This window comes from Crocodylus siamensis, chromosome 6, assembly GCF_052110815.1.
Source record: "Crocodylus siamensis isolate JL-2025a chromosome 6, ASM5211081v1, whole genome shotgun sequence".
Classification (NCBI taxonomy): Eukaryota; Metazoa; Chordata; order Crocodylia; family Crocodylidae; genus Crocodylus; species Crocodylus siamensis.
This window is the reverse complement of record NC_143400.1, coordinates 85,120,593-85,336,361: the sequence shown is the minus strand read 5'-3', so window position 1 is coordinate 85,336,361 and position 215,769 is coordinate 85,120,593. Positions and strand designations below refer to the sequence as shown.

Here is a 215,769-nt window from a genome sequence, read left to right as displayed (position 1 = left end):
AGTTGGTATGAAGGGTCGGAAGGGACATGAAGAGATCATCAAGTCCAACCCCTGCCATGGGCAGGAAAGGATGCTGGGGTCAAGCAACCCTGGCAAGGTGATCATCCAGCCTCATTTTGAAGACCCCCAGGGTCTTCCCTTGGAAGTTGGTTCCAGATACTAGCCACCCTGACAGTGAAGTAGTGCCTCCTGATATCTAGCCTGAATCTACTCTCCATCAACTTATGGCTGTTATTCCTTGTTACTCACAGTAGCGCTCAGGGAAACAGGGAGTCTCCTATTGCCTGCAGGCCTCCTTTGGCCAGTTTGTAGATGGCCACCAGATCCCCTCTCAGCCGTCTCTTGTGGTTCAGGTCTTGTAGCCTGTCCTCGTAGGGCCTGCCCTGCTGCCCCCTGATCATGCGAGTGGCCTCCTCTGGACCCTCTCCATGCTGTCCACATCCCTCCTGAAGTGTGGCGCCCAGAATTGGACGTAGTACTCCAGCTGCGGCCTGACCAGTGCCGCATAGAGGAGGAGGATTGCCTGCTTGGACCTGCTTGAGATGCATCTGTGGATGCATGACAGGGTCCGGTTGGCCTTCCTGACTGCCTCCCCACACTGCTGGCCCATGTTCATCTTGGAGTCAGTGATGGCTCCAAGATCCTTTCCTGCCTCTGCACGGACGAGAAGGGAGATGGGACTCATGACAGGTAGGTTCAGCAGCATGAGAGGAGAGTAATGCAGCCATGTTAGGCACTACAGGAGACTTCCTCGTGACACCATGCACTCTAGGTACGTGCTAGGTACCAGTCATTTGGCCCCCCACCAGCCGCTAGATCACAGAAGCATAAGCACAGGACAGCACAGCACAATCTGGGAAGGCCGCTAAAAAGAAGCAGCTAAAGCCTAGAGGATGGCTTGGAAGAGGTGCTCCAGTTTTGCGGGAGCTCTCGTTCCCTTGGATCCAGCACTGGATAGCATCATTCCACATTGTATTAGACGGGTGGCTTGTGCAGTCAAGCGCCGAGCATGGCAAGAGGATGATTAGGTTTAAATGAATGTTGGTTCGGATGTCTGGTCCTGCAGGCAGAACAATTCTGCTTTGCAGGCCGAGGATCCAGGACTGGCTCCAGCACCCCAGACACCATCCTCACTAGAGCCCTTTGTCAGTGCAGTGAGGTCAGATTTGTCCCACCTTGGCTGTCATAGGCGTGGTCAGCAGAAAGCCTTGGCATAGTTTAAGTCACTTAGACTAAGATCCTTAAAGGATTTTAAGTACCTAACTCACCTTAAGCCTTACCATACTGAGTGAAACAATACCTACTTGTATTCATGTTCACTGTTCAAAATGAGATTAACTTGTCAGCTGTTGCTTGCCTGGCATCTCGCACTAGTCTGGCAGATACAATCAGTTGTAAGAGAGGAATTTCCATTTTCACTTACCTATTCATTTGATAAATAAACAAACTAATTCTGTGAAAACTTGGTTCACAGCACAAGAACTGTACAGAAGAGAAAACCAGGCCTAGCTCTCCGATTTTCAGAAAGCCCTACTGTCTAGGCCAGGGAAGGCATGTAGTAGGAGTGCAGGAAACAGGCCATATTCGATTCGGCTTCGGATTCAGCCTGAATCGGGGACAGTGATTCAATTTGTTAATTCAGATCACTGTCCCCAGTTCAATTCAGCCAAATCTGAAACTGAAGATTCAATGCCAATTCGGAGAATCAGCAATTTGGACATAGACGTAGCTTTAAATGTTTTTTCTACATATCTCAAGCTACCAGGCGGCTCATGAATGCTGCGATGCTGGGCGGATGGAGAGTCCCACAGGAGCGCGGGATGGACCCCGCATGGTCAGCAGCGAACCCAGAAGTGGACTGGAAGTTCTTGTCCTCTTCCGGGTCCACCAGGGAGTGCACTGGGGGGGGGCCCAGGGTACCCCGGGTGCCCTCCCAGACCCAGGAGGCATCAGTCGCTGAGCGGGGGGTGCGCAGGGGGGCCCCAGTGCGCTCCCCAGCAGACCCAGAAGTGGATCAGAAGTGCTTCTGGTCCACTTCCGGGTCTGCTGTTGAGTGCACTGGAAAGTCCCCCGCACTCCTGTGGGATGCTCCATCTGCCCCACATCGCAGCATTCATGAACCACCTGCTACCTAGAGGTATGTAGAAAAAACCTTAAAAGCTGTGTCTATGTCTGAATTTCCAAATCTTTCCAAATCTCTCTGAATCGATTTTGGAGAGAGTAAAGGGTCTCCTGATTCTATCTAAATTTGGAGATTTGGCCACCAAATCAGGCCAAATCTCTGCTGACGTGAATGAGGGACTGAAGCTTCACACAGCCCTAGTATGTAGGCAGCTAACTTCAACTGAACTAAGCACTGTGGTTAGGCACATAAGTCCCACTGATTTTCAATTAGACTTAAGCTCCTAGGCCCAGATTTTTAAAGGTGGTTGGGTGCTTACTGCCAGGTTTTTATTGCCTGGGTGTCTGAAGCGCCTTCTCACTGCCTGGTTTTGTATTCCACGATAGGGCCAGATTTTTGGTTGGCAGATGCCTAAAACTTAGGCAGAGTAACAGTGAATGTCAGAGCACCTAAGGCTCTCTTTTAGTTTTAGCTCTAGGCTACAAAGAACAAGATTTGCAAAGATAGTTAGAGCGCTAAGGATGGAGATAGATGTTCAGGTGCCTAACTCCTATTGGGATCAATGGGAGTTTGATACCCAAGCACTTTTGAAAATCACACTAACTACCTGCCTCTTTAGACACCTAAAGGCTTCCGAAAATCTGGCCTGAAGTCCCTTTAATGCTTCTGAAAATTCTACCCCAAGGCTTGCGAGATGAAAACTTCTATTAAGTTCCAAAGAGGGTAAGGATTTCACCATTGGTTTTCCTTTTCACTGCTTTTCCTTTCAGTTGGACTGCTTCAGGCAATCCTGCCAATGCTTTCTGCTGGTGCATAATAGGATTGTTCACAAACTAAGGAACCTTACATCAAAATGCAAGGAAAACCCTGAGATTTCTCCACCCCCACCCAGCAGAATAAAGGGTTGATGTATGCAAGTCGGATTCAATGAAGTAGTGCAACAGAATGAAAATTTGGACTAATTCTTTCTATACAAACTGAGCTACCTAGAGCACTTTAAACTCAGGGGACACGGCTACAAAGGGTTATTGTACTGCAGAGACTGAGTTGTTATACCGTGGAGCCGGTTCTGTTAGATGGAATTTTATAACATGGTAGCAATCAGTCATGTTTGATGAGCACATGTAGGATAAATCAGACCAATATCTCCCCAGGGATCATCGAGTTGCAATCAAAGCACGTTCTGGCTTTGTCAATTGATAGGATCCTAAGCAAACACACTTAATTTGATGTAATTTGGCCCACTCATTGTGTAGTGGTGATGACAAACATACACACGGATGGTGTAAAAGACAAAGCACAATGAAAACATATGATCCCATAACATCCAAAGCCAAAGTTTGGGAGAAGGAAGCTAAAGCAGTCTCTTCTACCATAGCAAGCTGATGTTAATGCTCTAGCAGCAATGTAGTACCCAGAAACTTGGTAAGGATCCTGTAGCGAGTTATGGTATCCCACCTTCAATAGCTACTTAATAGCCAGAGGAGGATAGACTGCGCTACAGATTAGGCTCTACCCTGTATCAGTGTTTGTGGCTGTGGGCCAGTGGGCATCTAATGCCCATTGCTATCAGCTGACATTAAGTACCTAAACGCCTGTGAGCATCTGGATTCCTGTGTCTTAAGCCCCATTGGGGGAGGACAGGGCAGAACAATGTGATGAACCTCAACTCAGTGGTGGGAGGGCATATAAACCGTTCTTACAGACCAGGGTCTGATGTCCAGGAGTGCACGTGAATTCTTCCAGAGGGCCCTTACTGTTGTGAAGTCACGGCAGCACCTTTGTTTTCCTCACTGCATTATCAGGCGAGTCAGAACCTCTTGGGCGTAGGAGTGTCTCAACAAATATAGCCTCTTCTAGGAATGCAAAAATCTGCCTTAACAAATCAAACCAATGGCAGAGCAAATGCAATACCCTGCCTGTACAGGTTAGTTCAGTGGAAGGTGAGCCAGTTCAGTGTTGTGATGCTGCGTGTAGGGGATGATTTCTGATGCTTGCAGCTGCCAGCATACATGTTAAGCATGAATCTCAGTTGTACCCAATTCACCATCCATGACAACAAGTGCTAATGCACATTGAATTATTTGACACTCTGACTTCCCAGCTAAGGAATCCCACAGGGTGATCATATATTCAGTGGCTCCCTTCATTATTTCTAACTTCTCTGCTGATATCCATTCCTAACTCTGCTTCCTCCAGCATTAAACAGTCGGGGCTGTAGCTGCACTGGGAGTTGCAGCCGTGAAAACCAGGACACATCTGAGCCCATCCTCTCAGGTTTCCAGTTTGAGGTTCTTTGTGTTGCAAGGGCTATTTCCCGACTGAGTGATGGCTTTTTCCCGACCATATCTTTTTCTAGTGTTAGGAAAATGACTTATGTGTTGACAACTGGGTTTGCTGGCCCCAGGCAGCTGATGTCAGTTGAAAAAGCTCAAATGAAAAAACAAAAAAAACCTCACTGAACCAATTTTTAAAAAGCAGATATAAATATCCATCCCCTTCTTACACTGCCTGCTAACTATTGCTGCTGCAGTTGTTACAGCCTTTATAAAAAGATTAACTTTTCTGAGCTAAACTGGGAGGAGGGCATTAATCTTTTCAGATATTTTATTTATTTATTTATCTATTTATCTTTCCATTTAATCCCTCCGTACAGTTAGAAGGGCAATGTGCTCATTAGTTCACATTATACATTGCCAAATACTACAAAGCATTTTCCTGATGGATAATATGTAAAATCTCTGACATCAGGAAGCAGCATGCAAGCACTTTTTTAAAAAGCTATTATTCCCAATAGCACAAAAAGGCTCGTATTGTGGTTAAAGCAACAGCCTTGGGAAAGCGCTTTGCTCTGCTACTGACTTCTCACCTGATACTGGCTCAGCCACTTTCTCCCCCTGTGACTCAGTTTCCCATCTGTAAAATGGGCATAATCCTCATTCCTTGCCCCATCTATAATCTGTTTTATTTATTTCCACTGTAAACACTGCAGGACACGGACTGTAACCTCTCGGCCAGCAGAACAGGGCCCCAGTCTTATTTGGGAGCTGCAGGGATTATAGAAATCGAAATACCAGTAAATAAATACCATTTGAAAGGCTGCATTAAAGAAGAAAAACAAGCTAATGAGCTTTGGTATATAGTGGAAATGTGAAGGGAAAATGAGAAAAATTAAGGGATTTGCCCAAACTCACCAGCAAAACAGTGAGAGACATTCACTAGACAAGACTTATAATGAGGCCAGGAACTCCCACCACCATCATTCATTCTTGCTGTTGCAAGACGGCCAGGCCCCTGCAGTCCACCCTATGGCAACAGGCAATCACACGCTTCTAACCTTCAAGCGGGACAAGGAACGATTGCAGTCTTACAAGTTCCCATTTTAACTACACTCATTGTCATAAGAGCAGATTTTGTACTGGGCCATTTCTTGTTCTTGTTGCAATCCATCATAAAGAGAAACGAGATCTCAGATTCCTCAGCAAGGCACAGCCCATGACAGGTAATAATACGGCATATTACTTTGACCTTTTCAGTTTGCTTTGTAATGTGATTGGCCAACTATTCCTGTCCTCCCCTGTTAACCACCTCATTAACCTGGGAGGAAAAGGTGGAACGGACAATTAGCCTGCAGAATATTAAAAAGGTTAACATTGAACTGCACTCTCCCCGTTTTCTAGGCTGCAGTGGGTATTAACAGTCTCAGATACTGCTCCTCTTTCAAAGCCTGCAATGAAAATAAGAAATCACTTCCTTATTCCCACTCCCTTGTTCAGATAATCATCATCAGGTGTCACACCTGGATGACTCCAGTTTATGCATGAATACACAGAGAGTAATGTTTATTTTCCCCCCTCGACCGAATGTTCTTTCTATTAAAAAGCAGTGAACTTGTCTTGAGGTTGGTCATTCTTAAGTAAAAGGAATATCAGAGGAAGTAGCGGAAAAAGCTCTGTAGTGCAGTCTTCCTTTAAAAGGTCAGACTACCACACAAAGCTCTGAGTCACTGCAGCTATTTTCAAACTGAAATAAAAAGGGGGGAAATGGTGTTTCACCCCCCCACACACACATGCATATCACCACATGCTATTGAGTGCAGAATTTTTCCATTCCAATTTTCTATATTCCTGTGAAGCAGAGGGATATTATTCTCCTCCTTTTAGCAGAAGGAAAATGAAGGAGAGAGCACAACTATGAGTGAGATTTTCAAACAGAAAAAAGTGTGGTATTCAGTTCCCATTTGACTTGTAAACTTAGAGGTGGAAAGCTACTTCCCATTTTAAATATCCCATGCCAGGTCAGTCAATGGATCAGGAACAGAACAGAAGTCAGTTGCTGTAAACACCAGGCCTTGCTCTGAAACCGTGCTAGTGAGGGTAGATGACATTTCCGAAGATGTCATATAAACTTTTATCTTCATAGACTTAGTTTCACATACTCCATATACATAACACCCACCAGAAGGCTGGCCTTTGGCAAAATATGCCGGTTTGCTCTTGTGCCAACGCCTTACATGAAGCTGAAGGCTGCAGTGCTGGTTTTGTATTAACAAGAGTTTTAGAAAGGCTCAGAGCAGCTGAGAATTATGCTGAACTTTGCGAATAGTTCCTCTCGCTTACCTGTCACGTATTGTGTATGAGTAGAAGAAAACTGTTGATCTGAGAGGCAAGGATAATCACACTTTTGTACAGTGCTGTTGCAACAGTACCTGTCATTTTGGTATTACCATGTAAACAATTGATAATAAATAGGAACCATATAGCAAATGCATCATAGATGTCAAAAGGCTGTATAAAATTACAAGGCAGAGATAACCATTATTGATGGAGGATCATTAATGCCATCATCTGTGTTGTATAATTCCTGAAGGATGTTATAAATTGAATTAACACCCTATAAAGTACCTGAACAACAATTTAGGCAAATATAATGAAAGTGTCCGATTCATGGAAATGTGCTGCTCTCTACTAACAACCAAGGGTGAACTTTCAGTCTTGTCAAAATCAACAGGATATCAATGGAACCGGGATTTCATGTACAGCCTGGAATACTGGCTTGACAAAAAAAATGCATGGGTGATAACGCTTGTATTGACATATTTTCTGTTAGGCAATAATGCCAGGAGGATAGGCATTCCCCCCAAATGATTTATTTTTCCTTCATGCCTGGTGCATTTACATGTGCAAATAATCCAAAAGCAGTTTATTCTTGAGCAAACTACTCAAAAGTAAACTCTCCCAGGCACGTGTCTACACATGCAGGGATGCAGGAGCAGATTTGCTGCTTCTAGCAGCAGACTGTTGCTGTTCTGTGTGGTCCTACAATGTACCCCTGCAGCATCCAGTGAGAGCTCTGGACTCCCCCTGGGTGCTAGCCCAGGGGTCAAAAGACAGCTGTCTCCTGGCAAGGGCTTGGCCATTGCTCCCTGCCCCAGGTGCTGCCTGCTACCAGGGTGGGCTGTGTCACCGGAGCCTGGGTGGGGAGCCTGCCCCAGCAGCAGGAAGATCCCAGCCCCACTCCATGATTGTGGGTCCTGGGCTGGGAAATCTCTACCTCCCAGCACCAGCTCCATGGTTGCAGGGCCAGTGCTGGGTGACCTTTATCTCCCAGGCCAAGCCGTGTAGTCATGGGACCCAGGCTAGGAGATCTTCATCTCCCAGTGCCAGCCCCACGACCAGACAGCGCTGTGTTACCTCTCAGCTCCATGTTCTTGGGGAACCCTGACACAGGACAGAGACTGTCTGACTCACAAAGAATTCCCCCCCCAATCACCTGAACAGAAACCGATTAAGATGCAGTGAGAGACGCACCTAAAATCCTCCAGATAAGGGTGACAAGAGTGAAACAACTGCCCTAGGTCTCATTTGCATCCGAGAACAGAAAGCCTGAAGCAGAGACTGCAGTGAATTCTGGGATCAGAGAAGCAGGGGAGCACTGCATGATGGGGAATCTGTGCTCCAAATGCTAATCAACCCACACACCCAGCTCAGCAGTTATCAGACCAGCTCTAATCTGAATTTACAAAGGACTTCCCCACCCACACCCACACCCACACCTCTAAGTAGAAGTAAGTTTAATAGGCATCTCAGGCCATACGTTCCCCGGTCCCACTACGGGAGGCCTATTTAAAACTTAATTGGCTAAAACTTGGTTGCCGGGTTAGGGAATACTGAGGCAAGAGACCAAGTCAGGGGGTACGGGCAACGTTTGAACAATGGCAAAGGGTTCATCGCAGCATCCAGCCCATCGGAGCCGTGACCACAAGTGTTGTCATACTTTTCCCGGGACGACTGGTGGAAGTCCTCTCCACAACAGGTTATGAACACTCCAAGAATTGCATTAAGTCTGTTAAATACTATAGTAAGACCTGGAAAAGTCATGCTAAGCTGAAGCTTGTTCACAAGTAAAAATCCAAAACTCTGATGCTGCAAGCTAATCTATTGTTTCTGAAGAAACCAGGAGATATCCCATCAGTATATGTGCTATCCATAGGAATGTCAAGCTGGCTCCTAAGTAGGTGTTTCCTGAGTATCGATCAGTTTCCTGAGATGTTCCACCCAGATAACCCCTTGTCAATAGAAAAGACAACTTGATTTACACTATTGAGAATGCTTGAAAGAAGCTGAACTAACGGCATAAAAATCTGTAAAAGCAGCAGCAGTGTGTGTGCTGACACCACCCGCTTTCTTCTCGAGAGGCTGAAGGAGGCAGACCATCCCCTTCAAGGATCGTGCTGAGAACTTTTAACCTGTCAGCTTTGCAACCTGAGTGCCTTGGACTGGTGAGATCCCAGCTCTCTCTCTTTTTTCTCTTCTCTCTCTAAGCATAGATTTCTGAACTTGAACTGTATCAGTTAAGCTTGAGCTAAGTTTCCCCAAACACTTAGTGAAACCAGGGTAATTCTATAACTGTTTGTGTTTGTTTTTCCTTTGCATGTCTATCACTACCAGTGTCATTATATATTTCATCTACTTAGCAATAAATAACTTTTATAGTCAAACTGGTGGTAACTGGGTATATTTTTCCTTCTCTACTTCTCCTTCCCCACTTGCTCTGCAGCAACGCTTCTTTTACCTAAGCTAAAGATCCCTGTGAAGCCCAAAAATACTATGGGGTCTGCTCATCAAAAGGCTAAAGGATTGGGACGTGCTGAGTTTGAGACACATAAGGGGATCAGTTTGTACAGGCTGATTGACCCAGTTTGGCTCAGACGTGCCCTAATGAACTGAATGCTGGCCCATGAGGGTGTGATCTGGACATCCAGCCAGATTCAGAGGTATTCTGTTTAACTGTGTGCTTGTGTCTGACTGAAGTTTATTGTTGCTCTGATGAACTGATTCTTGGCATATGAGGGTGTCAGCTCGCCCACGCTAATCAACCCAGCCAGGTCAGGCATGTCATGTTAATCTGTGTGTGCATTTGTGTGTATGACTGATTTGGTGACTGGAGGAACCCAGACCCTCTGAACTGAGTCCTGCAAGATAGCTCCATTGGGGGTGAGGGCTTGCAGAAGGGAGAGAGACATCTCCACATAGAAACACAAGTAACACAAGCAGCAAATGGATAGAATTACCAAGACCCTAGAAACATATCCCTAATAAATGAGCACACCCCAAAGTAATGGGCAAATCTGGTAACAGCTGGGAGATAAGGATTTCCTAGCGCCAGCCCCACAACCATGGGGCTTGGGCTGGGAGATGATGATCTCTCAGTTCCAACCCAGCAATTACAGATTGGGGGCTGGGAGATGTCTGCTACTGGGGCAGGGGCACATTGTCCCCATCTGAGCTCTTGTGGCGGAGCCCACCTCAGCAGCGGGCAGGGAGCAATTTCCCACCCCCTGCTGCCTGAGAGCACATTTCCTCCCAGTCATGCATCTACACATGCACTACTGCGCAGTAAGTAATTTCAAGTACATTTGCTACTTGCATTTTCAGGTGGCAAATTTACTCATGATTAGAGCCAATTACTGTGCAGTAGGCATCTGCAGGTGCAGACATGGACACTTACTGTGAAATAATTAGCTCTACTGCGCAGTAAAGCACAGTGCAGATGTACCCACCTTTGACTACCTATGATCACAGTCCTACAATTCAATCTGACTACAGAGACAGAGCTCAGTGCCTGAGCAAAAATTCCCATTCAGTTCAGTGCAATTCTGTTTAGGTTAAAAAGTTCAACGCCGTGGATTAGAATTCAAGCTCGGTGTCCAAGCAATATAATCATCACTTACTGCACTATTGATTTTTCTAGTACCGTACAGTACAGAGAAGGCATTCTACATGTCCCTATAACTTGACCTTGGGTGTGTGTAGACAAAATAGGGGCCCTAAATTGAAGTGGTGGGTTTTAAAAAATAGTGCTTCAATTTAGGGCTGATTAAACCCCCTGTGTCATGCACACACCCCGCTGACTTACCTGCTTCTCTGGCAGGGAGGGGAGGGCAAGCTGCCAGTGGGTGGAGTGGTCCCTGGGCTGAGGACGGGGGGCTGGTGCTCCCCTCCGTGGCAGCAGTGGCCCCTCCCCAGGCGGCACCTGCATCGGGCAGTCCCGGGAGGCACCGCAGCCACAGAGGGAAGCATCAGGCCCCTGCTCAGCTCAGGCATGCAGTCAGGCTTTGGTGGGGGAGGGAAAGGGGGAAGATCAGGCTTGCTGCTTTTCTTGGGCAGAGCCTGCTTTCCTGGGCTGCTGCCAAGCTGCCTGAAGGGCTTCCTGCAGAGCTGTAGAGCTACATGGAGCCCAGTGCTTCACTCTGTGGCTGTAGGGCAGCAAACAAACTCCTCAAAGGAATTTTAATTTGCTGCGCTCCAAGTCATTTAAGGTGCATTACACCGCCGAATTTCCTGCAGCGGCTGGAATTAACGCAGAATATGCTGCAGAGGCGTGCAAACACCAACACCATTAAACTGGTGCAAAAGTGTTTAGTCCCCTTTAAAAAGTGCTGTGCCTCTCGTTTCATCTACACATGGGTACATAAAGCAGGGCTGTAGTTTGGGATTGTCAGAAGTGGTCCGTAGGAGTGTGCAAAATGGGCCCTATTCAATTCAGAGTTAAATTCGCCCTAAATCAGGGACAGCGACTCAATTAGTTGATTCGGATCACTGTCCCATATTCGATTCAGCTGAATCCGAATCTGAAGATTTGATGCCGATTTGGAGAATCAGCGATTTGGTCATAGACACAGTTTTAAAAGTTTTTCTACATACCTCAAAGTAACAGCACGGCTCGTGATTGCTGTGATGCTGGGGCAGATGGGGTGTCCCACAGGAGTGCGAGGGGGCTCTCTACATGCTCAGCGGCAAACCCAGATGGAAACCAGAAGTAAACTACTCAAAAGTACTCTCCCAGGCACGTGTCTACACATGCAGGGAGCAGGAGCAGATTTGCTGCTTCTAGCAGCAGACTAGAAGTGATCAGCTACAAGGGGACCAAGTGCCCCCTCCCACAGACCCAGGAGGCACCAGTCACCAACCTGAAGGGGTCAGCGTGCTCCCCAGCAGACACGGAAGTGGATCAGAAGTGCTTCTGGGTCTGCTGCCAAGTGCACCGGGGAGCCCCCTGTGCTTCTGTGGGACACTCCATGATCCCCAGCACTGCAGCACTCATGAGCCCCTGCCACCTAGATGTATACAGAAAAAACATTTAAAGCTGTCTCTATGTCCAAATCTCCAAATCTTTCCGAATCTCTCCAAATCAATTTGGAGGGTTCCAATTCAATTCAAAGAGGTTAAGGGATCCTCTGGTTCAATTTGGATTCAGAGATTCGACTTCTGAAATCAGGCCAAATCGAATCAGGGACTGAAGCATCGCACAGCCCCAGCGGTCGCTGCTCTAAACCACAGCAGTGTAGCTCTTATGGAGATCAGTGACCTCTTGTGAGCAGCCTCTTAGAGCAGGCTGATTATGTCTAAGATTTTCCATGACATGAAGTATATTCTTGTTTTGTGATCTCTGTTTAGCATTTGAGAAGAGCTTGTAAGTGAACAGCAAGCAGTCACTTGGAGAATTCTGCAGCACGTTAACTAAAAGAAACCAGTCTTGCATGTACTTACAGCAAATATATGGTCCAGACTGATAGCTTTTTCTTTTCTCTTTTTAAAGTAAAACTTGTGAAAAATAGGGAACTTCCCCAGACCATGAAGATGCTTTTAGGGAACCAATGGGGCTAGATTCACAAGGAGACACCAATATCTGCCACTGTAGGAGCCCAAATCCAGAACAGACTCTCAACACACTTCCTAGTCCCAGATATGCCATTGCAACAGAGCAGCACCAAAGTACCAAGTAGCTTGATGCTATCAGGACCTCCCAGGCCTGACACCCCAAGACGATTCACAGACAAAAGGACATGAACACTGGGAAATTTGCAGCAGTACAAATCTTCCAGAGAGGGAGTACAGGTAGTCCAGCACTGAAGGTGCTGTGCCCCACACATCTTCCCTGTTCCCCATGCCTTCCCCAGCCCAAGGCCAACGTTGAGCATGGGATGAGTCAAGCTGCAGGGAAACGCCCCGCTGCTTCTCTAGACTGGAGTGGCTCCCCTCCCCAAACGCACACAGTGATGAGCATGGTCTCAATGCTACCTTGCCTTGCTTAGCAGCCCAGACAACACAAGGAGAAACAGTCAGATTTAGCTCGAGGAGCTTGGCAGTCTTGGATAATCAGAACCAAACTGTAGTCAACCAAGTCAGCCACGTGCATGATCAGAGCTCAGGAAAACAGATCTTACGATGACAGGCTGAGAGCCATGGGACTCTTTAGCCTGGAAAAGCGCAGGCTCAGGGGTGATCTGATGGCCACCTATAAAAGTTTATCGGGGTGACCACCGGGATCTGGGGGAACGTCTGTTCACCAGAGCACCCCAAGGGATGACGAGGTCTAACGGTCACAAACTCCTGCAAGACCGTTTCAGGCTGGACATAAGGAAGAATTTCTTTACTGTCCGAGCCCCCAAGGTCTGGAACAGTCTGCCAGCGGAGGCGGTTCAAGCGCCTACATTGAACACCTTCAAGAGTAAATTGGATGCTTATCTTGCTGGGATCCTATGACCCCAGCTGACTTCCTGCCCTTGGGCGGGGGGCTGGACTCGATGATCTCCCGAGGTCCCTTCCAGCCCTGACGTCGATGAAATCTATGAAATCTATGAAGTCAGTGGAAGTCATAGAAGCAGAGGAATAAGCTTTTGTCCAGCTACAAAAACAGCCAGGCAAAGAGCAGCTGCCAGGCTGAATACAAAAAGCCAAGCCCCTGATATCAATGAGACTGCTTCTGTGGTTGAGGTAGAGGGCACAGGGAGCAGGGCCTGCTGGAGTCAAGGAAAGGCCCTTCAGAGGATGCAGTTAGACTGAACGATTTTAAGGCAAGTGAGAGCTGGTTCAGGAGATGGATGATCCTGTGCAGGACATGCTGCGATATCACTCACAAAAAGATGGGTAGAGAGAAGCAAATCAGCAGATAAACGAGCAGCCGAGCAGTGGAAGCCGGAAAAAGATTCCCTCAGATCCATGAGAGGTCTTTCCCTGGCTGGCATCTATAGCAAGGGAGAAAATGGGTAACTTGACAAAGGCCACACAAAAAGGTTCAAACACTTCAAAGGAGAGCTACTGCTTGCACTTCTCTAACCACAGGCTAGTTCTTAAGTAGAGCAAAGTGTTGAAAGTGAAAAAATACACAATAAGAAAATGGAGAGCCAGATGTTTCCAAGAAAGTTCGAGTCACAGATATGCGAGTGCTCAGCAGTCAAAATTGGGCACACATTTTCAAGATTGCAGGTTCCATTTCAATCCAAAGTACTCAGAACCCAAAAGCCCGATACGGACGCGCGCTCTTTTAAACTGCGTTCATGAAGGCTGCTTGGCTGCTGTCTCTGTAGAATAACAGATCTCTCTCTCAGCTGGATGGGCACACCAAGGAGGGGGGCAGCGCAGAACTCCCAGCCTCACCCCTCCTTGTCCTTTCCTCTCTTCGGAGAGAGTTACTTTTGGAAGGTGACAGTGCATCTTTGCACTATTTAAGGGCATCCCGTTCTTAACTGCTGAGCTCAACATGTCAGCGTCATAGAGAAGGAGGGCTGTAAGGGACCTCCGGAGGTCATCTAGTCCAACCCCCTCCTGCGACAGGATCATCCATATCCAAACTTAATACAGACTTAATAATCCTATCCTGCCGTAGGTAAAACAGGGGAACCCCAGCAGCCAATGTTCTGCTTCTATAACATGCCAAAAGGTTTATAATTAATGCTACTAGCAGTATTACTTTTACTGACGTAGGCTCCAGGAGTGCTGACTGCAACCACCTATTTGGATCATGTTGTGTTTAAAAAAAAAAGCCATAGGACATAGATAGGATGGCTGAAAGTCACTGTCATCTTGGGTCAGATTCAAACCATTAAAGTACAGGAAGGAGGCTCCAGACTCCCTTCCCAATCCAATTCTGCACAAGATCCATTTTCTAATTAAACGAAGGTATTACAAAGGTGTGCTCTATTGCATAGTAATGCTCTTCGAAGTCATTTATAGAACTTGGCCTCAAGCCCATGGCTTATGAAGACACATAAACATGCATTTATTGTCCAGTAATACATCCTCCAGTGCCTGCTTGCTTTATTTGCAACTTTTTATTTACCCATAAAATGTATCAGTCTGGAATTTTTGTAGTAAAAGGGAACAACATTCATTAGGCCAGTAGGGACCAAACTTTTTGGCAGGCATGCCACAAATTAGCCCTTCTGCAAGCACCACTCCGATCGCCTCCCCCGCCTGTTCTGCTGCACTGCTTGCTGCTTCCTTTCCTGGTCTCCTTGCCCAATTTGCTGCTTTGCTTTCTGCCCCGTCCCCTCATCAGTCTGCTGCGTGCCACACACAGGCTGCCCGTGCCACTTGTGGCGTGCATGCCATAGGTTGGCTGCACCTAAATGAGGCTCTATCTTTGCTTAACATTTCCTGGAGATGCATCTGGCAGGAGAGTGCTGCCATTTCCTATGAAAGCTGCTATTCCTCTTGAAGTGGAACAGACCTGCTCTTTCCCCCATTATTCTTTGGTTATACTTTTGTACCGCTTAGATGCGTGCTGCAGCAGGCTTATAGCCATGAGTAGCAACAATCGGTCGTACTGCGGTGTGGTGGGAGGCATATTTCAGCCTTCTTTTCTTTGAAGGCTGGAAACAAAGTGCTAGTATTCCCAGTTCCCAGTGGGAATGGGAATAGTCTGAAGCGAGTGACAGGCAGCCATTTCTGTCCAGAGGGAGGGAAGGAAAAGAAGAATCTGATCCTGAAACGGGCCAAAGAAAACCCTCCGTCGACAACAGAAGCTGCTAGCATTTAGCTCAAAGAGCCAGGAAGCACGCAAGGGTGTGACATTTAGGTCTTAAAAATAAAAATAAATGAATAAAAAAAAAAAAAAAAAAAAAAATCAGTAGAGATTCCCATGAAGTTTCAGTGGACTCAAGATTAAGGGCTTTAATGAACTCTTCAAAAAGGCATGGAGCCAAAGTCTCTATTTACTTATATTCCTCTTTACCTCAGTGGTATTGCATACCTGTAAAGGACAAGATTTGGCCCAGAGTAGAGACTGCATTTCATTTGTTTTTCAAGTGATGTCAGGATGCTAATATAAATATCAAATACTAAAAGTGTCTTCTGTGTACAGCATGTACAGCCATATTTTTGTCATACAGCTATAAATGTGTTTTTATATGATGTCATACAAAGTCTTAACCATTGCAAAAAAAAATTAGCTAAGATGTTCTTGGGGAGAAATCCAATGGCTTTATTTTTACTGCAACTGTTGCATTTATTTTCAGTATAAATCGACACTATATATTCAGGTCTCTTCTATCTACTCCCATTTTATTTTACACAAGTGATTGAGTCACATTTTATCCAGGTTCACTCTGTACCCACCACGTAGAATCTCTCTGGATTAATGAAACATAACTCAAAACTATGTCAGCCGAGTTCATCTATCTTAGCTTTACTGTAGCACCCATCATTCTCATATTTAAGTACTAAATCAACAGTAAAATTTAATTCTTTCGTTAGATGAGGAATCTTGCTTCTACATATCACTACTTAGAATCTTACATTTATTACGGACATTGACTGTAACAATTCCAAGTCCGTGTTTATTATCTTGGATTAATAACATAAGCCCTTGGACAGGGGTGTTGGAAAGGAAGAGGTTTGCTTTTTTTTTTTTTTTTTTTTTAAAGTAAAGAACTAGATTCAGATAGTGAGATACTTCTAACACACTGGGCACATCTACACGTGTGCATTTAGTGCACGTTAGCCCAATTTAAGGTGCATTAAGGGTGCACATCTACATGTGCACACCCTTAATGTACCGTACAGATGGTGATTTGAGGTTATTCAAGCCTAAATTTGATACCTGAATAAAGCAGGTATCAAATTTCTGCCCGAATAGCTAAATGACATTGGCGAACAAGTAGATGCATTAATGTGCATTAATGAGGTGCGTATCCATTGATTTGGGACTAACTTTAGTCCCAAGTCAGCCTACACACCCATGTAAATGCATATTAGTGTGTCAACACATTCGCTAAAGCGATTTTGCTATTCGCACATAAATCTGATACCGGCTTTATGCGTGCACATGTCTAAATCGCCTTAATGCGCATTAGGAAAATGTGCATTAAGTTTAGGTGCGGATTAAAGCACGTGTATACACACCCACTGTCACTACCTGAATAGCAGTAGCATTTTATAAGGCTTTATGAAGGAAAAGCTCTACTTTTCTTGATTCTTCCCTCCTTTTCAATAGACTGTAGGGACAGCAGAGCCCCATTATGATTAATTAGATGCCAAATACTCGAAACAATCCATTTTCCAACAAATACAATCTAACAAATCATATCATTCCTCTTTGACATGGTTTTGAGCAATTAAATCGGGGGACTTTTTGCAAAGAAAAACAATGCATAACTTAGTCTGTATGAGCACTCACAGGACCTGTAACAGATTAGAGAGGCACCATTTTCCTTTAGAGATGCTACACTAATTTCTTTTAAATCTTTTAAAACTCTCTTTTTTAATTTGTTTAAACAAATAAGTGTAGCACTACTAAGGCAGGCTTTTTGGTTTGCAATTCTCTGAATTCCTGTTAGCACACTCTTTAAAAAGGGCACTTTTTAAAATTGTAGCTTTCCAAACCTGTGGTACAAATAACTGATTTTCATGAGATCTAGTTATGAATTTAATCCTAGGGTAATGTTTTTTACTGGACATTTATTGCATTGTACCTATCACAGCTCTCCATGAGTCTATCTATATAGTACCGGAAGCCAACCATCCCAGAGAGCTCCCACCCTTTGCACCTCCCTCCTTTTACAGATCTCTATTGTCCATTAAAATATGTCAGCCCAGTTATAACAGTGGTAGTGTCAAGGGTCAAATTAAATTCTGAAAGCAAGTTGAATAAAAACAGACAAATGGGGGGATGAAAAGGGGAGGAAATCAATTTCTGGCTTTGTTTCTATTACCTGGCAGTGGCTTGGTGGACACCTAGTGTTGTGAATGACCTGTCCCATTGTTCAGATAAAGCCGGAAGATTTTGTTGTCCTTCATGTTCACTAAATGATAGGTAAGGCTAGACATAAGAGAATAAGCACCCCCAGGGAACATCCTGAGTCATGATACTGCCTTCAGCAGTCTCTCCCCAAAGTCTCCTTTAGAAGAAAAATGATAGATTTAGAAAATAGAATTACTATTTTTCCGCCACTTATATTAAAACTACATTACAAAATTTTGTTTCACAGAGGGATAAGAGCATCAATTTTTACATAACCTATAAATGAGCAGAGAAAGCTTTTTGCTACAATACAGTGTCACTTTTACGGTGGTATAAGCTGGAGGTGGATAAAACTGAATTCTACCATTTAATTAGCAATCAGCACTGATCTGTCAGTCAGAGGTACTGTAATTCATGAACTGTTAAGTCAAAGCAAAAATGGCAAGTAATTAGACTGTACCCATTAGAGCTTTGCTAGTGTTCATAGAGCTCAGGTTTCAATCCGAGGAAGAAATGGCTGTGTGAAACTCCTTAATATATTCAGCTTTTTAATTAGCAATCAGTGCTGATTTGTCAGCCATACCAACTGTAATGCACAAACCATTGAAACACAAGAAAAGGCACATTTTGGAAATCAATTATGCTTATATTTACATTCCCTCCAGGCTGAGAAACTACCGAAATATTATCTTTGCCATCAGAGTAGCAGAAAGCATGTAGGAGCTTGGAATCCAATATAGTCAATAAATCACTTAGTGTTCAGGTAAAGATAGAGAATTTGAATATTTATGAGGACCTCGATGCTGAGCAGTAGTTAGTATCTCCAAATAGTAGCAAGTACACACAACCATTTTTAACCACACATGAAATGAAAGCCTCCCAGGTAATGGACAGCTAATGCAGTTTATACTTCATTTGAGCAGAATCCATTCACCATTCATTTGTGTGCTTGGGCGGCTGCATATTTTGTCCAGGGGAGGCTGGAGAAGCAATAACCCACGTTTCACCTCTCAAATGCCAGAGAAAATCGAGTCTTCCTCCATCCCATACACATTACTCCATGACCTCCTCCCAAACCCATTCATCACATCCTGACCTTTGGCTGATCTGGTTCCCCCCAAAGTAGGACACATAGGAGAACTACTTGCTCCCAGTCCGAACAAGCCCCAGCCAAAAGTCAGACCTCCTATGCCCTGTGTCCTCATAGCACTTAATGCACTGTAGCCTACAACTACTAGGAGAGACTACTAATTATTTTAGTTACTGCTTCCATCAGCAACTACATCCCTGTAGCTCAACCGATGATGCACTCTGTCTTCAACCTACATACCCAGGCTACACTTCTACTTCAGCCCCCACACTCGTTCCCTCCACACGCTGCACGTGGACTCAATAGAGACACATAAAACTTCTGAACATTGGCACTTGACCTTTTTTTTTTTTTTTCCAAAAAAAGGTTAAAACAGAGCAAGCAATCAGCTGGACTGGGGTAGTCGATCTACAACACACGTGACACAGACAGCTCTGCATGAGGCACATGGAGGGGACAGGCAGCACGGGACAGGTCAGGGAGGGGACACACAGGGCAGCACAGCCTCAGGTAGCGCAGGAAGCAGAAAGCAGAACAGCCGACGGGGCAAGGAGGAGAAAGCGCGCCGGAGAAGGGAATTGGAGTGGTATTTGAGGCGGTGGCAGGACTAATTTACGGCACACCTGCTGAAAAGGCTGGCCCCCACTGAACTCGCCCATTCCCATGCAGCACATAGACCACTGGTCTAATTTCTTTTACTCTATCTGCAGGTACCAAACCATAAAATCTTCGTGCCTATGGTCTGTGTGTGCAGATCAAGCCTCCAATATTTTTCATGTCTATGGAAAAAGATAGAGAACACTTTACATATATTAAACCTGCCATTACCCCTATTCTTCCCCTCCTCTAGACCATATGGTCCCTCCTGTAGCAGCAAGCCTTTCATTCATTGTTCCAGTATTGTTACAAAGGTGGCTGCATCACAGTATCAGTTTTACTCCTTATTTAAAGGAACACTGCCAGGTTTAATTACTTACCATTGGGCTCAGCCAATGAAAGGCACTAAAACTCATGAGCATTTGCACATAGAGCAAGTAATTGTGCACCTAACTACCTAATCTGCACATACAAATGCATGATTGTGTTCATTCGTGGGGTGTTAAGGTATACTCTGACAGCTGAAAATTCAAGTCTAAGTACAGCTAAGTTCTTATCTAAAAATCCTTCATTTGCCTAATGTCTGACCGTGCTAAATCTGTTGCAGTAGATGTTTAATTAGTTTGTTTGTGTGGGGTCCTCATTCCCATTCTAGCTTTTGTCACTGATAGAGGAGAGCTAATTTCTGAGTTGAAAACCAGTCCCAGGGCAAAAACCTTCACCCATCCAACACTAGTTGTGTGTATTCAGCCAGCCTTTCTAGCTCTTAACAGCTTTTCCCGTGTCCTTAAAAAAATCCACTTTAGCCAACCCTTGTTTTGTCTTCAGATGATGCTTGGCTTTTAGATGTTGTCAACATCCATCGCAAAAATAGTAACACGAAAACACAGTGAAATAACAGCTATTTTACTGTAAAATACAGGTCAGGCAGCCCTCTCTGCAACAGATTCAAGAGAGATGCTTTTAAGCAGTTGTCATCTCTACCTTCCCTCTTCAAACAAAGAACTGTGCAAAATTAATCACCTTAGTCCACAAAGGCTTTAGCAACTTGTAGTATGTTTATTCTAACACCGAGTTATTAATTGTAAATAGGAATAGGTTTGCAGACATGGAATGTGCAAATATGGCAGAAGGAAAGATGATCTGGGTATTCAGGCAGCGTACAGAAACCAAAGAGAAGAAGGTTGCAGTCCTTGATGCAGATTTGCAATGTGACTTTTAGGGGTAGGAACAGAAGGCGACTTGCTTTCTTTCTCCACCTATAAACAACGCAAGCAATATTTCTTTCTAGACTTTGGCCCAGAAGAAGTAACTTTGCAAACAGACATGACAGATAAAGACTGACATACTAGTACATAGCCTAGAAGAATGGGGGGCTTACATCAGTGGAAGCCTCTAGTCACTTAAATAATTAACGCTGTTAGGCAAATTACACCAAGCTGTGGCAATTAACATCTCTAAACAAGTGAGAACCAATAACCTGACAGGAAGTGACTGGAGTGCTGTTGAAGTGACCTGAACATTTTTTTAGCATCACCATAGTGACAATGGCGACGACGCTTTAGCAATTCCTTTTATTGGAATAATGGGATCCAGAAACTTAGAGATACGCACGCTCGCTAGCAAGATGGGATGGGATGGATACTTTGAACTGATATGTCTAGAGAATATTCACTTTGACATTAAACAAGCTGTACATACAGATGGGACAGCAGCTCTGGGTACTGAAAGTTGTCATCCTCATCTAAAACAACCCATTCCTGGAGGTGCTTAGTCTCCTGAAGAGGCGCTGGACTGGAACACGTGCAAGTAGATGCTCCAGAGGGTCCTTACAACCCCAATCCCGGCCCCACTGCAATACTGGGAAAATGACTGCAGACTTCAGCAGGGTCAGGAACAGGCACAAAAGGTAAGATTTCTTCCACCCACGGCTATGATAACAGCAAGTACAAACCAGGGTAATCTGCTTATTCCTATAAGCTTCTAATTTTGTACATCCCCTGACAAAATAGATGGCAGAGCTTATGGCAGATATTCTTTATTTTCTGAACCTTAAAACTGCTTTCACTAAGAATGAGCTGAACCATTTCCTGCATGCTGAATAATCCTGTCCTGCCCTTCTGCCGAGTCAGAAGTGACATAGGCTCAAATGTGGCCTGCTCCTACTGTTCTCCCCAGCCAGACTGATTCAGAGAGAAGGTTGCTTTAATTCTACTGAGCCTATAATCCAGGTGCAAACATTAGTTTTGCATCTGGAGAAAGAAAAGCTAGGAGTTACCAGGTAGGCCTAAACTATTAGTTCTACTGTGGTTGTAGTTAAGAGGCCCAGCCACAGATTGGATTCCCGGTGTAGTAGCTGTTATACAAAATACAAGCAGCTCAACATATCATTTCATAGATTTCATCGACATTAGGGCTGGAAGGGACCTCGGGAGATCATCGAGTCCAGCCCCCTGCCCAAAGGGCAGGAAGTCAGCTGGGGTCATAGGATCCCAGCAAGATAAGCATCCAATTTGCTCTTGAAGGTGTTCAATGTAGGTGCTTGAACCAGCCCCGCTGGCAGACTGTTCCAGACCTTGGGGGCTCGGACAGTAAAGAAATTCTTCCTTATGTCCAGCCTGAAACGGTCTTGCAGGAGTTTGTGACCGTTCGACCTCGTCATCCCTTGGGGCGCTCTGGTGAACAGACGTTCCCCCAGATCCTGGTGGTCACCCCTGATAAGCTTATAGGCAACCATCAGATCACCCCTGAGCCTGCGCTTTTCCAGGCTAGAGAGTCCCATGTCTCTCAGCCTGTCATCGTAAGGTCTGCTTTCCCAACCTCTGATCATGCACGTGGTCACAAGAAATCAAGGTGGCCACAAATTGCTTTTCAGACATTTGAAAAGTGAGGTAAACATGCAAATTGGAGCATGTGAAGTATATGTAGCACAAGTGTGTGTATAGGAGAAAATAGTCAGGAAAGCAAAAGCAAAAGGGTTACAAAACTGGCAAGAAATGTTAAAGCCAACAGGAAGAGATTTTGCACATGTCAGCCAAAAAGAGAACAGAAAGCTGTGGGTCTGCTGCTCAGATGGAGAAGGCTCATTATTAACAGAAGGCATAAAAGGTAGCACCAGATGTTCAAGGCTTACATTGCTTCTTTCATGACACAGAAAAACACCTGATCAGACAATTAGCAGAATTAATTTAAACCAGTGAGTCGCAACCTTTTGCAACTCAAGGCATCTCTCCAAAACTTTTCAGAATTTAGTGCCATGCCATTTTAAAATACATATAAAATGTGTTATGAATATTATAATGTGCACATTATGATTTTTATTAAGTATTGGGATATTAATTGAATATGTGGTTATATTGTATTCACCCCTTCAGGTTTCTGGCAGGAAGGGCTGCCGTAGCTCTGTCTAGTCCAGTGCACTTTTGCTCCCGGGGCAGCACTGGACTGCCCCACCGGTGACCGGGAGCCATGTCTGGGATCAGGAACCACTGGGCCAAGTTCTTCCCTTAGCCACCCCAGTGCAATCCTCCCCGAGACTGCAACCCCGGAGCCCTAATGGAGAGAGTCCAGGCGCACTCAGCGAGCGGGTGCGAGGTGCTGGGCTGCACATGCAAACACACGGGGACCACTGAGAGTCTGCAAGAGGACACAACGAGACCTCAACGAGTAGGGAAGGAAGTAGGCCAGAGGGGTGCCACACTAGGGCTGCTGGTACCACCGCAGAGCAAAATAGTGCTCCATACCTCAGTTTTCAGGATGCACGTCAGAGCTGAGCTAAGAAGCAGCCGCAGGAGAACGGTGCATCTGCCTGCATTGCATCGTGTGGGCAGGCACATGCTACTTCTGCCACAGCTTTTCCTGGGTAGACTGTAGAAAACGCCTCTAGAAAAACAAGACATCTAGTGCAGTTGTACCCAGCCATGGTAGCGATGCTAGCATCAGGGCAGGTTCTTGCAGCATGGCAGGGGACCACAGACCACCAGTTGAGAGCCTCTGCTCTAAACAGATAAGGGAAAGGACAGAGATCCTAAACAAAGTATGTATCAGAGAACTTTTAACTCACTTGAATTAATGCCAGTCAACATGCCCTGGTGGAAGTCATGTCAGGGCTCTAAAGAAACAAACCTAGAAATGCCAGGAAAATGGGCAGCCACTGATGACAGCCCTTCTCTAGTAGGGTTGCCAGCTCTGTTTGAATCTATTCCGGGAGGTTTCCAGAAGACCGACGTGCCTGCGACCCAACGGGAACGTGCCCACGTGTATCAGTTACAGATTACGGTGCGTAGACTTTACATCAGGAAGGCAAATGCACATTACTATTACATTTTAAAAACCTACTGGATGACTCTATAAATCAGATTCAACATTTAATATTTATTTTAATGAATGCCCTATCATTCATCTCCCGGGTGACTCTCAGCAATCTCCTGGAGATTTATATCTAATTCCTGGAGACTACAGGGCAACGCTGGAGGGTTCGCAACTCTATTCTCTAGTTCCCTGTGAACTCACCTAACTTAATGCACATCTTCTCATCTGTTTTTTAAAAAGTAGGACCTGACAAGTTACTCCTTGGGAAGTTAATGGAGTAAGTTGTAAGTCACTTTGTAATTATCTGGGTGAGTGGTAGAACGCAGTGGACATTGACATGACAGACAGACAGACAGACGTTAAAATATTTTGACAGATCCTACACACCATCCTCCTAAGCAAGCTGGCAGGCTAGATAGGATTAAAATTAAAGGACTACATACTTGGTTGAATAATGACAGGCAAAGAGTAATTATTAATGGAGCAATGTCAGCCTAGCAGGAAGTCTCAAGCGGGGTGGGGGTATGCACAGGCTCTGTTCTGGGTCCAGCGCTAGTTAGCATTTTTATTAATGCGTTGGATGCAGGGAGGACATATGGACTGATTGACCCTGCTTTTTGTCCCCTCCTGTCATCTGCGTATTTTAAAGTTCAAAAGCAATCTTGCTAAACTGGAGAATCATGCAGGAGATGCCGAAAGTGGAAGATGCCCTATCTAGGAAAGAAAAACCAAATGCCCAAATACCTGGCTCCCAATGTCCTACTTTAAAGTTCCTTCATTTTTCCCCTCCAACCTCTCCCATGTCCTGTTTCTTGCTTAACTATCTTTATATAGTTAGAATTTTTTTAATTACCTAAACCCAACCCTCGCTGTTAAGTAGGCTGATTATTTACACTATCCTGGGACACATGAAGACAAAACACAAACAGTCAGATCACCACACTGACAGCTTTCAAATATATAAGATTATAACAGCTAGACTGAAGCTCAACTAGGAGGAGCGAAAAGAGGGTTTTTTGAATTGTGATCCAGCAGACAGAGCATAAGATGAGGTAGCAGAGATCAGTTATGAACTGGATTAGACTATGGGATTAGACCCCAGCTTTTGGGATCCTATGACCCCAGCTGACTTCCTGCCCTTTGGGCAGGGGCTGAACTCCATCTTCCGAGGTCCCTTCCAGCCCTAATGTCTATGAAATCTATGAAAACATTAGTTTCAGACTAACGTTTTTCCCCAGTAGGCTCCGCTATGGAGTAGGGGAAAAACAGAAAAAAAGAATAGGACACACAAGAACACCACCGCTCAAACAGAAGGCCCTAAAGACATCAGAATTATTTCAAGTTAATTAAGAAACTAAAAATGTTTAAAAACGTACTTGAACAGTCAAATAACGGTTTTGCTAATCCATGTTCAAATACTTCAGTTCTTGCAGCTCTACTCTCAAAAAGCACTAAACACCAAAACTCAGATGTGTGGCACCAGCTCAGGAAGCTGAATATAGCCCAACTGGATTGGGGGAGGGAATGCTATGTGATGCTATAGAAAGAGGTAGGTGGGATTTGTACCTTTATAAACTAAATAAACCAGAGAGGTATAGCATAAGCTTTCATAGGCAAAGGGCTTACTTCATCAGATACTGCATCTGACAAAACAAGCCCTCTGATTACACAAGCTTCTTATAGATTCATAAAAAAGTAGGGCTGGAAGGGGTCTCCAGAGGTTGTCTAGTCCGAACCCCTGCCTGAGGCAGGATCATCCCTTTCCAAACTCATTAGCAAACCTCTACAGACAACCACAAAACACCACACCCTGGTCTGCCACGGGTAAAGCATGGTGGCTAGTGTCCAGCTGCTACAAAGCCTGTTAAAAATATGCTAGAGAGAGATCCTCGAAGGAAGGAAGAGGGCCATGCCCTCTACTACAGAGGAAGACAAAACACCCCGCAGTTCGTAGCAATCTGACCATGGGGTAAAATTCCTTCCTGACTCCAAATATAGTGATCGGTCTGACCATGAGCAGAGGACCATGACCTGCTGGCCAGGAATCTCCATAATTAAGTCCCAGCAGGTGCACTGGCACAACCTAGTCAAAACCCCCAGCCATGGCTTCAGCCAATACCCAATCCTTCAGAGGAAGGCAACCCCCCCCCCCCCCCCCCCGGCAGATGTAGCAGGAGGAAGCAGCAGAAGGTGAGGGGAAAATTCCTCCCCAGCCCCCACATGGCAACCAGCAAAGCCCAGAAACATGGGAAAAACCCTAGTAGGACATGGGCATAGCTACGACTCGTGCCCCCGGCAGCGGGAGCGCGGTGGCAGTCCCGCAGACGCTGCTGGCGCTGTCAGCGGCGTGGGGTGGCGAGCGCCAAACAAGGGTCAGCGACCACCCACAGCCACTGCCAGCGGCAGCCAGCGGGGATCGTGGACTGCCCGCAGATGCCGCTGGCGGTGTCAGCGGTGGGGCAGTGAGCAGCAACCCTTTTGTAGGGGGTGCACCCGCTACGCGTCGCCCCTGTATGCCTTGATCATACCTACCCGATGCTGTCCGGTGACAGAGTTCACAACTTCCCTAGCTATTCTGTTCCACTGCCTTACTAACAGTGATGTTTTCCCCGATACCCAGTCCAAACCTACTTTGCTGCAACTTCAAGCCATTGGTCTGCATCCTAGTCTCTGCAGCAAGAAAGAAAAGATGTCCCCCTCTTCTTTGTGGCAGCCCTCCAAGTATTTGGAGAGTGCTATCATGTCCCCTAAGTGCCTTTTCCACAAGCTGAACCATCTCCGTTTTCTTCACCCTCTCCTCATATGGCTTGCCTTCTGAGCCCGTGTCATTTTTCTTGTCTCTGGACTTCCTTTAACTTCTCTACGTTCTTTTTAAAATGAGGAACCCAACACCACACCCAGTACTCCAGATAAGTCCTAACCAGTGCCAAGAGAGGCACCATCAGCGCCCATATCTTGCACTTAATGCTTCTATTGAGGCATCCCAAAATAAAAACATTTTAAAAACCGCGTTTCCCTTCCGTGCAGCTCCATCACAAGGCAAACTCATATACAGTCTGTGATCTACAAAAACTCCCAGAACCTTCTGTCACGCCGCTGTCCAGGCAGGTCTCACCTGTTTTATATTTGTATTTTTGATTACTCTCTCTCAGATGTGGCACCTTGCATTTGTAGCACTGAACCTCACCCTGTTAGCTCCAGCCCAGCTTTCCAATCGGTCAAGATGCTTCTGAATTGCACTCCTGCCTTTCAATACGCTTGCATACCTTCCCCATTTTGTATAAGCTGCCAACTTGCTCAGGCAGCAGTCAATTCCAGCATCCAAGTCATTAATAAACATTGGACCCCCAAACCAGCCACGCTACCAGCCGAGCAAAGAGCAACGGACTGGGAGGGGCGGGGGGGCAGGAAGGTGGGGGAGGGCTGTGCCGCCTTCACCTCCTCCCACTGCTACCACTCCCCTCAGGTTGCAGCTCTGCCCCGGGGGGAGGTGGGTGGGGGGCAGCACAGGCAACCTGAGGGGAGCAGCGGCAGCCAGGCCACCGCAGCAGGGCAGAGCCGCGGCCAGACACACAAGCGGCTGGCAGCGGGAGTGAGGGCAGCGCAGTCCCCACCCCACCCATTACTCCTCCTTCGTGCTGCTAGCAGCATGGCTGGTGCAGGGGTCCTGGTGGCAACAGCAGCACCAACGAATCTTGACATTTTGCCCCCAGTCCCATCTGCTGGGCCCAAGAGGCAGCTCTTGCCTGTGCTAGTCCAGCTAGGCTACAGCCCCATGCCCATTGTGGGTGCACACCCACACACTGCGGGGCTGGGGCATGGGGGCAGCGGGTCAGTAGTGGGGGGCACCAGCAGGGCTGGGATGGTGTGGGGGCTGCAGGTTGGGACAGAGGGACACCAGCAGGGCTAGGGGGCTGCAAATTAGGAGCAAGGGGCGCTGGCAATTTGCATTGTGCAAACTGCACAATGATGAATGTCACTTGGGAGTAATGGAGGCCACATGCTGATATTGCTGTTAATGTTGATTTGTCTCTTAAAGCAACTCAACAGCCTTAATTTTAAACATGCAGTGTGTAATAAGTATTTTGGGGTCAAAATACTTGTGCGTTTTCTACTTAAACTATTTACTGGATGAGGAATGGCCATCTATGTTTAAAAGTGCATCCCGATAGAAAAAAAAGGTTGAGAACTACTGGTCTAGTCCACATTTCTCCCAGTTGCTTGAGGTCATGTGGGACTTTGTTAAAAGGCTTGCTCAAGTCTAGATACATTATGTCCACAGCAGTCCCTTCCTCCACCAAATAGTGACTTTGTCAAAGGGGGAGATCCAAGTTCTTTGGTACAATTTATTTCGGATAAATCCATGCTAGTTCGTTCAGCTTGTAAAGGGTCTTCTTTAACTAGGTACTGGTTGCCTAGGGTGGGCAAAATATAGCCCGCAGGGAGCAGATCCTGGCTCTGCCCCATGTCCCAGCCCTGTGCAGTTACCAACCCACAATCCTGGATACTTACCCTTCCCATTCGTGGATGCTGTTCCCTGCCCGCCCATCCCATCCCATCTTCCCAGCCATGGAGACTGGAAGTGGGTGCAAGGTGAATGGGACCAGATAGGACCAACTGGCATCTCCCTGCCATGACAGGAGGCCAAGGCTGCATTGGCACCTTCCTCCCCTGGCCTTCGACAGCTCACCAAAACTTAAGTGGGGCTTCAGCCCAAATAACTGCCCACTGCAAGGTTAGCCTCACCTCAATCTGTAGTTCCCCAGGTCCTCCTTTCTGCATTTAAAAAGGGGCACTATATGGATCCTTTTCTAGTCCTTTACTATCCTCACCCATCTTTTGCAATCTTATGCATATTATTGCCAAGGGCAATAAAACCTCTAGTACCCTGGGATGAAGTTTATCAGGATGAGCCGACTTGAATTCAAACCACTCAAAAGCTCTCAGATTATCTTTTGTTCTCATCCCTCAGCATGTCACCTTTCTTCTCTAAATGATCCTTATTAAGTGTTTGGTTGCAGCTTAATTTTTTTCTGAAGACTGAGGCAAAGTAGTTTCTGAGTAGTTCATAGATTTCATAGACATCAGGGCTGGAAGGGACCTCGGAAGATCATCGAGTCCAGCCCCCCGCCCAAAGGGCAGGAAGTCAGTTGGGGTCATAGGATCCCAGCAAGATAAACATCCTGGTTTTTCTTGAAAGCATTCAGTGTAGGTACTTGAACCACCTCCACTGGCAGGCTATTCCAGACCTTGGGGGCTCGGACCATGAAGTTCTTCCTTAAGACCAGCCTGAAATGTTCTTGCAGAAGTTTATAACCGTTTGACCTTGTAACGCTTTGGGGAGCTCTGGTGAACAAATGTTCCACCAGGTCCTGGTGGTCACCCCTGATAAACCTATAGGTGGCCATCAGGTCACCCCTGAGCCTGCGCTTTTCCAGGCTAAAAGAGTCCCATTGCTCTCAGTCTGTCATAAGATCTGTTTTCCTGACCCCTGATCACGCGCATGGCTCTCCTCTGGACTCTCTCAAGCTTCTCCACATCCTTTTTGAATTGTGGAGCCCAAAACAGACACAATCCTCCAGCTGTGGCCTCACCAAGGCTGAGTACAACGGGAGAATGACGTCCCGGGATCTGCTTGAGAAGCATCTATGGATGCAAGCCAGCGTTTTGCTTGCTTTACTAGCCGCAGCATCGTACTGAAGGCTCACATTCATCTTGTGGTCAGTCCTGACCCCTAAGTCCCTCTCGTCCATAGTACTAGCCAGTGTAGCATTGCCGAGCCTATAAAAGGATGCTGCAGGTTTTTCTTCCCAAGGTGGAAAACCTTGCATTTTTCAGTGTTAAACACCATCAGGTTCTTATCCACCCATTTACTGAGCCTATCAAGGTCAGCCTGCATTACCCCCTGTCCTCAGGTATGGATGCTTTACCCCAAAGTTTGGTGTCATCGGTGAACTTGGCCCGTCCGCTTCTGACTCCAATGCCCACATGATTAATGAAGATGTTGAACAAAATAGGTCCAAGGACAGAGCCTTGAGGGACCCCACTGGTGACAGAGCACCATGACGATTGACTTCCATCAACCGCCACCCTCTGGGTCCTACCGGAGTCAATTCCCCAGCCAGAGGATCATGGTGGACCAAAGGCGGCAGTTGGCCAGTTTTTCCAAAAGGTGATCACAGGATACCAGATCCAAGGCTTTTTTAAAGTCGAGATATATGACATCAATCTCTTCCCCCTTGATTACCTGGTCGTAAAAGGAAAGGAGATTGGTCAAGCATGACCCACCCTCAACAAACCTGTGCTGCCTGTCCCTCAGGGTGTTGCCATCAGCCAATCCATTAAGAATGGCCTCCTTGATGATTTTTTCTAAGACCTTCCCCAGGACAAAGGTCAGGCCTGTAGTTTGCTGGATCCATTTCCTCCCTTTCTTGACAATAGGCACCACATAGCCCTTCTTCCAATCATCGGGCACTTCACCACAGCACCAGGAGCTCTCAAAGATCCGTGCCAGGGGCTGAGCTATAATGCGTGCCAGCTTCTTGAGACCTCTGGAGTGTAAATTGTTCCACCTTCTTTGAATCCAACTTATGATATACAACTCCAATTTAATTAGTATACAGGATCATAGTAAAACAGGGCTGGAAGAAACCTCACAAGATCTAGACAAGCCCCCATTTCAAGACAAGGATCATCCCAGACTAAAGCATCCAGCCAAGCATCTGTTCAATCTGCCCTTGAAGATGTTCAGGGATAGAGATTTCACATGTTCTCTAGATAATTTGTTCAAATGTTTGACCACCCTCAAAACCAAAAAGTTCCTTTTGATTCCAACCTATTTTCCGCTTACTGCAATATGAGGCCATTGGTTCTAGGTCCTATCCCCTATGGTCACAGAGAAAAACCATTTCTCCATGTTCTGTAATCATCCCTCAAATATTTGAAGACGTATCAAATACCCACCCACCCCAGTCTCATCTTACCCAGACTAAACAGAGTTCAGCTTTTCCTTGTAGCACATGTTTCTCAGAACAAAAAAAGTAGCTTGAAGCCTAAGAGCCAGTGGCGTTAACTTCCTGGATTCCAGACCTGCACCAAAACAGCAGCTCTGGCTACTGCAGGGATTAATGCTGCCACCGCTGCTAATCTGGCCTGCAGGAAGCTCCAGTCTGGGTCTGACTCCACGGGGAGCAGCAGGGGGGAAGGTCAATTGGGTTTGATACCCTTGATATAAAAGGAAAATAGCTACAATTTGTCTGAAGACCTACAAGAAAAAAAAAAAAATCACGAACAACGCAAACAGAGGTTCTCTCTTGATGGAGAACTAGTTAGGTTTGCAAGAAGATTGGTTTTGTCTACATTCAAAATCTGAACCTACATTCCTTGTCCAGACATATCCATGCATAGAAATCTTTGTTTTACTGTGCATTGTACTCCACAGATTCTTTACTATTAAAGCTAAAACAGAAGCTCATTACAGCAAGGTGCTTGAGCCACTGGACATAACAGGGCAGCCAGGACCTTGCAAGAGCAAGACCATAATACCTGGAACACTCCTGTTCAGAAAAAGAGACGTGATGCTTTAACCTACCAAAGTTGTAATATACAAAAATCAGTATATGCCGAAATATCAGTGTCTATAATATATCAAAACAGCTAAAAGGAAGGAGAGATTATTTTAAACAAGAAATACATGTGTATATTCAATGATTTTCCTTTTGGCGAGAGTTAAGCACTTCCACAAACAGGAATCCAAGTTTCATCATACTGCCAGAGAAAACTGGACACTGAAGGAGCAGTATCTACAGGAGTCAATCTTGTTAATTCCAGATACAGCTTACAAGCTAAGTATTTAGTGAATACATTATAGTGATTTAGAAAATTTCTAGACTAGGTCCCAGTGCAAAACTTCTTCAGATGCATGAGAACTCATTGGACTTTCCTGAAAACCAGCTTAGCAGACTAGTCAGAAATGTTGTTTTAATGAGTTTATTTACATTGGTTGTATTGTCAAAAGCTATATCTTAAAAATACAGAGGTAACAGACCATCTGACATGTTCAAAAGCAGCACTAATTACATATAAAACAAGTAGGATAGCATCTTGTGGTTAAAGGAGATCTAAGTTGGAAACCCCACTTAGGACAGACAGGCAATTAATAAAGTTAATGAAGTGCAGAAATATACATATTTGGACAATTCCTGAGGTGGTGCTGATGCTAATATATATTGAAAACTTGATTGCTTGGAAATGCACCACTTGGAAAGAAAGTACAGGGAGAAAAAAAAAAAATAGGTGAAAGTTTTGAAAGTATATCTACATCAAAAGTAAAAAGCTATCAAACTGAAATTACTTCTAGAATTTCAGCTTCACATCTAAGTAGTCTGCATAAACTACATAAAAAACAGTTGACCAAGGCTTTGGAAATATCTTTAACAATTGCCTCAAATAAAAGGCTGTAAATATAAATTTAAGTACAGTGATTTTTTCCTTGGACTCCCACTTAAAAAAATAGTTTCCTTGTTTTATTTATCACACCAAATGACTTCTGGTGCCTAAGTCAGTCATAGTATTTTGACTTACCAGTCACATAACTGCATACATATATATTTAATCAGCCAACAATTTTACACTAGAAAGAGATAGAAAACACAAGAGGACCATAGCATTATATTTACTCAATCCGAGTACATTCATGCTATAATGAGTTAGACTTTTTTTTTTTTTTTTTTAAAGATCTAGAATAAGCAGCTGTACAACAGGTCAACTGTCATACTTAAATGGCAGGCAGCCATTCTTAACACATTTCAGTTTAATCAATGATCCAAGCATTAGCTTACACTAAGGAGTGCATAGCCAATTGATGAAATTGGGTTACTTCCTTTTGATTCATTCAATAACCTCAGTCAACAGAAGAATCTAGTGAGTGACATCTTAATTCCAAAAACTGACACCAAATTAATGTATAAACAGCTCCTCTGTTGAAGAAAAAAAATCATGGTGGTAAGGAAATGTATGGGTGTAAACAAATGTTACATCTAACCAAGATCCAGTCCAATTCGATCACTTGCTTGGTTGACTTGCTTCTCCCCTTCAATACTAGTCAAGATTCCTTGCATTTAATTTAGTGTCATCTAACATCTTACCAGTTGTCACTAAGTGCTAATGACTAAAGTACCATTACTATCAGTAACAGGTCATCTGGAAAGCCAGCTGCTGGTCAGTTGATTACAGTAAGTCATTCCATTTGAAACCTAGTTCATATCAAGTGAGTCGTTGATCGGCTTAAGGTATGTCTCCTCTTTTCAAAGATTGAGGGAAGGCTGACTAAGGAAGGTGAAGAGACGCCCTGTTAAGATAAAATAAAGTGATTAGAAGAGACAAAAAGGTCTCAATTTCAGCACTGCAGTACTTGTACCTCTTAACAGTGACACCCAAAAACTAAAAAGCAATTCAATTCCTGCAGTATTAAAAACGCTCTTCATCTTCTATTTTAATGATCCACCATTTACAAATTTGGAAAAATAAAAATTGCCAGCACCAAGATGCATTTTAAATTCCAAAATGAAACGGTACTTGGTAACAAGACTGTTGAGAGGTATGCATGACATCTAAACGTGATATCACATTTTGCTGAGTGAATCTTAATAAGCTAACATGTTGAAGCCCCTCAGTGCACAGTTCATGCATTTTATGACAATAATCTCTCTTTCCAAGTTTCCTAAGGCAAAATGTTTTATTGGTAACCCTGAAACAATTTGGATGACCCTCTTCTGGCTTCACAGGTACTTGTGTGCCCCTGCCACATTTTCAAGCCTCTTCAGAGCTAACGATCTGACCCTTTCAAAGAGACATACTAGACACCAAATTATAGCTTATTTTTGACAGTTCATTATATAAAGTAGTCTTATCCTAGGTGCACCCATCTAAGACTACAAACTATACATAAAAGCTAGCTGCTTTCAGATGTTGTGAACAAATCTCAGCAGCAGCTCAAGCAGACCAAATGAAACTGGAGTATCAGTCTAAATTTTGTGGTGATCTGAAGGCTTTAGAAATGGAGTTAATCCCACGTTTATCTGATGTTACATCTATTTGCAGAGAGCTGAAATAGTTCTTTTTAAAATCTTACCAATTATACTTCTGAAATGTACACAGGTAATTGTAGTTCACCAACTTAAAACACCAAAAAAAGGATATTTTCATGAGGTATTTAGTTTAGGGGTCATACCAGTTTAAGATCTTCCATATTTGCAGTAAGAGGCAACAGTTCATAAGACTTAAGGTTTGTCAGAAGTCTACTCTTCTATACAGCACTTCTCTTTTATATAAAAAAAACTTTTGAAATCTATGAAGGGGAGTGTCATGGACAGACTGGGAAACCAAAACAGAGAGAAAGTCAGTTGTTCAAGGACACCTAGAAGGAAATCAGGAACAGCACACAGGTCTTGGACAGCACAGTGTGGGGCTCCAACATCTAGACTGCACATTTACATAAATTTTGATATTTCAGCTAATTACACTGCAATCCTATAAAAAAGTCATTAGAAAACTCGGAAAGAAAGTCTGTTACAGCAGTGCTAATTCCATCTCCAAAGAATTGGATTGCATAATAATTCAGACACAACTAGTTAAATACCAAAAGGATTCTTAAGTGGCCCCAAATTAGCTCCCAAGTGCACCAAAGTAGACCAGGAAAAACCCAGCACCTATTAGAAGGATCTGGCAGATTCCTTTTTTTTTTTTTTTTTCTTTTATTAAAGTAGTTACGCTGTTTTGATTCTATTAGCGTTAAATGTTTGTCTCTAAGCTCACTTCAGAAGACGTGGGCATTAGAGATCAGGGTTTCGAGACTGGAATATTCTCAGCACTGTCCGATCATCTCCTATATCATCACAAGTGTTAGTAATGACAGGGATGACACCAGGTCTGTCCAAGGAGTAACCATTTAAACTCTCAGGGCCTGAACAAATTTCTCCTTCTATGGTATGTGAAGGACCACTAGTTGGAGAGTCAGGACAGAGCACAGCTCGAGGCCTGGAACTCTGGGACCTCCCATCAACAGAACTGGAGCGCTGAATGCTAACGCGTTTGACAGATCCACTTAGGTTGTTTGTAGAAGAGGTACGAGGGATCTACAAACAGGAAGATGGGAAGCGAAATTAGTACAGAAACTACGAACAGTTATTCTTTTACTCCATTGCATTTCAGTGATACCTCTCATAAGCTTAAAAAAATTCTACAGTATTAAGTGGCCAGATCAACCATTCAAAAAAGATGAGAGGGGAGAGAAGAGGGAAAATGCGAAAACACTTTACCTGAACAATTTGTTTGTGCCTATCTAAAAATCAAAAAAGCTACTTAAGTTTTTCAAGTTAAAAAGGATAGATACAACACTAGTAAATGGCTGTATTGGTTTAATTTTGCAGTGAGACCATCATGCCCATGAGCGAGAATATAGTTCTTAACAGTATATACATGCAAAATTTGTCATTCGTCCAAATAATTTGCTTTAACTGGAAATTTTATTAAAACTGTCCTAAGTTGAAGGAATGACAAATTCAAGTGGTTTTGCTCTCAGATTTTAACTGATGCTCTTGGATATACATCACTGATCACTTGCTACCTTGTCAGAGTGGTTGTGTAAAGGATCTTGTAAAAACAGCCTACACCAGGGGCTGGCAACCTTTAGTGAGTGGTGGGCTACAGCTAGCAAGTCAGCTGCAAACACCTGCACCACCTGTTGCTACCTCTGCCATGCATCACTCTTTCTGCTACCTGAGCCAAACACTCGCTGCCAATTTCCCTTCCCAGTGGCAGAGACAGGTAAATTCAGAAGCAAAGGTAACCAGCACCTGCCCAAGAGACAGAGCAGCACATCAGTCAGTAAGGGTGCTGCAGCGGTGATTGGCAGCCTTATGCAAGGCAGAGAAGGAAGACCTGCCAGGCTAGCTGCGGGCTGCCAAGCCACTGCACCACTACAGGTGGAACTGCACTTTCATGAGCTGGATCCAGCCCCAGGGCAACAGATTGCCAGTCCTGGCCTAATTTAAATCTTGATTTGATTAACATCCCCAATGTAACTAGTTTTAAATATTGCCATTTTAGTTTCCACCCAAACTCCATTTTGGTTTCAAAAAATAATTTAGCTTGAATTTTGATGGTCAAGTTCTAACAGAGAATGAATGCTTGCTTCATCGCCAAGTTACCAGTTTGGTAGTTTAGCGTTTGAAATAATTCAAAGTCCTTTGGAGCCGTCTGACAAGGCTCTTTGGGTGAATATGACATCTTTTATTAGACCAACTTAAAGTTGGAAAAAAAAATGTTTAAGTTGGTCTAATAAAAGATGTCACATTCACCCAAAGAACCTCGTCTGCCCATGTCCTGAGACAAACATGGCTCCAAGCGACACCCCGGTAACTCTGGAATTGTCTGGTGTTCATCAAATCAATGCTTAGAAAACCAACAAAGGGGATTTGGTTGTTGCTTCAATTCTGCCGACGTGTTGAGGACAAAGCCTACATGAGGAAAAGAAAACTCATGACCACTCATCTCTTCATGAGTGGATTGTACCAATATGAGAACAGGCAAAGTTAAATGAATCACATAATTCGTCATACACACCACACAAGCACACAGAAAGAGCTAGTGACCTCCTACGTTCTTGCCCTATTGGAAAACACGTAGCTTTTTTTTTTAAACCAGTTTACTCAAGAAGTGTCAGCTCTTTCCACCAAGAGAGGAACACGGCCACGAGGCCACTCCAGAACCATAGCTATTTCTGCACCAAAACAACCACTAAGTAAAAGTACAATATATCACATGTGTATGTATATTTTTTGAAGGAACAACCTGGGGCAACCTCTATCTTGTTAGAAAGTTATTTCTTCAATTTCCTAATGCAGAGCTTCTAGCCCTTTCTTCTGAAGTAGCTATTATTTCTGGCCACTGTCGGAGACAGGATGCCGAACAAGGAGAAACACTGTCCAACTGGAGATGTTAATTCATATGCTACTATCCCTAACTCATAAGTGGCAGAGCAAAGCATTACCTTGATTGTGACATTTAGAAGTAGGCTATTAAAGTATACTTTATACTGTGTTACTCCTATCCTAAGCTGCCATCACGCAGAGCAAATATAGGAGACTACCAAGAGACAGGCTTTCAATGAATTTTTGACTTGGTCTCCCATGATGTCCTCATGGTTAAGTTGGGGAACTGTGGCCTCGACCCTCTCACAGTCCGATGGCTGGGGAACTGGCTCCGGGGTCGGACCGAACTAGTACTAGTTGATGGGAGCAACTCAACGTGGCACAAGGTGACCAGTGGAGTCCTTCAGGGCTCAGGCCAGTACTCTTCAACATCTTCGTTAACGATCTGGATTTGGGCATCAGATGCGGACTAGTAGAGTTCACAGACAACAGCAAACTATGCGGGAAGGCAGCCACACTGAAAGAAAGGTTAGGGATACTGGCCGACCTGGACACACTCGCAAGCTGAGTGGACCAAAACCTGAAGGCATTTAACATGGAGAAGTGCAGGGTGCTCACCTTGGGAGGAACAACCAGCATCATCATACTAATAGGCTTGGCAGTGCTACACTCACTATCAGCATAACAGAAAGAGACTTGGGGGTCTTGATTGACCACAAGATAAAGATGAGCAGGCATAGCTAACCAAACTCTGGCATGCACCCCATTGATGGTACCAGGTAATGTGGGGCCTCTGCAGGACACGCTAGGAAATCTGGTGCTCGCTCCAGACAACAAAGCTAACCTCTTTAACAGTTTCTTTGCCTCCGTTTTTCTGAGCAGGGACCGGGGCATCCCCCCACCAGGATCCCTGATGGACCCAGGGGAGGTGCAGCCAGGCCCAGGGTCAGTGAGGACCTAGTCAAGGAACTTCCAGTGGAACTAGAAGTGTTCAAATCAGCAGGTCCTGATATTCTCCACCCTAGAGTGCCAAGGGAATTAGCAGAAGACAGAGGGATGCCTGGCATGGCTTTACAAGCACTCCTGGTACCCTGGCAAGGTGCCAGAGGACTGGAAAAGGGCCAATGTGATCCGCATTTTCAAAAAAGGGAGGAAGACAGACCCAGGAAACTATAGGCTTATTAGTCTTACCTCGGTCCTGGGGAAGCTCTTTGAGAAAATTATCCAGGAGCACATCTGCGAGGGACCAGCAGGGAAGATTATGGTTAGGGGCAACAAACATGGGTTCGTTAGGGGCAGGTTCTGTCAGACCAACCTGGTGGCCTTCTACAACCAGGTCACAAAATCCTTGGATGCAGGTGTCACAGTGGATGTAGTCTTTCTGGACTTTAGGAAGGCCTTCAACACTGTCTCTCACCCCACTCTCATTAAAAAAATTAGGCGACTGTGGTGTCAATGCCTACCCAGTCAGATGGGTCACCAATTGGCTGGTGGGCCGCACAGAGTGTGGTGGTGGATGGGTCACTTTCAACCTGGAGGGATGTGGGCAGTGGGGTCCCCCCAGGGCTTGGTCCTCAGGCCCGCACTGTTCAACATCTTCATCAGTGACTTCGATGAGGGGTTGAAAAGCACCCTGTTCAAATTTGCAGATGACACCAAGATGTGGGGAGAAGTGAGTATGCTAGAGGAGAGGGACAGGCTACAACTGGATCAGAACAGGATGGGTTTCTATACTGACAAGTACAAGGTACTGCACCTGGGGAGGAAGAACCAGCAGCATACCTACAGGCTGGGGAACTCCTCTCTCATCAGTGCAGAGGCAGAGAAGGATCTTGAAGCCGTTATTGACGCCAAGATGAACATGGGCCACCAATGTGGGGATGCAGTCAGGAAGGGTAACCGCACCCTGACATGCATCCACAGATGCATCACGAGCAGGTCCAAGGAGGTGATCCTCCCCCTCTACACGACACTGGTCAGGCCGCAGTTGGAGTACCGCCTCCAGTTCTGGGTGCCGCACTTCAGGTGGGATGTGTCCAGCATCAATAGGGTCCAGAGGAGGGCCACTCGCATGATCAGCAAGGCAGGCCCTATGAGGGGAGGCTACGGGACCTGAACCTGTTCAGCCTCCACAAGAGAAGGCTGAAAGGGGATCTGGTGGCCATCTATAAACTGACTAAGGGGGACCAGCAGGCAATGGAAGAGTCCCTGTTCCCCCAAGCACTACCAAAGAGTAACAAGGAATAACGGCCATAAGGTGACAGACTAGATTCAAGCTTGATATCAGGAAGCACTACTTCACAGTCAGGGCAGCTAGTATCTGGAACCAGCTTCCAAGGGAAGTGGTGCTCACTCCTACCCTGGTGGTCTTCAAAAGGAGGCTAGATAAAAAACACACTTAGCTGAGGTCATTTGACCCCAGTACTCTTTCCTGCCCAGGGCAGGGGGTCGGACTTGATGATCTGCTCAGGCCCCTTCCGACCCTACCAACTATGAAACTATGCATCTCTATCAAAACCAAGTATGTCATCCTCCTACTTTACTCGGCTTTGGCGAGGCCGCAACTGGAGTACTGCATCCAGTTTTGGGCCCCCCAGGTTCAGGAGGGATGTGGTTAAGCTCAAGAGAGTCCAAAGGAGAGCCACCCATATAATCAAAGGCCAGGACAGCAAACCTTACAAGGAGAGGCTGAGCGACATGGGACTCTTCAGCCTGGAGAAGAGAAGGCTCAGGGGGGACAACTTGGTGTCAGCCTATAAGGGGAGTGCATCAGGATCTGGAAGAACAGTTGTTCACCAGAACTCCCCAAGGAATAACACGGTCCAAAGGCCACAAACTCCTAGAATGCCGATTTAGATTGAATGCAAGGAAAAACTTTTAGAGTCTGAGTATCCAGGGTCTGGAACAGACTGCCCCTGGAGGTGGTGCAAATAGCTACTCTTGACTCATAAGGTGTTTGGATGTTTATCTTGCTGGGATCATTTGATCCCCGCAGACTTCCTGCCTATGGCAGTAGTGGGCTCGATCTCACGAGGTCCCTTCCAGCCCCTAATGTCTATGAATCTAAAACTAGTTTTCTTTTAACCTGGTGTTAGAGCATACACTTTACTCAGAGATTGAAGTCCCACTAAGCCCTTTCTCTTATAGCCAGTTGTACTAGGAACTTGCATTTCTGCTGCTACAGTTCTTGAATAACAGCAGAGAAGAACTACAAGAAATGTTCACTGTTCTAAAGATTGAAGAGTAATTGGGGTTGGGGCTGCAGCTTCTGTCTGGGAGGTTCTCTCACCCTTCCATCCCAATTTAACATTAGATGAAGAAGAAATTAGAGGTAAGAGGATGGCAAAGGATGTATCTACAGTTGAATAAGTTGTTTGTTCTTGTCCTAGGACAGTTTCACTTCCTGACGGTGTTAGAAGCATCCTTTACCTATATTAGGGAAAAATTATCATTTGGATCTGCAATATTGAGTTCACTCTTGGTTTCTCTGGTGTAGACGATAGGTTATGGTTTGAGCAACATAATTTGACAAGATATCTTAACATAGTGCCAAGTGCAGGAAAACGCTAAATGAAGTTTTTTTATCCTAAACGTTAGAAGAGTTTTGCATATGCACTTAAACCCTTATAAAAAGCTCTTGCCATATAAGAATAAAAGTTCAGTAAACCGTATATTAGCAAAACTCTTATCAAAATTAAGGTTATGCCATTTAACCTGAATAGTTAAGTCACTCACAGCTAATGATGATGTACTGGTCAGGCAGCTGCCTGACCAGCTCTCATTAGTTAAGCTGGGACTCCTTCCTTCCACTGAACTGTGCGCCATTATAGCCCTTCGAAGAGCTCTCCTTGGTGTTTTGGAGAAAGAGAATGCTCTTGTAACCTGCAGAGTTTGATGAGAGCCGTTATACATTTATTCACCAACAGTAAAAGAATACAACACTGCTTCAAATTCTGAAAGTTAGTTTATTTCTACAGCCAGAGTCCATGACCTGCAGTATTTTCCCTACAGCATCTTAGATGTCTGTTTTAGTACTAAACATGTGCACGCTGTTCCAATCCCTGTTCCCTCAGCTGACTACCAAATGTGGTTTTGCACATCACGAGGTGAATTCAAACAACCCATTTCATCTTACATAGGCCACTAAGCAGCCACTTAAAACACTACTCTGACCTCATGGAATCTCAGTTCCTACACAGCAGTTAATAGACTCAAAGGTATAGTCATACAACATGATTGTGAATTCGATTATATATTTGGGGATTACTGCATAACAGATGAGCCAGCACAAATCGGCTTTGGAGCCCATGTATACCACAAACTAAAAAACCCAGAATTTTATTTTCATCTGCTAATCAGTTCGTAGATGCAAACTGTTGGATCTTGTCAAGATTTATAGCACTCACAGAGAACCCTAAATTTGGGAACACTAACAAATTTCGCCGCTATGGCGATATTCAATTTTTGCTGAGAAAGCAGTCATATGACAAAAGAAACACTCAGAATTTAATACTTGAAACTCTTACCTTTTTTGATGTTTTCTTTATTGCTCTGGATGCCTTGCTTAATGTACTGTCCATGTCTTTAGTATTTACTTCAATTGAATCTGGATCAGTAGTGTAAATAAGGTTTTCCTACAGACAGACGGACACAGCCATAAGAATGGTCCATGAGAGCCAGCAGCATATTTTAACTTGTCAGTCACTTTAGAAACTGTACTAAAATTTTAGAGAAATAGTTAATAAATACAAAATTTTAGGCATTTAGCAATTCCTGGTTGAATATCCCTGAAAAACACTAGCAAAAGGAAAAGATGAACATGAACGCTGTTGTTTGCTTTTACTCAGTTTCCCAAAGCTAGCCAGCGGTATAGTCTGCAGGAGTGGAGAGACTTCTCCAATTGAGTTGATCACAGCAAAGTAGACAGGGTCTGAAGTTACAAGCCAAGGCAGATGGCAAAGGATCTTTGCACTCTTGAGGTTCTCACAAGGCAGGACACTGCCATTCCAGTGAATACTGGACACCTTCCAAGAACCATTTTGGAACCAAAGGTCTAAACTGAAGATCAATACTTCCGGCCTAAATCTGATAGAAGTGGAGAAGTTAAAGATCTTCTGCAGCAATCGGGTATTGATACCACTGAGTCTATGTTTGGAATCACTTCAATCTTACAATGATAACCTAGTGAATGGAACCAGTTATTTCCTTGCCAATGCTGACATCCCAGTAAAGTGTCCATATTCTGCATTCTTAAACTCTAGTAGCTTAGCAAAGTTATTTGGGTAGGTATCTATATGAGAGATAAGAAGTTGATCGTTTCTCCCAATTCCCCAGCGCTCCATAGAAACTGCATGCAGATAGTTACATTTCAAGAACAACTTAGGAGAATATAGTTCACTGTTGCACTGAGTATTAGACTTGGAGTTAAAGACTTTACTGCCACCTAGTGGCATAACTGCTTGTACAGCTATACTTTTTATAAATGTATGAAGTCTGGCTCCTTTCTCAAAGGATGTTACAGGCTCTTAGAAAAAGCCTGGAGTCCAGATACAGATGAAAAAACAAGTGCAACAAGTGAAGAACTCCAATTCAAGTTCTATTCAGGATATTAATGAAGTGTGAGATAGGGACACATGGACAAAAGTGTGTAGCTTTGCACTATGATAGCATTACCACTCTTTGTAAAAGACACCACGGTATTGAGGATTCAACATAGTTGTTGACCATTTCGTCCTGATTGGAGTTTGTGTTTCAGAGTGCCATACTCCATGTTTTGTTCCTAAATTAAATTTAAAAAAAAAAAAAAAAATAGCTAAGAGTCCAAGACAGAGGGCTCAAACAGCTTAGCATTTCCCCCTCTAATACTAGAGGTGAGAAGAAGGATTGCAAGCCCAATGTGCGTCTCTCTCATACGCGCACACACACACACACACTCTTCTGGAGAAGCACACACCAACTGCTGAAACTTCCTTAGCCTGACGAAGGGTTTTTGAACTCAAAAGCTTGCTTAATAATTGTTTTCCAACTCTTTAAGTTGGTCTAATAAAAGATCAGATTAACCCAAAGAACCTTGCCTGCTTGTGTCCTTAGACCAACATGGCTTCAACCTACACCCCTGTAACATGGAAGATATCGAATTCAGCCATTTGAAATGGAAACTGTACAACATGAAAAAGAAAGAAGCCAGACTCAACAGCAACATATTTTCTAAGCCTATGCAAGAAAACACAACTTTGCTCCCTGAGGACTAAACATCTACAATCCTCTGACTACTACACACAACTCCAAATATGCTTCACAGCTATGCAGAAGAACTTCAGAGAAAGTTAGAAATCATCTACTTCAGCTAATCTGCTCCAACTCAGAGACCAACTCAGGAAGGAAAATCACCACACCCTACAACAGCTTAAAAAGACAGAAATCCAATCATCTTCCCTAATGATATACAATGGATACAAAGAGACTACAAAGAACTTTCTACAACATTCATCCTACATAAAAAGAAGAAATGGAACAAATTACTCCAAGAACAAGTTCCCCAGCTACAAATCAACCATCAGAGGAACAACACCAACACCGTACAACATTTCAACCTCAGACCTGATGAAACTGAAAGCTGTGACCAACCCACATATATTATCAATCTCTACACACACGCTTACCAAAACTGAAAAATCTGTCCTTTCTAAAGGCCTAAATTTCTGTCCAGAAAAATACCCTAATAAAATACTTCAATGTAGAGAACTAGAAGAATTCTTCCAATGCCTCCACCTCAAAGAATACTTCCACGACCAAACTGAATCCAGTCCCAACAACAACTCATCCTCTGACAACATTCAGGAAAAGATCAACCCCCCAAAAAACTCAGATTGGACACCTCACAGTGGACCAAACCCTAACCTTGACCACTACATTGACTGCTTCAGGGACAAAATGAACAATGAAATAATCAGCAACACACCACCAAAACGACCTCCCTCTACCAGAGAGAAAGGCCATAGAGTCTCTAAGATTGAACCACCAAATAGTAATAAAACTAGCAGATAGAAGGAGGAGCCACAGTCATCCTAAACCATAGAGGCTACATAAAGGAAGCCAACAGACAACTCTGTGACACCACCTACTACAAAGAATTACAAGAAGATCCTACTCCCCATTTCACCAAGAAACTCAACAATACCATCAAATTATTTCCATCAGGACTACACAAAACACTACAGACCTTGATTCCCCCCACCCACCCAACCCAGGGACTTTTGACTTGCTCCCTAAAATCCACAGACAAGGGAACCCTGGCAGACCTATCATATCCAACCATGGGACCCTAACTGAGGAAATATCAGGTTTCATTGAATCAATCCTAAAACCACTCACCACCCGCAGAGCAAGTTCTGTCCAAGACACTGCAAACTTTCTACGGCAGGCTTGTCTACCACGTGGCCCGCCAAGGCATTTTCTGTGGCTTGCGGTGCCGCAACGGGAAACTAAAGTAAACACAGTTTACTTTCGTTCCCACCCCTTGTCCCTCCCTCAGCAGCTTCCTAATGGCTCCTGAAGGGCTGGGGAAGGGACATGGTTCCCACACGCACCGCGTCAGCTTGACATTGCTGACATGGTGTGTGTGGGAAGGAGTAGCCATGTGCCGTTTGGGATAGGATGCACCCAGGCGGAGCAGCAGGGGCTCAGCTGCACTTTCCCCATACCTGCACTGGTCAGTGCCGAGCAGCACACGGCTCCGCTGCCTCTGCTGGCTCATGCCGACCCGGGGGGGTCTGTCCCATCGGGAGCAGCACACAGATGAAGCCGGATTCCCACGTGCTGCCGGGGACGGGAGGAGCCCACCCAGGTCAGCATCAGCCAGCAGAAGCAGTGGCGGAGCCATGTACCGCTCAGGACTGACCAGTGTAGACGGGGAAAAAAAAAACACAGCTGAGCCCCTGACGCTCTGGCCAGGCTCGTCCCGTCCCAAGCAGCACGTGGGAAGCCGGTTTCAGCTGCATGCTGCTCCGGATGGGACAGACCCAGCCGGGTCAGCACCAGCCAAGAAAAGTGGCCCCCTGCCTGCACCGGTCAGTCAATGGAGCTGGCTCCAAGTCCACCAGTCAAATCTCCAGCCTGCTGCTCCCCGCTGGAGCCTCTGGGAAGGGGCTGCTCAACCCGGGGGCCTGCCTGAGGTGCCTGGGGGAGGCAGGGCCTGGCAGATGCCTGCCCCTGGGCTCCAGTGGTTAACTCCTAGCTCGGCGTGTGGAGTGGATGGAGTCGGCTTCAAGTCCACCAGGCAAGCCTCTGGCCTGCTGCTCCTCCCTGGAGCCTCTGGGAGGGGTATGCCTGGCCCGGTGGGACTGCCCGAGGCACCTGCCCCCAGGCTCCAAAAGGTAACTTTGAGCACAGCACGTGGAGTGGATGGAGCCGCCTGAGGCCACCCGCAAGCCTCCAGCCTGCTGCTCCTCCCTGGATCCTGCAGCGGGACTCCGGGGGCCTGCCCGAGGCACCTGGGGGCAGCACGGCCCAGCAGGGGCCTGCCCCATGGCACCCAAGAAGCCTGATGCGTGGAGCATCTCCCACATCCAGGCTCCGGCCTGCCGGCACTTCCCCTGGGAGCAGGGCCCTCCAGGTACCAGTATGGCTGGGGAGAGGCAGGGGGGCAGCAGGCCGGGACCTGGAGCCAATGTTGGACAGGAGGAACCTGGGAAGTGTGGGGAGGGGCAGTAAAACATGGAGGCACAATGCCCCAGAGAACAGCATTTTCCCCCTGCCTGCACCAGTCAGTCCTGAGCAGCACATGGCTCCACCGCCGCTTCTGCTGACTGGTGCCAACCTGGCTAGTCTCCTCCTGTCCCCAGCAGCATGCGGGAAGCTAGCACGGGGGGGCTCAGCAGGCAGGGTCCTGGCGTGACCTGTATGGGGCGAGGCGGCAGAAGCCAGTGTCTGCTGAACCCCATGCTCGGGGCTCGCAGCACTGAGGCCACCAGGGCGGCGTGTGGGCCAGCCAGGCACCACGGTGAGCGGGGCTGTGCAGGCGGGCGGGCGAGGGGCTGTGGTGCAGCGGCTGCCCCACTCCAACCCCCCTCAGGCAGTGCCAGCTTGTGGGGCTGTGCTGCTCAGGGGATGGAAGAGATGTGGAGCTATTTATTTCTCCCCTTCAGTCTCTGGGGCAGTAGCTGGCTGGATGCAGAACGGGTCTCTCTTGCCCCTGCCCACCAGGAGCTACCATGAACCTTGCAGTAACAGGGAGGTGCAGTAGGGCTACACAGGCAGGGTCTCTCTGGCCCAGGACAGAGGGTGTTTGAATATGGCTTGCCGGCCCGCTGGGTGATAAAAAAATTCATGCTCCGGCCCCACATTCAAAAAGGTTGGACATCCCTGTTCAACGGAAACTTAGAAACATAGACCACCTTCCCAGCAACCATGGACGTTACCAGCCTATATACCAACATCCCATACCAGGATGGCACCCAAGCCTGCCTTACATATCTACAGGAAGAAGACTACAACTCAGAATACAGACCCAAAGATATTACTGACCTTATACACTTCATCCTCTCACACGACAATTTCACTTTTAACAACCAACACTTCCTCCAGACGATGGGAACAGCTCTGGGCACCAAAATGGCCCCACAGTATGCTAACCTTTTTATGAGCCACCTGGAAGAAGTCTTCCTTAAGAACTGCACCGTCAAACCCTTGCTATACTTAAGATACATCGATAACATCATCATTTGGACTGAAAACCTACCATCTGATTGAGTTCCATCAGAAATTCAACAATCACCATCCCTCCGTCCAACTTTCTCTAAAATACTCCAGCACCAACATCTCCTTACACATGATGATCAGTATCCAGAACGATAACATACAGACCATGTTATACAAGAAACCCACAGACCAACATACATATCTGCACAGAACCAGAAATCACCCTAAACACACCAAGAAAGCTGTGATATACAGCCAAGCCCTCAGATACCACCGAATTTGCACTGAGGAGAACACCCAGGATTGAAACCTCACCAATCTTAAAAGGCTTTCACCCAACAAGGACACTCCTCCAGAGAGATAGATCGCACGTTTGAAAGAGCCACCCAGATACCACGTGAAGAATTGCTGCAGTACAGAAGAAACCCCCCCACAAAAATCGCACACCACTGGTTATGACATATCACTCCTCCCTCGAACCCATACGGAATATCCTCAAACGATTGCAACCCATAATACGAGAGACCATATTCTTAAAGAGATCTTCCCAGAGCCACCCATCCTAGCCTTCAAACAAGCACTGAACCTCGCCAACCTCATCCCCAGAAGCAAACTTCCTACAGCCCAGAACACACCGAATGGATCCAGACCATGTCATGACAAGAAATGCAAAACCTGCCAGCACATCTCCACCACCCCCACGATTACTACACCCCACAACAGAGCCATCAGCATTCCCAGATCTTACAGCTGCACTTCCAGAAATGTAATACTTCTCATCCAATGCACCAAATGCCCTGAGGGAAAATACTAAGAGAGACCAAACAACAACTGCGCACCAAAATGAAAGCACACTGGACATTTATCAAAAAGACAGGAATACCCAATTACCTGTGGGGGCACATTTCTCACAAGAAAACCACTCTCGCTCTCCAACCTCTCAGTCCTGATCCTCAAAGGAAACTTACAAAACACATCCCAGAGATGAGCCTACGAACTCCACTTCAACAACCTCCCGGATACTAAAAATCATGGATTGAATATAGACATTGGATTTATGACACATTAGAACCTGCCCGACTCCCCACGTATGTCTCCACTATTCATCTCTTCTCTCTTTCCCCCCACTGCCCCAAGCCTCTCTCTCACCCATCGACTCCTCAATCTACATTTTCACCGACTGCCTATCTTGTCTGCATACCAGACCAGCTTCTGGCTTCTTTACTTTTCATTCCACCCAGGAAGAGCACGCACCAACTGCTGAAACTTCTGTAGCCTGATGAAGGGTTTTTGAACCCAAAAGCTTGCTTAATAATTGTTTTCCAACTATTTAAGTTGATCTAATAAAAGATATCAGATTCACCCAAAGAACCTCGTCTGCCTGTGTCCTTAGACCAACACAGCTACAACCTATACCTTTCTGGAGAAGGAGCATTTTTATTCATGAGCCACTGGTTGAATACAAAAAAAAGAGGTGGCAACCATATTTTGCATTAGGACACAAATTGAGCAAAAAACTCATTTCAAGCAGTGCAGTTTAAGTCTGAAACGCAAATATTCACAGGTATTCACAAAGTACTAACACCCTCTTGCACCTAATTTGTCAGGCCAATTATATTGCATGTACTTTCACCAAGTACACACAATGACTGATGCACATATACAAGACAATTAAACATTAGCTAGAAGGTCCTTTTGTCTCATCACAACATGAAATGCTGCAAATCTACGTTCCAGAATAAGTTAATTCAGCTGCTGGTGGCAGAAGTGCGTACTGGGCTTCTTGGAAGCAAGAGGAGAGGGCAAGGAGAAGGCCAATGCCTCCTCAAGTTACCATGCTATACAACAGATTACATCAATGAAGCAGCTTTCACATGGAGATGGAAGTATTATAGTTCACTGCTGCTAAATGGTGGGAGAGCCAAGCAAACTGAAAGCAAACTGTTATCCTGGAATCAGACTCATTCATTTCAAGTCAAACCAGTGCATAGAACTTCTGTCCACTTCCTCTGTGCAGCCCCAGGGCTAGGAAAATCCAGCCACTGGCCCCAACCCTGGGCTGCTCTTTTCACTCCCCACTTCCCCGCACTGAGCTATTTTTTGTCCCCCAGGCCTCTACTCCCTCACCAGCCAGCACTCTCACCCCCCATCCCTCAAGCCACTCCAGGTGCAGCTGCTTTTATCAGTATTTACCACTACTGGAGCCAAGCAGGTAAGTCCTGGTGGGGAAAGGGGTAGGAGGGATGGAGATACAGGTTTGCCTGGGGGAGAGGGCAGGGAAGGGAAGAGCCCTCCCTCCCCCACTGGCAGGTTGCACCTCCCCCCACCCCTTACAGGTCACACCTGCTGCATCCACCCCACCCACAGGTTGTGCCTGCCCCTCATCCCCCAGTGGACCCTAGATCCTTTCCAGTCTGCTGGACCCCAACCCCATCAACAGGCCCCCCCCCAACCCATCCTGACTTGCCTGATATCAGGCAGCCATTTTGAATCAATTTAACCTCTCAATGCCCCCAAAGGCCTGTACTGAACCTAAAAGAACCAAACAATTCCACAAGCATAAGTAGGTAGCAACTTAAAAAAAAAAAAATTATGTACTACAGAACTTAAGTCAGGCCTACTACTTCCTAACCATCACAGGAGGAGGAGTACAGAATAACTTCAATACAAAAGTAATTTTGCATTGAATGCAGACATTCTAAAACCTATTTCTCTACCCTAATTTAGCTTTTGTGTCCACTATTAACAATTTGCTTCCCCTATTATCAAAAGAAAGCAGCCATTCATGTGTTTAAATACATTTGGGGTGAAATATTTTCATCAAGAACCTGGTAAAGGACTTACAGCATCTGCTTTACAAATTGTATTGGCTACATGCCGACACAGCATCTTCAGCCAATCCTCTTTAGCAGGTTCCTCAGTTGTCATCTGAAAACTGAACAACAAGTTGTTCTGTTCTGTTGGTGGTCGCACAACCAAAGCAAAAGCCTTCCGGCAATCTACAAATCAAAGACAAACATTCAGTTCACACCATATTCCAGACAGGACAGTAAAGCCTGCATACAATTCTAAAGAAGATTATAAGTTAAACTTGCATTCCTATGTTTCAAGAGCAGGCTGGCGCAAGTAAAAGATTGGAAGCAGCCCACACTGTAGTAGATAGGAAACTATATCAAGTCAAATCAGTCTACAAATACCTGATGGGTAGTTACAGGGAGAACAGAGATGCACTGCTCTTGGCCACAGGGAGCAATAGAGCAATGGCCTTAAAAATGCAGCAAGGAAAATGTAGGTTGGATATTAGCACCTCATCTGCATTTAAATCCGTCTCATCTGTGACAACTAGGAATCGCTGGATATTGGTTATCACTGGAGTTTGTGGAATCCTTGGATGTTTTAAACACAGATTACACAGGTATACAACTGGGAGAGTTTAGTCAAGGACAATCCTGGTCTTTCATAGTGGGTTAGATTAGATCACCTCTAGTAGTCCATTACAAACCTACTATTCCAGGATCCTATGAACTCTGGGGTTCTCTCTTCAGGTCTGCAGCTTTAGAGTAGATTATCACTCCTCCAATCAAGAAGTGATACTGAGAAGCACCACTGAAGCACCAGAATTGAACACTATTGGCATATCTACACATGCAGGCACGTGCGCTTGCAGCAACTCAAACATTGGAGGCACAAATTTGTGCCAGGGATATGTGCCACAGCAGATGTGCTTGAACATGCACTTTGCTGTGGGGCAAGTTGTGTGACTTGCTGGGCAGGGTCAGGTTCCCCCCCCCCCCATCTCCCAGATCTACAGCCACAGGGAGCTAAAGGCCACAGGGAGCTGAAGGCAGGGGCCAGCACTTGAGCTGGCTGCAGCAGTATAAAGCAGGATCTTCTGAGGCCTAGCCACTTGACATATGAGGATACTAGTCCCTTGTGCTAGTTGGACTGCTGCATGACTGTGACCTGCTGCAACTTGTGCCAGCATCTGCTCCCTTGGATCTGCAGTCCCATGTCTGCATATTTGCCAGACCTGGACAGGGGCTGCATGGGTTGTGGCATGGGCACTGCAGCAGAGCTGTCTTCACCTCTGTGCTAGCTGCCGGTGGGCTATGGCTGCATAGCTGGCCTTTGTGTGCTACCATGTGTGCCCCCTACCTTGCCATCTGGGCAGCTATCGCCTAAAAGATCTGCTCATTGTAGTGGCCTGCTCTGAACTGTCAAAGCATGTCCTCCTGGCACCAAATGGCCAGGAGGTCAGCCACCTTATTTGCCCTCCAGCTGGGTCCCCAGTGCCAGCTCTGGGCATACTCCTCTGCCTGGGTCCTGCCACTTGCCTCACTAGAAGGAATCCTGATGTTCCATGTTTAAAAATTGCAAATTTTATGATTAAAAAAAATCCCAAATTTACTCTTTAAAATACCCAAAAATCTATGTTTTTCTGCAATTAAAATGAAATGCCACTAAGAGCAAGCGAGAGTGCAAGCAAGCAGAGCACAGTTGGGCAATGTTTTTTTGATATATTTACAAGTTTAAAGCAATTTGGAAGCCTACCAGTGCTTCTATCACCAAAATAAAATAAATTCTACATATCTATACACTTTGGTGTTTGCCTCTGGGTTTTTTAATCATAGAAAAATCAGAGCTCCCCCTGAACCCCTTCACTAACCAGAATGTAGGGACAATTGCCCATGCACCCATAGATCCCACCAGCAGGTCCCATCCCATCTGGCAGCTGGGCACACAGGGTGAGATATGGAGGGCTAGGAAGGGCTGCGCGTGTGTGGGGGGATTTCCCAGTATCAAATTTAGAGTTTGTGCTGCAAATACACAACACGGGGAACATTTTTTTGGTCCTCAGCATGCCTCTCGCAGAGTCTCAAACTACTTTGAGATGCCGCAGCAGACACGTGCACACTCATCTGGACGTGTCCTATGGGCTCTTTTATGGAATGAATAAGGAGGAGGCCATCTGCAATTTAAACAATAAAAACTAAGAATTATGACAAGTCAACCCTGCCCTATATGCAGGTAGAGCAAGCTGTGGTTTGTACTCCTCAGCCAGCAACCCCAAAGCAAGATTCAACACAGGAGAGTTTAGAGAGTACCTATGTGAGCAAGCAGGGCTCAGCGCTGCTTCAGAAACACAAGTTGGAAGCATTCAATCATACTATTTTGTCAAAAACAAAACATTTCTCTAGTGTACGCAAGCTCAGAGACTAACTTTAATTGACGAAAAAAATTCCCATATCTCGTATCAAATGGCTAGAATTTGTTTTTTTACGTATGCATAAATACCAATTAAACTACAGCAGTCATTTTTAAAAGATGAAATGAGATTGGATGAGGCCTCCACCTTAATAGATGGCTTCTTTTCCACCTTTAACAAATACAAACCCAGCAAGATTTGTTGAAAGAGCTCTGGAGAACAAGCAAAAACAAGTTTGTTATGAAGGCTTGTCACCAGAAGTGAAACATTACTGTAGCTTAATTTCCCGATTATATTTCTAGCAATTAGTCTGCCAGTTCATAAAGGCACTGTTACTACAACCTTAAATTCCAAGCAATGTTCTTTTCTGCTACCGTGAAACATTCCTATAAAAGAAATCCATGTGGGGTCAATATGACCAAGTGGTTACAGGAGTTTAGTCCTTTAAACCTTTGTTCTCAGATGCCAAAGGCAACTCCTTCTCAAGTAACATCACCACATTTTAAATTAATATCTCTATTTCAGGAGACAGCACTGGGCCAAGCAAGAAAAGCAAGTGCACTCAGTGGAACAGAAGCTTCATGTTGAAAGCTTTAACAATCAAATTTCTGTTCAACTGCAGGCTCACAATATCATTTAGTTGACTCTTGATAAAAACAACTCTTAAAGGCTAATGACACACATATTGGTTTGCAGGCCGACAGCCTTTAAAAACTTGCCTGGTACTTTCAAGCAGAGCAATTGCACTCAAACTGCCAGCTAAAGTCGGTAATCACATGATTAGTTACTCCTAGGTATTTTGTATAACTATTTCAGTGTACAATCTACAACCTACACACCATTTTTCTGCCAAACCATAGTCTCTTAGCTACAAGGTAACTCCAAAATGTACATACCTTCTGTTTCCCTGATGTCCAACACTTTCTTTATCTGTGAAAGAGGCATAAGAACAATGTGTTTCAGAGATGCCGGAGGCCTGGTATGACCATGCGGGCTCTTGAAAACACCAATAACTTTGTGTCGTTTCCTTGCAATCTGTAAGAAAATGGTGAAGTCACATGATTAAATCAATCCTTAAATTAAGGCTTATGGTCTAGCAACAGATAACTAAAAGTATTTAGTGCTTTATCTTAGCAGCCAGTTCCAGCACATGGATCTGTGTTTCTACTTGAAATAAAACTAATTCTGGGGGGTTTGTTGCAGGGGCAGAGGGGGTTAAAAAAAAATTTCTAGTCTATAGGAAGGCCACTTGAAAAAAAGTGACCACCCTGAAGACTAAAATAGTTCCTCAAAACAAGCCGAAATGATTAGAAGTTGTTTTTACCACCAGTTAGATATTGCCAAATTCTAGTGTAGCTAGACCCCAACAGGCTACATTACTAACCACAATCTAAACTACCATATTTACTCAAAGACAAGACCCATCCCCCAAACAACATTGGCAAAAAGCTCCTCATCTTACATTTGCATACAAGTAAGCCTCCCCACTTAAAACACACTGTCTACCATTAAACTGCTGCTAGAAGCAGTATGTACCAAGTCATGAAAACCAACTCTGAAATTAACAGAATACAGCCCATGCTGAGCATGCCCATAAAACTTTTTTTTTTTCTGTTTTTTTTGGACCGGTCCTGGAAGCACACCAGGTTAATGCATGGAGTGGATGGAGCAAGCTCCAGTTCCACCACCCAACACCAAAAAGAATCTGTTCAATACAGACCTCCGATGGAGGACATATCAGAGACAGAGACAATCACTTGCCCTGGGAAAACCACCTGATTACCTAGCCCATATGGACCAACAACAAAGTCCAGCTTAATAAGATATTGTGCCCATTGTGCTCACTCCCCCTCAGCACCATTCTTTTTCCAAGTCATGGCAAACCATTACATCAAAAACATTTCATCTTCCCCTTCACACCCACAGTGGAGCAGTTCCTTTCTTTCCTGTTTTCAATGATTCCCATTTCCTCAAGAGCCTTAAATATCTGGCAAACATTCCCAAATTTCTACCTAGTTGAGAGGCTCTGTTGCCCCCTCCCTTAGCCTGTTGCATACGATTAGTATGGCCCCACCCAGCATGTGGTGGAGATGAACCAGGCAGACCCACACCGCATCTGCATTTTTGGAGGGTCCCAGGACTTGTGACAAGAGCACCCGGTTCCAGTTGCAAGAAGGGCACTAATTAACACATGGAAGGGGGTAAAGGGAGGGGATTTTCTGGAGTACACACACATACTGAACAGTGTTTGGCTGTAGAGGCACCATGGCTTAAAATGCTGTTGATTCCACTGGGGCACAGCCCAATGAACTATATGGTAAGACAAGTCACGTGCCTTTTGGCTCTGGACTGATATCATGAATAGTTTGTTCTGTGTGTAAGTAGGTACAAGAGTGCCACACAAGAGACAAGAGTGTTTATGGAGTGTTGCTAAATCTTTAAGCAGTTGCAACAACTTAAAAAGCATCAGTTCTGGATGAACTACATCTATAGGCACCTATATGGTTTGCATATATGCAAAAATTGCTACAGTATATTTATTTCATAGTCATTAATCCCTTTCATTTCAAGTTAACAGGGGAAAAAGGGTGGGGGAGGAGGGAGAACAGGACAGGCAATGCTGTGGTTCTGACTCCGGCCTTAAATCTGGATTGGGGCCAGAGTTAGAACACAGCAGTCTCCTGCTGCCTCTGCTTGCCCTCTGAAGCTTCTGCCCTCCCCTCTATCCTTCCCCATCCCCTTACTGTTACCCACATTGTGCTTGAGGAGGGAACATGTGCCAAAAGGTGCCACCTGCCTCCTCCCCCATCTCCACCCCACCCCCCTCTCCCCATCACCATTTTCCCTGCTGTGGCAGTGGGAAGGGGACGAATTCAAGACAACCCTCCACTAAGATTCCACACCTGGAAAATTGTAACAAATTTATAAGTTTTCCATATATAGAATCTAATTATTGGAGGGCTGCCATAGTCAGGGTCATCTTATATTTCAAGCAAATACGGAATTGAACAGAGTTAAGACTGACTAGCAATGCTTAGTATCCTTCTGGAACATGAAACGTATCTATACTTTCATCTCTGAAAATTAGACAAAGAAAAACAGTATACAGCAGCCCTCCACTGCCACCTTAACTGTCTCCAAAGCAGGCAAGGCTATCATGTGGGCATACTAAGAGCAAGAACAGTCCTGGCTGAAATGGACACAAGGAACAATAAAGCAAAGCATTTTATGTGGCATGTCCTACTGGGATGTATGCTCTTGTCCACATGCACTCCAATTACTTTCACTGCCTTAAGAACTCCTATACTAAGGACCTTGTGACAAGGTAATTTTAGGCAGCATCTGGAGGTCTTAACCCCTGGATTGACAGCATATTAAAACTTGAAGTGGCTTTAAGTACTCATTATTCCTCTTGAAGTTACACTACTCCACAGCAGGACTCTCTCTAATCCACCTAATTTTACTACTGTTCCATTGAGGTGTGGCCACTCCTTACAGGTATTTTGCCCAAACTGAAGTCCTTCGGGATCCCAGAATGCAGTGGCTCCTCCCAAGTCATGCTGAGCAGGGACACCAGGGCACAGCAGAGTAAGCGCCGCAGCCCCAGAGTAGTGAGAAGGTTGCAGACAGCTGCATCAGGGCCCGCAGGCAGGCGGACCGCAGGGAAGGGGCTTCGGCTGCTCTGCCATAATAAGGCTCAGGCCCCTTGTGGCTCCTCCACTGTCTACCCTAAGGCTCATATGCCAAGCAAAATGCCTACATGTGTCAGGGGTTGCCTATCCCTGCTTTAGTGGCAAGTCACAGCTGTGCAGGTGAAAGACAAATCAGAGAAGGTTTTCCACCTTAAGGTATGACTGTTCCACTAAGTCCATCAACCCTAAGTTGATTAACATTTGTGTGGATTACAACATAAATTGGAACAAGGCCCTAAGAGAATCTGCTGCAAGTAATCCCTGCATCTCTCATTGAGCTATGAGAAGAGGTACACAAAAGAGAGACTGGAAAACTTCTCATTTCTGAGTAAAGATAGGAGTGCAAGGGAAGGACACCGATTTTCAGAGAAAGAGATTTGTAATGTGGCACTACCTGTGACAGTACACTATAGGACAGAGGTAAGCCTAGGCAATGTTACAGGGGGGAAATCCTTAAAAACAAGGGGTCAAGAGATGGTACTATCTAGCAGCCAGAGTACCAAATAGATGTGTGCCATCATTGTTGTATTAGTTAGTACTAGGGATGTGTGAAACTTTGGTAGCCATTTTGTTTCGGAGGTGTTTCGGCCCATATTGGTGCCTGAAACACTGAATCCAAAATTAAATGGAAAGCTCTAAAACATCTCTGAAACAAAAATCCATCCCAAATGTTTCAAAATGTTTTGGAGATGGGCTTGCGGGGAAACAAACTCAGAAGGAGGGGGCAGGGGGGGCAGAGCAAGGGCTGCTCTGATATTGACATCTGTAGTTGGCCAGTGTCTGCAATCCATCCCCGAGGTCCCTTCCAATCCCAATGCTCTGGGGGAGGGACGGCAGCCTACTGTCATCCTGCGCACAGATCCGGGGGCCCATGCCCCCTGGGAACAGTCCAACACCAGCCCGCAGCCCTCCTTTTAAGAAGGGCCGGGAGGCTGGGGCTGGGGCTAAGAAGGGAAGCCATGGGAGCTTCTACTGCCAGAGCAGAGAGATACAGCCGGAGAAGCTATGGGATAAGCCCCCATGGCTGTCCTGCCCAGTCCCATCCCCCGCATGGCCTCAACCTTCCAGCACTTTTTTTTTTTTTTAAGCCCTGCACTCACAGGCTGCAGCAGCAGCAATCAGGGCCTCTGAAGGTTTGTGGCAGAGCCCTCCCACACAGCATGGGGCAATGGGAGACAGCTGGGATCGCCCTCCCTGCTTGGCACCCACACCGCAGTTGTCGCATCACGCAGGTACAACACAGCTCGGCAGGGTGCTGTGTGCTGTCTGGGAGCTGGGGCAGATCCAGCAGTCAGCCAGAGCCCAGCACCACAGCCTCAGCAGCCCCAGTTCCCAGATAGCACACGGCACCCTGCCGAGCATCACAGCACCCATGCCATGGGGCAGCTGCCGCACAGGTGCCAGGTGGGGGTGGGCAATACCCACTGCCCCCCACTGCCTTGCAGTGCACAGAGGGGGCTCTGCCACAAGCCCTCAGAGGCCCCGACAGCTGCTGAAACAGCCGGTGAGTGCGGGGCATTTTTTTAAAAATTTTTTTGAAGCGCTAGGAGAATGGGGTCAGGCAGTGGATGAGGCTGGGCAGCGCAGCCACAGGCTTCTCCCGCAGTTCCCCCTGCCTGGGGAGAGTCAGGCACAGCTGGAGAAGCTACAGGAGAACCTGCAACCACCCGGCTGATCCAAATCTCCGAATCAGCGTCGAAACTCCAAAACAGATTCAGCCGAATTGAAATGGAGCAGTGATTTGAAACACCACTGTCCCTCTGAAACGGCTAAATCCAAAAATGGAAATGAAGCATAGCCATTTCGCACAGCCCTATTTAGTACTGACTACCTACTTATTGCACCAGTCTGTACAGTAGCTCCATGAAACAGGCTCCATGAAACAATACTGATAGCATTGCTGAGTATTTAACTTGCCCTTCCCATTAAATAATTCTTTATAGTCAGAGATGTTTATACTGAAGTTTATCCAAAGCAAATGAAGTTATTGTAAAATACTTCGCAATATCACAATTCACAAGTATTTTCTGCAGTCTTACCTCTAGACAGTCATTAAACAGAAAAAGTGTGACCTGTTCTCCTCTGTCACAGATGTCATCACCAAGCGCAACTGTTTCCAATCGTTGAACTAAGCTTCGATGAGAGGACAAAAGATTGGCCTATATGGTAGAATTGAGAAACTGTTTAATTCAGGAGCTAAATTACCTCTTGCCCAACTGAGTACTGGAAGAGGGCAAATAGTGACCAATTCACCTTAAGCATTTTGTGAAGACCATTGAGTGCATAAAGTATATGATTAAGGTTACACATCAAATTAAACAGCATTCTTGCTAAGGGAGCCATTCTATAAAGTCTGCACCTTAAGATACTTACTGGACATCCATCAACTTCATAGACAACATCAAAAATTTGCCTTTGTGCTTCTGTTTTTCTTTTATCTTCATTTATGTGTCTGTAAAGAATATTAGGGTTTGCCTTCAGTTTTGAGAAACAGTAAACAATCACACTGAAATTTAAAAAGAAACTAGAGAGAGAAAAAAAAGTGGACATTCAAAGATATGGTTCCTACAGCTGGTTCTTGTTATTGACAAGTTATTTGGGGGAGAGAGAAGGGAAGTAAAAAAAACAAAACATGCCACTCCAGCAGAACCACAGAGCAGTGTCAAAGCGCTTAATATAGGTGTATCTGTAGATCTGGAACAAGTTTGTGCCCATTACCAGGACCCAGCATGTTGTTCAGACTGTTGGAGCAGCTTGGAGAGCAATGTATCTAGTGCAAGGCTTGGGACAGACATTTAAAAAAACCTGAGCCTGAATTGATTCAAATTGTTGCGAGTTAGTCTAACCAGGCTAAGCTACATCAGTTTTGTAAGATCCCAGAAATGCAGGCACGTCTGCAGTGGCTCAGGTAGAAGCCGAGGGGCACTAGAGCAGCCTCCCTTCACTTCCATATAGCTGAGCTGAGGGGAGGCAAGGATGTTACAATTAGGAAGCCCCCTCCCCCCCACCTCCTGAATGCTCATCACCCCTAAGTGTTTATGACCCCATTAACAAAACAGAGGGACATTACCAGCTACCTGTTGATTCTGCCTTTGTCCCATGTGACACAGCTTGGAGGTAGCCAGCATGTGCTCTGCTAGCTAATGCTGAGAAGCATCTGTGAGGGATGGGGCAATGCCTGCTTAACGGGGGGGGGGGGGTGTCAGAAGCCAGGTAGACACCTGCAGCGACTGCCAGAGCTACAGCCAGGGAGCAGAGGGAAGGGGCCAGCCCTGCTGTGAAGCAGAGCACCCTGCCTGGCCCAGAGAGCATGCCAGGATGCTGGAGGTGTCTGGTCTAACTTGAACCAGCAAACCATTTGGGACAGACATTGCATAAACTGATTTCAGCCAAACCAGTTAAGTGTGATAAATCTGGTTGAAATGTTGCATCTCAAACTGGTCAGCCATTGTCAGACTGGTTTATGTCCACTGAACATCTGTTCTGTTACAGGTTATTACATTTCTGTGTAATGTCTGTCCCTAGCCCTAGGAGTTAACTGGCATTTTGTACCATATTTGGCTTAAGTGATGCCCCTAAATTGCAAAGGGTTAGCCAGAAGTAAATAAATGACTGTTTCATACTCTTTTCTTTTTTTAAAAACAAGCAAAACAATTTCATTTAAACACAAAATACCTCATTTCTAGGGCTACATGGTATACCTTAAGACCCAATAAGCGTCCAGATGGAGGTTGGCATCTGTTAGTAAATTAAGCAATCTTACATGCAATATCTTAATACCAAAAAATAAATAAAGTGACCTCTCACCATTAGTTTGCCCTTTAAATGATAGTATTCATTAGATTCAAGAGAACAGATGAATTCTGCTGTTCTTCCCCACCCCCCACCAACCGCCACCATACTTTTACACTAGATGGGTCAGTGTCATGAGGACTGTTCAAAAAGCCTTATATTCCTATGCAGGAAAGAGATACTCTTCGGTTATGGGCACGGCAGAAGCCCTTGATGGACCCCACTCAAGAAACACAAATTAGATTTGGGAAGAAAACTGAAGTTAGGCCCACAATACTGCTAAAATTCTGAGCTGTCCAAGGAATCCATATTAAGATCCGTAAATCATGCCAGACTTCACCAGCCCTAGAGAGACCCAGGATCAGGGTGACACAAATATGACCATCCGCAACAACAGCCTCCCATCCCCTCTGGGTTGCAAACACTGTGCCAAGTTGTTTGCAACTACGCCATGATAAAAGAGCAATAAGGCATGAGTATAGGTAAATCTACAAAGAGAGCACGAGCAGAGCTTCTAAACCTGACAACCCACACAAGTGCTTTCCTGTATTAATTCAAAAGGCATTAACAAGATGCAAGAAAATATTTAATACCCAAACCATCACTTACGTCATCACTTCCTTTAATGATTCGATGGCTCTTTCTAAAATGCCTTTATCTGGGTTGTCTTCTGCTGTATGTTTCCTAAGGTCTACAATTAAACAAATGTTACAGATCTCGCAACACTAAGTCATACTATTTCAGCTCTAACTCCCCAAAACATCCTTCTTTAATTGTTAAAGAACCATTGCAACCTCCACCTGACATTTAAAAACAAAACCCAACCACCACCAAGGAATCAATTTTGATTTATAGTGAATCAGCTCAGACATACATAACTTTAGTCATCTTTATGCTCACCTATACTTGTGCAAGAAGCACAACTTGTGCTCACTTGTTTCAGATCTCTGTATTTTACTTATATAGTTACTTCAATAATTAGCCATTCAGGGTTTTTTTTGTTTTACACAAAAGGAAGTTATTCCAGAGAGTTTAGTCTGTTTCCTTGCAGCACAGCAACAATATTGAAGGAGAAAAATCAATATAGGGCCCAAAATGAAACATGAAATTAAAAATTAGTCCATTTGAGTTAAACCCAGTAAAGTTTACTTGAAGTTCTGCGATACAATATTTTGGGAGAGGAAAGTGGTCACTTTTTCAATTTTTTGGAGGTGGAAAACAGCAGACGGATGCAAGCAAGTCATTCGCATCTAAAAAGCTATGGCAGACTAAAAAAAAAAAACTTCAAGTGAAGCAGAAAATCATGCTTCTGTTACGTGAGGTACAATAAATTTTACTTCTAGGAGTAGGTTTCATCCCAACTGCCTTCGACAACATATTTAATGGATCACTTAGGAGTACATAATGACTACACCAACAGAGGATTCACATACTAACAAAGCAGACACTTAAGTCTGACATGATGGAAACTTGAAAATTATTTCCTACTACGAAACTCAAGTTTTCCCAGTTTTGTTTTGGTTTTTTGGTATTAAAACAAGTCACGTTGCTTTGGGAACTCAATGCATATCCCACCATTAGAATAGAGATCTGCCTACATCTGCATCCCTAAAACAGACCAAAGAAGTCGTCAAGTCTCTACTAGAACCAATGAGCAGCACTGCTAGTTGTCATTAACCATGAGAAGAAGAAAATTAAACTAAAACCATACATGTACAAAGCTCTTACAAACCAACCAAATCACCACTATCACATTGCTTTTTAACCTGCAGGCCACACTAAAATAAAATATATCATATCAACGCGTTACCATTTAGAAGCAGAGCAACACTAGGCAGTCTCTGTACTGGTCGAATCAGGAGTTCAGCTAGAGTTTGACGACCACATTCAGGTTTAGCTTGGTTTATCTAAAAAAAATTAAAATAAAAAAATCCATAAAACAAGAGAGTTTTAACAGCGGAGCAGCAAGGAATTTTCTTCTACTTGAGACAACTAAAAGTAGAGAGTTAAAAATGGGTCAAAATTTGGTTCTTAAAATATATTCCAGCAACACAGAACTCTCTCAAACTAGAGCGTTAGGAAAATTATACTATTTTAATCACTCAGCAAATCTGTGCCAAGGAGACAGTGGTTGACAGAAATTGTAAATAAAAGTTAAGCAGCATGCATAAATGCATGAGCCATGCAACACACTTCTGGATATCCATTAGGCATCTTTACAAGGCTTATATATTTTTTAAGGGATATTAAAAAATTATCGTCAAAAACCTTTGTTACCCAGATTAAGATAATGCATGGCATACAAGTTATCACTTCACTAGCAAATCTTAAAAAGAAGCCTTTTATATTCCCTCCCCAACCCCAAACCCTTTGTCATTTCTACAATCAAAATATTACAGCCATCTGTATCTTCTGAAAGAGTCATTCAAGTACAATCTTATCCACCCTTACAAAGGTGATGCCACCAGTTAAGACTGTCAGTTTGGCTATGCAATTCTGCGTTAACCAAGAGACAAAGAAACCAAATTTTGGGTAAGGTTCAGGTCTATATGTATAAAGCTACCAGGGATCTAGGAACTTCTAGATAAGAGTTGGCCAACCCTAGCCAACACTATTATTTAGGTGCAAGTGAGAGAGAGTTAACGAGATCCTGACTTGATAGTACTGAAAAGGGATGCAAGATCCTTGAGTGAGTCTGACTTCTTGACATGTCACCCCCCTTCCCAACCATTTATGGAGTATACCATTTACCAGCATATCAGCTAGGAGCTCCAGGCCTTCCACTAATTTTCTATACTTAAAGACAATTTTTATGCTCCCAGAACTCAACCACAGAGAGTTTCACTCAAGAACAGCAGATTCATTACTATTACTAACTTTAGTTAAATTAATTTAAAAGTCATTAAAAATAAATACCACCCATTTGTTCTTTAAAATCATCTTTAGTTATGCAACATTCACAATTCTGACTGAACAGGGCTGTTGCAGGCAATTTCTAGTTTGGAGAGATTAGTGTCATGTTCTGGCATACAGGATTAGGGAAAAAGAGTTACAGCTCAACAGTGCTTCCCCTTCTTCCATCAAGATCTGGATTTACTATACTGGGTGAATTGCTTAGATTAAGTTGAGCTTCAGCATTTTAACCAGGGATCTGGGTTTTTCCATTTTCTCCTTGAAAAGAGAAAAAAAAAAAAAAAGCCCACAGGAAGCTGCAGATTTCCCCTTGCAGGCTGGCAGAGTTTCAGCCTCCAAGGGACTGCTTTTGGTGAGGGAGTAGAGGGAACATGGCAAATCCGGCAGAAGGCACCACATGCATATATGTGTGCATGCACATATGCACATGGTACCCAGGCAGTATTGAGAGCAGCTCCCACAGCTACCCGCAGGTAAGTCTATGCAGGGAAGTGGAGGGAGCAGAGGCAACACATTGGAGGCCATAGGGGGGCACGTGCTCCCCCAGATCTTTGTGCCCACAGCAGGCTTGAGGCTGCAGTCTGGCCAGATCGTGGACAGGAGCTGCTTCCATGGCCCAGGGGGTGGGACCCAATGCAGAAGGGCAGAGACAGGGGTGGGTGTGTGTACAGACATGCCTGCATATATGCACACACACGCATACATATAGCAGTGCTTCAATTTCAGTCATTGAAAAGCATTGGTGGGGGGTTAAACAGAAGAAAAACAGAATCCCTAATTATAAATCAAGATTGCTGAAGCTGATAGATTCATAGATGTTGGTGTCGGAAGGGACCCCAATAGATCATCAAGTCCGACCCCCTGCATAGGCAGAAAAGAGTGCTGGGTTCAGATGACCCCAGCCAGATGCCCAGCCAACCTCCTCTTGAAGACCCCCAGGGTAGGGGAGAGCACCACCTCCCTTGGGAGCCCATTCCAGATTTTGGCCACTAACTGTGAAGAAGTTCCTCCTAATGTCCAGTCTAAATCTGCTCTCTGCTACCTTATGGCCATTATTTCTTGCAACTCCCAGGGGCGCCTTGGTGAGCAGAGCCTCACCAATTCCCTTCTGCGCCCCCATGATGAATTTATAGGCAGCCACAAGGTTGCCTCTCAACCTTCTCTTGCAGAGGCTAAAGAGGTCCAGGTGTCCTAGTCTCTCCTTGCAGGGCTTGGCCTGCAAGCCCTTAACCATATGAGTGGCCCTCCTCTGGACCCTCTCCAGGTTATCCACATCCCTCTTGAAGTGTGGCGCCCAAAACTGGATGCAGTACTCCAACTGCAGCCTGACCAGTGCCGATAGAGGGGAAATATCACCTCCTTGGTTCTGTTTGCCATGCAACTGCTGATGCACAATAAAGTGCAGTTAGCTTTGCTGAGGACTTCGTCACACTGACGACTCATGTTCATCTTGGAGTCCACTAGGACTCTGAGATCCCTTTCCGCTTCTGTGCTGCCGAGCAGGTCATTTCCTAGGCAGTAGGTGTGCTGGACGTTTTTCCTCCCTAAGTGCAGCACTTTGCATTTCTCCTTGTTAAATTGCAATCTGTTGTTTTCTGCCCATTTGTCCAACCCGTCCAGGTCTGCCTGCAGTTGTTCCCTGCTCTCCAGTGTGTCCACTTCTCCCCACAGTTTTGTATCATCCGCAAACTTGGATAGGGTACATTCACTCCCTCGTCCAAGTCACCGATGAAGACATTGAACAGTATTGGTCCAAGGACCAAGCCCTGCGGGACCCCACTGCCCCCACGTCCTTCCAGGTCGATACTGACCCGTCCACCACCACTCTCTGGGTACGACCCTCTAGCCAATTTGCCACCCACCAACCGGACTGTGTAATTGTCCAAGTCACTGCCTCTTAATTTGTTCACCAGTATGGGGAGGGACACTGTATTGAAGGCCTTCCTGAAGTCTAAGTAAACAATATCTACCCCTACTCCTGCGTCCAGGTGCTTTGTAACCCGGTCATAAAAAGAGACTAGATTAGTCAGGCATGATCTACCTGCTACGAACCCATGCTGGTTTCCCCTCAGCATAATTTTTCCTGCTGGATTCTCCCATATATGAGCCTTAATAATTTTTTCAAAGACTCTGCCAAGGATGGAGGTGAGACTGACTGGCCTACAGTTGCCTGGATCCTCCTTCTGCCCCCTCTTAAAAATAGGAACCACATCGGACCTTTTCCAGTCCTCCAGGACTTGGCCCGTGTGCCACAAGTGCTCAAATATTCTTGCCAGTGGCTGTACAGTGACATCAGCCAGTGCCTTCAGTACCCTCGGAGGGAGCTCATGCGGGCCTGTCGACTTAAACGCATCCAGTTCTTCCAAGTGACTCTGCACCATCTCAGGGTCAGCGCTTGGTAGTCTGGTACCCTGCTGTTGTCTCTCTACAATCCCATTGTGAGACTTGTTTTGCCCCTCGTTTAGGAACACTGAGGCAACAAACTCATTGAGGAGTTCGGCCTTGTCCCACCCTCTCTGTCACCCATTGCTTTTGCCCATTCAGTAGTGGTCCTATACCGCCCTGGGCCTTCCTTTTACTCCCTATACATCTGAAAAACAATGTTTTGTTATCCTTAACTTGGGATGCCATCCTCAGCTCCATGGTAGCTTTGGCTTTTCTAACTGCCTCTCTACAACTGCAAGCTGAGGAGGCATACTCCTCCTTAGTAATTTCTCCCCGTTTCCACTGCTTACATGCCCCCCTTTTTGTCCTTAGGCTGCTTTGGATTTCTCTGGTCAGCCAAGGAAGCCTCTTGGCCCCTTTCCCCTGCCTCTGTGCCCAAAGGATCACTTCCTTGAGGCACAGCCACCCTTCCTGGGCTCCCATCTCACCAAGTCTCTTACTCTGCAGTGCATCATTGACTAAATGCCTGAGCTCACTGAAGCCAGCCTTCCTAAAGTCTAGCACTTCCACCCTACTTGTTACCTTTCCCACTCTACACCTGATGGTGAATTCTATTATTTGGTGGTCACTGTCCCCCAGGTGACCACTGATCTGTAGGTCCCCTATGTTTGACAAGTACATACCTTTAGGAAAGCATGAAAGCGTGGCTTCTGTTTTTCACATTTTGCAATAGTTTCCTTGCTCATTTCAAAAAAGTTCACAAAAGGAGGGTATGTTTTCAGTAAATCTTTTGACTGAAAATTAATGCAGAACATTAATTACAGCACATGAACAAGCAAGTAGTCTTAATGTACTGTTATGCAAAACCACTTTTAGGCAGTAAAACTGGCTAGTTACAGCCCTGGCACACTTACCAGATATCATTGATGCAATTTCAGTTAGTCTGAAGCTAGTCAAATACACCACAGGATAAGAAAACCCATATTACGTCAAGGTTAATTTACATTGTGTATCTATATACAAAATACAAATATAAAAATTCTGCTTATGGATCACAAACACCATAGAGTTTGTAACTGGGGCCAAAGCATTCACATCAGTTGCCCGGGTAATGGTCTTCAGTATATGGCGCTTGTTTTCAGAAGTGCCAACTATCACAAGGGAGGGAGGGGGAAGGAAGGAAGGTTTTAGTAGTCAGCAGCTTTAAGAAAACTTAAAATTTCTCTCTAGTTTTGGGCCACAACAGCCAAGTTGGCAAAATTTCACACCTTCTCTTCTCTAGGCCTCCAAATGACTTCCTCTTGAAAAATCCCCTTCTTCAGAGATGGGGAGGAAGACATCTAAGAAATAGTCATGGAGTTGCCTGCCATTCTCTTTAGAAATGACAACACGCACAAATACAACAACAAAAAGTGAAATTTGCTTCAATCAAGCAAACTACAACTACTAATCAACAAACAGGCAAAACCTCTGGGCAACTAGTCTCTGCATCACGGTTTACCGAGTTTTAATAACTTTCTCTTAAGAAGGGTAGTAAAGCATTGGAACGGGTTACCCAGAGGTTGTGGAATCTCCATCCTTGGAGGTTTTCAAGACCCACGTAGACAAGGCCTTGGCTGGGATGATGTACTTGGCGATGGTCCTGAGCAGGGGGTTAGACTAGATGACCTCCTGAGGTCCCTTCCAACCCTAAATTTTCTATGATTCTTTTCTCCTTTTGTGCATATTTAATACTAGGAGATAGGAAATCCTGGACTAAACAAAACAAACAATCCAGTGCAATTTTACTTGCTCAAAGATAATTTCCCCTCTACTTCATCTAACCTTTTGCTAATGCGTCTTTACATTCCAACTTCATTCCCACTAAAACCAATAAGGTACAAAACATAACATCCTATGAAAGGTCATTTTTTGGTGCTCCCAGTTTAGTCAAAAGTAATAAGCATCAGAGGTCAGGAGAGATTTTTTCCTTAAAAAAAAATCTTTAACCTTGCTTTCTATTCTGGAGTTTGAATATCTGAAGGAAGTCTTTTAAAGACTTTGCAACTATATTACAGAAAAGAACAAGGTCCTTAGTCTGGCTTGGGTTATGCTGTAAGCTTCCTTGCTACGTCATCCTGTGGTTAAAGAGCAAGAATTCCCCTCCTTCCCTAAACACACATGGTGAAAGAAAGATACACCAATTTGCACCATTTTTGTCAAGTAATTTAGATTACTATAGGAAAGACACTAGTTCACTGGTATCATTAAATAACTTACATATTTAAGGTAGATATTGCCAATACTTTTGCTTTCAGCCCAGGTTATCATAAGATCTTCAAGGTCTTCCTGGAATACAATCAGTTAAAAACTTAAGCCTCTTTTTTTTTTTTGGAACATAGTAAGCAATCTATTTGTCATATCCATTTAGCTAAAATTGCAGTGATTCAAGTTTTCATTTAGTATTTATACACATCTCCAAAAGTCTCTACACTGTTAGTGCTGGTGTCTGAAGCCTTACAAGTCAGCATAGCATTGTATCCCATGAATGGAGACAGGAATGCGTCAGTAAACAGCAGCTTTGAACGTGGGATCTTGTCATAGTGGCACTTAAAGAGCTCCTCCAACATCTCTGCAGGCTTGAAGTTTCAGCAATGAGGCAATAACCAGTAAAATGGTACCTTCTGCTATCTTGGCTCTTTCCCTCACCCCCTCAAAATAAAGTTATATTTTTAAGTCTAAGACAGGGGAGATTTGGTGAGGAGTTTAAATATGAAGAGACCATCCTAAAGCATTACACCTGGAGGAAGAAGAAAGGGGGGAGCCACTTGCAACTATCTTTCATATGTTCTTTGCATTGGATGGTTTAGCAAGTGGTATCCCACACTCTGAAAATGAGATGTGGCATTAAGTGGAGACTGAAGTACCATTCTATCAAACCAAGCATCCACATCATGCCTTAGACCTAGCATGATCAGTGTTTTGTAAAAGCACAGACAGAATTCAAAGCCTTAGTACAACTGCTCTGCTCCCTGTTCACTACTAAGCTACTAGTGAATGATTTTATTTTCATACATGTTCTACTACAATTCAATCAATTGAAAAACTTTTGGCTTCCCCCGTTTGCTGCTGAGTGACACAGAAAACAGGATGATGCTGCCAAATTTAGGTCCACCTTGCTACACAGGATGTGAGGTCCAAGTTTATTCTCCATTTGCCCGTGTCCAAGCTGGGACTAAATTATCACTCAGGAGCAATGACCAGAATACAACTTCAAATGGCACTTTATCATTCTTTACATCACTTGTAATGGATGATGGTAGAAGCAACTTGACCTTTTTTTATTCTTATTATGCATCATGGGCATATTCACTTGGGGTATTGCTCTTATGCTTCTGTTTCTCTTCTCAGTAGAGTGAAAACAACTCACACTAAGCACAGCATTGCACTTGTATTTGCATGTTCTGTACCATCCCATTATGTATGGGGAATTAAACACTACAGTAGTTTGGGAAATAACCCTACAAAAAATTCCACTGGAAGCAAGCAATATGCAATCCCTCAATTCCAAGCTAAGGACATGATATAAGATTTAAAAAGCCCAAAGCAGCTACTAATGGTTATGCCGAGAATTGTACACCAAGCTTCAGAAAATTATAACAGCAAAGTCATTACTTAATTAGCATTAAACTCCCACAAGATTAGCATACAAAATTATGGCTCCTTGAATTGCCATCATGCAACAGGGAGTTCACAGTCTAAATTAGACAATGACATTTTGATAGTGAGTAGAGACGTTAAGCAATGAAGTCTGTATATTCTCTCCTACAGTTTGTCAAGGACTCAGTTCTAAGCTAAAGTCTCCAGAGACAGAAGCCTATATCAAGATTTTCAAGAGCAACTAATTTTGGGTAATTTTCAAGAGTTTATGAAAAAAAGTAAGACCCCTTTAAGGAGTCTCTTAAGGTGCTCAAAAAGTCAAGTTGCTGGTTGTTTCTTTATACCAAAACAGTACTCCTAAGGGAGTAACAGGCAAACCTGCAAAGAGATATTACAAAACATGTCACATTTACATACCTGTACTAAAATCCAAAGTTGTATGTTGACTATTAACAAGTTACCTTTTTTTTTTTTTTTTTTTTTTAAAAAAAAAAAAACTTATAGGGCTTCTCATGACAGTAAAACATTTTAGGATGCGAGTATCATTCAGCCCTAGAATAAAGCCAACATGACAGCCACATTGCAGTGAACAGCATCGTACAAGAACTATGAAATAAATCAGAATAATCTCTCCAACTAACTGCCACAGGCATGGGATTAAGGTGTACAGCATAGACAGTAACTCAAGAAGAAAATAACCTGTGCTACAAAATAGAAAATAAATGCTTCTCCATGCTGTCCCCCCTCCCTCCACCACACATGCACTCAACCTTGCCTTTATTTTCGTGTGCACATCAAGGATATCTGGAATGCTGCCAAATATAGCCTTAATTTCTTCCTGTGCAAGAATAGGTCCTCCAAGCTGCCCTTCTTTTTCCAGTGGAACTTGAAATAACTGAAAGATTAAAATACAAGAAAGTTTGATAGCTTTAGCTTCCAACTAATACATGCAAATATAAAGTACACACACATGCTACTGAACTGAACTTGAAATACTAGGATTTAAAGCATCTACAGTGTTGTTTCCCCAGTCATTTTCTCCCGCAACCACAACACTGAGGAAAGGCTCTTTACCTCCACACTTATCTGAAGAACACTGTATTATACCAGGTTAATACATGGGTTTTAAAGGGTACCAGCATTAATCTATCCATTACCAAAGCCATTCAATTTTACGCATATGTATTACAACAGCATATCCCTTTTCATCTACTTTTTTTTCAGCCACATTTGAGCTCATTCTTATTTAAGTATATAATCAACTGAAACGAAAAGTGTTCTCCATGGAACTAAAGCTTTTAGTCAAGCCTATTTTTGCATATGTTTGTTTAAAAGGCACTCTGAACAAATTCTCTCCATTTTCTAAAGTCTTATGTCTCTCTCTCCAACTAAAGCAAACTGTAATTCAGTCAAGAAGTGGGGTTTTGAATAAATGCTTAAGTGTTCAGAAGCGTCAAAAAAAGTGTACAAAGCTATATATTAGTCACAAGACTGACACCTAAACAGCATCCACATTAAGAAAGACAAGTCTACAATACTTACTTGAATGATTGTTGTCAGAATATCTACATAGTTACTTTCTGTCTGATACAGTTCCTTTGCAACCTGCCATCTCGCTGACTGCTTTGAATGCAAAGGAGTTGAATTTTTAGAAGGCTTTGCACACGATATGGGAGTCTCTGATGAAGAGAACACAAACTAGTTCAGAACTGTCTGTGTAGGAAAGTTGTTTCAGAAGTTTGGTCTTAGAAACATTCCCAACATTTTTACAAGGAAATATCAACTGCATTTATAAAAAATGTATTCTTAGGGTATCAAAAGACAGATTTTAAGGATTTTTTCAGTCAAATCCAGAACTATTCTCACCCTCAAATGCCAGAAATCTCTCACATACACCCAGCCCAAAGTCTCATTAGCTTCCTGTTTAAGATCCACTGTGCAGAGTACTGTGGTTATTTTTAACCTGAAGCATGGCATAGTTAAGATTATATTTGACAAGCTGTTCTCAAATCCATGGACCACTCATTGACTGAAGCTAGAAATACAGAAGTAGCTGCTGAATACTATTAAGGGTATTTTCCTACTAGTATTTTGTTCCATCAGCAAAGGCTGCATCAACATTAGGCAACTGTATATGCATGAGCATGTAGTCCATGAAACCAGCTTTAAGATTGCTCCACATTATGCAAAGTCTCAAAACATTTATCATAAAATACAATAAACCCCAAGGTAGCCAAAAGTCCAGCTCACTATGCTCTTTAAATTATTTCTTATGCCCATTTGGAGTATTCTGCACATTGTGTACACTGATATGATGACACCCCTCACAAGGTGTGTATGTAATAATGAAACTAACCCACCATTTAGAGGGCAACTGTAAACCCAATTATTCTGAAATTGAAGTTTATTATTACATGGCTTGCAACAATCACTCCTACCTGTCCTTATAACAGCACTGCTATCACTAGCTGTTGATTTTGAATCAGAAGAATGATCCACATCTACAGAAATAGTCTCATCTGTTAAGGATGTTTGATCAGTAAAGCTATGCTGGTCCTTCCTGTCTTCCTTCCAAGGACTTCTCCTAAAAACACCTTGCTGTACATAGTCCTCCAAGTTTACATAAATTAAGTCATTCATGTTTACATCTGTGACACTTTGTGACCTCCCTCCCGAACACTGGAATAGAAGTTTATTTTGAAATCCAGGTACCCGGAGTTGATCAATATTGGATTTTGCATCTTCCTCCCTTCCAGAAGAACTGTACACAACAATATTCTGTTCTTCGTTAGGCAAAGAGTCCACACAAGTTATGCAAGTTGGCTCTTTATAATCAAGTGCCATTTTTGTCTCTACAGGATGCCCTGTTGAAGCAACAGTATGTTTCAAAGATTCAGGAGATGACGGCTGTATAGCGATTTCTTTTGGAAAAAGAATCTTTATTGGAAGATATAATGCTGTTCTTTTCTGAGGTAGGTTACCAAACAGTGAGGTGTTTGTTTGTTGTAGGCTTTCAACAGGACACATGCAACATTTTGGAGTAGAATTATCCAAAAACATGTATTTGGCAGCTTTACATCTTTTCCTCCATGCCTGGCTACATCTACTAAACTTATGACAGCTGGCTTGGTCTCTACCCTTGTCTGAGCTCCTCATTTCTAGTCTGTTCCCTGCACAATTTGAAAAAGAAAGAGCCTAAAGTTACTTAGCAAACCTATAGCAAAACCAATGACCTTCTGCCCTCCTTCTCCTCCAAAAAGCCTCCCGCAACATGACTGGCAAGAGACCAAACCGGTATCTTGAGTGCAAGCGAGTTTGTTAAGCAAAGGGTTTACTATACCTCCGTTGGCAGCACTTGACTCCGGTGTGTTAGAAATATCCAGCAACGACCCAATGGAAAGGGAATGTTCAGCTGATGGACGTTTCCGAGGAGGGAATGGCGACATGTCAGTTTCTCTCGTAAGTTGAGCAAGAGTTTCTCTCAAGCGACGTCTCTTGCGGTTGCTATTAGGAGTATTCAGGGAAAGCTGAGACACAGACTTTTTGAGTCCAGGACTCTCTGGCTGCAGTTGGATTCAACACACAAAAACAATTCAATACAGTCAGACTGCTTTATAGCTTTTGTGCAGAGTAAAGCTATGTATAGATGGAACATGAAAGATGTCCATCTAATTCTCCATAATCTCAGAAATCAATGCAGTTCATCCTCTTACATGTAAGCATTTTTAGAACTATAAGAATACAACACGAGTCAAGAGTTAGCCCAAGCCTAGAATGAGGAAGGCATGCCAGTAGCTGCAGTCAGCTACACAAAGAGTGATGTGGTTGGCATCACATTCAACTGCCTACACCTCCCCAGCTTGAATGACTATGCACTCATTTACAGATGTGACAAGAAGTATCCCCACTCAACTTTACTTGTGAAGCATGGTTCAAAATGCACATCTGCGATCCACAGCAAGCCACCTTACATGCTATACCACTATTCTTCGATAGAAGTAACAAGTTACATTGTATAACAGTTCCCACCCTACCCTACCCCCAATCTGAAGATTAAATGTATTTCAAGGTTTACGTATCCTGCACCAAAAGTGCAAGAGAACCAGGAAACAACTACTTTAACATGTAAAGTGACTGTAGTGTTATACCAGCTATGAAATTAGCAAGCAGCAAGGTCTGCTGTAGTTTTCTTGCATTGGACAAAATATCTTGTATTGGACCCAGAGTCCAATATAAGACAGTACCAAACAAACCTTGCTTCTTGCATCTCTCAGGTAAGCAGTATGCAAGCAAAACCATATTACAGAATTTTAGGATATGCTACCACAACCCCGCAAGTTCCAGTTTAAGTCTGACGCTGCAAATTTTTATGCATGCACTTTACTACTATATAAAGTCCCATTGATATGCCAAAATATCACCATACCTTTGAAAATAAGTACATGGGCTCTCCAGCTCTGGCATCCATTTGAATGCTTCCCCAGAACCACTAGATGGGGAGACGGAAAGAAAGCAATTCTTGTAACTTGTTATAGCGCTCAACATAAGCTTTGGACACACTAGGTTAAAAAATGGTGTCAGTCATGTGACTAGTTAGATTCAAAGTGAAAAGTCAGAGTACATATAGCTGCATCTCGCATACTGAACAACTTAAAAGGCAGAAAACTCCAAGAACCATTCTGTTTATACTGACCTCCTGCTTTACAACATAAAGTGTTTTTGGAGGTTCAAATGGAAGATTTTTTACTGTGTTTTCTTCAACGATCAGATGGGTGCACCTTTCATCACCAACTGATAAGTACTGTCCACCTAATAGGAAGAAAAATAAGGTGAATTAATTAAAATTAGAGGTTTCAGGTTGACAATATTTTGGAAGAAACCAGTTCCCCCTCCCCTATCTATGGCACCCACATAATACTGAAGCTGAAGAAAGGAAGAGTGACAGAGGGGACACAAAATGAAAGGGAAGCTGACTAGTGAGGTTTGACAGCTACCTGCTATTCTGTCCCTATGCAAAAGCAATATACTGACATAATTCACAATCCATAGGAAATACTGTGCAGTTTATACGAATAGGTAGCACTTGCTCCCAAATTCATAATTTCAGTTATGATGAAGAACACTTCTGGAGCTCAGGAAGCAATGCAGTATAACCTCATCAATCTGGCATGCTCGGGACTAGGCACCTGTCGGAAATCTGAAAATGCTGGATTTTTTAAACCAGTACAGTGGCCAGTCGCAGAGCAGGAGAGAGGGTAGCAGCACCCAGTCCTGGAGTGTCGACACAGACTGGTGGATGCAAGCTTCCACCCCCGCCCTCCCAGGGTGAAATGCCAGATTGTTGATAATTCTTGACTTATGAGGTTATACTGTATTATCATTTCCCTGCTCGCTAAAAGTGAACCCAAATAATTTGCCTTGAAAGGTGAGCACAAGTTCAAACCTGTACATGTTACAAAGCCAGTTATAATGCTTTGCTATAGAGAACATTAAGACAGAATCAAACTACTTGCATCAGGCCTTGAGAAAGGTTCAAATATATGTACTGCATGTGCAAGTATAGCTTCTAGAATACGCGCAACACACTAGGAAGAAGTGATGATATGTGAACATAAGTGTCAGGAGTAGCAAGATTAACCACTTAGAGGCTGTGGATAGAAGCATTATACTGGTATCATTTGATACTGTTAAGCTGATATGATGCATCTGTTACATCTGCATGTTGCTAGAGCAGTTTAAGATGAGGAAAATTGTAATAGTCAGGAACAGCTCATTTAGGACATGGACAAGTGTATATTTTTTACTGTCAAGAATTTCTCTGAAATTCTGGCCAGTAGGAAAGCTAGCCTAGGAGCTGGTATATACATGTTCCAACTGCTTTGTTAGAAAGCTACATATGTGAGCTGTCCAACCAAGGAGCACTAGAAGGCTTCCCCCCTGGGTCACCCCTGCCACAGCCAGGATGCATTCCAACCCCAGGAAACTACCCACCTCTCCCCCTGCCCATAGCAATTATCAGCCAATTGGCAGGGGGGAGTCCATGGGAGGAACATGGTCCTGCCTCCTCTTCTCCTTGTGCTCCTCCAAGTCAACCCAGAGCAGTGGTGGGGAGCCAGGAGCATTCTGCCACAGTGGCGAGGCTCTCCAACCATGGGCAGATTTGCAACTGCGGCACAGTTTTCAGCCCCCCACACACATCCCAGTGGAACCACGGGGCATAAAGGGCAGTGGGACTCTTGCAGCCGAGTTTGGGCAGCTTTGCAGCACCAGCATAGCTGTCTCCCACCCTGCACACCTCTGGTTTCATTGGAAGGAGTGCTGGGAGTGGGGGAAAACAATTCTCCTGCAGCCTCTCCCCCCACCCCATTCTGTAAATCAGCCGATTGTCTGGGTGAGTTAGGGGGTTGGGGGAGCATTATTTTGGTGCTGGAACCATCCTGGGGCTCTGAAAGGGCTCCAGACCTGCACCTGCATCCTGGTGCACTGCTCTGGGTGGAACCAGATGAGTACACCAGGCAAGTACTTTTCCCAGAGCCGTAAAAGTGTTTCTACCTCAGGCAAATGGCAACCCCCACCACCATCCTGGGCTGGCTTGTCAGGGAGTCAGGCAGGGAGAGCAGGAGGCCGTGGGTGTTGAGGATACCCAGTATCCCAAGAAAAGCATACAACCATCCAAGTTAGTGTGGGAGGGGAGAGATCTACCCGATTCATCAAAGTAAATGTCTCTTCTGCAAGGAAACCCTTGAATGGCTGTATGCTCTCTTTGTGCTAGGAAAAAGGCTTTTCTCTTGGCACACATTTAATGCCTGTACGTGACCATAGAAGACATCAGTCCAAAGCTGAGCCAACCAAGTAGTCCCATTAAGTTATATTATACTGGTGAAGTAAGATATATCTGTTTACAGGTGATGGTATTTTCTTTCCATTACATCTTAACAAACTTGCAAGCACTAATGTACCTCAGAACATCTTCATAGATTTATGGAGTGTACCTGAATATACAAAGGTTGATATGAAGTAACATATACTTCAAGTAATACCAATGTAACCAGTTTTCCAAGATTAGGTATGGATCATTTTTAAAGCAAAATTCACATCTAATGGAACTGAAATCATTTTTTGCAACAGGCTCAATAAGAACTGAAAAAGGCTAGATACAGTATTTTGACTGAGACCTCCCCCTTAACACCTTATTATGAATACATGCAATCTACATTTTTTAGCTTTAAATAGATCTTAATGCAAGTCAAAAAGTATACTACATATCTTCCATTACAACTTTTTTCTGTGAACTGGCTCACATTCCTTAACAATAACCTTGCATTTCTGTCATTTCTTCCATGTTAGCTCTTTCTTCATCAGAGAATCCAAGGAAACTTAACATGCAATCCTGAAATGGGGGAACCTTGAACTCATTTCTGAATTCTTCATCAGCTGCACAGAATTCACTAAAAGACACCCAGAAAATTCATTAATTCCAGCTGTATATTTAAAAATAATGTTTTACAACCTACAGAAGTATATGCCATTGAGGAAAAAACTTTAGTACCTACATTTCATTTCTTCTTTCCCAAGCCTTGTAAATCCATTCCGTTTTCATGATAGGAGTGCCTAGACTCACTGCAACCTACAAACAGAAGAGTCAGCAGCCGTGTGACAAATTAACCCTCCCATTTAAAGCCTCTTTCCTTATGCAGACGAGGGTAAAATTCATGACAAATTCATGTTTTCTACTCTGCAAAATGGGGACTACAAGAAAAAATGAAGTTACTCCATTAAGAAACATTTCTCATAGCAGATAAACAAGTCAAGATAGCAAGTTAGATTTATTACTATCTAGCAAGTCTTTGCGTGTGCTAGCATCTTTAGCTGTCAAGAAATTTAGTGCTATTAGGATAGCAAACCCATTAAAAATTACCATGTCAATGGATAGCCATTTCTACATCAACTTGGGGAGTCTTTGTGCGCATACCTACCTATCAATTGGCAACTGAAGTACATCAAAAAAAAAATCTAAACAAGTCTTAAAAGACCTTACTTAAACTATAAAGAGAGAGGCCAAATCTTGCTTTCTATTGAACACTGGCACTGCTGGTACAACTGTGGAAAGATAATGGGCCTCTCTGCCTCTACCAAACAAAAATAATTGTTATTGTGATGACTTCTCAAGCACAACAAAATGTTTATTTATGCATCTTTGAGGAAGAAAGGAATAACTTGTGATGGGGGGAAAAAAAATGGTTGTGCCAATTTAGATTTTAAAAGGTACATTTCTACGAGATTTTAAACATATAAAATGTATTTCATCCTCCAAGCCAGATTAGGATGGCCTGAGAACAAGAAGAGGTTACCTTCTATAAATCAGAAGTAGAAACTGAGCAAATAAAGAGAGATTTTTATTCATGTTTTACTATTTAACACTTATTTTACCTTCAACTTCTGTCATTTTGGATAATAGATCTATGTCCATCTTGTACAATTACCGTATTTTCACGCATATGGCCTGCACATGGATAGAACCCGTGGAAAATTGCGTTTCGTAAAATAGTCCGTGTATTCCCCGCACCCGTAACATGGCTGCAAGCGCAGGCTCAGCTGGGCATGGCCACCAGAGCCAGAGCCAGCTAAAAGTGGTGCAGGGGAGGGGAGGGATGAGGAGCTGCGAGCAGGGGGGGTTGGGGGCGGGGTAGCAGCCCTGTTCCCCGCTGCCAGCCCTGCTCAAGATAATCCCGCCGGGGACGGGCTATGCTGTTCTAAAGACTCTGCATAGCCCGCACTCTTGTATAGCCCACGCCCACCCATCAAGTCTGTAAAAACGTGTATAGCCTGTGGGCTATATGCGCGAAAATACAGTACATTTATATTCTGTGTGTAGACTTACGTTACCCTCCACAAATAAAAGCAAGGACATTTATTACTGAAGAAGGATTCTTAGCCTATATAAAAGTTACACTCCTTCCCAACACAAATTAAGCAAATAAAGGCACACTTACACAAAACAAGAATATTTATATGAGTAGGGATTACCTAAGGTACAAGCCCTGTTAAACAAGCTCTGAAATATCCAACCAAATCACTGGAGAAAATCCAGGGAAAAGATTTTTACGTTTCTAATATTGATGGAGACTTCAGGAGGGAAGGAAAAAAAAAAACAAACAAACAAACCATAAAGAAGGATTAGTGTTTCAGACTTGAGCATTTTTTTAATCATAAAGCACCTAAAGAGGTATTGAAATCTTCATCCTCAGAAGTTTTTAAGACCTGGATAGACAAAGCCCTGGCTGGTATGATTTAGTTGGGGATGATCCTGCTTTGAGCAGAGGTTGGATTAGAAGACTTCCTGAGGTGCCTTCCAACTCTAATTTTCTATGATTATGGGATTCCAAGAATGGTCCAGTCTCAAAACTTTAAAAAGTCTGTTGCAGTTTACCTTTAAAATATATCATTCAACAGGGAAGAGATGATAACCAATAGCTGTCACATAACATTAGTAGTGCATGAGTTGAGCATAGTTAACAGCAGGTCACAGAAGCAACATACTGTATTTGGAATTAAAGAGTTAATGTTTCCCCTGCCATCCCCAAAATATCCAAGACACACCATATATACTCAAATTCAAAACTAGGTTTTTTCTCCCTCCATGTAGCTTGTTATAAAAGTTTGTTATAATTTTCCATGGATAGTACCAAATTATTAGAACACCAGCCCCACCACCATCTGTCCCCTTGCCACTGCTTTCCCTACTGTACAGATCAGGGGGACAAATGTAAGATGAACCCCAATTATTACATGGAAAAAAATTATAAATTTGTTACTATTTTCCATGTACAGAATCTAATCAATAGGGGGTCATCTAAAATTCAGAATCATCTTGGACTCAGGTAAATACAGTCATTTGGAACGGGCAATAACTGCTTTTGTTGCAAGTAGGAGGATACCCACACCACCAAAATGCAATGCACTGAAGCAAATAAGAATACCAATAAACTGGGTTTCATAGCTAAAATGGATAATAAATATGTAATACTACATTTAACAGTTTTTTCATTGATTTGAGGATCTTGACATTAAGAATAAGTATACATTTAAGATTTCCATTTGTCTTTGCGTAATTTACTACACAATTTGTACCATACTACACAATTTGGCTAGCATAGCCTATGCCAGCTGGGATCATTGAAAGAGAAAGACACTCGCACCCCAGCCAAAAATTGTGATGCTGACAAGACTTTTTGCATAGCTCTGTGAAAAAGCTGTAATCCTAGCCTGCATCATTTAGAAAAGTTTATGTACCTACACCCGCAAAAGAACTCCTGCCACCATATGATGCATTTCCACTAAGGGAGTTCTGCCAACATAGCTCCACCAACATAGGCCTGTTGCACCAATATATTGGTTTCCATAAGCAGTGAAGGCCAATCCAGTCATACAGCGCAGTAGTGTCTAAGTTTAAGTGGACCACATTCTCCCAGTATGTTGGTACCACATGACAAGCTTGCTCTATTATTTATTGTAAGAAACAGAAACCAATAAAAGGGCTGGTAAATGCACTGAAGTTTCAACTAATAGTTTCTAACACTAAAGTGACATGAGGCAAAAAAGCATATTTTCAGAAGTGGCATTCATCTTCAACAAAAAGGCCTTTGGACAAAAAAGATATTTTGTCTGCTAAAAAAAAATTGTAATTGCCACCTTGTTTTTAAAGCCTAGAGCTAAAAAGATAGAAATATGCTGAAATCCAACTGTGAAAGAACTCATTTCAATTCATAAAGTGCATACACCACAGTTTAAGCATAAGTTATGATTTAGAGGGTCAATCAAGGTATGAATTAAGAAAAGTTTGTGCCACATACTCTGAATTTGTCTCCTTGTATAGAATTAGCCACCAGATGTGTAACCTTTGAACTGAAGTCCTTTCGAATGATTCCACCCATATGATGAACCAAGGTCACCAGCTTAACCTAAAGATCAAAGTTACAATTAAGATTAAATAAGTCACATGTGTACTAAATGATACCAAGGCCAACAGTTATGCACAGGTCAAGCTATAACAGAACTAAATTAAAAGCAAGTATTTCTCCATGAACCTATATTGCTAGTGTTATGGAAGTCTTTTTTTTTTATTTATTTTAAACAGACGATACAAGATTGGCATCAACTAACAGTTAGTTGTGCATGCTTCACTATTGTGATGTGAATATAATTCCTTTATTTTTTCACCCTCTCAAACATGTATTTAGTAGCCCATAAAAATAGCAAGCAGTTAAGCCAATTCCAGACAGGTGTCATGAACCACTCAAATGCAATTACTTCTGTAGCTAGAATTGGCAATTGTTCAAACAGCTCAGCTTTCCCCACCCCAAAAAGGAAAGACAGACACTGATTGCACACTCAATTTGGGGGAGGGGGGGAAGGCGGCACAACACCTAAATTGAGACCAAAGGATTGCCATCTCTCCAATTAATTCTGATCTGTGTAACTCCAAGCTTACAGTTTTTGCAGCCGTTAACACCTCTACACCAGGTCAATTCCACAACATTGATTCAGAAACATCTGATAGGGATATAATATACGGATTATGTCAAGTCACTTAAATGATGTTTTTTCTTGCATTTTGCCTGTTTCAGTACTTATGACTGATGTTGCTTAACTTTAGCTCTGATAAGATTAAGATAGTACAATTCCAAGTGTTCTGAATGAAACTCATGCTTTATTTAACTTCATATGACAAAAGCCATTCTTAGGGGAGAACCTTAACAAAGTCAGGGATACCACCGAGATCCTCAACAGAAATTATACATGGAGAAAAAAATCTTTGAGTGTCTGGTGTAAGAATGTCTAATCTTTCTCCCATGCAAGCCAACAAATCCTATTGCCTTCTACAGGAGTAGGACAGATTCATAGGTGGATAAAAGAATCTAATTTGCTATTTGGAAAAATCAAAATGGTTGTTGTCAGATATTGAACTCGATGTAACCAAGAATCACTTTAAGTACAAAGCTGTACACGGGTTACTGGGGGGGGGGGGGGGGGAAGGAAAATAGATATAGAAATCTTACTAGTTCTTCTTTCTTTCTGAATCCTGTGAAGCAAAGCACCAGATTTAACATACTTGCACAGTACAGTGGGCGACAAGAAAAAGGCAGAGGCTGAAACAAAACATAGTTGATTACAGTACTATGCAGTACAAGTTTATTTAAAACAAGAATCAAGGTTCAAAAAAAGAATTGAAATGGTCGTTCTGTTAGACATTAACTATTAGAATCCATTGGATAGCACATATATTCAAGATCAAGTTTTCTCCTGTGCCTTGAACTAAGAACTGGTGTAATGACTGAATTCCCTCTCCTGTGCCAAAGTAGTAGTAGAAACTTTTCCCTAGTCATGTGACCTTACAATCCCCACCCCTCATTACAAACCATTATTTCCCACCCAGTCATTAAAAGATACGTCTCCCCTCCACATGCACACCACACAATATTGCCATTAAAGCTCTCCTTAAATGTAGTCTCCCAAAATGGAGCGTTTCATATAAATGCACTAGAAGTTACTTGAAATTGCAGTTATTAGGCGCTGTATTTTAAGCTTTTTCTTATTGCAGAAAGTACATGTGAAAGCAACAGAAGTGCAGAGATCTTCATGTATAGGATTTTTTTTTTTTTTTTAATAATGGATATTTAGAAGCAACCGGAACTAAAGGAAAACAAGGCATTTTCCAAAAAAGAATCAACATAAGTTGTCTCGAATGCAAGATGTCAATTTTCACTTGTCAAAACTAGAGCTATTACTATCAGTAAATACAATGTGATTGTGTTTTAGAAGCTAATTAAGATGTCTAAGAGTGACATTCTTAATAGTTAATGCCTTTCAGAAAGGTCTACAAATGGTGCTATTGAAAGAGGAAGGGAGAAAACACCTGCACCACTCAGGATGGAAAGAACTAAGAAGGAGTTGAAGATGCTACTTTTTACTGCACATTTTCCAAAAGCATTGGCAGCAACAAATGAAAGGACAGATTATACTCAACATTAAAATTTCAACTGGCCCAGATCAGTTACAGTAATACCCTACATATTAGTACAGTCGATATACTAGCGACACAGCAACAGCAGTACCACCCTTCCAGTATTTAAAAAAAAAAAAAAAGGCCCTTCTATCAATATACTTATTTCTATGTAGACAAGGGAGTAAGCAACACCAGTAGAGACATTTATTGCTCATACTGGTAAGAGCCCAACTGTAGAATTAAAACAACAATAAACATCACCACTCTTTGTATACTAGTAAAGCTTTTAAGTATTAAGTAGATCTGAAGACGCTCATAACAGGAAACAGCCAAGAATAGGTACTGTGAAATAAGCTATTCCGCAATTGCTTCTGGTGTTAACGCTAGTTTTGGAATAAAAAGGTGATTAACTGAAGAAGTAGTAACACACCCACAAAGCTTAGTCATATTTTAAATATAAATCACTATTAAAAGAATAGCTTTCAAGAATGCTTTTGCAGAATGAGCTATTTCTACTTAAATATCCCATATAGGAGCATGAGCATTAAAAGACTTCTCTGTGTTTTTCTGGAAAGTATCCCAGAGATGTCAACATGGGTCAGGAAGAGAAGTGTAGCAAACTTATTAATCAATATGACCGATTTCAGTTCCTTTTACATTTACAGCCCTGATGCTTCCAAAAAACAAACAGCAATGTAATCAGATACTTGGGATGTTAAAAAAATTTTAAAAAGTTACATAAGCCAAATATTTCCATCTCAATGGTCAAGATTCTACACTGAGAAAATGTGCCAGAGCTTTCAGTTTCCCCGAATCTGCTTAGTTCAAAATTCAGAATAGCTGCATCACTGCAACATGATGTCTTTGGCTATATAAACAGTAATGAGGAGAATTTTACTGCAGTTTTAGTTAAAGCTCTTACCAAGGAACAAAAAAGGTATGCACATCGTTACATCTACATTAACATATAGAAGACTGCCTGCAAACAGTGTGAAAGAACTGATGGTTTGCTTTCACTTACCTCTCCTTTTTGGGCACAACGAAGTACTACTGGAGGTCCAAGAATTCGGCAATCAGCCTTGTACAACTTGTTAAAGACTGAATCTTGAAAGTCTGCTATAACGAAGACCGTCTCAAACTCTGGAGACTCAAAATCCCCAAACTCTTCCACCGATTCCGTCTTTATATATGGCACTTTAATTCCCTTGATTTTTTGGACAGTATTAAAAATAAGTGTCATTTATGCAACATACAGAGTAACTAGTGTTAAATTTTAGGTGGATTTTTATTTTAAGGTGTTAGAGAAATTTAGTTTCAAAGACAATTTTAAACGAAATGCCTAGGTTTTGGAGTACTGGTGAAAGCTATATAGCAGGGGTGTCAAACTCACCTGGGACACTAGGCTGGATCTGGACTGCAAAGGAGCAGCTACCACAGCAGCAGCAGGTCTGGGATAAGTGAGGTCAAGCAGCAGTGGGTCTGGAGGCAGGGGCGTTCTGGTAGCAGGAGAGGTCCAGCAGCAGCAAGCCAAATTTGTCACCAATGGCTAAGACCAGTAGGGTCAAAAGGCCCCAAATTCCACAGTAGCCCATGACCAATCCCCCTGCCCCATCCTCCAAGCTTCCAGTGGTGTGCTAGTGACCCAGTGGGCCAGATACAGAGGTGTAATGTTTGACACCCCTGCTATATAGCAAGGTCTATTGGTCAGCAATGAAATAGCGATTATCTCTGTCCAAGTTCCTAAAGCAATTTCAGATTCTGAAATATAAAAAGAGACTATAAGAGTCAAAAGCATCCATGCTAGTATTAATTGGGTTGCCACTCTGAAGAGGGTATTTCATACCAATTTAAATGCAAGATTTATCTCTAGATAAATTTTTGTATGAAGGGGAACAGTATCTTTCTCTTCAGGGCATCTGAAGAATTAAAATGATCCATCTTGAAACAATTTAACTACAAGCTGCAGAAGCAAGAACATTTAGGCAGCAGTGTTTTATGCTACACAAAATTATCGCTTAAAAATTGTTGAAGGCTTAAATAGAGTCCATTTTTTTCTCTTAAGGCATTAGATCCAAGCCTATTTTCAGAATCCTCCACTTGAAGAAACAAGAATCCTTACAGAATAGTTCATGCAGCAATCTTAAAGGCAGTTCTTTATATGCTGAAGTATTTAGTCAGTTATAAAGTTGGTTGATAGTAGAAAAACTTATGAAAGCTTTGACTAAGAAGTATGTAGATGGATCTCTCATTTAATCATTCCATACCTAAGTTATAGAACACATCATTAAGCATAGATATGTTAGTTCAAGAGTTCAGGACAGCTATTTAATCAAATGGCAGGTTTCAAATTTAGTACAAGTTTCTACTCAACTAGCTTCACACTACACCACAGCAAACATCTTCTATTGTGCCTTTATTGTGTCCAAGTACCAGAAATCAAAGTGTTTATACTCTCTAGTCCCAAGGTAGTGCAGCATGCTGCATGCAATCACATCAGCATAAATGCCTGACATACCATATGAATAATACTTTTTATTAGTTTTTCTTCCGATTTACCAGGACTATTTTCCTTTATCTTTATAACTGGGACTTCCATTATCTTAATGGTCTGTGGGAGAGGAGAACTTTGGTATGAGATTAAATTAAATACTGCAAATATATTAGAACATTGTCCTATTATAATGGTTACTTTATCATAAAGTTACATACCTCCAAAGCTTTCAAGAGTGCCTCATGTTTCCCAGCTTCCTGAACCAAAGCCACTCGGGTTACAATCTGAGGCATTTCCTCTGTTCAGGGGTAAAGACAAGGAACATTCATTTTCAATAAGGGAAAAAAAGCCATAACCTAGGGAAAGAGGCTGCTTGTATAATGCTATCCTGCCAATATACTTTGATTTAAATAGTGTCAATCAAAAATAGCCTGACTCTTAAGACTAGAAATTGCCTCAAGAAGCTTGTATCTATTTGATTAGTGCATCAGTGACTCAATTTAATCTACCTGCAAAGACGTGCAGCAGGACCATGGAGATGACGACTAAACATTCTTACCCATGCCTAACTAAACATGCTTGTATGTACACACACAAGCAGTGTTTCATTTTGATCCCAGAACAATGTGGATTTTGGGTTACTTTTTCAAAATCTGAGAACTGGGAATTTTTTTTAAACCAGAGAAAACCAGGAACGCTGGTAAGGAAGCTTGAGATACTAACTGACTTGCCAAAAAAGTTTAAGCCCATCAGCGGTACATTTTTTCCCCCCCTCAGTGGGAAAAGATTTCAACACACACAAAACACCCTCCAGCAGAGTAACACGAGGGTGGCCTACAGTTACCAGAAACAGCTACAGCTACAAAGTGGAATCAATCTTTGAGGTGCAGAGAAAAGTTGTTGTTTAAGAATTTGTTCATTTCACCCTAACATTAATCAAGCTTTTAAAAAGCTAAAGTTGGAACACAGAATCATAGAAAATTAGGGTTGGAAGGTACCCCATCTGGGCTAGGGACAGAAGTTACACACAAACAGATTTAAGTGATCAGAAACTATTTTAAACCTGCAACAGAACAGAAGCTCAGTGCTTATAAGCCAGTTTCAAAATGGCTGAAACTGGTTTAAGATGAACCTGGTTGAATGTAGTATCAGACTTCACTGATTTAGGACAAACCAGCTCATGAAACTTCCGTCTCAGACCCCGTCCTAGTTCAAGTGAAATCACAGCCCCCAGCACGGTTTGCAGCACTGGGCTGGGATGTGCTGTCTGCTCTAGACAGCAGAAGTGGCCCTGCCTCTCTGCTCCCTAGCTGGAGCAGTAAGGGCGGACTGACAAGGAGGGTGGGGGCAAGTCTGGCAGGAGATGCAGCCCAGTCTGCAAGGAAGGATGGGGGGGGCCAAACAGGACTGCCCCCCCAGGCAACCCCCAGCTGGGGACTGGGGTCAGGGATGGGAGTTAAACACCCCTTCCCCCCACTCAAACTTACTGCTGGGGCTGTGACTGTGGACTAGAAATCCAAGAGGTACCTGGAAGCAGGAAGAGGAAGTGATGAGCAATCCTGCAGAGTCCTGCTGCTGTCAATTTGGGCTACAAAACCCAGAGATCTTGGGGGCAGTAGGAAGAGGAAAACACACAGTCCATGCTGGCTACATGCCAGAGAAAGGTACTCTAGCACTCCCTGGCTTCTGGCCCACATTTCCTGATATCTGTTCACTTCCATTTCAGTTTAATCTCTGCTGTTTAGAGTAACCTACAAAGACCAAATCAATTCATCCTTGGGCTTTCTGATCATCTGTACTTAACTGTAGTCAACCCTCCTGTTCAAGCCAGGGCCATCCCCAACTATATCATCCCAACCAAAGCCATGTCTAGCTGGGTCTTAAAAAACCTTCAAGGATGGAGATTCTACCACTTCTCTGGGTAACCTGCTCCAGTGTTTTATTACCCTCCTAGTGAGAAAATTCTTCCTGATCTCTAACCTAAACTTAACTTGTTGCAACTTGAGACTGTTGCTCCTTGTTCTATCATCTGCCACCACTAAGAACAGTCCAGCTCCATCCTCTTTGGAACCCCCCTGCAAGTAGTTGAAGGCTGCTATTAAATCCCCTCTCCGTCTCCTCTTTTCCAGACTAAATAAGCCTAGTTCTCCCAGCCTCTCCTTAGGAGATACCCTAGTCCCCTAACCATTTTTGTTGCCCTCCACTGGACTCTCTTCAATGCGTCTACATTCTTGCTGTAGTGAGGGGCACAAAACTGAACAGTACTCCAAATGTGGCCTCACTAGTGCATAACAGAGGGGAAGAATCACTTCCCTTGACCTGCTGACAACAATCGTACCGATGCAGCCCAGTATGTCATTATCCTTCTTGGCAACAAGGGCCCACTGCTAGCTCATATTCATCTTATGGTCCACTATAACCCCCAGGTCTTTTTCTGCAGAGCTGCTGTGCAGCTAGTCGGCCCCCAGCCTGTACCAGAGCATAGGATTGTTCTGTCCTCAGTACAGGACTTTGCCCTTGTCCTTGTTGAACCTTCTTTTTGCCCAATCCTCCAGTTTTTCTAGGTCTCTGTCAATCCTAGCCTTACCTTCCAGCATATCTACTACTCCCCACAGTTTGATGCCATCTGCAAACTTGCCAAGGGTGCAATCCATCCCATCTTCCAGGTCGCTGATGAAGACATTGAACAAACCCAACCCCTGGGGCACTCCAATTGATACCAGCTGCCAACTGGTAGACATCAAACCATTGATTACTACCCTCTGAGCCCAATGTCCCAGCCAATTTTCTATCCACCCTACAGTCCATTCATCTAGCCAACACTTCCTCAGCTTGCCTGCAAGTATGCTGTGGGAAACTCTTATCAAAAGCCTTGCTAAAATCAAGGTATACCACATCCACCAGTCTCCCCACCCCCGCCCAACCACAGAGCCAGTCACCTCATCAGAGAAAGCAATTAGGTTGGTCAGGCATGATGTGCCTTTGGTGAATCCATGCTGACTGTTCCTAATCACCTTCTCCTCCTCCTCCAAGTGCTTCAAAATGGATTTCTTGAGAATCTGCTCCATGATTTTTCCAGGGACTGAGGTGAGGCTGACTGGTCTGTAGTTCCCTTGATCCTCCTTTTTCCCCTTTTATTAAATACGGGCAACATTTGCCTTTTCCAATCATCCTGGACCTCTCCTGATTGCTGTGAGTTTTCCAAGAATGCAGGCCAGTGGCTCTGGCCTGCAATCTTATCAGCCAACTCCCACAGCACCCTTGGGTGCATCCTGTCCAGCCCCAAGTTTTATGTCCAATTTTTCTAAATAGTGCCTAACTTGTTCTTTTACTACAGTTGGCTACTGACCACTTCCCAAACTATGCTGTCCATAGTCTGGAAGCTGAACTTGCCCATAAAGACAGAGGCAAAGAAGGCATTGAGCACTTCAGCCATTTCTGCATCTTGTCACAATGTTGCCTCCCCCATTCAGCAAGGAACCCACACTTTTCCCTGTTCCTCCCCTTGCTACCTAGACCTCTCTCCCTCAGACTGGCTTCCCAGGGGATCCTACCCATGAGTTCCCCAACTGAGTCAAACTCTGCTAGCAAGTCCAGGGTCCCTACTCTGCTGCTCTCCATCCTGCCTTTCCTCAGGATCCTGAACTCAGTCATCTCATGGTCACTGCTGCCTATCCACTACTACATTCCCCACCAAGTGTTACAAACTAGGTTCATTACTCCAGGAGACTTCCAGATAAGTCACAGACTTCCAACACATCCACCACCACAAGCTGACAGAAAGGACAAAGAGAAGAGGTGTTCTACTTGTCATTGTTTTTAAGAGCATGTCATTCCTAATTCTTTGAAAATAACTTTCCACTTTCCCATGTTACAAAAATCAGCATAAACATATCCAATACATAAAATGCTAACAGACCTGAAAAAGTTATTCCTTTTTTGCCTTTCATACACAAACAGGAAGAGAACAAGGGATTATCAAACCTTCAAGGACTGGTACAAAGGAACACAGCGTCAGGCTACTGACTTTGTCATAAAAGTCAGTCTGTTTTTCACATCCCTATTTTGCACCCAATGTATTTTTCCCTAGGGCAGGTCAGCAGTGCCAATTGATCCAGTCCACAGATCCTTGCACCTTCAGCAAGCAGCAGCAGAAATTTTCTCTATGCTGTTGCAAGAAGCAGCAACAGAGGCAGCTGGGTCCTAGCTTCTGCCCATCCACTTCTGACCTGAGCTGGGTCACCCCACCCACAGCCAAAAAAAGGTTTGTGACCACTGCCATAAAGAACAAAAAAAATCAAGCAACTTTTTCAAGTCTAAACAATGGCACCAAATAAATCAACTGAATACTCAAGAGTCCCTTTCAAAAAGGAATTTAATATAAAATGTGCAAGGTTCCCTAGAGCCAAATCAAAATATACTGCAAACACACACAACCCTCTAGCCCCTGCACCAAAAGTTGATGTCTTTCTAGCCATTTAAAACATCTACCAAGTCAATACCAGTATTATCCACCTCTGCTGCTGCTCATACCTTCCCCAAGCTGTACTAAAATGAGGTTAGCCTCTCTCTCCCTTCCATGTATACCCCAAGTCTTTCAATTACTTACTGGGTTCCAAACACCCTCATGTCAACTGAACAGATACAAAATGAATGTTACACTGCTGCAAGTGCAGGAGATCATGAGCAGCAGCATATTCCCCAAGCTGTCTGCAGGCTTCAGCATAACAAAGCTATATGAGTTTATATTTAAATTAATATTTTAATAGAGGGGTCCTCAACCCCTGGCCAAAGCTGCCATCCAGCCCTCAACACTCCCCACAGGTCTGAAAATTTGACAGTGTGAAAGCAGGACAGCCTTAAAATTGTTGTTCCTCTGCTGCCAAGTTTCCAGACCCATAGGAAGCCCTGTGGGCTGGACAGCATGGCCCTTCACACTAGATTGGGCATGGGGGATGGAAGGGGAAAAAAAAAAAAACCAAGGGTGCTGCTGCAGCCTGGGGCCACATCTGGCCATGTGAGGCCTGATCCGGGTGCTGACCGTGTACAGGATCAAGCCCATGAACGGGCCCCGCATGATTCCTCTAAGCCCATAAAGCCACAAGATTAAGAAGAACCTTTAAAACAATGGTGCTCAAATACAATTGCTGGCATCCTATGTTGCAAATTTAAATTCTGTATAATTCAACAGTACTTAAGGCTATAGGTAGAAGCTGCCCAAGAATGCCAGCAAGCATTGCTCTTAAGCATTGATAGTGGAATTTTTAGGTTAGTCTGCTGCAGGAAAGAAACTTACTTCAGAGGAAAATGCTGGCTATGAGAGATCTATACCCTGAATTCAACTCCTGGCGGCCTCCAGAAAAAAAAAAAAAGATAGAAATAAATCCACAGATATAGCTGAAATTTTAAATGAAGACAGTCAACCCAAACACTGCTGAACAATTAACAGCAGGAGTATTGTTGTTTGCTAGCCTTCCCCAGCAAAGCAAACTTTTGACACTGTAGCAGCAGCAGGGTGATGAATGGGCCACAATTCACACAAAAGGAACTCCCATTCTTGTGATAAGGAGCATAAGTAAAGAAAAGATATAGAAACTAGTCAGTTTAATCAGGACTACTAAAACCTTTGTTCATCCATAACAAAGGAACACACAAAGTATTTTTTGTATTATTGTCAATGCCTCAGCAGCTTCTCAAATTAAGAGTTACCACAATTTTAGAACATAGCCCTCTTTTTAAGGATCCGGAAGCAAATGACAGCAAGCAGATGGAGGAAGATACCTGTATAGGAACTACCAGGAAAAAGAAAATATATAATTTCTGCTGTATTTAACTACTATTCATCAAGCTAAGTAAGTGGGCAAAAAAAATGGTAGGTGAACATCAAATGTTGACAAGGTCACGGTAATGCACATGGAGAAAAATAACCTCCACTACAAAACACTCAATGTTGTGTTCTAAAATAGCTTTGATGACTCAGGAAAGAGACCTTGAAGTTATCATAGACAGTTCTCTTAAAACGTCAGCTCAGCATGCAGTGGCTACCAAAAAAGCCAATTCATTAAAAAAGGAGTTGAAAACAAATGAAGATTATCATGCCATCATACAAACCCATGGTGCACCCACTTCTTGAATACTGCATACTTTCCTGGGTGCCCTGATCTCAAAAAAAGGATGTAGTAGAATTAGAAAAGGTCCAGAGAAGGGCGACCAAATGGCCAAGAGCGTGGAGCAGCTGCCAAAACCAGAAGAGACTAAAGAGGCTAGGATTCCTCAGTTCAGAACAGAGAAGGCTGAGGGAGAATAAGAGAGAGGTCTATAAAACCATAAAGGATGTAGACCAAGTGAACAAGAAACTGTTGTTCACTAATCACCTGAAGGAGATCACCCAATTAGGAACAGTCAGCATGGATTCACCAAGGGCAAGTTGTGCCTGACGAACCTGACTGCCATCTATAAGGAGATGACTGGCTCCATGGATGCAGGAGACTGGTGGATGTGACGTACCTTGACTTTAGCCAAGCTTTTGATACAGGTCTCCCACAACATTCTCGCAAGCAAGCTAAAATATAGGTTGGATGAATAATCTGTAAAGAAGGATAGAAAAGCTGGCTGGAGCATCGGGCTCAGAGGGTAGTAAGCCTGTTGTCTAGTTGGCAGCCAGTATCAAGTAAAGTGCCCCAGGGCTGGTCCTGGGGCTGATTTTGTTCAGTATCTTCATCACTGATCTAGAAGATAGGATGAAGTATTGCACCCTCAGCAAGTCTACAAATAACACCAAGCTGGGGGGAGTAGTAAACACACTGGAGGGTAGATCTAGGATTCAGAGAGGTCTCGACAAATTGGAGGATTAGACCAAAAGGAACCTCATGAGGTTCAATAAGGACAAAGTGCAGAGTCCTGTAGTTCAAAGGAAACAATGTCATGCACTACTGCTAGCAGATCAAGGGAAGTTATTATTCCCCTCCAGTCAGCATTGGTGAGGCTATACCTGAAGTACTGCGTCCAGGTTTGGGCCCCCACTACAGAAAGGATGTAGACAAATTGGACAGAGTCCAGTGGAGGGCTTCAAAAATGGTTAGGAGGCTGGAGGACATGACTTCTCAGGAGAGGCTGAGGGAACTGGGGTTATTTGGCCTGGAGAAGAGAAAATGGAGCACAGGATTTAATAGCAGCCTTCAACTACCAGAAGGGTGTTTACAAAGCGGTCAGAGCTGAACTGCTCACAACAATGGCAGAGCAAAAAGCAATGGTCTCAAGTTGCAACAAGGGAAGTTTAGGTTAGATATTAGGCAAAACTCTCACTAGGAGGGTAGTAAATACAGAAACAGGTTACCCAGAGAGGTCATGGAATCTCTATCCTTGAAGGTTTTTAAGACCTGGCTAGACAAAGCCTTTGCTGGGATTATAGTTGGGGACAATGCTGCCTTGAGCAGGGGGTTGGACTACATCAGTAGATCTCAACCTATTTTGTACCAGGACCCATTTGTAAGCATCGCCAGTCCCAATCCAGTAGATAGTTCAAGTAGAAAACAGCCTCCTGGCTCCTTACTCCCAGCCCACTGCTCCCCCATCCACCCCATCCCTGTTGGTGACCCTCACTCCTGATCCACTACCCCCTGCCCCTAGCGTGTGGGACAGGACATGGGCCCCCCACAGATTTGTACACCTAGTGGGCACAGGACTGCAGCCTGATTGGACCAGCACAGGTAGGAGCCACCTCCGCACCCCAGCATGCGGGACTCAGCACGGGAGGGTGAAGTGGGACAGCAAGACTCACTGCTGCCACTGCCACTGGAACCCCCACACCATCCACATCAGCCAGCAGCGCAAGGAGTAATGGACAGAGGGGGGCCACGCTGCCCTTGCCTTCTTCTGCCGCCAGCTGCTCATGCGCCAGACTACAGCTCTACCCTGCTGCCACGGGTCAGCCACCACCGCTGCTCCCCTCAGGCCACAGCTCTACCACAGAGAGGAGGTGGGATGGCGGGCAGGGTCACCTGTGCCCCCCACCACCCCTTTGACAAGCTGTCTATGCCCAGCCCCTGATACTTTCCTGCAGAGAGCTGCAGGAGGTGCTCGCCACTCTGCTTGGCTGCCACATACATGTGTGTACTCACACATGCATGTGGCAACCCCTGCCTGATCACCCTCCTCCTGCTCCCTGCAACCCCAAGCAGCCCCTCGCAGTCCTGTACTCTGCCAGCCTGCAAGGGGAAACAGGTTTTTCTCCTTTAAAGAAGAATCTGTTTTTAAAGTTTGTCGATCCGTTTTTTAAAGTTTTTTCACAACCCTTTCGTATATTCTTGACACCCACTTTTGGGTCGCAACCCATGAGTTGAGAAACACTGGACTAGATGACCTCTTGACGTCCCTTTCAGAACTAATTTTCTATGATTGTATATCTTTAAGTATCAGACTCCAGAACTAGAGAACACCCACTGAAATCAGGAGGCAACAGGTTTAAAACTACCACGAAGTGATTTTTTTATGCAACTCATAGTTAACTTGTGGAATTCATTACCACAGGAGGCAGCAGAGGCAGATAGCATAGCCAGGTTCAAAAAGGGCCTAGACAAATACGAACTAGTATGGGACCCACAGTGTGTGCAGCACAGATCCTAGAGTGACTAAAGGAAGCACCACATGCAGCACAGTCTGGAGGGTGCAGCTGGATCAGGTGCCGAGTGCAGCACACATCTCAAAGCAGGTACTGCATGTGGCATAGTCCAGCTGGAGTGGCTACCATGCACATCATTGCTGCCACTCTGACCAGACAGCAACTGGCCACTCTGATTTCTATGCCACACACAGTATGGATCCCAGACTGGCTGAAGCAGATAAGGAAGGCTGGAGGAACAAGGACAGCCAAGGGGCTCGTGGGCCCGATTCAGACCGGAGAGTAGCAACAGACCTACACGGGCCATGATGTGGCTGTGGTGTGACTAGACCCTTAGGAAACACTCAGAACCAGATAGTGGGGTTCTGAAAACCAGATCCAGCCTGCAAGGTCTATGTTTGACACCCCTGCCCTACAGCATCTACTTTTGCCACTGTCAGAGACAGAATACTGGACTACATGAACCATTGGTCTGACCCAGTATGGTACTTCTTATGTGCCTTTTGTAAAAGGCAGAGTACGCTCCACCTACAGAAGTCTCCCTCACACAGAGGGACAGGGAAGCTGAACATTTCAGAAGACTAGTAACAGGCAAGCTCCTTCCAATTCTAGGTCCCAATTCAAATGGGTAGACCTCATTAAAACCTAGGCAACCAATCTCAAAATACCTTCCCCAGCTTGTAAACTGAGTTTTTAAACTGATGCCTATTAACAGCATCCACGTCACAAACTGACACTCTAACGGACATCCTAGTTGGCACTTAGTGCAATGTGATCAAGCATGAGGTTGGTCTTTTTCTAACATAGCTGTAAATGCAGCAGAAATGGTAGTGCCTGTTCACTACTTCCCTCTGGATATATTAAACACTTCTGGTGACTGATAGCTTTCCACAAGCACTATCTTTCTATTAAGAAACAGCCTTCAAACACAGTACAAGTCTGGTAGTATCAGGTAGCTTTTCTTGTTACCTTCATGATCTGAAGTAGATCCAGTAAATATGGTCTCCTTAGAGGTTTCTGCAATTTTTGAATCCAGAACAGAGGAATCTGCCAGGAGACTCTTCCCTGCATCAGACACAAGCGTACTGTTGTCAGCCATGATCAAGTCGGTGTTTCTCTATTCAGGAGCTGCAAAACAAATTTATCTACTTAAATTTAAATGACTCAGAGTCGTAAGAGTTCAACTCCTACTACAAGTAAAGAGTAAGAGTCAGAAATAGTCTTAGCCTACTAAAAGCCAAATCTCTACAAATATACATCAGGGCTGGAAGGGACGTCGGGAGATCATCGAGTCCAACTTAAATCCCACTTGCATGATAAAATAGTTGTAGCCACGATAATTATTATGAGTCATTCAGTTTAATTTGGATTAACAGATTACCTCGCTCACAACAAAAGTCATCCAGTTGTTAGCAAGATGGAATTTAGAGAGTATATACCCTGATAGTTAAGGATATTGGGGTAAAGTGCTCCCTTTAATTTGCTGGTGGGGAGTGGGGAGAGAGAGAGATAAAAAAAAAGCTTCAGTCATGAGACACAGGACTTCAACGACTTATTTTGATTTTATGACTCAAGAAGTTGCATAGTTGGGAAAACTTAGCTGTACTGTTCATCACAAATCAAAAGAGGCTCAGGAGTTAGGTTAGCCGTGTTACTTACATTTGGTTACAGACAGATGGTCACAAGTAAAGGTGGGGGGAGGAGGAATATTCCCTACTTTTATCCCAGGGAAGTCTCAAGAGGAAAAGATGTTCTGTGCAGAACACCTCGGTACAACTCAAAATCTCCTGAATGAGCTGCCCAGATTTATCTAGCTCCCAGTTGGAGTTTCTCCCTAACAATTGTCATGCTCGATGGTTTTAGAGACAGCCCTTCCCAGATGTACATTATTCAAGAAACTCATTCTTTTTCATCATGCTTCCCAAGACTTATCAAGTGTTACAAAAGAACTAAGTCATCCCTGCACACCTTTTGCACGATAAGGAGAAGGGGAGGCGGGAAGAGTTCCTCCAATTAGACCCAGCTAGTCATTATCTAGGATTTACCCAACTGAAGAACAGCACATTTCTGTAAATGGTGTTAAAAAACAGCCATTTCCCCACGATTAATCACTTGTGTGACTAAGTGCACACGGGGATACCTGACAGTGAAGAGATCAGGAACTGACATAAATACAGGTTCCCCTTGCCAGCCATGGTTATGCCAACCACCGTTTTGAGTATCCATGCTTAATATTCTATACAGGCAGCCTTCAACTTCCAAATGTTCCGAGTTATAAAAGTTTTGCCTTACAGCATTTATAAATTGACACTCTGTTTCAACTTTATGACATCAGTTTCGACTTTACAACACTTGATCCGATGCGACACAACACCAGCAAACAAGTTTGCTGCGTCACTCATCTCCCTGGAGAACATCTGTCCAAACTTTCTTGGATACTCTCTTTAAGAAAGGAGAGAAGACTCCAGAAAAACCTGCAGCTGAGACTCCCGAGAAGACTCCAGCCAAGAACCCTTCAAAAAGTCCAGCAAAGTCACCTCAAAGAAGTCCTTCCAAACCAATATGATTGCCATTTACAATATAATACATTAACGTAGCTATATTACTCATCTATAATAGACTGAGTACAAAATTCTGGGTTATTTTTGGTGAAAGCAGGGTATTGGGCCTTGGTTCAAGAACCAATCCCCCATTTATAACATTGTTGCCTATGAGGAAAAAAAATTGGTTCCGAGTTGCAACATTTCACTTGAGACATGGTTTTCAGGAACCAGTTGGGTCGTTAAGTCCAAGGACTGCCCATATAATATTTTGGCTACCACAGTATACAGTTCTGAGTAACCACGGTTTTCCATAGCCTCGCATCAGCCCACCACCTGCCATTTTCCCCACCATGAACGTTTTGTCTTGCCAACCACAGGAACTTTCAGCAACCTAACCCCAGTGGTCAGCAAGGGAAACCTACACAGATGCTATTGTATCAGCATAGACAATGCAGAATAAAAAAATTTAAAAATAGAGACAGAGAGAAAGAGATCTCCTCAAAAAGTTCATTTCACTTGGTCTAAGAAAAGAGTCCTGATTTGCTTTTACAACTAGATTTTTGCAAAAAACAAACAAACAAAAATTGTTAATTGCAAGCTTTGGGGTACAAACACCCTTCTTCAGGCATCGGAGAAGACACTGGAAAAGCTCCCCCGGGTAGAAAATGAACTCTTCCAACCTTTCTTCCAGTGCCTGAAGAAGGGTGTTTGCATCTGAAAGCTTGCAATTAACCGTATTTTGTTTTTGCAAAACTCTAGTTGGTCTAATAAAAGGGATCACCTCGACCACGATCCCCGTTGCCTCTAGACGAGCAGGCTACAGCCCAGACACCTTCCCCGCCACCTGCACAAGTGGAGAAGTCCCAGGGCGGAGGTTCCCTCGCTGCAGGGACCGGCTTCCACAGGTCCCCGAAGCCCCGGGCCCAAAAGCCCGAGAGAGAGAAGCGAGGGAAGAGCTCCCGCTCCACCGAGGCGCCGGTACCGGCACGGAGGTATCCCGAAGCCCCGCGCCGCTCCTCACCCTCGCCACCGCCATAAGCCGCCACCAACACCAATTCAAAACCCGAGCCGCCGCTCTAAACACGCCACTCATTGGCTGCTCAGCCTCCGCCGCGGGGTTAGCCCCGTAAGCGCCAGTCCCATTGGTCCAACGCGAGATTCCCTGGAGGCCCCGCCCCGTGCCGGCTTCCTGTGGAAGGGGGCTAGTTGTGCTGTCGCTTGTGACTGGAGGGCTCCTCTGCCGCTAGTTGCCAACCGATCTGCCATTGGCGGGTGGGTGTTGTGGTGGGGCCCGAAGGCGGGACACGTGAGGCGGGGCGGTGGGATGAGGTCACCTCGGCCGGATTGGCTGTTTCAAATGCCTTCAACGGCTGCGGGCGGAGGGGCGGGGTTGAGGGCGCGTTGCAGCGCAGCACCGGGCAGCCCGGGTGGGTGAGGGGCAGGCTGTTGGAATGAGTCGCTTATTATAGTGCCTGTCCTCAGCCCACATCACCTCACGCACCACACTTACCCTTCACGCCAAGTTGACCCCCTCACACCTCCTGTTGCACCCCTCAAAAGACCTGGCAATACCTGAGTGAGAACCATGGCTTGTAGGAGCTAGGCTTGCCAAGCCTCCGAGATTGCTCTGGAGTCTCGAGGCATGAAATAGAAGTCTTCAGGCGACTGCTAAGAGCCACCTAGGAGATAAAAGATAGGTTCCATTTATTTCATTAAAATAAATGATAAACATTGAATCCGGCTTGTCCAGCGGGTTTTTTTAAATGGAATAGTAATGTGCATTCGCCTTCCTGGCGCTAATGTCTACGCACAGTAATCCGTAACGGATACAGGCGAGCACGCAGGCCTTTTCGCAGTGCTTCAGGGCACACCACCTCCCAGAATAGGTTTAAGCAGAGTTGGCAACCCTAATAACCCCAAATGTTATGACATGGAAAATTAATGAGGATTAAATGCTGCATCGTGTACAAGCACCCCCAAGTGCCACCTACTAAGATACCTACTAGGATACACGGTCTCCACACCTCACCCCACCCCGTGACCTGACAGAGCCCTTTACTGAGGTGTCCCTGGCCTCCCTTGTGCTGCCAGGTGATTCCCAACTCCAATGCGGGTTGTTCCCAAGAAGGGACTGCAGGGTTTCACTTGCCTCTTGTAAAGCACAGATCACAAAGGATTGCTCTCTGCTTGATGGGAGATTTGTTGTAGCAATGCTTTTTGTCTTTCTTAAGACCCGTTGAGATCCACCCAAGCTAGACCCAATGTCACTTCTGTGTTGGGAGCAGTTTATCCTTCAGGGTGATTTGCAGTTTCAGTTCATCTTCCAGATAAACATCATGAGTTAGCAAGTCCTTACCTTCTATCCTCATTCATCCTGCAGTTGTGCTGCATCAGAGAAATACCTATCAGACTGGCACCAAGACAATATAAAACTATGCAACTGATCCAGGTATGCGTGCGTGTTCACATGCCTATACCAATCATGCAGTCCCCATGCTGTAAGGCTTCCTTCCTACTTCCTTCCCTTCCTATGTTTTGTTACCCTTGCTGTCACGTCTGCTTTACAACTATAAACCAAGCTCTTCAGGGCAGCTCATGTCTAATTGTTCTGCAAACCACCTATGACACCTTTGAGCATTGTAAAATCATCATAAATTATTACTTTGGGCACTGTAAAAATACTGACTAATGCTACTAATAATTTAATGAGCTTTGCCTTACTAGAGATGTGAAAAAGTTCCCTTTTATGATTATGCTGAGCTTCAGAATCTTCAAATTAAAGCAAAAAAAAAAAAAGGAAGAGGGAGAAAGGAATACCATCTATGAGCTGATAGATGAAAATGAGAATGGTTCAGATGAAAGTCAGTTAGCTGACTCAAATGCACCATCACAATATAAAATGGTGTAACTGTAATTTAGGCATTTAATTTACTCTTCTTTATATTTTTCTTCAATCTTAAAACCTTGTGATCCAGAAAAGAATACTTTTCTACGCATTCAGCATCTAAGGCCTGATTCTGTAAGTTGTCATACTGAATCTATTTACAAAGAATAAAGCCGATATAAAAAGTAGTACTATACCAATTTTCTATTTTAGCCTAAATTTTTATATGCCAAATTCAACATTTTAGCTGTCGTTCAAACTTTTTAATGTCATTATTGCTCTACCTATCTTGATGAGTAGGGGCATGATCCAGAGCTCAATGGAATTAGTCAAAATCTATCCATTGATTTCAAAAGGCTTTAGATTAAACCCTAAAAGCAACTTGTAAGTGAGGGTTTGGTCATGGGAGTAAGTGTTTGCTTACTTCTGTCTAGTATAAGCAGGGACTGCTTGTAGAAACCTAAAGATTATGAACAGCAAACCAAGAGAAACTGGTACTCAGGCATATGGTTTCACAAGGTCAATACCAAACAGTCATATGCAGGTGATTGCCCTCATACTGTCAACTTGTAAAAGCATCTTGATGGCTCAGTACCACCTTCAAGCCTGATCCTACAATCTGAACTCAGGCAAATCCTTATGGACTCCCAATGACTTCAAGCTGGACCCTAAAGAGCTCTGGCTGTTTACTGCAAGGTATGTATCTTTTCTTTCATGTGAAGACAATGAGAGTTAATCCCTTTGGGAGACTTCGTGCCTTCTAATTTTGCAACCAGATGATATAGTTCTGGTCTAATGGTGTCAATTAAGTTTTTGCCATAAACTACAATGAAAGCTGAATTAACCAAAGGCGTTACCATTTTGGTCTTACCACTTTACCATGGTAAAGCACACAGAAAAAGAATTTCAGGAGATCAAGTCACTAAAATAAACCTCTGCATCAGCTGACTGTGGGCATGAATTTCACCTCCTGTTAGAAAAGGCTGTGGAACTTAAAATTTTGTGGCTCTGTGAGAGGACCAGGTAATCCATAGTAGGATCCTGGGCTTCTGCACTGGCTCTGGCAATTGCTTACCAAGTTCAATTTTGCCAATTCCCTGTCAACGACTGTTCACAACAGGGGTCCATTGGTCACTCCACAGAAAAAGCACGACCATGCAGCCTTCATTTTTCCCTATAGTATGATCCCCTTTTCCCTCAGAGCCCTCAGTGTGGTTTGGAAAAGGATGAAACAACACAGCAGACACAAATAACTACAGTTCTGCTAATTACAAGGGAGACCAATTTGTAGAGGCTCTGCTCTGTGCTTGGATCTCAAGGGGATGATGCAGCCAATTATAATCTGACTAAAACTAGTGTAAAAACTAGAATCGCTACACAGAATAAGTATAGAATCTTTTGTGAACAAACCTCTTCTGTATTCTGCAGGCACTAGCATATATTTTTAACTTTATGTACCTGTGCACATGGGTGGATCTAGGATTTTGAAAAGGTGGGTGCAAATGGTGTGGCACATCATCACATATCACACATTTTTCTCCAATTAAAGAGACACTAGATATTTTACTAATATGCTGGTGGGGGAACATCATATTATTCTGTTTAAGACCAAAGCAAAAACAAATATAACTATTGGAATATGCACTAATTTGCTAGATTTTATAAAGTTTAAAAAAATACAACAAACTAGGCAAAAGAATTAAAAAATATATAATGTAATTAATCGTGTAGTGGTTATAGCTAAATGTATGTCTCTTATTCACATTCATAAAACAAACTATAGCCTTCTTGAGTGTCTTGACAGTGACTCCAATACTTCACTGTCAGACATTACCAGGAATAGCTAACATACAGCAAAATTACAAAAGAAATGCTGGTGGAACAGGGATCAAAGGGAAGTACAATTGCACCCCCTTGGATCTGTCCCTGCCCGTACACATCTTTGTAGAATCACATTACACTGTTATTTAGCACAATTTATTTACTATTTTTAAAATGGTGACATTCACTTGGCATGCTGGTTTAATAAATACTATCTTTGACTTATCCTTCTCAGGAGAAAGTGGAGGGCCTAACTTCCTATGGGTATTGCTAGGAGTTTTACCACAGACAAGTTCAGATACCTTTTAAACTCATGTGAACCAAATTCTCTGCTTCTGTCAATTGATACAGCTGTGCTGAAATTGTAAATTGTGTACACGTTTTATATCAGTAGATGATTTGCTCCATATTTATCCTTTGCAGGTGTACAACTTCAGACCCAGCAGAAAATTTTGCTAATTTGTAAGAATAAAATGAAATAAAATAAATCCCTGTCAGTTTGAAGCTTTCTTGGCTGTTTTACAACTCCAAGCAATCTAGGACTTCCTGGAAAAATAGATTTTTCCATGGAAATATTGATTTTGATTAAATAAAACAATGTTACCATGATCTTCTATGTTTTACATGGCTGATTTCCTAGGTGTCTTTTCACATACAGCTTGCTCAATAAACTGTCTGCAAAAACAACCCCAAGAGTCTGGTTTGCTGATTTGATAATGATATTAAAGTACTTGGAATTCCATTCCTTTACAGAATCTAGGGACTTCTGCTCCCACTGGAATCAATAGGTGGTTTATCTTCAGTTCCAATGACAAAAGAATGTCAGCTTTTTGCTTCTTATAAAATAGTCATATTTTAATTTTGCTATGTTTTCAGGAAGCTTTTCCTGTCAGGAGCTCATGATTACAGAAACTGTGTTTGTTTCCTATGCCTTTTGTAAGCTGATTAATTTGTATTTAAAATGGGATATTATTAAAATTAAGGCCATGTAGTAAACCTCAGTAGAAAGCTGACAACATTTGAGAAAATATTGGTCACACCTAAGAAACACACAAGCCTACTGTCTGTTATGTAAAGCAATTTTAAATAGAAATATAGAAGAAACTAATATTGTTTATGACAAAATGGCCTGCTGACATAGGAACAGAAATTAGTGCTGAAGAATGGGAGACAGCAGTAGTCCTCACATATCCATCTGCATGAAAACAAAAGACAATTATTTAAAAATCCTATACGGATGGTATCTCACACCATTTACAATCAAAACATGTTTATGGTATAGAAGCAGGCAAATTTAGGAGGGAGTGTGGTCAGTTAGCAGCAGTACCTAGGGATGCAGCTGGGTGCCCAGGGCACAGGAGCAGTGGTGGCTTCCGGTTGCCCTTTTTTCACTTTCTGCCACTGTTCCTCAAGTTGGCACCTAAGATAGTTGCCCCATTCATCCCACCCTAGGTACACCATTGGCTGGGAAGTTTCTACAACATACGATGGGAAAAGGAGACATGGTGAGGGAACTAACGGGGGTGGACAGGCACTGGGAGAGAAGCTAGGCATGGGGGGGGGGCAAGTCACAGGGGGCAGGCACTGCAATTGGGGGCAGGTGCTGAGGCATGCAGGCAAAGTGAGGCAGGCAGCAGGGAGGATGAGTGGTGTGGAGGACCACTCACTGCCCCACAGCACTTTCCACCTGCTACCTCACCACCTGCCCCACTGCCACTGCTTTTCACACTGCAGCAAGGGGAGAAAAAATTAAGATGACCATCCAATAATTAGATTCAATACATGGAAATGTTAACAAATTCATAATTTTTCCATGTATAAAATCTAACTACTGGGGGGATCATCCTAAATTCAGGTTTGTCTTGGATTTTGATAAATACAGCATATAGAGATGACAAAAAACAAAAGCTTAACATTGACTGAAACAAAAGAACTGTCAGAGGCTGAGAGGTAGAGAAGAAAAGAACACAAGATGCCCATGGACATTGACTTGAGTTCAGGGAACGTTCTTGATAGATATGTCTTTATGTGTATTTAGGGGATTGGGTGCATCTTTAAATATTAAATTTGCAGGGGTGCACCAATAAAGGCTTTTTTGGGCCGATGCCAATGGCTGATTATTAACAAGCTATATCGGCGGATACCAATCTGATTGGTGATAGGCAGCCTGGACAGCAGCGTCCATCTGGTAAGTCTGTTGTGGGGGGAGGGAAAAGCAGTAAAGGGGTCAGACTGAGGCCCCTGTGGTAAGAGAGGGAGCGCGGCTGGGACTGGGTATGGGACAGAACTGCAAGCAGTTCGTCCGGGGAGGGGGCTTCTGCCGCTGCGTGCACCCCTGGGAGAGCCATGGGGGGCACAGGCCCCCTGAATCTGTGTATGGGGTGAGAGTGGGCTGCCACTGTAGGCTGGGGCCAGGGGCAGTGCCAGCCTCTTCCCAGCAGAGGGGCTGGGCCAGGGCTGCGCTTGTGGCAGGTGGTGGCAGTGCTGAGAGTGGGGGCTACAGTGAATTCGGAGGTGGCTGTAGCCCTGCATAGTCATCACCCCCCCACACCCAGCGCTGCCCCCATCCACCCCAAGCGCAGCCCTGGCCCCCTGCTGGGAAGAGCCAGGTTTTCACCCCTTTTTTCCCTGAAGCACAGCATATACACAAACAGCACACACATTTATATGGCAAAAACCACAGCACATTTAAAACCACGGTTTTTGCCTCCTGGTCTGTCAGTGAGCTGCAAGCAGTGGGGCCAATGGGTGCAATCAGCGGTGGGGGAGGAGGGGGCGGGAACACATGGCAGTAAAAGCAAGGTGAAAAGAGCTGTTGAGCAGTGCACTTTTGCCATGATTTGGGTAGCTCTCTAGCTGTCAGTCCCAGCTCCACTTGCTTGTAGCTCCCTCATCCACTTTGTCACTTCCTCTTCCTTTGTTCCCAGTCCCCTGGGGTTTCTGGGAGTTCCAGTCCAAACTGCCATCAGCACAGTTCTGTAGGATTGCTCCCTCTGTCATCATCACACACGCCATCAGCCATCATTTTTCTTACATCCCCTTTCTATAAATTTTGATTATTAACAATGAAAATATTTTTGTTGGTCTGTGTGAGATGAAATCGACATTTATCAACGTTTACTAATAAAGATCAAATCCTGCCAAGCCTAACTATTCTTGAGAATGCCACCTAAACAAAGTGGGGCACAAAAGCATTAGGAAAAGAAGGAAGAGTTGAAACGGTCTGCAAAATTAGCCAAAACAAGCACATTTCTTCACCATGCTAATATTGGTTTTATCATTTTATCGTTGTTTTTGTAGTTTGGATACAATTGTTACAAAATTTAACTCCACTGAAAACACTTGTATCAGCAACTGTTGAAAAGCTGTAGTAGCACTAGTGGCGAACAACCAATGATCCTTCTGGATCATGGTTTGTGTGTGACAGGTCACCCAGACCTTCCACGTGTACACCTAGGCAGAAGCACAGAGGAGCAGAGGCTGCCCAGACCTTGCATCCCCCCTTAAACCATTAAAACAGAAGCCAAAGGCCAGCCTGAGTCTGGACATCGGGTGCCTTGATAGCTGTAGTTACATGCGCACCCAGGAATAGGGCTCAGGTTACTCACATGGCAGACCAGGATTCCAACAGCGGGGTAGAAGAGCTGTGCTAAGAAATTAAAAAACGAGTGAAACAACACAAATAGGGACTTTTCTGTCACCTTGCTTAGACAACTGCATGAATTTAGAGCATATCTAACATAAGAAATTTTTGGTGACTTACAGTGGAAGATTTAGCTAAATTATTGATAGTTGATAACAGTGCTTTGTCATCAGGTTTTTCTGTTGTATATAGGGCAATTGCGTTTTTTTTTCCCATCCCCCTAACAGTATCAAGTGCTGAACATTCCTTCTCAAAACTCAGAGTAATGAAGTGCATAGTACAATGGAACAAGAAAGGCTTCATGGTTGCAATACTGTCTATTGAAAATGGGATAGCTAGGAAACTTTAGACCAGCTTATTGATGAATTTGAAGAGAGGAAGGCGTAAAAGATGAAATTCCAATAGTAGTGATAAGTGAAGAAGAAATAAAATATTATTTTACTCTTTATTTGTACATAGTAGCAGGTGCTGGTCCCATAGGTGGGCACTTAGCTCCTGCTCTGCCCTTGTCTCTCAGGCTTGCTCCCCTTCACCTCACCTGCCACACCTTGTTATTATTAAATCCCTGGAGAGGAAGGCTACCCAAGGATCCCTGATCCGATGCTGCTGTTTAGGTGCTGGTACTCAGCACCGTAAGGGCTTATTACATGACTGCAACCGCTTCTTACACCATGCCTAGCCTTGCAGATGCTACCATTCACTCTGCCCTGCTCCTGCCCCTGGGCCTGCATCCTCTTTGGCTCCTGGTTGCACCCTGCTCCCAGGCTAGCTAAGACCACCACTGCCCCTTGTCTCAATCCCTAAACTACTGCACCCTATCTCAGCTCTATAACTGCCTCCTCTTAACTCCTGGGATCACAGTTCCCCTCTGCCTGCCGCTTGTTTGGGAGCTCCTTCCAGGCCAGCAGCATGCCCAGTGCCTGTTACATACATATATATTATTATTGTGCGTGTGCTTGTGCATTTTGTGTGGTTTTACGGGGTGAGGGGACAACAATTATGCTTGCATCATTCCCTAGTTCTGATACTGATGCAATATAGTCTGAGAGTGATGTTGTAGCTGCGGTAGCCCAGAAGTTGTGCCAGAGGCAAGGACTTTTTAGGACTGTATCTTTTACTGAACAACTGTGTGGTGGGAATAAAGTTAGACAAGCTTTGGCATGCAAGACATTCTTCGTCAGGTCTCATACTGTTTTATTAGCAAGTTTTATGTGCAAATTATATTGTTATTAGGAAACACAGGTGATGGAAAATGGAACTCTTTACCACATTGCACGGGTTGCCAAGTCATTTATTATTGTAGAAAGAGTGGCAAGAAGGAACCAGGAACCGGGAGGCAGGAATCAACTTCAGTGTCATCACTGACCAACAATGAGGCTGAACAGGGATCCAGGAACTGTCACTGTCGGCGATCCCTTGATTCGAGGATGATCTTGAGGGCTCACTGTTGGGTCCTGAGATGACAACCCTTGAGCCACAGCCCCGTCTGCAGAAACTGCAGGTCCTTCCACAGGGGCGAGCAGGCTGCGGGCTGGGGTTCCACTCCTTCTGGTTCCTCCGCTCTCTCGTCTTTGCTTTGAGGACGAGATGCTTTACCTCAAAATGGACAACGTGGCTGAGGTTGCAGTACCAACGGAATCAGCCGGCTCTTCCCGCATCTTGATGTCAGCATCCATTTTCTTGAAGGCGTGCCTTCAACGTGTCCTTCGCACCTTGCCCGAGGAAGGTCGAGAGGACCCAGAAGCCGAGAGCGTAGAGACAGGCCAGGGGCAGTTAGTGGTACGGAGGGAGGCTGACGAGGCCAGGCCCATTCGGTTTGGAAAAGAGACAAGGTAAGGGTTTGCAAAACTCCTAAACGGCAAAGAGAAAGCACACAGGGACTGATTATTTACTCTCCCTCCTAATACAGGAATTAGAAGGTCACAGATGAAAGCTGAGTTGAAGCCTAACCAAGGGAAGCTCTTTTTCACCCGCCGCGTTTGGCGCCGCCGGGCGGGGAAGATGCGCACGTGCTCGGAGGAAAGGAGCCGCGGGCACCGCCTCGGACTCGCGCCTGTCAGGGCAGCCGGAGCGGGCGCCCGGCCGCTGCCCCCGCGGCCCAGGCGCCGGGCAAGGCAGAGCCGCACTTCCTCCCGCCGCCCCGCCCCGCCCCGCCCCGCCCTGCCGGCTGCAGCCGGGCCCGGGAGTCGGGGAGCCGGCCGCGCCGCCGCGATGAGGACAGCCGTGGTGCTGCTGCCGGCGCTGGCCGCGCTGGGCGCCTACTACGTCTACCTGCCGCTACCCGGCACCATGTCGGAGCCCTGGAAGCTCATGCTCATGGATGCTTCTTTCCGGGCCATCCAGGAGACGGTAAGGAGCAGCCCCCTCCTCCCAGCAGCCGGCAGCGGGGCGGCCTGCAGCAGAGGAAGCCGGGCAGGTGGCAGGCAGGGCAGTGAAGCCCTCGCTGCAGCAGCCTCCCTGAAGCCGAGAGGGGGCTGCTGCTGTCCGCTGCCACAAGCAAGGCAGAGCCAGGGCAAGGAAGAGGCACTGCCACTGTCACTTGGCAGCCATTGCTCTTGCTTGCTGGATACCTAGCAGAAATCCTGAATGTTCGTGTAGTTGCAACCTGGAAAGGTGCTGGATGCTTCCCCCCCCTTAGGGAAGCTCTTTCTAATGTAGCAAAGCGAGTGTTTGGGGTTTTGCTCTAAAGTAAAACCCTTCTGCCTTTCCGCACTTGTCTTCCGGACCAAGTACAGACAGTCAGAAAGCCTTGGGCTGGTAGATGGAACGGATAAGCAAGTGAACAGATGTCCACTTTTGATTCTGGAAAATGTAGCCTGCAGTGACTGAGGCCAGGAGCCCTCGGGGTGCTGGAGCACACCTCCTAGGCCAGGGCTAGCCTGCCCACCTTTCAAAGGGGTTTGCTGGGGAGGAGGGAAGCATCCTGGGGTGCTGGGGCCCTGAGTGTGCTCGAATCCGGGTAACCTGTGACTGACACATCTGTCATTTTCTGATCTTTCCCTCCCCATGTCTCCTCTGTTGTTTTTCCGTGGTATGGACCAGAGGTTACAAAACCTTTTACATAACTGTCTTGTATCAACTTTGTTCCTCTTTGGCTGCTGTAGCCTAATCTCTTTAGAGGGACCCTTGCAATAGGGTTGCCCCTATTTAAGCATTTCTAAAAAAACCCCAAAAAACTATTTTTCTTTGGTAATACTCATTAATACTGTGTATATGATGCACAGGTTTAGAAAACAGTTTGTGATATTTTAATGGATGTGCCTCAGCTCTTTTCCACAGACCAAGATCATAACTTTATCAGAGCTGAACAAGCTTTTTCCTCGCGCGCAACGTACCAAGTCTTTCAAGGGTATCGGCCAAGTCATGTGAAAGGGCTCCATAACAGATCCCTTCTTCACCAGAAGTTAAAAGAGTGCCCAGAACCTTGTGTGACCTTCATTTGTGCCACATGAGCACCTCAAGTAATGCAATTGTGAACTTGAACCTTAATCAATTCACAGTGGGCTCCTTCTGCCTTTAAAGTCTGTGATCATTTAGTAGTGGGACTTCCTGGATAACAACACACAGAATTTGATCTGGCAATTTCTTCTTCAAGTCCATGACATCTAGTTGAAGGAGAACATAGCCTTTGAAACAATACCTGCTCCTACTTTTGATATATGGAGTTTACTCTCTAGTTCATACCAATATCATCATTATCATCATCATTATTTACATAGCACATTAGAGAGACATGCTGCACTCCTGGGTGAAAAATACTGAACAAGACTCCCTGCCCTAAGTAAACAAGGAAAGGCAGGACAGAGCAGGTTGGCACCTTAGAGCAAGGGCAGGCAATTATTTTGGGCGGAGGGCCACTTACTGAGTTTTGGCAAGCCATCAATTGCCGCATGACAGGCAGCCCAGGGCAGATGCATATTAATTAATTTTCTAAATTTTTTAGGGGCTGCATAGAATGGCCTGGTGGGCCACATTTTGCTCACCCCTGCCTTAGAGAGTAATGGGCTCAGAGAGGCATGAGCTTTCTTGAGCAATGGCCAGCTTCTGACATCTACATCAGACAAAGGCTGTCTCCCGCAAAAACATATGCTTCTCTGAGCTAGTTAATTTCTAAGGTGCTATCCTCCCCTGCCTTGACTTCAGACTAACACAGCTGACTACCTCCATTCTTAAGAAGGAAACAGGTGAGGATAGTACAGAACAAAGGCAGAACTAGGTGTGATCCATTTATATACATGTTGTTATATATAGTACATAATATAGATTAACCCTTCAAGAGTTTGTTTTGCCAAACAGAAAATGGTTGGCAAATCATTAGCTGGCTTTCCAAAGCTGAAAGATAGCAAGATGTCAGAATTGGCTGATTCCTATTAAAAATGGACTCTGCGCATGTTCCGGCCGCTATTTGCGTAAGCTAAAATCAGAAGTCTGGAATCAAGAATTCTTTCTTATTTACGTTTTTGTAGCTGTGACGATCCAGCAAATATGCAAGAGGTGAAGCGATTTCAGTTGATGTATAATTGTACTGGGCCAACTGTATAGTTGGGAGAGATGTCAGACGAGCTTTCAAGCACTTCTGTCCCCTTGCTTAGGGGCACTTTGTGCCCAAAAACTTGTCTAGCATCTCTTAACTATACAGCTGGTGCAATAAAAATGATAGACATGAGGTCTGTTATTTTCAAAGTCCATTTTTTAATGCATAGAGTACAATACAAAGTATATATTACCGAGGATGCTTTCAGTAGAACTAAAGGTTCCCTTGCCTCCCATACTGGTTGTTACAACACTGAACGGTTTTATGTTGCTTTAAATGTGACCATTGAACTTTCACCTATTTTTGCATGTATTTTCAGCTTGCTTCTGTTTATCACAATAGCATCCCATAGGGGTTTGATTTGCAGGCTGAAGCAGGACATTTCTGCTAAACATTCTAATTTTAAATTCCCTGCAGCCTCTGCAATCCTAAGAACATAAACCTGATTTCACTTGCCTCTACTAACATGAACTGTCCTTTCACCTATTCTGAAGATTCACTTCAAACCCTTTTTAGTATGTCTCTGTCAGTTAAGCATTTACAGTTCCTTGGTACGACTGATAAGTTTACTTCTAAGTATATCAATAAGCAGCAGCTATACAAAATGCTAGCAAATATAACTAGTTTTCAAAGCAATTGCAGTCATGTTTTAGCCTATATAGCTTTTTATGCCAGTAAATCTCCAAGTTAGCTGCTTGATCCTGTAAGAGGCTAGCACTGCTGGCAGTTTAACCTTTTTTTAAAATATCAGCTGTTCTGGGGTAAATGACCGTACACCCAAAACATGAGATTAAAATACAATCAAACCTTTGTATCTCTGGCTTTAGACCAACAACATACTTAAGGTGTTTAAAGTATGTGGGCAGTAATAATAATACCTCACTCCACATATGCCCCATTCTAAGTTTTCCTTAGTGCAGTAGCATAACTAGGGGTGGGCAAGCTGGGTACCAGCCCTGGGCGCTGAGTTAGCAGGGATGCCATTACAGCAGCAACAATAAGTAGCCAGTGTGTGGGGAGCCCATGCTGTGGCAGCAGAACTGGTGCTTCCTGCTCCACTCCCTGCTTTCTGGCAAAAAAAAGGCTAATGATACCTCAGTGCATCTGTTAAGTTTCACAAGAGATGTCTGTATCATTAACCCCGTTTCGTACTTGTGGAAACTGAGACATGACTGGTGAAATAGCTTGCTTAAGGTTACCCAGCAAGCCACTGTCAGACCAATGAATAGTGAGTGCCTTAGTCCCAGTACATTGTGGCTCTATTTGTTAGGCCACATTGCTCTGAAGAGACATCAGAAACTTATTGCCATCAGTGGGTTGGGATCAGAAGATACGGTCTCTGTTTGGAGATATGGTCTCCGAACCCATGTGTACCAATAGTTTCATGCATTACTAAAGTGAAAGCTCCTTTGGGGTTGGGCAAAGCACCCACTTGCAGTTTACAGTAGCACCCTACGTTCCTTCAGGACAGGAAATAAATGAAACGCACGCTTCTTCTCAAGCTGAAACTCAGGTAATCAGAACCTTAAGCAAGTGGATAGCTCGAACTACAGGGATTAATGTGTGAGTCATGATGATAGGATTTAGCCATAGACCTAAGCTAGGATTCCTGATAATGTCTTAAGGTGTATCCCTTATAGCTCTTTAAGCAGTAAAACAAATGTGCATGCATTTTACTGGGTAGAGGGTGCAGGAGTTATCAGTTGTTTACCTGATGCCCCATTCTAAAACATTTATTTCTGAATATTGCTGCCAGGTGCTGTATATTCTGCTGCTGACTAACCTAATTTACTAAGACAAACAGACTTTCTGAACTGGAATGTCTGTGCCAGAAGAGGAGGCCAAATGGGCTGAGTTTGGAGGGCATCAAGAAAGCCTATCTGGAGGGGTTTGGCAGCTCTACCATTCTTCAGCCGAGAAAATCATTCCATGCTACGCTATTGCCTGTCAGAATAAAAACTGAGGCATGTTACAGTCAAGGGCAGGGTGGGAGTAAACAGCATTACCTCTATATTTGACCTTCTACTGGCTAATGCATCTAAGCCACACAGTCTGCTGAAGTGCCTGAGAGCCTCATACACAATGAATTGAAGGCTTAGCCAGCCAAGTCACTCTTGCTTCTTTCTGTATGCAAGAATGTTATCTGAGAAAAGGTTTGCGACTCTCTTCTGTGAACTGTTATGCATGGGTCATATCTTCATGGGCGCTCAGCCCCCAGCAGTTCCCACTGAAACTTTGCCTACGTGGAAGCTGAGCTCTGCTGAAAAAGTGGTTCTTGCATTGAAGACAGAATGGTGAGAGCAATGATGCTGTTGGCTTGGATAAAACCATCTAACTGCCTAAATGACTGTATGTGCAAAACCCGGGATATAGAAAAATAATTAAGACTTTGTGAAACATTCAGTGTTTGGTTTGTTTCCATAGTTTATGTTCAGTTCTACTAAGATTCAGGATTGTCCTCATTGGTTGAAGGAGGGAGTTCCACATCTATGGATGTGCTACAGAAAAAGCTCAGTCACTCAACTTTCACAAACTTTCCTTATTTGGGGCAGGATGTCAGTAGACTTTTGAGATCAGCTCTGAGCAGCTCTTGTAGGTGCAAGTGCAGCTGCAGAGAAGGAGTTTGTCTCATATCCTTGGAGAACAAGTCAGGACCTTGAAATGGCCAGAGACCAATTCAAGGGCCTTGAATTGGCAGTGAAGGGAGTGGAGCATTGAGCTACTGTGTTCACGTTGGTCTGCACTGAACTGCGTATTCTGGGTACAGCATGTTGCAATCGTTTCAAACTTGGAGGTCACTAAATGCATACAAGAATATGGTTAGTTCAGTGCTTAGAACAGAGATGGCTGTCGGTAGCTTCTAAAGGGACATTCACATTCAAAGCTTCTCCGGAGCTCAGTTGAACCAATTTAGCCAAGTTGAGTAAGGCTCTTGCGAGCTGCTGTGGTTCCTTCAGCTGCTAGGACCTTTCCAGGGTGCACTTTGTGCTCTGATCACAAGCTGCTGAGTGGAACTGTTTGGAGCTCTCAGAAGTGCATTATGTACTGGTGGCTGGGATGAGGTGGTTGCTGTCTGTCACCAAAACTGGTGGCAAGTAAAGCCCAGACCAAAAATTCTGTATTGCTAACAACTTTGGAGCTTAAGCAGTAGCAAGGAACTTGTATACATTTGCCCCAGCGTAGCTGGGTTCCTGTGAGGTGGGCTGTATCTCCAAGGACAGGGCATGTACTAAGTAAGAGCAGGAGTGGGAGCGTTTTGGGCTCCTTGCATGTTTAACACCTCAGCCTTACAGCTCTGTAATCTTGACATTCAGAGGACAGGCACCCTGGCCCAGTGAAGTACTGTTGTAAGCCACTCCTTTAAAGCATTTCTCTTTGATCTCTTTCCCTTATTACAATCCCAGTTGCTTCCCCATAGCTGCATGGCCTGCTCTTTTCTTTGTTAAAGTATTTCCTGCACTAAGCTCAGATGTGTCGACTGTGTCCGTGTCTACACTACATCCTAACTGGGTTTGTTGGGAGTTGCAGAGAAATGCTTTACTCTTCTCCACATCAGCCATTCTGAGCTGCTGGACAGTCAGGGAACTCTGCAACTTAAGCATAAACTTTAGAAGCCTTGTGCAAATGTACTTCAGAGACTGACCGTTTTTTGCCCTGTGGACCAGATGGGTGGTGCTAGGCCTATCCATGGGCTGGTCCCACCAGTAAGCCCAGTCCAAGGTACACAGAGCAGGTGCAGTGGGGGCTGATTCAGCCACGGGGCCTGGAAATCTGGCAGTAGTGAGGAGGTGGTAGTTCTGATTGGCACCACACCTCCACCACCAAATATCTTGACTGGTGTGGAGCCCTGTGGGTCAGATGCCATGGCTTTCTGGGCTGGATGTGGCCTGTGGCATGGGGTATGAGCACCCCTAACCTAGTCCAACAGCTTAAGAAAGCTGCAGCTTCAAAACGGAGCCTTAGGCTGCTGGCAAATTTCTCATCCTGTACTAACCCCAGAGTGATTCCAACACTTACTCACGTTTGCATAATTGTTTTGGTCAGTCTTCCTTGCCCACGGCTCTCGTGCCAACACATCTGCAGACATTGATTCCTGCGCAGCTTGCATCATGTCCTAGTATCTGCAAACAGTCCAGTACAGCTGACTGTCTTTTCCCAGAATGTGCTGCTTAAGAACATGGTTAGTGAAACCAAAAGGTGAACATGCAAAAACATAGGACATAAGACAAGCTACTAAATGGACATGAATTGATCTATGTTTCTTGTTAGTGGTTATGATCACCCGGCCTGTAGCTGCTAATACAGTCTTGGTTAAAAGTTGTGGGGTAAACAGGGCTTTAGCATGGCAGATCTAGTGGAGGGGCAGGGGGGAAGAAGTGTGGTTGCACTCCTTCTTTGGTTGTGCTCTCTCTTTGGCTGGAGCCCCTGCTTTTGCCCAGCTCCGGCAGAAGTGAATGTTGCTGTCACCCTTTGTCTCTTCCTTTCCCCTCCTGCTGAATTCAGTGGAGAGGGAGATGGAAGGCAAGAGCAAATAGCAGTAGTGCTCTTCCCCTGAGCTCTGGAGCCATGCAAAAGCTCTGGCTGCACCCCACTCCAGTCACCTGGTGATCTTAGAGCTCACTGCTCACGAGGAGCTCCAGCAGAAGCCTATGCTGACTGGGCAGGGAGCATGGAGCTCAGAGCACAGCCACAATCCCATACACCCTCTTGCCCTAGTCCTGGATCCACTATCGGCTTTAACCTTTGTACTCTCCTGTTTCTAGTTCTTACATTTTCTTTAATTTTGGTTTCTATCTTTTACTTCTCCTTTTCTGCTCCTCTCCTTCCAGCCTCTCCCTTCCCCTCCTTCCCTGTCCATCCAACACATAAAGGCTGCTTACAGACTAAAAAAAGCCAACAAAACCAAACCGTGCTTTACCAGAAGCAGCAGCTTTGGCCTGGCTCTGCAGCAGCTGTATAGATCAGGTGCTTCAGCAAGGCTTTTTGGCACTTTTAGCTAAAGCTGATTCAGTCAGCTGTTACTAATAGCCTATTTACCTTTATCAGCTGTTACTAATCTAATAGCCTATTAGATAAAAGCACCAAAAAACCCTACTTAAAGTACCTGATCTATACTGACACTGGGGGACTTGGGTCCAGTTAAGTTGCTCTGGACATGTGTGGGGCTTGGTGCAGAAATGCGCAGAGTTTAAAGCAGTGTTTTGTTTGTTTGTTTGTGTGCTTGTTTTTGATGTCTGCAAGCACTGAGTGTGACTTGCAGTAGTCTTTCACAAGAAAGGTGAGCACACATATGTCAGTGAAGGCCTGTGCACTCCTTATTTGCTTGTGTTGACTGATCTGCCAGTAGCCTTGCTGCCACTAGGTGTTCCCAGAGTTGGAGCAAGTCTGTGGCTCTACACAGATTTTCATTAGGACAGATCTAGCTCATTATCTCATGTTGTTGCAAGCATAGTCTCAGTGCCCTACAAATGATGCCCCAGGGCTACATCCAGGGAACTCCACTGAAGTCAAAAACAAAACATTGATAAACTTACTGGACTACTTTGAACCTCAAAGGAAGCAATTCAGATGGTTAAATCTCTGAATTATTTCTAATGCACCTTTCACCTTTATCTCTCAAGTGCTATCTTTAAAGCAAAAAAATAAAGTGGGTTTATCCCCTGCCCCCGCCTTCTCTTCCCTTCCCCTCTCTGACAAACAGAGATCTTTTTTGTTTTGTTGGTTGGGTTGTACAGAAGGTGGGGATTGCTGGGAGGCTTTATGAAGTCAAGGTAGCTTGACAACATGTGAGAGCTTCTTAGACACCCTGACTGTTGGGTCCTCTCAGTACCCAGGTCAAACAGTTTTCTGTAAAACCAACAGAAGTTGAGCCTTATAATGGGATGTTTCTGACTTCTGGGGCTATCTGGTAACTGTCCAGAGAGACTGTGAGCTCCAGTGAATAATCTGGAAGCCACCATGTTAAATGTTAGCTGTTGCATGAAACTACAGTGGGCAGAAAATTTCACAAAATTTCCTTGCAAAATTGCCTTCACTGTTTATTTTTGGTTAAAAAAGAACTGTTCCTAACAACCACGCCAGGATGGATAAGGTCTCGGATCTTTAGCTGTGGTAGAGATGCACAGCACCGCTGAAGTCAAAACCAAAATATTAATAAACATACTGGACTTGCTGAACCTTAAGGGAAATGTATTCCTTCGCTGAGAGCAATTCTTTTGACCCACACTGATTTGCTTTTTTCTAACATAGCATGCAACCTTGAATTAGATTGGCCTAAGAGAATTTAAAAGGAACATATGCAGAACAGCATGATCTGGAATTCAAAGATAAAAATTTGTGTGGATTCAGCATTTCCTAGGCTTGGGTAGATATTTCTTGTGCTTTTGTGGTGGAGGACTTTTTACAGCATATAAAGCTTGGGTTTGATTTATAAAGTCTCTGGAACCTGGGCCCTTTCTTTAACCACTTGATATTACCATATTTGAAGCAGGTCACCTTAATTAATTTGGAAGTGGATTCCTCCCCATGGTTCACCAAACAGTGTTTTCATAGTCTTTTAGGTAAACTTCAAACTTACCTGTGGCATCCATAGTTGGAGTGGGATGTAGGAGTAGGTTACAGGGATCAGTTTGCTTTGTATAAAGCACCTGGATTAATGTTGCTCTCCTAGTTCTGGTATATCAAATATCTGAATGCTGATGTTCCAAATGTTGTAAAATGCCATAGGCAGGAAACAGTGTCATAAATCTGAAGTGGTAACAGTCCCATGTCAAGAACACTACAGAGAACAACAAAGCTTTCTCTGCTGTGGTTGCTCCAAAACAGGTTTTTCTTCTGTGCATGTCTTGAAGCAGTGTGCTTCTGTCCTCTGTCCAAAAGCTCTTATACAGTGGTACTGCAGGATGGAAGTCTTACCACTGGAAAGTAACTAGAGAAAACAGCAGGGCAGAGGTTAGTAAACGGATAGGAATGTTTCTTAACACAGAAAACACTAATGAAATGTTCACCCATAGACACACTTGGAAAATCAGGAACAGATTGACACTTAGTAGGTTCCTTTGCAAAGCATTTTTGTTGTTTAGGAATCTGTCCATGATTTTCAATAAGGCACGGTCCACACCAGAGTTTAATACCAACAACTCCAATTGGGGAGGGAGGGGGGCGGGGGTTTCTTACACAAAAATATTTTAAACCAGCATAACCTAATGTGAATGCAGTTACACTAACATATTGATGCTTATCTCCTTCCCATCTAGAAATGACTGTATGGGTGGGAGAAACGCTAGGGAGGTTGTATTAATGCAGTTAAAGTAAGAAAGTTGTATGTGTGTAACTCCTTAGTTATGTGAAGACATCTTTCCAAACACATGCTGTTTACATTAAGTAAAAGGTCAGTTCTGATGCTAGTGTTCCTGAGTAACAATAGTTTCCCATAGATCTTGGTCAGGGTTACTATTCCTGTACCACCCAGATCCACACTGACCTACTGAAAATGGCTAGAAAGGGCTTAGTTTCTTGCTCATTCCTTAGCACAGTGGTGCTCAATCTGTGCCAAATGTGGCCCACAGAGCTATCGTCCGCAGGGCTCCCCAGACGTCTGGAAATTTTGTAGTGGGGGAGAGCAGTGGCTATTAATATGGCTAGCCTCCCCCTGCCAAATCCCCAACCCCCATTCCCTGCGTCAGATCCAAGCCACACACCCTTCCCTCTCCAATGGGTGGGCCATGCTCCCTTCCTTCCCTCTCTGTGGTCCAGAACAAGCTCTTTTCCCCTGCAGGGCTGCACTGGGGCTGTTTTGTGAGATGGTGGCCATGCAAGCACACTGGCTGGATCTGGCTCCTGGATGGACCAGGCACTGCCAATCTGGCCAACTGGGCCAAAAGGTTGGTCACCACTGCTCTGGCATGCTTCAGGCAGTTCAAAATGGCAAAACCCTTCTTGCCACTCTTTAATAAGCACTAGCAGCTTTGCCCTTGGAGATGTACTCCCCACTTGGTAGTTTGGGGTGATATCATCTCTTTGTCTGTAGACCTTGCAGGGCATGGGTGGGGGGAATCCTGTATTACAACTACAATTGCTATAGAAATAGAGTAATTTATATACTGGGAAGCAGTCCTCTACCATTCAAGTGGAAGGAGCTCTTAAGCTGGTTAATGTAGGTGCTTTATCTTTTCTGCAGAAAACAAACGTGGAACGAGAGCCTGCAGTTTAAGGCATGAGGAAGGGAAAGGTTAGGCCACTGCAGTTCACCAGAACAAAGGGCGCTGGGCTGAAAGAAGATCATCAGCTGACCCTACTCCTAGAAGTGTGACCTCATTTTAGGGAATTCAGCAAGTCAATGCAGGCTGGGCTGCCTGGTGAAAACCAGTTTCCCTGAAAACTTCCTTCCCTTCTGTCACAACTGTCCTGCTTTCAATCTTATTGTCAGTAGCTGGGGGAGGGAGGCAGTTGTTTTGTTTTTGATTTGTTTTGTTGGGTTTTTAAGGAAAAGTCTCGGTAGAAAGGTTCATTCTTCAGGGCAGCTCTTTTTACATAGAATAAGATGACTACTCGGTGCTTATGTCTTCTTTTCCAAGCTTTTAAAACACTGATTAAATCTTGTGGTCGCTGCTGCCATGAAGCAGATGCTTATAATAAATTTGGAAATGAGTGAACTGAGATGTAGACACAGGTTAAGTTAGCAGTTTAAACTGCTTCAAGATGTAAGAAGGAAGGCAGAATAATAAAATCAGTGGTAGAGAACTTAGACTAGAGGTCCATAGTTTCATTGGAAATGCTGGAAACACTTTTGTTTTAGCTGGAAGTATATGCAGGTGTTACTGCCCTGTACCAGAAGAGCTGTGAATAGTACTTCAGGGCTCCATATTGCTGTATTAGGGAGGCTTCTCATACAGTCTTACTCAGTAGCTTTCACTTGGTGGTCTGCAGACTATGTCTGAGGGATCTGTGAACAATTATAAATCAGTCAAAAGTATATGAATACCCACACTTGCAAGTCAAACCAGTCCACACCTCCATTCAAAATATTTTAGAGGTCCACAAATGAAAAAAAGGTTGAAAACCACTGGTCTAACTACTTTTCAAACATCTCAGTCTTGGGGGTGCTAATCGTGTGCAGTGGTATGACAACTGAAAAGTCTTTTGTTACCATCACTTTCTTGGTGTCTGTCTCATTGCAAGCACTGCCGTTGACATATCATCAAACACCATTGAAATGAGGTAGGATGAGTTTGTGAGTAATACAAGTGATTACCATGTATTTTTGTCATCTCATTCTCTTTAATTCTTTCCTAGTGCAACCTGGTTCACTATCTAAGACTCAGCCATCACTTGACAGTCCTCAATTATGTGATTGGTGTCCTTGACAAATTGGAGAGCCCATCCTCTGAACTGGTGAAGATCCAAGATACCCAGTTTGATGGAGTAGAAGTCAGAGTGTTTGAACCTTCCAAGAAGGAGGATAAGGCACTAAGGCGCAGCGTGGTTTATATCCATGGTGGAGGTTGGGCCTTGGCAAGTGCAAGTATGACTCTATCATTAATTAAATAGAATTAAAGTGTGTTCTGATCGGGGCGGTTTGTAAGCAAAATCTTTCCTCATCCCAGAGCTGGAAATGTGGCTGAGACGTACCTGATTTTAAAAAAGAGGGTCCAGCAGTAGCTATCTTGACTGTGCCACATGAGACAAGAGAATAAAATGCATCCTTTAATAGTATGTGGGCTACAAACATATTGGGAAGAAATAATAATTACTGTTTTGCAGAAATTACCTTAAAAATTAGGGCGTCTTACCTGGCCACAGAAGTATCACTCCATCGATGGCTGCAGACAGTGATCTCACAGCCACTGATCCAGCCATGCTGTTTGGCCTGTGGCGTTCAATTGTGGTAATTTTAAACATTGCTTTGCCTTTTCTGCTCTAAGAGAAGTTCCTCCAGCGAGTCTCTTCAGGAAGAGCTTCCATATGCAGCTGTTCTGACGCCTGCTAGAGCAGCTTTATTTGTTCTGTAGCAATTTGCATGGCACTCCCACTGTGCAAAATGTTTGCATCCATTCTATTGGGCTTCATTCAAATCACTATAACTCGGCTGTGACTAACGCGTCCTTGCAGTTCGTGAGCTGTAAAAATTAGTGGCACGCATACTACAGTTAAATCTTGAGACTGGGTACTTAATATATTTGCATATTCTACATCCCCCATGAAATAAGCATTCAGTAGCCAAAGAAGACCAAAATTATAGAAAATAAGTCCTGGGAAATAGGATGGTCTTGATCCTGCTGCCAGGTTAAGTGAATAGTCTCTTTAATAGGATTACTCACTTTAGTAAAAGCAAGGTTAAACTTAGTGTGCAAGCTGTTATAAAGTGATTGTGTATGTGATGACTCAGTAGCATGTTTTACCTCCATGGCAAAGGTAAAGGTAAGGTAGACAGATGAAATGACCAGCTGGAAGTTGTACAAAAAATGATGATGAACCTATGATTTGAAGGCAGGAATTTTCTGTTCATTCTATAGCAGGTCATGCTTTATCAGTCATTGCATTCTCCTGGTTTACATTTACATAAAGATTTGCTGATAGTAATGAGATCATTGTATTGTCTGAGATTCTTGTTTATTATTTTCATTGATCCTTCTTATGAATCCAGATTTATGTGTTGCCATATAAAATGTTAATAAACTTGGAACAGTCCGTCATTAACATATGGCTCTTTTATTTCTAGGAGCAAGCTCCTATAACAATCTCTGTAAAATCATGACAGAATCTCTGAAGGCTGTAATTGTGTCAATTGAGTGAGTAATCTATAATCAATAAAATAATTTAAGGTATTTATAAATATATATCTGTATAAATGAGCGAGGGTTGTTTTTTTTTAATCTTATCTCTATGACTTGTTTAAATCATTCTAACTTGGAAAAACAGTCTCTTTAGCAGTAAGATATTTTTGGTCCTTCCAACTGACAATGAAAATGAGCGTGGTTTCTGAATATGATTTTAATTATGGCCCCATCAGTTGTTCTAGCTATTTAAAATCCAGTTGGAGAACAAGAATAGGGATAGCCACTATAATTGTTTCCTTTAAGAAATTCTTTGTCTATTCAATATTGTAGATGCATATGAAGTTCTTAGCCTAAGATTGAGTAAATCACTCATGTTAAAATTTGCATTATGATCCTTAAAGCAACATACAGACACAGACATTATCGTCTACACTTTGAAGGGAAGTAGAAACATGCATCACTCAATCTCTCTATTCAGTTGCTGGGATTGTGCACGGTCATTGCCACTATACTTTCCAGCTGGAACTCGAGATTTGTGAGCCAGGTTCAAATTAAGAATGTTTCATGTCCATCCAAGAACAAGAGTTTAAACTGTAGGACACTGCTCCTAAACCTAAATATGCTGTGAAGCCTCCTGGCTTTCTGCTGTTCTGCCAACAGCATTATTCCATAGTTTTGATTGGAGCCATATGCTTTATCCAAGGGACAAGGCAGTAAAGAATGAAGGCATCTTTTTGGATAGAGGCATCCACATAAGTTGGACTAGCCTCTCAAGCCACTAAACATGCTGCAACTTCATTTTGACTACCTCTTGTCAAATTTAACATTTTCATTCACAAAAGCAAAGCACTTAATGCAGTCATTCAAGTTCTCCATTGGTGTGCTGAAATTTGAGTCTCATTATGTTGACTTGATGTTTACTGATAAACTATATTGAAATGAATACTGTAAGGGGTAGGCTTTTCAGCACTTTTTATTGTCTCTGTTAATAACTACCGAAGTAAAGAACAGATGTTGGTCATTGCAGAGAAGTAGCTATCACCACATTCAAACCCCTTTATTATTCCTTTTATTGTTTAGGATGCTGTAATTCTGCCTGTTTTCTTGAGTTATTGTTGTTTGTCTTCTCTCCCCAACCATAGTATCTCTCAATCAAGTCTTTTATACTCAATTAGTGCAGTCTAATTTGATTTCTCATTGGTTTAATTGCACATCTCACTTGCATGATACATACCCAATCTGTTGTGCAGGGGACTCCCAAAAACCTATCTGCTCTCACTTAAAGTCATGTAATATTCCATCTGCTTTCTAAAGTCCCAGAAGATTGAGGAATTGAAAAAGCTACTTATCTTGGTCTTGTGCCTCAAGTTTGTTTTGCACAGCTGATTTTCTGTTAAATGCAAAACTTTCAGCTAGTAGAATATTAAAGTGGTCACATGGACCCCTGCCTTTCAGTTGCGTGCATTTTTTGGGTCAGATCACTTCTAACCTGTGTTGAGAACATGGTATCTGAATGAACAAATCCAGGGATAACCAACACCTGGCCCAGGTGCTAGATCCAGCCCATGTAGCCATGTCATTTGGCACATGGGTGCTGCAGCAATTGATATCACTACCAAATTCCAGCTTGATGCAGCTTTACATTCCAGTTTGCAGTTCAGCCCTGTGCTCTGGATATTAGCCTATGTACTGGATCCATGCCACTCATCCAGGTCAAGTTAGGCACCACTGAACAAATAGGCTGGAAATAGGCTCTTATATGCCATTTCCAGAATCCAGTGTAAAAAATGTAACTGACTTTTTGAATACATCAGGAAGTCTTAGCTGGATTTGGCTGATACAATTAATCATTTTAATTCTCATTCCTACATCTTTACTCACAAAGGGCACTATATATGAGTGTGACTTGTATCTTTCAGTTGTGAATTGAGGCACTAGAAATGAAAAATAATATTCCTCAACTTGAGAAGAACAGATGGCCAGATGCAAGAAAAAATGAGAGGAACGGAGATAAATGCTGTCTGGAAGCAACACATATTAAAGATTCCTTTTTGGTCTGGGGGAAGGAAGAATGTACTTGTAGGTATATAAAAGCAAGGAGGGGTCATTCTAAAATGGGTGTTAAAGGGTAGCAGGTTCCACAGCTGTATGTCCTTATATCACAAAGGCAGGCAGTCTATGTGATGATAATACAATACCTAAGATGAGTGGACCTATCAGGATGACGCTTTTAATATACCTGTTCCTATACCACTGGAGGGGTTAAACTAAAGTCCCAGATTTAAGTCAAGTCACCTCTTTATAGGTAATAAAGAACATAGAGCAAGAGTAGCAAGATCAAATATGCTATTGCATTTTGAGGAGGAAGTAAGATAAGGCCTAGACTGGGATTTAAGATACAGTGTTTGAAGCTTGTTAAGGCCTGACATGTCAGGATCTGCCTACAATGTAGTCTTAGTCTATGCTTCTATATGCTTTTGACTAAACCCTACTTCTATTTGCATGCAAAACCATCAAATACATGTTCCATTGAGCAATGAATCTGTACTTTGTTTGAACTGCTGGAATATAGGTTAAAGCTCAAGCTGAGTTTAGCTCAGCTGGAACCGTCTCCCAAACATGCATACATACTTTGCAGTAAGGATGCTGGCAAAATCCAAATGTTAATAATCCTCGAGTATCCTAGCCACAATTTCCTTTGGAGGACAGACAGGTATTCCTGCAACTGGCAAAATATACTGGGAAAGAATCATGGAGCAACTCCATACAAAGAACTGTGGGATATGTCCCATGACAATGTGGGCAAGCATAGAAACAGTAGGGATGCAGTAAAATGCAGGTTGGGCCTTTCTGCTGGAAACTTCATACTCATGTTAAGCTAAACTAATATTTGAGATCCAGGTAGGAATTACCCAGGTTAACTGTTCAGTGTAGATACAGCTTTCATTAGCGTACGTTGACTAACACATTCTTATCACAAACATTTAGTCTATGTAAGGCTTAAGATCCTAAGAGAACAGCAAGAACCAATCACGGTTGCTGATGGCAAGGGCATGTGTTCCTGCTATGGGGCTTTCACAATAAATGAAGAGAGCTATACAGCTGATAAAAAGCATCTGATCACCTGACACTTGGAAAAGATTAGGTCAGAAGTCTCAACCTGACCTGTGGGCCCCTAACTGACCCCAACAGTTAGGAGCACTATGAAATAAAGCAAGCATGATCATGACTACTGGTGCTACCTGCCATTATTAATGGCTGTTGAGAGTGAGGTAGTTTCAAAGCAGTGCCCAGCTAGCACTCATTTATATCTTTAGGAATAAGCCACTTGTCTCAAACTCCAAAAAAACAAGAGATTTTGAAATGTAATTAATCCTTTTCTAGAGAGAGAGGTTAAAACCTTGAGTGATTAAAAGTATCTTTCTGAGAGTGTTTTCTGTAACCACAACAATTTTAAGACAATGAAATATCCAAGGTTGTCCCATTAACTTCTTTAGTGGAAGAATTAGCAGTCTTTATATATCTAGAAGATCAGGGAACATTTTGCTTCAAACTTGCCTGGCTTTATACATTTATATTACTATACCACCTACTGGGCACCAGCTTTAATTATGAGCTTGTCACATGTAATCCCACTTTGGTGATCTGGCTCACAGGTTGGAAGAGAGCAAATGCTGGCTGCTGCTTTCCCTGCACACCAGCCAGGGATGATTGACTGACGGGTTGCTCACAACAGTCCAAACAGGAAAAACATACAAAAGAAAGCAGGTTCCCCTCTGCTGTGTACAGCAGAGAACAGTGGTTTTTCTACTACCTCTAGTGGACTGATAACAGATTACACATGACAGATTTAAGCAGCAGTTCAGCCAGCATGTGTATACAAAACTGCTTGGAGAAACATCAAATGAAACAGACTGGACTTTAATGCATGTTAAGGGAAACTTAGATGCAGCTGAAGGAAAACAAATTAAGCTACAGTGAAGGGGAGTAGGACACATGTTTCCTATTGCACAAAAATGTTTGAGATCTCAAAATTTCCCTGTCCCAAATGGCACAAAATTTGGATTTTGACCATTTACATTTACATTTTTTTTTCATTTTACCTTATCTGCTTACACGTGTTCTAAATATATTTAGAACCAAATAACTGGAATTCTCACTTAGAACATGTTAGAACAACATTTTTGATAATTTCAAAACTCTTTTTTTTTCAATTTGAGCCAAGGAGGTCTTGGAGCATATAAATCTGAGAATTGTATAGCTTTTGCACGGACCTCAAAAGTTCCTGTAATCCAGCCTCCTGCCCAAGGTAGGATCCTCCCCATCTAAATTGTCCCCAACAATTGTTTGCCTAACATGCACTTAAGGACATCCAGTGATGAAGAGTGCACAACTGGTTTAGGTTATTTCTTCCCAGGCTTGCCCACCTGCATTGTCAGAGTATTGTTCTATACCCAAACTGTATCTCCCTTGTTGCAGTTTAAGCTATTAATTTTTGTCCTGTCACTTATGGATGAGGGGAACAATTGATTGCCATCCTCTTTATAAAAACTCTGTCTGTATTTGAACACAGTTGTCCAAACTCCCTTGGTCTTCTCTTTGGATTAACTTAATCCCAGGTCTTCCTATCTTTCCTCATGCATCATATTTTCTAGTCCTAATTAATTTTTGTTGCTCTCCTCTGGACCTTGCAGCATGTCTATATCTGTCTTGAAAACACATGACCCAAACTGGGGGGGAAAAAGTACTCCAGATGAAGAAGGCTATATAGAATAGAAAAATCGCTTCCTACTATAGCATCTGACACTTCTGTTAATAAATCCTACTATTCTATTAACTTTATTTCTTTTCTTTCTTTTACCTTATACTATTGATTTATATTCAGCTTGTGATGCACTGTAACCTTTGGTCCTCTTCTGCAGTACTTCAGCCTAGCCAGCTCTTCCCCATTTTGTATTTGTGGATTGGTTGCTCCTCCTAAGTGTCATACTTTACACTTGTCTGTACTAAATATCACCCTATATATTTCCAGCATATCAAGAGCTTTGAATGTTCATTTTGTCCTCTAAGTTTTAACAATATCTAACTTGCAAAGGCACAGCAAGGATGCATTCATTAATGTCTGTGATGCTTCCTCTACCAGCAGATATTGTGGTATATAATATTAAATAAATATTTCCTAGTTTATTTGTATCCTTTTAGGTGAGCATTAATCTTTCATTATTAGGATTTAACATTGTAGAGGGTGTATGTATACAACATGAGTATTTAATGCCTTCTGTTTTGCTGATAATACTTAAACTGCATAGAACACAATATTTGTTGTGTTGGTAGTACATTGTAATCCTTCTAGAAAGGTATTTTTGAGTAATGACTGTTCTACAGAAGCCTCTCTTTCTTCTTTTTGTAGATACAGGCTGGTCCCAAAGGTTCATTTCCCTGAGCCATTCAACGATGCTTTCCGTGCAGCTAAGCATTTTTTGCAGCCTGATGTCCTAGCAAAATACTCGGTTGACCCAGGTCGAATTGCAATATCTGGCGATAGCGCAGGAGGGAATTTGGCTGCTGCTGTGTGCCAGCAGGTAACAACTGCTGTTATCTCTAACACTAGAACAGTCCATAATCCAGTGGTGCACAGGGGGATATGGGTTATTTGGGGTGCATCATCACAAGGTAACTTATTGGATTTAAAGGGTCATACCCAATTTGCATGTTTTTACATTTTGTTCTTGTGTGCATCTCATTGGTCCACGGTTAACTGAATACATATGTGCTTAATTCATAAATTCATTTCCCAATTTTGTACAGTTCTTGCACCTGGAATCCTTTGTCAAAGGGTTTAAAAATTGCTAGTGTAATATTTTCTTTCTATTTGCATCTAAAACAGTGTCTTTCAAACTGCCTTTCCATGATAGAGCCCAACTGTAGGGAAAAAATTATTTTCCTACTACTTATTCTATGTTAATTTCTAATTTAAATTAAGAGGACTGTGATCTGTTTAGGATATTTAAGTAGTAATTGATAGTTCAGTAAGGTAACATCATCTTTTATCATATCATTAACCACTGATAAACAAGTTGATTTTGTGTCTGGGACAGTGAATTTTCAGCTCAGTCTTAAAGTTGCATTAATCCGGATCAGCTAGTTCTTGAGGACCAGCAGCCATGACAGAACACTTTTTTGGCATCTGCATGCCTAATTTTTCTTTCATTTAATATGGGTGTAAATTAGTTGTAGTGTCATTGTTCAGTGATGCAGAACTGGGTCGGGTGAGAGCAGAACCAAGTTTAGGCTGCTAAAATTTCAGATTAAGAGCAAAATTGTCTGCCACTCGAGTTATACCAGAAGAGAATGTGGCTATCAAACACCAAATAGATGTCCACCTCCATCCTAGAGGAATTCCTTTCAGTGAGACCAAGACTGTAAGATCTAAGTTTGAAGAGTAATGACTGTTTTTGTTTTACAATTTGATTCAATCTTCCATTTTTCTTACAGCTGAGTCGAGACACCAGTGTAACTAACAAACCAAAACTGCAGGCTCTGATTTATCCAGTCCTTCAGGCATTTGATTTTAACACCCCTTCATACAGGCAGAACATGAATATGCCTGTTCTTCCCCGATTTGTCATGATAAAGTTCTGGATAGACTATTTCAATGGTAATCCTGACTTTGCCCACTCAATGGTAATTAACAATCATACTGCCCTTGATGTGAGCCAGGCTGTTCCTTACAAGGGACATCTGAACTGGAGCTCTCTCCTCCCTTCAGTATTCAAAAAGAACTACAAGCCTGTAATACAAACCACAGGGAAGGCTGAAATCCTCCGGGAAATACCTGAACTACTTGATATACGTGCAACTCCATTGCTAGCAGAAAAAGAAATTTTGCAACTACAACCAAAGACTTACATCCTGACATGTGAGAATGACGTCCTTAGAGATGATGGGGTAATGTATGCAAAACGGTTAGAGAACGCTGGTGTGGAGGTCACACTGGATCATTTTGAGGACTGCTTTCATGGCTGCATGATCTTCACTGTCTGGCCTACTGATTTTTCTGCGGGACTTCGGACCAGGGAGAGCTACATAAAATGGCTTGATCAAAACCTTTGAAGGAAGAAAAATTATCTCTAGAAAGCACAAAGTGGTCTATCTAAAGCCCGCCACTTCCAAAAAAAAATGTGCACTTTTACTCTGACATCATCCATTCGAGATTGTGTCATAGCCTTCATTTTGTGTACCACTAACTGCTTGGTTCATTAGCTTGAATAGCCTTGACAGGTATAGCAATTTGTAAAATGCTTTTTTAAAAAGCTAGTCAATGTGAGTTTCAGGTGGTGCCTTAATTGCTGCCACAATGAATAAATCCTGAGCAGATGTAAGCAAGTACATCAGTATTCCTGAAACTTAATTCTGAAATTTCCAGAATTTTCAAGTCTGGCTACCTACTGTTAGACAAAGACCACGGTTTTCAAAATGGAGTCACTAACATTAGCCATCTCAATCTTTTATTTAGGCACTTAACTAGGAGAAGCCTACTTTTCAGACTGGCTGAGCATCCGCATGCTTGACTGAAGAAGCCAAGGGATGCTGTGGGTGCCCTTCCACCTTGAAAAGTGGTGAAGGTGCTCAACAGTGAATTTAGGCACTGGGCCTTTAAGGATATAGACTTACTGTTATTTATTAATTTTTTTTATTTCCAGTTTTGAGGCAGTTGAAAGGCAGGCTTCTTAGCCAAAAATGGAAACTGCTTTGCAATTTGGCCCTTATTATGATAGTTCCTTTAAACCAACGCAGGGTTAAATAGCTTTTAAAAAGGAAGTCGCGTAGGGAAGTCCGTCTGTTGGTTTTAAGAGAGATAACATGGGGCCTATAAGGTACACTGCTTCTACACATACGTGTTGTAAAACAGTGATTCTCGACTAGTGTGCCACAGTTGAGATCCTTTCAAGGGTATCACACAATGTTAACACTGTTAGGTGTGCAAACATGATTCACAAGATGAACTGAGAGATTTAAACAGGGATCCAAAGTGTTAAAATCATCTGACCTATTACGGTTTTTCTGAGTCCTTTTGCAACAGAAAAACTGGTCTACTATTTTTCCATTAAAAAAAACAACCAAGTGAAAACTAAGAACTGGCATTTTCCAAGGGCTGCCTCATATCTATAAACAGTTGGGAACCCCTGCTATAAAGGCTTACACAAAGCACTTTATGCAAACAAAATAACCACCCTAAAGTCCACACAGGTAAAAAAACAGTCAAAAGGCACCACCAGCGTCTTGCCACTACAATGGGAGTAGGTATTAGTTATTAGGTTATGTGTAGAACTAGATCTTATATGAATTTACCACTTTACGGTTGCATTTTTGGCTAACTGCCCTGCCTGTGTCTCGCTTTAGAGCCTTTTCAATTTTATGACCACTTTAAAATAAATATGAAGTGTTCTAAAAATAACTCCTGTAGTTTGCACTAATGTTTGTATTTAATGTTAGGAATTTTTGTTTGTTGAGTTTCTGCTGTGCTTGTAGCTTCCAGTCCATTGTCTTCCACGCTTGCTGGAAGCAAGCAAGCAAAATCACAAGAGCTAGGCTTGAATCTGCAGTCTAGATCCAGCCTGGAACTCTGCTGCATCTCTTCCTACCATGGACCGAATCCAAATCTCAGAAAAGAATAGCCTTGGCTATTATGGAAAATAACTGGAGAACTATGACTTGAACTTGTAAGACAAGGAAAAGGAAGCTACTTACAACAGTGTTTATGGAAAATAACTGGAGAGTCATGACTGAACTTGTAAGACAAGGAAATGGAAGCTACTTACAACAGTGTTTATTCTGCATAATGTTTATTACATGCAAAAGAAAAAGTTTGAGCAAAAGCCAGGAACTGCTAGGATGAGGAAGGGAGAAATGAGTCTTGTAATAAAAGCAGGGCTGTGGGACTTGAGATCTGGGTTGAATTCCCAGCTTTGCCACAGACTTCCTGTGTGACCTTGGGCAAATCATGTAATCTCTGTGTGCCTCTGTTTCTTATCCTGCCTACCTCACCAGGATACTGTGAACAGTAATTCACAAATATCACTGAAGCACTCTGATATGGCACAGATCATAGATGGCATAGAAAAAGCTGAATTTTCACCTCTACAGTTTATTTTATTGTCTGGTCCCATGCTACTTTGTGCCATTCAGTAACCTGTGCTTTGTTGAGGGCAGCTTAATTTTTTGATTCATTTTCTAAGGGTGCATCTATACGTGCCAACTTAAGGTGCTTTAGCCCAATTTAAAGTGCATTAAGGATGCGTGTCTACACATGCGTGGCCTTAATGCTCCTTTAAAATGGCGATTTTAGGCTATTTGCACCTAAATGTAATACCAGGTATCAAATTTAGGTGTGAGCAGCTAAAGCGCATTAACGCATGTGTAGATGTATTCGGGCATGTTAACGCTATGTATGGATTGACTTGGAACTAACTTTAGTCTCATGTCAGTCTGCATGCACAGCATTACTGCACTTTAATGCATACATGTGTAGACATGAGAATAAATTGCCTTAATGAGCATTAAGCTAATGCCCATTACATTTAGGCGCACCTAAATGCATGTGTAGATATACCCCAAGTTGCTTGTTGCACAGACCTAGGCAGTGAGTAAGTCTTCCTGGCTTTTGTCAACTTATGATGGAACTTTTTATTACTTGATTTCTAGCATAGGGTTCTAGAAATTCTAAAACCTGTGGGCTCCTATACATGGCTCCAACATGCTGGAAATCCAGCGTGTTGGAGTGGACTTGATTAATCGAGTCTGCTGGAGCACAGAAATAAAACGTGCTCCAGCAGTCTCTGACATCACATGTATCAGCGTCCCCCATGCCAAAAAATGGTGGCAGGGCACTTTGAACTAAAGTTCGTTGGATGAGCTTTAGTTCAAAGTGCCCTACTGCCATTTGTCAGCACAGGGGGCGCTGATGCAAGTGGCGCTCGGGTGCTTTAATTAAAAGTGCTCGCTAATTAAAGCATCCTCTTCCTACCCCATGTGCCTCCCAGAGGACATATAAAAATGCCCCATGTGCCTGATGGATCAAACTGCCCATAAATTAAAAGGAGAATAACTTGGGTTATATTGTATCATAACAAAATCAGGATATTGTGTGGCTCAAGAAAAGCTAGCCATTGGATAAGGTCATGATCCATATTATGTCATGCAACTTTAAATGAACCTCTCACTGAGTTCACAGTTGCATAAGGGACCAAATAAATTGCTGGCATAAAATTTAGTAGGCCAGTAATTTAGCTTTACATCTCTGTATATTGAAGCAGAGTTTGGCCAATGTATCCAAGTATCCCAAGATGTAGGAAGGTTCAAACTCTACTCTGGATTTCAAATCCCCAGTTTCAGGAGTATTTGGACAGGATTCTGTTCAGACTTACAACTAATGCCAACCAAAGTTAGTATATACACTCAAAAGCCATGGCAAAGCATAACGTAGATCCTGCTCCAAAGCGCTCTGAAATCAAAAGGAGATTTTTACACTGAACTTTAACATTTGGCTTTGACTTAGCTTTGTTCTTAAACTAAAAACCGTAATACTAAAATAACCGAATATATAGTTACCTACAGGCTTATAAAATTTCAGCCAAAAACATTAAGCCACTATAGTACTGGAAAAAAAATCAGAAGTTAGTATTTCTGTAATCGCAAGGTTATGCACTGTGATCATAAAGTTGGCCTGAAACCTACTTGCAAAGTTTTCAACTAGCATATGTTTATGGATGACTTAAAAATCCCTAGTATGAAGGTATAATAGAACTACTGAAGTTTCTTAACTCTAGTGAAGTGGATAGCAGAGCTAGAATATATATTTATGGAGCTGGTTGTAAAGTTCCTCTTGCACTGAAGCATGTAATATTCATAGCACAAGAAATGGAAGCAAGTAGATAACTGGAACACATTTATTCACTAAGGGCCAGACCCTGTTCCACCTATTGAACACCTAAGCAGTATGTAGGCAAGGCATCTAAGTGGGATCCTATTCCACCTTGTTCAAGTCCCTAAAAATAATTAAGCAAATGTGGATGGGTCTTCCTTCTCCTCCTTACCACTTTAGGTAAAATGTGACTTACCTTCATCTGAGCATTAATACTGTGCTAAACAAGTACATATGTTTAATACTGAGACTTAGATGTACCATAGGTGGAACAGAATAGACCCCCAGTCACCACTATCTTAGGGCAAAATCCATGGCAGCAATATAGAAGTGACAGTAACAACTTCTTATATCAAAGTTCTGAACTGATTTCACCTTGTGAAGTAATTCAAGTATATGATATGTAGCTGTAAGGATAGGGGACACGTTCTGTATGTAGCAAATTACAAGGAGTCAGTTACAGCTCTGAGACATCTTGGTAAGGTAACACAAGGCACTTGCCAGGAATTGTAAACCACAAAGTAAGCCTTAGGATCATTCGTGTCTCTTCCTATTTCTTGTCTCCTTTCTCTAGGTTTTTTTTCCCCTTTTTGTACACAAACCCCTTCATTGAAGCTCACCGGTTATATTTGGTTCTTAGTCGAACTGCTGTAGGGTCATGGTAACTCCAGCTCACAGCAGCATCATTCAGCAGAAAGCACAATTGATCCAGTTTTCATTGTTATGTAAATCTGATCCCTGGCAGGAAGAGATTAAGGTAAATCCATGTTACAATGCATCAGTTTTACTCCAGTGAATCAACAGTTTTTGAATAATCTCTACTTGGACTCTTCCAGTCTCAAATCATGCAGGGTCTTTACTAGAAGGTACTGAACTCTGTTCCTTATTCATTTCAATGGGAATTCATGGCAATTAGCCATGGGTCCAGTATTTATTTTTCAATCTTTTATATTTAACTAAAAAACTAATTTAAAAGACACTGCACAAAGAACTCAGCTATTGGGTTTTTGGTGAAGTAGTACTGTCAGCATTTTCTTGAAAATCTGTTCTCTTCCCCATGCATATTAGCTCCTAGCCATCCAGAATAAGAAGTTATTTACAGCTGTCAGAAACAATGTTAAATTCTGTGTTCCCTGAAAAACCAAAGAGTGGGTCATATAACAGAGCCAGTGGTAGTTACAGTCCTTTCACTCATCAGGGAAGTGATATTAATAATTCTCCAGGAAGGGCATCGGCCAGAGTTTTAGGGAGAATTTAGATGTCCAACTTGAATCATTTTAAAAGCCTGATTTTTCACGGAGGTAGATGGTCATTACTTCCTGAAAATCATGGTCTTGTAATGCTATACCCTAAAATTCCTGCATGCCCTATAGAAAAATTATGTCCCTAACTTGAGCAGAATGGGCCCACTTTTGTTTCTAAGTCAGAATTTGTTTTTAACTATTTTCAAATGCTGTTTAGAATTTGTTTTGCCATTTTGTGACTTTTATTTGTTGTTAAGCTGTGGGTATATATTGTTTATCTGTTACAAAGACTCACCATGATTATCTGAATAAACAACCAATGACAAAGTAGTGGGTTAACTTAGTTAAACCCTGCCTCTGTAAGCTGCTAATATCTGCAGGTAATAATATAAATAAAACCCAATTAGTTTAATGTTTTTGTGCTTGTGAAGATGTTCAAGAACCAAAATGACAACATACTTGATGTGTGTTCATTTAGTATCTTATGCATGCATGACCAGTTTAGCATCTTTCCCACAGCCAGGGAAAAGATCTTGTACGGTCCAATTAACAGGTGTGATACAAGTGTGTAATTCAAACCGAAGACTCAATAAATAAAACAAAATGGATTTTGTATATCTATTTTTTTACCAGAATGAATAAGCAAAGTCATTCTTCTTGGTAATACAGTATACTTGGCATGGGTAATACAGTGTACTTTCAAGACTTTTCACTACCTGTATCCTAAAAGTGAAAGACTGTGAGTTTTCAGGTATGTAATAGGCTGTTTAAATTGATGCTATAATGTTTACTGAATGGAAATCAGTTAGTACAATGAGGTTGTCTTGAAAGGCAAAGCTGCTAAAGAAATATTGAAGACAGGATGTTTGTTTTCAAAAGAGAAGGCCTTCATCCCATGTCACTGTTCTGCTAGATGACCTTCTCTTGTTTGATTGCGGTTCCGTCAACTGACTGACATTGATCCCATTTGTTCTGTGGGTCCCAGCACCAGTATTGTTTCCCTGTGTTTTGAAAGTATTTTCTTTATTCAGTCAGAGATGTATTCATTGAAGCACATACTTTCTCTCTTTGACAACATTTTACTTCATTCACACCATTGGCATTGCTTTGAAAGTGGCCTGCTCTGTAGTTTTATCACTTCTTCAAGCTGGGTGTTGCTACTTTTATATAACTCTATTCTTGTAAGACCTGTAAGCAGAGGGTATACAGAGAAGACTTCAAAATACAAATCCACAAGATACTATAACAGCAGAAGCCAAATACAGATTAAAGAGTATGTCAAAATTGATACGGACCCCCTAGATTTGACAATGAGGCTTTGTTACCAGTTTTACTTTCAGGTAAATTATCACTAAACAGTATAAGCATTCATGAAGGTGTTCATGTACTTCAAGGAACACCTTGAGAAGCTGGATACCTTCAAGCCAGCTGGCCCTGACAATCTACACCCCAGGGTACTCAAGGAGCTGGCGAGCGTCATAGCCCAGCCCCTGGCATAGATCTTTGAAAACTCCTGGCGCTCTGGTGTAGTGGCCGAAGACTGGAAGAAGGCCAACATGGTGCCTATCTTCAAGAAAGGGAAGAAAGTGGATTCGGCTAACTCTAGGCCCATCAGCCTGACTTCTATCCCGGGGAAGATCTTAGAAAATTTTATTAAAGAGGCCATCCTTAATGGACTGGCCAATGCGAACATCCTGAGGGATAGCCAGCACAGGTTTGTTGTGGGTAGATCTTTCTTGACCAATCTCATTTCCTTCTACGACCAGGTGACCTATCACCTGGACAAGGGAGAAGAGATTGATGTCATATAGCTTGACTTCAAAAAAGCCTTTGATCTGGTATCCTGTGATCACCTCTTGGCGAAACTGGCCAGCTGTGACCTTGCATCCACCATGATCCGCTGGCTGGAAAATTGGCTCCGTGGTTGGACCCAGAGGGTTGTAATTGATGGAAGGACTCATCATGGTAGTAACTGATTGATGGACTCATGGTGTCCTGTGACCAGTGGGGTCCCCCAAGGCTCTGTCCTTGGACCCATATTGTTCAACATCTTCATTAATGATGTGGACATTGGAGTCAGGAGCAGACTGGCCAACTTCGCCGATGACACCAAACTTTGGGGCAAAGCATCCACACCAGAAGACAGGCGGGTGATCTTGGCTGACCTGGATAAGCTCAGCAAATGGGCAGACGAGAACCTCATGGTGTTTAACACCAAAAAATGCTAGGTTCTCCACCTTGGAAAGAAAAACCTGCAGCATCCTTATAGGCTTGGCAGTGCTACGCTGGCTAGCATTACGGAAGAAAGAGATGTGGGGGTCATCATTGACCACAAGATGAACATGAGCCTGCAATGTGATGCTGCGGCTACTAAAGTGACCAAAACGCTGGCTTGCATCCATAGATGCTTCTCAACCAAATCCCGGGACGTCATTCTCCCCTTGTACTCGGCCTTGGTGAGGCCGCAGCTGGAGTACTGCATCCAGTTTTGGGCTCCACAGTTCAAAAAGGATGTGGAGAAGCTTGAGGGAGTCTAGAGAAGAGCCACACGTATGAGCAGAGGGCAGGAAAACAGACCTTACGACAACAGGCTGAGAGCCATGGGGCTCTTTAGCCTGGAAAAGCGGAGGCTCGGGGGTGATCTGATGGCCACCTATAAGGGGGGAACGTTTGTTCACCAGAGCGCCCCAAGGGATGACGAGGTCAAACAGCCATAAACTACTGCAAGACTGTTTCAGGCTGGACATAAGGAAGAATTTCTTTACTGTCTGAGCCCCCAAGGTCTGGAACAGCCTGCCGGAGGTGGTTCAAGCACCTACATTGAACAGCTTCAAGAGTAAATTGGATGCTTATCTTGCTGGGATCCTATGACCCCAGCTGACCTCCTGCAGCCAGGGCGGGGGGCTGGACTTGATGATCTTCCGAGGTCCCTTCCATCCCTAATGTCTATGAGATCTATAAAATCCATGAAATCTAAGTTAAGCATGCTTAAGTAACTCACAGAATCAGGGCCAAAGGCCTAGATACTAAAAAGACTTGATGGGCTTTATTTTACTGACAAAAGTAGTCCATTGATTTCAATGGGATTATACAGTCTCACTTAATTATGCCTGTGAATAAGTGCTTTGCTGAACTAGGACTTAAGCTGTTTGGCCTGGGAAAACTGAATTTAGTTTGTCCTACCATTTGCTTTGTGTCTCTTTTGTAAAAGGATCCTGTACAGCCCACACAAGTACAAAGTTCAATGCCATCCACATGAAGGCTCCATTATGTATACATTGGGCCAACCACTTTTTCTGTGACACTGTCCTAAATGCTTCAGCTGACAAAGTTATGTGGAACGGTAGTGAAAAATCATGCCAGAACATAGTTTGGACTGCTAAAAATAGTACTAAAACATGTAGGACACTGTCCATGCATACATAGTTTGTCTACAAAACACTTGGACTGTTCTAAAACAATGACACTTGCCAAATTTTTACCTGATTTGTACTCCCTGAAGTGAATGCATCTAGGCTGCAGAAGGATACCACTGTTATCTTCCATTGGTGGTATATAAACTGCAAAATTGTGCAGCTAGAGCTGCTTATTACCAGCACAACGATTTACTCCATCCATGCAGGTATTTGAAAGCTTTCCAGAGGAGCAGTTAGCAAAACAATTAGTATCGTTCAGCCTCACCTTCCAGCCACTGTACACTCAGAGGCATGGAAGAAACCACAGTCAGCCCTGCGGAGGGCTAAAAAGCAGTAGGGTGGGGAAAGGACCAACAAGGTTCTAATTAGAAAAAAAAATCTTGAGAAAAAATAAGATGAGAAAATAAAGGAAGAGAAACAAGGAAACATCATTGATGCATGGGAGTAGCTAGACTAGAAAGCTGGAGAGCTCTTGCTAAAATATGTGGAATGCTTAATTCCAAGAAAAAGGCAGGAAATGTTAAAATAGTCAACATCTAAAAAATGTGCCATTGATCAGAAAAATACATGTATGCAACACCTCCAGTGCCTTAGAGAAAGAAGATGTAACCTCGTGCCTAGAAGCAGCTTCCAATCAGGATAGAGGTTTAAGTCGCATTGTTTACTATTCATAGTCCTAGCTTTTTGACCTGTGAGCAAGGAAGCTGGAGGTGGGACAATGAGCTCTAAGTGGCAACTAGAACTGCCAGAGATACCAAGAAAACCCCCTCAGAAAGATGAGTCTGTGGTAAGGTTTTCCAAAGCAAATGGGGCACCTGGGGATACTGTACAGCCACCAAGCTGCACTGACCGTTGCCCCTAACTAAAGTCTGCAGTATAACTTGGCCATTTCCTTCTCCCCTTCTATCTAAAGAAGTGCATGAAGAGGACTTAACCAAGAACTGGTGGGTCATGGAAGGGAGCAGCATCTGCCATCTCAGGAGTCCCTCCTACATGCAAGACAAGCAGAGGGGTGGAAGGGCAGCAAGTAGAACTTGAATTGGTCACAGAGCCCAGGGCTGCTCTGAAAATTGATCCAAGTTTTCTGAAAACTGTGACTGGATCTGGGCTTTGCTGTGCCATGCTACTTTTGCCACAGCTATGGCAGCAGAGTTGGCTGATATGAGGTGCTTCCGTTTGCTCATAGCCCTTGACTATGGCACTCACTGAGCAAGCAGAGTTTGGTATGGAAAGCAACAATATTTGAACTGGGGCTGGAGACACATGCTCTGGATGTTCCTTCCAAGTCCTCCTTCACTGCTACTGAGCTGCCCATATACTATGTGGAGATTTGGGGGAGAGGACAGTTTACATTGCATAGCGCCATGCAGGGATGGGGAGCAAGAAGGGGAAAATGGGGTTGAGTACACCCACCACTGTGGCCTCTGGGCTTGTCAAGAACTAGGTCAGGCTCTTCCTAGCTTATTTACTGAAGTACCAAGAGACTCAGCCCAAAATCCTGTTAGATGCTGGAAAAAGAGAAAGACGGACCCCAAACATCTAAGTCAGGGCTGTCCAACTACTTGGCATGGCCATAAGCTGCACCTTGTATAGGCCCCCCCAGGCCCAAACTCCACTACTGCCCAGGCAACATCCCCCCTGCCTCACCAACAGCATACCACCCCAGTAACAGCTCTCCTTCCCCTATTCCCTTCCTCCCCGCTGTTACAACACCTTTGGGCCTGGGGCTCTCATAGGCACAGACAGTTCTGCCCCTCGGAGGAGCTAACAGACACCCGCAACACCAGTGTAAAGGAAATACCGCCGCAGTTAAAATTAACTGATAAAAACCCCGCAGTCCACTCATCCGAAGTTTGACAGGTAGCTGGCACAAAGCTCTTCTGATTGTTTCTAACTCAGCTGAGCCCTGGCCCGAGTCCAGTTACATGCATTTGTTTTCATTAATATTGCATAAATAGTTATGGCAGCCCTATCATGAACATCTTTAGGTCCAAGTTTCCTGCCTAATGTAAATTATGTAACTTTAGTCCATTTTCATAATGATCCCCTGCAAAGATACTAAAGGGTTTACCAACATCCTGTTTCTGATAAACTATTCAAAAGAGAAAGGGGGAAAGAGAGAAAGAAAGAAGCTGACTCCCTCCAAAATTACTCTCAGAGAAGCAAGGTAATATTTTTTTATAACTCCATTTAAATCGTGTCAATCTGAGGATATTAAACACCCAAAATAAAGTCTTAGCTACTTCGGAAGGAATTACTCAAGAAAATCTAAAACACAATTACAAATATGCTGAGTAGGACATGATATTCTGTGTGGTTTCAAAGTGAGGATTCAGCATTTATTGGAGAGGGAGAAAGGAATTTTACTCTGGGGTTTGAGACCCTGTTGTAATTCAGCATTGGGGTTTCCAGGCTTTTAACTTTCTGAAAGTTCATGAATGTGCCAGCAGAGGGCACACGTGGAAGTAAATGAGGATTAGATGAAGCTCTCGAGTGGTTCTTAAAACGAAGAGGCAACAGTACAAAAATGAAAGTCAACTTACAGGAACTGTACTGAAAATTTGTGCCTAGACCAGTTCAGAATAGGCCTTTTTCCATATACTTACAAATATTTCATCAGTCAAGGCTTACACTGCATGCCAAGCCAAAAGAGGGCAAACAAGGCTACAGCTGTCCACCCTGTCACAATATGACTCACCTCCTATGTCTGGTGCTGTAATTTCCTTTTAACCATAGCCAGCTGCTATTATTTTGAACCAATAGGGATGTGTGCAAGTGTTTGGGCCTCACGTTTGTTTTGCTCTTGGCACCCATGCACTATTCCCCTTTGCAGTAACAAAATCCAGAGGGAGCAAACTTAGTTCTTGAACTTCTCAGGCGCACTTATGTTACACAGGGCACAGGGCTGTATCCAAAAAGATGCAGTGGCGGCATCCAGCCTTGGCAGTCTGATGTGCCTGATAAAAGCCTGGGGCAGAACACTTCAGCTCCCTGGACACTCCATCACTAACCTCAGGATTGCTGTTCTCAGGCAAAAAAGAAGAAAAACAATGAAAAACCAGTTTGAACAGAAACCCACAGAACAAGAAATTGTGCACAAACTGGAGTGTGTTAAGTACGGTTTAAAAAGGGATTATGGATTCTTGTCTTATTATCTGGATTAGTTATACCTTGGGGAATGATGCAATTATGCTCCCGCGCAATTTTGCACATAAAAGACATGACCACATATAATTGCATAATTTAACTGCAGTGCGCTCTTTGCCTCCACCTCCATGATGTGATGTTACAGAGCCATGCAACTGGACAGCTGGGTAAGTGGAGAGAGGAGCTCCTGCCTGCAGGGGGGCAGAGTAGGCATAAGATGGGTGTGGAGGTGTGTGTGTGAGTGGAAGGGTGTGGTGTTTGTGGGTGGGTATGGGCTGTGCGCCATCAAGTCAGGCCAGCCGGCTCCATGCCTCCACATGGGGCTTCCAGCACTCCAGTGGGAAGCTGCATATGGAGGCATGGCATGTGTCCAGCCCAATGGCATGTGACCCCGTATCTCCATGTGCAGCTTCCTAATGGAGTGCTGGAAGCCCCACGTGGAGGGCTGGCCCAATGGCACATAGACCCAGGAGCCATGTGCCATCAGGCCAGGTGGGAAGCTGCATATGGAGGCATGGAGTTGCACACCATCAGGCCGAGCAGGCTCCATGCCTCCACACGCGGTTTCCTGCTGAAGTGCTGGAGGCCCCACATTGAGGCACGGATCCCACCTGGCCTGATGGTGTGCAGCTCCTGGTCCACATGCCATCAGGCTGGGCAAGCCAGTTCTGTGCCTCCATGTGGGGCTTCCAGCACTCCAGCAGAAAGCTGCAGGTGGACGCACGGAGCCCACCTGGCCCGATGGTGGATGGTTCCTTCCTACCACAAGCCTCACATGCTGGCATGAAGCCAACCTGGTCTGGTCCAAAGGAGCATGCCAGAGGGCCAGGCCAACTCTGCGCCACCATACACAGACCCTGGGACTCAGTCAGAGGCGTGTGCCACCAAGGGTTCTGCCTGCCACAGCCATGAGCACCCTGAGGGCCTGGTCCTTGTTACCACTGAGCTGCCACCAGCAGGGGCTGTGCACCTTGGGGGATGTGTGTGGGGGGCACACACCCACCTACAAACCCTACATACCCACACCCCGTCACAACCCCCCCAAATCCCACACCACTCCACAAACCCCACATACTTCCATACCCCCACAAACCCCACATGCACCCACAAATCCTGTATACTCCCATACCTGCATCTCCCCACAAACCCCACATATACAGCCACACCCCTTCACAACCCTCCCAGAAACTTCACATCCTCCCACAAACCCACCACGCATCCATAAACCCCACAAACACCCCCCACACAGCATCACAAATTCCCCCACACTCACCCTCAACCATACAAAGTACCTGCATATATTTCTAAAGAAGGTTCAAATAGTGTTATATTTAGTTTAATTTTAAAAAATAATAATAAAATTGCATCATTTTGAGTTTTTCCACATATAATTTTGAAGTTTTCTGCACATAATTCCCTGGGGTATAATTAATTTTTGTAACCCTTTGGTTCCTATGGGTTCTTTGTTTGTATGCCATTCATAGCATTCCTCCTCCTCCTTCCCCTCTCCTCCTCCCTTCTGCTTTCCTATCTATTGTATTCTAATCACTCATTCCACTTTATACTCTGCTTTCTGCATGTTCTTTCACAGCATCTAATGAAATGAACTTTGGTTCATGAAAGCTTGCACTCTATAGTTACATATCTTATTTAGTTGTAGTAATAAGTAAGAAATTAAGACATATACACAAATACACAGGCAAGTCTTTGTTACAGCAGTATAAATTGGTAGTAACTTCCCTGGCAGAGTGACTCTGGAGTTATGCTTGAGTTCAGCTCAGGGTAGGATGGAGTCATGTCAGTATGGGATTAGATTCAGGCCCTGTGTTTTAGTGAGTGTCACTCACTGGTTCATATGGACTTGCACAATTTTGATGTGGTCTAATTCAAATCTAACCAATAATAATTAAAAAAAAAGTTTGCATTAGACTTTGCAACACACACAAGAACCCTGCCCTCCCTTAACAGGCACACAGGGGTCCTACCCTCCTTTATTCTTTAGATCTTTTCTTTAGCCTTTAGATTTTGGTTTAAGATTGCTTTTCTGTGTTACTTAACCTGTGGCTCTATCTCCAAACAAGACTGTTTTTAAAAAAAGAGAACAGGTACCTCCTTACTAATCCAATCTGCTCCCTTGTGTTTATTCAGACCAGTATCTGCTGGCCTTTGTGATAAATAATGGTTTATTGCTTTATCTGTTATAGCTCCGAAGAGCCAACACAGCTGGATTCTCTTCCTTCATAAATACCACCAACAGAAACGTTTGCTAAATTCCAATCTGTTTAAGATAATGGGGCTAGGCAGCACGCACTCTAATTTTGATGATGATGATACCTGAAGTAGAAGGAACCTAGCTTGATTCACAAATCCAAGAGCAGTTACCAAGCTGGAAGCTGAAAACAGAAACAAACATATTTTCACTTGTAAATTAAGCACACTGCATGTTTGATAAATCACTCTTAGCCAAGAGCCATTAGAATTCATGATGAGTGATTTTATAGTCACTAAAAACACATTTTAAAGTAAAAAATGTGACTCCTATTAATATCTAAACTTTCTCTCCCTGCTCTGACTAAAATGTTTACCTGTTTCAGTAAATATGACATTTTTGTGATGCAGAAAGAAGGGCACTTTAGGACAACAAATATCCTCTTAAATATACCTTTAGCATAAAGTCTTTGGGTCAGATCCTGACTTGTCCAACTTCAGATCCTGACTTGGGTAAGATCCTGGCTTGTGCCCAAAAGCTTGTAAAGAACAGTGTTTCCAACTACAATGTATTTAATTGGTCTAATAAAAGATACTACATTTACCCGCATTACCTTCTCGGCCATTACCTTTAAGGAAACTAAGCAGCTTTGCCAGTTAAGCGAACTATCTGAGCTTTCTTATTTCAGCTCACAACATGGGGAATTCCACCGTCCTCTGTATCATCCAGTTTCTTCCGTGATTGGGTGCCAAGTCTTGCTATATTCAGACAGAAAACTCCCAAGACAGAAAACTCCCACAGAAAACAACAGAGTTGTTGACTTATTTGGGCCTGAACAAGAAAAGGATGGGGCTCACAATGAGTCTGATACAAAGCCACACTCGTTCCACTTTTTTAAAAATACGAAATTTGTATTGTTTAAGCAAAATGCTTTAGAATCTCATTGGCTCACATTAAAGTCAGCCTTTCTTATTCAGGAAGTTACCACAGTTAGACACTATTATAAGCTAGCATTTGCAGTTGTTGTGCAAGAGAACTCATATTTGTCTCATATTTCTTTGCTACAGCAAGGGACAGGCATCTGGAAGGGCTATACTTAGTGTCCTAAGTCGAAGAGGGCTGGCAGTGACAGCACTGGAAGACGTGGTAGTGGCACCGACGTAGGCAAAGGGAGTTCCAACTTGATACTCCTGAAACTAGTTATGTTGGCTGCAGTTTTATTCTAGCTAAGTGTGTAGTCCTGGTAAGGATATAACTATCTAGCAAACAATGCCTTTCCTGGCATAGTTTATCTTAGCCCTCTTAACTCCACCACAAACAAACAAAAAACAGTTTCCGAGTACAAGAGCATCTATACCAGGGGCTTTCACTGGCACAGTTTGTTGGTCACAAATCACACCCCTGATTGACACAACTACATCAGCACAAGTCTATAATACAGGCCTGGGCTACACAAGACAGTAGGCAATGATGATAAGGGGTCTTGGGCCCTCTGAGTCTTCTGAAATCAAAAGAAAGACCGATATTGTGTTAACAGGCTTTGGATCACCACTTCCGTGACTGAAGGGAAAGTGTGGAGGATCCCTGGTACTCTAAGCAGCACAGGCAAGTGGTTATTTTCACTGAACATATCAGCTCTCATTAGCTCTGTCATAGTTTAGGTGTAATAGAGGTTGTCACTAAGCTAAAAGGGATTTTACTGAATGTCTTCTGCTATGCCACATTTATAGTCACTTCATTTAATGCACTAGTAGAAGGTGATCAGGAAGCAGGAAAATGAAGTGGTGAATAAGTACTGAATAAAAGAAATAGTCTAGACAAATGTGGAGTTTCACCACACCCTTTAAAGCAAGTCAATTGAAAGACAAGGAAATTACCACCAAAAACATTGAGACTTCAATCACTTGCCCAAGAACCATCTAAATTAATCACTTACAGGGCATGTCTACACAAGATGCTAACTGTACAGTAGCCTAATAACACTGCACAGTAGTGTGCCAGGGAAAAAATGTACTAATATACTACTGTCCAGTAGTATTAGGCTGCTGTGCAGTAAGCGTCACTACAAACCCGTGCGCCAGCACTATTGCACAGTAGCACAAGTTATTGCACATTGATTTAATATTTGGTTACCCAAAGCACTAAATTTAATGCACACTAACTACAGCACGTAAATGAACATGCAAATATGCCCACAGAGACCTAGAAAAACATAGGAATCTGGACTCTTACTTTCATGACTTGCTTTAACCACTCCTTGTGATGTTATTACATGTACTGCTTGTGTTTGAATAGGTAGAAATGAACTTCAGTGTACTTTGGACACTAACAAGCCTGGTAACATGAATGTGGGTAGGCAGATATACTGCCTTCTTGCTGACCTGGGTGAACTCATGATTTTGGAGTTTCAGAGCTGCTCTAAAATTAGATCAGAATATGCAATGTGCATTTCTCTTAAAAAGTCATTAAAGGAGGGTCATTTTAATTCTCAGCTGGTGTTAATCAGCATAGCTTCACTGAAATCTTGGGGACAGTGCTAAGGACCTGGCATGAACACCTGGGCATTTATTAAGTTTCAGTTTCCTGAAACTGAGTTTCATTTATATTTTCGCAATGATTCATGATAAGTAAATCATGGTTAGTAAACCCCATGGGAGGTGACACATATTCTTTATAAGTTCTGATAAAAAGAGAGATGTTTTTTCCATTAACCCTGTTGCCAGTTGTAGTCAAATAACTTGCCAACAGAAATAACAAAAAATACTATGGATAAAGAATTTCTGACAAGAATAAACTGGAGTTTTCTTTCCAGGGCAAATACAAATCCATATGTTTAGTCCCATAACAAAACTTTAAAAAAGTAAAAGGCTCTAACTATGCCTTTAAAGCATAATGTCTCCAAGAACACTGTAATGAAAGGTTAGAAATGTGGGGCATATTAGCCATGTCTCCATATGTGTTTTACTGCAGAATGGACTAATTAACTGTGGAGTAAAACATCACCATCTACACTTGCAACAGTATTAGGCCACAGTAAACTAATTTATGGGGACTATTTTAGGCTGGGGTAATTTACTGCGATTAAACACATGTGTAAACACTGACTGCTAGCATAAATTACACCTAGTCAGCCCAGCCAACCAGGCACCAGGCTCCTGCCTGCCGCCCAGCCACACAGCTCTGCACTTTCAGCACCCTTGTGCCCCAGCCAGCCCCTCTGTGGCTGTCTGCTGCCATCCAGAGCCCAGGGCTGAACCCCTATGCCCCCTGACAGCCTGGGGCTGCTCTGGCCCAGCTTAAATTGCTGCTGTCCCAGGCCCACATGTAGACACTGCAGCTGGGAATAGTTTACTCTGGCTCAAACTGCTCCAGAGTTTACTGCTTCACATTAATTGCATATGTAGACACACCTATTGAGTGAAACCCTGCCCTTTTCTAATGATGTCCCCACCTACTTTAACTCTGCCTTACCCTTTCTCTTCCCTCATTTACAATGTACAGAAAATGAGCTCCACAGCCCTTTGGTTCTCTAATTTGTTACAGGTATACCTATCCTAGTATAAACATAAGCCTTTGTTCCTTCCATGAAAGTGCTGTGTTTTCATTCTGCAGATGCTGATTTTCTCTACATGGTTGCTAAATAGAAGTCATAGTCTCAGACATAAGATGCACAGCTTTTCTGAGAGGTCTTCAAAAGTTTTGGCCCATTGCAAAACTGGCATATGGAACAAGAGACTTCTTTGTGTGATTTGTTTCAACAGCAACTTCTATGATTCTGTACTACTGTACTATGATGAAAAAAGCCATAAAGCACAATGGCTTTTACTGTAGCTTCACTTAAGGCAATTGTTAGGATCACTGATAAAATGTAACTATTGGTTCTCAGGGAATAAGATAGCAGTAGTTGTTTTCCTCAGAATCATGCTACAGGGACAGACTCAAAGAAATCTGGCTGTGTTGTCTGAAAATACAATGCTTTCTGACTTTCCAGCTGACCTGAAGAGTTTTGAGTGGGAATGATCTTAGTCTGTTTAAATACAAGGACAATGACAGCACAGGAGGTGTGGGACTTCTGGTCCCAAGCTGTGGTTAAGCTATGAGAGACCTTGGAAAGAACAGGCCTTGATGTGTGGTGAATGACCTAATGAGAAGGGAACAGGCATTGCTGACTGCTATGCAAGTTGGTAAGAAATGTAAAATATAAAAATACACTAATGGGCAGAGAAGGGAGTGTTAGGAGTGCAGAAATAAATTAATGAGGATAGGTGCTGAGATAAAAGCAGTAAAGATGCCATGTGCACAAAGGTACAAGTTAAAATGAGCATTTTGGCAAAAGGACAGGTAAACTATGGTGTGAAACTTGGGTATTTCAAGAACACAGAGAATGATAGCAAGCAAGAGCTACCTAAATTCACACCTCCTGAGGGCAGCAAGAGGAATGCCTCATGGGAGCACACATACTGTTAATATGTGAAAACATATTAAGAGTAGTTGGGCTCTACTTTGCAAGGTATATCAGTCTCCTGGTGAACCTTAAATAAAAGGAGTCAGTTCAATTCTATTCAGATCTTGAATGTACTCAGTCAACCTTGCTGTTTGTGTGACCCACAAGTCAGCAGTAATTAACTCACATCGTATGAACTCTTAATCACTCAGGGCTGCAGCCTTCTATTTAGGTAGTTCTCTAAATCATAGTCCCCAACCAATAGTTTATCCAAAAACATTACACTATCAGGATACCCAAAAATATTTGGAACCTTCCCTTTACTACTGCATTTCAAGCCATGCCCAACAAGAAGATTTTCCAATAAAAGAACATCTCCCCATTCCCTCCTTATCTAATTGGGCATGCAATTTGCTGCTTCCAATTAATTCTCTTGAGAAAAATAACATCTGTCTCTGAAATGTAATAGCACTGTGTAACAGAGAGCCTGGGGCTCTCTGTTCCTTTAAGGGAAAAGTAGCCCAGCCAGGGAGCTCTGCAGGTTAGGCAGGAGACAGCATTTCCTGTTTTGCGGGGGCAACAGGCCTAAGGAGGCAATTACCAGGCACCTGCAAGCGGCCTGCTGACCAGAAGTAGGCAGGGTTCTGGGGGCATATAAACTTGAGGCTTGGAATGGCAAGCCAGTCTAGCACTCCCAGCTGCACAGTAGGAGCTCCTGTCCAGGGATGACAGACTGCCTGCTTTGCTGCCTGCAGGAACACTGAGGCTTGGGGTACTCACAAGAAGCCCAGGCTGGGAGGTGTGCCAGCAAAGGGGCGAAGAAAGGTTTGCCCTCTTAAAGGGGCAGAGGGCTGTTTCCATTGTTGTTGTTTATGTTACAGCCCAGGTGCTTATGTTTGTGTTACTGTTTATACCAGTGCTTTGGGTTGGGACTGTAAGGGGAGGTTTACGGAGGTCCCATTAGTGCCCATGGGGCACGCAATAGCCTTGAAGGCTCAAGGCTCGAGCATCTATTGAGCCTCGAGTGGGCGGAGAGTGCAAGGCAGCAGAGAGACGGGTCTGGGACACAACACCAGAGTGGGGTGCAGACACACAGGGGCCTAGAGCCTGGCAGACAGAGTCAGGGGCCCAATGACCAGAAAGGACAAATGGAAGCTCGTGCCTTAAGGCCAAGTCTGATACAGTGGGCCCAGGCTAGCAGGCCTAGTTGAAATAAAGAGGCGGAGGCCAAGGAGGCTGAAGCCCCACAGAGTGACTAGGATAACACCCATGAGGCTTAGGGTGTGATGTAGGGGAGGATTTAGAGCCATGCAGTTACCCCTTAAGGCTTGAGGTGCCCTCTTGTAGCAGAACTATGCAGCAAGGCCCAGCAAGGGGTCTAAGGACAAGTAAAGCCTGGTGAAGGGCCTGGGTGCAGGCAGAGGCCAGCAGGATCCAGTTGGACTGAGGCCGCATGAAGGCCTGTGGGCAGCCTCTCTATTCATTATAATCCCATCAAGGTGTGGCAGGCGAGACCGGAAGTTGCTCTAGGGCTCACAGTTGTAGAGCCATCAGAGGCATCACAGCTACCCCTGGGACTCCGACCTTGTTATACGCAGGTAGCTCTGTAGATGATTAGAAATATGAAAAAGAATATTGTTAGCATATAAAGATTTTTTCTGGTATGTTTGCTACAGTTAATGCTCTTAATTGTGTTTTCCAATTCAATCCTAGTAGCCAAAGGCTCAATGCATAAGGCAAATAAGATGGGATAATTGGCCTCTTTTCACTATAAATTAAGTAGGCAGTAAATACAATTTGAGCTAAGAGATCACTACGTAGCAGTTTAATTCACTGAAGAGTTTGCCAAAATTAATTTCTCAGGTGTTTCTATCTATCCTGCTGTATCAAATTAAGTCAAATGTGTCCAGAGAGGTGGGACCTGTATCATTCTCCTCCATATCTACATCTGACTTAGAAGCATCCTAACAGAGGATAGGTATATCAAGGAGGAATAAGACTACCCTGAGCCACGAAGTTTCCCTGCTCTTTCCTACTCTTGGGAATATGGCTTAAGAAAGGATACTTCTGTAAGAACAGGTTCAGTTGGAATAAGCTTTGTAGAAAAAAATTACTGATAAGATTTAGAGTGAAGTTAGTCATTTATTAGTCCTGCACTGGTACTTTGTGACTTAAGACCTACAGCTTCTTGAACACAAGTGAAATTCATTGCTGCAGATCCCCTTTGACTTCACAACTCACTTATAGCCATAAAGTTGCAAGATCAAGGTCTTTAAGTATAAACCTTCTAGGGCAAAATTGTCTTCGACTGTAAAGCACCCAGAATACCTAGTGGTCCTGATTAGAACCTTTGGATGCCATCTAGGGCTGACCCAGGTAGGGATACTGTGTGCACTTGTACACCTTTGCTCTACCCAAACTTTAAAACCAATTGCCTTGGAGGGGCAGACACATTTCTATTTAGACAGTGCTGAGAGTCAACTGACTTCATAGCTCATTATAATCGACCTGATTCCTGCTAATTTATCTTCGTTGCATAGGTTTTAATGACCTCTCCATTTTAATGGTCTTTAATTTTGCTGTCTGTTAGTCTTTCCTGGTAATGTCTCTCTCTCTTATTTCATAGCCCCATAGACCTTTTTTAGCTCTAGCTAGCTAAAAGTGTTAATTCAGGTATAGAAATGACTGACAGTGAAGTATTAGAATCACTGTCAAGACACTAAAGACAACTAGGTTTTGTTTTATGAATTTGAATAAGAGATACACTTGACTACAGGGCTAATGAAACAATAACTTTTGACAATTTTGACCAATTTTGGCTAGTTTCTCATGTTTTTAAATTACATATATAATCTAGGAAACTAGTAACGTTCCAATAAAAGTATATTTGTTTTTGCTTTGATCTTAAATTGAGGCCAGGTAAAGACATATTTTTATTGGTGTAAGTGATTGGAAACCAGTCTATGGCCAGAAACTCCTGGAAGACCATTTCAGGCTCAACTTTAGGAAAAACTTCTTCACGGTCAGGGTGTACAGACTGTGGATTGAGCTCCCTCCAGAGGTGGTGCAATCACCTACCCTGGAGATCTTCAAGAGGAAACTGGATGATCACCTTGCTGGGGTCACCTGACCCCAGTTGGCTTTCCTTCCTGGTGCAGGGGGCTGGACCTGATGATCTTCCAAGGTCACTTCCGGCCTTACAGTCTATGAATCTATGAATGTTACTATACCTGTAACAGAACATAAGTTTGGCACACAAACGGGTTTAAAAATGCTGGAACCCAGTCTAAGATTTGCCCCCCATAAATGGTGAATGTGTGTTCTGTTTGCTAACAATCTAAGCTATGCTGTTTATAGAAAATTGTGCAACTTGGATCAATTCCACCTCCAGCTTTTTGAATGTCTATACCTAGCCTGAATGTTTAAGTGTTAGGCCCCCAGCATCTTAGTAAAGCTTCTAGTTTCTTTTCAACTGGAGAAAAATGTGTTAGGTTATATGTGAAGATTCACTACACCATTTGCACCCTAATTTTCAAAATCCTAGATCCTCCCTGGATGCTACCATAATGAAGCAAATACCCACCGACTAGCTTTCTTAAACTTAGGATGCTGAAAAAGTCCACTTCATATGCAGTCTATATACTCCTGTATATAATCCAGGTCCTAATTTTATTAGATGATCTAGTAGGTACTTATTATATTCTAGACCCTTTAGTACTACAGATCCTATACCATGCCAGTGTAAATAGATACAATTCCAATAACTTCAGAGTTCTGTTTTCAGATACTACCAAACAATGCACACACACACACACACGTATTATATATATATATTATTATGATGATGTTGCTGTGAGTTGGACAGCGGGTAGATAAGATTCAGCCATTTTGATTAAAAGTCAAAGGAAAATAAAGCCCTGCATTCTGCTTATTAACAGTTTATTTGGCTACCTACTTTACCAAGCTTTACCATTCAAATTGTTTTTGGAAAGCCACTTTGCACATTGCCTTCAAGCAATAAGCCACAAAATGGACTACTTGTCCTGAATTTAATGTAACTTTTGCCATCTATTTTATGGAAGCAGGATCAAATCCAAAACATAGTCCCAAACAGAAAATAAAGAGTATCAGCTATAAAACCATAACCTATTTAGGCTACTCTAACTGTGATGTCTTTTTGGCTTGTCTACATAGGAAACTGATCAGCATAGATACAGCAAAGTAGATATTCCATTATCAATAGAGTGATGTAACTGTCTTGTGTGGCTTTTCTACTCTGGAATAAAAGTGACTATCAACAAAAGTTATAACTGTTCCAGAACAAAATATCCACACAAGGAAGCTATAGCAGAATAGCTAGGCCAGTCAATCTTCCCATGTAGATAACCCTAAGCAGAAAAGATATCTATGTAATAGAGTTGTCAAAAAGATTTTAAAATGTGATTGCAATTACTTGCATGATTAAAAAAATTAGTTGCAATTAATCGTGATTTTAATCACACAGTTAAAAACTCAAAATGAGGTGCAGAAAAACTCAAAGTTATGCAAAATGATGCAGATACTTTGTATGGTTGGGGGTGGGGTCTGTGTGTGTCAGGAGGGAATTTGTGAAGGTGTAGGGGGCTGTGGGTGTGTGTGGGGGGGGGGGGTTGGAGCCTGGGAAGGGGTGTTCCCTCATAGCTGGGCAGGATGTGGGGTCCTGTGGGTCAGGAGTGAGGGGCAGCAACAGGGTTGGGGGGCTGTTGCTTGGGAGTGAAGAGAAAACACACAAATACACATATACCATCCAGCAGGTAAGTTTGCAGGGGGAAGGGGCATGGGAGGAAGACTGAGGCCCATACAATGAGGGAGGGAGTGGGCCAGAGGCTGGTGCAGTCACTAGGGTGAATGGGGCCCCGGGCCTGTGGCAGGCTGTGGGACAGAGTCATGGCCTATCCAGGTCTGCGGGGGGGAGGGGGGGAGGGGTGCTCCCGCCACTGTGCACACCCATGGGGGAGGCACAGGGGCCACATGCTCTCCAGATCTGTGTGTGGGACGGAGATGGGCTGCCACTGTGGGCTGGGGCTCTGCACCCCACTGCCATTACCCCAGGAGACCGTGCTGTGTCTCCTGCCATCAGGTGGGCAGGGGACACAATGCAGCCAGCACGTGGCTCCCGGGGCAAAGGAAGTGGGGCACAGATCCCCAGCACACACTGGTAGCCCACCTCTCCCTGCATACAAATCCAGGGGGCACTTCCCCCTGGGCCTCTCCCAGGGGTGCAGGCAGCAGCAGGACACCCCCCCCATGTCCCTGGACAAACCGCAGATCCATCCCATGGCCAGCCACAGCCCCAAGGCCCCATTCACCCCAGCCCCTGTCCCATTCTCTCCCTCACTGTGGGGGCCTCAATCAGCTACCCCGCCATTTCCCCCCTATGCATCTTCTCCTTCACAGACTTGCCTGCTCGGTGCTGCCCCACATGCTGCCAGGCTGTGTTCCTGGTCGCCTGCAGGCTGCAGCTGTGTGTCTCTGTCTGTGCACACCCCCGCCCCACTGCTGCAGCCACCTGGAGCTCGCACCCAGGCCACCCTGCAGTCCTCTGCACTGCCACCACTGCCCCATGGGACAGCCTGGAGGTGCCAAAGATGGCAGTGGAGCAGAGCCCAGGAATGGGCTCCAAAACCACATGCATGATTACTGCATTAAAAAATGTAATGCGAACGATTAATCATGTGTGTTGATTGCAATTAATTGACAGCCCTAGTATGTGATGCTTGCTATGCAGATTTAAATAGCAATCAGATCACAGAGCATGCTGCAGTTCTGTGGAAGTGCAGTTCTGTGGAAGTTCATGGAAGTTCTGTCGTACCTGAGAACTTCTTGCCCTTGAAAGCATAAAATTCTAACCACCCTAAGGACCATCACAGTGATTAGGATAAGTTTTATCCTTAAAGGCTCTTATTTCCATGCATAGAAGCTTCACCCAGACAGAGAACATCCTTCTCCTAACCAGGTTCCTGCCTTCTGTAGACATGAGGTGGGACATACTTCTGTTTGCACAGTTGTGTAAATATCATCATGACAGACACAATAGTTTTATGGTCTCACCTGAGACTGACATAAATAATTCCCATATAACTGTTACATCTGCATGTTCCCACAGAGGTAAATGGAGCAAATACACTGCAGGTTTAACCACATTTCAATCAGAATTAAAGTTACTATGATATAGGTCCCTCATAGAAGCAAGCAGGTTTAGTGATGCATGTTCCAGAGCGGCAATTCTTCCTACCATTTTAAAATGGTTGATGGTTACATTTGTCCAAAGCTTGAGTTTACAGTTTTCAGTCTGTGTCAGCTTTGCCTTCCATCCGCTGGGTTAAGGAGGGAGAAGCAGCTCTGTAAAGGACAAAATCCAGATATTATGATTTCATAACGTTTACTTGGTTGGCAAGCTGAGACAAGACTTTTCTAGCTATCAGCACTACAAGCTGAGTCTGGTATCTAAAAATCGAGCTGTTCCTTCTCTTCTGTGTGTCAACAATACTGAACTAAATGGAGGAACTGGTAGGGCTAAACTGTCATCATAACCAGGAGTAAATGTTACTTGTGGCTCTTAGTTACTTCTGAAATCTCTTTACCTTTGGAAAACCAGATTTCACCAACCAACATGCCCACATACATTAAACATCCATCCCTTTGCTGTCTTCCCTGTAGCCAAACTCCCAACCATCTACAGCAGGGCTGGGCAAAATGTGGCCTGGGGGCAGGATGCAGCCCACCAGGCCATTCTATCCGGCCCGTGGGGCCTCTAAAAATTTTAGAAAATTAATATTTATCTGCCCCGGGCTGCCTGTCATGTAGCCCTCGATAACTTGCCAAAACTCAGTAAATGGCCCTCTGCCCAAAATAACTGCCTGCCGCTGATCTACAGCATCCAAACTCTGCTGATTACTCTTTGAACAATGGTGGTGAACAGAGATTCTGGAATTAAGTCAGATGAGTTTTATTGGTAAGGCTTTAGTCACAATTAGATTAATCTCCCTCTTCAAAGAAGCTGACGGCACTAGACATCTACAATGACATACTGGACAGAAAGTGATGCCCCTGAGCTTAGAGCGAGGTGTCAAGGGTAGAGAACAGGTTCTGTGAGGACTAAGATGTACCTCACCTTTTGTAGGGGAAAAACATCTCAGACCAATCAACCCACAAGCTGGCTTCATTTCACTTATCATGACAGGAGCCCTGCAGGACTGCAGTAACCTCTGTTGGTCCCGTGAAAAGCAGGGTGAGGAGAATCTATGGTGGGCTGCTAGATTATGATGTTATTTTCACACCTAGGTATGAACAATAGGAAAAACAATATGGGTTTACAAGTTTAACTCAGTCAGATTCCCTATTAAACGTAAGGACGGAGAGGCAATAACAAAGTCCTTTATTTGTGGGCTATAGGAGTGGTACAATATGCTGTTTTGGGTTTCATTAAGGGTGAATAAGCTCCTTACACGCTCTCCAGGAGAAATAATCAGCTTGGATTATACTGGGAAACCTTTACATTCTTTCTCTCTCTTAAGTAACTTTAATACCAGAAATTTTGCCGGCATAAGTAAAAGGTATAAAAAAGATTTACAAACCTCATTAATCTCTGGAGTAACTGTACTACATCTAGGGATGATTTTCATCCTCCACATTTAAGCTATTGGTAAATTAAGAGTATTTTTTAAAATGCAGTAGTTGCTATGGTAAGAGTGCATACAATGGCCACATAAGCCTCAAGACTGTGATTTATATTGGTAAGAGTGATATTGCTTGCTAAATATGTGGGGTGTCAACACATGTGTACCTCTACTAATAGTTATGTATAGATGCAAGAGTCTATATTCAAGAGGCCCTTCCAGTCCTATGTTCCTGCTCCAGTCTATAACCAAAGGCAAGAGGTTGCTCTCAGATTTCAAGGAAAGAAGGCCACCACAAGACCCATGCAACATCTGAGGGAAGTGACCCTCTCAGCAGCACGGAAGCGGAAAGGGATCTCAGAGTCATAGTGGACTCCAAGATGAACATGTGTTGTCAGTGTGACAAAAACATTAGCAAAGCTAACCGCACTTTATCGTGCATCAGTAGATGCATGACAAATAGATCCAAGGTGATACTTCCGTCTTCTCTATGTGGCATTGGTCATACCGCAGTTAGAGTACTGCATCCAGTTTCGGGCGCCGTACTTTAAGAAGGATGTGGACAACCTTGAGAGGGTCCAGAGGAGGGCCATTCATATGGGTAAGGGTTTGCAGGCCAAGCCCTATGAGGACTAAGGGGCCTGGACCTCTTCAGCCTCTGCAAGAGAAGGCTGAGAGGGGATCTTGTGGCTGCCCATTCATTAGGGGGATGCAGCAAGGGATTGGAGAGGCTCTGTTCAGCAAGACGCCTCTTGGGGTAACAAGGAACAATGGTCACAGACTGACAGACGGCAGATTTAGGTTAGATATGAGGAAAATTTTCTTCACAGTGCGGGTGGCCAAAATTTGGAATGGGCTTCCAAGGGAGGTGGTGCTTTCCCCTACCTTGGGGGTCTTCAGGAGAAGACTGGATAGACATCTGGCTGGTGTCATCCGACCCCAGCACTCTTTCCTGCAGGCAGGGCATCAGACTCGATGATCTGTTGAGGTCCCTTCCAACCCAAGCATCTATGAATCTAAAATCTCATGGAAGTGGCCCATATTATAGATGCCAGACAGGAGACTAGCAACACCTTTCTTTGGAAAGTCAGATTAGATGAAGTTGTACATTAGGGTGACTGTGGCTCACAGCTCTACTGTGCCCTCCTGGTTTATTTCTAATATAAATAGAGAGGTTGCTTAACTCTGGCCATGAAGATACATAAACACTCTGAGTCAGAAAGACAGCAACCTGGGAACAGCAACAAAAAGGAATAGACTTCATCCTCAAAGCTTTTGATTTGATTTGCAAAGTGCAAACGCTGCAGAAATCCTGATGGGAACAGTTAGCAAAAACTCTATAGCCCCACAGTGCTGCATTTTAAGAATTTTAATCCAGAGACATTTGGCATTGAGCAGATTGGCAGGACTAGCCTTGTTTGCCTTTCCTTTGTGCTTTCACTGAAGGAGTCTTTAGAAAGAAAAGAAGAGGGAAGAATGCTAAAAGAGCAAGAATGTTAATCCTTCCTTCTACAGCTCTATTTTGTGTCAGACCATGTTGTCTGCCTGGATTTGTGGAACCTAAATGCTGAAAGGCTCAGGTGGAACAAGTTTGATTTCCCCTTATTACAAACCCTGCTGGTTACACTAAGGTCCACCTACAAATCATACACTTCGGAGGCAGATCCAGGTAGATACACCAGGAATAAAGATATAGGCCATACATGGAGGGTAGGTAAAATACCAAGAAGAAATAAACAGTTGAAACCCCAGCCTTTTAAAACAAATCAGTACTTACAGAAAAAAATCTAAGGATCAGAAAAGGGGTTTTTAATACCAACAGCCTTTCTTTTTTTTTGTTAAGGAAAGGTTTTCGTGTCCCAAGTTAAATCAGTCAGATCAACTGCAAATCTGTGACAAAAAATTGTGGACTCGATATTGACGTTGGATTTATGACACATTACAACATGCCTGACATCTGATTCACCAGGTACCTGCCAGACCTAACCTCTTACATTGTTCTTTTCCCCCACCTTTTCTCCCATCCCCTACTTTTCTGCCCTTTGTCTTCCTAATTTCCCACTATTTCCTTTTTCACAGCCTCTTTCCTACCTTGAATTACTACCACTATAGTGTCTCCCTCTGGCCTTTCCCCCACCTTGCTTTTTTCCCCCTCCCTTCCCTGCTTTACCTTTTGTCTTTCTCATTTCTACCTATTTATAGTCTCACTGACATCCTGCCATACTTTTAGCTTCTCTCATTCCTTGGAGTCTCAGACCAACAGAGACTCCCTGTGCCTGTAGAAGTGTGATTGTGCCAGAAAGCTTGCTAAGAACCTTTTTCCAACTACTCAGTTGGTTTAATAAAAGATATCACATCTACACAAAGTACCTCACCTGCCTAAATCTGTGCGAGTCATTCAAGAACCACATGTTGCTCTGCTACTGACAAGCATCCTCCACCCCTGCCTGGGGCTTCAGATACTTCTAAATCTTTTGGCAGGCATCCTACGTGCAGGCCCAAGCCGGGACACTTGGAGTTTGGATGCCCACGAGTTTCGCTTGCCCTCAGCCATATGGCTGCAGAAATAAACTAGGAAGGAATCCCCCATTTCCATAAAGTCAGTGTATAGCTGAGATCTTCTCACTGGAAATGAAAGTGGGAGGCTAACTATGCATTACCTCAGTCAAGGTACTACCCCCTGCCATGTTCATGGTTTTCCCAGGACAGTAGGAAAACCACCTTGGTGGTAATGGTATTTCCCCTGGCAGGTAAGCATATACCAACAGCCTATATGCATCTCTTTTCCCTGGGTATCTCTGTGACTGAGTCTGCTTCCCTTTTATCTTTGTGCCTCCCCCTTCTAATCACTCGCCTAATCTCTTTGTTTTAGATTTTCCACTAAGTGTATCTAGTCAAGGTTGGTGAAGTCAGTATGGTCAGTGATTAACTTCAAAAGGGACTGTCTGCATTGTGTTGTTAAGCACTGGTGTATGGTGCTGTTTATTTCCTCCCTTCCTGCATTTTGTGCTAGTTGGAATTAATGCCTGTGTAATCAACATAACAACCAGATTAGGACGGTATGCAGAAAACACCAGCCCCTTCCACATTCCTCTGAGGAAGAAATCATTATACCCAACCAGAAGCTGTGATCTCTAAATAAGTGTCAGTGTCTCAAGATAGATTTTCAAGCAAACAAAAATGTTTTCAGAAATAGTATTTACTCCATATCACACAGAGGTTGTGATGGCAAAGGCACCTTTAAAAGACAACGGGCAAAGAAAGAGCATAGTTTTGGATAATCTGTTGTTTAAACAATTGCCCTTGTCAGACTTCAAGTGCCTTCTCTCACCTGGGGCCAAATCTAAATAGAGACAACATGTATAATAGTTCAGCCTAGTTCTCCAATAACAAGCTCGTTTTCTTCTATTACTTCTATAGTTCACGTGACACCTACCTATCCATCTGCTGTCAAGGAGAACCTGTTGGCCAGACAGTGATCCTCTTGCTCATGTTCATTTGGTAGAAGTGAGAAAAGAACCAGACCCAAGGATTCTGCACATGCCACAGGCGACTGATGGGGGGGGCACGTGCCCCCCTTGAGATTGGCCCCGAACTCAGGATGGGGCAATTTTTTTGCCATGCGGGCCAGCAGCATGTTGGCAGAGTGGGGAGGGGGGCACTAAGTGGTGGGACAGAAGTATAGGAGTAGATATGGGGCTGTTGGCCCGCCCCCAGGCCCACCCACAAATTGTAGGTCGCCCCCACCCCCCCCCGGACTCAGGAGGCACCAGTCACCCCTGGTATATGCCCTGTTTTAAATGAAAATACAGCTGAACTTAGAACTCCTGGGGAACTTTCTCTTCCATGATCTTTTTATCAGTGTGAGGAAAGCCTTTCCCCTCCCTAGTCCACCACCCATCTCAGGAATGTGCCTGGTTGCAGGGAGTGGCAGCCAATGTTCCACAAAGTGCTTTGGGAGCTTTTGGGAAGACATGAGTGAGATGTTCAAGAAATGGCTTTTTGGATGATTGAATGCTGATGAAGAGGGCTTAATTCACAAACGCTTATGCTATACATTTCTGATTTAGTTAATCTATAAAATCTACCCTGCCTTCTGCTTGACTTCAGACTAACATGGATAACTACCTCGCTGACATGAAATAACCAAGACACAATTAATAATTTCTCCTTTCAGTTCCATTAGCGCAATTTTCCTGAGAACTATACAACAAACCAAAACTCTTGCAAGGGCAAAAACCACAATCATCCTGGCAGATAGTCTAAAACAAATTACAGCTTTCTAGCCAATTCTAGGTGACCCATTCTTGAGGTATGATTGATTAGTGACAAAAGAAAAGAGGGGTTTTAACTGAATTTTGTATTGACAATTTCTTTTTCTGAAAAATATTCCTAAATTTGACACTTTTAACAATAAGAAAACTCATCTAGAATCAAGTCAGGTTTATGCCTCTTAAGATTTTAATTGAGTACTCTGTTTCCATTCCCTGCCATACCTAGGGTTGCCATATGTCTGGTTTTCCCAGACATATCCTCTTTTTTGGACCTCTGTGCTGCATCTGGGCAGGTTTTTAAAAGAAGAGCAAATGCCCAGGTTTCCTGCTGTCCTAGGTGGGTTGCTTGGGGCTGGGAGCAGTGGGCAAGGTGATTGGCTATTGGGGGTCACGTGCTCCCTGCATGAGCTCCAGCAACCAGGTAGAGAGGGGGAGAGGGAGAGAGAGCGGGAGCCAGGCTGGGCAGTAGGGCTGAGGGGCAGGGGTTGTGGGTTGGGAGTGAGGGGCACCTGCAGGGCTGGAAGGGGCGCAAGGGGCTGCAGATCAGGAGTGAGAGGCACAAAGGACGGGACAGGAGTGGGGGGCAGGGTACTGCTGTTTGGGAGTGAGGGGCAGCAGCACGGCTGGGGGCGGTGGCTTGTTAGTGAGGAGCAACAGAATGGGTAGGGGCAGGGCACCAGCATATCACTGCTCCCCCCCCACCACCATACTCCCTGGGCTCAAATATCTCCTACCTCATTGATGCAGGGCAGAAGACATTGGTCTTAGCTCTTCTCAGGCTAAGCAGTTCCTTCTTTGGCCCATCCAAGCTTACAGCAAGCACCTCTGTTGGACCAGCACAGCTACCTCCACTGGAAAGTCCCAAGTAAGGTCCCTAAGCAAGTGCAGCAACAACACACCAGGAACTGAATCAGTTGCCTCTGGAGCTAAAAATGAGGAACTATAGCCTGAGCTAAAGCTCTGTACTTGGGAGTGTAAGGGGTAGAATGAACCTTTAATACTCTTCACCATGCTATGCAAATACAGGAGCCAACACCAGACCTCAAGCCTACCCCACTGTCTGCTGCCCCAGACCTTTTCATGCTTTACCTTTCCTAGGGTCTTTATTTTCTCTTTTCTAGCACGCTTGTCTCTAAACCTGCTCACAAGTCTTTCTGAAACAGAACCAACACCTTGCATTATACTGTCCTGCAATCACCTTCTATAGAGTGCCATGCCACACCTCCCTTCCACCGGCATTGGAGAGGCCTCACCTGAAGTAGTGTGTCCAGTTTTGGAACCCACACTTCAAGAAAGATGTGGGGCAATCAGAAAGAGTCCAGCAGAGAGCAACAAAAGCTATTAGAGGTGTAAGAAACATGACCTAGGAGGAAAGGCTGAACTAGGATTATTTAGTCTGAGGAAGAGAAAATCAAGGGTGGGGGGATCTGGTAACAGTCTTCAAATATCTAAAGGATGATAAAGAGGATGGAGATATATTTGGTCTGTGTCTATAGGGGGCAGAACTTGAGGCTCAGGCAGAAATTACATTTGTTGGCTACTTGAAAAGCACTCTACAGCCATGCCCTACCAGGAGAGCATGACTGCAGAGCACTCTGATTGCATGACAAATTAATCCTCATTGCACGAAGGTTCAAATGAAGGTGCTCCAAAGTGAAGCAACTTCATTAACCTGTCTGCTCTGGCAACTGGGCTGCTGCAGCCCAGACCTGTCCCCAGTGCTGTCTCAGGATGGGAGGGAGGGAGAAGGAGAGTAGGGAGCTTAGTGTTTGCCCAGCCTGAGGCGGGTGCTCCAATCTACCTGTGTCCTCTCAGGCCAACACTAATCTGAGCTCCCCCCACTCCTTTCTTCCCCTCCTCCCCATCCTGAGACACCACTGGACCTGGAGGGGGCGGAGGGCAGGGCTAAGGGAAGAGGCTGCCAGCATGCAGCTTCTCACACTGGATCAGCTCCGAATTGGAGCCTGATTCCTTCGCCCTTATGACTCAACAGCTAATGTCTTTTGGGTTGGGAAGATCAATCTGACTCCTGGTGCTTTCTGTTAAGTGCCATAGGTTAGACTGGGAAACTACACTTCTGTTTGCACCTTGGGAGTAATGGCATTAAACTGCAACAGAGGAAATCTAGGTTAGAGATTAGGAAGAACTCATCACTATGAGACTGGTTAAAGATTGGAACAGGCTACCTAGAGAGGTTGTGGAATCTGCATCCCTGGACATTTTTGAGAAGGTTAGATAGCTTAAGAAGGTTTAATACCTGCTTCAGTAGTGCAGTGGATCAGTACATGATACTTATTGAAAGTTCCTGGGGAAGTGACATGAAGGTTGTGAGTTCAGTGTGGGATCGGGGACTCTTCAGCCTGAGGAAAAGAAGGCTGAGAGGGGACCTGGTAGCAGCTTACCACTATACTAGGGGAGTACATCAAGGGCTCGGTGAGCAACTGTTCACCTGGGCACCTGAGGGGAAAACCAGGAGTAATGGCCACAAACTCCTGGAAGACCATTTCAGGCTCAACGTTAGGAAAAAACCTCACAGTCAGGGTGTTCACACTGTGGAATAAGCTCCCTCCAGAGGTGGTACAATCACCTACCCTGGAAATCTTCAAGAGGAAACTAGATAGTCACCTTACTGCGGTCACCTTGCCAATTATCTTTCCTGCTTGGTGCAGGGGGCTGGACTCGATGATCTTCCAATGTCCCTTCTGGCCTTACAATCTATGACTATCATAGAATCAATGAATCTATGAATAGACACTTGGTTGGGATGCTTTAATCAGGGGTGATCTTGCCTTGAGAAGAGGCCCAGACTAGGTGACCTCTTGAGGTCCCTCCAGTCTTACTTTCCTGTGATTCTATGATCCTATAATAGATCACATACTATCTGTGCCACACCTCTCCTCCATCTTGCCAGATCACATCCCCCTGAACTCCCTCATCTAGCAGTACTAGGAATGAGACATGGTTCACCTCAACACCCTGTTAAAACAAGGATTTGGATTTTTGTTAGTTCAAAACTGTATCAAGAAGCCAGACTGATAAGGGATTGGAAGTACTACGTAGCAGAACAGAGAAGAAACAGAGAATGTAGCTTTCGGAAGAACAATCGTTCCCCTAACACTAACACATTCTTTGTTCTGAGTTAGAAGGGGGATCAATTCTTCCCATGATGTTTTATTATTGCCACCTGATAGAAATTTCTTTTACAAAATTTCATGCTACAGTGGAGTTCATATTTTCAAATTTGACCCTGGAGTCTCACTCTTTCTTTCTCATTTCTTTAGTGCCTGTGTGCTTCAATATGGCCATTACTGCTAACTTAATCTTCCCTGACTATCTGCCTGCTATAGCAGGTGCATTTTTGCATAATCATTTTCCTACCCTCAGTATGTAAGGACCAGTTTTCTCACGTCTATACAGATGGTGTTCTTACTGATATTATCAGATCAAGTTCATCAGCTTTCTCAGAAACCAAAAAAGGTTACTTATTATTTTAAGCAAAGTCAAACCCTAGGAAATTGATCTAATTGAGTTGGTTTTACAATCTAACGCTGCCAAAGAGCTAGTTTTGTGGGATTACTGCAATTTGCAGGTATCAGTTCTTTATCAATTGTCTTTTGTGATAAATATTCCCAGATATAATCAAATGTTTTGTGTTTTTTATCTTGAATATCTCTTATAAATATTAAACTTCAACACTTTCAACTTTGTACTTTCCATCCCAGAGGAGGAACAGTAAAAATATGCAAATCTACAATTATCGCAGAGGAGAGGATAAAATAACATAGCTTATATAGCCAAGTTAGAAACAGTCCAAGGGACTGTTAAGTAGTTACACAGTCTTCATTTTGGTCTGCTTTAAAGATTTGTTGGGATTACAGCCCTGCGGGGCCACCCACCTGTACTGCTATGGCATTGTTATAGACAAGCCATGCCACCTTAAGTCATGGTTCTGTTTATCCTGATTTAACTGCATTGGCATGGATTGGAGCATTGCCTGTCTATGTTAATTGATACAAGGGAAGTTATATAAATATCTGCTCTCTGGTAGCTGGACCTCGAGCTAAGGGCAAGGTCTCTCCTCTAGTGCTGTGCAGCTTTAGGTGAATTTCAAATTCTCTTGTATCTCTGTTCCTCTACCTAGTAAGCAGGGTTCATAGAACTAACTAAGCCTTCACTAATATAAGTTAGTTTGCCCCATACCCTACTGTGCATCATTGTTGCAGAAAGCCCACTATTCTGCCTGCAGCCCTTTACTTCATTATCATTTTTAATATTGTTGATTAGTCATTATTATTTTTATTCCTTTTTATTCTCATAGTGCTGCAGAGCCCTAGTAGTCCAGGACACCATGGTGCATCATAGCAAAAGAGAGTTTTAAGGAGCTATTTGGAGGATAAGATTGCATTTGTCACATCCAAAGAAAAGGAAATGGAGGTAATCTTGATAAAGATGAATTTTAGCTATGTGAACAGCTAGGAAAGGCTGCATCTAAGAGACGTTACACAGATTGAAATTACCAGTCTTAGAAACAGTCTGAATGTGAGGATCTAGGGAGATAATTGAAACTGGTAGAGCAGTGATATCAAGGAAGGAGGTAAGAGGCACAGACAGAAGTGACAATTTTTGCACAATCTGGCCCCTGGAAACGCACTACAGCCATGACCAAACACAAGTGCACAGCTTCAGAGCACTTTAAAAGAACCCATGACATTCTGAACCCTCACTGCATGAAGGTCCAGGTGAAGATGCTCCAAAATGATCCAAAATGGAGCATCTTCATTCACATATGAAGACATGTTCCAACTTCAGAATTGGAAAGGGGAAAGGAGAGGAGGGAGTTGAGCCTGGGATTTTTTCAGCTGGTGCTGGGGGGCAGAATGAGAGGATTGGAGCCCCCCGAGTTGACAATACAGCCAGGGTTAGGAGGACTGAAGGGCAGGGCTAGGGGAGAGTGGCTGCCGACTCACAGCCACTCCAAATTGCAGCTGAATCCCCCAACCTCTGGGACCCAAGAGTAAACATCTGTTGGGTCCGGGGAATTGATGCAAGTGATGGTGCTTCCTGCAAAGTACTGTGAGTTCCATCAGGGAGCTGCACTTCTGTCTGCACCTGCAGACAGAGGCTGGGAGGAAGCTTAAAGATTCTGCTCTTGTCATGTTGAGCTTATACTGAGAGCTAGATGCCCGTAAGGTATCAGAGAGACAAACCAAGGTTTTAATTTGGCCAGGAGGAAACAGGTTTTGGTATACAGCCTCTAGCATAATATACTTGTAATTCAATGGTCAAGACCAGCTGCTGCTGCCACTGATAAGAGAAATGCTGGCCTTACATCCTCATGAATGCAAAGCATGCTTGGGCTTGATCTTAGGTTTGCAGCCTGGACCTAGCTAGCTGTGCTTTCTAGTCAGGAGGAGCCTTCTTAGTCACAATGTATGGTTTCATGGATGTCTGGTGCCTCGAGTCAGAGGGGCATGTGCCCCGGTGGGCAATTCCACTGGCCGGGGGGGGGCAAAGGTCCCCCGGCCGCCGATCTCACTCACTGTAAAAGCGGCCACACCACTTCCAGAACTCTCGTGGCCACTTCCAGAATCGATGCAGCCGCTTTTGCTGGCAGCCCTGTTCCTCAGCCAGCGCTCACAGAGGGGGCACTGGTGCTCCTGCCTGCCCCCCTGCCTGCCGGCTAAACAGAGCGTGGCCTGACAGGGGGTGCACCGGCGCTCTCAGGGGATGCACATGCACCCTATACACCCTCTGCACGTTGCCCCTCTATGGTTTATAGGTTTCATTCTGTAGCAGGGCACTGAGGTGCCTGCTACTTGTGGTACAGCAGGTAAGGAGCCCAGCTGCGGGTCACCAGGGTAACCGGTAGGAGTCAGCTGACCGGAAGGGGCAGGGCTTGGCTCCTATATAACTCCCAGGCTGAGGCTAGGCATGCAGTTCCTGCAAGCAGCCATAGGATAAGGAGCTCCGCTGGATTGAGTGAGGAAAAGGAAGAGGCCCAAGTGACTGAACAATGTGATAGTGGTGAGAGATAGAGAAACCCTGTGATAGGCTCGGATGTCGTTATAGCCAGATGGCTTAGTTTATGTTATAGCAAAAGGGCTTGAGTTTGTGTTTACAGTTTACAACCAATGGTTTGGGTGAAGCTATTAGGGGTTGGAGGAGGCCTCACAGGGTTTCCACGGTAGTGTGGGGACCCCGGCGCCAGAGGGCACAGCATTTTGGGGTGCACGGACCCCAGCCCTACAGAAGGAGGGCAGTGAGAGAAGCCCCAGAGCAAAGGGGGCAGCGAGAGAAGCCCCAGACAGGGCAGCGATTGACAAGTGCCTGAGGGGCATGGTTGTGAGACGAGGCTGCAGAAAGCCAGAGTGCCGGATGGGCGCGGTTGCGAGACAAGGCTGCGGAAAGCCAAAGCGCCAGATGGGCGCAGTTGCGAGACAAGGCTGCAGAAAGCCAGAGCACCGGATGGGCGCGGTTGTGAGACAAGGCTGCGGAAAGCCAGAGCACCTGTGGGGCGCGGTTGCAAGATGAGGCTGCGGAAAGTCAGAGCACCTGTGGGGCGCAGTTGCGAGATGAGGCTGCGGAAAGTCAGAGCGCCTGTGGGGCGCAGTTGCGAGACGAGGCTGCGGAGAGCTCAAGCACCAGAGAGGACGCAAAGAGAGGGACAGACCAAACAACATCCGGTACATCTGCGGGGCTTGGGGAGTGGTAAAGGGGCGGTTGGAGCCATGCATAGCCCATAAGGCTGAGAAGCACCAAGACCCTATGACAGAGCAGGGACACTGCTAACAGGAAGACCTTGACCAAGAGGTTGAACGGCAGCCTCCTTTTTACTTATCTCTAAGACCAAGATGTGGCGGGCAAGATTTGAGGGTGCTTGGAAGCAAGCTTGGCACGGTAAGAGGGCGTGAGGGGGATCACAGCTACCCCTAGGACCCCTCCCTGTGACGCACTCTAAACGTAAGTCTTGCAACCTCAAGGGCTCAAAAACCATGAGTCCAGAACTAAAACTCATTCTCTTCAAAGTCACAACTCATTTTACATGGACTACCTGCAGAGTCCTTTTCCCTTCCCTTTTGGATTTTGTGCCCCTAGGTCAGTAGTTTTCAAGTTTTTTGGACTCAAGGCACCCTCTTTGAACTTGAGACACCCCTCCATGACTTTGTGAATTGAGTGGCACCGAATTTCAAAGACTGGTTTCTATATTACAGTGCTTACCTCTTTGCAGTGAGGATGGGGTGGGAGACTGGTTAGGCAATGACCTGCCTGAGCTTGCACTTATGTACTTATCTCCTCACACCATGCTTCATCTTTCAAAGGTTCTGGCAGCATCCTGGTTGAAAATTGCTGCCCTTAAATGCGCATAGGTGGTGTCTGACCAAACTTGTCTCCTCAACCATAAGAGCTAGGAACTCTCTTCTTTTTTCAGTGAAAGCTGAGATTCACATATGCTCATGCGAATCAAGGTGCTGGGGCTTTAAACCAAATGGCAAATACTATGAAATGCAAGATATAGTCATTGTGAGACACGATTGAACAATAACTTGTAATGTCTTGGCTACAACACTAAAACATGGGGATCTTTCTTTTAATACTTTGCTCTCCAGTGATATACTTAGATCTTTAGCACTAGAAATCAGTTGTCCCCTGGTTCTGGTCCAATTTCCTTCCTGAGTATAGTTTCTTGAATAAGGAAATCCTGCTTGGAAAAAGCACTTGTTTGTTTAATTTCTTAGTCCTAGGCACTGAAAGCTTATCTTGTTTTACTAACTGAAGGTAAATCATTTCAGTTTATTGTTAAAACTCAGCACAAGAGACAAAAAGACTGAAACCACAACAGTAAACAGTCTAGCTTTTAGTTTAAAAATGGCTGCAAATTGCTTTTGCTTAGTTAGATTACCTGGGTAATTTTTAAACCAAGTGCTCTTAAAACAAGCTTTAGTTAAATCAAAAGTTGCTCAGAGTGAGCTTCAGGGAGGCAGAAAGTTTCCTTGACCTGAGAGCTTGTTTCCTTTTCATTTCTACCTCCTGCCTGTGCTGTTTACAGGAGTTCAGCAAGCAATGCAAATAATCCTGCAGCTGGCAAACAATCTGCCAAACACAGCACTTCTTGGCAAAGCCAGCACTAACCACCCCGTTTGGCTTCACGCCCTGATAACCAGTCCACAAAACACTTTTAAAAATCCTGGCTTTGCCATTGGCTGCAGGGAAGTTTGATTCCATGTTATCCTGTAACTTGTTATCTTGCAGGGCAGGGAGGTAACGTCCTTGCAGTTTCAACATGATTAAACACAAAACTTTCCAGAGATCCCAAATACAGATAAATATAATTCCTTTTTCTGAAAGGACAAGTTGTAATACTATAATGTTTGTGATTATATAATTTTCTATTCCATTTTTTTCTACATCATAACAGTTTCTTTCCTTTTTTTGTTTTTAAATCACCACTGCATTTTCCGAAGAGGTTTTCATAGCAATGCCCACAACCATTCCCAAGTTTTCTATTTGGGCAGCTACAATTAATTTATAGCTCAGCACTTGTATGCAATCACTATGGTGTTTTCCTAGTCGCACCCAGGGATAACCACTTTTCTGGCACGGGGTAGTACCCGCAGAGATAATGTATAGTAAACCTCCCATTTGCTGCTCGAGTGGGAAGATCTTGGCTTTATGCCCACTTTATGGAAATGGGAGACTCCTCCCTAGCTTGCTTCTGCGGCCTTATGGCTGAAGGCAAGTGAAACTTGGGGGCATCCGAACCCCAAGCCTTCAGGCTTGGGCCTGCATGTAGGATGTCTGCCAAAGGATTTGGAAACATATGAAGCCCCAGATGGGGTGTCAGTAGTAGGGCCACTTACGGTTCTGGACTGACTCACAGATTTGGAATTGATTGGGCTGATTTGGATTGGAACACAAAAAACTGTCTTTTAAAAAATGCATATTTCAAATTATTCATGATAACTTATGTGATATTGCATTTAATAAATTTCATAGATTTCCAGGGTTGGAAAGGACCTGGTAGATCGAGTCTGATCCCCTGCTCCAGGCAGGAAAAGAGTGCTGGGTTAAGTAACCCCAGCCAGATGCCTGTCTAATCTCTTCCTGAACACCTCCAAGGTAGGGGAAAGCACCACCTCCCTTGGAAGCCCATTCCGTATTTTGGCAACCCTCACTGTAAAGAATTTCTTCCTTATGTCCAATCTAAATCTGTTCTCCTTCAGTTTGTGGCCATTTATTTTTGGTAACCCCGAGGGGTGCACTGGTAAACAGAGTGTCCCCTATTCCCTGCTGACCCCCTCCCCCGATGAGTTTGTAGGCAGCCACAAGATCACTTCTCAGCCTTTTCTTGCAGAGGCTGAAGAGATTCAGGTCCCTCAGTCTGTCTTCATAGGGACTTACCTGTAGGCCCTCCACCATGCGAGTGGCCCTCCTCTGAATCCTCTCAGGGTTATCCACATCCCTCCTGAAGTGCGCTGCCCAAAACTGGATGCAGTACTCCACCTGCAGCCTCACCAATGCCACATAGAGGGGAATTATCCCTTCCCTAGACTGGCTTGTGATGCACCTGCTGATGCAAGAAGGAGTGCAGTTACCCTTGCTTATTACCTCATCACATTGGCGACTCAAGTTCATTTTTGTGCCAACCAAGACTCTGAGATTTCTTTCCACTGTTGTGGTGCTCAGAACGGTTCCTCCCCCCGAGTCTATAGGTGTGTTGGAGATTCTTTCTCCCCAGGTGCAGCACCTTGCATTTATCCTTGTTAAATTGCATCTTATTCTGATCCTCCCACTTTCTCAGTCTATCCAAATCTACCCAAATTCGCTCCCTGCCCTCCAGTGTGTTTACTATACCCCATAGTTTAGTGTTATCAGCGAATCTGAGCAAGGTGCTTTCAACATCTTCATCCAAATTGCTGATGAAGACACTAAACAGTACTGGTCCCAGAACAGAGCCTTGGGGGACACCACTGCCCACATCCCTCCAGGAAGAAACTGACCCATCCACCACCACTCTCTGGGTGCATCCCTTAAGCCAGTTTTTCACCCACTGGACTGTGAGGAAATCCATGTCACAACTACTCAGTTTGCTCGTAAGAACTGGGCATGACACTGTGTCAAAAGCCTTTTTAAAATCCAGGTAAATAATGTCTACTTCCACTCCTGCACCTAAGCACTTTGTGACCTGGTCATAAAAACAGACCAGATTAGTCAGGCAGGATTTGCCTGCTATAAACCCATGCTGGTTGCCCCTTACCATTTGCTAGTGATTAATTTAATCTATCAATGTGCCACCTATTCACAAAGCTTTAGACACTTCCATGAAGCTCAGGCAGCCTCCCTGGTGGCACTAACCTTAATAACTCCTGAGTCCTGTAGCCCATCCTCTCTGAAGTCATAACAACTGATTCAAAGAGAAAACTGTTTGTATTAAACACAGACTACACTTCACTGAACTGTGGGGATTGATATCAATATCAATGTTTCTGGATTGGGAAATCTCTGGACTCTGTTCCCAACGTCTTCAACATTCCCCATTAGAAATGGCCAAGCTTGAACATTCAATGGCTGTATTCTTTAACCTGAACTAGTCCTTTTTGTGTCATTTGGGGAGCACAGAGGCCAAACAGCAGGTAAGTCTTTCTAGCAGAGGATTCTTTTGGCCCAGAGTCAAGCAATCGGAACAGAAATGGCATTAGACATCTTTGTGTTTTGAGGGGCATCAAGAGTATGCTTTGCCTTAGCAATTATCAGTTGATAAACAGCCCGAGCCACATCTCACAGCTTACAGCAGCCCACAGGATGCTCTAATCCAGTGGTTCCCAGCCTTTTTAGACCATGGATGAGAAGTGACTGCAGACCAGCATACCGCAGACTGGAAGTGGCCAGCATACTGCAGACCGGCAGCGTATCTGATCAGACCCACGTGGGGCATGACGTATGCCCACAGCACAGGGCCAGATCCAGCCCACAGACTCGCTCCTTCACTCTGCCCTCCCCTTTCCTCCAAGACACCTGATCTAATGGCTGTTCCAGCCAGCCTGGGACCTACGCTGCATGCAGCCCAGATCCTGGAGCAGTCAGAATGCGTGCCACATGAGACACAGTCCACCCAGTACGTCAGCCACGCTGCATGAGGTGGCTGCAGGAGTTCTGGCTGCTCTGGGATCTGTGCCGTGCACAGGGCAGGCTGTGGACCAGCTAGAGCAGCTGCCAGATCAGATATGTGGGGGAGGGGAAAGAAGTCTGTGGGCCAAATCCATCCTGTAGACCAGCCACTCACCTGGCTTACAGGGCTGGACCAGTCTGACACCCCTGCTCTAATCTCTGTTAAGGCTGAAACAGAGATCAAGCCACATACAGAAATCATTAACTCAGTACTGAAGCGCAACCACCTCTGGACCACAGAGCTGTTGAAGACTCCATAATCTGTGTGTAATCATCAAGTAGAAAGTGCCAAGATACTGTGTGTGCATACACACACACACACATACACATATATATCCATTGCATATTATTACATACAATAAGATGACCAAGTGATGACATTCTCCCCTACTGCTGATGAAGTTATATTGATATAAAAAGTTCTTACGCTCACAGAGGTATTCCCAAATAGGAAGAGAATAAGCTATGTAGGTAGTAGGCATCTTTATGCCTGCATCTTCATTATATTTTGAACTCTTAATTATTTCAAGAAAATCACATCCCAAACTGACACTAATAAAGAAAAAACAAAACCCAAACAAAAAATGGTGTCATCCAAGCCTAACTGAGACTGCAGGAAAAATTAGATTCCACCAGGCACAGCTGAGAATCTAGCTATATACAGACGAGCCCTATCTTTTCAGTGACAAACTATCCACATTTCAAGCAAATAAACTCAATGGATGTCTGTCTGGTAAGTGGTTGCCCCTCCCTCGTTACTCCTGGGAATGGAAGAGAGTTTTCATGTCAATGGGTGATGAATAGTGCCCAACTGCTTTCTGTGCCCAATTACTCTGGGATGCAGGGCTTGGCTATTTCTGAGGGAGCTGCATGTTGAAATATTGTTAAGACATCAGCGTGTGAATGGCAGCTTCCCTCAGGGAGGCAGAAGCAATCACTCCCTAAGTGTCAGTCTGCACGGTGCTTTTCAATCTGTGTTAGGTAGAGGCTATATCCTAGGCTAAGACAGCCAGGTACATGACAGATGCTTCAGAAGGAAGAAGCTGCTGAAAACATCCACATTTCTCTGCTTGCATATCTGGCTCCCTGAGGAGCAAAATTTATCTGTTTCATTTTCCATGGAGGGCAAAGTCTCTCATCTAAGATAAAGATAATCAAATTTCATGCTTCAGGGAATAAGCAGATTGCTTACCAGGGTACTACTGTACATCAAGCAGGACTTTTCCTCCTTGTAAAATGCTACAGAGGCAGCTAGATGCATTATGGATTTCCCTCCACCTTCCTCAGAAGCACCCAAGCTGTGATTCACAGCTGCCTTACACATCTTTAATTTCTTCCTGTGGATGTGAACTGCCAGCCTCCTGGCGGGTGACTCTCCCACTCAGGATGACTCCATAATCTTTAAGGCAACAGATAAACCAGATTCTCAAATTCAAGTCACTTCTGGATGCCAGACTTGATGACCCAATGGTCTATTCCAGTATGAGAAACCCCCATTGAAGAATCACAAAATAGCAGGCCAGATCCTGAAGATTTTATCTGAATCTGAACTAGCTTATAAGAATAAACTGAATAAAAAGTGAGCATCAGTTGAATAAAGTCTTAAAGATTTAACCCATCCACACTTGCACCCTCATTTGCCTACTTTATGACTGCTCCTCCCTAAATTAATCCCTAGTGAAAGTTGATGGACCTGCCTGGAAATTTACTAATGGAATAGTGCAAGCAATATTGCACAGTGCACATTGTACTGAGGGCCATTTGCAAGGTGCACTTTCCACTACAGGGCTGCCGTGCGTGGAATCCACTCTGACCAGATGTCAGCCTTCAGCACATTTGCAGGCAGGAAATTGGACTGCACATTGAATCGTTGTGCAGTGAGGGCACTGGACTTGCTGTTCTGCCTCTCAAATCCACTTCATTCTCAAATTAAGTGGTTTCATAAAGACTTCTGGCAGGCTACTGGGATTGCAGCATGTGGCCTAAAGCCATAAGTAGTGCGCTCCTGGAATATTGGAAAATGATCATTTAATTAAACTGAACTATTTAATAAACATATTGATTTGGCTGACATTTTCCATGGTAAATTATTAAAACATTTTGCTTGGATAAGAGCAAAATGCTTCATTTTGATAATCCTGATGCACTGTTTTCTGACTTTAATGGTTTTGGTTATGCTATATCATATTAGCAAAATGATATTGTGTTCACAATAACCATTTGACAAGGTCGCTTTGCAATTTCTAACGCATTGATTTTTGGTGAAAGTATTGCTTTTTGGGAAAAATCTGCCTTTTAGTCACCGTGAAGCAAAAAGGAAATTGTGAAATGTCAGAATTTCGGTGGAACCAATGTTCTAAGTTCTGACCAGTTCTACTGACCGTAATTCAAAATGATTAAACAGCATAAGGCAAAAGCATTACAAGAACTTTGCAACCGAGGCATATTTAACAAGCCTAGATGCATTGATTCATTCAGTTCAGTCCATGCGCTTTGCTAGCACATGTCTCCCTACAGTACCCAGCAATATCAAAGAAGAATCTGATTTCAGACGTGAATCTCAGAGGAATTTTAACAGTAACACATGAAACTGCAGCCCAGGTGCTACATCTGAAGGGGGTTTTGTTAGGTGTCAAAGGAAAACTTGGGATTCTGTTGATGAACTTTCCTTTGTGCTTCTGGAAATGAATCACAAAAACATCAGTCTTAGTCCTTTGTAGTAAAAGATTCCATGATACTTTACAAGCATCGAGAAAGTTAGCACTAATATACTGGTCAGGTCCTTGAAAGAAATTACTATCCACCACAAGTTCATTCTACTTACCTACATATATTCCTCTAGTACTCTGAATTGGATATTACAATTTCCTTTCATTTTCTATCCTACAAAATTGTATTGTTTTGCTGCAGACTCTTTGGACAGCTACTGTCTTCTATCCAGGAGCTGGCTGCCTTCAAATGTTGGGTGAAGCAATATATGCATCTAGCTAATAAAGTATCATTCTCTTCAAGATGCAAGGTACTACTTAAAGAATATATTATTAAAAGAGGCCACAAATATTTTGAATAAATTGCAAAGATCTAAATATGCCCAATGTCCAAACATGAAAGTAGTTCAATATTTTATCACATCTAAGAAAGATTGGAGGCAAAAGTTTGAAGATGATTGCAGACTGGTGGGATGTGAATTTGTGTGTACATAAAATGCATACACATTAGTCTCTGCACTATTTATCAAATCTTCCCCTGGGGCATTAAAAGGCAGACATGCCCCATCTGAAGATCCATTCATCCATCCAATGTTGTGGCACTGCTATTACTTATATGACTCAGTAAGTGAAAAGGTTGTTGTACTCACTCTGCTTTCACACCAACATAAACTTGGAATAACGCCCACAAAATTCCAGTGGTTTAAAAAACATTAAAACACCATATCAAACTCTTTGACCCTTGTCTAAGACACTTGGAAAGGACCAGGTTGGGATCTCTCTCCAGGAAGGGAGAGTGCAAACAGCTTTCCCCTACACCAGTGGTTCCCAACCTTTTCTATACAGCAGACCGGCAAACATATTTAAATTTAATTTATATATTTACATTTAAATTTACATGTTCACATTTTAATTTTTTACGTGGGGGGATTGCAAGGATCAGATTGGGTTGGGGCACCATAGCCGCAGGCACTGGGGGACCCTGCAGGGAAGTAGAGTGTGCAGGTGGTGGCCCAGGGGGGTCAGCTGAGGCTACTCAGGAAGAAGGGGCTCTATTGCCTTCCCTAGGAGCAAGCAGCAGAGCCACCTCCCTGCCCTTCACCCCAGGCATTTCCTTGCCCGCATCCCCGGCTCCCAGCTGTGGGCAGGGATGGAGGATCCTGCCCAGCCCAACATGAGCCCCAGTATCTGCTGTGTGGGCAGCGCCTCGCTGGGTGCAGCCTTGGCAGTGGGAGTGGGACAGGGTGCATGGAGCTGGCTGCCTCCCAGCTTTAACCCCGCACGTGACTGCCGGTGGCCTGATAACCTTCATGGCCTGCTACCACGCCATGGCCTGGTGGTTGGGAACCTCTGCCCTACACTTACCCTACAATGGCTGGTTATCAATTCTTCGGAAGCAGGGTTAGGGTTAGGGTTAGGGTTCAGTCCCTAGCATGAAAGATCTTGGTCCAGGCTGTGACCTCTTAGGCCCTATTACAGAACAAATATAAATAATAAGAAAAATACATGTTCCTCTTCGTGAACAGCAGCCTTAGTGTTAGACATGAGCCTTCATATTTTTCATTGTCTTGAAAATGTACCTGGATGAACCATTTTGCCACAATTAGGCTGAGTGAGGAAATATAGCTAAGGAGTTTTTCAGGGGCACTGTAAGCAGGTTGGTGTGCCTCCTGTCTTTCGGGCTGGCTTTGTTCCCTTGAGAGCCCCACTTAACACAAAGAATAGTCCTTGTGCCAAACAAATAAATGAGCAAAACAAAACTGTTAGCCCAGGGTGGGCAAAATGTGGCCTGCGGGCCAGATGCAGCCCACCAAGCCATTCTATCTGGCCTGTGAGGCCCCTAAAAAATTTAGAAAATTAATATTTATCTGCCTCCAGCTGCCTGTCATGCAACCCTCGATGGCTTGCCAAAACTCAGTATGCGGCCCTCCACCCAAAATAATTGCCTGCCCCTGTTTTAGCCCTTTTCTGGGTGTTAGGAAGGATCGTTTAGCTCTGGTCTCTTCCTAGTAGAGTTCATCTGGGTTCCAGTCCACCTCCTGACCACAAACTCCTCTTTCCTCCAGTTCACCACTTTCTGTTCTCCTTTCTGGACTTTTCCCTGATGGAGAGATACTACGCCCTGATTAGCTAACCACTCAAACTTCGTCCCCATTTAAAAGGTCTGAGCACTCTGCTATAGACTCCTGTTGCTTTCATTTATTTTTCAGAAACATACATATCATTGCATATTTCTACTGATTGTATTTCTGCACTAAACCTACGGATTGCTAGTGGAGGTGCAGTGCTGTTTTTTGGTGTTCTGAGAAATCTAGTTCTTGTGTACCTGTTATTCTGCTATTGTCTTGCATGGGACAGGGTGCAGCATTTTTCCTGTGCATGGGTCAATGATTAGATGTTAAGGGGATGAGGATGGGATTGCCTGTCAGCCAGACGGCAGGTGATCGTTGGTTTTGCTGGTGAGCTACTTCAGGCCCAGCACTGAGCAAAAGCACTCTTTTTTAAAAAAAACAAACAAGCAAGCAGACTTTCATCCTTCCTTTCAGGTGTGAACTTCATCAACACATTTTATCGTGTGAACCTCCCTTAATGTATTTATAATCTCTAGAACCTACAAAACACTGAACTGATTTCTACCAGAAATAAATTTTTCATTTCAGAAATGTAAACATCAAACACATTAAAACCTGGTGTGAAAACTCACAAAAATATGGATTTTTTTTTTTCCAGGAAGATGTTAGTATATTTGGAAATCCAAAATAAAATGTGGCACAATCAGGATTTTTGGAGGGCACAGGTGAGTATCGTTTACAAGTTACCCTATATTCAACCTGAACTTTATTAATTTGATCTTAAAAAGCTGAAATGGGATGTTATTCTTTCATTCTTTTTTAATTAAGTGTGCCTGGAGCTTTAGAAAAGAAAAGCAATAAACGGATATGGTTCCTACTTACTGATCTAAGCATCTCATTCTTACAAACACTCACAAGCCTAGGTATTCACAGGAGTAGATCCTTTTACATGCTCAACAGGAGAAGTCTGTGGGGATAGTACTGAGTCCTAAAAGAAAAAATGAAAAAGAAATCCCCATTCTAGGAACAAATGACTCGAAGTTTTCTTTTGCACTGGATTAAGTTTCACTTTGGTTTCTACTTTATCTGAACAATAGTTTCTTTTTTCTGGAAATGGGATGGATTGTTTTAAAACAGCATGAGTGGAATAAGAATTTGGACACTGTAGTTTTTAGCATGCAGACTTTTCCCCTTGGCCCATCTGTTAACAAGCCCATTGTACCTCTCCTTCCTGTTTTTAACTACCACACTGACAAAGTGTTTCTGATACCGCTTTTCTTGCTAATCTGGTATGCAAGGCAGAGTTAGGCACAGACTTTCTTGTTGGTTTCTCATGTGTTTGGAAGGTTTCATTTTGAAATGATGTAAACAAATGCAGCAACATAGATAAAATCTAGTGGAAACTCCAGCAGCTCGTTTGGCTGGAACTCAGCTACCCAGAAGGAAATTCGAACTTTACATTCAGTTTACTAACTGAAACGTCACACGGAAGAGATCGTATTCTCACTTTCAGGGATATGTTAAGCCGTCTATGCAACATAGGTCTTGGACTTACACAAATGTCAACTGTCTGTCTCTGGCAGACAGATTAAACATCTACCCAGAGCCAGATGCAAAAATAGTTCACTGCCACATGAAGGGCTTCTGCTCAGGAATCATATTACTACCCCATGTGGCTATGGAATATCTAAAAACACATGTAATTTTACACTTGTATGAAAAGCTCACTGAGAAAGGGGTGAAAATTGATCCTGCAAGGGTCAAAGCCATTATAAACATGCCACCCCCTAGAGACAAGGAAGGCGTGCAAAGATTACTGGGAATGATCAATTTTGTAGGAAAATATCTACCTAACTTAGCAGAGCAGACCAAACACCGTAGATCACTGATACAAAAGAATGCTCAGTGGATATGGGAATATGAACATGAAGCTGAATTTACAAACCTGAAGGAAAAAATAATGAAAGCTCCAGTACTAAAATACTATGACCCTAAAAGACCCATTAAATTGTCAACAGACACTTCTAAAGAAGGCATTGGAGTAGCTTTGCTTCAAAAACAGGGTAGCTGGAGACCAGTAGCATATATATCTAGGGCACTCTCTAAGTCAGAGTGTCTATATGCACAAATTGAGAAAGAAAGTTTAGCTCTGGTATGTGATGGTAAGAACTGTCATATATTCATATACAGAAAGCCTGTGATAGCTAAAACTGGTCAAACCTTTGGTAACTATGGCAAAGAAAGGGTTCTCAGACATGTCACCCACATCACAGAGACTTCTTTCAACTGCAAATGTATGCTCTAGACATACTGTACATGCCAGGAGCACATCTACTTATTGCAGATATGTTGTCCACAGCATATGACACAATGGAAAATGACAGAATTCCAGACTCAGAGATAGATAGTACATGTTAATTTAATTAAAAGAGGGAGTCGTATCACAGATAAAATGTGGGCACTTATTGCAGAAGCTACTGTTTAGAACACCACCTTGCAAAAAGTAATACCTAGTTGTGCTGGTTGGTCTGGAACACGTATACGTAGCCCCTACTCTCAGTTAAAGGAAGAGCTGTCAGTACTGGATGGCATTTTGTTCAAAGGCTCACGACTTGTTCTAGCAGTGCTAAAGAAAGGCATGTTAAACAGAATACATGAGAGGCTTCTAGGCATTGGACAATGCAAAAGGAGAGCAAGGGATGCTCTATGTTGGCTCAACATAAATAATGACATAGAAGATGCTGTAAAGGCTTGTATAATGTGCCTGAACTACAGATCAGTGCAAAGAAAAGAGCCCATGATTGTCACGGGGGAGCCCATGACAACATGGGCCGTGGTTTCAGTCAGGCATGGACTTATTCATGCATGCAAGAAAAAACATGTATTACTGCTGGATTCTTATTCTCACTATCCTGAAATTCCATTGCTTAAAAGCACAACAGCAAGCAGTATCATAACTGGCATAAAATCAATTTTTGCTAGACATGGGATTCCACAAATTGTGAGAAGAGACAATGGACCTCAGTTCAATTGCCTTGAGTTTAAAGAGTTTGCAAACAAATATGGATTCTGTCACAGCACTTCAAGTCCTGAATCCAATGGTTTTGTGGCAAATGGAATACAAATAGTGAAGAAATTGTTGAAAAAAGCTACATAGCCACACACTGATGTTTACCTGTCAATCTTAAATTACAGAGCAACACCCATGAACTATGGATTGTCCCCAGCAGAAATGCTGTTTAACAAGAAACTCAAAACTAGGCTGCCAAATCTTGTGGGTGATGCTCATCAGAATAAAAGGCAAGATATGAAAACATTTAAAAAAATCAACAAACTCAAACAAAAATGGTACTATGACAGGGGTTCCAGGGAGTTTCCATAACCGCACAACAAAGATATGGTGCTTATTTCAGATGGATGAACAAGGAGACAAAAAGCACTAGTTACCCATCAAGTAGCTCCCAGATCCTATAAAGCAATCATTCCAGAAGGACAGGTGTTAAGAAGGAACAGACCACACATGCAGAAGCATCAAGAGATTCGCCAAAGGAAACAGAGCTAACATCAAAGCAACAAGAAATGAGACAGGAGATTGAAAATGACACAGAAATGGAGACTTCTGAAGAAGGAAACCAAACAAGAGCTGAACCAATAAGGACTGAGAATGCCGAGAAACTGATCAGATCACTTAGTGCTAAAAAGCCAACACAAAAATTAATACAGACCTCTTAAAATGTGCTTTAACTATGGGTTGGACTAAACTGCCAATGTTAGTAATATATGGGGATACGTTACATGTAAAGGGGAAAGATGTGTGGATACCTTGAAGAGTGTTATATATAAGTTGTTGCATTTGTCCAGGGATTACAGGAGGGAACAGCAAAACTGAGGCAGGGTATTGCCCTCTGAATTAACAAGCTTTACCACTCTATAAGCTTAACTCCTTAATCTTTTGAAACTAACATACCTTCCCCTTCTGAAGACAGCACTGGGGCTGGGAGGCGAGAGGGCAGTTAGGGAAGAGGGGCTGCACTTGCAGCTGCTCCAAACTGTAGCTCAGTCCTCTAACCCCCAGACCCAACAGTGAACATCTGTTGGGTCCGAAAGATTGCTATAACTCATGGCATTTCCTGCAAAGCGCCATGAGTTACAGCAAGGAGGTGCTCTTCTGTCTGCGCACAGAGAGGAAAAGGGCCTTGTATCAGTGTACAAGTAAATTCAAGCCATATTGTTGGATTTGAACCATTTACCTTTTCTGGATACATTGTCAGTAAATCTATGCTAGTACCATCTGCAAAGACATTAAAGTCACTAACAGTCATAACTTAAATCTCATTATAAATTTTCCTTGAAACTACAGTGCCTCTGAGACTGGGTCTATCCTTTTTTTTTTGCATCAGTATAACCAGAAGAAATTACACGGGTTTTAGAGTTTAAATAGGAAAGCCTCAAAAAAAACAACAAATAAACAGATTTAAAACTGTATTTTTGACGGTTACAAAAAGGATGGAGCCAGACTGTTCTCACTGGTGGCAGATGACAGAACAAGAAGCAAGGGTATCAAGTTGCAGCAAGGGAAGTTTAGGTTTAGATAAAACCTTCTCACTAGGAGGGTAGTAAAGCACTGAAACAGGCTGCCCTGAGAGGTTATGGACTCTCCATCCTTGGGAGTTAAGACCTAGGTAGACAAAGCCTTGGCTGGGATGATCTAGTTAGGGCTGGTCCTGCCTTGAGCAGGGGTTGGACTAGACGTGACCCCCTGAGGTCCCTTCCCACCCTACATTTCTATGGTTCTATGATTGTGAGGCTGAACTCCATGGGACTATCAATGCTGAATTTGGAGGGAACCAATGTTCATCTGTCTGCTCATCTCAATCTACCACCAATGTGGTGAGACCGGCGTTAACTGTAAAGCAGACAGTTATCTAAGCAGTCATCTAAATACCTAGAACAGAGGTGGGCAAAATGTGATCTGGGGGCCATTCTATTCAGCCCATGGGGCCTCTAAAAAATTTAGAAGATTAATATTTATCTGCCCTGGGCTGCCTGTCATGCGGCCCTCGATGGCTTGACAAAACTCAGTAAGTGGCCCTCTGCTCAAAATAATTGCCCACCTCTGACCTAGAAGCTCTCTCTGTGTCACGTCATGAGTCACCCACAGACCACTCTGCACAGACAGTCTAACTTTCTTAAGCTCAGGCAAATCCTGTGGATAGAGGCACCTGGAGCCAGGTTTTGTTTTACCCAGTAGTCATCTAAGGGGACTTCAGCATCTAATTGCCATTCTAGTCTATTCTTTCAAGTTCTGAAACTCCTTTAATGTATCTAATTGTGTACCATAATAACATCATTTTCACTCTTGGGCTACAAAAAGGAGTGAGGAAAAACACCCATCTATTCTTGCATGAGCCGAGAAAGGGGAACAAACCTAAGTCATCAATGATGTACAGAACAGACTGAAGGCAGGATCCGTGAAGGACACCCATCCTCTTCCATACCCTGTCTGGCCTCAGCAATGTCTCCCAGGCTGAACTGCACAGCAAAGGCCGGGGGCAGCAGGGAGCCTGTGGGAAGCACCGCTGCTCCCAATCCGTGAAGGACCCTCTCAGTAATTTTTTTTTTAATATATTGTGTATTCCAGGTCAAATCAGCCAAATCAGTTCCAAATCATATCAACTGAGCAGAACTCAATCGTTCCAAAACCCATACACTGAGCAGGCAGAACTCAGTTGTCCTAAATACCATGTACAGGTTTCCCTTGCTTTATGCGGGCTCTGTATGTGTGAATTTGCTCTTATGCAATGACCCTTTTTATAGCCAAAACTCATTATAGGCAAGGTAAATTCACTCTTATGTGATCAGTGTGGTGGAAGCTGGCAGTCAGCTGCTTTGTGCAGTGCATTGTGGGAGTGACGTGCACCAAAATATAGTCTCTTGTGTGGATCTGCAACCTGTTTCTGTAGCTGCCATCCCCGTTACGTGCTTGTGTGCACCATCTGCTGTTGGCGGGTACCAACATTGTCTTGTAGAAGTGGTAGAAATGGTCTGGGGGTCAGTACAGTTGCGGCCTTGGGACGTATCCCTATTTGTTACATGGGAAAGTGCGGTCCCTTTATGCGGATTCGAGTTTTGCACTCCAGGAACGTGTGTACAGCATAAAGCGAGGGAGACCTGTATGGCGCTACAACTGGTGAGCACCCTCCGCCCCCGGCTCTCACCCTAGGCCTCCAGATAGCCCCAAATCCACCGGCAGGCATCCTACTGCAGACCCAAGCCCAGAGCTCTTGGGATTTACATGCCCCCAGAAACCAGGGCAAGCATCCTCTTTAGTCTGGGACTTGAGATACTTGCACCCCACAGAAAACCTCCCCACTTCATTTCTTTCACTTTCCAGCCCAGGATCCTCAGGTCCTGGCTTTGCCACGCACCCTGTGAGCCCCCGGGGGGAGACTCCGTCAGACCCGGGGAGCCAGGTGCAAAACGGGCGAAGGAAACTCCGGCTCTGTGTTTCGGGAGGAGGAGGAGGAACCGCGGCGCACGGGGCTGGCTGATCCCTGCCACCGCCCACGACCAGCCCCGGGGAGGAAACGCGGCTGTTGTTGTGCGTCTGCAGCACACGGTCCCGTGCGGCCAGGGAAGCAGGGCTGGCGGCCCGGCCCGGCCCGGCCCCGTGTCCTCTCACGCGCGTTTGCGGGGCCAAGCCAGGATGCTCCCCACGGCCGGCCCCAGCACCGGGCAGACCTGCGGGCTCGTGCTCATCTCCGCCGTGCTGCTGCAGTCCATCTGCGTGGCGGTGACTTTCCTCTACTTCACCAACGAGCTGAAGCAGGTCAGTAGGGCCCGCACCTCAGCGGGGCTCGCAGCGCCGCGCATGCCCCGTGCACCCCGCGCCGGGCGGCGGTTGCATCGGGCGGGAGGCTGCACCGACAGAAGCGAGAGCCCGGCTGTGGGGGCAGAGCCGGTGGCGCTGCGCTTGCTTTGTTCCGCTGCAAAACTCAGGGGTTGCAGCTTGTTTCCAGCGGACTAGAGCAAGGGGGGTGTTGTTGTGAAACCACGTGCAGGGGTGGTTTGCGTGCCCCGTCTGCACATCGGTTGCTGGTCACTCCAGGGTTGGTGAAATGAGGGATCCAAGAGAGTTATTTGGTGAAACAGGTACACCAGAGATTTCCACCTCTTGCTTACACTGTTCAAAGGCCTGTGTTTATAGCCCTTGCGTTCCAGTGATTCCCTAACTGCCTTTTCTCCTTAGTTTTAACCTTTAGCCTTACTTTTAACCTTTAACCTTAGTGTCTGTTTTACTAGGCTGGGTAAATCATTTCCAATAATACTTATTGGAATTACTTGTTATCGCAGAACTACTCATCCAGAGGTGGTGTGCAGGGTACATCCAGTCACTTGAGAGAGAACACTTGGTGAGGCAAAAAAGTAGTCTAGTGGCTGTGCATTATGGTGTGGACATTTGACTTTTATGCCCCAGTCTTCTCAATCTGCCCTGCAGAAAAAGTGGAGCAGACACACGATGTGCAGGTCTTGTCTGATAGAAAGTTATTTTGGAGCAGTTAAAGTTCAGTGCACATACAGGATACAACCTGGGAGGGAAGCACTGGGGAAGATGGACTTCTTTCCACTTTTAAAAAGTGTCTCAGTTTCCCTATCTGTAAAACAGGGCTAATATTACTTCTCTTCCTGAATGGTACAAGGTGTAATCCATTGAGGGCTGGGAGATGTTATGGCAATGCTAGTATAGGTGGTTATAGCAAAAGGTAAAAGAAGCAGTATCTTTTCCATCCAGCATAAAGAGAAACTGTGGAATACCTTACAACTGCCCTTTAGACCTGGTCAGAAAATGGATAGTAAAGGGTGGTCTACAGTTTCTGCCCCAATTTAACCACATTGTTTTAGAAGCCAATATAGTTAAATCAGTACAACGCTGTAGTAAAGGTTTGCTTTAAAGGTGCATATAACCATGTAGCATATTGCCATCAAGTTAAGGTAAATGCCCCAAACCACCTCATTAAACACCCCCCTGCAGTCTGCAGCAATGATCCAGAAGGCTGCAATGGCCTCCTTTCCAGCTGTGGCCTTTTGCAGCAGCGATCCTAGAATACCAGACTGTTTATAAACATGAAGAAAGGCTAGAGTCACTGTCCAAGTCTGAGGTTTCCTGTTTAAGAGGAGCTTTGCAGTGTGGAAGGGGTGAATTGCCTGCATCCTGCCCCAGTAGAAAATCCATCACTCCTCTCCTTTGTTTCCAGCCTGACAGGAAAGCAATGAGCGTGGGGGAAGAGTATGATCTGTGCTAGAATTTCCCAGGCTCCAGGAGCCAGTTACATGCTAAGTAGTGTGATCCATCAAAAAAAGGAAGAACTTTTATAGAAAACAGTTGAATTTAAATGACTGCTGATGACTCCTTTCTCTGAGCTTGGGCAATATATAATAGGTCTTACCCCCGCCACCCCTTGCCTCCTCAGGCATGGTTGATGCAGTATCACTGAGTTGTAGAAGCAGGATCACTGAGTTCAGTGTATAATTTGTTGGCATTTATTTTAGAAGATGTGTTCTTATATTAAGCAACAGCGCCAGCTTGAGTTTCGATCATCTCCTAATCCCCCGAGCTGGAGCAGAGCTGTTGGCAATACTCTTTGCTATTCTAAACTCTTCCCATTGTACTCAATGGGGATTTTGGCACTGTCTTCAGTGAGGGGGGCACAATTTCCCCCTTTCTTCTATGCATCAGAAGGTAGAATTGTCTCCCTATAGCTGGAGATCACCACGTTCAAACCTGTAATCAGAGTCTACTCAGCTTCCTCAGAAGGAAAGGGGTTGAATGTGTCATCCTGATTTCATTCCCTCATAGAGGCTAGGAGAGACCCAGCTGCCTGCTGCAGGGTTGAGTGGAGAGAACTGAAGTGGTTGAGAGTCTGTTGTTTGGGTTCATCTTCAAAAGCCTGCACGGAAAGATCCCTTGAGTAAAGTAAATACATTTTAACGCAGGATTGGAGCAGCTAAAAAAATTCACAGCTTGAGTGATTTGAGATTGCATTTGCATAAAGTTTACTCCATTGAGCCCTTCACATCCAATTTATGACCAGAAAGATAACAGTGTAAGTGTATTCTTGGACATCAAATATCTGCTTGTACCTAAATAAATATGTAAAGTTGGGAGGAAGTTTTAAGCCTCCTTCATAAAGTCACTGCTTGCTATACCATGTTGGTACATTAAGAACAAAAAAAGATGTTTCTAAATACAGGGAATTGAGTGACATACCATATATGCAGACCTATGAAGACATATTCCATGAATTAACAGTTGTCCTCCCTTCTAACGCAGCTCCGGGACACATACTCCAAGAGCGGCATTGCCTGCCTCCGTGGGGAAGAACTGGGAACTTTCATGGGAGACTTGGATCTAAACAGAATAGAAAAGAGAGAGCAAGACCCCTGCTGGCAAGAGAAGTGGGAGCTAGGAAAGTTAATTAAAAAGGTATTTAGAAATTGTCTCACAGACTGGTTAATGGAGTTTGGTTACGTCATATCAGTAGATTCAAACAGTTAGTTAAACTCCAACCAGGGAAGTAAAATGCAGATTTGCACACCCTCTCATCAGAAAGGTTCAGCACCCTGGGAGAGCTGCCCCGATGCTGAAACACCCTCTGGCTAGGAACAGATGTTGCATTTGCCCCAGACCAAAGAAGTCCCAGGAGCAGTGTGTACACATGTCACACTCTTCAGATCAGGGTTTAGTGAGCGGCTGAATGCTTTCTGCTTTTCTGCCGTTGATTCAGTGATGCAGTCTTGGGACAATTATTCAGATGTGCTTTACAATGTCCCAGAACTAGGTGTTAACACTTCTTAACTCATGAACCTTTTTTGGCTTTGTCCCTAGACAATGGACACGGATGTTTGACCAATTGCACTTTGTCCCAGGATAAAATAGTCTCTATGGTCAAAGCGTTAATAAAACAGATGCTTCTTATGCATAGTAGCTATTCTGCAGATCCACAATAAACACAACGAAGGATGCCTGTTGTGCCAATGAATTGCAGAATAAGGATCTTCTAAAGTCATTACCTTCTGTAATTTTAGTAATCCATGGATAATGGCTGTGCCTCTTATTTCATACACAATGATAGTCTCTCACATTTATATGGAGATAACATAATGTCTTTGCTGTTCTCATGGACTTATTACAATCTCAGCAGAAGAGACATCAAGGCCTAATGGAACTTGCATTTGTTATTTCAATAGATTCAGTATACACTCCCCATGAGACGAACCCTGACAACCTTGTAGTGGAGAAACAGAAATGGTTGCAAGGGACACTTTTGTGTAACAAAGAACCACCATCAAAACTACATGAAAACAACTGAGGACCTTATTTAAACCTTAGAATTCATGAGAGAGTTTTTTGTTTGCATTTCAGCTCAAGATGAATGTAGTGGGTACTGTTATGGGCTACTTACAGGGCATGAGCTACTACAGTGAATATAGGGCATGGGCACATGTGCGTTTACTTCATTTGGTGTTAGAGTGGTTTTGCTATCAGTCTTTATGGCTGCCAGCTTGTATATATATCTAATAATTGGAAGGTAACAGCTCCTGCCCTTTTGAAACCTTCCCCTTTTGAAACAGCTCCAAATGTACATGTCCATATTCTTTGTAGCGTTTGCTCTAAAACGTGCAGTCTTTCCATTTGTTTCAACAGGCCAGTGGTGCCCTAGCAGTTAAACTGGAGTCTGGCCAAGCTCCAGTGACTCACTCCACAGTCAGATGATTCCAGATTTACACTGGACTAATTACAAACAGAATCTGAAACTGTGATTCCATATTTCTTCTTATTTAGGGACTGCATCAGGGTCAGATTTTCAAAAAACCTGTATACACAATAAGCAGAGCTCCATTAAAAAATGTTCCAGCTGATTACTTTCTTGCAAAAGTTTGTTACGATCAATTAATTGTGCTTTTCTGTTTAAGGTCGAATTTCAGATACAATATACAGTTTGTTTGATGGTCAAATTCAGATTCAGAAGTTTGATCATTCATATAGTACACAACACTGAAATAGCCGTTTTCCTGTATTTTTGCCAAGGTTATACTGAATCCACCTGACATAACCAGTTTTCTTTATGTATTCTTGCAGATCATGTCAAGATACCATGAAGAAACCATGTCTGCAGTGAAAGGTATTTTTTAGTACAACACATTTCCTTACCCTATAAAAAAACAAGTTGTGTTGGTAGTATATGGACAGGGGTGGCACATGTGCATTCCAGATTTAGAAAATGTTTCCTGATTTCTTGCCCAGTCATAGTTTGTCCGTGGCAAAGCATGATAAATGGATAACTGTTAGCATTTGCTGACATTTTAAGATGGGCTTTATGGTTACAAACTGTGTCAAGTAGAGCATTGGGCCAGGAGTCAGGAAGAAATCCCAGATTATATTGCTCACTCCAGTGCTATTCAATACATTCAAGTTCTCTGCTTCAGAAAACAAATAGCACTTCCACTGTCAGTGAGCTACTTTAACCAAAAGCTAAGCATAGCTCTGCTTTGAAGCTGGTGCAGTTGTTTAGCCCAAGGAAGGACCATTAAAGAGCATTCTGGCCTCAGAAACCAGTGGAAATGTTGCTTGAGTAAAGAGTACAGAATTAGTCTTATAGCACTGGACTTTATGAGCCACAGTTTTTTGTTAGAAAGTTATCAGTGGGGTCTGGGCTGTTAGTACTAGCTAACAAATGTTCCAAGCTAACAAACATAATCTAAAAGACTTTTAAAGACATTTCGAAGAGAATATGGAAAGAAGTTAGAGGCAACTTTGACCTGATCACAGGTTAAAGTTGAGTCTATTACTGATCTAATGTTCAATTAAAAAAAAATTGACAAAAGTATCTTCAGAATGCTGTCCAATTTGACAGACGTTTATATTTACAGAAATAATAAATGTCTTTATTATTTCTTTTATACTAATTTGAGATTAAATACTGTGGTCTTTATTCATGCAGCTGAAACTTCGCTAAGTCTTTCAACAACTGAAGATCAGGAATCTCAGACTCCCGTGCACAGAGTAGCAGCTCACATAACTGGAAACAGCAATAGGATGAGTTCATCATTCACACAAAGTAAGACTTTTTGCTACATTGGAAAAGGAAGTAAATATTTTAAAATGGAGCAAGAACATGGACTTTATGTGCTTTGTGGTTTTCCAGAAATGAATAAAACTAAGTTGATGCTTATCATGAACAACTGGTGCCTCCCACAACTGGGGAGGGCACTGTGGTGGTGAGAAGGAAGGGCATCATGGTGGTGAGGACCTCCTGCCAGTGTTGGTGGTGGCGAGCGAGGACCGTCCACAGCCACTGCTGGCGAGCGGAGACCGTCCACCACTGACATCAGCAGTGTCAGTGGTGGGGGGGAGGGGTGGCGAGCAGGGACTGGCCGCATCAGCGGTGAAAGGGTGGGCTACAAGCAGTGACTGCCCACAGAAGCCGGTGGCAGCTTCAGCGGTGGCCAAATTCAGGGGGGGCACATGCCCCCCCATGCTCCTCCTACGTGTCACCTATGATGCTTATAGCACACTTTTTTTTTTAGTTGTCAAGGACTTTATGAAACATCTGGTCAGAAAATGGGAAACAGCTTTTTATTTAAAAAAAGAAAGAAAAAAAAAGATTTCCTCGATTTTGTTAAAAAAAACAAAACAAAAAACCACTGAGTTCACTCAACCCCCTTCCCTCTTCCTTGGATCTCTTTCTCCTTTGCTGTATCTTCTTGGAAAAATATTTACTGTACAAGATCCCAGATGCTATGATGATAAGCATGTTAGAAATGTAATACACAGATGAGCACGACAGATTCCCACAAGCTGTTACTTATGCAACTTCTTGATAAAACCTGGTACGCAATCCTATTCCATCAGAAGCCAGTGTGGACCATGATCTGGCCTAGTGCTCAGATTTGCTTTTTCAAAGGACAGTGTTTGTTGCTGTCTTTGGGGCTTTATTTAACCCTGTATTTTTCTGTTTCTTCTCAAACAGATTTCTCATTCAGAAGAGGATACGGGAAGAAAATACACTCTTGGGAAGCATCAAGGAAAGGCCATTCTTTTCTCTACAATGTGGAACTGAGAAACGGGGAGTTGATCATACCCAAAACAGGGTTTTATTACATCTACTGTCAAACTTACTTCCGATTCCGTGAACCAGAGGATGAGGATTCAGACTCAGATTTATCGGAGCAAATCAGAAAACCTAAACAAATGGTCCAGTATGTTTACAAACTGACCAGTTATCCAGAACCCATCCTTCTTCTGAAAAGTGCAAGAAGTAGCTGCTGGTCTAAAAAAGCAGAGTATGGACTTTACTCCATATACCAAGGAGGAGTGTTTCAACTAAAAAGGAATGACAGGATTTTTGTCTCTGTCAGTAATGAGGACATAGTTGACATGGACAAAGAAGCAAGCTTTTTTGGGGCCTTTTTGATCAGCTAAATGTTTAAGACAAAGGCAAACCCCAAATGAATCACATTTTCATTTTTAGGACTTAGTTTTCTATAAATACTCTAAACCAGGGAATGAAAAGCCTCATATTCCAAAGCAGGCATGACAATGTGAGACTCCCCATTGTCAGTGGAAGGTCTGATTGCACTGAGAAATGGTTCTTACAGTCAGTAAGGAAGAGCAGCTGATGACTGAAGCTGCATGTGACCATAACTGGTATAAGAGCCAAGCAGATCCCCAAACATGGTCTCTCATTTCCAGCCAGTGAACTGAGTTGGAAGGATTTTAACATGCCAAAGATTAATAGCTTCAGCTAGAACCAGATCATGTGCAGGTAGGCACTGTCCATAGTTCTGTGTACAACTTTACCAAACCATTGGCTGTCATTTGTGGCAGTCCATATACAGATGATTTGTACAGTGACAGGATTGAGACGGGCTACTTGCATAGCAATTAGACTGAGGTTGGAAAATGGATGTTGCTTGTGGTCATCTAGTGGGAGCCGTAAGTCTCCTTACAAGCTGTAAGTCTGCTTACAAAAACAGTCCCTCTAGTATCAAGGAGATAGTTGTCACAAGTAAGGGACTGCAGAGCAGCCCCTACATATTACAGAAATTCAAGATAAGCCAAAATGCAGAACACAGCAGCATTTTATGTTCAGTGAAGAAAGCATTTAAGTACATACCTAACGTTAAGCTTCTGACTAGCCCAGCTGGAATCAGTGGACTACTCATGTGCTGAGTTGACCATGTGCACAAGTGCTTGGCAGGATCACAGCCCAACTACACATTATTCTTGCCTTCATTAAAATGTACAGAGGATAGGAAAAAAAAACCAAATGTTGTAATGACATGGCAGAGCCACAAAAATCAGTCAGTCAATATTCTGAGTTCCCAACACATTATGGTAATATATTTGCTTTGTGGATACACATTGGACTGCAGATCTTTTGCCACATCACCATATATTCAATTGAGCAACTGCAATCATACATAGTGAGAGTGAGTTTTTGATCCAGAATGAAGGTATTTTTCCTTTAAATATTGCATTCTGCTAATACAGTATCATTTTGCACACACTGGGCCCATGTGTATGTGTCCCTACGGCACCATTGTTACTGCGCCATCATTTAATACTTTCTTTTGGAAGTACTAAATGACAGCACAGTAGCAGCCCATACTGTGCCGTGCTGGTGGTGCATGGTTATTTTTAGCTGCTATGCTGCCATAGCACTGCGCTATACTGAGGGAATGTGTTGCTACAGAGATATAGCAACGGTGTCATGGTTTTTGCCCGCAAACACTACATTTCCATAGTAGGTTGCTACAGCGACATAGCATCGTGTAAAAGTGTCCACTGCATGTGACACGGAGTCTGTCATGTATATTGGTCTGCCACCGCGTGCCAGGATGTGATGACGAGAAATGCATTCTGATGACTGATTTTGTAGGAGAACCTTTTCAGTCCGAGACAAAACACACATCACTATCTGTGCTGATTTTTTGCTAATGATGTTGATTTGCTGGGGTGGGGAGGGTTTTCTTGTCTTGTTTTTTGTTTTATAGGAACATGTAAGGACTTCATAGCATTTATTTTTTTTACTGGAACTGAAACCTATATTTTTTAGCTACATGATTAGAACTGTGAAACGTTTGCAGGAGTAAGCAATATGGCCAGCTAATATAAGTCATCATCAGCATCTCCATTGACTTAAGTGGAGCTATATCAATTTATACTATCTGTTCCGGCTCTTCTTCAGTGATAATGCTGTGTATTTCCAAAAGCAGCAGCAGTTAAAAAGCAGTAAGGCAAGGAAGATAATATGAATCAACTTCTCTACAGATGTAACTTAATAGAATTAAATGAGCAGAGAATAAGCACATCTTATATTTTTTGATATAATAAGGTTGCCTTAGGAGCCATAAAATGATGGAAGCCACAAAACCACCATATTTACCTGGCTTATGGGCTACATGATAAATATGTGCAATGTTCATCCTGCTACTTTGTTTATGGATCAGGAAATGAGTTTATGTGAACCATCTTACTTACATTTACTATAATAAGGCAAAAGTGTAAGTATACCAGCTGTTTACTGTTTACCTTGTCCCTGAACACCAAGAAAAGCATTTACAGCAATCACTTATTTTTACCAGTTAGAACGATGGAGCAAATGCAAGGTGAAATATAAACACACAAGTCCATTCTGTTTGCATACGGAGTACAATGTATAAATCTTAGTCATAATCAATTCTGTGAATTGTTCTATTGCTTATAATACCTCTGCTTTCATTGTACTCATGACTCTTACATTATGCAGTCCATACAGACTGTATGGAGACTAGTCCCAGCTTGTTATTTGAAACATTATTTAATTGGATGACTTTCTGACTTTGAACACAGTCTATTCTTAGATCAGTTTCACACTGGTCACTATTGACTGGTGGATGCACTCTTGACTGGTACCCTGCGTGAAACCAGAATCATATCCCAGATATGTAGCTAACAATAAGCCAGACTGTCACCCTTGCTTTAATTACATTGTATTGTACACCCTGATCCTGAAATAGGACTGTTTGCAGTGCACAGAAGCTAAGTATATGTGATGGCACTCTTTTAATCTATTGAATATTTCTTCCCATACAATACACCTTTTTCTAAAAAATCTGCCCACTAAATTGGGGTGTATGCATTAATGTGATAAGTATATGTAATTTCATTTTGATGTTAATGACATTGATTGTAGATTGAGGGCTGAAGCCTGCTCCCATTGAGAACAATGGAAAAACTTGAATGGTGGAAGATCAAGACCTTAAAAGGTATTCACAGTGAGTAAAGGTTGTGCTCATTTTCAAACTATATTCCAGTCTTTTTTCTGTTCAGTTTTCATACAACAATAATTTGCAGAATTCTAATCCAAATTCTCTTCCTCATTTCAATTTTTGATTCCACAAAACCCCTCTTTTCTACATGTGCACTGGACTGTGCAGGCATTACTGAGCAGTCCCGGTGCTGCATGGGTCATTTCTGATGCTACTGTGCATAGGCTCGTTGCTACTGCGCAATAGCGTCGGAGTCATGGTTCATGCCTGTTGACACTGCGTCACTGTACCAATGAGCTATGTCACCGTAGCTTGTCGGTGTGGCGACAGTGTCTTGTTAGATGCACCCGGTATGTATATATTCTCATGCTACTCCGTTTTGGGAGAATATGGCACAAGGACTAGTACGCTAAATCTCATTTTATTTCCCTGTATCTAGACATATCTAGAGATATTATCCTGGGGAAACACTATCAAGCAATATCTGAAATGAATAATTTGAAGATCAATAGAAAGATATACCTACCATTTCAAATGGTGAATTTGATCTCTCTCATTTGCTCACCTTATCCTGTCCCCTCCCTCCATTTTGAATGCAGAATGTAGCAGTTATTTGTGTTCATTGTGTTTGTTTTGACGATTTTTTTTTGAAAACTTGTAATTTTTTGAAAGTTATATGCTTTTATATAAAACACTTTTAGTAAATAACCATTTGTCCTTTTATTATTAACCATGTTCTTTATACCTACCTTACCTTAGTCTGAGAGCCTGATTCTGTTTGATCTTAGGGAGCTTTTCTATTGACTTCAGTGCAAACAGGGAAGGCATATGAAGGGGATTGAGCCACTTCCCTCTGCATACACACATGCAGAGAAGAGCAAGTCTGCATGGGAACAGGCTGTACAGGTGCACTCCATGCTGGGAAGTTCAAACAAGGATGCTGCCTCCTGGAAACACTGGCATTCACCTGAGTTCTGTCTAGGCTGGTGGGTCCATATCACCACTGCAACTTGGGGCAGAATCAGAACAGCACCATCTGGCCAACACTATTTACCATGCACACTCCTTTAATCTATTATCTTGCATATTTCTTCCCATAGAACACACCTTTTTCCAAAAAATCTGCCCACTAAGTTGAGGTGTATGCATTAAACAGGGAAGCTGATTTTCTACCCAGGATAGAAGCATCCCGCTTTGATTCCTTCTCCACTGTGCAGCACCTGTAGCATTACTATTTGGGCAGCTGAGGGAGTCAATTCACTTCATGGCTTTTTGTTCTTCATTTCTTAGGTATTAACATCCTCTCTCCTTTTTAACGGTCTTCATGTTCCATCAATCAAGCTAACTTTTCTGAGGCCACTTTTGCTGTTGACTGGTCTCTCTCCTTATTTCCCAGCCCTGGAGATTTTTAGCTCTTTTCAAGATCATATATCTATCTATGGAGACCAGTCTTCAGCAGCAGCTAGGGTTTCAGCTGTAGTTAGGCAAGAAAGGGAAGGTGAAATTAAAATGAAGATTAAGCTCTGTCCCTGATCTATGCAGCCATAACTCTGAAGAAATCTTTTTCCCTCAACTTCATTCTTCCTTTCAAAAACAAGGTATGTATTATATTCTGGGGAGTGCTGTATGCAAGAACATAAGAACATATGGTACTTCGTTGCACCAGTCCTAAAGGCTCCAGACCCATTGTTTTATGTACAAAAATATAACTGCAATATGGTCCATGTCCTAGTGATCATACAAGCCAGGTAAATTTACTACAATGATTGTGTTATTCTTTATCTGGAGTACGGGACACGCATCAAACCCTGGTAATCAAGCCTCCAGACCTGCAAGCTAATTCATGAGTGGATCTCTGCATCTACACAGAGCCCCAATAAAGCCAAGCCAGAGGTCTTCCATGACTAAGAGCCCAAGTTTATAATGAGGCTCCCTAGTATATGCCTCAAAATAATAGTTCATTTTATATCTCTTGCTTTTGACTCATTGTTATGGGAACACATTAGCTAATTGGCTTTCATTACACAGATTACTATTGCTTCTCTGTTAGTTAATTGAATTAATATTGTTTTTATTTTAGTAATAACCAAACAGCATCACAGCCTCATAGTATTAGGTGTAAGAATGCATGACACGAAGTCTGATACAAACCGCATGGTTTTCGGATTGAACTAATATCAGCTATTAGGGTTTAAGAGAAGACCTAATGTGAGAAGCAGATAATCCCACATCTGCTTAATGTTGTACCTCCCTCCAAAGCCTTGAGGGACTACCAGTGTCAGAGAGGGGATACTGGATCAGATGGACCTTTTACTAAGATCCAGATAAATATGCCAGAGGTCAGCAACATACAGCCCACAGAGCCACTAGATCTAGTCTGCAGAGCTGGAGGGCTTTGCAAGTGCCTGCACCATGTAGGACTGGGCAGCAAGTAGCTGTGTCTGTGCTGTCGTGGCTTCTCCGTGCCTCTCCCCCCCACAGCTGCAGTGTGACTGCAGCTTCCCGTTAAAGGGGAGCTGTGCCAGGGCCAGGCAGCTTCCAGGTGTGCTTGTGCCGCAGCCAAGAGGCAGGGGTTAGTGAGGAGAAGAGGCAGCAGTACAGACACAGTTTGCAGCTGTGTGCAACGCCCCAGTAGCTGGAAGAGCTGGGGGCTGGGGGAAGTGGTGGTGGTGCAGCACAGCTGCCTGGCCCCAGCATGGGCACAGGGAAAGCCGCCCTGCTGCTGATTCACCACTGAAACCACTTAGCCCACATCAGACAAGAACCAAGTTGTTCTGGCCCACAGCTTGTTAAAGGTTGAGCCTGGGACAAAGGTTACCAAAGGGGCTCTATATTTCAGGGACTGAAATGGCAAGAGTCTCTTGCCATTTTTACTGCCCTTCTCTGGAAACTTTGTGCTCTTCTTAAGATGAAGCAACAGAAACCGAGTATCACATTCAAGGTTAAACATGTACCATCAGTTTATATAGTAACAGAGGCGGATTTATGCACGGGCCTGTGGGGCCCGGGCCCAGTGGCCTCTGCCAGTCAGGGGCCCCCTGGGTGTCTGGATTCCCTGAGGAAATGGTGGGTTTCCCCTTGAGGCACCCACGGTAAGGGAAGGATGGGGCAGGGGCTTGGGTGCTGCCCTGCCAGGGCAGTGCATGGGATCCAGGGCTGGGGCGAGGAGCAGGACAGAGCCCTCGTTCAGGAGGTGTGGGTAGGGCATCTCCCTGCCACTGCATGCACCCCCTGGGGGAGTGGGGCCATATGCCCCTCCATATTTGTGCACGGGGCAGATGCAGGCTGCTCACTGTGGGCTCAGGGCTGTCTGCTCTCCTGCCTTTCCCTTAGGAGCCCCGCACCAGCCACATGCCCGCTGCCCACCCAGCAGCAATGGGGGTGGGGAGTTGTGCCTCCTGCTGCCAGACAGGCAGGGAGCGTGCGGCCGGCACAGGGCTCCTAGGGCAAAAGCAGCAAAGCCAAGATCCCAAGCCAGTGCCAATGCATAGGGGGTGCGTGTGCACCCCCTGACATGCTGTGCTCGCCGGTTAGGTGACAGGCAGGCGAGAGCATTAGTGCCCGCCCTGCGAGTGCCTTCTGGAAGTGGCCACAGCAATCAGCTGCCTTATGATCAGCCGCAGGGGGGACCCACCCACTGGTGAGACTGGCTGCAGGGGGACTCCCCCCCCGGTCACTGACTGGTCGCTGAGGGTGCGGGGCATGTGCCCCCTCCCCCCCCCCACGACTAAGGTGGGGCACCAGTCGCCTATGCCCCAAGCCCACGGCGGGCACCGCCCTTGGCTCTGCTCTGGCCATGGCAGGGACACAGGAAGCAGGAAGGAAACTTGGGTACGTGCCACCCCACCCCCAGCCTGGCCATCATTCTCCCTGCCCTTGGCAGCAGCAGCACCAAGAGGGGAACGGGCCCATCCCCTGCTGGAGTCCAGCTCCTGGGACCTGGGGCCTGGCTGCGTGGAGTGGCCTGGTTTCTCCAGGCCTGAAACAGGCCTGTGGCTCTGCCCTGGGCAGAGGGAGGAGAGCGGGGAACCTGGCCCAGAGACCACCTAGCACTGGGCAGCCAGGAAAGCTCACCTTCCCCCTCAGCACTGCTGAGCAGACTCAGGCAGCTGCTCCTTGGTACTCTGACATGTGCTCCAAGGGTCAGGGGGGACACTTTAATTAGAGCAGCTCTGAGAGCCACTCATAGCACCTCATGCATCAGCATCCCTGCACTTAAAAATGGTGATGCAGTGTTTTTTAATGAATTAGTGTTCATAATGGGGTGTGGGGGGCCTCCAATTTTCTGTTTGCTCAGAGCCCCAATAAATCTTAATACACCACTATATAGTAACCACTGCAGATAATAGTCTGTGTTATTTCCCCCACCTCAGCTGACTGTTTAACCACCACTGCACAGTAAACTAGACTGTCTACAGCACCACTACCATCTGTTTCTAGAACACTTTCGAATCAGAATCCAACTGAGTTTTCTTTCCCTACTATTCTCTTCTCATATTAATACAGAAAACACAAAGTATATCAGCTGCTGAGACAGCACTGATGGCCAATGGGTTATGCTCCATGCACTGGTTCCTGCTATTACAGTGTTTACCGGCTGTTTAAATAGCTTTTCACCTTATGAACTGTTCCTGCCAGGTTCATAATAATTCATATTCCTTCTCTATGATTCACATATCCCCATTATAGTGGGCCTCTCAAGTCTTGATAAGTATGATTGATATAGCTTCTATATCCTTAGCAACTGTTAGGGAGTTGTTCGCGTTTTACATATGGAGGGAGAGATTGGTGATCGAGTCCTAGCCATGTATTCTTCGCACATGTATTTTTGGTCTTGTCTGGTTATAAATTTTCAAGATCATGTTATTCCCTATTGTACCTATTCTACATATAACCACAGGGTGAGGCCAAAGCATATTTTTCTGCACATTTCCAGTTCTGGCAAATTCAGCCAAGCGGCTACCACTCTCTCTCTACCATGAGAAGCAGGAGTACCTATAAGCAAATATGGTTAGGCACTATTTATTTTCCAGTCCCACCTTGGAGCTTTAAACACAGACACCAGGCAAATAATGGTTTATAATAATGAAATACATATACTACTCGGCCTTCAAGATTGCACAGTTCAGTACCTTACAAATGACTGCAAAGCTTTCTGGACTAGTAGTGTAAATCCTGCCAATAGTAAAATCTTGCTACCTGTGAAGACAAGGAAAGAAAAGAAAACATTGAGTCAAAACCTGCAGCCCTTCCTTACATAGGTAGAACTCTCAGTGACTTCTATAAGTAACATGGAATACATTTTTCATTACTCTTATGCTGAGAGTTATTTTATAAAACCCAGGTGGATAAAAATCAACCATTTTTTTAAATTAAAAAATCTAATTTTTTAAAATTTAAATCAGATTTTTTTATTTTATCGTATTTTTAAAGATGGTATTAAAAAATACCCTATATAAAGATAGTTTTAATTCAGGATATGTTGAAGCTCAAAGATATCATCATGCAATAGGGATGATAACTTCTAATTATATAGTACTTGAGACAATATATTCATGTAACCTTTTTAGAAAAGTTTTATCAATAGGTCACAACAAACCATGGACGGTATTAGGGGCCAGATCTTACGGGGTTCCCAGAGGCTCCTCTATAGGTTAGTAAAAATTAAAGAAAAACACTCTACCCACTGGGACTCAGTGCTCAGTCTAAAAGAACCCATTAACCATCTCTGTAATGCTTAGTTTCAGTTATCAACTGTGGATTTTTGTCTCCAGAGATAACTTCGTTGGACCCCTGCTAAACCAGATGGGGCAACTGACAACTGACGCCCAGGAAAAAGCCAACCTATTAAATAGGTACTTTGCATCAGTCTTTCATCAGTCACACGGGATGCCCATGCCTGCTATGGGACAGGGAAATCTGGGTGAGGGGAATCCCCTACCCTCCATCAATGCTGACCTCGTGAAGGAACACCTTGAGAAGCTGGATACCTTCAAGTCAGCTGGCCCTGACAACCTGCACCCCAGGGTACTCAAGGAGCTGGCGAGCGTCATAGCCCAGCTCCTGGCACGGATCTTTGAAAACTCCTGGCGCTCTGGTGTAGTGCCCGAAGACTGGAAGAAGGCCAATGTGGTGCCGATCTCCAAGAAAGGGAGGAGAGTGGATCCGGCTAACTACAGGCCCATTAGCCTGACTTCTATCCTGGGGAAGATCTTAGAAAAGTTTATGAAGGAGGCCATCCTTGAGGGACTGGCCCAGGCTAACATTCTAAGGGATAGCCAGCACGGGTTTGTTGCGGGTAGGTCTTGCTTGACCAATCTCATTTTCTTCTATGACCAGGTGACCTATCACCTGGACAAGGGAGAAGAGATTGATGTCATATATCTTGACTTCAAAAAAGCTTTTGATCTGGTATCCCATGATCACCTCTTGGCCAAACTGGCTGGTTGTGGCCTTGGCTCCACCACTATCCGCTGGCTGGGAAATTGGCTTTGTGGTCGGACCCAGAGGGTTGTGATTGATGGCAGTCACTCATCATGGTGCCCTATAACCTGTGGGGTCCCTCAAGGCTCTGTCCTGGGACCCATACTGTTCAACATCTTCATTAACGATGTGGACATTGGAGTTAGGAGTGGACTGGCCAAGTTCGCCGATGACACCAAACTTTGGGGCAAAGCATCCACGCCAGAAGATAGGTGGGTGATCCAGGCTGACCTGGACAAGCTCAGCAAATGGGCAGACGAGAACCTGATGGTGTTTAACACCGAAAAATGCAAGGTTCTCCACCTTGGGAGGAAAAACCTGCAGCACCCTTATAGGCTCGGCAGTGCTACGTTGGTTAGCACTACAGAAGAAAAAGACTTGGGGGTCATCATTGACCACAAGATGAACATGAGCCTGCAATGCGATGCTGCGGCTAGTAAAGCGACCAAAATGCTGGCGTGCATCCATAGATGCTTCTCGAGCAAATCCCGGGACGTCATTCTCCCCTTGTACTCGGCCTTGGTGAGGCCGCAGCTGGAGTACTGCGTCCAATTTTGGGCTCCACAATTCAAAAAGGATGTGGAGAAGCTTGAGAGAGTCCAGAGGAGAGCCACGCGCATGATCAGAGGTCAGGAAAACAGATCTTACGATGACAGGCTGAGAGCCATGGGACTCTTTAGCCTGGAAAAGCGCAGGCTCAGGGGTGATCTGATGGCCACCTATAAGTTTATCAGGGGTGACCACCAGTATCTGGGGGAACATCTGTTCACCAGAGCGCCCCAAGGGATGATGAGGTCGAACAGTCACAAACTCCTGCAAGAGCGTTTCAGGCTGGACATAAGGAAGAATTTCTTTACTGTCCGAGCCCCCAAGGTCTGGAACAGTCTGCCAGCGGAGGTGGTTCAAGCGCCTACATTGAACACCTTCAAGAGTAAATTGGATGCTTATCTTGCTGGGATCCTATGACCCCAGCTGACTTCCTGCCCTTTGGGCAGGGGGCTGGACTCAATGATCTCCCGAGGTCCCTTCCAGCCCTAATGTCTATGAAATCTATGAAATCATCCTTGTTAACAGCAGTATATGGAGATGAGAGATAACAGACCTGATTACCTACCCATCAGCCCTGTTGTCTCTCTGCAAGTTTCTGTACACAGAGTCAATCCCTTACCTCTCTCTAAGGCAGAGGCAGGCAATTATTTCGGGCTTAGGGCCACTTACTGAGTTTTGGCAAATTGTTGAGGGCTACATTTTTCTTTCCAGTGCAGGGAAGGAGGAATAGCCCCATGGTCCCAGGCCAGAAGCCTCTGCTAGGCAGGAGTTTCTGGTTGGGGGGCCAGGACTAGGCAGACCTTGCTGCTGGGTCCTGCCACTAGTGTCCTCTGGGTGCTACTGCCCCTGGCTCTTGTCATCTTTGACAGGCAGCTACGAGCAAATAAATATTAATTTTCTAATTTTTTTTAGGGACCCTGCAGGCTGACAGAATGGCCTGGCAGGCTAGATCCGGCCCCCGGGCCACATTTTGCCCACCCCTGTTCTAAAGGCATGGCCTTTTGGGAAGTACTAAATGATGGTGTAGTAAACCACATACTGCACTGTGGTGCACAGTTATTTTTAGCAACTACTTTTTTGTAGCAGTGCACTATACCAGGGAAGCGCATCACTATAGCAAAGCAGCTATTGGTCACGTGTAGACCCACGCGGATGCTAAAGTTCAAAGTTTCAAGAAGTTAAATGAATAGAGGATTGTTGGGGTGAAGTAGATCTGGGCAAGGAGGAAGAGTTTGGATATAAATGCAAGGAGGTAGGAACAGCAGAAACAAAAGAGAAACATTTTGAGCAGAATATTCCAGAAGTCTTGAGGGATAAGTTTCGGAGTATACCCTCTCCATTGCTTTGAGATCTAGTGAGGGAATGGTATGGTAAGAGGGAAAACCTATCATGGTAGCAGGTTGCCAGGCTATAAGAGAGACCCTGTGTATTTTAATGAAGTTTCCTCCACCCATTGGTAAGACAGGCGTGCATGCAAAATGCAAACAGTGCAACAAAAATGCAAGGCCTGGTTGCCTGAATGAAACAACATCATGAGAAGTGCTCCTTCTCAGGAGGCAGCTGCTTTGAAGATGATGAAAGTAACATATCTGAACATGAAGGATCTCCAGGTTAGTGAACTTTCTTATTCCACACTTTTTTCTGAAGGCTTGCCTGTCTTTCCTGTCCATATCTTTCTGGACTACTTAGATTCTCATAAAAATGTTTGAGCAAAAATATAATTATTAATTTATGGTACTATCTTATTTAAATGCTGTTGTGTTATAAAATAATAGCTGAAATAGGCAGATCTTCCTTTTACAGTTTCCCTTCTAAAGTAGTACTGAGTGCAATGAATAATATTAAATGAGTGGTACTGGAGTGACTACACTGACTTATTTTGTTCAAGAGGATCCATCATCAGCTTACAGGATTCTGACTATCCGTCTCCAACATCAACATCACTGTCTAGTTTCAGAGTTATCTGCTAATGATACCAGCCTTCCAGTCAAATGTACATCACATAGTATATCACCTGCAGCAAAAAGAAAAAAAATCATCATCCAGAAACAACCAGAGATAAGTTTGTAATAAGAAGCAGCAGATTACAGCAAGAGGTAACTGATGAAAAAATTGCTGAGTTTATTTATGCAACAAACTCTCTTTTCTGTACGGTTGAGAACACATACTTCACTGACATGGTTCAGTCATTACACCCAAGATACAGTCCACCTAACAGAGCTGATATAGCAGGCAAATTGCTGTATAAAGCGTATGAGAAAGAAAATAAACAGTGTGCAAAAAGTCTAGAGGGGAAAACAGGTTACTTGAGTCTTGATGGGTGGAGCAATGTCCACAGTGATCCAGTAATATGTGCTTGTGTAACAATAGAAGAATGGACTGTCTACCTTACAGAAACAATTGATATATCAGGAAATGCACACAGCCAAATTCTTACCCAAAGTAGCAGTAAAAGCTATAACTGATGCACTTCTTAGCCAAAGACTTCAGTGCTCCAGAAATAAAGGCTAATGTTGAAGCTGCAAAATACTTCCATAACAACCACTTTGCAGCAGCTGCTCTGAAGAAAGCAGGAGGAACCGATTTAACTCTCCCACAAGACATGCAATGGAACTCAGTAGTGGCCTGTTTTGAGTGATATATATTGAGAAGTGCCCTAATCTGATGACAAGTTGTGGACAAAGTTGCAATAAAATAGGTGGAACTGTCATAGCCAAAGTTCTCCCCATTGGGCTAGAGAGAAATGTAGACTATAGGCTGACTATTCTGAAGCCTATTTCCATAGCCTTGAACAAAGTGGAGGAAAATCGCTGTTTTATTGCTGATGCTATTGAAATTTGGAAGGAACTGAGTGAGACCTTGAAAAAAGAAACATGCAATGACATAGTTAAATTACAGGCGTTAAAAAATGAATGGATTAACCACTATCTTCAGCTATTTTTTTTGCCAATATTCTCAATACTTAGGGTTAATACCAGGGTCAATCCTTAACTGCTGAAGAAAAGGAGTTGGTTATCACATGGGCACCCACCAATCACCCCTCCATAATATCAACTACGATAAGCTTCAGGGCTAAGGGTGAACCATTCAAGAAATATGTGTTTGCTGCATAACCATGTTTTAAAGAAAGTCACACCAGTGAACTGGTGAAAGTCACTGTATCCATCAGAGACTACTGAAGTGATAATTCAGCTTTTAACTTCTTCTGCAGATGTAGAAAGAATATTATCTTCCTTTGGACTAATTCATTCTAAATTGAGAAATTGCTTGTGAACTGAAAAAGCAGGAAAGCGTGTCTTTCTTTTCCAGACTATGAATAAACAGGAAGAGGAAGACTGAGTTTGCTGCATAACCCAGACAGACAAGGTTCATTGGGTAGATGTGATAACTTTTATTAGACCAACTAAATAGTTGGAAAAATTATTCTTTGCAATCTTTCAGGCACAAACACCCTTCTTCAGGCATAGGAAGAGTTTCTTGGTGTGTGTGCACTCTCCTAGGTAGGACAGAAGCCAATATGCAAAATGCAGGTCTGTGAAAATGCAAAATGTGTGGCAGTGAGGATCAAAGAGAATGGGAGATGATAGGTGTGAGAAAGTAGTTGAGCGGGGGAAGGGGGAGAAGGTAGTAGAATGTAGCTTGTAAATGAATACAGGTTACCTGGGATTACCACATGTCAGGCAGGTTACAAAGTGCTATAAATCCAATGTCTATATTTAGTCTGTGATTTTTTTGTATCCAGTAGATTTATGAAGAGAAGTTTATAGGCTTGTCTACAAAATCTGTTTTGTAAATTCCCTTGGAGGAGCAGAACTGAGAGACTGGAGAGGGAGTGGTTGTCTTGCGAGAAGTGTGCACCTACAGGTGAATGGGTATTTTTGTCTTTGATAGATTTTCAGCGTGCATTCATTCTGGTACACAGTCATTTTGGTTTCTCCTATATATTTTCCTTCAGGGCATTTAGTGCACTGGATAAGATGTATTGCATTTCTGGAGGTGCAGGTGTAAGATCCAGGAGTGGTGATGGTTGTGTTGTGGGGTATACTTAGTGTGGGGGTGGTGGAGATGTGTTAGCAGGTTTTACATTTCGTGTCCCAGCCTGGTCTGGATCTATTCAGTGTGCTTTGGGCCATAGGACGTTTGCTTCTGGTGATGAGGTTGGCGAGGTCCAGTGCTTGTTTAAAGGCTCAGATGGGTAGTTTTGGGAAGATCACTAAGAATTGGGTCATCTTCTAGTATGAGTCGCAATTGTTTGAGGGTTTTCCATGCAGGTTCCAGGGAAGGATGGTATGCCACACCCAACGGTGTATGACTCGTGGAGATTTTCTTTCTGTACTTCAGCAATTCTGTGTGTGGTATATCTGGATGTTTTTTTCAAAAGAACAATCTCTCTCTGCATAACCTAGTATTTTAAGTTTCTCATGTTGACCTAGCTGAAATAATCTACTGTATTTTTGTTAAAAACACATTTCACATTTATAACTAAAATAGTTTTAAGTACATATGCTTGTTTTCTCAAAATAATAATGTCTTTGGTTGAAAAAAATATCCGAAATACATAAACTTGTTGTTTTAGTTAAATAAAACAATTTAAAAGTCTGTTATTTTTGGTGACGGTTATTGTTGTCTTCCTAATACAGCATGGCAAAAATATCCCCCAAATATCTATGATTAATTTAGTGAATTGGAGACAGTTCACTTCCCACTGACTTCCCAAGTATCTGTTTCAATTAGCTTTTGTAAATAAAATAACCAAATCATAATTCAGTTTTCTGATGTAGCTTCAAAATTAATCTGAAAACATATCACAAATAAATCACTGCTTTAAAATGTATAGTGTATACCTTCTAAAATGAAACCTATATCTATCTCTGAGTTGTGCATAATATGTATTAAGGTTACATCAAACAACAAGAATGCACTTTTTGTAGAAAATGATTAAACTGAGGCTATCTGACCAGGGATTTAAATCAAACCCATCCTGATAAAACCTATATATTTTATTTAGCCAAAAGTAAATAGGGCCTCCACCCCAGAACCACTGCCTCCCCCTCCAGCTTTGTGAGTAGGTAAGGAAGAGATAGAAGCATTAACACAATGATGATGACCTATTAGTTAAATGTACTAAAACCATTGCAAAAGGGTAAAGTTAAAGTGGATGATTCTTTAAATTAGTGGTGCAGTAACAAAGCAGTGCCCTAATTAACTAATGCTGCTTTTGAGTCAGCTTGCAGGTGTTTACTTCTGTGTAAATAAGTGTGGAGGGACTCGAGCACAATCTGAGGGGTTCTTATCATACTATTAAATTGAAGTATCATGATATTATTAGTATTATTCATTGTTGTTACTCATTTAAACCGTAGCCTTTAAAAGCATGTGTCAGACATCTTTGAAAGACTACATTTGTAACACAAGTCAAAACATCTTCTGCTCTTCACTATAATCAAATATCTGCATTCTGCTTTGCAGTCCATTGTTGGAGAGACGTCATTTTTAAACAGATTTCTCCCATGAAGTCTGTTTCTTCACTCACTTGGCCTTCTCCCCAGTAAAGGCATAATCAATCTATGTTCAGAACTTTCTACTATTTCCATGTCAACAAACTGGGATGTAAAAAGCAGGAATTAGAACGTGATGGGCTGAAAAGAGGATAGAAGCAACAGAACAGGGAGAAAAAATTCAACTCACTATAAATAGAAACTCTCCTGCAACCTTAACTGTAGTGCTTGCTTCCGACCCACTGATGTGCAAGAGCAGCACTGGTATTTTGAGAGTTGCATGAAGGGAAGGGGCATTGTACATAAATGAACATTGTTGCATTTCATTTAATGCTGGGATATCGGTTGCAATTAAGACACCCAGTAAATGAGTAGAAGAGAGAAAAAAAAACCAAGTGGTTTTTAACAGTGATAGATTGCAGTGATCTCCGAAGAGTTAAATGCTGCCAGAACATTCTCCCTGCCTGCTACAGCTAGAGGCCTGGAAATGACATTGGGAGTGTAAATCAACTCCCAGCAAACTCAATAGCAAAGTTTTCTGCCACTACCTAATATGAAAAAAATGTGTGTGTGCGCGCGTGCGCTAATACATATGAATGTATTGTAAGCTGAAGTTAATTAGGGTGACATGTTTATAGGATGCTTGAATTTGGTCCACAGTCTCCTACTGATAAACAAACAATAGGAAGGGCATGATAGTGATTACGTAAATAAACTGAGATACAAATACCATGACCAAAAAAGAAACACTGTGCACCTCTTTTCTCCTTCTCAATTGCCTGTTAAATACTCTGCACCTGGAACCATCTTGGTAAAACGGTTTGAAATGCTTTGGTACATCTGGAAGAAGGCATACACTACTGCTCGGGAGCTTACAGAAAGCGGGGAGCTTAGTATAATCCATACACACTTGCTCCAGTACCTCCTACATATTCCTGTATAGGGCCTGATGATGATACTTAGATGTAGGGAGCAGCACAAGCCTGGCTTCAGAACATTCAGGGGGTCAATTCATATTTTGGCAAGCTGTCAAAATGTTCCTGTGGAATGAAAGTGAGAGATGAAAAATGGCGGGTTTTGGCAGTTGATAGCTCAGCAAAATCTGTACAAAATGCCATGGGACTAAGAAAGGGCTCTTTAGTAGCTGGAGGGTCTTCTCCCTGCCAAATATCAATGATATATAATGTAAATGTGGTGTGAGAACTTGTCAAAGAATTGGACAGAATGTTTTTGAATCTAGGCAACCCAACTACTGTAGGGAGTCAGAAAAAAAGCAAGGGTAACATTGGACCCCTCCTGAACCGAACGGGACAACTGGCAGCCGACACCCAGGAAAAGGCCAATCTGGTTAATGGGTACTTCGTGTTGGTCTTTTATCAGTGCAATGGGACTGCCCTGCCTAGCAAGATGTGGGATGGCCAGGGTGAGGGCATATTTATACCCAGCATCGGTGTTGATCTAGTAAAGGATCACCTTGAGAGGCTGGATGCCCTCAAGTCAGCTGGTCCTGACAGATTACACCCTCGGGTACTCAAGGAGCTGGCAGGTGTCATAGCCCAACCACTGGCAAAAAATATTCAAAAACTTGTGGCCCCAGGTGAAGTACCTGAAGACTGGAAGAAGGCCAATGCGGTGCCCAACTTCAATAAAGAGCTGAAAGTAGATCCTAGGAATTACAGGCCAATGAACTTGACCTCAACCCCGGTAAGGTTCTTGAGAAAAATACCATGGAGACCCTTTTGGATAAACTGGCTGAGGGCAGCATCCTGAGGGACAGCCAGCACAGGTTTGTCGTGGGTAGGTCTTGCCTGACCACTCTCATCTCTGTCTATGAGCAGTTGACGTATCACCTGGACAAGGGAGAAGAGATTGACGTCATATATCTGGACTTAAAAAAAGCCTTTGATCTGATGTCCCATGACCTCCTCATGGAAAAATTGGCCAACTGCGGCTTTGGCTACACCACAGTCCAATGGCTGGGGAATTGGCTCCGAGGTCGGACCCAGAGAGTAGTGGTTGATGGCAGCGAATCATTATGGCGCTCCGTGACCAGTGATGTCCCCCAAGGCTTTGTCCTTGGACCGGTTCTCTTTAACATCTTTATCAACAATGTGGATATTGGTGTCAGAAGTGCACTGGCTAAGTTCACCAATGACACTAAACTTTGGGGCACAGCATCCACACCTGAGGACAGGCTAGTGATCCCAGCTGACTTGGATAAACTTAGTAAGTGAACAGACACAAACCTGATGACGTTCAATACCAATAAATGCAAGGTACTCCACCTTGGGGGAAAATAACCCACAATATACTTATAGGCTCGGCAGTACTACACTTGCTAGCACCATTGCTGAAAGAGGCTTGGGGGTCATGACTGACCACAAGATAAACATGAGCTACCAATGTGATATCACAGCTGCTAAAGCAAACAAAACTCTGGCTTGCACCTATAGATGTTTCTCAAGTAAATCTCAGGATGTCATCCTCCCACTGTACTCAGCCTTGGTGAGGCCACAGCTGGAGTACTGCATCCAATTCTGGGCTCCGCAATTCAAGAAGGATGTCGAAAAGCTTGAGAGTCCAGAGAAGAGCCATGCGCATGATCAGAGGGCAAGAGAATGTAGGGCTTATGAAGAGAGGCTGAGAGCCATGGGACTCTTCAGTCTGGAAAAGCGCAGGCTCAGAGGGGACCTAGTGGCTGCTTATAAGTACATAAGGGGTGTACATCAGGATCTGGGGAAACACCTGTTCACCAGAGTGCCCCAAGAAAATACAAGGACCAATGGTCATAAACTCCTACAAGACTGTTTTAGGCTGGACATAAGAAAAAATTTCTTTACAGTCCGAGCCCCCAAGACCTGGAATAGACTCCCTTCAGAAGTGGTGCAGGCACCTACTCTGGACTCATTCAAGAAATGCTTGGATGCTTATCTTGCTGGGATCCTTTGACCCCAGCTGACTTCATGCCCCTGGACTTGATGATCTTTGAGGTCCCTTCTAGGCCTAACGTCTCTGAAATCTACATGGGGTCATTAGCAGCATTTGGTCTAATATAGTGCCACCAGTAAATTCTGGTTAAATCACACCATATTGGGGAATGCAAATAATCACACATTGTCTATGATCATGAGTTGATAATCCTGGTAATCCTGACTAGGAATCAGACAAGTGGTGAATTGAACCATGGGCGACTGGTGCCTCCCGAGTCTGGGGGGGGCACCAGATTACTGACCAGGGTGGGGGCAGGGTGCAGCAGCCCATCGCTGAGCCAACACTTCCGGTAGCATTTCCAGTTTCATGGCTGGCGCTTGCAAGGGGTGCACGGCCGATCTCAGGGGGTGCACATGCACCCCCTATGTGTCGCCAATGAATTGAACCACAGTATCAAATTATCTCACAGATGAATTAACCAGAGTTTACTGTCCATGGTTTAAATTAGAATGGACACAAAACTGTAACACGGACAGCTGGAAGCAATCCTGAATTGGCAGAACATCGAGTGGATGACCTAATAAGCCTTTTCCATCATTACCTTGTACAATGACTATACAGAAAGATGGATGAATGGAGAGACAGATGCACACTAAGCTTTTTCTTCTATTCAACCACTGTTGATTTGCAGCCACTTCTGAGGTGAAATATCAGCTGTTGAATAGTGTACAGATGTGTTACACAATAGTTCAAAACCCAGGGGAAAGAGTACTAACTCCTGCTTAAACTGCAAAAAGAATTGTGGGAGAAAAATATAATTATTCAAGCTGAAATGTGTCTAGGAGGCCAGTATCTCTACTCACTGTTAGTATAAGAAGAGCACTGGAATCTTGAATGGCTGCAGAAGGTGAGGACTCTGGTACTCTGTGAGCACATCTACACGAGACATCTAAATGCGCAATAGCCTAGTTTACTGCACAGTAAGCACATGCATCTACATATGCATATGCTTTACTGAACAGTAAAAACCCTTAATTGTGCGTAAATTTGCTACTTGCAAATGCAGCAAGCAATTTACATGGGACTAGTTACTGCACAGCAACAAATGTGTAAATGCAATCTGGGAGCAAGTTTGCTCCCAGGTCTGCCCTGCCACTAGGGAGCCAGCCTTTTGCTGGCCCCAGGGCTCTGGGCTGGAAGGCTCTCCTGCCCCAAGGCTGGGCTGCCTCAGGCTTTAAAAGCCTGCAGGCATTTTGAGCCCTGGGCCATACCACCAGAGAGCTTGAAGGCAGCTGCCCAGGCCTGGCAGCACTGGGACAGCTGTGTGGAAGCCCAGAGAGTCAGTGTAGGATCTTGGATGGCATCTTCCTCACCCAGGCCCATGTCCACACCTGTGCCCTCCACCCAGGGTGCCAAATGGCCCAAAGAAGAGACTGGCGACCTCATGGTGTTGTGGGGCAAGGCAAAGGTGCAGTGTCAGTTCGAACAGGGCCAGTACTTCAACACCCACATCTATGAGCTGCTGTCAGGCCAGATGCAGGAGCACGGGCACAACCGGTCAACATAGCAGTGCTGCATAAAGGTCAAGGCCTTGTGGGCACAGTGGGTCTCTGTGATCTAACAGAAGTGTCAACCTAGCAGTGCCCATAAGTCCATGCCCTCTATGCAGCAACTAGATATCACCCTTGTGCCCTGGGACTCAGGCTGCAGCTGTGCTCTCTAAAACCACAGGTAGTCCTCCAGCTGGCAGCGGAGATTGTGAGGCAGCCCAGGCTTCCCCCACACCATCATAGCTCAGGGTCCTGTACCAAGTGTGCCCAGGGCACCATGGCTATCAGCAGCAGCAGAGTATAGCAGGTTGGGCACCCCTCGGTCTGTGCAAACAGCTCCTTGTGCACCGCCTGTGACAAGCACAGCACAGACATGCTTGGGGCATAGTTCTGGTGCACCAGAGGGCTGGCCCTGTGGTGCCTCCCCAGACAGGTCCCTTGTAAGGAGGGCAGGGGCATGGGCAGCTCCTCTTCCCAGCTGTTCAGGAGCCCCATGCCCTCCAAGCCCAGGTGCCATGGGCTGGGCAGCAGCACAGAACAGCAACTGGGCTGGGGTGGGGGGGTCTGAAGCTGTAGCAGCAGGTGCTGCCAGGAGCCTGGCTTGCCTTGGCCTGGAAAGGGGGTAGGGGAGTACCCCGCAGCCTGACGGCTCCAGGGGAGCGAGCAGGGATGTGGGCTTGGCCCAGTGGCCACCTAGGCTCAGGCCGGCCTGGCTGTCTTACCATGGTCCCCGGTAAGGCACCTGTGCATAGCCAACCCTCAGTCTGAGGCTGGGCAATGCACAGCCCCTTGTACAAAGCATCTTATCAGAGAAATGTTGTAAACTGTCACAAACAGCTTCTGTCTTATGGCTTTGCAAGACCTGCAGCTGCATGCGGGGGACAGTCTGCCTTTGGCAGCCAGGATGTAGCCTCAGGATCACCACCACCCACAGCCGGGGCCCTGCAGATGCTCTGGCTCTGCCAGAAGCAGACACAGGACTGTACCATCCTCCTGCAGTGGCTGGTGGCAGCACTGGAGGACCAGACAGAGAACTCTGGTGGGCAGAGGATGTTGCCTATGACATCTGGGACTGGGAGTTCTGAGCGTAGCTCCTGGCCCTGGAGCACAAGTGGCTGGAACTGCTGGAAGTGCAGAATGCCATCCTGGCCCATGAAGTGTAGGCCACAGATGATGATCACCAGGTGCTGGGCACTGTTCTGGCCCTGGCGGTCGTGTTCATGCTGCCCACTACCTGAGCCCTGACCCGAGCCCTGCATGTCCCCTGCCCACTGCCCTGTAGCAGGCCCCCAGTGGGACCTGGGAGGAGGTCCTGAGCCACTTCCAACAGCCAGGAGCCCTTGGCTCCAGACCCCACCCTGGGTCCAAGGCCGTACAGCACCCCTTGCCTGGGCCCAAGGGGTGTGGAGCTGGAGCTGCCTACAGTAGGGCGAGGACTGCACAATGGCTCTGATAGCCCTGGCCACTGGCTACCAGAGGGGCATTAGCTTGCACCAACAGCTGCCATCACCTCTGGGTGAGCCCCCCACCTGCTGCACTCACCATGGTATCTGTACCCACAGAGGAACAGCTAGAGGCCAGGGTACTGGCCACCTGCCCCCAGGCTCTGCCCCCTAGGCACCCCCACCCCACAGCCTCCCACCCCAGGATAGCCCACAAAGGACACTGAATAGTTTTCAGGGGGAAGAAGGTTCTTATTGTTGGTGGGTGGGGTGGGTGGCGGAGGGGCTCTGGATGATACGAGGGAAATAAAAACTTGATCTTGTGAGATGTGTGTGTAGGGAGCAAGGTGCTGGGGGTGGGTAGGGGTGGTCCATCAGTGGCAGTGCAGGGGGGCTAGATTGTGGAGTGCTGAAGGAGGTGGTTGGCCAGCGCCTGGTGCCCTGACCCCACTGGTCGGTGCATGGCTCTCCTTGGGCCTTGGCCAGGGAGCAGGGCCTCATGCTCACAGGCCCCGCCCCCCCGACCTGCAGGACAGCTTCCCTGGCAGTGGCCAATGTATTGCAACTACTGGTGTGTGTCACCAGCTTAAGCAGGGCAAGGGCCAGGTGGATGTCCATGTGGAGAGGCAGCTGCATACTGGTGCCCTGCCACTCCAGGTGGGGCCAGAGCTGCTACATGAGGTCCTGGAAGGTGGCCTGGGTCATCCTGAAGACCTCTAGCCACTGCTCATCTTCCCAGATGTGCTGAATGATGTGCCATCACCAGTCCTACGTGGCATGGTGGGCCCAGATGTGGCAGGGCTGGAGGTCCAGGAGGACGACAACAGCCTCAGCATCCATATGCGGCATCTGGAAGCTGCTCATCAGCATCCCTGCTAGCAGAAGCTCTGTAGAGCAGCAGCCCTGGGATGGCGTGCTGCAGCCAGGCAGGCAGTGCTGCATATATGGGAGTCAGGCAGGCCCAGATGGCCATGGGCCAGGTGGCAAGCAGTGCAGCAGGCCAGCAGTGCCAGCTTGGGTAACAGCAGGAGCCCAGGTGCTGGTCACTGCCGGGGCACGGGCTGGAGCAGCCACAGCATGGGGAGGCAGAGCGGGCAAGGAGTGCTGTCATGTGCTGTCCCTGCATTGGGCACAGTGCTCCTGGATAGCGAAGTGACTGGCCAGAGACCAGCAAGTGGTGCTGCCTTTTGAAGATGGCTGCCCACTGCTGGCTGCTGGCAGCTGCAGCTGTAGCCTGGTGCTCCCCCGGGTGGTGGCAGGGGCCCGTTGTAGGGCTGCAGGAAGTTTGGTGCTAAGAGCAGCAAATCTTCTCCCTCGTTGCTGCATGTGGAGACACCTGGCTGGGAGCATTTAATCTGCAGAAGTTTACACCAGAGTAAACTGAGTCCAAATCCAATGCATGTGTAGATATACCCTGTCTCATCTGGAATAAGGCAAGGATTTTTTGGGGAGGATATCTTTTGAGGAGGATAACAAAAAATCATTTTTCAGCTATATAGGGAGTAAAAAGAAGGCCCAGGGCGGTATGGGACCACTACTGAACGGGCAAAAGAAATTGGTGACGGACAGGGGGGGACAAGGCCAAACTCCTCAATGAGTTCTTTGCCTCAGTCTTCCTAAATGAAGGGCAAAAGAAGTCTCACAATGGGATCATAGAGAGACAACAGCAGGGCACCAGACTACCAAGCGTTGACCCTGAGATGATGCAGAGTCACTTGGAAGGACTGGATGTATTTAAGTCGGCAGGCCTGCATGAGCTCCCTTCGAGGGTACTGAAGGCACTGGCTGATGTCATTGTACAGCCACTGGCAAGAATATTTGAGCACTCGTGGCACACGGGCCAGGTCTTGGAGGACTGGAAAAGGGCCAGTGTGGTCCCTGTTTTCAAGAAGGGGAGGAAGGAGGATCCAGGCAACTACAGGCCAGTCAGCCTCACCTCCATCCTTGGCAAAGTCTTCGAAAAGATTATTAAGGATCATATATGGGAGTCCAGCAGGAAAAATTATGCTGAGGGGAAACCAGCACGGGTTCGTAGCTGCCTGACTAACCTAGTTTCTTTTTATGACCAGGTTATAAAGCACCTGGATGCAGGAGTAGGGGTTGACATCATTTACTTAGACTTCAGGAAGGCCTTCGATACAGTATCCCACCCCATACTGGTGAACAAGTTAAGAGGCTGTGACTTGGACAATTACACAGTCCGGTGGGTGGCAAATTGACTAGAGGGTCGTACCCAGAGAGTGGTGGTGGACGGGTCAGTATCGACCTGGAAGGACGTGGGCAGTGGGGTGCCGCAGGGCTCGGTCCTTGGACCGATACTCTTCAATGTCTTCATCAGTGACTTGGACGAGGGAGTGAAGTGTACTCTATCCAAGTTTGTGGATGATACAAAACTGTGGGGAGAAGTGCACACACCGGAGAGCTGGGAACAACTGCAGGCAGACCTGGGCAGGTTGGACAAATGGGCAGAAAACAACAGAAGGTGATTTAACAAGGAGAAATGCAAAGTGCTGCACCTAGGGAGGAAAAACGTCCAGCACACCTACTGCCTAGGAAATGACCTGCTCGGCAGCAAGGAAGTGGAAAGGGATCTCAGAGTCCTAGTGGACTCCAAGATGAAGCTGAGTCGTCAGTGTGACGAAGTCATCAGCAAAGCTAACTGCACTTTATCGTGCATCAGCAGTTGCATGACAAACAGAACCAAGGAGGTGATACTTCCCCTCTATCGGCACTGGTCAGGCTGCAGTTGCAGTACTGTGTTTTGGGCACCACACTTCAAGAGGGATGTGGATAACCTGGAGAGGGTCCAGAGGAGGGCCATTCATATGGTTAAGGGCCTGCAGGCCAAGCCCTGCGAGGAGAGACTAGGGCACCTGGACCTCTTCAGCCTCCGCAAGAGAAGGTTGAGAAGCGGCCTTGTGGCTGCCTATAAATTCATCATGGGGGCGCAGAAGGGAATTGGTGAGGCTCTGCTCACCAAGGCGCCCCTGGGGGTCACAATAAATAATGGCCATAAGCTAGCAGAGAGCAGATTTAGACGGGACATTAGGAAGAACTTCACAGTTAGTGGCCAAAATCTGGAATGGGCTCCCAAGGGATGTGGTGCTCTCGCTGTCATTACTCTGTAATATTGTTTTTACAAATAGTGGTCTGCTGGTTGAAAACTTGATTTGGGAGTGGATTGGGGAAAACAGTGACTCCTCAGAATAATGAGGTGAGGAGTGGGAAGTTTAGAAGGCAGAAAAGGAGCAATACCTCTGGGATATTGCAAAGGAAAAATCTGCATTGGTGCACTGGAAAGCAACTAAGTTAAAAAAAGGAAATATGGAAAAACTCCAAAGCCCTATGTACTCGGTTATTCCCTCCCAAAGAAGTACCTCCATGCTTGCAAGTTTGGGCATCATATAGGTATATGGAAAGCCTTCTGGGAAAAAATGTAAACTTTCAGCTCAGAGCCAGATGATGGCTGGCATTAGGATGGGACCAGAGGGGCCGGGCATGCAAGGAGCTTCACAGCCCCTTCGCAAAGGCAATGAAGAGCCCCTTGGCACCTCTTGGAGTTTAGCCCGGAGTGGGGTCCAGGCACCAAGAGAAAGGGCCTGAGGCATTTCTCTTACGGAAGAGAGGAGAGGACACTGAATCCCTGGAAGTGATTCATTTTGGGCACGCTTCCTCTAGCTACTTCTGAGTTGGAGGTCTAACCTCACCACCCTGCTGCATTACTCTCTGCATTAACTAGGGTTGGGCAGGCCCAGAATACATGTCTTTAATTTCCATGTGGGAGCACCACAGTTGGGAGATGCTAGCTAGATACCGCATCCGAGAAGGGCAGAGGACTGTGACAGGAACACCGCCAGCGCTTTAACACGTGCAAATCATGTATATGAGGGTCATTACTGTGCGTGCAATGACGCATGGCCTCATCATGACACTCTGCTCCTGCCAAGGCAGAAGGGCAGCACAAAGGCAAAGCAGGACGCTCCAATCTCAGCCACCACTGCCTGGGGAAGAAATTCAGAGGTGCCCAATACTTTACCTCCAGGTGCCCTGGTGTGCCTCCTGTCCCTAGAGACCCCCAAAGGCTTTACAAGCAATAAGCCATGCTCCATAACCAAGCTCATTTCAGCTCCCAAACGAAGGAGGCAGGCAGCAGTTGCTGAACAGAGTCCAGTGCCCCCCACCCCCCGCCACTGGGAAATAAAAGACTAGGCGGGAGACGGGGAAGGTGGCAGGCAGCACGGCCGTCACACACCGTGGCCTAGCCCGGGCACAGCTCTGTGGGGAAAGATGCCTGGGGCTGGCTGGAAGCCCTGCCCAGAGGTGCCGTTCTTTAAAACTGTTCCAGAAAGTAAGTCGGACTGATGCAGGACGTCACATTGTAATGAACTAGCGCGGTTTTAAGGAGGCCATTTCTGTCCCTCTGGAATCAGGCCCGCACATCTCTCGTAGGCACTGTATTATTATGAGCAAACTGATGCTGTAAGTGTGTAAAGGCTGTGCGGCACATCTTCTTCACCAGGGCACCCCACGGGCAGACAAGGTCTAACGGTCACTAACTGCTGCAAGACCCTTTTAGACTGGACATCAGGAAAAACTTCTTTCCCCTCCGAGTCTCCCCCATGGGCGAGGCACAGGAACAGACCCCCTGAGGTGGGCCGCGCACCCCTGGAAGTGCCAGCCCTGAGACCAGAGGTGCCAGCAGAAACGCACGTCCCGTTCGCAGCGGGGTCGGCGCCTGGGACCCCCCACCAGCGATGGACGCCCCCCAGCACCTACTCTGGGTACCTTTCAAAACCGCCCGGCTGCTTTTCTTGCCGACGCCCCGCGAGGCGGTTGCGCCCCGGGCCCGCGCAGGTGCGCTCGCGTCAGGTAACGATGGCGCCCGCGCGCGCGGCCGGTCGCGGGACCCCGGCCCTGCCCGGGACGAGGCTGCGGCGCGGGCGGGCCAGAAGCGGGAAGGGAGCAGGGGCGGGGACGCGGGGGGAGGTCACCGCGCGCGGCAGCCCCTCGCTCGGTGCGGCGCGGCGCGGCGCGGCCCGGCCCCCTCGCCGGCCGGGGGCGGGGCGGGGCGGGGCGGGCGGCTCCCTCCTCCCGCTCGCTCTCCCGCACCTGCCCGGCGCGGCGCGGCGCGGGCATGGGGACGTGAGCGGCGGGATGCACAACGCGAGCGGCGGGCGGGCGGGGGCCATGCCGGACGGGGCGGACCCGTGGGCCGAGTACCCCTTCTCCGCGCCGGTGCTGACCGGCATCACGGTCACCTGCGTGCTGCTCTTCGTGGTGGGCATCGGCGGCAACGTCCTGACCATGCTGGTGGTGTCGCGCTGCCGGGCCATGCGCACCACCACCAACCTCTACCTGTCCAGCATGGCCTTCTCCGACCTGCTCATCTTCCTGTGCATGCCCCTCGACCTCCTGCGCCTCTGGCAGGCGCGGCCCTGGACCCTGGGCGACCTGCTGTGCAAGCTCTTCCAGTTCGTGAGCGAGAGCTGCACCTACTCCACCATCCTCAACATCACGGCGCTCAGCGTGGAGCGCTACCTGGCCATCTGCTTCCCGCTGCGCGCCAAGGTGGCCATCACCAAGGGCAAGGTCAAGCTGGTCATCCTCGGCCTCTGGGCCGTGTCCTTCGCCAGCGCCGGGCCCATCTTCGTCCTGGTGGGGGTCGAGCACGACAACGGCACCAGCCCCGCCAGCACCGAGGAGTGCCGCGCCACCGAGTACGCCATCCAGTCCGGCCTGCTCACCGTCATGGTGTGGACGTCCAGCGTCTTCTTCTTCCTGCCCGTCTTCTGCCTGACCGTGCTCTACAGCCTCATCGGGAGGAAGCTGTGGAGGAGGAAGAGGAAGAACATGGGGCCCAGCGCCTCGGTCAGGGACAAGAACAACAGGCAGACTGTCAAGATGTTAGGTAGGACTGCGGGGGTGCTCAGGGAGACGCCGGGGTTTCAGCCCCGACTGCAGCCGCGCTCCCCAGGGAGGGGCTGTCCCTGCTGGACACCCCCCGGGGACATGGGAAGGCCTCGGGGGCAGGAGGGAGGCAGGGCAGCACAGCAGCGCCGTCACACTGCTGGTCCCCACTGTGCCACCCAGAGGACAGGCACCGAGAATGGGGAGAGGGGAAGTGACCCTATTGCACAGGGGGGAAAAGAAATGATCCTGTTGCACAGGGGGGAAGGGATCCTGTTGCACAGGAGATTCTGGAGCCAAGTGCGTAGTTAAGTTAGAGGTGCCAAAAAATGCCCGGGTGAGAAGCGTTTCTGCCCTGTCCCTCCCCCCTGCTAATCCGACACAGCTGCAGTGTGCCGGTGGACTGAAGCCCATGAACGCGTGGACTGGGTTTCTTCTGACCAATTTGACCAATACTGCTAAATTCATCCTTTGCCAACTAAATTGCTTTTGCCATTTTAGCAACATCAGCTGCTCCTTATTGGAGAATATGCTCCATCTCTTAGGGTCCCAGATCCTATCACCTTGCAAGCCAAGTGCAAAATTCCTGCTCATCGCTTGCAGGGCACAAAGCATTAAGCATTCATGTTTCAAGGTACAAATTCTGAATACGAGTACAAAGGACAGCTGTTGCTTCAGTGAGGAAATCCAAACGGCAGCGTGTCAGTAGACACAGGTCTTCCACTGGAAAGAATTCGGTCTTGCAAGTGAAGTGCTCAGCGTAGTGTAGTTAATGCAAAGTAGCATTTGCAGGATTAAATCACCAGGCTAGAAGCAGCAACACTTTCTGACACTATTTGGAAACCCCAAAACACTTTCATTAGATTCTTTAGTGGAAAACTATAGTTTCTCTTATTATTCTAGCAGCCTGATCCTGCAACAGCCTCTGCTCACTTTGCTAATTGCAACTGAGTTGGAGCAGTGGACTATAGGACAGGGCCATGACAGGTCCTGAATATCTCAGTTTTTCAATTTCAACTTAACTGATTATGTATTCATACATGTTATCATTACTATGCAACAGCAGCGAGAGTAATCAAAACAGTGAGATCTTTTATGCTCCTTCAATTACATGATATGATCAATAAAGTACTGCAGTCTGTTAGCATGACCTGGGAAGCAACGCATTGCTTAGCCAAAGATCTATTACCAGATCTAGATTTTTCTGAATTATGAATTGGTGCTCACTATTTCGAGAGTTATAGTTCTAAAAGTTTAATATACTGATTTCTAACCCTAAAATACTTGCTTACCTCAGCCCTAAAGCACTGCTACAAACATCAATATTATTTCAAGTCGCTTTCTTCACTAGCTATTAGACGGTGAAGACTGTGGCTACAGCATCCTTTAACAGAGGCAACTTTAAATGTTAGCAATCTGCTGTAGGGTTGGATTGCAGTGGAAGTGAAAAGGGATCAGCGTGATAAGATGCAGACTGCCCCGAGCCCTTGAGTGATCAGAACTTAGAATTCAAAATCCATTGCTAGGAATTTAAAAGAGCAGCTTTAAAGCTTTAAATCTTTACCAGTTAAGGAACAAGAGCAGAGCCAAAGTCAGATAAATGATGGTGCATGGAATGGTGTATTTTAGTTAAATACTGCTTGTGTTAAATTAGTCTTTGTATCAGTTTTTTCCCCACCGTTGCAACCCTGAAATCCTCTCTTCTGGAAAAAAACAAGGATATATTATTTAGAACAATTACGTACTAAATCCAATAAGGACATATAAACAGGACATTTATATGCAATGCCTGCTGTAGTGATTATTCTGATTATATACTAATATCATTATCGGTGTATTAATGTTAAAAGCTAATCTTTAAAATCCAAAATAAGTTGAACAAATTGATTTTTGCTGTGTGAAATATCACACTCTTAAGAGCTTCACTAGTATCAAGGACATAAAAGTATGGTTAATTTTAAATGATGCATGTTTTTAATATTCTTATCTAAAAGCATTTCTTTCCCTGTTTCTCTTTTAGCGGTGGTGGTGTTTGCTTTCATACTCTGCTGGTTGCCTTTTCATGTGGACCGATACTTGTTTTCCAAATCTTTTGAGGCTGGATCCTTGGAGATAGCTGTAATTAGCCAGTATTGCAACTTGGTGTCCTTTGTCCTCTTCTACCTTAGTGCTGCCATCAACCCCATTCTGTACAATATTATGTCTAAGAAGTATCGAGCTGCTGCTTGCCAACTGTTTGGACTCAAACCACTCCCAAAGAAAAGACTCTCCACTACCAAACAAGAAAGTGCTCACACTTGGACAGAATCTAGCGTTATTACCTGACAACTGATTGTAAGTGTTGAAGCATCCCTTACCAGTCCTGCCCAGAAAGCCATAAGAAAGGGAAAACAAGCCCAAGCTGCTCAACGAAAAGTGTAAAGCGGTATCTCTTTTCATCATCAGGGGTTGCTGAAAGTTATAATATAGACAGTTAAAGGTAAGAAAAAAATGAGTTGAGTTCTGGGCTTGTACAAGGAGATTGATGTCGGCAAAACTCAGCAATATTCTCCTACTGCCTTTATTGCATTTTGAGGTTTTTTTTGAGGGGGAGAGGGGTTTGCAGACACTGGGCACGTGCACACAAGATGCTTACTGCGTAGTAGTAGCCTAATAGCATTGTGCAGTAGCATGCTGGTCAAAACCTGTGCCAATAAGCCACCATGCAGCGTTATTAAGCTACTGCACAGTAACCGTCACAAAAAAACTACGCTAGTGCTACTGCGCAGTAAACGTAGTTACTGCACATCCCGTTACTGCTTTTAGTTTAGTACTTAAGGAAGTACTAAACTGAATGCACAGTAACTATGGTGCATTAATGAACACGTAGACGTGCCCACTGGCGAGGGATCTAAGTGATACCATTGTTAACAGGCAAGATGCTTCCTCAGTTCACACAAATAGCTGTGAGCTTTCAGTAGGAGCAATTTGAGCTGGACTAGATAACTTCACGGGGTCCCTTCCAGCCACACTTTCTTATGATCCTAAATTTGAGTAGGATTTGTCCAGTGGCAACATTAATCTATCAGAACAATCAGTGATCAAGTTCACTGAAAGTTTTGCCTGATCAGGCCCTTGAGAAAGTTAAATTCGGTTGTCTGGCATGGATGATAAACATGGAATTTGATGCACTTTGCCATAACTTTAATTGATTTTATTCAAAAGGAAATGATTTACAAAAGAGGAAGATTTACCAAACAGGCTGAAAATCAGCACCTTTCATAGCATATCAAAAAAGAAAGGAAACAAAATAGTACCTTAGGTAGAAATGGAGTTACAGGGCAATTAGTGCTGAACCGGAATATTTTTTAATGCATCTGCTAGGGAAGGACACTATTGATTTCTGTCACAGTGGTGTTACTCTGAAAATGATTAAATGCAATCTCCCACCAAAGTCATCTTTTTATTCTCCTTTATAGGAGTTTCCCCATTAGTGAAAAAAGGCAATTCATATAAAAAATTCTCCTGCAGAGATGGCCACATCATTCATACTTTCTCATGCCACGATTCTAAGCAACCTGATGTGCTTGATCTTGAAAGCTACAGTGGTTTCAATATGATAACAAATCTG

At 44.3% G+C, this 215,769-nt stretch overlaps 4 protein-coding genes and 2 long non-coding RNA genes across 14 annotated transcripts; 3 read left to right on the top strand and 3 right to left on the bottom strand.

Moving 5' to 3' along the window:
- Positions 1–31,624: 31,624 nt before the first annotated feature.
- ECT2 (epithelial cell transforming 2) lies at positions 31,625–95,724 on the bottom strand. 6 transcript variants are annotated; one of them, XM_090051534.1, is made up of 25 exons: positions 95,585–95,724; positions 92,990–93,148; positions 83,619–83,698; positions 83,425–83,517; positions 81,931–82,113; positions 79,963–80,052; positions 78,757–78,864; positions 75,457–75,530; positions 75,221–75,351; positions 72,597–72,712; positions 72,330–72,392; positions 71,244–71,466; positions 69,446–69,582; positions 68,679–68,798; positions 66,524–66,592; positions 64,948–65,058; positions 60,777–60,873; positions 59,576–59,657; positions 57,548–57,626; positions 57,214–57,333; positions 52,379–52,517; positions 49,121–49,275; positions 41,104–41,211; positions 40,313–40,459; positions 31,625–32,994 (listed from the first exon to the last, which is right to left on the bottom strand). In XM_090051534.1, the coding sequence occupies exons 2-25, from the start codon at positions 93,117–93,119 to the stop codon at positions 32,905–32,907; spliced, it is 2,745 nt and encodes a 914-aa protein (XP_089907660.1). In that variant the 5' UTR covers positions 93,120–93,148; positions 95,585–95,724; the 3' UTR covers positions 31,625–32,904. The 6 variants fall into 6 exon arrangements, with proteins under 6 accessions (XP_089907660.1, XP_089907657.1, XP_089907658.1 ...); XM_090051531.1 differs by having other exon boundaries at positions 95,345–95,623; XM_090051532.1 differs by having other exon boundaries at positions 95,408–95,623.
- Positions 95,725–104,756: 9,032 nt separating this feature from the next.
- Positions 104,757–126,367, top strand: NCEH1 (neutral cholesterol ester hydrolase 1). Of its 2 annotated transcripts, none has more exons than XM_090050611.1 (5): positions 104,757–105,260; positions 116,740–116,968; positions 118,166–118,235; positions 123,640–123,805; positions 124,719–126,367. In XM_090050611.1, the coding sequence occupies exons 1-5, from the start codon at positions 104,838–104,840 to the stop codon at positions 125,334–125,336; spliced, it is 1,506 nt and encodes a 501-aa protein (XP_089906737.1). In that variant the 5' UTR covers positions 104,757–104,837; the 3' UTR covers positions 125,337–126,367. The 2 variants fall into 2 exon arrangements, with proteins under 2 accessions (XP_089906737.1, XP_089906736.1); XM_090050610.1 differs by having other exon boundaries at positions 123,634–123,805.
- Positions 107,605–178,360, bottom strand: LOC149863110 (uncharacterized). Of its 3 annotated transcripts, XR_016442857.1 has the most exons (8): positions 178,227–178,360; positions 150,761–150,926; positions 149,882–149,988; positions 129,768–131,579; positions 117,237–117,563; positions 114,023–114,373; positions 111,463–111,610; positions 107,605–110,243 (listed from the first exon to the last, which is right to left on the bottom strand). It is a non-coding gene; the product is annotated as an uncharacterized LOC149863110 (long non-coding RNA). The 3 variants fall into 3 exon arrangements; XR_016442855.1 differs by lacking the exons at positions 107,605–110,243; positions 111,463–111,610; positions 114,023–114,373; positions 117,237–117,563 and having other exon boundaries at positions 126,524–131,579; XR_016442856.1 differs by lacking the exons at positions 107,605–110,243; positions 111,463–111,610; positions 114,023–114,373; positions 117,237–117,563; positions 178,227–178,360 and adding an exon at positions 177,914–178,031 and having other exon boundaries at positions 126,524–131,579.
- On the top strand, positions 178,180–188,507 carry TNFSF10 (TNF superfamily member 10). Its single transcript, XM_090050612.1, has 5 exons — positions 178,180–178,314; positions 180,817–180,969; positions 182,626–182,668; positions 183,488–183,604; positions 184,517–188,507. Exons 1-5 carry the CDS (start codon positions 178,192–178,194, stop codon positions 184,966–184,968), a joined length of 888 nt encoding a protein of 295 aa, XP_089906738.1. The 5' UTR covers positions 178,180–178,191; the 3' UTR covers positions 184,969–188,507.
- Positions 180,049–211,220, bottom strand: LOC149863108 (uncharacterized). The gene is made up of 5 exons (XR_016442858.1): positions 211,038–211,220; positions 196,740–196,845; positions 192,932–192,998; positions 180,754–180,894; positions 180,049–180,433 (listed from the first exon to the last, which is right to left on the bottom strand). It is a non-coding gene; the product is annotated as an uncharacterized LOC149863108 (long non-coding RNA).
- Positions 211,221–211,406: 186 nt separating this feature from the next.
- On the top strand, positions 211,407–214,753 carry GHSR (growth hormone secretagogue receptor). The gene is made up of 2 exons (XM_090051856.1): positions 211,407–212,160; positions 214,180–214,753. The coding sequence occupies exons 1-2, from the start codon at positions 211,407–211,409 to the stop codon at positions 214,482–214,484; spliced, it is 1,059 nt and encodes a 352-aa protein (XP_089907982.1). The 3' UTR covers positions 214,485–214,753.
- The last annotated feature ends 1,016 nt before the right edge of the window (positions 214,754–215,769 follow it).

Bases quoted from the DNA above. Each gene is read 5' to 3' on its own strand.
- NCEH1 (XM_090050610.1), top strand. From the start codon at position 104,838: ATGAAAGCTGAGTTGAAGCCTAACCAAGGGAAGCTCTTTTTCACCCGC. The intron at 105,261-116,739 runs GTAAGGAGCAGC...ATTCTTTCCTAG, and splicing joins TCCGGGCCATCCAGGAGACG to TGCAACCTGGTTCACTATCT. The intron at 118,236-123,633 runs GTGAGTAATCTA...TTCTTTTTGTAG, and splicing joins GCTGTAATTGTGTCAATTGA to ATACAGGCTGGTCCCAAAGG.
- GHSR (XM_090051856.1), top strand. From the start codon at position 211,407: ATGCACAACGCGAGCGGCGGGCGGGCGGGGGCCATGCCGGACGGGGCG. The intron at 212,161-214,179 runs GTAGGACTGCGG...TTTCTCTTTTAG, and splicing joins GCAGACTGTCAAGATGTTAG to CGGTGGTGGTGTTTGCTTTC.
- ECT2 (XM_090051534.1), bottom strand. From the start codon at position 93,119: ATGGCTGACAACAGTACGCTTGTGTCTGATGCAGGGAAGAGTCTCCTG. The intron at 59,658-60,776 runs GTAACGCGTTGA...GTTTAATTGTAG, and splicing joins TGTTGCTCTGCTTCTAAATG to ACCTTAGGAAACATACAGCA. The intron at 49,276-52,378 runs GTATGTACATTT...TTTGATTTGTAG, and splicing joins GGACATCAGGGAAACAGAAG to ATTGCCGGAAGGCTTTTGCT.
- TNFSF10 (XM_090050612.1), top strand. From the start codon at position 178,192: ATGCTCCCCACGGCCGGCCCCAGCACCGGGCAGACCTGCGGGCTCGTG. The intron at 180,970-182,625 runs GTATTTAGAAAT...GTATTCTTGCAG, and splicing joins TAGGAAAGTTAATTAAAAAG to ATCATGTCAAGATACCATGA. The intron at 183,605-184,516 runs GTAAGACTTTTT...CTTCTCAAACAG, and splicing joins GAGTTCATCATTCACACAAA to ATTTCTCATTCAGAAGAGGA.